Source organism: Ranitomeya imitator, chromosome 1 (assembly GCF_032444005.1).
Source record: "Ranitomeya imitator isolate aRanImi1 chromosome 1, aRanImi1.pri, whole genome shotgun sequence".
Lineage (NCBI taxonomy): Eukaryota > Metazoa > Chordata > Amphibia > Anura > Dendrobatidae > Ranitomeya > Ranitomeya imitator.
Window position 1 is genome coordinate 278,885,531 of NC_091282.1, and position 288,358 is coordinate 279,173,888.

General features: G+C 44.9%; 1 protein-coding gene across 5 annotated transcripts; it reads left to right on the plus strand.

The window, feature by feature from the left end:
• Positions 1 to 28,690: 28,690 nt before the first annotated feature.
• Positions 28,691 to 221,350, plus strand: SFSWAP (splicing factor SWAP). Of its 5 annotated transcripts, XM_069756061.1 has the most exons (19): positions 28,720 to 28,966; positions 34,817 to 34,954; positions 35,371 to 35,540; positions 36,042 to 36,182; positions 44,077 to 44,153; positions 47,657 to 47,882; positions 48,891 to 49,021; positions 49,273 to 49,405; positions 78,788 to 79,001; positions 101,541 to 101,672; positions 101,815 to 101,908; positions 115,494 to 115,653; positions 117,269 to 117,511; positions 127,284 to 127,471; positions 152,856 to 153,106; positions 156,581 to 156,715; positions 205,594 to 205,755; positions 213,885 to 213,957; positions 220,518 to 221,349. In XM_069756061.1, the coding sequence occupies exons 4-19, from the start codon at positions 36,086 to 36,088 to the stop codon at positions 220,581 to 220,583; spliced, it is 2,382 nt and encodes a 793-aa protein (XP_069612162.1). In that variant the 5' UTR covers positions 28,720 to 28,966; positions 34,817 to 34,954; positions 35,371 to 35,540; positions 36,042 to 36,085; the 3' UTR covers positions 220,584 to 221,349. The 5 variants fall into 5 exon arrangements, with proteins under 5 accessions (XP_069612159.1, XP_069612162.1, XP_069612160.1 ...); XM_069756058.1 differs by lacking the exon at positions 34,817 to 34,954 and having other exon boundaries at positions 28,691 to 28,966; positions 220,518 to 221,350; XM_069756057.1 differs by lacking the exon at positions 34,817 to 34,954 and having other exon boundaries at positions 28,726 to 28,966; positions 115,491 to 115,653; positions 220,518 to 220,724.
• The last annotated feature ends 67,008 nt before the right edge of the window (positions 221,351 to 288,358 follow it).

The following is a 288,358-nucleotide window of genomic DNA, read 5'->3' on the forward strand; positions in this document are numbered from 1 at the left end:
AAGAGACCTTATAGCTGGCTTTTATGTTCGGCGCTGTAACACACTAAAAATGCTTTTTACTGCAAGAAATAGTTTTTGCATCACCATATTTCGAGAGCATATTTTGCATATTTTGGCCCACAGAGTCATTTTAGGTCTTCTTTCTATTCCGATTTTTGGGAGGCGAAAACTAGCAATTCAAGAATTTCTTTTTTTTTTTTTTTTGGGGGGGGGTTTATGCTGTTTCATGTGTGGTAAAATTGATAAGGCAGTTTTATTTTTTGGGTCAGTCTGATTACAGCGATACCTCATTTATATCTTTTTTTATGCATTGGTACTTTTATACACTAAAAAGTTTTTATAGAAAAAATAATTATTTTTGCATCACTTTATTCTGAGAGCTATAATTTTTTTATTTTTCCGCTGATGGAGCTGTATGGCAGCTTATTTTTTTGTGGGATAATATGATGTTCTACGTGGTACCATGTTTATTTATATCCGCCTTTTTTATCGTGTGTTATTCCACTTTTTGTTCGGCAGTATGAAGATAAAGCATTGTTTTTTGCTTGGTTTTATTTTTTTTTATAGTGTTCACTAAAGGGGTTAACTAGTGGGACAGTCTTATAGGTGTACTTTTATTGTTTATATTTTTTTTCATTCAAATATTTATTTAGAGATAGAATATACTGTATATTGATTTTTTTAGTATTTTTTTTTTATATTTTTACGATTATTTACATTTTTTTTTTACTTTGTTCCACTATGGGGCAATCATTTTTTTGCAGGCTGTTTGCTTCTATAGCATGGAGATGAAGCAGCATCTGCATGATATAGAAACTGTCAGTTCTGTACTGACAGAGAGACTTGCTGATTATGCACTGCGCATGATCAGCAAGTTTCCTAGCTCTGGTGACCTGGATGTCGTCATAACGACATCGGGTCACCATGGCAACGATCGGAAACCCGCGTCACGCCGCGGGGTCTCTGATCCAAAGCCAGAGGGGCTGTCAGCCCTCTGTCTGCTTCAGGAATGCTGTGATCGTGTTTGATAGCAGTACTTCAGGGGTTAAATTGCCTGGAGCTGTCAGTGACCGCTCCTGGCACCTAGTGCAGGATGTCAGCTGTCAGAATCAGCTGACACCCGGCGACGATCTCCCGCGCCCACCCCGTAATCGCGGGCGATTGTAATGACGTAATATTCCGTCCATGGTCAAATAGGCCCAGGTGACATGGACGGAATATTATGTCCTATGTCAGAAAGGGGTTAAACAATTATGGACTGCCCATATGATGATGTAATGTGTTTGGAAGCTTCTTTTTGGCAACATTTGAGTTAATTAGAGACACACCTGTTAATGCATTTTAATGCACACCTGAAACATACCGATTCTTTGTGTAGCATCATGGGAAAGTCTAAAGAAATCAGCCAAGAGATCAGGAAGAGAATTGTGGACTAGCACAAATCTGGCTCATCCTTGGGTACAATTTCAAGGTACCTGAACATGCCTTGTTCATCTGTACAAACCATAATACGAAAGTACAAAACAAGATGTTCAGCCATCATACCACTCAGGAAGGAGACAGGTTCTGTGTCCCAGAGATGAACGTGCTTTGGTCTGACGTGCATATCAACCCAAGGACAAAAGCTACAGACTTTGAGAAGTTGATGGCAGAAGCTGGTAAGATTGTGTCAATATCCACAGTGAAACAAGTACTGTATCAACATGGGCTGAAGGACCAATCTGCCAGGAAATAGGCATTACTCCAAAAGAAACATTAAAAGGGTAGAATAATGTTTACAAATGCACACAGGAACAAAAACCTTAATTTTTGGAGACATGTCCTGTGGTCTGATGAAACTAAAATTTTACTTTTTGGCATAATGACCATCATTACGGAGGAAAAAGGGAGAAGCTCGGAAGACTAAGAACATGATCCCATCTATGATACACGGGGGTGGCAGCATCATGTTGTGGGGTTGTTTTGCTGCAGGAAGGACTGGTGCACTTCACAAAATAGATGACATCATGAGCAAAGGAGATTATGTGGCAATACTGAAGCAACATCTCAAGACATCAGCCAGGAAGTTAAAGCTTGGGCGGAAATGGGTCTTCCAAATGGACAATGACCTGAAGCATACTGCCAATATGGTAACAAAGTGGCTTAAGGATAGCAAAGTCAATGTTTTGGAGTGGCAATCACAAAGCCCTGATCTCAATCCTATTTCAAATTTATGGGCAAAGCTGAAAAGGCAGGTGCGAGCAAGGCGACCAACAACCCTGGATCAGTTACACCAGTTTTGTCAGGAGTGGGCCCAAAATCAGGCCAACTATTGTGAGAAGCTTGTGCAAGGCTATCCAAAACGTTTGACTCAAGTCCTTCAGTTTAAGGGCAGGGGTACCAAACACTAATGAAATGAAATGTATGTAAACTTTTGACTTTGCAGTAAGTGATAAAAATGTCTTAAAACATTCTCTCATTATTCTGGCATTTGGTAAATAATAATTATGGTAATCCTAATTGATCTCAAACAGGAAAGGTTTATTTTTATTTCATGTCAGATATTGAGGAAAACATGCATATGTGTCTTTTTATATAGTGTACGTAAACTTATGGTTTCAACTGTGGCTGAGTCAATACTCAGACACACCTGTCATTGAAGTTTGCCAGGTAACTTGTGAACCCAACGTGGACCATAGCAAAGGGCAGCATCCATAGTGAAAGGGAACAAAGTACGGAATAGTATTTGAGACAGGTAAGGTGCTGGGGTCAGCTGAGACAAAAATTGAGCTCTTTGGCATTAACTCAACTTGCTGTGTTCGGAGGAAGAGAAATACTTTATATGACCTAAAATGCAAATAAATGTATATAATTTATACAATGTGATTTTCTGGATTTTATTTTTGATATTCTATCTCAATGTTAACATTAACCTTCCCTTAAAATTATAGACTGTTCATGTCTTTGTCAGTGGGCAAACTTACAAAATCAGCAAGGGATCAAATACTTTTTTCCCCACTGTATATATTGTGCACTGTTATCGCACAGAGCACCAAAAGTCATACAGTAAACACAAATCCACCCCAATGGTGGATCAGAAATGTTTAAATATGGAGTGTTCTCGACAACCTCCCCAATGGTGGATCAGATATATACAAATGAAGAAAAGAAGTGGAATGTCCTCACTGGTTGATGAATAACTGATGGTCTAGCATCGGGGATATCTTAGGTAGATTTGTGTTGCTGTCTAGGGAATGACATCTGATTAGGTCCCTGTACTCTATGGTGACTGCACTGACCTGATTCCCCTTTGCTCCCACCCTAACAAGTGCAGTCCGTAGCTAGATACTACAACAATTGGCCCTGCACGCTCCCTCTATGCCTCTCACATGTCCCCATAGGAGTCATTAGGAGTTCTGTATACATGGTGCAATGGAAATTTAAGCTAGTGTGCTGAACATAAGAGCCACTATTGTCTCCACTATCCCTCAGCAGAGCTGCGGAGCGATAGGGGGCAGAGGCCATCAGCAACTTATCAATGGGTGAGGACGTTCCTTATTGCTGTCATCAGGATTGAAACCTACAGACAGTGTCAGGTTGGTGCTGTTATACTGATTAGAATGATACCTGGGGTGATGACATCTGTCTTGTGGTTGTTGTTTAATTTTTATTTGTAGTTTTCAGTTAAAGGGAACCTATCACCAGGAATAATGCTGTTAACTTGCAGATATGGGGTTAATCTGCAATGATAATCCAATCAATGAAGAGAAAAAAAAAAAAAAAGTATTGCTGCACAGCCTGAATGTAACGTACTGGTAAGAACACAGTCACTTGTGGGTGTAGGGCTTCAGTAACTGGAGGTGCTCGCATACGAAAAAACAAACAATCCAGTATAAATATGAAAAAAGAAGAACTGCGGCAGCACTCACCAGATTGCGTAGATCAAACCTTTATTTTGAAGCGCTGGTAGAGCGCGAAACAGCTGTTGTCTTCCCCTGCTCACTTCCACTATGTCCGCACTCCCCCGAGCCGTGAACACGTCATGATGGATTTTTTACCTTCAATAAAGGTTTGATCTACGCAATCTGGTGAGTGCTGCCGCAGTTCTTCTTTTTTCATATTTAATCTGCAATGATGCTGTCACACTCTCAGGATAGAGAGCGGTGCTGTAACCGTACCCCCGGCCCTGACTCTACATGATGACTGTATACTCAGAGCAGTGACTGAACCCGCGGTGCCCTGCCCCCTATGACTGAATACTGAGCGCTGTCAGGAGGGAATAAAGATCATTTTCTCCCCGCTGCATTCGGCTATGTGTTTGTCACAATCCTGCTGACAGGTTCCCTTTAACAGTTTGATGAGAATGCAGCGTTTTGGACACACCGAACATACAGTATGCTGCATCCAAAACGCTGCTATTTCCTGACCGTGGGCACATAATGAGGCCGGGTGCTCACGATCTAGAACTAGCAGTGCTTTGGATGCCATGAATGTCCGCTGTGTCCAAAGCGCTGCGTCTATTGAATGCAGGTCAAACGGCATGTGTACACTGAACTGTGCGGATTCACCGCGTCCAATACATTCTGTTAACCCCTTTCTGCCAATGGACGTACTATTCCGTCCATGTGGGGTGGGCCCTACTTCCCTAGGACGGAATAGTACGTCCAGCACGATCGGCCGCGCTCACGGGGGGAGCACGGCCGATCGCAGCCGGGTGTCAGCTGCCTATCGCAGCTGACATCCGGCACTATGTGCCAGGAGCGGTCACGGACCGCCCCCGGCATATTAACCCCCGGCACACCGCGATCAAACATGATCGCGGTATGCCGGCGGTACAGGGAAGCATCGCGCAGGGAGGGGGCTCCCTGAGACCCCCGCAGCAACGCGCTGAGATCGCGTTGCTGCGAGGGTCTCCTTACCTCCCTCCCTGCTCCAGGAACGGATCCAAGATGGCCGCGGCATTCGGGTCCTGCAAGGAGGGAGGTGGCTTCACAGAGCCTGCACAGAGCAGGCACTGTGAAGCCTGCAGTGCTCTCAGACAGATCAGTGATCTGACAGAGTGCTGTGCAAACTATCTGATCACTGATCTGTGATGTCCCCCCCTGGGACAAAGTAAAAAAAGTTAAAAAAAAATTTCCACACGTGTAAAAAAAAAAAAAAAAAAAATTCCTAAATAATGAAAAAAAAATATTCCCATAAATTCATTTCTTTATCTAAATAAAAAAAACAAACAATAAAAGAACACATATTTAGTATTGCCGCGTCCGTAACGGCCCAACCTATAAAACTGTCCCACTAGTTAACCCCTTCAGTAAACACCGTAAGAAAAAAAAAAACGAGACAAAAAACAACGCTTTATTATCATACCGCCAAACAAAAAGTGGAATAACACGCGATCAAAAAGACAGATATAAACAACCATGGTACCGCTGAAAGCGTCATCTTGTCCCGCATAAAACGAGCTGCCATACAGCATCATCAGCAAAAAATAAAAAAGTTATAGTCCTCAGAATAAAGTGATGCAAAAATAATTATTTTTTCTATAAAATAGTTTTTGTCGTATAAAAGCGCCAAAACATAAAAAAATGATATAAATGAGGTATTGCTGTAATCGTACTGACCCGAAGAATAAAACTGCTTTATCAATTTTACGGTATAAACGCCTCCCCCAAAAGAAATTCATGAATAGCTGGATTTTGGTCATTCTGCCTCACAAAAATCGGAATAAAAAGCAATCAAAAAACGTCACGTCCCGAAAATGTTACCAATAAAAATGTCAACTCGTCCTGCAAAAAACAAGACCTCACATGACTCTGTGGACCAAAATATGGAAAAATTATAGCTCTCAAAATGTGGTAACGCAAAAAATATTTTTTGCAATAAAAAGCGTCTTTTAGTGTGTGACGGCTGCCAATCATAAAAATCCGCTAAAAAACCCGCTATAAAAGTAAATCAAACCCTCCTTCATCACCCCCTTAGTTAGGGAAAAATTAAAAAATTTAAAAAATGTATTTATTTCCATTTTCCCATTAGGGTTAGGGCTAGGGTTGGGGGTAGGGTTAGGGCTAGGGTTGGGGCTAGGGTTAAGGCTACAGTTAGGGTTGGGGCTAAAGTTAGGGTTAGGGTTGGGGCTAAAGTTAGGGTTTGGATTACATTTACGGTTGGGAATAGGGTTGGGATTAGGGTTAGGGGTGTGTCTGGGTTAGAGGTGTGGTTAGCGTTACCGTTGGGATTAGGGTTAGGGGTGTGTTTGGATTAGGGTTTCAGTTATAATTGGGGGGTTTCCACTGTTTAGGCACATCAGGGGCTCTCCAAACGCGACATGGCGTCCGATCTCAATTCCAGCCAATTCTGCGTTGAAAAAGTAAAACAGTGCTCCTTCCCTTCCGAGCTCTCCCGAGTGCCCAAACGGGTTTACCCCAACATATGGGGGATCAGCGTACTCAGGACAAATAGGACAACAACTTTTGGGGTCCAATTTCTCCTGTTACCCTTGGGAAAATACAAAACTAGGGGCTAAAAAATAATTTTTGTGGGAAAAAAAGGATTTTTTATTTTCACGGCTCTGCGTTATAAACTGTAGTGAAACACTTGGGGTTCAAAGTTCTCACAACATATCTAGATAAGTTCCTTGTGGGGTCTAGTTTCCAATATGGGGTCACTTGTGGGGGGTTTCTATTGTTTAGGTACATTAGGGGCTCTGCAAACGCAATGTGACGCCTGCAGACCATTCCATCTAAGTCTACATTCCAAATGGCGCTCCTTCCCTTCCGAGCCCTCCCATGCGCCCAAACGGTGGTTCCCCCCACATGTGTGGTATCAGCGTACTCAGGACAAATTGGACAACAACGTTCGCGGTCCAATTTCTCCTGATACCCTCGGGAAAATACAAAACTAGGGGCTTAAAAATAATTTTTGAGGGAATTTTTTTTTTCATGGCTCTGCGTTGTAAACTGTAGTGAAACACTTGGGGGTTCAAAGTTCTCACAACATATCTAGATAAGTTCCTTGGGGGGGTCTAGTTTCCAATATGGGGTCACTTGTGGGGGTTTTCTACTGTTTAGGTACATATGGGGCTCTGCAAACGCAATGTAACGCCTGCAGACCACTCCATCTAAGTCTGCATTCCAAATGTCTCTCCTTCCCTTCCGAGCCCTCCCATGTGCCCAAACGGTGGTTCCCCCCCACATATGGGGTATCAGCGCACTCAGGACAAATTGGACAACAACTTTTGGGGTCCAATTTCTCCTGTTACCCTCGGGAAAATAGAAAACTGGGGGCTAAAAAATAATTTTTGTGGGAAAAAAATTTTGTTTTAGTTTTACGGCTCTGCATTATAAACTTCTGTGAAGCCCTTGGTGGGTCAAAGTGCTCACCACACATATAGATAAGTTCCTTAGTGGGTCTACTTTCCAAAATGGTGTCACTTGTGTGGGGTTTCAATGTTTAGGCACATCAGTGGCTCTCCAAACGCAACATGGTGTCCCATCTGTTGTGAATTCTGTTATCGAACTCCCTCCTGTGGTCATGAATGGTACTTCGGCGAGTTCTGTCCATGGACTCCCTCTGGTGGCTGTGAGTGGAGCTGCTGGTTCTGAGGTTCCTTCCACAGGTGACGTAGTTTATTCTTTGGCTGGCTGCTCTATTTAACTCCACTCAGATCGTTACTCCATGCCAGCTGTCAATGTTCTTGTACTGGTTCAGTTCGCTCTTGGATCTTTCTGGTGACCTGTCTACTCCAGCAGAAGCTAAGTCCCTGCTAGTTAATTATTTGTTCTTTGTTTTCTTGTCCAGCTTGCTATCATGATTTTGCCTTGCTAGCTGGAAGCTCTGGGATGCAGAGTGGCACCTCCGCACCGTGAGTCGGTGCGGGGGTCTTTTTGCACATTCTGCGTGGTCTTTTTGTAGTTTTTGTGCTGACCGCAAAGATACCTTTCCTATCCTCAGTCTGTTTAGTAAGTCTGGCCTCCTTTGCTGAAACCTGTTTCATTTCTGTGTTTGTGACTTTCATCTTAACTCACAGTCAATATATGTGGGGGGCTGCCTTTTCCTTTGGGGAATTTCTCTGAGGCAAGGTAGGCTTTATTTTCTATCTCTAGGGCTAGTTAGCTCTTAGGCTGTGAAGAGGCGTCTAGGCAGAGTTAGGTACGCTCCACGGCTATTTCTAGTGTGTGTGATAGGATTAGGGGTTGCGGTCAGCAGAGCTCCCACTTCCCAGAGCTTGTCCTGTGTTAGTTTAACCATCAGGTAGTTCCGGGTGCTCCTAACCACCAGGTCCATAACAGTACAGCTGGCCAAAAGTGTTAATGCATCTCAATAGAGGGATAAGAGAAGTTCTGAGACCATTTTATTTTCTCTGCAGTGTGTTTTGTTTTTCTTTTCCCCTTAACCTCTGGGTGGTTCAGGACACAGGTGTAGATATGTGTTGTGAATTCTGTGGCTGAATTCACTCCTGTGGTCACAAGTGGTACTGCAGCTTCTGAGCTTCCTCCCTCAGGTGTTCTGGTGAGCTCGTTAACTGCTTCATTACTTTTTTTTTTTTAATTTAAATAGATTTTTATTAACAATATAAAAAAAAGAGAACAACAGAATGCCATTTACATTGCATTATATCAGATACACATTTTCTTACTTTAATAAACCCCAACATTACCCCAACTACCCCCCTCCCCCATAAGACAGCTCAGTCTCAATCTCCACCCCACCGAGGCATTATCTGCCTCTTGTAATTTATCCTCTTCCAGGTCTTAGGAAACACGACGCCTATACTCCTCAATCCAAATCAAGCCAAGGAGACCATATTTTATTAAAGAGTTCTATTTTCCCCCTTTTACTGTACACCCCCTTTTCCAATTTTAGACCATGTTGAACATATTGGAGAAATTCCCTTCTCACAGGTGGTTCCGCGTTTATCCAGTTTCGTGCTATTACTTTCCTGGCCATGTAGAGTAGCCTAGCGATTGCAATCTTCCAAGTATTGTCAACTCCAATTTCTTCCACATATCCCAGCACACATACTATCGGGTCTCTAACAACTCTGCACTTATATGCTGCTTCAACCCGGCTCAAAACCACCACCCAAAAGGCAGCCAGTCTCGGACACGTCCACATCATGTGATATATTCCTGCCTTCTCACTCGCACACCTCGGACACCCAGAATTGGCACGCAATCCCGCTTTGTATAACACTTCCGGAGATTTATATACCCTATGCAAAATGTATAGCTGCGAGAGCCTATATGGTTCACTCAAGGATAGTCGCGGAACCCACTCCATCACCGATTCCCAGGTTTCATTTTCCATCGGCCCCACTTCTCTCTCCCACTTAGCTCTCGCCTTTATAGGGAAATCTAGCAGAAATGTGTGCATAAGGTCCTTATACAGAGTGGAAATAACTCCCCTTGTAGTACCCTCACCACACACATACTCCAACACTATATCATCTTGAACCCTGATATCAGCCTTCTTATTCTGAGCTCTAAAGGCATGTCTCATCTGCGCATACTGATATTCCCCTGTGGATCGCAAACCAAATTCTTCCTGCAATTGGGAAAAGGACTTCAGCTCCTGCTGCTGGATTATCTGGTGAACAAAGCAAATTCCCTTATTCTGCCATTCCATCAATCCTCCCAGGGCCTCAAAATCCTTTAAGTTGTGGTTAGACCATATCGGTGTGAATTTAGTCAACCCTGTAACCCCACGAATCTGCCTTAGTCTATTCCATAATTTACGAATCAGGAACAGGGTTGGGTATATTTTCCCCAGCGCGCCCAATGAGCCATCCTCCAAACACCTGGCCATCGGTCGTCGGTCCGTCACCTCTTCCAATAGCTGTTGTACTGCACTGGATGACGCCCCTCGCGCCCAGCCCTTCAAATGCTGGCTCTGGGCCGCAAGGAAGTATATTTCCGGGTTGGGCAAAGCCAAACCACCATCTTCCTTGGGTCGTTGAAGCGTCTCCAAGCTAATACGTGGATATTGTCTACCCCATATCAAACTTCTAAAGAGGGCATTAATCTGCCTGAACTTCCCCCGAGGGATCCAAATTGGTGCGTTATGCAGAACATAAAGAATTTTGGGCATAAGGACCATTTTAATAAGGTTTACCCTACCGACGACCGATAGATGTAGCTTATTCCAGGCGTCTACCTTTGCCTTGAGTACCCCCATAACAGGAGTCAAATTTCTTTGCAGAAACTCCGCCACCGGCACCGAAATCCATATTCCAAGATATTTAAATTGGGAAACCACCTTCAGCCTCTCATCCCCAACATCCTCACTCACATTCTCTCCTACGTCATCCACTCTAAAAAGAACCGTCTTATCCCAATTAATTGTTAGTCCCGACACAGTACCAAATCTCTCAACAATTTCAACGGCCCCTCTTAGTGAATTGTCTGGATCCTCCAGGAACAGCAAAACATCATCCGCATATAACGCTATTTTTTCCTCTACTTTGCCATACCTAAACCCAGGGACCCCATCCGACTGCCGAATCTTAGCAGCAAGAGGTTCTACAGCCAACGCGAACAGGAGGGGTGACAGCGGGCATCCCTGCCTAGTACCCCTAGCCAGCCCTATAGGACGAGATAGCTCCCCATTTACTCTAATTCTGGCGGATGGTAATGAGTACAACAGCTGTATCCAGGCCACAAACTGCGGGCCAAACCCCATACATTCCAGCACCTGCCAGAGGTACCCCCATTCGACGCTGTCAAACGCCTTGTGTGCATCTAGCGATACAATCACTCTTCGACCACAGTTATCAGACTCTACCTGCAAATTTACATATAACCTCCGCAAATTGATCGCCGTTGATCTATCCGGCATAAAGCCAGATTGGTCCGAATGCACCAGACTCGCAATAACACTAGAGAGGCGGAGAGCCAACACCTTGGCCAGAAACTTGACATCAATTGTTAGTAAAGAAATTGGGCGGTACGACTCCGGTTTCGCCAAGTCCTTATCCTCCTTTGGAATGACCACTATTATGGCCTCTCTCATAGAGGCTGGCAAGCGCCCACCAGACCTAGCTTCCTCCAATACCATTTTTAATCTAGGAATCAACACTTCTGCCAACCCTTTATAGATCTCAGCGGGTAACCCATCGACCCCAGGCGCCTTCCCATTGGCCATAGACATCAATGCCCGACTCAATTCCTCCTCAGTGATAGGGGCCTCAAGGCTCTCCCTATCTGCCTCACTCAGTCTCGGCAAATCCAGACCTTCCAAGAAAGTCAGTGCATCCTCGACCGATTCACCAACCCGAGAGGAATACAAATCTGCATAGAAGTCCGCAAAGGCTCTCAAAATTTCAGGTGTTTCCGTTATTTTACCTCCACTAGCAGAATCCAAAGAGTGTATATATGAAGAACCTCTCTGAGCAGCAGCCACTACCGACAGCATATGTCCCACTGTTTCTCCCTCCTGATAGAACAATACCCTTTGGAAATCTCGTTTCCTCTCAGCTTTGCCTAGCAGAATTTTTTCCAAATGATTTTGTGCGTTTTTCATTCTTCTCTCTGCCTCAGGGGTTCCCAGTGTGGCCATCCCATCCTCTGCTTCCTTCAACTCCTCAACTGCCGCTTTTTCTACCTCTCTCGTCCTCCGCTTACACCTACTAATGTCCCTAAACAGTAGTCCCCTCAGGTACGCCTTCATTGCATCCCAAATTGTAAGAGCGTCGGCGCTTCCATCATTTAAGAGAAAGAATTCAGCCACCTCCCGTCCTATACTTTCCAACTCAATACTCTGTAACCAATTAGGATGAATCTTCCATTCTCTCCCACTTAGCGAGCAAGCCCCCTCCAATCTAACCTCTACTTCAATTGGACTATGGTCCGACAAGGCCCTTGGCAGATATCTCACCTCCCCAACCAGTGTGTCCAAGATCCTGTTACCCAGAGCCATATCGATTCTAGAGAGTGTGGCATGTGCCGGTGAATAACATGAGTACCCTCTCTCCCCCACATGTCTAACCCTCCACAGATCAATCAAACCTATCTCCTGTATATAGGTGCCAAATGTTGTTAACTGCTTCATTACTTAACTCCGCCTGATGCTGCTATCCTTGCTCCTTGTCAATGTTTCAGTGTTGGATCTGAGCTTCTCCTGATTGTTCCTGTGACCTGCTGCTCTGTATAGCTAAGTGCTTTTTGCTTTTTTGTTGCTTTTTTTCTGTCCAGCTTGTCTTTTGTTTTGCTGGAAGCTCTGAGACGCAAAGGGTGTACCGCCGTGCCGTTAGTTCGGCACGGTGGGTTTTTTTTGCCCCCTTTGCGTGGTTTTGCTTTAGGGTTTTTTGTAGACTGCAAAGTTCGCTTTACTGTCCTCGCTCTGTCCTAGAATATCGGGCCCCACTTTGCTGAATCTATTTCATCCCTACGTTTTGTCTTTTCATCTTACTCACAGTCATTATATGTGGGGGGCTGCCTTTTCCTTTGGGGAATTTCTCTGGGGCAAGTCAGGCCTTTTTTTCTATCTTCAGGCTAGCTAGTTTCTTAGGCTGTGCCGAGTTGCCTAGGTAGTTGTTAGGCGCAATCCACAGCCGCTTTTAGTTGTGTTTAGGATAGGATCAGGTGTGCAGTCTACAGAGTTTCCACGTCTCAGAGCTCGTTCTTGTATTTTTGGGTATTTGTCAGATCACTGTGTGCGCTCTGATCGCTAAGCACACTGTGTTTCTGGATTGCCTTCATAACACCTGTCATTAGCAAACATAACAGTACAAGGAGCCAACTAATGATTCTCAATAGAGGGAAAGAAAAAGTTCTGACATCATTTTTTTTTTTTTTCTGCTCTGTGTTCACTTTTTTTTTTTCCCCTAGACATTTGGGTGATTCTGGACACAGGTGTGGACATGGATATTCAGGGTCTGTGCTCTTCAATGGATAATCTCGTTATAAATGTACAAAAAATTCAAGATACTATTGATCAGAAATCTATGTTAGAACCAAGAATTCCTATTCCTGATTTGTTTTTTGGAGATAGAACTAAGTTTCTAAGTTTCAAAAATAATTGTAAGCTATTTCTGGCCTTGAAACCTCATTCTTCTGGTAATCCTATTCAACAGGTTTTGATTATTATTTCTTTTTTGCGCGGCGACCCTCAAGACTGGGCATTTTCTCTTGCGCCAGGAGACCCTGCATTGAGTAGTGTCGATGCGTTTTTCCTGGCGCTCGGATTGCTGTACGATGAGCCTAATTCAGTGGATCAGGCTGAGAAAAATTTGCTGGCTTTGTGCCAGGGTCAGGATGATATAGAAGTATATTGTCAGAAATTTAGGAAATGGTCAGTACTCACTCAGTGGAATGAATCTGCGCTGGCAGCTTTGTTCAGAAAGGGTCTCTCTGAGGCTCTTAAGGATGTCATGGTGGGATTTCCTATGCCTGCTGGTTTGAATGAGTCTTTGTCTTTGGCCATTCAGATCGGTCGACGCTTGCGCGAGCGTAAATCTGTGCACCATTTGGCGGTACTGCCTGAGGTTAAACCTGAGCCTATGCAGTGCGATAGGACTATGACCAGAGTGGAACGGCTGGTATACAGACGTCTGAATGGTCTGTGTTTCTACTGTGGTGATTCCACTCATGCTATTTCTGATTGTCCTAAGCGCACTAGGCGGTCCGCTAGGTCTGCCGTCATTGGTACTGTACAGTCCAAATTCCTTCTGTCCATTACCTTGATATGCTCTTTGTCGTCGTTTTCTGTCATGGCGTTTGTGGATTCGGGCGCTGCCCTGAATCTGATGGATTTGGATTATGCTAAACGTTGTGGGTTTTTCTTGGAGCCTTTGCGGTGTCCTATTCCATTGAGAGGAATTGATGCTACACCTTTGGCCAAGAATAAACCTCAGTACTGGACCCAGCTGACCATGTGCATGGCTCCTGCACATCAGGAAGTTATTCGCTTTCTGGTGTTGCATAATCTGCATGATGTGGTCGTGTTGGGGTTGCCATGGCTACAAACCCATAATCCAGTATTGGATTGGAATTCCATGTCGGTATCCAGCTGGGGTTGTCAGGGGGTACATGGTGATGTTCCATTTTTGTCGATTTCGTCATCCACCCCTTCTGAGGTCCCAGAGTTCTTGTCTGATTATCAGGATGTATTTGAAGAGCCCAAGTCCGATGCTCTACCTCCGCATAGGGATTGTGATTGTGCTATCAATTTGATTCCTGGTAGTAAATTCCCTAAAGGTCGATTATTTAATTTATCCGTGCCCGAACACGCCGCTATGCGCAGTTATGTGAAGGAATCCCTGGAGAAGGGACATATTCGCCCATCGTCATCACCACTGGGAGCAGGGTTCTTCTTTGTAGCCAAGAAGGATGGTTCGCTGAGACCGTGTATTGATTACCGCCTTCTTAATAAGATCACTGTTAAATTTCAGTATCCCTTGCCATTGTTATCTGACTTGTTTGCTCGGATTAAGGGGGCTAGTTGGTTCACTAAGATAGATCTTCGTGGTGCGTATAATCTGGTGAGAATCAGGCAAGGAGATGAATGGAAAACTGCATTCAATACGCCCGAGGGTCATTTTGAGTATCTAGTGATGCCGTTCGGACTTGCCAATGCTCCATCTGTGTTTCAGTCTTTTATGCATGACATCTTCCGTGAGTATCTGGATAAATTCCTGATTGTTTACTTGGATGACATTTTGATCTTCTCAGATGATTGGGAGTCTCATGTGAAGCAGGTCAGAATGGTTTTTCAGGTCCTGCGTGCTAACTCTTTGTTTGTGAAGGGATCAAAGTGTCTCTTCAGTGTGCAGAAAGTTTCATTTTTGGGGTTCATCTTTACCCCTTCTACTATCGAGATGGATCCAGTTAAGGTCCAAGCCATCCAGGATTAGATTCAGCCGACATCTCTGAAAAGTCTGCAAAAGTTCCTGGGCTTTGCTAATTTTTATCGTCGCTTCATCTGTAATTTTTCTAGCATTGCCAAACCATTGACCGATTTGACCAAGAAGGGTGCTGATTTGGTTAATTGGTCTTCTGCTGCTGTGGAAGCTTTTCAGGAGTTGAAGCGTCGTTTTTGTTCTGCCCCTGTGTTGTGTCAGCCAGATGTTTCTCTTCCGTTCCAGGTCGAGGTTGATGCTTCTGAGATTGGAGCAGGGGCGGTTTTGTCACAGAGAGGTTCTGATTGCTCAGTGATGAAACCATGTGCTTTCTTTTCCAGGAAGTTTTCGCCCGCTGAGCGTAATTATGATGTGGGCAATCGAGAGTTGCTGGCCATGAAGTGGGCATTCGAGGAGTGGCGTCATTGGCTTGAAGGAGCTAAGCATCGCGTGGTGGTATTGACTGATCATAAGAACTTGACTTATCTCGAGTCTGCCAAGCGCTTGAATCCTAGACAGGCCCGTTGGTCGTTATTTTTTGCCCGCTTCGACTTTGTGATTTCGTACCTTCCGGGCTCTAAAAATGTGAAGGCGGATGCTCTGTCTAGGAGTTTTGTGCCCGACTCTCCGGGTTTATCTGAGCCAGCGGGTATCCTCAAGGAAGGAGTCATTGTGTCTGCCATCTCCCCTGATTTGCGGCGGGTGCTGCAAAAATTTCAGGCGAATAAACCTGATCGTTGTCCAGCAGAGAAACTGTTCGTCCCTGATAGGTGGACTAATAAACTTATCTCTGAACTTCATTGTTCGGTGTTGGCTGGTCATCCTGGAATCTTTGGTACCAGAGAGTTAGTGGCTAGATCCTTCTGGTGGCCATCTCTGTCACGGGATGTACGTACTTTTGTGCAGTCCTGTGGGATTTGTGCTAGGGCTAAGCCCTGCTGTTCTCGTGCCAGTGGGTTGCTTTTGCCCTTGCCGGTCCCAAAAAGGCCTTGGACACATATTTCGATGGATTTCATTTCTGACCTTCCCGTTTCTCAAAAGATGTCAGTCATTTGGGTGGTCTGTGATCGCTTTTCTAAAATGGTCCATCTGGTGCCCTTGGCTAAATTGCCTTCCTCCTCTGATTTGGTACCTTTGTTCTTTCAGCATGTGGTTCGGTTGCATGGCATTCCTGAGAATATTGTTTCTGACAGAGGTTCCCAGTTTGTTTCAAGGTTTTGGCGAGCCTTTTGTGGTAGGATGGGCATTGACCTATCTTTTTCCTCGGCTTTCCATCCTCAGACTAATGGCCAGACCGAACGAACCAATCAGACCTTGGAAACATATCTGAGATGTTTTGTTTCTGCAGACCAGGATGATTGGGTTTCCTTTTTGCCGTTGGCTGAGTTCGCCCTTAATAATCGGGCCAGCTCGGCTACCTTGGTTTCTCCATTTTTTTGCAATTCTGGGTTCCATCCTCGTTTCTCTTCAGGACAGGTTGAGTCTTCGGACTGTCCTGGTGTGGATTCTGTGGTGGATAGGTTGCAGCAGAACTGGACTCAGGTAGTGGACAATTTGATCTTGTCCCAGGAGAAAGCTCAACTTTTCGCTAATCGCAGACGCCGTGTGGGTCCCCGACTTCGTGTTGGGGATCTGGTTTGGTTATCTTCTCGTCATATTCCTATGAAGGTTTCCTCTCCTAAATTTAAACCTCGTTTTATTGGTCCGTATAGGATTTCTGAGGTTCTCAATCCTGTGTCTTTTCGTTTGACCCTCCCAGACTCCTTTTCCATACATAATGTATTCCATAGGTCGTTGTTGCGGAGATACGTGCCACCTATGGTTCCATCTGTTGAGCCTCCTGCCCCGGTTTTGGTGGAGGGGGAATTGGAGTATATTGTGGAGAAGATTTTGGATTCTCGTGTTTCTAGACGGAAACTCCAGTATCTGGTTAAATGGAAGGGTTATGCTCAGGAAGATAATTCCTGGGTTTTTGCCTCTGATGTTCATGCTTCCGATCTTGTTCGTGCCTTTCATGCGGCTCATCCTGGTCGGCCTGGGGGCTCTGGTGAGGGTTCGGTGACCCCTCCTCAAGGGGGGGGTACTGTTGTGAATTCTGTGGCTGAATTCACTCCTGTGGTCACAAGTGGTACTGCAGCTTCTGAGCTTCCTCCCTCAGGTGTTCTGGTGAGCTCGTTAACTGCTTCATTACTTAACTCCGCCTGATGCTGCTATCCTTGCTCCTTGTCAATGTTTCAGTGTTGGATCTGAGCTTCTCCTGATTGTTCCTGTGACCTGCTGCTCTGTATAGCTAAGTGCTTTTTGCTTTTTTGTTGCTTTTTTTCTGTCCAGCTTGTCTTTTGTTTTGCTGGAAGCTCTGAGACGCAAAGGGTGTACCGCCGTGCCGTTAGTTCGGCACGGTGGTTTTTTTTTGCCCCCTTTGCGTGGTTTTGCTTTAGGGTTTTTTGTAGACTGCAAAGTTCGCTTTACTGTCCTCGCTCTGTCCTAGAATATCGGGCCCCACTTTGCTGAATCTATTTCATCCCTACGTTTTGTCTTTTCATCTTACTCACAGTCATTATATGTGGGGGGCTGCCTTTTCCTTTGGGGAATTTCTCTGGGGCAAGTCAGGCCTTTTTTTCTATCTTCAGGCTAGCTAGTTTCTTAGGCTGTGCCGAGTTGCCTAGGTAGTTGTTAGGCGCAATCCACAGCCGCTTTTAGTTGTGTTTAGGATAGGATCAGGTGTGCAGTCTACAGAGTTTCCACGTCTCAGAGCTCGTTCTTGTATTTTTGGGTATTTGTCAGATCACTGTGTGCGCTCTGATCGCTAAGCACACTGTGTTTCTGGATTGCCTTCATAACACCTGTCATTAGCAAACATAACAGATATGGACATTCAAGGTCTGTCCTCTTGTGTGGATCATCTCACTGCAAGGGTACAAAACATTCAAGATTTTGAGGTTCAGAATCCGATGTTAGAGCCTAGAATTCCAATTCCTGATTTGTTTTCTGGGGATAGATCTAAGTTCCTGAATTTCAAAAATAATTGTAAACTGTTTCTTGCTTTGAAACCCCGCTCCTCTGGTGACCCCGTTCAACAAGTAAAAATCATTATTTCTTTGTTGTGTGGCGACCCTCAAAACTGGGCATTTTCCCTTGCGCCAGGAGATCCTGCATTGCGTGATGTAGATGCGTTTTTTCTGGCGCTTGGATTGCTTTATGATGAACCAAATTCAGTGGATCAGGCAGAGAAAATCTTGCTGGCTTTGTGTCAGGGTCAGGATGAAGCGGAGGTATATTGTCAGAAGTTTAGAAAGTGGTCTGTGCTTACTCAGTGGAATGAGTGTGCCCTGGCGGCAATTTTCAGAAAGGGTCTTTCTGAAGCCCTTAAGGATGTCATGGTGGGATTTCCCATGCCTGCTGGTCTGAATGAGTCTATGTCCTTGGCCATTCAGATCGATCGGCGCTTGCGTGAGCGCAAAGCTGTGCACCATTTGGCGGTATTCTCTGAGCATAGGCCTGAGCCTATGCAATGTGATAGGACTTTGACCAGAGCTGAACGGCAAGAACACAGACGTCGGAATGGGCTGTGTTTTTACTGTGGTGATTCCACTCATGCTATCTCCGATTGTCCTAAGCGCCCTAAGCGGTTCGCTAGGTCTGCCACCATTGGTACGGTACAGTCTAAATTTCTTTTGTCCATTACTCTGATTTGCTCTTTGTCGTCCTATTCTGTTATGGCATTTGTGGATTCAGGCGCTGCCCTAAATTTGATGGACTTGGAGTTTGCCAGGCGCTGTGGTTTTTTCTTGGAGCCCTTGCAGTATCCTATTCCATTGAGAGGAATTGATGCTACGCCTTTGGCCAAGAATAAGCCTCAGTAGTAGACTCAATTGACCATGTGCATGGCTCCTGCACATCAGGAGGATATTCGCTTTTTGGTGTTGCATAATCTGCATGATGTGGTCGTTTTGGGGTTGCCATGGCTACAGGTCCATAATCCAGTATTGGATTGGAAATCTATGTCTGTGTCCAGCTGGGGTTGTCAAGGGGTACATGGTGATGTTCCATTGCTGTCAATTTCGTCTTCCACTCCTTCTGAAGTCCCTGAGTTTTTGTCGGATTACCGGGATGTATTTGATGAGCCCAAATCCAGTGCCCTACCTCCTCATAGGGATTGCGATTGTGCTATTAATTTGATTCCTGGTAGTAAGTTTCCTAAGGGCAGACTGTTCAATTTATCTGTGCCAGAGCACGCCGCTATGCGGAGTTATATAAAGGCATCCTTGGAGAAAGGTCATATTAGCCCGTCGTCATCACCGTTGGGAGCAGGGTTCTTTTTTGTGGCCAAGAAGGATGGTTCTTTGAGACCTTGTATTGATTACCGCCTTCTTAATAAGATTACGGTCAAATTTCAGTACCCTTTGCCGCTGCTGTCTGATTTGTTTGCTCGGATTAAGGGGGCTAGTTGGTTCACCAAGATAGATCTTCGAGGGGCGTATAATCTTGTGCGGATTAAACAGGGCGATGAATGGAAAACAGCATTTAATACACCCGAGGGCCATTTTGAGTACCTGGTGATGCCATTCGAGCTTTCTAATGCTCCATCTGTGTTTCAGTCCTTTATGCATGACATCTTCCGAAAGTACCTGGATAGATTCATGATTGTATATTTGGATGATATTTTGGTCTTTTCGGATGATTGGGAGTCTCATGTGAAGCAGGTCAGAATGGTGTTCCAGGTCCTTCGTGCGAATTCCTTGTTTGTGAAGGGGTCTAAATGTCTCTTTGGAGTTCAGAAGGTTTCATTTTTGGGTTTCATTTTTTCCCCTTCTACTATCGAGATGGACCCTGTTAAAGTTCAGGCCATTTATGATTGGACTCAGCCGACATCTGTGAAGAGCCTGCAGAAGTTCCTGGGATTTGCTAATTTTTACCATCGCTTCATCGCTAATTTTTCTAGTGTTGCTAAACCGTTGACTGATTTGACCAAGAAAGGTGCTGATGTGGTCAATTGGTCCTCTGCGGCCGTAGAGGCTTTTCAGGAGTTGAAGCGTCGTTTTTCTTCTGCCCTTGTGTTGTGCCAGCCAGATGTTTCGCTCCTGTTTCAGGTCGAGGTTGATGCTTCTGAGATTGGAGCAGGGGCTGTTTTGTCTCAAAGAAGTTCTGATGGCTCGGTGATGAAACCATGTGCCTTCTTTTCTAGAAAGTTCTCGCCTGCTGAGCGCAATTATGATGTTGGCAATCGAGAGTTGTTGGCCATGAAGTGGGCATTCGAGGAGTGGCGACATTGGCTTGAAGGAGCCAAGCATCGCGTGGTGGTCTTGACGGATCACAAGAATTTGACTTATCTCGAGTCTGCCAAACGATTTAATCCTAGACAGGCTCGATGGTCGCTGTTTTTCTCCCGTTTCGATTTTGTGGTTTCGTACCTTCCGGGCTCTAAGAATGTGAAGGCTGATGCCCTGTCAAGGAGTTTTGTGCCTGACTCTCCGGGTGTTCCTGGGCCGGCGGGTATTCTCAAGGAGGGGGTAATTTTGTCTGCCATCTCCCCTGATTTGCGGCGGGTGCTGCAGAAGTTTCAGGCCGATAGACCTGACCGTTGTCCAGCGGAGAAACTGTTTGTCCCTGATAGATGGACTAGTAGAGTTATCTCTGAGGTTCATTGTTCGGTGTTGGCTGGTCATCCTGGAATCTTTGGTACCAGAGATTTGGTGGCTAGATCCTTTTGGTGGCCTTCTTTGTCACGGGATGTGCGTTCTTTTGTGCAGTCCTATGGGACTTGTGCTCGGGCTAAGCCCTGCTGTTCTCGTGCCAGTGGGTTGCTTTTGCCCTTGCCGGTCCCGAAGAGGCCCTGGACGCATATTTCCATGGATTTTATTTCAGATCTCCCTGTCTCTCAAAGGATGTCGGTCATTTGGGTGGTTTGTGATTGCTTCTCTAAGATGGTCCATTTGGTACCCTTGTCTAAATTGCCTTCCTCCTCTGATTTGGTGCCATTGTTTTTCCAGCATGTGGTTCGTTTGCATGGCATTCCGGAGAACATCGTCTCGGACAGAGGTTCCCAGTTTGTTTCGAGGTTTTGGCGGTCCTTTTGTGCTAAGATGGGCATTGATTTGTCTTTTTCTTCGGCTTTCCATCCTCAGACAAATGGCCAAACCGAACGAACTAATCAGACTTTGGAAACATATCTGAGATGCTTTGTTTCTGCTGATCAGGATGATTGGGTGTCCTTCTTGCCTTTGGCTGAGTTCGCCCTTAATAATCGGGCCAGCTCGGCTACTTTGGTTTCGCCTTTTTTCTGTAATTCTGGTTTCCATCCTCGTTTCTCTTCAGGGCAGGTTGAGCCTTCGGACTGTCCTGGTGTGGATTCTGTGGTGGACAGGTTGCAGCAGATTTGGACTCATGTGGTGGACAATTTGACATTGTCCCAGGAGAAGGCTCAACGTTTCGCTAACCGCCGGCGCTGTGTTGGTCCCCGACTTCGTGTTGGGGATTTGGTTTGGTTGTCGTCTCGTTATGTTCCTATGAAGGTTTCCTCTCCTAAGTTTAAGCCTCGTTTCATTGGTCCGTATAAGATTTCTGAAGTTCTCAATCCTGTGTCATTTCGTTTGGCCCTTTCAGCTTCTTTTGCCATCCATAATGTGTTCCATAGGACGTTATTGCGGAGATACGTGGCGCCTATGGTTCCCTCCGTTGATCCTCCTGCCCCGGAGTTGGTCGAGGGGGAGTTGGAGTATGTGGTGGAGAAGATTTTGGATTCTCGTATTTCGAGACGGAAACTCCAGTACCTGGTCAAGTGGAAGGGTTATGGTCAGGAAGATAATTCCTGGGTTTTTGCCTCTGATGTTCATGCTGCCGATCTAGTTCGTGCCTTTCATTTGGCTCGTCCTGATCGGCCTGGGGGCTCTGGTGAGGGTTCGGTGACCCCTCCTCAAGGGGGGGGTACTGTTGTGAATTCTGTTATCGAACTCCCTCCTGTGGTCATGAATGGTACTTCGGCGAGTTCTGTCCATGGACTCCCTCTGGTGGCTGTGAGTGGAGCTGCTGGTTCTGAGGTTCCTTCCACAGGTGACGTAGTTTATTCTTTGGCTGGCTGCTCTATTTAACTCCACTCAGATCGTTACTCCATGCCAGCTGTCAATGTTCTTGTACTGGTTCAGTTCGCTCTTGGATCTTTCTGGTGACCTGTCTACTCCAGCAGAAGCTAAGTCCCTGCTAGTTAATTATTTGTTCTTTGTTTTCTTGTCCAGCTTGCTATCATGATTTTGCCTTGCTAGCTGGAAGCTCTGGGATGCAGAGTGGCACCTCCGCACCGTGAGTCGGTGCGGGGGTCTTTTTGCACATTCTGCGTGGTCTTTTTGTAGTTTTTGTGCTGACCGCAAAGATACCTTTCCTATCCTCAGTCTGTTTAGTAAGTCTGGCCTCCTTTGCTGAAACCTGTTTCATTTCTGTGTTTGTGACTTTCATCTTAACTCACAGTCAATATATGTGGGGGGCTGCCTTTTCCTTTGGGGAATATCTCTGAGGCAAGGTAGGCTTTATTTTCTGTCTCTAGGGCTATTTAGCTCTTAGGCTGTGAAGAGGCATCTAGGCAGAGTTAGGTACGCTCCACGGCTATTTGTAGTGTGTGTGATAGGATTAGGGGTTGCGGTCAGCACAGCTCCCACTTCCCAGAGCTTGTCCTGTGTTAGTTTAACCATCAGGTCATTCCAGGTGCTCCTAACCACCAGGTCCATAACACCCATCTCAATTCCTGTCAATTTTGCATTGAAAAGTCAAACGGCGCTCCTTCCCTTCCGAGCTCTCCCATGCGCCCAAACAGTGGTTTACTCACACATATGGGGTATCAGCGTACTCAGGACAAATTGTATAACAACTTTTGAGGTCCAATTTCTTCTCTTACCCTTGAGAAAATAATAAATTGGGGGCGAAAAGATAATTTTTGTGAAAAAAGATTTTTTATTTTTACGGTTCTGCATTATAAACTTCTGTGAAGCACTTGGTGGGTCAAAGTGCTCATCACACCTCTAGATAAGTTCCTTAGGGGGTCTACTTTCCAAAATGGTGTCACTTGTGGGGAGTTTCAATGTTTAGGCACATCAGTGGCTCTCCAAACGCAACATGGTGTCCCATCTCAATTCCTGTCAATTTTGCATTGAAAAGTCAAACGGTGCTCCTTCCCTTTCGAGCTCTCCCATGCACCCAAATAGTGGTTTACCCCCACATGTGGGGTATCGGCGTACTCAGGACAAATTGTACAACAACTTTTGGTGTCCATTTTCTCCTGTTACCCTTGGTAAAATAAAACAAATTGGAATTGAAGTAAATTTTTGGTGAAAAAGTTAAATGTTCATTTTTATTTAAACATTCCAAAAATTCCTGTGAAACACCTGAAGGGTTAATAAATTTCTTGAATGTGGTTTTGAGCACCTTGAGGGGTGCAGTTTTTAGAATGGTGTCACACTTGGGTATTTTCTATTATATAGACCCCTCAAAATGACTTCAAATGAGATGTGGTCCCTAAAAAAAAATGGTGTTGTAAAAATGAGAAATTGCTGGTCAACTTTTAACCCTTATAACTCCCTAACACAAAAAAAATTTGGTTCCAAAATTGTGCTGATGTAAACTAGACATGTGGGAAATGTTACTTATTAAGTATTTTGTGTGACATATCTCTGTGATTTAATAGCATAAAAATTCAAAGTTGGAAAATTACAAAATTTTCTAAATTTTACCACTATCGTGAAGTACAATATGTCACGAGAAAACAGTGTCAGAATCACCGGGATCCGTTGAAGCGTTCCAGAGTTATAACCTCATAAAGGGACAGTGGTCAGAATTGTAAAAATTGGCCCGGTCCATAGCATGAAACCACCCTTGGGGGTAAAGGGGTTAATGTAATAGTTTCTCCGCAAGAGAAATAGACACGCTGCGGTCTGGAGAGATGCGCCTCATGTCTTTCTCCGCAAATGATCCCCAGGTACACAGAGTTGCATAGTAAACATGGGATTTCTAGAAATCCCAACCACTATGCTGTAACATCTGGACGCTGCAGGTTTGACGATTCATAAATATGCAGCATCCAACCCGCAGCAGTTCCTGATCGTGGGCACATACCCTAAGGGTAAGTTCAAACTAGTCGTTTTTTTTTTTTCTGCTACAAAACCTGATCTCTTGTCAGGAAAGAAGCTCCAGAAAAAAAGGTTTTCCATGTTTTTGTGCATTTTTGCTGCGGTTTTGGCATGCTAAATGTGTCTCTTCTGCATGCTGATAAAGTTTAGCGGTAGAACAAAAAAGTCCTGTTCTATAGAATCAGGTTTTGGCCCCAAAAAAACACATCAAAACATGATACCTGCATTTTTGGTGCATTTTTTCATCACCTATTCATTTTAATGGATGAAAAACGCTGAAAAAACACTGAAAGAAGTGGCATGCTCCATTGTGCTATATAACATGCAAATAACAATAACATTTCTGAAATCTCATAGACTTTGCTGGAACTGTAACGATATGTGGGCACTTTGAGTATTTGCTTACAGAAATTTCTGCATCTTTTGGCAGCAAAAATGCTGCAGCAAAATTGCGCATTTTGACCCGTTTTTTGGTGCGTTTTAGATGTGTTTTTTGTACAGCAATTAAGGCTTTTTTGAGCTAAAGATATTTAAAAAAGTTTTGTGATGTAATTTCTTGGTACACCACCTTTTTCATTCTGATGCAGTAGCATCAGAGTAATGGAATTAGGGCTTGGTGTCAGCAGCTGTCATTGACACCTAGCCCTAGGCTTAGTAGTTCATTACTAAGGTGGTAAGTAAACACACGTTAACAGAATGACCACCTCACCACCACCAGAGCTGCCACCTCACCAACCACCAGAGCTGCCGCCTCACCACCGCCAGAGTTGCCGCACCCCCGACCTTTTGTTTCTTCCCCAGTATCCCGTAGAATGTAAGTCCGCAAGGACAGGGTCCTCGCCCCTCTGTACCAGTCTGTCATCGTAAATTTGTGTACTGTAAACGATATCTATAACCCTGTATGTAACCCTCTTTCTCATGTACAGCACCATGGAATTAATGGTGCTATATAAATAAATAATAATAACCAAACAGTAACTGATAAATTTAAGAAAAAAAATTGTGTGGGTTCCCACGTAATTTAATAACTAGCAGAGGGAAAGTCGACGGCTGATGTTAATATTCTGGGACGGAGCCAATAGCCATAAAGGTTCCCATGCTATTAATATCAGCTCACAGCTGAGGCTTAGCCTTTACTCGCTAGTTTACAGGGGGACCCCAGAAAAAAAATGACATAAGGTCTCACTATAAAATCTAACCAGCAAAGGCTAGGCAGACAGCTGCAGGCTATTAATAGCCTAGGACGGGTCCATGGATATTGACCCCCTCCCAGATTGAAAACATCAGCTCTCAGCCACCCCAGAAAAGGTGCACCTATAAATAGACTTGTTCTTCCCACTTGCCCTGTAGCAGTGGCAAGTAGGGTAATGTTTGGGGGGAGGGGGGATTGTCACTTTTGTATTGTCAGGAAACATCAAGCCCACAGGTTGGTAATGGAGAGGCATCCCATTACTAACCCCATACTGATATTATAAAAACGTAGACACTCAGAATAAAGTCCTTTATTTGAAATAATGACACAGACTCCTTTAAAGAATCTTAATTAAACCATACTCACAGAGCAACTAATCCACTGAAGTCAATGTCTCCTACAACAAAAATAAAATAAACCACAATACTCCTCACCTGTCCGCAGAGAAGATAATCCATGTCTCACGACGATCTTGATGACTTTGAGAGGAGTCACTGATGTGACTGTTCTCAAAGACAGCCGGCGATACACTGACAGGAGGTAATTGCTCCCGCAGTGTAGCACTGAGCTGCCGTGAGAGAGTTCACCAGAGTTCATCAGCTGATCAGCTCCGGTGCAGCACGGTGGCGCAGTGGTTAGCACAGCAGCCTTGCAGCGCTGGGGTCCTGGGTTCCTATCCCACCCAGGACAACATCTGCAAAGAGTTTGTATGTTCTCTCCGTGTTTGCGTGGGTTTCCTCCGGGCACTCCGGTTTCCTCCCACATTCCAAAGACATACTGTTAGGAATTCTAGATTGTGAGCCCAAACGGGGACAGTGATGATAATGTGTGCAAACTGTAAAGCGCTGCGGAATATGTTAGCGCTATATAAAAATAAAGATTATTATTATTATTATCTCCCTTACGGCACCAGTGCTGCATGAGATAGTTCTCCTGCAGTGGTAGTGCCATGAGATCACCGGAGCTAATCAGCTGATGAACTCTCTCACGGCAGCTCAGTGCTACACTGCGGGAGCAATTACCTCCTGTCAGTGTATCACCGGCGGCCGGGGTAGAGCGGTCACATCACCCGATGTAACTGTTCTACACATGAGATCACTGTGGAACACTCGGATTACCTGGACTACGGCGGACAGGTGAGTATATGTTGACTTATTTTTTTGTAGGAGACTAGGGCGTGGGGGATTTATTGTTAGGTGAGTATAATTTGTTTCTAATATGTATTTATTATTTTACATGTTTTTTTTAATATATAAGTTTGAGCACAGGCGCCGGCTGACAAGAGACCACATCCCATCAGCGGCTCCTGCTATCACTGTTATCAGCGGCTGTCACTGACACGTCTGCTGTAGACGTGGGCTGACGAGAGGAGTAGTTTCTCATCAGCCCACGCCTGCTGACCTGCGGTAAGCGTTTTACCGCAGGTCACAGTACCTCTGAGGGATCACACTGACAGCTCTGACCGACGGTCTCACTGATGGGAACACTACCGCTGATGAGTACCGACGTGCTGGTGTTTCCAACGCTGTCACACAGATAACAGCATAGAAAACACCATAAGAAGCCAGTAAGAATGCAAAAACTCCGTAAATCCGCAAACATTTTTATACCGCCGTTTGTGCTGCGGATTTGACTGATTCAATTGAAGTCAATGTATTGAAAACACTAAAAATCCGCACAAAGAATTGACACACTGCAGAAAAAAACGCACTGCAAATACTGCAAGGAAATTTACTGATCATGTGCACCGCACATTTCAGGATTGTGATTGAATTAGGCTGGTTTCACACTTGCGTTTTAAAAAAAAAAACGCATGGTGAAAAACGCATGTAAACGCGTGCAAACGCTGCATTTTTTTGACGCATGCGTTTTTGCATGTGGTGAAAAAAACGCGGCGTTTTGACGCGTTTACATGCGTTTTTTCATGCGTTTGCATTTTTTAAACGCATGCTGAGAAATGTGTGACAGCTGCCAATCATCAAAATGAAGTAAAAAACCCACTATAAACAGAAATAGTTAGGGTTAGGGATCATAACCCTAAAGGGATCCTAACCCTAACCCTAAAGGGATCCTAACCCTAATTAGGGTTAGGGGTAGGGTTAGGATCCCTTTAGGGTTAGGGGTAGGGTTAGGGATAGGGTTAGGGTATGTGCACACGATGCAGATTTAGTGCAGAACTGCAGCAGATTTTTCTGCAGCAGAAACGCTGCAGAACTGCACTGTGATCACAGTACAATGTAAATCAATGTGAAAAAAAAAAGCTCTGCACATGGTGCAGAAAAATCTGCGCAGAAACGCTGCAGATTTCAAAGAAGTGCCTGTCACTTCTTTTGTGCAGTTCTGCAGCGTTTCTGCACCCCTCCATAATAGAAATCTGCAGGTGCGTTTTTTGTGCAGATTTGTGCACAAAAAACGCATCAAAAACGCACCTGCAGATTCTGCCAGGAGATGCAGATAGTGCAGAACTGCAGCAGATTTTTCTGCACCAAATCTGCATCGTGTGCACACAGCCTTAGGGTTAGGATCCCTTTAGGGTTAGGATCCCTTTATCACCTTTATGGTGGGGGGTGGCATATCAGTGTGTATTGTTTTTTTTTAATAAAAACGCATGCGTTTTTAACACAAACGCATGTGCTTAAAAACGCCGCAAAAATTACGTGTTGCATTTCTGCAACACAACGCATGCAGAGAAAAAACGCATGCGTTGCAAAAACGCGTCAAACGCATGCAAAAAAAGCATGCGTTTTTAATGTTAAATATAGGGGAAAAACGCATGCGTTTTTTACCGCAAACAAAAAAACGCAAATGTGAAACCAGCCTAAGGCTACTTTCACACTAGCGTCGGAATCTCCCCGTCGCAATGCGTCGGGCCAAGATTCCGACGCTAGCGTTTGACGCACTGCACAACGGGTGCAGCGGATGCATTTCTCCGGCGCATCCGCTGCCCCACTGTGAGGTGGAAGCGGAGTTCCGGCCGCGAATGCGCGGTCGGAAAAAGCGGTCCGTCAGGAGCAAAAAACGTTACATTTAACGTTTTTTGCTCCCGGCGGTCCGCCACAACACGGCGCCGTGTGGCAAAGCGTCGCCAATGTTAATCTATGGGGCAAAAACAACTTTGCAGGATGCGTTTTTTGCCATAAACGTCGTCTGGCAAAACACGCCAGTGTGAAAGTAGCCCTGGCATAAAGGATGCCATCGCATTTTTTGGCCCATTTCTGGGCATAGCCTAAAAGACAGCTGAAAATTTGCATAAAAACGCCTAGTGTGAACTTAGCCTAATACATCAAAGAACCGCAGCACCAGACATGGGCGACTCACAACTTGAGCCTCAAGGACAAGGGGGACTGACGGTGAGTCCCAATACCGCGGACTGCCCCGCCCCCAGACACCGCTGACGGCAGCGGAGATTACCTTTATGTCCTGGATAGCACTTTCGTATTAAATTAAAAAAAAATTAAAGCAAAATGCGCTGAATAGGGCGCTTTATTTTACAACGAGCTAAGGCTAAACCTAATGCACCTACATTAGATATTTATATATATATTTTTTTTATCACAGGGTCCTGCTGTGAAGACTGTCGAATCTGCCGCGAGGTAGAACCGGAAGTGCGCGTCTCTCCATTTTGAGCAGCGCACTGCGGTGACGGAGGCCTGGTGTCTGTAGGCCGTGGCCGCTTGTCATGTTCTCCGGTAAAGCACGGAAGAAGAGCAGCGGGAAGACCGGCCCGGCGGCGGAGCTCCTGGTGTTCGGCTATGCCTGCAAGCTGTTCCGGGACGATGAGAAGGCCTTGTACCACGAGCACGGGCGGCACCTCATCCCGTGGATGGGAGACTCGCACATTCAGATCGATAGGTCGGTTGGTCTCTTATGACGATTGTTTACCGTTCACTAATTAATGGGAGTCATGTCTTCAGTGGCTGCTGTGGCTCCTCCGCTGTGGACAGGCCTGGAGTGTGTGTGTGTGTATATATATATATGTACACAGTAATGTGCCTGGACACAGGCAGGCCCCATGGGGGCCAGATCAGTGGGGTCTCTTGTGTCTGAGCCTCCATGGCAGGAGAGGAGACCCCATAATTTACAGATGTGCCGCTGTCCTCCATGGTGGTGCACGGCAGCTTTGTACAGTGTGTGGCCTGTATGGCAAGCCATTGTCTAACGCCAGATCAGTGTGACTAGTCCGTGGCCCCACCAGTCATCGTGGCCCCACCAGTCATCATGACCCCACCAGTCATCATGACCCCACCAGTCATCATGACCCCACCAGTCATCGTGGCCCCACCAGTCATCGTGGCCCCACCAGTCATCGTGGCCCCACCAGTCATCCTGACCCCACCAGTCATCGTGGCCCCACCAGTCATCATGACCCCACCAGTCATCATGACCCCACCAGTCATCATGACCCCACCAGTCATCGTGGCCCCACCAGTCATCGTGGCCCCACCAGTCATCGTGGCCCCACCAGTCATCCTGACCCCACCAGTCATCGTGGCCCCACCAGTCATCGTGGCCCCACCAGTCATCGTGACCCCACCAGTCATCGTGGCCCCACCAGTCATCGTGGCCCCACCAGTCATCGTGGCCCCACCAGTCATCGTGGCCCCACCAGTCATCGTGGCCCCACCAGTCATCGTGGCCCCACCAGTCATCGTGACCCCACCAGTCATCGTGGCCCCACCAGTCATCGTGGCCCCACCAGTCATCGTGGCCCCACCAGTCATCGTGGCCCCACCAGTCATCGTGGCCCCACCAGTCATCGTGGCCCCACCAGTCATCGTGGCCCCACCAGTCATCGTGGCCCCACCAGTCATCGTGGCCCCACCAGTCATCGTGGCCCCACCAGTCATCGTGGCCCCACCAGTCATCGTGGCCTTGCTGTGGGTCTGAGAACTTGCCTTATAGGGCCGGACTGCGTGTAAAACGGTTTCCATAAACTGCTGCTGCCGTGACACAAGCGTGGTATAGAGGGTTAAACAGACACCTACACGTATTGCCATCCATTCCCCAGTACTGGGGTATCGTGTTGCCCATCCCTTCTCTTCATACAGATTTATTTATACCCACCCCCCATGGAAGCTGCTGGGGTACGTCTGTGTGTGTGCCTGGGGTGGCTGCAGGCCTGTCTACTAGTGGATTGGGTGAGCAGCAGAGTTTGGTATAGCAGGAGTCTTGCTATGAAACGGTTAACTGACTTGTACGGGATGTTGGTTCTTTCGAGTAGTCGCACGTCTGTTTACAAGCCACGCGGAGGAGCGCCTGCAGCTTTCCACAGATAGACCTGAAGAGTGTAGCTCTTCTACATGACGTCAGCTCTGAGCGACTCGGGGGGCGTCCTATAAGAACAGTCCAGGGGTCTGACATGATAATAGAGAATACAAAGATATCTTATTAACCTTTTTGCTGCCATACTTTGGAAAAGCAACATAAAAGCTTAGATCTAAAATCTACCTACATATTGTCTGGAAGTAGACACCTAGCACACAGGGAAAATGCCATACAGCAATTAATACTTGTGCATCAGAATGTAATGGCTCTGAGGGGTTAAGTGAGAAGTTGTCATAAGGAGCCTTCTAGGCCATGCAATGCTCCAGTGGGAACTTAAATATGCAAATAATCTCATAGAGGAAGAAGGCAGGAACTCTAGAGCTAACTATTGGATGTAGCAGTCCTAAAAGTCAATATCGACCCTATCCAGGGAACCTGTCCCCAGGTTTCCCCCCATGAAACTAAATTACTATGGCTCTAAAGACTAAGGGTATGTGTCCACGTTCAGGATTGCATCAGGATTTGGTCAGGATTTTATGTCAGTATTTGTAAGCCAAAACCAGGAGTGGAACAATTAGAGGAAAAGTATAATAGAAACATATGCACCACTTCTGCATTTATCACCCACTCCTGGTTTTGGCTTACAAATACTGATGTAAAATACTGACCAAATACTGATGCAATCCTGAACGTGGACACATACCCTAAGGCAGGTTCGGTTCTATCAGCCGCTGGATCCGAGTTGTCACCAACTGCTCCTGCATTTACTGTAAACCCCAGTTTCTTGGCCTGCCTGTGGCATCTAGATGTCAGACTGTACTGATGCTTGCAGTGTAGGGGTCAGCACCCATATACCTGCAGACAAGCTGCTGCTGGAGATTGTTCTGATAAACCCATTATTCCCTTGCTGACCCTCACACAGTCACACTGCCAGCATTTGTATATTCCCCGTGAGTTCATGCCGCTAAAGGCAGGCGGATAACCTGCTGAAAAACACTGGTTTGGAAGCCACTTGAATGTGCTTTTTTATTTTATTCTTTATATACCGTATTTTTCGGACTAAAAGACGCACTTTTTCCCCCCCAAAAAAGGGGGGGAAATGGGGGGTGCGTCTAATAGTCGCAATGCAGGCTTACCTAGGTGGCAGAGGTGCGGTGGCAGAGGTGCGGTTGCGGGGGTGTGGCGGCAGAGGAGGCGCAGTAAGCGGGGTCCCTTTCCCCGGTATGGTGATGCAGCAGGCCCGGTATGCAGCAGAGCCGGGTGAATCCTCTTGTTATCGGTGGTGGCGGCCATTTTCCGGAGGCCGCGCGTGCGCAGATGGAGCGCTCTGCTTCCTGGGGCTTCAGGAAAATGGCCGCCGCGATCTCCATCTGCGCACGCGCGGCCTCCCGCGGCCATTTTCCTGAAGCCCCGGGAGCAGAGCGCTTCATCTGCACACGCGCGGCCTCAGGAAGATGGCCGCGCCCACCGATAACAAGAGGATTCACCCGGCTCTGCTGCATACCGGGCCTGCTGCATCACCATACCGGGGAAAGGGACCCCGCTTCCTGCGCCTCCTCTGCTGCCACACCCCCGCCACCGCACCTCTGCCACCGCACCTCTGCCACCTAGGTAAGCCTGCATGGTACGCCAGGGACCCCTCTCACGCCATACCTCTCACTGCACCTCCTGATCCCTGCACCTCCTGATCCCAGCACCTCCTGATCCCAGCACCTCCTGATCCCAGCACCTCCTGATCCCAGCACCTCCTGATCCCAGCACCTCCTGATCCCAGCACCTCCTGATCCCAGCACCTCCTGATCCCAGCACCTCCTGATCCCAGCACCTCCTGATCCCAGCACCTCCTGATCCCAGCACCTTCTCATCCCAGCACCTCCTGATCCCAGCACCTCCTGATCCCAGCACCTCCTGATCCCAGCACCTCCTGATCCCAGCACCTCCTGATCCCAGCACCTTCTCATCCCAGCACCTTCTCATCCCAGCACCTTCTCATCCCAGCACCTCCTCATCCCAGCATCACCCCACCTTGCCTCCTGTGACCCTGCTCTGCCACCGCCATAAGATACTGTAAATTCGGACAATAAGACGGACCCCCATGTTATAAAAAATCTTTTTTTCTGCAATTTTCACCCCAAATTTGGGGTGCGTCTTATGGTCCGGTGCGTCTTATAGTCCGAAAAATACGGTACAGGAATGAAGATACATTCCCTATTACTATGATTTGCAAAGTTTTATAACTTTCCATGATGGACAACATTACAAAACTCTTAATAATCATAACTTTTATTACTTTTATGGTATAACATATATATTCTTAGCCGTGAAGGGTTAGACAATGATTCAGGTGTATATAAATGACCTTTAACTTGAAAGTCCCAATTACTGCATTGCTAATAGTTTGTTGGTGAATGTTGTAAAGGTCCTATGGAGGCAGTAGATGTGCCCAGCACCGCGCTCCTGCTGATGGTCTAGTGGTGGAGCTCGGACTTTGTACGCTGCGACACACAGAGGAGCCGCACTGCGTCTTGTGCTAGAAGCTCCAGCCGTGTATTTATCAAGCCTCCATATGTGCTCCTTCTCCTTCTCACGCTGTAAATGACACGAGCAATTTTCCAAAATTGGGGCGTAACTTTAAAGCCCCTCCTTTTCTATGTATTTTCTTATTATTATTTTATTAACTGATGCAATGCAATTTCCTGGTGATTAGAAATATAGGGGAAATATATTGGGGCAAGATACGTTTGTTCATTGCTGGTTCAGCAGGAACATATGAGAAAGCCCCACAATCATGGCAGGGCAGTCTTCCTTGAGTGGGCTTCCTCAATGGATTAAACTTCCTGAATTTTACTTTTCGGACTGGTCTCGTTTTAACCTTTTCAGTGCAGGACTCCTGCCTATATTGAGCTCAGTTTCACACTTACTCACCGCTTTTATTTTCAGTACTGTGTAGGAGAGAGTTCTTCATCGATGGACTATCAGATTGTGTCCTGGGGCGACACTTGTTTTTTTCCTTAATGGGTCGGAGGGGGTAAAGCGATGGAATCTTTTTCTTATGAAGATCTCCTGACACTTGGTTTTAACAATGGGATTCTTAAGTTTATTGTTGTGCCCATATTAAAGTTAAGTTTCCAACTCGATTTTTATGTGAAAAAGATTCCAGATGCTTTGTTAAAGGTTACCTCCGTTATACCTATGTTCTTAAAGTGTGCCTCCTACATTGTTCGTGTCAAATTCAAGCCGATATTTAGTTATCTGTCAAGTCTGTTGTATAATTCATTAGTAACTGTACGTGCCTCTTTGTAATAGAGACTCGAGGGAACCCTGAAGGGCGACTTTACTTCTGAAAATGCTAGCATGTCTGGATGGGCCCTGATGCAACAAGCAAAATGATACCTGTAGAACTCTAATGTGCCGATGCTGAGAAATCGAGCTTTGATGCCTGATTCAGATTAGCCAGTAAATGCAGTGGGGGTGTCAATGTATTTGTACAGACACCCCCAGTGCACTTCCTGTCTACATTCTTTTTTTTTTGCTTATATAGCGCCATCATATTCTGTAGAGTTTTACAGACATCATCGCTGTCCCGACTGGGGGTCACAATCTAGGTTCCCTATCAGTATGTCTCTGGAGTGTGGGAGGAACCTGGGGAGAACATACCAACTCCTTATACATGTTGTCCTTGGTGGGATTTGAAGCCAGGACTCCAGCGCTGCAAAGTGCTAACCACTGAGCCACCATGCTGCCCATTTGCTTGATTTCTCAGTGCAGGTAGCTGGCATTACTACACAACGGATACCATTTTTGTTATTGTATTAGAGTCTGTACAGTCATTATCATCCCGAGATATTGTTTGACCTGTGTCATAATCTGTTTGATGGCGCCCCTTCAGGGTAACAGGTCTGCCGCTGGCACTGCACCCGGTGACATACTGGATATGGAGACTGAGAAGAAGCGCCCAGGATTTTCTGCTCTTTTCATGCATCTTTGCAGTGGCTGTACAGATTGTAATGGAGGATATGGCAGGCTTGCCGAGTTAGGTCCCATCTACTTAAGTGTAAAGCGTAAATGATATGGGGCGTACACTTTAAGTGCCTGATTTACATGGTATAAACACTATTAGGTGGCAGTGCCGGCTTAATAGGTTTATGGCATTATTCGGTGAAAACACTACAGCGATCCTTCAATTAAGTTAATCACGTTGTATATTAAGGAGGCTTTTTGTGCATTATTTTCTACCTTCATCTCCATATAGAGATCACCGCCATGTACCCCAGTTAGTTGTGATTTATGATCAGCCTTCTGCCGGTAGCGCTGCCAGAACTCGCTTTCTGCTGTGCAGTCGGTATCCTTCTGTAAAGCCTCCTTAAAGTACATATGTATGTTTTTGCCATGTATGTGTGTGTCTCTCTACTACATAACCAGAACTTATTTCCTCAGCCATTTGGCTAAGGGCCGAGCCTAGCCATGCTTATACCACCAAGGGATCCACGTTTCTGCGGCGAAGATTTCTGCTGAGAGATGCGGGCTAGCAGAAAAGAAGCGAGAAAATTTCCAGCCTTTGGTTCTTACGGATAGGTATTTATGTGTTCGGGTTCGTGTGAATGTAAATTAGAAGTTTCCAGATTCCCCTCAGAAACCAAAAAACAAATAAGTACAAAGTTTACATTTGATTACATAATTGGTTAAAAAAAGCCATCATAAGGTAAGAGTTTCTAATAGATTGCCAGCTGACATTTTGGGAATCTGATCTATTCTTAAAGGAGCCAGACAAGATAGACATGTTAAGTTTTACATTGATAGAGCAATCTACACAATGTACAGCTGAATGTCCAGACTCTGAAGGGTTAAGTGAGAGGGACTCAGTTTCCAGAGTGCTTGTAAGACCCCTTTAGCGGGTCTGTTTTGTGACAGGGCAGAGTAGACAGGTAAGTTCTCATATGGAGAATTGGCGTTTGAGGCACATCGTACTCACCATTTGTTTCGTGTTGCAGGTATGATGGACGGGGTCACCTGCATGACCTTTCTGAATATGACGCAGAGCACAACTCGTGGAACAGAAATTATAATTTATCCGAGGAGGAGGCTCGAATCGAGGCCTTATGTGATGAAGAGAGGTATTTAGCGTTGCATACGGACTTGCTGGAAGAGGAAGCAAGACAAGGTATATCGCTATCTACACACCCGTCCCTTACTACAACTCCAACCCATCCTTTAGAGTAAAACTGTACAGTCTGTAAATTGGTCTATAATCTCTGATTATTTTACACTCACTCTTTCTGATGTTATCTATTTGACAGTTCCAATGGAATGGAAAGCAGCTCTCTGAATGTGGACCGCAGGATAGTTTTTTTTTTTTTGTAGACTGCTTTTTCCCAGCTTATCTGTGCACTGGAATATATTCACTTTACTTAATTATTGTAGAGAGGAAAAGCCACAAGTCGCAGACAAATCTTCAGAATCCTGAACTTTGTCCTGCATGTATGCTACCAGTTTCACTTGTTAGGGAAAGTAGTTTGCCTTTTCTCCTGTTCATTAATGTGAATCTATTAATACATGACCATTGGCAATATCTGAAGGATAATGGCCTTTCACGCAGCTGAAGCATCACTTTGTTGTGGTTTTTAGGTTTTGTATTTTTAATATGTTTGTATTTTCCTTCAAGAGGAAGAATATAAGCGGCTAAGTGAAGCCCTGGCGGAGGATGGGATGTATAACACTGTCGGCTTCCAATACAAAAGTGACTATTATGATCCTTCACAACCCACTGAGGAAGAAGATCAACAAAAAGGCAAAGACGACAAAGGTATTTGATGTGTTTATTAGCTTAAACTGTGTTTCTTCCCAGCAATCCCTTAACCATAGGATAAGAAATAACCTACTGATTGCTGGGATTCCCCACCTACGTATCCGCATTCCTGATAATGTGCTCTGGGACCTGGCTCTGCAGCCCCATCTTCAATGAAGTGGAGATACTCTTAGGCTAGGTTCACATTGTGTTAGTGCAGTCCGCTCAACGCATACGTTAAACGGACTGCGTTAACGCAAGTGCCGAAAAAGATCGCGTTTATGCGATCATCGTGCTAGCGCAGATGCTCTATCTCTGCTAGCGGTGATGGACCCAAAAACGCTGCAGACTGCGTCCGAGGTCCGTCACAGAATAACGGCACATCACTAACTCATGCCGATTATGGCATGCGTTAGCGATGCGCTACATAATGGCCGTCAATGGGTGCGCTAACGGATCCGTTACATAGCGTTAGTGCCGCTTTGTAACGAATCCCGCTAGCGGACTGCCATTAATGCAAAGTGAACCTAGCCTTATTCAACATCAGCTCCATTCATTGTGTTTGTGCCTGCCGGAGACAAACGCCGCTCGGCTGTTTCCAGCATAGACAGTGAATGGAGCATAGGTCAGGCAAACGCACCTCCATTTCATTCAAGATGGGGCTGCAGAACGGTTTTCTAAATTAGGAGTCATTGTGGTTGGATGCACGGTTATCAGTTAGTTATTCCAGACACATACGCTATCGTTCAAAAGTTTAGGATCGCCCAGACAATTTTGTGTTTTCCATGAAAACTCATACTTTTATTAATTAAATGAGTTGCCAAATGAATTGAAAATCTAGTCCCGACATTGACAAGGTTCGAAAACAAGATTTTTATTTGAAATAACAATTTTCTCCTTCAAACTTTGGAATGCTCCCATTGCAGCAATTAAAGCATTGCAGAACTTTGGCATTCTAGCAGTTAATTTGCTGAGGTAATCTGGAGAAATGTCACCCCATGCATCCAGAAGCCCCTTCCACAAGTTGGTTTGGCTTGATGGGCACTTTGTGCGTACCATACGGTCATGCTGCTCCCACAACAATAAATGGGGTTGAGATCTGGAGACTGCACTGGCCACTCCATTACAGATAGAATACCAGCTGCCTGCTTCTTCCCTAAATAGTTCTTGCATAATTTGGAGGTGTGCTCTGGGTCATTGTCCTGTTGTAGGATTAAATTGGCTACAATCAAGGGCTGTTCACAGGGTATGACATGGCTTTGCAAAATGGAGTGATAGCCTTCCTTATTCAAAATCCCTTTTACCTTGTACAAATCTCCCACTTTACCAGCACAAAAGCAACCTTAGACAATCACATTACCTCCACCATGCTTGACAGATGGCGTCAGGCACTCTTCCAGCATCTTTTCAGTTGTTCTGCATCTCACAAATGTTCTTCTGTGTGATCCAAACACCTCAAACTTGTTGCTCAGTTGTGCAGCGGGGCCTCCCACTTCTCTTTCTACTCCTTGTTAGAGCCTGTTTGTGCTCTCTGAAGGAAGTAGTACACACCATTGTAGGAAATCTTCAGTTTCTTGGCAATTTCTCGTATGGAATAACTTTCATTTCTAAGAATAAGAAATAGCATGTCGAGTTTCACATGAAAGTTTTTTTTTTTTTTTTTTGTCCATTTTGAGAGTTTAATGGAACCAACAAATGTAATGCTCCAGATTCTCAACTAGCTCAAAGGAAGGTCAGGTTTCTAGGTTCTCTAATCAGCCAAACTGTTTTCAGCTGTGCTAACATACTTGCACAAGGGTTTTCAAGGGTATTCTAACCATCCATTAGCCTTCTTACACAGTTAGCAAACACAAAGTACCATAAGAACACTGGAGCAATGGTTGTTGGAAATGGGCCTCTACACCTATGAAGATATTGCATTACAAACCAGACTTTTGCAGCTAGAATAGTCATTTACCACATTAACAATGTATAGAGTGTATTTCTGAATCATTTAATGTTAGCTTCATTGGAAAAAACTGTTTTTCTTTCAAAAAAAGGAAATTTCTAAGTGACCCTAAACTTTTGAACGGTAGTGTTCATATACACAACGGAGGGAAATCCACAGAGCAGTGGTTTAGTATGTGGGCTGCTACTCCTTAAAGTCTATAGAAGTTGGGGAAATAGATGAGCACTCTTCTAAGTGTCCAAACACTAGTGTGCTTGTACTAAATTATCTTGACAGGAGAGATGATAAAACATTGTTTATACTGACTTGTGAAAGTAAAATATTATTTGTATATGCAAATATATTTCCCTTTATGATTGATCTGCCTGAAAGTAGAATATTTTCACGTATCAGACATACCGGAAGGATGCATGTCTAGGTATAATATAGTGTTGAGCTACAAAATGAAAATTTGTCAGGTGGGAAAACTTAAAAGGGAGTCTGTCACCCACAAAATATTATTTTTTTTTCTCTTTATAACCCCTACGAGACTTTGGGATTTTGATTTTTTTTTTTTTCGTTTTTTCCTCCCATTCTTCACAAAGCCATAACTTTTTTTTTTTTTTTATTGTTCCGTTAATATGGCCATGTGAGAGCTTGATATTTTTTTTTTTTTTTATTTTTTTGCTGGATGAGTTGTACTTTTGACTGTCACTATTTGTTTTACCATATAGTGTACCGGAAAATGAAGGAAGAAAAATCCAAGTGCGGTGAAAGTGTAAAAAAAAAAAAAAAAATGCAATTCCACAATTGTTTCTTGTGGTTTTTGTCTACCATGTTCACTATATGGTCAAACTGAGCTGCCATTATGATTTTCCAGGTCATTATCAGTTCATAGATCCCAAATATGTATACCGTATATACTCGAGTATAAGCCTAGATTTTCAGCCCATTTTTGGGGGCTGAAAGTCCCCCTCTCAGCTTATACTCAAGTCATACCTTGGGGTCGGCATTGGAAGGGGAGCGGGGGCTGTCTAATTATATTCACCTGCTCCTGGCGCAGTCCCTGCACGTCTTTTGCCCGGAGCCGGCAGCTTCTTCCTGTACTGAGCGGTCACATGGTACCGCTCATTACAGTAATGAATATGCGGCTCCACCTCCCATTAGGGTGGTGCCGCATATTCATTACTGTAATGAGCAGTAATGGTGACCGCTCAGTAGAGGAAGAAGCAGCAGCGCCGGGGAAGCAGGGACTGCATAGCGCCAGGAACAGGTGAATATAACGGGGAGGAGCGCTGCGCTGCGCGATATTCACCTGCTCCTCGTTCCAGCCGCCGCTCTGTCTCTTCAGCGTCTTCTGCAGTGACGCTCAGGTCAGAGGGCACGGTGACGTGGTTAGTGCGCACCCTCTGCCTCAACGTCAGTGCTGAAGATGGAGCGGCGCCAGAAAGAAGTCAGGTGAATAGTGAAAGTGCCGGGGGGGCTGAGCGACGGAGAGGGGAGTATGTGTTTTTTTTTTTTTTTTTTTTTTTTTTATGCTTCAACGGCAAATGGGGCAAGTGTCTTTATGGAGCATCTTATGGGGCCATAACGTTTGTACAGCACTATATGGGGAAAGTGTCTGTATGGAGCATCTTATGGGGCCATAACGTTTGTGCAGCACTATAATGGGGCAAGTATCTGTATAGAGACTCCTATGGGGCCATAACGTCAGTCACCTTTTACTCAGGTTGCAAATTGAGCATGAATCGCAAACTATCAGTCCACAACCCCAGATACATCACTTGTGGTCACAGTCTTCGGAGTTCTGGGCTGATGAACACCAAAAAACACTCCTCCTCTCTTGTAGTTAAACACTCAGAAAGGAAATCTGTCTAAAATGTTCTATTAGCCTCATATTTTTATTTTCACAAGGATAACCAGAAACATGGACCCAATAATTTGTTCTGCAATTTCTCCTAATTACACAGATACCCCATATGGGGTCGAAAACTACTTTTGAGGCACAGTTCAAAGCTCACAAGGGAGGAATTGCCATATTGGAGTTCAGATTTTGCTGGACTGGTTTGAGGGTGCCATGTCAAATTGGGAAAGCCCCCGAGGTGCCTGAACAGCAGAACCCCACCCATAAGTGACCCCATTGTACAAACTACACCTCTCAATAAATTCATCTAGGGGTGCAGTGATCATATTGACATCATGTTGTGTTACAGGCTTTTATACCTTTAGGCAGTGAAGAAAAAATATTTTGTCCACCAAAATTTTGTTTTGGGGGCGAGTAACTAGCACTTTATTTCCTTTAACAGATGACACACCTGAGTGGGGACTTGAGTTTTTGTGGATTGAGTTGAGGCTTTTGTTGGGAACAATTTTATATAACATTTGGGATCACTTCCGGCGCTGTTGGCTCAGCACTTAAATTGCGGTTTCCATTTAAATTTCCGACTGACGTGGTTCAGATGAAACTCCCGAGGGAGCCACTCACAATAATGAGGCAGCAGCGTTACTTTGGACTCTATTACCGGAAAACACGGACTCAAAAAAATCCATAAAAATATCATTTTATTCAAAAAAATGTACAAGACAGGTATTCAAAAAAATAAATAAATATAAGTAGGTAAAGTGGATAGAAAACCTCAGGTGATACAGGATTAGCTGATCCACTTTTTTCTGATTTTTGGGAGGCAGAATGAACAAAGCCAGCAATTTAGGAATGTTTTTTTTTCTTCTTATGCTTTTCTGTGTATGGTAAAAGTGATAAGGCAGCTTTATTCATGTGGTCAGTATGATTACAGCGATACCACATTTATATTGTTTTCTCCTACGCCTCATTGGAGGACACAGGACCATGGGTGTTGCGCTGCTTGCCACTAGGAGGACACTAAGTAAACACAAAGAGTTAACTCCTCCTCTGCAGTATACACCCCTTGACTGCACCCCTTGATCATAGTCTTGCACACAGGGAGGAGCTTACAGGCCATCGTACTTGGGTGACCCCGCTGCCATCCTTCGGACCTGGGTCACCATGGAATTCATCGGCACAAAGCGATTTGTAATCGCTCCCTCCCTCTGCCATGCCCTTTGTTGTCACTGTCACTATTGAGAGTGGCATCAGAGGGGTAAACGCCCACAATTGGTGCCAACGTGGGCCTTGCTGCAGCGTATCAGCCTTTGTTTAGAGCTGTGACTGACAGAACTTGTTCAGTAAACGTGACTGAACTACGTGGCACTGTGACTGACAGAACTTGTTCAGTAAACGGGACTGAACTACGGCCGGACTGCGCCTGTCGCTGATTGGTCGGGGGCGGCTGACGCAACCAATCAGCGACGCGGGATTTCCATTACAAACAGACAGAATTAGACGATTATATAGTAGACTAGATGGTGGCCCGATTCTAACGCATTGGGTATTCTAGAATGCACAGCCACGCAGTATATTGCCCAGCCCACGCAGTATATTGCCCAGCCCACGCAGTATATTGCCCAGCCCACGCAGTATATTGCCCAGCCCACGCAGTATATTGCCCAGCCCACGCAGTATATTGCCCAGCCCACGCAGTATATTGCCCAGCCCACGCATTATATTGCCCAGCCCACGAAGTATATTGCCCAGCCCACGAAGTATATTGCCCAGCCCACGCAGTATATTGCCCAGCCCACGCAGTATATTGCCCAGCCCACGCAGTATATTGCCCAGCCCACGCAGTATATTGCCCAGCCCACGCAGTATATTGCCCAGCCCACGCAGTATATTGCCCAGCCCACGCAGTATATTGCCCAGCCCACGCAGTATATTGCCCAGCCCACGCAGTATATTGCCCAGCCCACGCAGTATATTGCCCAGCCCACGCATTATATTGCCCAGCCCACGCAGTATATTGCCCAGCCCACGCAGTATATTGCCCAGCCCACGCAGTATATTGCCCAGCCCACGCAGTATATTGCCCAGCCCACGCAGTATGTAGGCAGCATCAATAGTAAAAAATGAAGCGGTGTTCAAATCCCGCCCCAATCTCGCTGATTGGTCGCAGCCGGCAGCGACCAGTCAGCAACGCGAGATTTCCATTACGGAAGTTAGTTACAGACAGACAAACAGACGGAAGTACCCCATAGACAATTATAGATAGATATGTAAAGTGTAAAATGCCTTCTGAAGGCGGACATTTACACTAAGCCATTAGGCTGTCTTTAAGAAACTGAGCATTTTCTATCTTGCCATGGATATAATTGATGTCCTCTTGCTGTGTAAAGCCTTAATAAATGGGCAGAGCGATTCTTTTCATTTTGCCTGATTAGTATTCATTGAGAACCATTGTTATATTGACCCTGGGTAAATACATTTTCCTCGAAACGCGTGCTAATATTTTTTTGTAGAGAGTTGATTTTACAAATTGGCCAAACGTAAGCATTTTTGATGAACAGAGTCGGCGTAATAAAGCAGAGAGGGGAAAATAAATGAAGTGATGGCCAATTTCTCATTTGGTTGAATCTTTAGCCATTCATTGTGACTCAGAATTAGACTATTCGTATCAATAATAGTTTTCCAATTTGGTTTTGACGTTTTACACAGACGTGTAAATGGTGTGGATTTAAAAAAAAAAAACAAACTGCTGCATTTCTTAACACCGGTTTTAACCCCTGCAATCTAACTACTGCAAAGGAATACGCTTATTATCACGTGTAAATGTCATGTTTTTCTACTGCCGTCACTTTCACCGTCCAATTAGGCATTGTTTAGAAGAAAACAAATGTTTCCTCGTGAAATACAGAGCGATGTGCTCTGCAGTACATGCTAATGTGGTACCTTTGGGAGATGCTATTTGTCCCTTTTATGATAGCCGGCAGAGAGGACCAAGAAACAGCATAAGTATATCTGCATTATCATTAGGTTAAATTATTACCCATTATAATATTTTTGTTTCTGTATGTCACATAATCCTCCTCTTCGCTATGTAACTTTATCAGGATGGCAGGTTTTTCTATTAATCTTTATTTTTTTTAGAGGACCAGTCACATGCCCAAATAAAATTGAATTAAATACCATACCTTGTAAAACTCCCTGCGCTTTCACCTCTTTCCCTCTTCCCCCAGACATTGCTACATCATATGCTGAGCTGTGATTGGCAATCTATCAGTGTTGGCTGCATTTTGGTAGCATTTGATAGTGCTGGGTGAAAGCATACACCTCCAGAGAAGAATCAAGAAAGTTGGATCGCAAAGCAGAGATTTCACATATTGCGCTGTAGAAGAAATGAATGTGAACATCTCTGCAAACGGAGTGATGCAGCGTAAAACAGAAAAGAACAGTAGGCAAAGGGAATTTTTCTTGTTTTTATTGGGTATTTTAACTTTTTTTTTTTTTTGAGCATGTGACAGGTCATCTTTACTAGTCATTAATATTTAAATAGTGTTTTTTGCTGAGTCTTTTTGGTTTTAGTGAAAGTTCTCCAAAGTTCACTTCTTTGAGAAGACTGCCCAGTTATCAAGGCCAGATAACCTGTTGCAGATTTTCAGTCCCATCATATTATGTGTACAGGACTTATTCTGTGACAGAACCATTCGTCAATACAGCGGACTGTTTAAAAGTGCAAACATGGGTATTTTCCTGGACATGTATGTATTTTTCCTCTGTTCACACAATAAATATTGGATTAGGGTGTTATACTGGACTGTGATGGCATTGGAGTCTTGCAGAGAGCACAGAGACAATGCTAAGGTGGAAGGGGACACTGCGTCTCCTCTGGGAATCCGCAGACTATTCATGTTGCTCAGTTTAAATTGTAATGAGACAAAGTTGGAACTAAGTAGTAATGGAGGAATTGCTGGGACGCTTGATCATTACACAGCACTCCATAACTGAAGCGGAGTTAATTTTATTATATAATTTTTGTCATTTTCTTGTTTTATAGTCTCGACCAGTGATATGTCTGTATTGCAAATATCTGTGCATTTGTTATTTAGCTGTTTCTTTTTTTTCCCCTCAAGACTCAAGTGATGTTGAAGATGGTGAAGAGCCTTTTATTGCACCAGAAGGATTAAATGTTCCCCCTGATGTTGAACTGGTAAGCATAAATTCAAAGCATAGTTTTGGCTTTTTTTAAAGCTGTCCTAACCAACTGTTACAGCAAATAGTGTGTGTGTGTGTGTGTGTGTACCACTGTGGCTGTGTTCACATTAGCATTTCCATATATTCTGATTCATTGTTGCAAAAACATTTTTTTTAATTTGAAGGGTTATTCTGATATGAAACTTTATATTGTTAAACAGAAAGAAAATAAGCAAGCTTGCAGTTGATGTACTTTATGAGCTACCATTCTCCTAGTATGAGAGTTTTTTTCCTTACAGCACTAATGTACAGCTTGTTGCCAAGGAGACCGACCACCAGAGCCTGGCCCATTATGTGCAGTGGTTAAATACTAAGTTGGGGAGTTAACTTGTGAGATACTGGTCACCTATCAAGTCCATTAACCCCTCTCTGACTTCAGATGTACTATCCCGTCGAGGTGACCTGGGCCTATCTGACTCTCGACGGTATAGTACGTCATATGCGACGTTGGGGTTAGGGTTGGGGTCTAAAGTTAGGGTTTTGGTTTGGATTACATTTACGGTTGGGGTTAGGGGTTTGGTTAGGGTTATCGTTGGGATTAGGGTTAGGGGTGTGTTGGAGTTAGGGATGTGGTTGAGATTAGGGTTAGGGGCATGTTCGGGGTGTGGTTAGGGTTAAGGTTGGGATTAGGATTAGGGGTGTGTTTGGGATAGGGTTTCAGTTAGAATTGGGGGGTTTCCACTGTTTAGGCACATCAGAGGCTCTCAAAACGCGACATGGCATCCGATCTCAATTCCAGCCAATTCTGCGTTGAAAAAGTAAAACAGTGCTCCTTCCCTTCCGAGCTCTCCCGTGCGCCAAAACAGGGGTGTACTCCAACATATGGGGTATCAGCGTACTCAGGACAAATTGGACAACAACCTTTGGGGTCCAATTTCTCTGGTTACCCTTGGGGAAAAAAAAATTGGGGGTGGCTAAAACATTTTTGTGGGAAAAAAATTATTTTTTATGTTCACGTCCCTGCGTTATAAACTGTAGTGAAACACTTGGGGGTTTAAAGTTCTCACAACACATCTAGATAAGTTCCTTGGGGGGGGGGGTCTAGTTTCTATTATGGGGTCACTTGTGGGGGGTTTATACTGTTTAGGTGCATTAGGGGCTCTGCAAACATAATGTGACGCCTGCAGACCAATCCATCTAAGTCTGCATTCCAAACAGCGCTCCTTCCCTTCCGAGGTCTGCCATGTGCCCAAACTGTGGTTCCCCCCACATATGGGGTATCGGCGTACTCAGGACAAATTGAACAACTTTTGGGGTCCAGTTTCTCCTGTTACCCTTGGGAAAATACAAAACTGGGGGCTAAAAAATAATTTTTGTGGGAAAAAAAATATTTTTTATTTTCATGGCTCTGCGTTATAAACTGTAGTGAAACACTTGGGGGTTCAAAGTGCTCACCACACATCTAGATGAGTTCCCTGGGGGGTCTAGTTTCGAAAATGGTTTCAATTGTGGGGGGTTTCAATGTTTAGGCACATCAGGGGCTCTCCAAACGCAACATGGTGTCCCATCTCAATTCCAGTCAATTTTGCATTGAAAAGTCAAACGGCGCTCCTTCTCTTCTGAGCTCTGCCATGCGCCCAAACAGTGGTTTACCCCCACATATGGGGTATCGGCGTACTCAGGACAAATTGCACAACAACTTTTGGGGTCCAAATAAAACAAATTGGAGCTAAAGTAAAAATTTTTTGTGAAAAAAAAAAAAAAAAAAAAGTTAGATGTTCATTTTTTTTAAACATTCCAAAAATTCCTGTGAAACACCTGAAGGGTTAATAAACTTTTTGAATGTGGTTTTGAGCACATTGAGAGGTGTAGTTTTTAGAATGGTGTCACACTTGGGTATTTTCTATCATATAGACCCCTCAAAATGACTTCAAATGTGATGTAGTCCCTAAAAAAAAAAATGGTGCTGTAAAAATGAGAAATTGCTGATCAACTTTTAACCCTTATAACTCCGTAACAAACAAAAAAATTTGGTTCCAAAATTGTGCTGCTGTAAAGTAGACATGTGGGAAATGTTTCTTAAGTATTTTGTGTGACATAACTCTGTGATTTAAGGGCATATAATTTCAAAGATGGAAAATTGCGAAATTCTCAAAATTTTCGCCAGGTTTCCGTTTTTTTCACAAATAAACGCAGGTAATATCAAAGAAATTTTACCACTAACCTGAAGTACAATATGTCACGAGAAAACAATGTCAAAATCACTGGGATCCTTTGAAGCGTTCCAGACAGTGGTCAGGAGGAGTGCAGAGCACAGCGCTGGAGGACAGACGGCTGTAGATAAGTATGTAGTGGTTGTTTTTTTTTACTTTTAGGATGGTAACCAGGGTAAACATCGGGTTACTAAGCGCGGCCCTGCGCTTAGTTACCCGATGTTTACCCTGGTTACCAGTGAAGACATCGCTGAATCAGTGTCACACACGCCGATTCAGCGATGTCAGCAGGAAGTCCAGCGACCAAATAAAGTTCTGGACTTTCTTCCCCGACCAGCGACAGCACAGCAGGGGCCTGATCGCTGCTGCCTGTCACACTGGACGATATCGCTAGCGAGGACGCTGCAACGTCACGGATCGCTAGCGATATCGTCTAGTGTGACGGTACCTTAAAGGTACCGTCACACTAAACGATATCGCTAGCGATCCGTGACGTTGCAGCGTCCTGGCTAGCGATATCGTTCAGTTTGACACACAGCAGCGATCAGGCCCCTGCTGGGAGATCGTTGGTCGCTGCAGAAAGTCCAGAACTTTATTTCGTCGCTGGACTTCCTGCTGACATCGCTGAATCGGCGTGATTCACAGAGAAGCACAGCGCCGAGGACAGACAGCGGAAGGTAAGTATGAAGCGTTTGGTTTTTTTACTTTTAGGATGGTAACCATGGTAAACATCAGGTTACTAAGCGCAGCCCTGCGCTTAGTAACCCGATGTTTACCCTGGTTAACGGCATCGTTGGTCGCTGGAGAGCTGTCTGTGTGACAGCTCTCCAGCGACCAAACAGCGACGCTGCAGAGATCCGGATCGTTGTCAGTATTGCTGCAGCGTCGCTTAGTGTGACGGTACCTTTACCCTTTAACGTCTTCTTAAACTTCTTTGGGGTTTTTGCCACTTTTTGGCTGCATTTAGCCTCCGTTCCATCTAGTTTTCATGTTGTCAATGTCTGTTACACTGTTCTATGAAGCTGAGGAATAATATGGCCAAGTCTGTTCCGATCCATTGGAAACTGAAACCGTGACACTGATGTAAATGATTTCTCAGCATTAAGTCTGGGGGCCAGATACTTCAGACTTGCTAGGTGCTGCCTTCCGTTCTGCACAGCAGCTTGGACATGGCAATGCATTTATAAATATTTCACCTGAACTTTAAGTTAGTTACAATAATTTTGTAAAAAAAATTTCTTGAATGTGCCATAAGAAATAATGTTGTTGTTTTTTTTTTTTTTTTTTTTCCTTTTTTTTTTGCCAGCCACCCACTGCAAAAATGCATGCCATTATAGAACGTACAGCAAATTTTGTCTGCAAGCAGGGTGCTCAGTTTGAGATCATGCTAAAAGCCAAGCAAGCTCGAAACTCACAGTTTGACTTTTTACGTTTTGATCACTACCTCAACCCTTATTACAAGCACATCCAGAAGGCCATGAAAGAAGGTCGCTATTCCTCACACACAGAAAAACAGAAGGAAGAGCAAAAAAGTAGGCACGATTTTTATTTTGGTTCCAATTGCTGACTCCTTACTATTAAGTTTGTGTTTTGATCCTGGACTTTATAGAAACCTTTATTGACATAGATTAAAACCATGGTTGTTTAGCTCTTCCGTTTACTTAGATGGTATTATTATGGGTGGGGAGGATAAGACATCTGCTACTTCAATGATTTACATTTTTTTTAAAGAGGACCTTTCGGCAAAGTTTTCATGTTGAACTAGACTCAAAATGTTACTGAGAGGAATAATTTTTTTATTTTTTTTATTTTGCATCTCCATTGCAGAGATATTAGTAATTCATGTATTGGCACATAATGAGGCGATTATTATTTTTTGATGCTTGCCCGTACTTTGATTATGAATATTTCTGCAATGGAGATGCAAAAAAAAAAAAAAAAAGTGATTCCTCTCTGCAGCCACTATTGCGTTGTGTGCCCAGTTAAACATGACTAATTTGCTAGAAGGTCCTCTTTAAAGGGAACCTGTCCAAACCCCTCCCCCCCCCCCCCCCCCCGGGTCTATTGAAGTAAAATAGCCACCTTCAGCAGCACTAAGGCTGCATTCTGTGTAGGTGGCTCTTATGTTAATTATCCCTAGGAAAACTGAAATAGTGAGTTTTAGAAATTTACCTCTATTGAGTCAGGGAGGTATGTTTTCTCCCCCATCTCAACCGCCTCGCAGCCGTCCATCATCCCCCTCTGTTCGCCGCCTCTTCTCTTTCTCATGACGTCACCGGCGCCTGCGCTCTGCAATCAGTTCTCGAGTATGCGCCGTGCCGTTCAAAGCTCTTGTGCCTTTCTGGCAATGAAGGAGTAAATAAAATTAAATCCCTTGTGTCATTACATTCTTTTCCATGGATACAACAATAGCAATGTAGGACAACCTATGGCAGAACTTCAGCTGGAGATTGAATTTCCCTAGAAGTCTTTAACTTGTGTATGTAGGAATGTGTTACAGGTTTTGTGTGTTTAACAACAATCTTGTTCCATTTTTCTAGAATCTGTAGCCAATATGGCCAATCACAGTGACAATGAGGACGACGACGATGATGATGATGAAGACGGTGATTACCTGCATCCCAGTCTATTTGCTTCAAAGCGTTGTAGTAGACTGGAAGAGATTACGAAGGTACTAAAATATTAGCGACTTCAAATTGCCGTCAATTCTGGAGCTGTATTTTCTGTAAATGCTCATGATTTCAGTGCATTCTTTTTCTTTTTTGTTCCATTTTTAGTCATCGGCCATCTACTTGTGCAATGAATGACTCGAAGACTCAGATTTTATTATTTGTTTCCATTTTCTTCTGCTTTGTTCCTGTATGTGTTAGAAGTTGTTCTTTTGTGCATTGTACATTTCTGAACACTTCTTATATTTTGTAGCCTTTAAAGGTGATCGATCCTGACCACCCACTTGCCGCTCTTGTCAGAAAGGCACAGAATGAGAAGATGGCCTCCCAGCTGGCTGCTAATGTTGCACCTGCTCCCACCGCAGAGACCGGAAGCACAGCAGACAGTAAGTGAGATGTTTAGTCTATATCCAGTCCTTGGAGACAGTTTCTTGAAAGCTGCTCTTTGGGTGCAGAAGTCTCTTTTGTCTTATTTATTTCTTTTGTACCAGAGTTATTTTTAATTTGTGTGCAACCTTACTGAAGCTAAGGATTTATGGTTCTGTTAGGGTAGTAAGGTAAATTCTAGCAATTTATAGAAGTTAACTAACTCGTGAACGTCTCGTAATTGTAATCCACAAGGGAAGCAGCAGAATCCTTCAAATCAAATGTTGGTTGGGGCTGCACTGGGCAAGCAGAATGATTGCCTGGCGTATTTAGAGTAAAAACAAGCATGTGTCCATAAATTTTAAGCGATCTTCACCACTATTGGTTTCATTGTGCTTTATTTATTTATTTATTTGTTTAATAACGTTGTTATCGTCACCAGATGCCTTGTGCCTTTCCACCAACTGCAACCTTTTAGCTCAAAATTACACGCATGTACATCATCTCAGGACACTGTGTGGAGGGGTTTACAAGAGTTGTGCCCCCTCCATACGCAGGAGACGCCAGCTTTATACATAACCAACACCTGTCTCTATAAGTAGGAAGTGGAGCTGAACTGATTGCTTTTGTCAACCGTTTAGATGCCGCTGTGAATCTTACAGCAATATTTAAATGTTTGCCTTGCACTGGCCTCCATAAACTTTTCCTAACCACAGAGATGTGAACAATGGACCACCAATATATTACCATGGTAGTCATAACCTACCTGATATCTTGGTACTCTAGTGAAGCTCATCCGCATGCAACATTAAGTTAGTATATGTAATCGGAAGGGACAGTATATGCACTAAAAAGACAAAAAATAAAGTAAAGCTTAAGCTAAGGTTTTTAATAGGAAAAAGAAAACCTTCAAACATGAAAATTCAAAGCACCACCACTTTTTCCATGTTAACAGGAACCTGTCACCAGGTTTGGCCGATATGAGTTACAGCCACCGCCTTTCAGGGCTTATATACAGCATTCTATATTACTGTGTACAAGCCCCCAACCAGACTTGGAAGAGAAGAAAAATAACTTTTATTATACTCGCCTGCAGGGCGGTCCGGTCAGGGGGGTGTTGCCCTTCTTGGTCCAGCCCTTCCCAACTTCTTGCGATGCCACCGTCTTTTTGGTTTGTGTGAATTATGTGTCAACCACACAGTGTGCTCGGCATTGCAGAGCAAAGTACTGCAGTGCACAGGCAATGGGAAAGGTCAGAGAGGCTCATTGCAGGGCTAAGGCAGATAAGTACACATGCGCAGGAGCGCGATGCTGAGCAGACTGTGTAGATGATGCAGGGACGCGTCATCCACAGGAACCAAGGAAGAGGACGGCATCGCAAGAAAATGGGAGGCACCAAACCAAAAAGAGCGACACCCCTCTGACCGCCCGCAGGTGAGTAAAAGTTCATTTTGTTCTCTTCCAGACTTAGGGACAGATATACAGCATTATAGAATGCTGTATATCCGCCCTGAAAGATGCTGGCCATAACTCATATCAGCCAAACCTGGCGACAGGTTTCTTTTAAACATAAAAATATATATTAATAGAAAAAAACACACAAAACATATTTGGTTTTGCCACGTTTGTGAAAATTTCTTCAAAATCTAAAATTCATAAGACAAACTCTGTAAAAAAACAAAAACAAAAAAAAAAACGCAGAGATTGTTTTTAGGTCTCCATACCTTCCTAAAATGATAGAAGATGTTTTGATGAATCGTAATTGTATGTACCGTATATACTCGAGTATAAGCCGAGATTTTCAGCCCAAATTTTTATAGATGCTTTATATGGAGCATCTATGTGGCCATAATGAACAGTGCAGAGCATTCTATATGGCACAGCTTTATATGGAGCATCTATGGGGCCATAATGAACGGTGCAGAGCATTCTATATGGCACAGTTTTATATGGAGCATCTATGGGGCCATAATGAACGGTGCAGAGCATTCCATATGGCACAGCTTTATATGGAGCATCTTATGGGGCAATAATGAAATGTATGGAGCATTATATGTGGCACAGTTTTATATGGCGCATCTATGGGGCCATAATGAACGGTGCAGAGCATTCTATATGGCACAGTTTTATATGGAGCATCTATGGGGCCATAATGAATGGTGCAGAGCATTCTATATGGGGCACAGCTTTATATGGAGCATCTATGGGGCCATAATGAACGGTGCAGAGCATTCTATATGGCACAGCTTTATATGCAGCATCTATGGGGCCATAATCAACGGTGCAGAGCATTCTATATGGCACAGCTTTATATGGAGCATCTTATGGGGCAATAATGAACAGTATGGAGCATTATATGTGGCACAGTTTTATATGGAGCATCTATGGGGCAATAATGAAATGTATGGAGCATTATATGTGGCACAGTTTTATATGGAGCATCTATGGGGCCATAATCAACAGTGCAGAGCATTCTATATGGCTCAGCTTTATATGGAGCATCTTATGGGGCAATAATGAACGGTATGGGGCATCTATTTTTATTTTTTAAATTCACCGGTAGCTGCTGCATTTCCTACCCTAGGCTTATACTCGAGTCAATAAGTTTTCCCAGTTTTTTGTGGCAAAATTAGGGGGGTCGGCTTATGCTCGAGTATATACGGTAACCCAAATTTGTATGAAAACCATCAGCTCGTCACTCAAAAAAAGACTTCATACTTCTGTATTGGGTGAGAAATAAAAATGCTATGGGTCTCAGAAAAGGGCTACACAAACCAAATGTATTTTTGCAAATTTCCGACTTTTTTTTTTTTTTTGGACCACGTAAACATATATGCGAGTTTGTTTCATAAAATGAATACCATGAAAACAAAAACCAGTGGCCGAATTCTAGTTTTTCTCTGCCCGTATTTTAAGTCCCCTGCAATACTGTACATAGCCCATTTAAAATGCATTTTGGGGGGGTGGACTCTTTTAAGTACAGTGTATAATATGGGGTCTTTCAAAACTACAACAACTTGTCTGTAAAAAAATATACCCTCATATGTTTTTATCGACTGAAAAATTGAAGTTATTTGGTGCAAGTTATCTTTATCAGTAGTAGGTTGCACAAACTAGGTTAAAGTGGTTATGCTACAGCTTCCCTGTATTATACATAATACTCTGATATGGCTTCCCCTGAAATACTACAAGTTCAGGGAATTGATTTTGCAAAAAAAATGTTGCTTGAATTAAATATGACACACTACCAAGGAGATAAGGAGGAAGGGGGTCTGGCTACCTAAAATCCATGGCTATATTTCCTGGTCTCGCAGCTGCAACAACTCATCATGTTGCGGGGCCCTATGGTTGCTATACTTCACGAACATATGGAGGGCTTTCCAATTATTTCCTTCTTGGATGTGGGATATCAAGGGAGGAGCAAAACTAAACTTCCAGCAGTGACCCTAATGATCAAAACATGGGTGTTGGTGAAACAGTTACTGGAAATTGAGGGCTACACCCCAGTTACTCCTATATTGCAGAACCCAAAAACTCCCAGAAATGTTTAGGTTGGAGGGATTCAGTCCATGGAGGAAAGCTGGAGTCCTCTTTATTACTGAACCTCAGATAGATGATGTGTTTGAAAGCTTTCATCAATTTTGAGATTATTTTTTTTTACTCCCACATAAGTGCTTGTTCAGTATTTCCAACTGCGCCACGCGTGGTCCAAACAAAACACGATAACACCGATTACATAATCTCTCACTTTCTCCTTCGCCTCATTGGGGGACACAGACCGTGACCGTGGGTGTATGCTGCTGCCACTAGGAGGCTGACACTAAAGATACCTTCACACTAAACGACGCTGCAGCGATCCAGACAACGATACGGATCGCTGCAGCGTCGCTGTTTGGTCGCTGGAGAGCTGTCACACAGACAGCTCTCCAGCGACCAACGATGCCGGTAACCAGGGTAAACATCGGGTTGCTAAGCGCAGGGCCGCGCTTAGTAACCCGATGTTTACCCTGGTTACCATCCTAAAAGTAAAAAAAACAAACGCTTCATACTTACCTTCCGCTGTCTGTCCTCGGCGCTGTGCTTCTCTGTACTGGCTGTGAGCACAGCGGCCGGAAAGCAGAGCGGTGACGTCACCGCTCTGCTTTCCAGCCGCTGTGCTCACAGTGAGTGCAGGAAAGCACAGCGCCGGAGGACAGACAGCGGAAGGTAAGTATGAAGTGTTTGTTTTTTTTACTTTTAGGATGGTAACCAGGGTAAACATCGGGTTACTAAGCGCGGCCCTTCGCTTAGTAACCCGATGTTTACCCTGGTTACCAGCGAAGACATCGCTGAATCGGTGTCACACACGCCGATTCAGCGATGTCAGCGGGAGAGCCAGCGACCAAATAAAGTGCTGGCCTTCTAGCCCCGACCAACGACATCACAGCAGGATTCTGATCGCTGCTGCGTGTCAAACTGAACGATACCGCTAGCCAGGACGCTGCAACGTCACGGATCGCTAGCGATATCGTTTAGTGTGAAGGTACCTTAAGTGATACAAAGAAAGTGATCTTCTCCCCTGCAGTATACACCCTCCTGCTGGCTCTCAGCTAACCAGTTCTTGCTTAGTGTCTGTAGGAGGCACACGGGTCTGTTTTAAACCCCAACGTTTTTATTTTTTACTTTTCTGTAAATTTTTATTTTTTAATTAATGGAATGAAGGGGGCGACGGATTCCGTTCTAGGGTCCGCTCTCCCCCGAACCATCAACAGGCAAGCACGTCAAATATACCTCCCCGTACCTTTCCTGCGACGACAGGGGCACGCCTAATCTACGCTAGGGCGATGGCTCCTATACGGTCCCGATCTCTTCCCCCCCGTAAGATGGCGAGCACATAGAGTATACCTCTTATGTGCATCTCCCGGGCTCCTCCGCAACTAAGCCCTCACCTGTTGGCGTCATGTAGTCACCACAGTAGCCGTAAGTCCCCTGCGGCAGGCATAGTTGTAAGTCCCCTGCGGCAGACACATATGAAGCTGGACGGAGGCTCTCCATCCCCCGGCAAAGGGAGGATCGATTGAGCTTATTCCCTCGCAATGGAGGATGCATCTCTGCTCGGTGGCGGTGAGTAGTTTCCTTCCTCACGTGGCCTGCGTGGGAAGGTGTGGTACTGGTCCCTGGAAGAGGAGCCCGCCGACACGCCTCCACCGGCAGGCTCCATAAATTTAGTCCCCGGCTTTTTCAGCCGGACTAGGCCGCAGTTGAAATCCCCGCCAACCGCCGGAGCCCTGCCCAGCTCACTTCAGGGGCGACTGTTTCTTCACGGTCCCGATCTCCCCACACCTACAGCAGGCGACCACATGGAGTGTCACCTCCATGTATCCTCCCCTGGAGCCAGGCCTAAGGCCAGACAACTGGCCTTGTCCACCTGGGGACTGAACTCCGTGGATGTACAGAGGCCCTTCTCTATGGCGTCCCGAGCAGCCCCCACTGTCCCACCACTGTGAAAGCGGATGTCACAAGGAGGCGGACGGTTCCTCTCCACCTCCCGAACAAAGGGATGATGGATTGAGGTTTAGCCCTCTATCCCTGCACCATCCACGCTGCAATATCCGACATCCGCAGCAGCTCCATGCTGGGACGCGCACCGATGGTGAGTGGATCCTGCCAGCGATGGGCCCCTGCAGCGGGATATTCACAGGCAGTCTCAGGCTTCCCTGTGGTCCACCTCCCTGAGGTAACGTTCTGGCCGGCTGCAAAAATTTAGCCCCCGACTCCGGCCGATGTGTAGGCCGCACCCTGGAAGCGCACTATGGCGCCCTAAGGCAACTCTGCCCGTTTTTCTGGCGCTTTTTGCCTGGCACGGAAGCGCTCAATTTTCTCGGCCACTGCAACGCCCCCCCACTTCTACGCTGGCGTCTGCTGCAGAAATTTAGGCCCCGGCTTGGGCCTAGTCATGGAAGTCTCGAGGCTCCGCCCATGTCGTGCCTGTGGTCCCCTATATGGCGCTTCTCGCTCTCTGTGAGATTTTATCTAAAGGCACACGACCATTATTCTCTGGTCTTAAAGGCACACGACCAATCTGAAGCCAGTCATAAATGAGGAGCCCTCCGCCGCTGATCCCAGTTTATCCCAGTGTAACTAGTTCCCTCAGTGAACTTCATCACTGCTGCAACACATGGTTTTTCTGACCAAGAGATTGAATCCCTCCGTGGCTCGGAGTGCTCGCAGGACCGATATACATGGTCCCTCTCCTACATGGGAACCGTCGGCTAGCAGGGGCCGCAAGTATTCTAGAAACGTACAGGCATCTAGAAACGGACGTTTTCATTTCATGATCTCTCCAAGGATTTGCTGAGAACAAGACTCTGAATACGGATCGGATATTGACTTGGACCTGGACTTGCCAGAGCTTCAGTAAAGGATGAACTTGCCTATTTATATCATCATCCAATCTCTGTACATTGACGAGGACTCCGGTCCGGCTCTAGACTACGCAGTGTCCCTCATAAGGAGACTAAACTCCCTCGTAGAGCATTTGCCATCTAGTCCGGATATGCGATTCACTGGACAGAAGCCTCTACGTGGGATGCCATGCCTAGTCTGATTTTTTTTTAAGGGCGATGGGCCCTTTAAAGGGCACCGATCTCCCCACACCATCAACAGACCTTAACTACTTTGATTCACACCAGTAACCATTTCCTGAAGATAGTACGACTGGTCAATCAAATCTTTTGAGCGGGAGACTAACAAAGGATCGTACGTTCCTACAGCCCCGACCAGCAGTGGAAGAGTTATCCAGGACAGTCTAGATCTAAGGGCTCTTGGTTCCAAAAAGGGGAACGAGAAGTAGGACCGATCCTGGACCTCAAACTTCTAACAACCTTTCACAAGGTTCTCCTACTTCGAATGGAGTTCCTCCACTCAGCCATTACTTCAACAGAAAAAGGTGGAGTTTCTGGCATCCATCAACATTCGGGATGTTTACCTTCTTCAAAAATTTCTTCGCTTTTCCATTGGTGAGCAGCATTTTCAAGTCACAACCTTGTCTTCGGCCTTGCTACCGCACCCAGAGTGTTCGCAAAGCTCATGGTGGCTGTCATGTTCCTCTTGCACCCTAGAGGCGTGGTCGTCCTGCCCTGTTTGGCCGACTGTCTAGCCGCCCTCCCAGGACTATGCTAAGTAGTCTATATCACTTGTGATACCCTCTCACCTGGGCTGGCGGCTAGACTTAGACAAGTTCTCATTTCCAGCCCAGCAGATATCCTTTTTGAGGATGATCCGGTACTCTTCCAGAAGGATGGTTATTCTCCCTCCAGACAAAGTCATGGACCTTGAACAGGGAGTTCGCGCACTTGATTACTCATCCCCTCATTTCATTTGATTTGCTGGGAGGGTTCTGAGGAAAAATGGTGACGACAATGGAAGCGGTTTCCTTCGATCCGCTCGTTTTCAGCAAGTCAAACAGACTTTCAGACGATAGTCTCTGAGCTCCTTCTTCATCCAGGGCCTTTCTCCCGGTTCAAAGGTTACTAGTAACTACCAATGCCAGTCCTCTTCTCCCGATCATTGCTCTGGAGATCTGAACGGTAGTCCTACAGTAGGTCCACTGCCTTCAGGCGGGTCAACCCATCTGTATTCAATTGGACAATGCCACGGCTGTGCCATACGTCAATCATCTAGCAGTCTCTGATGGTCCGAGATCTATCACTCGGTGAACTCGGCAGTAGATATCCCAGGAGTATAACTCTGGACGGCGAACATATGCAGCCATCAGGGATTCGCCTCAAGTGAGTGGGAACTTCACCCGGAAGTCTTCCATCAGACCTGCCTTCACTGGAGCTCTCCAGTTGTAGTTCGGATGGCGTCCAGACTGATCGCCTGTGTACTCGAGTTCGTGGTTCGGCCTCGAGATCCAAGAGCCATCGCACTGCATGCTCTGGTTCTTCCGTTGTACCAGTTTCCCTAACTCCCCTTCCACTACTTCCGAAAGCTTTTCAGAAGCAGAAAGGGCACCAGTGATCCTCGGAAATCCGCACTGACCACGTCACGTTTTTTTGCTTGCGGAGCTGGTAGCTTTCCGCCTTTCTGCAACAAAACTGCAAGTAAGGACTTTCTTGCAGGAAGTTTTCACACGTAGTTCTTCCCTATCTTTCCTATTGCATACCGTTAGATCATTGGGACCTCAATGGTGCTAGGAGTCTTACAGTAGACTCCTTTTTTTGATCCGGACAGACCTTACTATTAGGGAAGGCCGCCCCTTTTTTTCTCTGCGATATCCTCATCCTGATGAGTCTTTGGTGCTAACTGGTCCTTTCAGACTTTTTTCCCTTATTTCCTTCAAGGCAAGGTTGTCCTCAGGCCATCCCCGTCCCTTGTTACCAAGGTGATATTCTATTACCACTGTTATGAGGGTATAGTTCTTCCCTCATCTCTTTCGGCACCAGTCCACAAAATTGAATGAGTTCCCCATATTAGGAACGAAGTGAGTGCTCTGAGTAGGTACGTCTCGAGGACAGCGTCCTTCCGAAGGTTGGACACTATCTTGGGCTTCCTGACGGTAAGAGGAAGGCTTCCTGACGTTTACAGGAAGGGTTTAGCCATTTTCATCGGCCATTTAGCCTGGTGGATTCCTTTCACCACCCAAGAGTCCTTCCGTGTTAGGCTGAAATCTATCTCCCTGTCTATCGTGGGTTCTAGGCACCAGGCGTCGCAAGACACGCCTGCAAGCTTGCGGATTCATCCAGTCCGCATGCATTCTTGAAGCACTATAATTCCCGCAGTTCCACAGATGGGAATCTGGGCAGGCGGACTCTGCAGGCCGCGGTGGCACACTTGTAAGTAGCGGTTACACAGGGCCTGATCTGATGTTGTCCCCACCCTGCTTTTGGACAATAGGGATTTTTGTGTACTCACCGTAAAATCCTTTTCTCCGAGCTAACTTTCTTTGTATCACTTAGTGTCAGCCTCCTAGTGGCAGCAGCATACACCCATGGTCACGGTCTGTGTCCCCCAATGAATGGCTCGGTGAAAAGGATTTTACAGTGAGTACACAAAAATCTCTCTATTTCACATGGATTTTTAAAATCGGGTAGCAGGAGTTATCTCTAGGTTATAAACTTACCGTATACAGTTAGTCCTCGGGTTACAACGGTCTCGAGTTACATCGTTTCGTGGTTACGAGGCTTTATACGACGGCTCATTCCGACTTACGCGGTTTTGCGTTGGAAGTTGAACTACGTGCAGCGGCGGAAGATAAGAGTCCAGTACTGTTCACTGTACCCGGTTACACAAGGAAAACGAGTCTCCTACACGCCATAACACCCTTCATTAATGCTCCCAAACGTAAGCTAGACTCATCTGATACCAGTGCATCAAAGAAAAGGAAGGCCATCACCATGGAGGTGAAAGTTAATATCATAAGGCGATCTGATAAAGGGGAAACACCAACAGAAATTGGCAGGTCATTAGGACTTAGCCCCTCTTGACTCACCTGCCCCAGTATCTCCAGCACCTTCTGCAGCTTCCTCCCAATAAGCCTGTTCTCTCTCTGGAATTGTTATGTTTGTTTATTACAGTACACTGTTTATTACTGTTACAGCACTTACAGTACAGTATTTCATTATTAAACGTACTGCACAATATTTTACTGTACCTATGTTTTTTGATTATGTAGGGTACTGTTAGGATAGGTGTTTGGATAGGCTAAGGGTTTGCAGTACTGTACTGTTATGGTACAGTACTGTATGAATGTATGGTCCGACTTACGTCGAAATTCGGTTTACGACGCCGCGTAAGAATTGATCAACGTCGTAAGTCGAGGACTACCTGTATACTCGAGTATAAGCCGAAACCCCTAATTTTGCCACAAAAAACAAGGAAAACTTAATGACTCGAGTATAAGCCTATGGTGGAAAATGCAGCAGCTACTGGTAAATGTCAAAAATAAAAATAGATACCAATAAAAGTAAAATTAATTGAGATATCAGTAGGTTAAGTGTTTTTGAATATCCATATTGAATCAGGAGCCCCATATAATGCTCCATACAGTTTATGATGGGCCCCATAAGATGCCCCATATAATGCTGCACAAATGTTGATTGACCCCATAAGATGCCTCATAGGGACATTTGCCCCATACAATGCTGCACAAATGCTGATTATGGCCCCATAAGATGCTCCATACAGACATTTGCCCCATACAGTGCTGCACAAATGCTGATTATGGCCCCATAAAATGCTCCATAGACACATTTGCCCCGTATAATGCTGCACAAATGCTGATTATGGCCCCATAAGATGCTCCATAGAGATATTTGCCCTCATATAACGCTGCACATGGCCCCAGAGTGTAGCATTGAAGTCTACTGGTATCTTAAAGTCATAGTAACAGATGATACAAGGTCAGAATCTCATAGAAAGTGTAATACCTGGTACGTCAATTAGACTATAGAGTATTTGCATGCCACCAGGAGTATATAGCATAAGTGCAAGTGCATATCTGCAAGGGGTATCGCTAATAAAATATTAGTACCTGAGGACAAATAAGAGACCGAGATCCGCTGTTATGAAATCAGAAGGTTCCAGTAATGTCGATAAATGCTGGGCTCTGGCCGCTGCTGTCAGATGTCCCTTTACCCCAACATGCGTTTCAATTATCCTTCTTCAGGGATAATCTCTGTGTTCCATCATCTCATTAAATACATTTACATTTGACCAGCTTAATTTTCCTGAAATTGCCTTCGCCCCCGACAACCAATGTGCGAAAATTTTGCACAGGCCAACTAGTATCTTCCATATTTATAAACACTGCCTAGTATGTACTTACTACAGGGGCACATACTTTCTTTTTCTGTTCTGCTATAAACATTCAGTATCCGCTTTCAATTGGCACAAGGCTTCGTTATTCTAAGCTCATTTTCTCCGATTTTCTTTCTCTTGAATGATTTTACTAAATGTGAACGGTTCTGAGAACTCTAATATCCCATACTGTTAAGGCTTTCTAATAGTAGACTTCTCTGGGCAGAAAAATACTTTCTTTTTTTTTTTTTACCTCCTACAGACTCATTTTATTCCACCGTTAAAAGAACAAAAAAAAAAAAGCTTTTGCTTTTGTTTGCGCCAGGCATGAAGCGAAAACGAGAGGTGTACAGATTGGGACATAATTGTGCATTGGAATGGATTTTGTACCTTTTAAGGTACCGTCACACTAAGCGACGCTGCAGCGATACCGACAACGATCCGGATCGTTGCAGCGTCGCTGTTTGGTCGCTGGAGAGCTGTCACACAGACAGCTCTCCAGCGACCAACGATGCCGGTAACCAGGGTAAACATCGGGTTACTAAGCGCAGGGCCGCGCTTAGTAACCCGATGTTTACTCTGGTTACCATCGTTAAAGTAAAAAAAACAACCACTACATACTTACCTACCGCTGTCTGTCCTCGGCGTTCTGCTTCTCTGGTCTGGCTATGAGCACAGCGGCCGGAAAGCAAAGCGGTGACGTCACCGCTCTGCTTTCCGGCTGCCCGGCGCTCACAGCCAGAGCAGAGAAGCAGAGCGCCGGGGACAGACAGCGGAAGGTAAATATGTAGTGTTTGTTTTTTTACTTTAACGATGGTAACCAGGGTAAACATCGGGTTACTAAGCGCGGCCCTGCGCTTAGTAACCCGATGTTTACCCTGGTTACCAGCGAAGACATCGCTGAATCGGTGTCACACACACCGATTCAGCGATGTTAGCGGGAGAGCCAGCGACGAAATAAAGTTCTGGCCTTTCTTCCCCGACCAGCGACATCACAGCAGGGGCCTGATCGCTGCTGCCTGTCACACTGGACGATATCGCTAGCGAGGACGCTGCAACGTCACGGATCGCTAGCGATATCGTCTAGTGTGACGGTACCTTTAGAGGTGGCCAAGGACAGGAGATTTATCTGCAGATCAGCTTGTTTTTATTTTGTTTGCGGTTAATGTTAAGTGCAGAACCCTGCCATCAGAAAATGACCTATTTAAGTGGGACATTTGTGTTTTACATGTATTAGTTAAAACTTTGTTTTCATATGACAATTTTTATTAACCCTTTCACCACCTCGGAATTTAAAATTTTTGCATTTTCCTTTTTGCTCCCATTCATTCCAGAGCCATAACTTTTTTATTTTCTCCTTCGCCACATTGGGGGACACAGAACCATGGGTGTTATGCTGCTGCCTCTAGGAGGCTGACACTAAGTTGAGACAAAAAAGTTAGCTCCTCTCCTGCAGTATACACCCTCGTGCTGGCTTCCAGAGACCCAGTTCAAGCTTAGTGTCTGTAGGAGGCACACAGGGTCTGCTATTCAGACCAGAATTCCTTTTATTTATTTTTGATTTTTTACTTTAAAATTTTTACCCGGATGAAGGGGCGAAGGAACCTTTCAAAGCTCCGATCTCCCCGAACCAACAACAGGCGAGCACGGAGAGTGTCACCTCTCCTGCGACGTGGGATGCCATTGCCTGGGCTGTTTTTTAAGGGCGACGGGCCCCTTCAAGGGCACCGATATCCCCACTTCTCTTAACAGACGAGCACATGCAGTGTCACCTCCATGTATCCTCCTCTGCAGCTAGGCCTATTCCCGGACATTTTGCCCTGCCCACCAGGTCATACCCTTGGATGTTCAGAGGCACCCTCCATCGTGGCGTCCGTGCAGCCCCCACTGCATCACAACTGAAAAAAGCGGATGATGGAAGGAGGCGAACGGTTCCTCTCCACCCCCCTTTTAAGGGGATGGTGGATGGAGACTCCCCCAACCCTGCCCTGTCCTAACTACCCCGGGCACAGCTCTAACCTGCTGCACAGCTGCTCTGCAAACCCCTTCCATATGGGGTAAGTGCCACCCGGGAGGGGTCGTTTTTCAGCGGTTATAGGAGGGCTCCTTAGCGGCAGGGACATCACAGGGCTCCGCGTCGTCTTTCCCGGCGGTCCGCGGGTGCGCGCTGGCCAAAGCCATATATTTAGTTCCCGGCTTTGGCCTACTGCGGGCAGCATCTCGATAGGCCCCGCCCACCGCTCGCATCACTCTTGCGGCTCCGCCCCCATCACTCTTGCGGCTCCGCCCCCAGACCTGGCGCTTCTCGCTCCCAGCTCTCCCAGCAAAGCACCGCTTTGCTCCTGCCGCCTTCTGCACGTGTCAGCAGCTCTGGATGTCGGTCTTCCCCCTATTCAGCGCCACCTCTTCAGCTACAGGAGGAAAACATTGCGGGACACAGGACATGGGTAAGGAGACTGCACTAGGTACTTCCCTGCAACCTTTCTCCCCATCGCTTCCATAGCAATTTTTTAACTTATATTGGGGTACATCATGTCGCAGTCAAAAGCTAAAAAGATTGCAAAAGTACATACCACCTTTTTCACTGCGTGTACCACCTGCCAGGCTCCTCTCCCTCGGCCTCAAAGCTCCCCTCTCTGCCCAGCTTGTGATACCCAATGTGTTCAGGAGCCCTCCGCCGCTACCGACCCCAGTGTACCTAGCCCCCCCGGAGTGGGCCGCATCACTGTCACAATCCATGGCTTTGTTGGCCAAAGCGATTGAATCCCTTCAAGACCCCTCTGGGGAGCGGGGCAGTCGTCTACCAGTGTTAAGAGACCCCTTCCTTACAGGGGAATCATCGGCCAGCAGGGGCTGTTCTCAACTGAAGGAGGTACGGACATCCAAAAAACGGATCCGCACTACCTCTCCTGAGCATTCACGCCATTCAGCCTCTGGTAGCTCCACTTCTCGCTCACTCTCTCCAGGGGTTCGCAGCGATCATGACTCAGTATGAGTCTGAGCCATCCTTGGACCCGGATTCTCCGAAGTTTCAATTAACTGTGGATTCCCTCATTGAAGCTGTCAATCACGCGCTAAAGGTTGACGACGACCCTAGTTCGGCTCTGGATCATGCGGTGTCTTTTAAAAGAACCAAGCGATCCCATAGGGTGTTCGCCTCTCATCCTGACTTTATAGACACAGTCCAGCGACACAGGGAGCGACCGGATAAGCGCTTTACGGGAAAAAAAGTCCCTGGAAACATAGTATCCCTTTTCTGCAGATATTGTCAAAGATTGGAAGGAACCTCCATTAGTGGATCCTTCGGTGTCGCGTTTAGCTACCAAAACGCTTTTATCCTTACCTGATGGGGCTTCGATTAAAAATCCCACAGACCGTCAAATAGACTCCCTTGCTCGCTCGTTTTACGAAGCTTCAGGTTCCTCTCTCTCCCCCTCTTTCGCTGCAGCATGGGTCACAAAAGCAATGGTTTTCTGGGCAGATGCCTTTGCAAAATCCATTCAGGACCAGGCTCTTCCGTCTGAGGCTGCGGACCTCTCCAAACAAATTGCCATGGCTGGGGACTATGTGATGTATGCGTCTTTAGATGCAGCGAACCGCCTTGCACTTGCAGCTTCAAACGCCGTCACCATTTGGAGAGCACTGTGGCTTAGGGAGTGGCGTGCGGATTCCTCTTCTAAAAAGTCCTTAATTTCTCTGTTTTTTCAGAGCGGACGTCTGTTTGGAGAAAAGTTAGACAAGCTTATTTCTGATGCTACAGGAGGAAAAAGCAAATTCCTCCCGCAGCAAAGGCCCAAGATTACTTTTCAGCGTCAGCAACGCTTTCGCTTTCGGCCCTTTCGCAGTAGCACATTCTGGTCTACCCCCACAACTTCATCCAGAATGGGACCATCACTACGTGCAGAGAGAGCGAGCTCCGGGACTCATACAGGCCGAACCAGTCCTGGCGAGGTAAACCTAGGCAACCCAGAACCAGGGGAACCAGGTTCTCCTCACAATGACTCGGGGAGTCTTCCATTCGACACCACCAAAGTAGGCTTTCGCCTGCTTCTTTTTCAGCATGTCTGGCTTTCCGTCATCCCCGCCGAATGGGTCAGAGACCTGGTGTCTTCTGGTCACAAAATAGAATTCTCCGCCTCCCCTCCGGCACGGCTCTTCCCTTCTCGCCTCCCAAATTTTGAGGCTCAGGCTCACGCACTTCACTGTGCCATCGAAACTCCGGCGAAACGGGGTCATTGTTCCGGTTCCAGAACACAAGAGATTCAGAGGTTTTTACTTGAACCTCTTCGTCGTTCCAAAAACGGACCGGACGGTGCACCTCATTTTGGATCTAAAGCTGCTAAACAAATTTGTCAAGGTCCGGCACTTCAGGATGGAATCCCTCCGGTCGGTCATTCTTCAATGGAAATAGGAGAGTTTCTGGCATCAATCGACATCAGGGATGCTTATCTCCATATCCCAATCTTCCCGCCGCACCAAAGGTTCCTGCGTTTTGCCATCCAAGAGAGGACCATTTCCAATTCACGGCCTTACTCTTCAGCCTCGCCACCGCGCCCAAGGTATTCACAAAGGTCATGGCCATTCTTCACTCCCGAGGAGTGGTCGTGTTGCCATACTTGGACGACCTCCTGATCAAGGGACCGTCCTATCATGCTTGTGACTCTTGCGTCCGCATTACCTTAGATACTCTTTCACGCCTGGGCTGGCTGATAAACTTGGACAAGTACTCCCCCGTACCAGCCCAACGGATCTCCTTCCTAGGCATGATCCTGGACATGGCCCAGGGGCTGGTCCTGCTCCCTCGGTCCAAGGCCCAAGCTCTCCAGCAGGGAACCTGGACATTTTGTCGTCCCGCCCCTCATTCCATCTGGTTTGCCATGAGGATCCTGGGGAAAATGGTTGTAGCAATGGAAGCGGTCCCTTTTCGCCCAACTTCATCTCCTCCCTTAGCAACAGGCGCTGCTGGACATTTGGGACAGGAGTCCCTTATCCCTCGATCGGCCATGTCCTTTGTCCCCGCGGATCAGGCAAGCGCTCAAATGGTGGACTTTGGATTCGTCACTCAGCCAGGGAAGGTCTTTTCTCCCAATACACTGGCTGGTGGTGATTACCGACGCCAGTCTTCTCACACACTACCCAAGGGCACTGGAAGATTCGGGAGTCGAGAATTCCGATTAAACATCTTAGAGATTCGAGCGATCAGATTTGCCCTGAAACGTTTCCACTTCCTCCTCGCTGGTCACCCAATTCGAATTCAATCAGACAACGTCACAGCAGTAGCGTACATAAACCATCAGGGGGGTACCTGCAGCAGGGCGGCAACGCGGGAGGTGTCCCACATTCTCCATTGGTCCGAGAAGAACCGCTCGATAATTTCTGCAGTGCACATCCAAGGCGTCGAGTACTGGGGGCGGATTTTCTCAGCCGTCAGGGTCTCTCCTCGGGAGAGTGTGAACTCCATCCGGAGGTCTTCCAGCAGATTTGTCTCCGCTGGGGGATTCTGGACGTTGATCTTATGGCATCCAGACTGAACGCAAAGGTTCCCAATTTCATAGCGCGATCTCGTGATCCTCAGGCCATCGGGATAGATGCACTCGTATCCCCATGGCATCTTTCCATCTCCCGTACGTGTTTCCTCCGCTTCCCTTAATACCGAAGGTTATCCGCAAGGTAAAGATGGAGGGGGTTCCTCTGATCCTAGTCGTCCCAGATTGGCCACGTCGCGTGTGGTACAACTCGTCTCCGACGTTCCCTGGCAGCTACCAGATCGCCCAGATCTGCTTTGCCAAGGGCCGATCTACCACCAGAGCTCAGGGGCCCTACATTTAACGGCTTGGCTGTTGAAACCTGGATCCTAACTCAAGCTGGTTTCTCCCAGGAAGTTGTTTCTACCATGGGTAGCGCTCTCAATACGTCATCCGCTCGCATCTATCACCGCACTTGGAAAGCCGCCTTCTCATGGTGCAGGCACAGTGGACGTTCTCCTCTCGTCTTTTCAGTTCCCTCCATTCTGGACTTTCCCCAGTCCGGCTTGGATTCCAGTCTGCCGCTCAGCTCCCTCAAGGGTCAGATTTCGGCGTTATCCGTGTTGTTCCAACGTAAGATTGCTTGTAACTTGCAAGTCAGAACTTTCATTCAGGGGGTCTCCCACATATTACCCCCCTATAGGATGCCGTTAGAGACCTGGGATCTCAATTTGGTCCTGCGTGTTCTTCAGGAGTCCCCTTTTGAACCTTTGCAAGATGTTTCGCTGATCTCTCCTGGAAAGTTGCCTTCCTTGTGGCAGTAACCTCTATCAGACGAGTCTGAGTTGGCTGCCCTGTCCTGCCGAGCGCCCTTCCTTACCTTCCACCAGGACAAAGTGGTCCTTCGCCCATCTACGTCCTTTCTACCCAAGGTGGTTTCATCCTTCCACCTTTAATGAAGATATCGTTCTTCCCTCTTTCTGTCCACACCCAAGACATCGGGTTGAAAAGGCCCTTCACGCCTTGGACGTAGTAAGGGGTCTCAGGAGGTACATTTCTACAACCGCTCCCTTCCGTAAGTCGGACTCCTTCTTTGTGCTCACTGAGGGTCACAGAAAGGGTTTAGCTGCTTCAAAAGCCACGATAGCCAGATGGATCTGGTCCGCTATTCAAGAATCTTATCGGGTCAGGGGCAGACCTATCCCGGTGGGGATTAGGGCATCAGGCGTTGGCAGAACATGTTTGCAGGGCCTCAACGTGGTCCAGCCTGCATCCTTTCTTGAAGCACTACAATGTCCATACTCAATCATCTGCTGATGCGGCCCTTGGCAGGCGTATTCTGCAAGCAGCTGTAGCCCATTTATAGTCAGTTGGTACACCGTTATTCAGTTATGTTGTTTCCCACCGAGGGACTGCTTGGGACTTCCACAAATTTAAATTTTTGTTTTTTCATGTTTATTAGACGCTAAAAATTAGCTGCTGTTATGATTCTACAGGTCACTACAAGTTCGCTGATAACACACCTTTTTAGGTTCTTTATTATTTAAGTAATGAAAATAATATAAAAAATTTAAAAAAAAAACGCCATTTCTCTGGAGCTGGGTGTAAGATTATTTTTTGCGTGCTGAGCTGACTTTATTATCATTTTGAGGTGCATGCAATGTTTTGATCCCGTGTTATTGCATTTTATTGCATTGTGGAGGCGATCAAAAAAGCGTAATTTTTTTTTGTTTCTTGTTTACGCTGTTTACTAATTGTATTAATTTTTATATATTTTATGATATATTTTTATATATTGATGTTGGTGTTCCTGAATGCAGCAATACCAAATGTGTGTATATGTATATGTATGTGTATATATATATATATATATATATATATATATATATATATATATATATATATATATATATATATATATATATATATATATGTATATATATATGTATATATATATGTATATATATATGTATATATATATGTATATATATATGTATATATATATGTATATATATATGTATATATATATGTATATATATATATATATATATATATATATATATATATATATTGTAATTTTTATTCTGAATGAGGCAGTGATTTGAGCTTTTATATTTTTAAAAAAATATTTAACTTTTTTTTTTTTACCTTAATATTCTCCTTAGGATCACTTATGCTACATATGGCAAAGCTTCAGCCATGCTATGTGTAGCAGAAATGATTATTTGCTATTAGCGCCGGTCACAGGGCAGCATTTATAGCAGATCTGCAATGACAAGCATGGGGAGCTTCTGACAACCCCGTGATCATGTGACAGGAGCGCGAATGTTAAATACCGCTGTCATTTAACAGCCATGGGTGGATTGCAATTCCACCTGCGTCTTAGGGGCACATGACAGCTGATCAAATGAGCTGTCATGTGCCTGAAAAGATGCTGTCTTGGCGCCGGAGTCTGCATCAAATGACGTGTATATATACATTAGAGGTCTTGAAGGGGTCTTAACTTAATCTTGCCACTTTCACAGTGGAGTTTTTTTTTTTTTTCTAGAATGTAACTTCCATGTGTTAAAGTAAATCCACATATATGTAAGCGGCAATGACTAAAATCAAATTGTATTGAAGCATCTAATGAGCGTGCGTAAGTTATTGTTTAGAGAGGGGGAAGCAGGGTCAGTTGTAACATCTATTTTTGAATGCTGGATCCTTAATCTGCTATGTCTACATGCCTCGCTGTTACTCCTGAAAGAACAGGAAGTGAGAATCTGAAATAAATGATCCTCCCCTCCTATATTCTCCTAAATGAGCAAATCGATAAGTTAATTCAGTTTACAGTGAGGAGGCTGATCCTGGTGTTCGCTTTTGTCCCCTTCAGTGGTGAAAGTGTGTGGTACAATCCGTGCACTTTCATCCTTCTGGTAAGTCTACTACGCGTTGTTGGGCGCAGCGTCGTCGACGCAACACACAACGCAGCATTTTTTGATGCATGCGTTGTCGTAAAGTACAGGAATTTTGGCGTAGGGAAAATGCTACAAGTAGCGTCGTCCGCGCCCTGTCTGGTGCGTCAAATTGACGCATGCGTCGTAAAACGCATTACAACGCATACCTGCGCATGTCCATGCGCACCCCCCCATGTTGAAGATAGGGGCGCATGACGCATGTGTCGGTTTCAGTCGACGACGCTGCGCCCAACAACGCAAATGTGAACATAGCGTAAGACTGGCTGCAGACTTATTTTTTAGTGAGGGAATTGCATCACAATTAGGCCATGTTCACACAGTGCGTTTTTTACTGCGGAACCGCAGCGGTATTGCCGCTGCGGTTCCGCAGCTGTTTTCCATGCAGGGTACATAACAATGTAACCCTATGGAAAACAGTCACTGCTGTGCACATGATCCGGAATTTCGTGTAAAAAGCCGCGCAGAATAGCTGCGGGAAAAAAGAAGGAGCATGTCAATTCTTTTTCCTGAACCGCAGCGGTTCTGCACCCATAGACCTCCATTGTGAGGTCAAAATCGCAGTAAAACCCGCAGATCAAAAATATATCTGCGGGTTTTACTGCGATTTGATGTGCAGAACCGCTGCAGCAGGAAGTGCGGGGGAGCGGGCGGAAGTGCGTGGGCAGAGTGTGGCTGCCCCCCCGTGCTCCGATCCCGCCCCCCCCCCCCGTGCTCCGATGCCCCCCCCAGTGCTCCGATGCCCCCCCCCCGTGCCCTAATCTCCCCCCCTTATACTTACCCGGCGTCCCGGTGTCCGTCCGGCCGTCTTCTCCCTGGGCGCCGCCATCTTGCAAAATGGCGGGCGCATGCGCAGTGCGCCCGCCGAATCTGCCGGCCGGCAGATTCGCTCCAAAGTGCATTTTGATCACTGAGATAGGTTATATCTCAGTGATCAAAATAAAAAAAATAGTAAATGACACCCCCCCCCCACTTTGTCACCCCCATTGGTAGGGACAATAAAAAAATTAAGAATTTTTTTTTTTTTTTTTTTCACTAAGGTTAGGGGTAGGGTTAGGGGTAGGGGTAGGGGTAGGGTTAGGGTATTTTCAGCCATTTTAGCCCTAAAAAGCTTCCCAGGAAACACACAGTCTCTGCATAGAAAACAGGATCAAAAAACGCCTCAAAAAACGCCTCAAAAAACGCCTCAAAAACCGCATCAAAAACGGACCAAAAAAAGGACCTGCGTTTTCTGCCAAGAGCTGCAGTTTTTAAAAAAACTGTCCTGAAAAAAAAAGGATGGAAATCCTGAACGTGTGAACATACCCTTAATCCGATTTGTCTTTTTATTTGTGAATGATGATTTTTAGCATCCTTTATCCGCTGCAGATCTCTTTTGCTTTACCTTGCACTAGCTAGGTGTTAGTGATGTACTCTTTCAGGTGTGCGTGGAAGAATCCCTCATTATGACAGAAAGTGACGCCTAATGCTCATAGACCTAATGATGCAGTCGCCTTTTTTAATCTCCCTCTGCTTGCTGTGATGGCTTTTAGTCACTCAAATCCCTTTTATTTGGCCGGTAATGTCGCACTTGCAGTCTTCTGCTTCCTCCTAATAGTTTTTCACCAGGCGAACAAATAAATGCCCATTTCCCAGACATCTTATTTGTGTTTCTGTCCCATGCAGGCTGCTTTTACTTTGATTTTTATTATGCCACGGCACTGGAAGGAGTCGTACAGATGTCTGTCTGTAATGAATAGTACAGATTTACTGGATTTTTACACAGCTACACGCTTAAAGTGTACATCTGCATCAATGCTAATAGCTTTCTGTGTTCGACAATACCCTTTATCCAAATGAATAGCTTGTAAATAGTCAGCGGCATTAACAGCTGTACCGAGATTGTGCTGAACAAATGGAAAGCACTGACACGTTCAGAGACCGAAAGATAAAAGGAGTTGTTTCGTGAGTAATAAGAATAATTATTCTAGTGGGCCGTGGCTTGTACATTCTCACATACTAGTCATAGTTTGACCGATTTGTGAGCCACATTTATGAGTGTGCATCATTTGTCACTGCTGTAAAACTGGCCCCAGTCTGGATCCACATGCTACTAGTGATGTGACACCTAAAACCTGCAGGTGAAAGACTGTAATGAGAATTTAGCATACAAGGAGCTATCGTATAAATTAGGCAGGCTTGTATTGTACATTTTTAAAGTGAGGTGTTTTAAATAAATAATAAATACATAGCAGACCCTAGTGGACAAAGCAGCCTTTTCCCCCCTCTTTTGTACTATAGATCAGTGAGATGAAATATTACAACCTATGTTTACCGTACATATTTTTGTAATCCATTTTGTGTGATGCATCACCACTAAATAGTCTGATATTGAAGTGAGAAAAATATAGGCATAAACTGTTTACGACATCAAATAACTAAAAAATTGCATGTATATTCACCCCTTTTGCAACAAAACCCCTAAAAATTCCTGATGCAAACAATTACAAAGGCTCTTCTCCCATGATTGCTCAGTTTGGCTGGACGGCTAGGTCTAGGAAGACTTCTGGTGGTCGCAAACTTCTTCCAATTAAGGATTATGGAGGCCACTGTGCTCTTAGGAATCTTGAGTACTGCAGAAATTCTTTTGCAACCTTGGCCAGATCTGTGCCTTGCCACAATTCTGTCTCTGAGCTCCTTGGCCAGTTCCTTTGACCTCTTGATTCTCATTTGGGTTGACATGCACTGTGAGCTGTGAGGTCTTATATAGACAGGTGTGCGCCTTTCCAAATCAAGTCCTATCAGTTAAATTAAACACAGCTGGACTCCAATGAAGGAGTAGAACTATTTCAAGGAGGATCACAAGGAAACGGACAGCATGTGACTTAAATATGAGTGTCTGAGCAAAGGGTCTGAACACTTATGACCATGTGAAATTTCAGTTTTTCTTTTTTATTAAATTTGCAAAAATTTCTACATTTGTTTTACATTACATTAATGAGAAAAAATGATCTATTTTGAATTTACCAAATGGCTGCAATGAAACAGTGAAAAAAATAAAGGGATCTGAACACTTTCCATACCCACTGTATGTACCCCAATGAATCAAAATGATACGGTATTAGGCTACTTTCACACTAGCGTCGTGCGACGTCCGTCACAATGCGTCGTTTTGGAGAAAAAACGCATCCTGCAAATTTGCCCGCAGGATGCGTTTTTTTCTCCATAGACTAGCATTACCGACATATGGCCACACATCGCATCCGTTGTGCAACGGATGCGTCGTGTTTTGGCAGACCGTCGGCACAAAAAATGTTCCATGTAACTTTTTTTTTGTGCGTCACGTCCGCCATTTTCGACCGCACATGCGCAGCCGAAACTCCGCCCCCTTTTCCCCCGGACACTACAATGGGGCAGCGGATGCGTTGAAAAACTGCATCCGCTGCCCCCGTTGTTCATTTATTTCACAACGTCGGTACGTCGGGCCGACACATGGCGGCAGCCCCGTACCGATGGAAGTGTGAAAGCCTTATATGAACAATCTTAGCGTCCTAGCGACTTGCAGCTGTAATTGCTGCAAAAGGAGGCTTACATCTGTGTGACTTGTAACATGTCAAGGATTATTTAGTCTAGAAAAAAGACGACTGAGGGGCGATCTAATAACCATGTATAAGTATATAAGGGGACAATACAAATATCTCGCTGAGGATCTGTTTATACCAAGGAAGGTGACGGGCACAAGGGGGCATTCTTTGCGTCTGGAGGAGAGAAGGTTTTTCCACCAACATAGAAGAGGATTCTTTACTGTTAGGGCAGTGAGAATCTGGAATTGCTTGCCTGAGGAGGTGGTGATGGCGAACTCAGTCGAGGGGTTCAAGAGAGGCCTGGATGTCTTCCTGGAGCAGAGCAATATTGTATCATACAATTAGGTTCTGTAGAAGGACGTAGATCTGGGGATTTATTATGATGGAATATAGGCTGAACTGGATGGACAAATGTCTTTTTTCGGCCTTACTAACTATGTTACTATGTTACTATGTGAGTGTTGGATTGTAGTTGAAATGAAAAAAAAAGGGATTTGGTTTTTCATGCTGGATTTTACACACAGCCACACAGCGAGAGCCGTAGAGGAAATCCAGGTGACAACCCAGCGAGACAGAGATTTGGTCGAGACACAGCATGACTAGTTGTGGTTATGGTCACCTGGTGGGATTGTAACTGAACAGGGTCAATCTGTTTATGTTTTTTCCTCCTGTATGTTATTAGATAGAACAGCTGATTGAGGTAGGGGAGTATTGTGTGAATTACAGATTAAAACTAGTTGACAGCTGCATGGAGAAATTAAAGCGGACATGTTACCAGATCAAAAGGGGGCAGTTTCTTTACCTCTTTTTTTTCCTGATGCTCCAGGAGTATTCTTGTTTTTTTTAATTTTTTTTATTTTAATTTGCCGCACAGTTCCTGAGATATGCAAATACAAGGTTAATCCGCCGGTTAATAGCGTTAAAAAGGTGCCCTTACTGAAATCACGGCTCCTGGGAGAAAATTAGGCTTATTCCTCCTGGAAGTAGCCGGCTTTGAGTCATACTGGCGTGGCTAGTCTTCTCACAGCACTCTGGTAACGTTACCTGACATTTAAGATTGTTTTTGGAGGAGTTAAAGGGCCACTGTCACCCCCTCCAGCCGTTATAAACTAAAAGATCCACCTTGTGCAGCAGTAATGCTGTATTCTAACAAGGTGGCTCTTTTAGTTTTGTGTTCATGTATTACTAAAATAAAGCGCTTTAAAACTTTTCAAAAATACCTGTCTTTGTCCATGGAGGCGGGTCCTCAATCCCCAGCTTGAACGGTACTCTGCCGTCACTCACATCTTCAGGGTCTTTCGGAGCCGCCCCCTCCGCGCTGTTTTCTCTTCAAAACCGGCGCCTGCGCTGTGTACAACTGTGTGCGGCAGGTGCAGTAAGCTCTGGCGGTCTGACGTCCCAGCCAGGCTTGCAGACTGCGCCTGTGCTGGCAGTGCGGCCACCCATCTCGAGAATCCCTGCTCCGCACTGTTATGCATTATGCACAGTGCGGGGCTAGGATTCCTGGGCATTCGCACTGTGTGTGTCAGACTGTCACCCAGGTCCCCCGCCTTCCAGCCTCTGTCTATTCTCAGGGACCCTGCTAATAGCAGTCCTCTATTCAGACGGACTGTGTGTTTTAAAAGCCAAATAGCTCTTCTTCCCATCCGGTCCCTACTATGTGCTCAAACAGTAGTGTACAACTACATATGGGGTACTGCCACATTCAGTAAAATTTGCATAACAAATTATGGGGTCCATTTTCTCCCAATCCCTCTCGTGGAAATTATACATTTGGTGTTAAAACAGTATTTTCATGGGAAAAATGTAATTTTTTTTTTGTTTTCACATTTAAATGTTATAATGTTTTGTCAATCACCCGTAGGTAAAAAAAAATGTTCAATACACCCTTAGATAAATTCCTTGAGGGGTCTACTTTCCAAAGTGATGTCACGTGTGGGGGTGTTGACATATCAAGTGCTCTGAAAATGCGATATGGCATTCACAATCTATTCCAGACAAATTTGTGTTCCAAAAATTAAATGGCACTCTTTCCTTTCCGAGCCCTGCCATGTACTCAAACAGACGTTTTTGACCACTTATGGGATATGTTGTGTGACAAATTATGGTGTTCAGTTTTTCCAATTATCCATTGTGAAAATTAGAAATGTTGGGCTAAAACAACAATTTAGTAGAAAAAAAAGATAATTTTCACATCCAGGTTTTAAAAAGTAATGTGAAGCACCTATATGTTCAACAAGCTCATCACTCCCCTAGATGAATTCCTGGATGGGTCTAGTTTCCGAAATGGGGTCACGTGTGGGGGTTTCTGCTGTTCAGGGGGGTTCTGCAAATCTACAATCTATTCCAGTCAAATTTACATTCCATATTGCTTATTCCCTTCCGAGCCCTGCCGTGTGTCCAAACAAAATTTGGGGCTAAAGCAACATTTTGTGAAAAAAATAAATAAAAAAAATTGAAAGCTTTCAGATGATGACCTAATGTTATTAAATTCTGTGTAGTACATATGAGTGAGTGCAAAATGCTTACTATACTATATCTGGAATAAAATCTTGGAGGGGGGTGTAGTTTCCAAAATAGTGTCACTTGTGGGAGTGGGAGTTTCTGCTATTTGGGCACCTTAAGGACCCTACAAATGCGACATGGGACCCACGATCTTTCAGCAAAACTTGTGTTCCAAAATCCAAATGGTACTCCTTCCCTTCTGACCAAAGGTTGGGTATCTGCGCTCTCAGAAGATAAGAATTCCTTTATCTGTGAAATTCTAAGGGAATCCTGAAAACATGATTTGTTGGGAAACCCTGGTTTAAAAAGTCTAGACCATGGGGTTTTAACCCCTTCACCCCCGGAGCTTTTCTGTTTTCGTTTTTCGCTCCCCTGCTTCCCAGAGCCATAACTTTTTTTTATTTTTCCGTCATGTGAGGGCTTATTTTTTGTGGGACGAGATGTACTTTTGAACGACATAATTGGTTTTACCATGCCGTGTAACAGAAAACGGGAAAAAAATTCCAAGTGTGATGAAATTGCAAAAAAAGTGCAATATCACACTTGTTTTTTGTTTGGCTTTTTTTGCTAAGTTCACCAAATGCTAAAACTGACCTGCCATTATGATTCCCCAGGTCATTACGAGTTCATAGACACCTAACATGTCTAGGTTATTTTTTATCTAAGTGGTGAAAAAAAATTCCAAAGTTTGCCAAAAGAAAACAAAAATTTCTGATACCTGTAGCGTCTCCAATTTTCGTGATCTGGGGTCAGGTGAGGGCTTATTTTTTGCGTGCCGAGATGACGTTTTTAATGATACTATTTTGGTGCAGATACGTTCTTTAGTTCGCCCATTATTGCATTTTAATGCAATGTTGCAGCGACCAAAAAAACGTAATTTTGGTGTTTTGATTTTTTTTTTCGCTACGCCATTAAGCGATCAGGTTAATCCTTTGTTTTTATCGATAGATCGGGCAATTCTGAACGCAGCGATTCCAAATATGTGTATATTTGATTTTTTTTTATTGTTTTATTTTGATTTGGGCGAAAGGTGGGGTAATTTGAACTTTTATATATATTTTTTTTATTTTTTTTATATTTTTAAACACTTTTTTTTTTAATTTTGGCATGCTTCAATAGCCTCCATAGGAGGCTAGAAGCATGCACTACTCGATCGGCTCTGCTACATAGAGGTGAAGTACAGATCACCTCTATGTAGCAGAAAGGCAGGTGTACTTTGAACGCCGACCACAGGGAGACCTCTGGTTGTTATGGCAATGCACCGCTGACCCCCGATCATGTGACGGGGGTCAGCGGTGCGAGCACTTCCGGCCGCGCTGCCCCGGAGTGCTAGTTAAATGCCGCTGTCAGCGCTTGACGGCGGCATTTAGCTAGTTAATGGGCGCAGGCGGATCATGATTCCGCTCGCGCTCATTGCGCGCACATGTCAGCTGTACAAAACAGCTGACATGTCGCGGCTTTGAGGTGGGCTCACCGCCGGAGCCCACCTCAAAGCGGGGGATCTGCCAGCTGACGTACTATTGTCAGCTGGCAGAAAGGGGTTAATATCTATATTCTGTAAACTTTCTGCTACAGAGTCAGTGATCTTTTCAAGTCTTACATGCTCTCAGATTTTTTTCTTACTTTAATCCATTGTCGTATTTTTGTTCAGTGAGGCCAGTACTTGACCTTAAATAAACCGGTGGTAAAAGATAAATTGCAGAATTCTCTATTCTTATTAAATCAAGGAAAATGTAAAATTCAGCCTAGAATGTACAGGTAGAGTTGGATTGGGATGCTGTGATTAGAGGCGCTCATTACCGGGAATTGCGTGTAATATGATCATCGGTCCCCTCGTCTAATCTTTGTCAGAATTACTTCAGTGATTGTACAATCTTTGATCATCAGTGGGTACATTAAATAATTTGTGCATGGGTTCTGTCCAACTTTTGTAGAATACTGAATAGAGCTGCTGAAGCCATGTGCATTTATTTTGATTCCATTCTGTTAGAATGCATGAGCCAATGAAAATCTTGTAAGATTTAGAGAATTTTCCAGCATCCTGTAAGGCAGGGGTGGGGAATCTTTTTTTCTGCCAAGGGCCATTTGGATATTTATACCATCCTTCGGGGGCCGTACAAACTCCGCCCACAAAGTACATCCTGACTCTAGCAGTGGTTTCAGGACGTAATCTTTCATTGCATGCCCTTCAGTGTTCAGTAGTGTACACTGTGTGTGTGCTAACAGAGCAAGAAGAAATCAATGAGCTGGTTTTAATCAAACTACACCAAGAATGCAGTCTCTGAGAATCTGCCCGGGGGCCTGATAAAAGGTCATCGAGGGCCATAAAATGGCCCTGGGGCCTGAGGTTCCCCACCCCTGCTGTAAGGTATTTGCACATAATGAACCCAATTTATCAAGACCGGCGTTGACTACCAGTCCTTGCTGGTGTAAGAATTGTGGCGTGGCGTAGCGTACACCGCCGCCTGTTGACACACCCCTTCCTGTCTTAGCTCCGCGCACTTTGTCACTTTGTTATGAAAATGGCACCAGAACACCAAAACGTCAAAAAATTTTAGCGCAGCCTTGAGTTGCAACAAAATTGTACGACTTTTCAAGACCGTTAACACGTAGAAGCTTTGAATCGGGCCCAGTGTCTTTTAGACATGATTATTCATGTGTTTTTTTTTTTTTTTTTCCTAGTTTTGTTTTTTGCAGCTGGTATATATATCAAAGAGATGGAACATAAGCACAGCATGTCTTTTTACGTTGCTTTCCATATGGTCATTTGTTTTAATGCTTGTTGAGATTGAGCCCCTCTGATAGACGACATTGAACATATCCTTCCAGGGTTGTCATTTTCATATTTGCTCAGTTTGATTCATTAGCACTGCTTTCAAAATCTAATTGTGCAAGATTCATATACTGATCTGAGAGATTTCTTCATAAAATCACTAACTGAAAAGATAAGAAAATCCTTGTGATTTGCATGTACATTTATGGATAAATGCCCTGAAAAGATGTAAGGGGAGAACACCCTTCCTGTCTGATCTGTATGGAGGGGTGAGATGATGAAGAGTTCAGGCACCTGGGCTCAGGGGAAAAGGATGCCATAACAGGCGTTCTTCTCTCTACCTGTTATCGCTGTGTAAAATCAGACTAGTGCTGTGCTTCTGTGCTCTTGGCTTTTAGATAAATTAAGGACTCTAATAAGAAGAAACAAGAGATGGTGTTGTGTGTTAGCAGTGGTCTATATGTATAGTGAAGTATGGAGGCATGTACGGAAATACTGGTGTGTCTTTCATATTAAAGATCTACTTTTCCGTCAACTTAGGCTACTTTCACATTACAGTTTTCTGCAATCCGTCACAATGCGTCGTTTTGCAGAAAAAACGCATCCTGCAAAAGTGCTTGCAGGATGCGTTTTTTCCCCATAGACTTGCATTGACGACGCATTTGCGACGGATTGCCACACGTCGCATCCGTCGAGCGACGGATGCGTCGTGCTTTTGCGGACCGTCGGGAGAAAAAAACGCTACATGTAACGTTTCTTTCTCCTGACGAACCGCTTTTTCCGACCGCGCATGCGCGGCCGGAACTCCGCCCTCACCTCCCCGCACCTTACAATGGGGCAGCGGATGCGCCAGAAAAATGCATCCGCTGCACCTATTGTGCAATGCGCTAAACGCTAGCGTCGGAACCTCTCCCTGACGCATTGCGACGGGGAGATTCCGACGCTAGTGTGAAAGAAGCCTTATTAGAAAATGTTTTGAATAATTTTAGGCACATATGTAATCTGGGTGGAAACCAGGGCCTGAGTGAGGGGGCAAGTATTAGGCTTGTATATGGTATACAAACACTTAACCTATAGTGAAGACTTATTCCTTAATGAAGGTGCTAGAGAGTTTAACACTAACGGGAAATTGCAGGATAAGATAATTTATTGGTCATTGGGCGGTCCAAGCGCCAGAGCGTCCTCCTGGGAACTGTAGCCGCTCTTTTTGCCATTGTACAATCGGAATAGTTTGTTGATTTTTTTTTTTTTTTTCCCCCCTATGGACTTTGCTCAATGACTTGGATTACAGTAATTTATTTACCAAGTATTTTTAAACTCCAGTTTCAAATATCATTATTTCTTGTCTTTTTTTTTTTTGCAGCGTCTGTGACATCTACATATTACAATTATTACATGTTGCCCGATGGGACATATTGTCTTGCACCGCCACCTCCAGGAATGGATTCTAATGCTTGCTACAACTCCTTGCCAGCAGAGGACAGTACAGACATTGCTCCTGCTTCACAAACCAACATCTCCCCCTCTCTAAACAATGGTGACCCCAACAGAGTATCCCATGAGATGTCTGCACCAAGGTAATGAAACTTCGGTTACTTGTGTATCTGATTAGCTTCTACGCTTTTCTCTGCGTATCTGTTAGCGCACTTACTAGTAACTTGAGCGTCTTGAGAGTTGTCATTATAGTTGTTTAAATATCGAATTGTGTATGTGTTCTCTAAAGAAGAACTGCTCCGTCACTTGTATAAAAGCCCTTAAAGGGAACTTATCAGGTCCCCAGAACCACCAGCAGTTGTCTACATATATAAATTCCCGGCCTAACAGTCCCTTTATTACATTACACATATACATGTCTAAAGTCTGTTTATGATGTGTGTATGGAGCCTTTGACTTGTCAACGGGGTGTTAGTTTCCCCAGACTAGTCGGCCCACATAGCATGTTACAACGCCCCTGAGGGTATGATAACATAGCATCATTGCCCGAGGATTACAAATCTCATGCGTGCAATTTCTTTCCCTCACTACATGGAGCCTCTGAAGCCTGGTGTACACATGCTAACATCTGAGGTGCACTGCGAATGATTGCAAGTACAGATGTCCGATCATGCGCAGTGCGCCTTTGTGAAGCCAGCACGCGTACACCCGGCTTCAGGGGGAAAGAAATAACGCTATGAGGTTTGTATTGCTCTGGCGATGACGCCGGCGCTTGTAAGCTATTTTATCACACCCATAAGGATGTGGTAACATGCTGTGTGGGCCGACTAGTCTGGGGAAGCTAACGCCCCATCAACTAGGCAAAGGCTTCATATTCATATCATAAATGGGCTTTAGAAGTACCATTTCTAAAGATCTGTTTGTGTTTAGTTATCAACCAATGTGCTCAAAGAGTAAGAGGGGCACTTCTACACACAATATCACAGAATTCCCACCTTGCATAATACTCATGGAAATATGAAGTAATCCCAAATGCAATAAGGATAAAAAATAACTTCTAATACATAAAACCAACTAAAAAGCAAAATTACTGTCAAGGGACACCGAACAGATGAAAACACCTAATAGTAAACTGAAGTTGATATAAGGGATATGCTACATTAACCCCTTCACGACCTTGCCCTTTTCCGTTTTTGCGTTCTCGTTTTTCGCTCCCCTCCTTCCCAGAGCCATAACTTTTTTTTTTATTTTTCCATCAATATGGCCATGTGAGGGCTTGTGTTTTGCGGGACGAGTTGCACTTTTCAATGACATCATTGGTTTTAGCATGTCGTGTACTAGAAAACGGGAAAAAAATTCCAAGTGCGATGAAATTGCAAAAAAAAGTGCAATCCCACACTGGTTTTTTGTTTGTCTTTTTTGCTAGGTTCACTAAATGCTAAAACTGACCTGCCATTTTGATTCTCCAGGTCATTACGAGTTCATAGACACCAAACATGTCTAGGTTAGGTTTTATCTAAGTGGTAAAAAAAAAATTCCAAACTTTGCTAAAAAAATAATAATTGAAAAAAAAAAAAAATTGCGCAATTTTCCCAATACCCGTAGGCGCCTCCATTTTTCATAATCTGGGGTCAGTTGAGGGCTTATTTTTTTTGCGTCCCGAACTGGCATTTTTAATGATACCATTTTGGTGCAGATATTTTGATTGCCCGTTATTACATTTTAATGCAATGTCGCAGCGACCAAAAACTATAATTCTGGTGTTTCAAATTTTTTTTTTTCGCTATGCCGTTTAGCGATCAGGTTAATCCTTTTTTTTTTTTAATTGATCGGGCGATTCTGAACGCGGCGATACCAAATATGTGTAGGTTTGATTTTTTATTTTTTATTTTATTGTTTTATTTTGAATGGGGTGAAAGGGGGGTGATTTAAATATATATATATCTCTATGTGTATGTCCGGGATTGGCATCTGCACCGTCGCAGCTACAGCCACAAAATTTTGCACAGTCACACGTCTGGACCCCGAGAGCGTCATAGGCTATGTTGTGAGGCGAAATTTTAACCCCGCGCTTTCCAATTCACCAAACAATTTTGCCCCTATCTACATAATGGGAAAAAAAGTGAAAGGAAAAGTGTTGGAGGCGTCGCAGGTACAGAAACAAAATTTTGCACAGTCACACGTCTGGACCCTGAGAGCGTCATAGGCTACATTGTGAGGTGAAATTTTAACTCCGCGCTTTCCAATTCACCAAACCATTTTTCCCCTATCTACATAATGGGGAAAAGTGAAAGGAAAAGTGTAGGAGGCAAATTGACAGCTGCCAGATGTGAACAAGGGAGACTTAAAAAATGAGAGCGATGGCGCCAAAGAGTATATACCGTACAGTTGCTAAGGTGGGGCCCCGACATGAGATGCTCACCACACATGGGGATATGAACACACACACAAAATGCGCCACACACTACCACGTGCTTGAACACATATACCACCCTCAGCACACATTTCACCACATACACCAACCTCGCCACATAAAAGTCGAAACACAAAAGTCGCCGCTCAAAACTCACCACGCGTAAAACTCGCCACATGCAAACACTAGGCTCACGCAAAACTCGCCACAAGTGCAAAACTCACCTCATGGAAAACTCACCTCATGGAAAACTCACCACACGCAAAACTTGCACACGCGGAAAAATTGCCACATGCACAAAATTTGCAACACATGCAAAAGTTGCCTCACACACAAAACTTGCACATACTCAAAAGGCACCAGACATAAAACTCACCACGCGCAAAACTCGCCATGCGCAAAACTTGCTGCACACAACTTGCTACACTAACCTGTCACATGCAACTCGACACACAAAAAGTTGCTACACGCATGTTGCCACACAAAACTCATCTCACAAAAGTCGCTACATGCATGTCGCCACACACAACTCAACACACACAACTTGACAAACGAAACGCGCCCTAAAACACACACAAGTCTGGTCTTATCCTTCAAAAATAAAAATCTGATTAATTAGCAGACAAACTACAAGAGCAACAAATGTACCATATAGGAAATACGGCAGCTGTCAGTCACATGGCCTGTCTATTATGTCTATGTGTGAGCTAATATATACTGCCAGGGGGGAGGGCTTCCTGTTGGCTGGGGATCAGGCTGCCAATTTATCTTACAAATACTGAGGTAAAAATACTGAGCAAATAACGTGTGAACGAGGTCTAATACAGGAGATCACACAGGTATATACTATATACAGGAGAGATGACACACAGGTATATACTATATAGAGGAGATGACATATAGGTACATACTATATACAGGAGGAGATGACATACAGGTATATACTATATACAGGAGGAGATGACACACAGGTATATACTATATACAGGAGCAGATTACCTACAGGTATATACTATATACAGGAGGAGATGACACACAGCAGGTATATACTATATACAGGGGAGATGACATACAGGTATATACTATATACAGGAGATGACATACAGGTATATACTATATACAGGAGGAGATGACACACAGACATATACTATATACAGGGGAGATGACACACAGGTATATACTATATACAGGAGGAGATGACATACAGGTATATACTATATATAGAAGGAGATGACATACAGGTATATACTATATATAGGAGGAGATGACATACAGGTATATACTATATATAGGAGGAGATGATATACAGGTATATACTATATATAGGAGGAGATGACATACAGGCGTTAGGCGGGAATGAGAGGAGTGAGGGAGAAAATGAGAGGTGTGAGGGAGAAATTAGAGGCGTAATGGGAAAATTAGAGAAGTGACGTGCTATAACTAACCACAGATATTTACTATGCCCAGGCAACGCCGGGCTCTTCAGCTAGTCTACTATATAAAGCTGAATGTGTGTGTGTGTGTGTGTGTGTGTGTGTGTGTGTGTGTGTGTGTGTGTGTGTGTATGTGTGTATGTCCGGGATTGGCATCTGCACCGTCGCAGCTACAGCCAAAAAATTTTGCACAGTCACACATCTGGACCCCGAGAGCGTCATAGGCTATATTGTGAGGCGAAATTTTAACCCCGCGCGTTCCAATTCACCAAACAATTTTGCCCCTCTCTACATAATGGGGAAAAAGTGAAAGGAAAAGTGTTGGAGGCGTAGCAGCTACAGAAACAAAATTTTGCACAGTCACACGTTGGGACCCTGAGAGCGTCATAGGCTTCGTTGTGAGGTGAAATTTTAACCCCGCGCTTTCCAATTCACCAAACAATTTTGCCCCTATCTACATAAAGGGAAAAAATGAAAGGAAAAGTGTTGGAGGCAAATTGACAGCTGCCAGATGTGAACAAGGGGGACTTAAAGAATGAGTGATGGCGCCAAAGAGTATATACCATACAGTTGCTAAGGTGGGGCCTCGACATGGGATACTCACCACACACGGGGATATGAACACACACAAAATGCGCCACACACTACCACGTGCTTGAACACATATTACCCTCAGCACACATTTCACCACAAATACACCAACCTCGCCACATAAAAATCAAAACACAAAAGTTGCCACTCAAAACTCGCCACATGCAAAAACTAGGTTCTTGCAAAACTCGCCACAAGTGCAAAATTCTCCTCATGAAAAACTCGCCACACGCAAAACTTGCACACGCGGAAAAATTGCCACATGCACAAAAGTTGCAACACATGCAAAAGTTGCCTCACACAAAACTTGCACATACTCAAAAGGCACCACACATAATACTCGCAACGCGCAAAACTCGCCATGCGCAAAACTTGCTGCAAACAACTTACTACACTAACCTGTCACATGTAACTCGACACACAAAAAGTTGCTACACGCATGTTGCTACACAAAACTCATCTCACAAAAGTCGCTACATGCATGTCGCCACACGCAACTCAACACACACAACTTGACAAACGAAACTCGCCCTAAAACACACACAAGTCTGGTATTATCCTTCAAAAATAAAAATCTGATTAATAAGCAGACAAACTACAACAATTGCACCATATAGGAAATACGGCAGCTGTCAGTCACATGACCTGTCTATTATGTGTATGTGTGAGCTAATATATACTGCCAGGGGGAGGGCTTCCTGTTGGCTGGGGATTTATCAGGCTGCCAATTTAGCTTACAAATACTGAGGTAAAAATACTGAGCAAATAACGTGTGAACGAGGTCTAATACAGGAGGAGATGACACACAGGTTGTGATGAGGGAACAGCCGCCATCTTTGAACAGGCATGCTATCAGATTGGCGTGACTCCATTTTGTCTCCTGGTCACAGGAGTGCTCCTGGCCCCCACCTTTGCTAATGAATAGAGTTCCTATTAGTATGCTAACGGGCTGAGCTCAGTGTAAACTGTAGATGGTATTTCAAAGATGTGAGGAAACCACGCCAGCAGGGGGCTTGGAAATGCTTGGGGACTTAATTAAAACACGCATGCCAAGTGGCCACTGGATACACATCTGTTATGGCAGCCCAGCCAAACCGTCTCCATCATGGAATTGTGAATTATGGACGCATCGTCCGAGGTACAGGCTCATAAAAAATATTCTCCTTACCCTAAAGAAATTGTGCATCCAACAGTGTGACTCCCGTGACGGTGGAAGGTCTGAAACCCAAGATATAGGGATCAGCCTCCCACAGGGACCGAATGGGTCCAGGTTTGATCCCAGTACGACCGGCAGAACAAACCACAGGCGCTGGTACTGCCCGTTTGCTGATCCGATCATCCTGGGAGAAGTTATCCCATTTATTAGATATTGGAATAAATCTTGCAGGGAGACAGAGGGGGTGGAGATTGCTAAGCCCACCCAGCTGCAGGCAGGGGGGCTCAGCCAGGTATAAGAAGAAGCTGAGGTCACTGGGAGGCTCTCACTCCACAGAAGAAGACTATGATGATTTCTTAAGGAACAGGGTATGCCAGCCAGAGGGGGGAGCAAGCACAGGCTTTCTGGGGGCTGCCCGGCAACTAAGTTTTTGGACCTGCGGAATGCTATGCCCCCCCGGCTTCCACAAGCGACCTTCAACCTGGTAAATTGACCTCCAGTTTTATACCTTTAAGCCTTGTATTATTGTTGTTATATTGTACTCTGACTGTAACTCTTGATATTTTGTGATTGTATATTTCTTGTAATTATCTATATACTATATACTATATGCAGGAGGAGATGACACTCAGATATATACTATATACAGGGGAGATGACACACAGGTATATACTATATACAGGAGGAGATGACATACAGGTATATACTATATATAGAAGGAGATGACACAGGTATATACTATATACAGGAGGAGATGACATACAGGTATATGCTATTATTATTATTATATGCTATATATAGAAGATGACATGCAGGTATATACTATATGCAGGAGGAGATGACACTCAGATATATACTATATACAGGGGAGATGACACACAGGTATATACTATATACAGGAGGAGATGACATACAGGTATATACTATATATAGAAGGAGATGACATTCAGGTATATACTATATATAGGGGAGATGACACACAGCAGGTATATACTATATACAGGGGAGATGACATATAGGTATATACTATATACAGGAGATGACATACAGATGTATACTATATATAAAGGAGATGACAAACATGTATATACGGAGGTGATGAGGTGAAAATGAGAGGTGTGAGGTGAAAATGAAAAGGTGTGAGTGCAAAATGAGAGAAGTGAGGAAAAATAGTGGAGTGATCAGAAAATGACAGATGTGAGGTTGAAATGAGAAGTGTTAAAGGGGAATGAGAGGAGTGAGGGAGAAAATGAGAGGTGTGAGGGAGAAAATGAGAGATGTGAGGGGGAAAATGAGGCGTGATGGGAAAATAAGAGAAGTGAGGTGCTATAACTAACCACAGATATTTATTATGCCTAGGCAACGCCGGGCTCTTCAGCTAGTCTAATATATAAAGCTGAATGTGTGTGTGTGTGTGTGTATGTATGTCCGGGATTGGCATCTGCACCGTCGCAGCTACAGCCACAAAATTTTGCACAGTCACACGTCTGGACCCCGAGAGCGTCATAGGCTATGTTGTGAGGTGAAATTTTAACCCCGCGCTTTCCAATTCACCAAACAATTTTGCCCCTATCTACATAATGGGGAAAAAGTGAAAGGAAAAGTGTTGGAGGCGTCGCAGCTACAGCCACAAAATTTTGCACAGTCACACGTTTGGACCCCAAGAGCGTCATAGGCTATGTTGTGAGGTGAAATTTTAACCCCGCGCTTTCCAATTCACCAAACAATTTTGCCCCTATCTACATAATGGGGAAAAGTGAAAGGAAAAGTGTTGGAGGCAAATTGACAGCTGCCAGATGTGAACAAGGGGGACTTAAAGAATGAGAGCGATGGCGCCAAAGAGTATATACCGTACAGTTGCTAAGGTGGGGCCCCGACATGGGATACTCACCACACACGGGGATATGAACACACACACAAAATGTGCTTGAACACATATCACCCTCAGCACACATTTCACCACACATACACCAACCTCGCCACATAAAAGTCGAAACACAAAAGTCGCCGCTCAAAACTCGCCACGTGCAAAACTCGCCACATGCAAAAACTAGGCTCACGCAAAACTCGCCACAAGTGCAAAACTCACCTCACGAAAAACTCGCCACATGCAAAACTTTCACACGCGGAAAAATTGCCACATGCACAAAAGTTGCAACACATGCAAAAGTTGCCTCACACAAAACTTGCACATACTCAAAAGGTACTACACATAAAACTCACCACGTGCAAAACTCGCCATGCGCAAAACTTGCTACACTAACCTGTCACATGCAACTCGACACACAAAAAGTTGCTACACGCATGTTGCCACACAAAACTCATCTCACAAAAGTCGCTACATGCATGTCACCACACGCAACTCAACACACACAACTTGACACATGAAACTCGCCCTAAAACACACACAAGTCTGGTATTATCCTTCAAAAATAAAAATCTGATTAATAAGCAGACAAACTACAAGAGCAACAAATGAACCATATAGGAAATACGGCAGCTGTCAGTCACATGACCTGTCTATTATGTGTATGTGTGAGCTAATATATACTGCCAGGGGGAGGGCTTCCTGTTGGCTGGGGATTTATCAGGCTGCCAATTTAGCTTACAAATACTGAGGTAAAAATACTGACCAAATAACGTGTGAATGCGGCAAATAACGTGTGAATGCGGTCTAGTACAGGAGGAGATGACACACAGGTATATACTATATACAGGAGAGATGGCACACAGGTATATACTATATACAGGAGGAGATGACACACAGATATATACTATATACAGGAGGAGATGACACAGATATATACTATATACAGGAGGAGATGACATACAGGTATATACTATATACAGGGGAGATGACATACAGGTATATACTATACACAGGAGCAGATGACCTACAGGTATATACTATATACAGGAGGAGATGACACACAGGTATTTTCTATATACAGGAGCAGATGACCTACAGGTATATACTATATACAGGAGGAGATGACACACAGGTATACACTATATACATGAGGAGATGACACACAGGTATATACTATATACAGGAGCAGATGACCTACAGGTATATACTATATACAGGAGGAGATGACATACAGGTATATACTATATATAGAAGGAGAAGACATACAGGTATATACTATATATAGGAGGAGATGACATACAGGTATATACTATATACAGGAGATGACATACAGGTGTATACTATATATAAGGGAGATGACAAACATGTATATACTGAGGTGAAAATGAGAGGTGTGAGGTGAAAATGAAAAGGTGTGATTGCAAAATGACAGGAGTGAGGGAAAATAGTGGAGTGATCGGAAAATGACAGATGTGAGGTCGAAATGACAAGTGTTAGGGGGGAATGAGAGGAGTGAGGGGGAAAATGAAAGATGTGATTGGGAAAATAAGAGGCGTGATGGGAAAATAAGAGAAGTGAGGTGCTACAACTAATCACAGATATTTACTATGCCCAGGCAACGCCGGGCTCCTCAGCTAGTGTATGTATGTATGTATGTGTATATATGTATATGTGTATATATATATATATATATATATATATATATATATATATATATATATATATATATATATATATATATATATATATATATATATATATATATATATATATACACATACACAGTGGGGCAAAAAAGTATTTAGTCAGTCAGCAATAGTGCAAGTTCCACCACTTAAAAAGATGAGAGGCGTCTGTAATTTACATCATAGGTAGACCTCAACTATGGGAGACAAACTGAGAAAAAAAAATCCAGAAAATCACATTGTCTGTTTTTTTAACATTTTATTTGCATATTATGGTGGAAAATAAGTATTTGGTCAGAAACAAACAATCAAGATTTCTGGCTCTCACAGACCTGTAACTTCTTCTTTAAGAGTCTCCTCTTTCCTCCACTCATTACCTGTAGTAATGGCACCTGTTTAAACTTGTTATCAGTATAAAAAAACACCTGTGCACACCCTCAAACAGTCTGACTCCAAACTCCACTATGGTGAAGACCAAAGAGCTGTCAAAGGACACCAGAAACAAAATTGTAGCCCTGCACCAGGCTGGGAAGACTGAATCTGCAATAGCCAACCAGCTTGGAGTGAAGAAATCAACAGTGGGAGCAATAATTAGAAAATGGAAGACATACAAGACCACTGATAATCTCCCTCGATCTGGGGCTCCACGCAAAATCCCACCCCGTGGGGTCAGAATGATCACAAGAATGGTGAGCAAAAATCCCAGAACCACGCGGGGGGACCTAGTGAATGAACTGCAGAGAGCTGGGACCAATGTAACAAGGCCTACCATAAGTAACACACTACGCCACCATGGACTCAGATCCTGCAGTGCCAGACGTGTCCCACTGCTTAAGCCAGTACATGTCCGGGCCTGTCTGAAGTTTGCTAGAGAGCATTTGGATGATCCAGAGGAGTTTTGGGAGAATGTCCTATGGTCTGATGAAACCAAACTGGAACTGTTTGGTAGAAACACAACTTGTCGTGTTTGGAGGAAAAAGAATACTGAGTTGCATCCATCAAACACCATACCTACTGTAAAGCATGGTGGTGGAAACATCATGCTTTGGGGCTGTTTCTCTGCAAAGGGTCCAGGACGACTGATCCGGGTACATGAAAGAATGAATGGGGCCATGTATCGTGAGATTTTGAGTGCAAACCTCCTTCCATCAGCAAAGGCATTGAAGATGAAACGTGGCTGGGTCTTTCAACATGACAATGATCCAAAGCACACCGCCAGGGCAACGAAGGAGTGGCTTCGTAAGAAGCATTTCAAGGTCCTGGAGTGGCCTAGCCAGTCTCCAGATCTCAACCCTATAGAAAACCTTTGGAGGGAGTTGAAAGTCCGTGTTGCCAAGCGAAAAGCCAAAAACATCACTGCTTTAGAGGAGATCTGCATGGAGGAATGGGCCAACATACCAACAACAGTGTGTGGCAACCTTGTGAAGACTTACAGAAAACGTTTGACCTCTGTCATTGCCAACAAAGGATATATTACAAAGTATTGAGATGAAATTTTGTTTCTGACCAAATACTTATTTTCCACCATAATATGCAAATAAAATGTTAAAAAAACAGACAATGTGATTTTCTGGATTTTTTTTTCTCAGTTTGTCTCCCATAGTTGAGGTCTACCTATGATGTAAATTACAGACGCCTCTCATCTTTTTAAGTGGTGGAACTTGCACTATTGCTGACTGACTAAATACTTTTTTGCCCCACTGTATATATATATATATATATACAGTGGGGCAAAAAAGTATTTAGTCAGTCAGCAATAGTGCAAGTTCCACCACTTAAAAAGATGAGAGGCGTCTGTAGTTTACATCATAGGTAGACCTCAACTATGGCAGACAAACTGAGAAAAAAAAATCCAGAAAATCACATTGTCTGTTTTTTTAACATTTAATTTGCATATTATGGTGGAAAATAAGTATTTGGTCAGAAACAAAATTTCATCACAATACTTTGTAATATATCCTTTGTTGGCAATGACAGAGGTCAAACGTTTTCTGTAAGTCTTCACAAGGTTGCCACACACTGTTGTTGGTATGTTGGCCCATTCCTCCATGCAGATCTCCTCTAGAGCAGTGATGTTTTTGGCTTTTCGCTTGGCAAAACGGACTTTCAACTCCCTCCAAAGGTTTTCTATAGGGTTGAGATCTGGAGACTGGCTAGGCCACTCCAGGACCTTGAAATGCTTCTTACGAAGCCACTCCTTCGTTGCCCTGGCGGTGTGCTTTGGATCATTGTCATGTTGAAAGACCCAGCCACGTTTCATCTTCAATGCCCTTGCTGATGGAAGGAGGTTTGCACTCAAAATCTCACGATACATGGCCCCATTCATTCTTTCATGTACCCGGATCAGTCGTCCTGGCCCCTTTGCAGAGAAACAGCCCCAAAGCATGATGTTTCCACCACCATGCTTTAAAGTAGGTATGGTGTTTGATGGATGCAACTCAGTATTCTTTTTCCTCCAAACACGACAAGTTGTGTTTCTACCAAACAGTTCCAGTTTGGTTTCATCAGACCATAGGACATTCTCCCAAAACTCCTCTGGATCATCCATATGCTCTCTAGCAAACTTCAGACGGGCCCGGACATGTATTGGCTTAAGCAGTGGGACACGTCTGGCACTGCAGGATCTGAGTCCATGGTGGCGTAGTGTGTTACTTATGGTAGGCCTTGTTACATTGGTCCCAGCTCTCTGCATTTCATTCACTAGGTCCCCCCGCATGGTTCTGGGATTTTTGCTCACCGTTCTTGTGATCATTCTGACCCCACGGGGTGGGATTTTGCGTGGAGCCCCAGATCGAGGGAGATTATCAGTGGTCTTGTATTTCTTCCATTTTCTAATTATTGCTCCCACTGTTGATTTCTTCACTCCAAGCTGGTTGGCTATTGCAGATTCAGTCTTCCCAGCCTGGTGCAGGGCTACAATTTTGTTTCTGGTGTCCTTTGACAGCTCTTTGGTCTTCACCATAGTGGAGTTTGGAGTCAGACTGTTTGAGGGTGTGCACAGGTGTCTTTTTATACTGATAACAAGTTTAAACAGGTGCCATTACTACAGGTAATGAGTGGAGGAAAGAGGAGACTCTTAAAGAAGAAGTTACAGGTCTGTGAGAGCCAGAAATCGTGATTGTTTGTTTCTGACCAAATACTTATTTTCCACCATAATATGCAAATAAAATGTTAAAAAAACAGACAATGTGATTTTCTGGATTTTTTTTTCTCAGTTTGTCTCCCGTAGTTGAGGTCTACCTATGATGTAAATTACAGACGCCTCTCATCTTTTTAAGTGGTGGAACTTGCACTATTGCTGACTGACTAAATACTTTTTTGCCCCACTGTATATATAGATAGATAGAAGCTGGCACAACTCGATCGGCTCTGCTACATAAGAACATATGCACAAGAAGACGTATATAGAACAAAATAGAAAGTTTATTCTACATAAAAAAGACAATACACAGAAAGATAAAAATATCCACTAGTGTCCGGAAAAAGTCAGACTAGATCTAAGTGGCACCACCTTGAGTAGGGAGCAAAAATACGAGAACAAGTAACTGGCATATAGTAACAGTGTTATATTGGGTAAAAAAAACCCATATATCAGAAACAACAGTCTGAAATAGTACATAGTCCTTAACAAAAATCCACCATAACTGCATCCATATATCAGAAAAGGGTCACAATATGAAGAGACAAGTGATAACAAGACCGCCAAGTACTGCCAATAAAAGTAGAAAGATACTACATAATAACAACAGAGATGCCTTACCAATACCCAGATAGTGGTGCCTCTTCCCTTATATGCGTTTCGGCGGCGTGCCTTCGTCAGGGGGAGTGGCATCACATCAATAGTATGTCCCTTTTTAAACCCCAATCGACCAATGATACTGAAAACAAAACATCATGTGACCGAAAACAAGAAAGAAGGAAGTGCATGCAAAGGATGCCGGTCATTGTAGTTCTAGCATAAAAGCCATCCCATCGTTGGATCAAAAACAGTATTACTAAGAACCCTGTGTTATTTAGATGCACTTTTGCTTTTTACGTATTTAGTTACAGCAGGGTTTACGCTTATTTTGCTTCCTGTAGGTTTGTAATGATTGCACTAGTTAATAGAGTTCAACAAAGACTTTTCTTTATCGCCTCTCATTGGGGGACACAGGAACCATGGTGTATGCTGCTGCCACTAGGAGGCTGACACTATGCAAATAAAAAAGTTAGCTCCTCCTCTGCAGTGTACACCCCACCGACTGGCATTATACTCTTCAGTTTAGCTTAGTGTCAGTAGGAGGTGGACACGGGTCTTTCAATAGACCCTTATCTACCTCAATGTGCGTCGTTTTCTTTCAGGTTTTTCCGGAGGGATGCAGGGTGAACAGTCACACCTGTAGTCCCACAAGCGGACTATGAGTACGGTGTGTACTGCCACCCCGTATCCTCATAGATCCCTCTCCAGGACCAAGATCCTGGCACACAAGCGTGCTCAGAAGTCCGGTCCTGGCTCCGTCCCCCACCCACTCGCCCACCAGAGCCTGTCGGTTGGAGGAGACGAGGACGTCCATCAGCTCCCTGGACGTCTCACCCCCTTTTAAGGTTAGTACCGGCGTGGGACGTTTAGGTGAGTATTTTCCCTATCCCGTCCCAGATCCTTATTGGGGGGGGGGGGGGTTCTTGTTAAGGGCTCCCAGACGGTGACCCTCTCTTACCCGGTCATCGCCCGTATCCTTTGCGGCGCGGCCGATATTTTATCGGTGATCCTGGAGTTCCAGCATTTTTCCCTATAATACAAGGGCCTTTCTGCTCCAGCGCGGGGCCCCTTCTGGCCGCAGCGCTCTTTTCCCGTGTCCAGCACCTTCCTTCTAGACAGCCCTTGGCTGCTGTACGCTCCATTCCGCGGCGCACTACCAGCGCTGCGGTTTTTCACTGGGCACTGTCCTCAGCGCGGCAGCCCTGCAGTCTATCGCGCCGCTTATCGCTGCGGTGCATCGCTCCGGCGCATCGCTCCGGCGCCGTAGGAGGTGCTTATCTGCGGCGCCCTTCAGCGACGCAGCCTGACAGGCTGCGGCGCCTGTGCCGCCAGCCTCCCGGCGCGGCGCATTGCTCCGGCACTCTGTACCGGCGCCGCGACTCGTTTTCCCGGCCGCCGGTCCCTAATTTAGACCCCGGCTTCGGCCGGGGCCTACTTCCGGTCGTCGGATCCCTCACTTCCGCTTCTGCGGGCGGGCTTTTTTCCCGCCCGACATACTGTGTCCTGCCCACCGGCTCCTCTGCGTCTGGCTCCGCCCCCTTCCTCGTGGGACACTTGTCTGGTGTGAGCATCGCTTCACACCACAGCAGCAGCAGCCCTTGCAGTGCCTCACCCAGCGCGCCATGCTCCTTCGCCCGCATCCTCTGTGGGCTCAGCATTGCAGTATACAGCACCTCAGGGGATTTCTCCACCGAGGACAAGTGGGACATCTTCCAGGACCGGGTCCGTGAGTAGCTGCACTGCAGACTGACACCCTTCTCTGCCCCACTGTCCCCTAACCCACTGGCATCTTCAGGGATCTCTCAAAATGTCTTCTAAAGGGGGCCGCTCTCGCCCCCCTACTTCTTCATCTTCTGCCTTAGTCATGTACTTTGCATGTTCGTCCTGTAACAGCAAACTTCCCTCAGGTCAGTCCTCCCCGCTGTGTCAGTCCTGCAGCAACCCGATTGTTCCCACTGCCCAGGATCCCCCGGCCGTTCCGCCCGAGAGTGATCCACCCCATCCCAGGCTGGGCCGCCTCTCTGTCCCAATCGGTGGCTGATTTAACACGGGTATCTCAAACCTTGGTGTCCGCGCTGGATCGGTTACCCCTGCAGACCCCTGGCGTGGCCACCCGAGACCTCCTTGCCAAGCTACTAAAGGTCCAGACAGGAACGTCGGTCTGAGACCTCTTTGCGTTCCATCTCGCCGCCCGGCCCCCCCCCCCCCCCCCCGCGGTTGGTGTCGCACCGATCCTCCTCCCCTGAGTCAGGCGAGGCTTTATCTGATGCGCCCTCAGAGGAGATTTCGGAGCTGGATCCTAGCCAGATCGCCACCATGAGTGAGTCGGTCCAAAACCTCATTCGGGCTATAAACCAAACCTGTGGCATTAAGGATCCCTCTACGGAACCCGCAGATCAGGCGGTTTCGTTTAGACGGGCCAAACCACCTTCAAAATTTTTCGCTCCTCATCCTGAGTTCGAGGAAATTCTGACCAGAGAGAGAGAGAATCCGACCAGACGTTTTCAGAGGGGAAAACGCCTGGGGGTGTTATATCCTTTTTCACCAGAACTTACCGCCAATTGGACGGTCTCTCCCTCGGTGGATCCCCCTGTCTCCAGGCTGTCCACCAACACGGTGCTTCCACTGTCCGGCGGAGCGTCTCTGAAGGATTCTAACAACAGAGTTATAGAATCCTTCGCGAAATCTGCCTTTGAAGCGGTCTCAGCAGCGCTATGCCCAGCCTTTGCTTCCACTTGGGCTTCAAAATCCATCTCAAAATGGGCCAAGGATCTACGGCGAGGTATCCTGGACGGGGCTCCTCCCGCGCAATTAGCGGAACTTGCCAACCAGATTTCCCACGCTGGCGAATACCTGGTTTCCGCCTCCCTGGATGTCGCGTCCTGTGCGGCTCTGGCTTCCAGCAATGCCGTTGCCATCCGCCGGACCGTTTGGCTCAAGGCCTGGCAGGCGGACTTGTCCTCCAAAAAGTCCCTCACTAGTCTGCCCTTCCAGGGCTCTCGTCTCTTTGGTTCCCAGCTGGACCAGATCATTAAGGACGCCACTGGGGGCACAAGTTCCCTTCTCCCCCAGGCTAAGCCTCGTCGCCCTCCTCCTAGACGGCAGTTTCGCTCGTTTCGGCCTTTTCGTCGCTTCGCTGCATCAAACTCTTTTTCCCAGCAGCAACAGAGGCCACAGGCACGTCAAGAGAAGAAGGCGGTGTCCTTCAGGCCCACTCCGTCCTGGCGTCCTCGCTATTCCCAGGGTAGATCGTCCAGGCCCAGGACTGGAAGATCCACTTCCGCATGACTCTCGGCAAGACTCCAGCCCAACGCCCATGTTGGGGGGCCGTCTTCTCCGTTTCAGGGACGTCTGGATTTCCGCAGTAGAGGATGCATGGGTCAGGGAAGTTGTATCCTCGGGATACAAAATAGAGTTCGCCTCCCGACCCAGAGTTCGTTTTTTCCAATCTCGTCCTCCAAAAGATCCCGCTCTGGTTCCGGGCTTCTTCGCAGCCATCGCTTCTCTGCTCAAATCCGGGGTAATTGTTCCCGTCCCAGAAAAGGAACGGTACACGGGTTTCTACTCGAACCTCTTTGTGGTACCGGAAAAAGACGGCAAGGTTCGTCCCATTCTGGACCTCAAATTGCTGAACAGGAGGGTTCGCCTGAGACACTTCAGGATGGAATCCCTTCGTTCAGTAATTGCTTCCATGGAGGCTCAGGAATTTCTATGCTCTATAGATATCCAGGACGCCTACCTACATGGTCCAATATTTCCCGGACATCACCGTTTCCTGCGCTTTGCAGTGCAACAAGATCATTTTCAGTTCGTCGCCCTGCCGTTCGGTCTCGCAACCGCGCCAAGGGTGTTCACGAAAATCATGGCGGCGCTGATGGACATTTTGAGAGTCAGAGGCTTGGTCCTGTTTCCATACCTCGACGACATCCTCATCAAGGCTCCGTCCTTCGCTCAGGCCCGCGAAAGCTTGTCCATTGTCCTCGACACCTTATCCCGTTTCGGATGGCTGGTCAACCGGAAGAAGTCCTGCCTTATTCCTTCTCAGCGCATCATCTTTCTGGGCATGCTCTTCGACACTCGTCAGTCCAGAGTCTTCCTTCCCAAGGACAAGAGATCCACCCTTTGTCGGGACATACTCTTGCTCCAGGGTCCTCGGCCTCCCTCCCTCCGATCGGCCATGAAGGTTCTGGGGAGGATGGTAGCTACCTTGGAAGCGATTCCCTTCGCCCAATTCCATTCTCGACCCCTTCAGCAAGCCATTCTGTCTCAGTGGGACAGGTCGGTCTTCTCCCTGGATCGGCCGATCAGACTCTCCTTTCGGGTCAAGCGGTCTCTCAACTGGTGGCTGACGTCTCCTCTCATCTCCCAGGGCAGGTCCTTCCTTCCGGTTCACTGGCAGGTGGTGACAACGGATGCCAGCTTGATCGGCTGGGGTGCGGTTTTTCGCCACCTGACGGTTCAGGGCCGTTGGTCGCCGCAGGAGTCTGCTCTGCCGATCAACGTCCTCGAAATTCGGGCCATCTTTCTGTCCCTCCGTCATTGGGAAAGGATCCTCAGGGGCCTTCCAGTCCGGATCCAGACGGACAACGCCACGGCTGTGCCATATGTCAACCATCAGGGGGGGGACTCTGAGCTCCCTGGCCCTTGCCGAGGTATCCAAGATCCTCCTTTGGGCAGAGGCAACGGTTCCGGTGATATCCGCGGTGCATATCCCTGGCGTGGAAAACTGGGCCGCCGACTTCCTCAGCCGCGAGGGTCTCGCGGCAGGGGAATGGTCCCTGCATCCGGAGGTCTTTCATCAGATTTGTCTTCGATGGGGAACTCTGGATGTGGATCTCACGGCGTCTCGAATCAACAGGAAGGTTCCGCAATTCGTCTCCAGGTCACGCGATCCTCTCGCAGTGGGCGTCGATGCTCTGGCCATTCCTTGGTCACAGTTCGAGCTGCCCTACCTGTTCCCACCCCTTCCATTACTGCCCAAACTGTTGAAGAAGATCAAAGCGGAAGGGGTGCCGGTCATCCTGATCGCCCGGATTGGCCCAGGAGAGCTTGGTTCGCGGAGCTCGTCAACCTTCTCGCGGACGCTCCCTGGCGCCTTCCAGACAGGCCCGATCTGCTGTCCCAGGGTCCGATCTGCCACCCGAATTCTCGGTCGCTCAGTTTAACGGCGTGGCTGTTGAGACCGCGGTTCTAAGAGCGTCCGGCCTTTCGGACCGGGTGATTCACACCATGATTCAGGCTCGGAAGCCTTCGTCTTCCAGGATCTACTACCGCACCTGGAAGGCCTACTTCCGTTGGTGCGAGTCCAACCGCGTTCCGCCTATGGTTTTTTACCTGCCTTCTCTTTTGGCCTTCCTTCAGGCAGGGCTGGATTCGGGCCTGGCTCTTAGTTCCCTGAAGGGCCAGGTCTCTGCGCTTTCCATCCTCTTTCAGAAGTCCTTGGCCTCTCGGCCACAGGTTAAGACCTTCTTTCAGGGGGTAGCCCACGCCGTCCCGCCGTACAGGGCCCCTGTGGAGGCATGGGACCTAAACCTAGTACTGGACGTTTTGAAGGTTTCTCCCTTTGAGCCTCGAAGGGAGATTCCTCTATCAGTGTTATCTTGGAAGGTGGCCTTTCTGGTGGCCATCACTTCCATTCGCCGCGTTTCCGAGCTGGCGGCACTGTCTTGCCGCCCTCCGTTTTTGGTCATTCACCAGGACAAGGTGGTTTTCCGACCCCCACCTTCTTTTCTTCCTAAGGTGGTTTCCACCTTCCACCTCAACGAGGACATCGTTCTACCTTCCTTTTGTCCAGCTCCGACTCATCCTCTGGAGCGATCATTGAACAAGCTAGACCTCGTCAGGGCAGTGAGGATTTATCTGGATAGAACATCCTCTTTTCGGAAGACGGATTCGTTTTTCGTCATTCCTGATGGCACGCGCAGAGGCCAGCCGGCTTCTAAAGCGACTATAGCTCGATGGATCAGAATGGCAATTTTGGAGGCTTACCGGGTCAAGAACAGAGTGCCCCCTCCTGGGATTAAGGCTCACTCTACCCGGGCAGTCGGCGCCTCCTGGGCGGTGCACCACAGGGCTTCCGCCCTACAGCTGTGCAAAGCGGCAACTTGGTCTTCCATCCACACGTTCGCCAAATTTTACAAGGTCCATACCTATGCATCGGCGGACGCCAGCCTAGGCAGAAGGATCCTGTAGGCGGCAGTGGTGAGTCCTCTGACCTGATGGAAGTCTGTTTTTTCCGCCCTTGGGACTGCTTTGGGACGTCCCATGGTTCCTGTGTCCCCCAATGAGAGGCGATAAAGAAAACAGGATTTTTGGTTGCTTACCGTAAAATCTGTTTCTTGAAGCCTCCATTGGGGGACACAGCTCCCTCCCAATGTTTTCTGTTGTTATCTGTTCTATGACTGTTCTCACGTTACAGTTCTCAAGTTTGTGGTTATGGTTTTCCAACCTTGTTTCATTATCTCCTACTGCTTTCTCACTAACTGAAGAGTATAATGCCAGTCGGTGGGGTGTACACTGCAGAGGAGGAGCTAACTTTTTTATTTGCATAGTGTCAGCCTCCTAGTGGCAGCAGCATACACCATGGTTCCTGTGTCCCCCAATGGAGGCTTCAAGAAACAGATTTTACGGTAAGCAACCAAAAATCCTGTTTTTTCAAGACCCTGATCCAGTACGTCTGTGTCTACTGGTCAAAACAGAGTCCTGTGAACCTCCTCCTTGCTGAAATCCCCAGCTCCTTAGTAGGTGCAAATCTGAGGGGGTTTTTTTGTTTTGTTTTTTTGCTGCTTGATATTTTCTGCTGCTGCGGATACAGGCCGGTAAGAGGTTGGTAGGACTATGGTCCAGCGGCCATGGACTACTGATGTTGACTTCTGAACCAGTGTCCTGCAAGTCTTTTTGCTTAGCTCCACTAAAAGGCCTCCAAGTCTATGGCAGCTGCGTGTGAAGTGTTAATCATAGGGCCTATAGTTTCTAGCTGCTTCATATTCGTAATAGGTTTCCTGCTAGTTTTTCAGCTCCCTAAGGGTGCGTGTCCACGGTCCACGATGACGGCACTTTGGATGGAGCGGAGAACTCGCTTCGCCCCCAAAGCGCCGCCCCCTTCTGTACGCGCGGTGATTCCGGATATGTTCATTGCACATATCCGGAATCTCCACACCCCATACATAGGGACCTGTGATTTACCTTGCGGCGACGGAGCTTCGCTGCAAGGTAAACAGACATGCTGCAGTCTAAAAAGACGCGCCACATGTCCGGATACGCAGGGCCTCCGGATGCATGTTCGCACGGATAGTGGAGACGGGATTTCATAAAATCTCCTCCTCTATGCTGTAATATCTGGACACTGCGGGGTGAGCGCTGCGGCTGTACACAGCGTTCAGTCCGCAGCTTTTCCGGAAGTAATCCTGAACGTGGTCACATACCGTTAGAAAAGAATGGAGAGATGAGCGTGCACAACAGTCTCTCATATGATGGATAAGAGAAACTGGAAAGGCAATAAGTGCAATAGGTCTTAGCTGAGAAACAGCTGATGGGCAGTCGTGCTCACCTGATAGTTGTGAAGTCACAACCTCTGTGGAGGCTTAAAAAAGGCTTCTGCCGGTTCATGGTATGAAGAACATGCGAGGCTGGAGAAAAGTGGGTTAAAAACTGTGCTGCGTTGGACCAATGATGAGTAGGAAACAGGTGTGTAGAAATGGGGTCATTTGTCAACGTGTTTCAAAATGACACACTTTATCAGAACAACATTGGGGTTTGTGGTCTAACCCAACTCCTCTCATTCACACCTCTCCTATGATAGCGAGCGTCAGGCCCCCTTTTCCCGAGAGGTACCATAACATTTGAATATGCCAAAAAAAGTAGCTTGGAAATAATCCTTCAAAAAAGTTTTCAGAGTTCCTCATACACATTTAAAGTCAGCCAAATGCACTGTAATCAGCCGATACCCTAAAGTGTGAGACATCCAGTCAACAAATGGTGGACAAAGACCCCCCTGAGTAGTCCAAATAACTGCATAAAAAGAAACATGAAAACTCGCTCTGGCACCCACCTGGATGCAGCGCAGGTTGTACAGTGTTTTCGTGGACACAAGTGAAAATGTCACCATTGCCCCAGTAGCGGTACTAAGGTGACCAGTAGTTGTGTTCTGATGACACATTGCTCACGTCACTTGACACTGCAGCAAATCACAGGCGATAAGTTTCTGCAGAGGTTGAGCAGAGCCTGTATGGGAAGAGTTAGGCGAGTAGGATATATGGGCAAATTTTTTTTTCCTCATTATTCCTCTGTTACCACCTGTATAACTCTGTATTTCTGTGTCTGATACATGTATTAAGACTCGATGGACGTAATATACCTTTAATACTCTCCTATATGCCCACCTCTACAGGGCAAAAGGCAGTTAAAAGGAAAACAATAGATGACTTGCCTTTAAGCCAAGCAATGAGAAACACATAATTTTTTTTCTCCCCATTGATTTTTGTATTTTTTTTTTTTTTTGAAAGTCGTAACTAATTTGGATTTTCAGTATTTTGCCATCTTTCTTGTAGCTTTTTGAAGCTGTCTATACAACGTCTTTAAATTTCATTTAGCTCTTTTTTTTTTTTTTTTTTTACCCCTAAATAAGAATTTCTGTCTCCATAGCACATCAATTAAGTTCTTTCATTCTCTCTTTTTGCCTGCTGACCCGCCTGGTGCAGATAGTGTGCGGACACTGAGAACCTTCATTCAGTATCATGTACTCTGTACTGTTCCTGCCATTGTGCTCGCCACATAATAGGCTAACATTTGTATTAGTTTTCGGCCTTGATTTAAGGTACAGCTTGTCTTATTCGCTCACTCTCATTCAGCGGGGATATATTCGATTTCTATTTAAGCAAATTGAGTAGGTAAAACATGCTGAATGCTCGATGTAATAGAAATGTGATCAAACGCTGTAGCTTCTTGTCATAATATTTTACCATTTGTAAAGGTCTGCTCCAATATCACAATATTCTACAGACAGCACAGTGTCTGTCGGGTTAAGATACTGGCCATTATAAGGGCATACTCTTAGCGGCCAAAATTCACAGGAAACGGTCTACTGTTTGGCTACTGCGAGTGCCGAAACAATGACTGGACACACTGGAGAAAACCTCCCCAGTGACTGATGTAAATTACTGGCTTGGAGCGTTCATAAACTGTCTGATCTATCTGTTTCAAGAGCAAAAACATTTTTTTCCAGGCGCTTGCATATGTAAAATGAATTGATCCACCTACCAGCACCCACCTGGATCCAGCACAGGCCTGCTCTGCACTTACTGTACACAAGAACAGAGCACATCACCATTCCACCAGCAGTCAGGAACGCTGCAGTCTGTGATTGGCTGCAGCGATCAAGTAACTTAAGCAACGCATCTGTAAAAGGTTTTCTAATGATGCATGGCTCTAGTCACCTAGCTGCTGCAGCCAATCACAGGCCAGGGCAGTCTTGTTGCTGTTGGGACGGTGATCTATTCTTCTCCTGCGTCAGCACAGACCAGGCTTGCACTGGAACCAGGTGGGTTGGCGGATTATCAATTATTTTTTTTTTTTTTTATAAATCCGAACCACTATAAACCTTTTTTTTTTCATCTGGACAACCCCTTTGAGGTAGCATACGTAGTGTGATTGCTGTTATCTCCGGTTTGCCTCGGCTAGTCTTTAGAAGTGCACCCATCTGGAAATGACGACATTGGAAATCTGCGATGATGGCTCTTATGCTGCTGCATCCATAATTATTCTAATGGCCCATTTGAATTGATTGTTTTGTTTCAGCACTTTGGCACCAGTGGTCGCCATTATTCCCCCACCTCCTGATATTCAGCCTGTCATCGATAAACTAGCGCAGTACGTGGCTCGGAATGGACTGAAATTTGAAACCAGCGTACGGGCGAAGAATGATGCAAGGTTAGTACTGTTTCTGGCGGAGATTGACATTGAGCACTACGTACTGTGCTTTCCATGCCTAGTGTGGAGCTTTGCTAAAGCTTTTCTGTACTCACAGAATATTGAATCCTTCTGTAAAACCCAGTCTTTGCCTTTTTGTTAGGTTTGAATTTCTCCAGCCATGGCATCAGTATAATCCTTACTATGAATTTAAGAAGCACTTTTTCATGCAAAGAGAAGGCACTCTCAATCCTCAGGTATGGACAGCAACATATGGAATGCATCTGATACCACTGACTAATATGTCTGTTTTTTAAGAGCAATAAGTAGGCAAATGCCGATGAAATGCATGTAGAATATTCAATAACTCCAGCACAATTTAGAAGGTGGCAGCCTCCATTTCATTTCTCAGTTTTGGAATTAACAATCATTTTACAATGCAATTTGATAAATGAAAATTGTTCTCATTGAGGTTTTGTGAAATCCTTATCTGTCACATTGGCTGTGCTTGAAGTAATTTTGAGCTGTAGACCATTTTTGTAGATCATATTTGGTTTAATTTGCACAATTGAACCTTAATGAAAAGGCTTCATTAAGAAAAGATCTTCCCAGCCCATTCACTCTTTCAACTGGTACTGGTACATTGTGCCACACCATGTAGTGCCAGTGGAGGGGAGTTTACACCATACAGGTTCCAAAGACACATTAGCTCATCTATATTGTAGCTTACCATCTTACTGTGCTGATTGGTGGGAGGAAGGCAGATGAAACAAGATCCCCTTTAAAAGGAATCTGTCAACAGGTTTTTGCTAATTCATCTGAGAGCAGCGCAATGTAGATAAAGAGAAGCTGAATCTAAAGGTACCTTCACACATAACGATATCGTTAACTATATCGTTGCTTTTTGTGACGTAGCAACGATATCGTTAACGAAATCGTTATGCGTGACCGCGACCAACGATCAGGCCCCTGCTGGGAGATCGTTGGTCGCTGGGGAAAGTCCAGAACTTTATTTCGTCGCTGGATCTCCCGCAGACATCGCTGAATCGGCGTGTGTGACGCCGATTCAGCGATGTCTTCACTGGTAACCAGGGTAAACATCGGGTTACTAAGCGCAGGGCCGCGCTAAGTAACCCGATGTTTACCCTGGTTACCAATGTAAAAGTAAAAAAAAACACTGCATACTTACATTCCTGTCACGTTCCTCAGCGTCAGCTTCCCTGCGTCCCCCAGTGTCAGCGCCGGCCGTAAAGCAGACGTCACCGCTCTGCTTTCCGGCAAGCGCGCTTACACAGAGCAGGGAAGCTGAGGCCGGGGACGCGACAGGAATGTAAGTATGTACTGTTTTTTTTTTTTTGTTTGTTTTTTTTTTACTTTTACAATGGTAACCAGGGTAAACATCGGGTTACTAAGCGCGGCCCTGCGCTTAGTAACCTGATGTTTACCCTGGTTACCCGGGGACTTCATTATCGTTGGTCGCTGGAGAGCTGTCTGAGTGACAGCTCACCAGCGACCAAACAGCGAAGCTGCAGCGATTGGCATGTTGTCTAGATCGCTGCAGCGTCGCTTAATGTGACGGTACCTTTACGATGTATCACTTAGATTACTGGGTGCAGAAGTTCTGACACAATCAGAGCTTTTAGATTTAGCATGAAGTTGAGCTGAGAAAGCTAATTCCGCCCACACCAAGCTCTGTGTATACAATGTCCTTAGACAGTGAGCTGCTTATCACAGAAGGGGACATTGCAAGACTAATGTAGTCCTGCAGTGTTAATCTCTTAGTGATAAATCCTTCACAGTTAGTGAACAGTAGCACACAGTTTGACAAGTGACACATCCCTGAATTCTGTGTCTCAGCTTCTACCTCCTCCTGTCTTCAGATTAATAGCAAAACTCTGCTGATGGAGTCCCTTTAATATAATTTCCTGTTTTGGGTGCTTAGACTTATACTATTAAGGAATTTGGCTAGAAGGATTTAATTTTCAATTTATACATGTGTGTTTTGGATAAATGTTAGTCAGTTTCGCATATTTTGAATGCTATCCCCCCTATTTAATCAGTTTGTGGATACATACAGAACACTGGCATACAATGATTTTAGTGCCGACGATGTCTTGTTTTATATTAAAGCAAACCTGTCATCAGGATTTTGCTAAGTAAAGTACAGACATTGTCAGGTTGGCATTGTTACACTGATTAAAATGATATCTGGGTTGAAGAAATCAGTCTTGTGGTTCTTGTGTAATGTGTGTTAGCAGTTTTGAGTTGAGATGTTCGTTATTCATGGTGGGCCTGTGGGGGGTCTTTTTTTTTTTTTTTTTTGTGTGTGTGTGCCTGCCTCATAATTATCATTTTGGCTTTAAATGACAGGTCACTGAGCCTCCTATTTTAAATACTGAGCCTGCACAATTAATATTCTAGTCTTGGAAAAAAAAGTTTGTTCAACAAAATGTCAGCGGCACACTGCTTTCCAAGGACCAGTGCAAGAACGCGCACAAGAAGAAGAAATAGTCGCTGCTGGACATGGCAACACTCCTGCACTGGTCCCTGGAGCACAATACGAGGTATACGGATCGTAGGTATCAGGGTTCCCGCTGCTGCTATTCGGTAAGCTCTATTAGTGAGCTCAACAAGGAGGGATCGATGATATTCGCTCATGTCTAGTGCTGAGTAAGAAGATGACTTTGGTTTTGCCAGATTGGCTCTAGTTTCTGAGCTATTCAGTGGTTAAAGTAGAATTCTGGCTTCAAAAATCACTTTTGTAGCATTGTAAGCCTACAAATTGGAATAAAAAATTATTATAGGGGATATTTCGTTACCGAACACACTGTTTAAGAATGACAAGAAAGAGTAGAAGCTATTGACTTGTTATCACATACAACTTGCATGGGGGAAAGCTTCATTTTCATGGATGAATTATCTCAAAAACTAGAACAATGAATTGGTACTCTTAACATACCCTAAATCCATTCAAACAACCTTGGCACCTGGAAAACACTTTTTATTTTTTTTGTGTAGACCTGTGTAATTGATGGGTTTTTGGGAAACTCTTAACAATCACTGAGATTGAGGCCTGGATCTCTAGCTGTCGGTCTCTTTAGATTTACAGGTCACATTATTCCCAGGAAAGCAAAGTCCAATGGATATATTAGCGTACTGTATAGAGTAAAAATTACTGCCAGTTCTTTCTCCATTATTAATGTTCTGGGAGCATTTTTGTCCGTTCCAAATTTGGCTAGGTTAGCAAAGCTTTCTGGTGTTGTCCTCTGACAATGGGTCGTCTGCTGAAATTCGAACTGCCAAAACCTACTGTACGCCCCAACAGATTGGGGAAGCTGGTTGGTCAAAATCTACAGATTCTGACAACTTTTATCTAGTATGTATGTGTGTGTGTTTTGTGTTTTTTTTTGTTTGTTTGTTTGTTTTTTTTTAAAGCGCTGCAAAAATTTTTCCTTTTGTAATGGGAGATTTGGATTTCCGATGATGCTTTTCTGCAAGATAATGCCTTGTTGTAGGCTTGGATTTATCCGTCTAGCTCATGTTGGCTCAATCCAAAAAAAAAGTCATAAATAGCGAAGTGAAAACTTCATAATATTTCTAACCCTCGCTACTTTTTGATTGGTTTGTTAGGTTTACAAGCACAGCTTTGCTTCCTTATCATGCCTCTGCGAACATGAAACCTTTCTGGCCCTAGTTTATAAAGTCTGTCAGAAAATTTATGCAATCCCTTAAAAATGTCAGATGTACTTTGTTTGCACTCTTAATCTTCTAGTGAACTGTCTTGTAAACTTTATTGTGTTGCTGTCTTGGCATGATTGGTTGTACACAAATCCTAATAATGAGAAGAGGATAATTGGATGTGGAGACAACTAGTTAATCTGTCCTGGACCTTATCTTGTGATGAATATTTTATTTCTGTGATATTCGTCCAATCAGCTTGTCTAGTCAGCAATCTGATTTCCTCATCCAGTTGTAAGAAAACATTGAAATATATTGCCTAGGAATTGGACTGCATTGCTCTTGTAAAACTTGTGTGGATCATTAAATTACCTTTTACTACCACCACTTAATTAAAGTGGATCTGTAACCAGATTTCCTAGTAGAAACTACAAACATTAAATAGACTTTGCAGACCTGATGTGGCTCGTGTATTTACTGTGAATATCCACATCAGAAAGGCTATGAAATCCTTTTTGAAAGTAACTCCGTCGCCCCACACATAGACTAACTCTAGTGTCCCTCCAGCTGCTGGGATATCCAAAAAGGTATCGGTAGTATACAGCCATTCTGACATGGGTTTTCAATGTATGTAGTTTGTATTGTGAAATTTGTTGACAGATATTTGCTTCAACCCCTTAACGACCACCGATACACCTTTTAACGGCGGTCATTAAGGGCACTTATTCCTCAACGCTGCTTTTTAATGGCCCTGAGGAATTGTGCCTCTCCACAGTGGGGATTCCCGCTGGTGACAGCTAATGCCTTGCGATATTGGCCCTGGCTGGTTTTGCGACCAATCGGGGCCAATTAACCCCTTAAACACTGCTGTCAGTCGTGACAGCGGTATTTAACTTGTTACAAGGGGGTCACAAGACCACCTTAATAACCAGTGGACCCCTGCAATTAGTATTGTGGCTACCGATGGTTACCGAGGTACCCTGAGGTCATGTGATGAACCCAGGGTACGGTTGCTTGAGAGATCCAGCTCTAAGCTGGCTCTCTGAGGCACAGTCAGTGAGACGCTAACTGATCTCATGCATGAATGAGTGTCTAAGGCCAGTGATCACAATTCCCATGGGTGTGGAATGCAGTGAATATTCATTTTTCTTTCACAGTGGGGACACGTGACCGCCGGGAGCTGCAGTAACGCTCCAGGTGACACTGTGCTCGCTACTAAATAGCAATGAATACTTACTGCCCTCTACACACATAGTACTGGCATACAGAGCAGTGAGTATTCCGGCAGCTGCCCTTCGGCTTGCAAGGCAGCACATGATGTGCCTGACATGCGTTGCTTACAAGCATAAAGCCGCTGCTTGCATCAGAACAATGCGCTGCAAGTGAGCGCCGGGAAAGTAAGTGTAATGGGTTGTTTTGTTTTTTTAATGTTTTCTGATGGGGTCATGCATACCAGTATCGATTGTGGGGTCCATGCATGCCAGGACGGGGATGGGGGCTAATCGTACCAGGATCCTATTAAAGAGAAATGAATATTCATTGCCCTCCATACCCATGGGCGTGGAATGCAGTGAATATTCATTTCTCTTTAGCAGCAGGCACAGGAGTTAGCCACAGCAATTGGCTCCTGCCTCTGTGACCCGCTGTTCCGCCGCTGCCGCTCCCCCCCTCCCCACCACAGCCAGAGCCGATACATTCGGACTATAAGACACACTCCCCATTTTTCCTCCACATTTTTGGAGGTAAAAAGAGCGTCTTATAGTCCCAAAAATACGGTACATTAATTTAGGGAAGAAAAAAATTGCAGCCTAATTTTGTGAACCCCATGAGCATAGTAAACAAGGTAAAGTTTTTCTTGTCACGTGAGACCCATGTCAGCCGGTGCACGTTGCAGTAAAACACTGCTGTCTGAGACTTGACAGCCATTTTTAGTAACTGCCTTTGCAGCTCATTTCTGGCTGCTGCTGTTAAGACACAAAGACACAAATACAGACCACATAACCCAGCCAACATAAAGCTCCTGAGCCCTCTCCACACACAAGAAGCCCCGCAATCATATGTATGTACGTAGGACTGTGAAGTCAGAGCCGTTGCAGTCAGTCTGTGTCCATTTTGATGGAGTCTGAGTTGGAGTGAGTATAAAATGGACCGACTCCTAAAACATATAATAAATTGGGTACAGTAGTACAGTGCAGGATGTGCTGTAAATGTTTTCATAAGAAATTGGGAAAGTTATGAAATGTCCTATAAATATCTATTCCTGATCTAAGGATCTCGGCTTTTAGCTGAGATGAATCTGTGCTGCACTTTATGTACAGGCTCAGTAGGGAGGGCTGTGGGGGTCAGGGAAATTGAGGAGTCGGAGATATGGCTTGGCGACTCCACAGCCTTCCATGTACGTGATTTTGCTTTGAGTTGCTAAGATTTCATGGCGCAGCTGAGCGAGTCCCTGTTATGTACGGATTCTAGCTGGAATAGTTGAGGTTGCAGATCTTATACAGAGCGATGGCGCACCTGACCTTCCCTTTGTATGGCTGGTGCAGAGTATCAGACATTTTCACAAGGTAGGCTCCTTTTTTCCAGTACAGTAGCTTCTGAACATATGCATTTGTTCTGTTCTCAGAAGTTGGGTTATACTGCTGAGTCCTTTGTCTGAAACTGGTCAAAAGGAAGCCTATTTTACGCTATAGCTAGTCTGAAGTTATTAAGGCTGCGCAATAAAGGGTTTTGAAAAGCATTTAAAGTTCTATTTTTTCCTTTGTTCTTTTCCTTTCTGGTAAAATGGTTTAAAACTTCAATTAGAATGTAATTGTTCATCTTGCTTTCATTACTCTTACGGCCCAATCACTGACATCAGGTTCTTAGCTTTTTTGGAAAATATTTTTAAGTTCTTAAAATGGCCATCCGTGCCGTGTCCTACACTGTCTGTCAAGGAACGTTCCCAGAAAGAGTGCTCATGCTTCACCCAGTATCGTTGATCATGTATGGCCAGATGAAGGACTGCAAAGGTCAATATGGCTGAGACGTCATAACGAGCCTTTTTCTTTATCGCCTCTCATTGGGGGACACAGGAACCATGGGGTGTATGCTGCTGCCACTAGGAGGCTGACCCTATGCAAATAACAAAATTAGCTCCTCCTCTGCAGTGTACACTAGTTTAGAAAAAAGACGACTGAGGGGCGATCTAATAACCATGTATAAATATATAAGGGGACAATACAAATATCTCGCTGAGGATCTGTTTATACCAAGGAAGGTGACGGGCACAAGGGGGCATTCTTTGCGTCTGGAGGAGAGAAGGTTTTTCCACCAACATAGAAGAGGATTCTTTACTGTTAGGGCAGTGAGAATCTGGAATTGCTTGCCTGAGGAGGTGGTGATGGCGAACTCAGTCGAGGGGTTCAAGAGAGGCCTGGATGTCTTCCTGGAGCAGAACAATATTGTATCATACAATTATTAGGTTCTGTAGAAGGACGTAGATCTGGGTATTTATTATGATGGAATATAGGCTGAACTGGATGGACAAATGTCTTTTTTCGGCCTTACTAACTATGTTACACCCCACCGACTGGCATTAAACTCTTCAGTTTAGCTTAGTGTCAGTAGGAGGTGGACACGGGTCTTTCATTAGACCCTTATCTACCTCAATGTGCGTCGTTTTTTTTCAGGTTTTTTCCGGAGGGATACAGGGTGAGCAGTCACACCTGTATTCCCACAATGCGGACTATGAGTACGGCGTGTACTGCCACCCCGTATCCTCATAGATCCCTCTCCAGGACCAAGATCCTAGCACAGAAGCGTGCTCAGAAGTCCGGTCCTGGCTCCGTCCCCCACCCACTCGCCTACCAGAGCCTGTCGGTTGGAGGAGACGAGGACGTCCATTACAGCTCCGTGGACGTCTCATTCCCCCTCAGGTTAGTAACGGCGTGGGATGTTTAGGTGAGTATTTCCCCTCCATTCCCCCGGGATCTTTTCTCCAGATGTCCCCCTGTCCTCCCTCATGGCGTTTATTTTAGAGGGATCCCAGGGACAGCCATAAGCTCTTCTTCCTTAGTGGCCGCAGTTCTCTCCCTGCAGCCGCACAGCCCCTTACAGTGTCACAGCCTAGCAGGCTGCCGCGCCGCTTCCCCCTGCGGTCTCACTGCTCGGGGGCCACAATGCGTCCTGTGTCTGCACGGCGTCCTTGGCAGGATGCCGTGCCACTTACTTTCTGCGGCGCTCCGACGCCGCGATTCTCCGGCGCCGCGATTTTCCGGCGGCGCTCCAGCGCCGCGATTCTCCGGCGCCGTGAATTTCCGGCGGCGCCAGCCTCTAATTTAGGTCCCGGCTTCTGCCGGGGCCTACTTCTGGCGCCGCGACCCCGCCAGTTCCGCTTTCCCGGACAGCCTTGGCAGGCTGCCGCTCTTCTCAGTCCCTGCGGCGCATTGCTCCGGCGCCGCGGTTCCCTTCTCCGGCGGCGCCGGCCTCTAATTTAGGTCCCGGCTTAGGCCGGGGCCTACTTCCGGTTTCTCGGCTCCTCACTTCCGGTTCTGCGGGCGGGCTTTTTCCCGCCCGACTTACTGTGCCCTGCCTACCGGCGCCCCTGCGTCTGGCTCCGCCCCCTTCTTCCTGGGACACTCGTCTGGTGTGAGCACCGCTTTGTACCGGCAGCAGCACCAGCTCTCGCAAGCGCACCCGCATCTTCTGTGGGCACAGCTCTATCTGCGCTGAATACAGCTCCTCAGGGCACTCCATCGACAAGTGGGACATCTTCCAGGACCGGGTCCGTGAGTAGCTGCACTGCAGACTGACACCCCCCTCTGCCACTGTCCCCTAACCCACTGGCATCTTCAGGGTCCCTAAAAATGTCTACCTCTAAAGGGGGCCGCTCTCGTCCCCCTACTTCTTCATCTTCTGCCTTAGTCACGTACTTTGCATGTTCGTCCTGTAACAGCAAACTTCCCTCAGGTCAGTCCTCCCCGCTGTGTCAGTCCTGCAGCAACCAGATTGTTCCCACCGCCCAGGATCCCCCGGCTGTTCCGCCCGAGAGTGATCCCCCCCCATCCCAGGCTGGGCCGCCTCTCTGTCACAATCGGTGGCCGATTTAACACTGGTATCTCAAACCCTAGTGTTCGCGCTGGATCGGTTACCCCTGCAGACCCCTGCAGTGGCCAGCGGGTCGCAGGAACCGCCGCCTGAGCCCTCCTTGATAAGCCACAAAAGGTCCAGACAGGAACGTCGGTCTGAGTCCTCTTCGCGCTCCATCTCGCCGCTCGGCCCTCCCCCGCGGTTGGTGTCCCACCGATCCTCCTCCCCTGAGTCAGGCGAGGCATTATCTGATGCGCCTTCGGAGGATACTTCGGAGCTGGATCCTAACCAAATCGCCACCATGAGTGAAGACAGTCCAGAACCTCATTGGGGCAATAAACCAAACATGTGGCATCAAGGATCCCTCTACGGAACCCGCAGATCAGGCGGTTTCGTTTAGACGGGCCAAACCACCTTCAAAATTTTTCGCTCCTCATCCTGAATTCGAGGAAATCGTGTCCAGAGAGAGAGAGAACCCCACTAGGCGTTTTCAGAGGGGAAAACGCCTGGGTGTGTTATATCCTTTTCCTCCAGAACTTACCGCCAATTGGACGGCCTCTCCCTCGGTGGACCCCCCTGTTTCCAGGCTGTCCACCAACACGGTGCTTCCTCTGTCCGGCGGAGCATCTCTGAAGGATTCTAACGATAGTTATAGAATCCTTTGCGAAATCTGCTTTTGAAGCGGCTTCAGCGGCTCTATGTCCAGCTTTTACGTCCACTTGGGCTTCAAAATCCATCTCAAAATGGGCCAAGGATCTTCGGCGAGGTATCCTGGATGGGGCGCCTCCCGCGCAATTAGCGGAACTTGCCAACCAGATTTCCCACGCTGGTGAATACCTGGTTTCCGCCTCCCTGGATGCCGCGTCTTGTGCGGCTCAAGCTTCCAGCAATGCCGTTGCCATCCGCCGGACCGTTTGGCTCAAGGCCTGGCAGGCGGACTTGTCCTCCAAAAAGTCCCTCACTAGTCTGCCCTTCCAGGGCTCTCGCCTCTTTGGTTCCCAGCTGGACCAAATAATTAAGTACGCCACCGGGGGTACAAGTTCTCCTCCCCCAGGCTAAGCCTCGTCACCCTCCTCCTAGACGACAGTTTCGTTCTTTTCGGCCTTTTCGTCGCTTCGCTGCGTCAAACTCCTTTTCCCAGCAGCAACAGAGGCCACAGGCACGTCAAGAGAAGAAGGCGGTGTCCTTTAGGCCCACTCCGTCCTGGCGTCCTCGTTTCTCCCAGGGTAGATCCTCCAGGCCCAGGACTGGAAGATCCACCTCGGCATGACTCTCGGCAAGACTCCAGCCCAACTCCCAGATTGGGCGGCCGTCTTCTCCTTTTCAGGGACGTCTGGATTTCCGCAGTAGAGGATGCATGGGTCAGGGAAGTTGTATCCTCGGGATACAAAATAGAGTTCGCTTCCCGACCTCGGGATCGTTTCTTCCAATCCCGTCCTCCAAGAGACCCCGCTCTAGTTCCGGGCTTCTTCTCAGCCATCGCTTCTCTGCTCAAATCCGGGGTAATCGTTCCCGTCCCAGAAAAAGAACGCTTCACGGGTTTCTACTCGAATCTTTTTGTGGTACCGAAAAAAGACGGCAAAGTTCGCCCCATTCTGGACCTCAAATTGCTGAACAGGAGAGTTCGCCTGAGACACTTCAGGATGGAATCCCTTCGTTCAGTAATTGCTTCCATGGAGGCTCAGGAGTTTCTATGCTCAATAGATATCCAGGACGCCTACCTCCATGTCCCGATATTTCCCGGACATCACCGTTTCCTGCGCTTTGCAGTGCAACGAGATCATTTTCAGTTCGTCGCCCTGCCGTTCGGTCTCGCAACCGCGCCAAGAGTGTTCACGAAGATCATGGCGGCGCTGATGGCCTTCTTGAGAGTCAGAGGCCTGGTCCTATTTCCATATCTCGACGACATCCTCATCAAGGCTCCGTCCTTCGCTCAGGCCCACGAAAGCCTGTCCATTGTTCTCGACACCTTAGCCCGTTTCGGGTGGCTGGTAAACCGGAAGAAGTCCTGCCTTATTCCTTCTCAGCGCATCATCTTTCTGGGCATGCTTTTCGATACTCGTCAGAGCAGAGTCTTCCTTCCCACAGACAAGAGATCCACTCTTTGTCGGGACATACGCTTGCTCCAGGGTCCTCGACCTCCCTCCCTCCGTTCGGCCATGAAGATTCTGGGGAGGATGGTAGCTACATTGGAAGCGATTCCCTTCGCCCAATTCCATTTGCGACCCCTTCAGCAAGCCATTCTGTCTCAGTGGGACAGGTCGGTCTTCTCCCTGGATCGACCGATCAAACTCTCCTTTCGGGTCAGGCGGTCTCAACTGGTGGCTGACGTCACCTCTCATCTCCCAGGGCAGGTCCTTCCTTCCAGTTCACTGGCAGGTGGTGACAACGGACGCCAGCCTGCTCGGCTGGGGTGCGGTTTTTCGCCACCTGACGGTCCAGGGCCACTGGTCGCTGCAGGAGTCATCTCTGCCGATCAACGTCCTCGAAATTCGGGCCATCTTCCTGTCCCTCCGCCACTGGGAAAGGATCCTCAGGGGCCTTCCAGTCCGGATCCAGACGGACAACGCCACGGCTGTGGCATATGTCAACCATCGGGGGGGACTCGGAGCTCCTTGGCCCTTGCCGAGGTATCCAAGATCCTCCTTTGGGCAGAGGCAACGGTTCCGGTGATATCCGCGGTGCATATCCCCGGCGTGGAAAACTGGGCCGCCGACTTCCTCAGCCGCGAGGGTCTCGCGGCAGGGGAATGGTCCTTGCATCCGGAGGTCTTCCATCAGATTTGTCTTCGATGGGGAACTCCGGATGTGGATCTCACGGCGTCCCGAGTCAACAGGAAGGTTCCGCAGTTCGTCTCCAGGTCCCGCGATCCTCTCGCAGTGGGCGTCGATGCTCTGGCCATTCCTTGGTCACAGTTCGAGCTGCCCTACCTGTTCCCACCGCTTCCATTACTTCCCAAACTGTTGAAGAAGATCAAAGCGGAAGGGGTGCCGGTCATCCTGATCGCCCCGGATTGGCCCAGGAGAGCTTGGTTCGCGGAGCTCGTCAACCTTCTCGCGGACGCTCCCTGGCGCCTTCCAGACAGGCCCGAACTGCTGTCCCAGGGTCCGATCTGCCACCCAAATTCTCGGTCGCTCAGTTTAACGGCGTGGCTGTTGAGACCGCGGTTCTGAGAGCGTCTGGCCTTTCGGACCAGTTGATTCACACCATGATTCAGGCTCGGAAGCCTTCGTCTTCCAGGAGCTACTACCGCACCTGGAAGGCCTACTTCCGGTGGTGCGAGTCCAACCGCGTTCCGCCTATGGTTTTTTCCCTGCCTTCTCTTTTGGCCTTCCTTCAGGCAGGACTGGATTCGGGCCTGGCTCTTAGTTCCCTGAAGGGTCAGGTCTCTGCGCTTTCCATCTTCTTTCAGAAGACCTTGGCCTCTCGGCCACAGGTTAAGACCTTCTTTCAGGGGGTAGCCCACGCCGTCCCGCCGTACAGGGCCCCTGTGGAGGCATGGGACCTAAACCTGGTACTGGACGTTCTGAAGGTTTCTCCCTTTGAACCTCTTAGGGAGATTCCTCTATCAGTTTTATCATCGAAGGTAGCCTTTCTTGTGGCCATCACGTCCATTCGCCGCGTTTCCAAGCTGGCGGCCCTGTCTTGCCGTCCTCCGTTTTTGGTCATTCACCAGGACAAGGTGGTCTTCCGGCCCCCACCTTCTTTTCTTCCTAAGGTGGTTTCCACCTTCCACCTCAACGAGGACATCGTTCTACCTTCCTTTTGTCCAGCTCCGACTCATCCTCTGGAGCGATCATTGAACAAGCTGGACCTTGTCAGGGCTGTGAGGATCTATCTGGACAGAACGTCCACTTTCCGGAAGACGGATTCCTTTTTCGTCATTCCTGATGGCACGCGCAGAGGCCAGCCGGCTTCTAAAGCGACTATTGCTCGATGGGTCAGAATGGCAATCTTGGAGGCTTACCGGGTCAAGAACAGAGAGCCCCCTCCTGGCATTAAGGCTCACTCTACCCGGGAAGTCGGCGCCTCCTGGGCGGTGCACCACAGGGCTTCCGCCCTACAGCTGTGCAAAGCGGCAACTTGGTCTTCCATCCACACGTTCGCCAAATTTTACAAGGTCCATACCTACGCATCGGCGGACGCCAGCCTAGGCAGAAGGATCCTGCAGGCGGCAGTGGTGAGTCCTCTGACCTGATGGAAGTCTGTTTTTCCCGGTCTTGGGACTGCTTTGGGACGTCCCATGGTTCCTGTGTCTCCCAATGAGAGGCGATAAAGAAAACAGGATTTTTGGTTGCTTACCGTAAAATCTGTTTCTTGAAGCCTCCATTGGGGGACACAGCACCCTCCCAATGTTTTTGTTATATGTTCTCTGACTGTTCTCACGTTTACAGTTCTCAAGTTTGTGGTTATGGTTTTTCAACCTTGTTCTTTCTCCTACTGCTTTCTCACTAACTGAAGAGTTTAATGCCAGTCGGTGGGGTGTACACTGCAGAGGAGGAGCTAATTTTGTTATTTGCATAGTGTCAGCCTCCTAGTGGCAGCAGCATACACCCCATGGTTCCTGTGTCCCCCAATGGAGGCTTCAAGAAACAGATTTTACGGTAAGCAACCAAAAATCCTGTTGTTCTACTTGTAGGGCAGTATTATGTGGACTTCTTGATGTTTTCTGGTAAGATAGCAATTTTACCACTTATATTAAAATTTTTAACCACAGAAAAGATGAACATTTCTTTGCCATCATATCTTAAACTCCACACATGATGTATCATTCTCTGTACCCAATGGGGTTCACAGCCTAATTTCTCTACTTCAGTTAAGATAGATACACATATATATTTTACAATCGGACTAACCCACCCTCTGATGTGTCTGCGGCGGTCTCTTGACAAATAATGACTTTGAGAGATGGATGATCAACCCTTTATGTTCTTCACCTAAATGACCTGCTACCAGAGGAGCGTGGCAGCAGATTCCTCCCTACTCCCCATCTCTTACCTCCCATTAAAAACACACAAATGCTTGGCTGAGTGTATAGGCAGGAACAGATGGTCAGCTTTTTTTGCTTAGTTTAACTTTGTTTTATTTCCTAAGCAGCCTTCTACAACTTCAGAAGTTAGTTGTCCATCGGTACAATCCGCAAATGACAACTTGATATTAAGTAATCCAGCTGTAGATGGAAGTGATGTTGGTGCCAGTGATGTCACGGCTGACGGAGCGGAAAATAAGCCTGCCAATGATGGAAAGCTCATGAAAGGTAATGTCACAAGTTGGTTCATGTGTACAGTAGCCTCATGTTTTCTCCTTTTTTTTTTTTTTTTTTTTTTCCCCCTACATGAAACAGACTTGCATCTCTTTGTATAACTACATGTTTCTCTTAAGAAGCATAAGGATATTCTTTCTGTAACCAAATAGAAAATCTACATTAGTAAAATAACAAAATAGAGCTATAATGAAGATGGGCCAACAAAAACCTATACACTAGCCATCGGACTGGCTGCACTTTGTGACTACCTGTGGCTGTCATTAGGAGCCCGGCGGCTTACTGCATATTTTTTTATGTTTTTATTGTATATGGGGGGCTTCAGCAGTCAAGAAGGGTTGTCTATTACTGTACACATAAGATTAAAGGGAATCTGTCACCCCATTTTAGGCCTATAAGCTAAGGCCACCGCCATCAGGGGCTTATCTACAGCATTCTATAATGCTGTAGATAAGCCCCCGATGTATCCTGAAAGATGAGAAAAGCAAGTTAGATTATACTCACCCAGGGGCGGTCCCGGTGCGGTGCGGTCCGATGGGCATCGCGGTCCAGGTCCGGCGCCTCCCATGTTCATACGATGAAGTCCTCTTCTTTGCTTCCTGTCGCGGCTCCGGGGCAGGTGTACTTTGCCTTGTTGAGGGCAGAGTAAAGTACTGCAGTGCGCAGGCCCCGGGAAAGGTCAGAGAGGCCCGGCGCCTGCGCTCTGCAGTACTTTGCTCTGCCCTCAATAAGGCAAAGTACGCCTGCACCAGAGCTGCGACAGGAAGCAAAGAAGAGGAAGACATCGTATGAAGATGGGAGGCGTCGGACCTGGACCTGCAACGCCCATCGGACCGGACCACCCCCGGGTGAGTATAATCTAACTTGTTTTTCTTATCTTTCAGGTTACATCGGGGGCTTATCTACAGCATTACAGAATGCTATAGATAAGCCCCTAATGGTGGTGGCCTTACTTAAAATGGGGTGACAGATTTCCTTTAAAGCCACATGAAATTAAAAAAAAAATCATACTCTACTCCCAGATTGACGCTGCTTCTTCAATGTCGACGTTGTCTAGACATTGTCACGTGACTTCTGCTGCAAATCGAAGTCTGCTCTGTCTGAATTTTGAAAGATTGCAGCCAATCACTGGCTGATGACTGCAACAGTCATGATGCATAACGGACATGATGATATTGCAGAAGTATGTTTTGTTTTTGTTTTTTTTTTTTGCTGGAGCACTTTAGCAGTTAAGGGGTGGCCCAGTAGTGGATAAACCCTTTAAACCCAGTAACACTAGATGCAGTCTAGAGGTGGCTGCATGCAGTCAGAATGTTAAGTTTTAAAGCTACACCTATGCTGCATGACCCCTAAGCTAAAGAAAGAAAAAAAAATCAGCTGCAAGGCGTAAAAATGTTAGAACTTAAAGATACTCGCTAGTCATGTTTGTGATGGACTTCTGGTTGCCATGTGACGCATGATCGGCAGCAACCATGCTTCTACTATTAGAGTGTTCAGATTTACCTCCTAGTCCTTTTGGATTACTTTGTGGATTATTTTGTTTTGCTTCTTTCTCTCTCCTATTTTAGTTATATCGCACCTTAATGACTTGTTTTCATTTTATTTCCAGTTTCCTTTGCTCCAATAAGCTTTGCAATAAAGGTGAAAGAAACAGACCTTTTGCCCCTTGAGAAAAACAGAGTAAGATTAGATGATGACAGTGAGGAGGAGGGAGAGGATGGAGAAAGCAAAGATGGCCAGCAAAGCAAGAGCAGTAGCACTTCTAATAGTAGCCAGGTGGTGAGTGCTGGGATTGCTGCAGTGGAGGAGAAGAGGCCCCAGCTGACTCCAGAAGAACTTGAAGCTAAGCAAGGTATATGTATATATTTCTCACACTATGTCTCAACTGAAGCTCTATAGACTTCACTTATTTCCAGCATAGGTAACTGCCACGTGGTTTCTTTTTAGCCACTCCCGTTTTAATTCTTCCTTAAAGGAGTTCTCGGTCATAATTAGGGCATATAAACATCATAAAGGGATCCTTTTCTTGGACTCTTATGTGCTTTTAATGAATCTGTGTGGCCTCACAATGTGTTTATTGGATGCACATGTTTACAGGTGAAACATGTTAAAAATGATGTTGCAGCTATGACATGTTCTCGTTAACGGCATCACCATAACATGTGGTTTTGCCACGCGATAAGTGGCCTCATGATGCACCACTGCACTTACAGAGGTGAACACCAATGAGAATGGCGCCTAGGCTGGAATAGCACATGCAGTTGTGCAAAAGCCAAGTGGTTCCAAAAGAAAGATTACAAAAGTGAGAAAGGCCCTCCTCTGCTTGGCTTAGAGAACTGCCACAAAATCTGCATGTGGGACTCCAACCCCAATGAGGAGTGCAGCTTTTTCGGCAGAACATGGCCTCACTTGCTGGAGGATCGTGAGGACTAGGAACACAACGTATGATAAAACGTTGCATGGCTTTATTAACACGAATCTGGGAAACGCCTTAAAGAAGTTTCAGGAAAACCCATTTCCTCTGGCTGCAGTTTATTTTACCTAACAAACTGTGCTTTAGTCACCCTAGCATGGTCCAGCACAAAGTCGCTGTCTGTCATTGCCTGCAGCGTTGGAGCCAATAAATGAGCTTGACATCTCAAGTTGACTGCAAGAGCTTCTGAGCTCACTGATTAACTGCAGACAATGACAGACCCCAGGAGCAGTGGCTGAGTAGTAAAAGCATTTTTTTTTATTTAAAACAAGCTGAAATTAGGGACAAGGATTTTTTTTAGACTAGAAATTTTTTTTTAAATAACCTCCAGATCGTTGAGTTTCCAGATCCTGGGACCTATGTGATTGCTCAAAAAACTTCTGCTGAAGTTTGCTGCCCAGCACAGAGTGGTGTGTAGTCTCATAACTTTATTATTCTGAGAGGCTCTTGGGACTGGGACCCCACTGATCCGCAGAACACGTACGGAAAATTAAAATAAAATCTGGAATGAAATCATTTATTGCTTTTTGTCTGGAAGTTGAAGGTCCTGACCGGGGTTGATCTTTGCTCTGTAATGGAATCTGAAGTTCTTCTGGAAATGGAACCTTTTCGTATCCAGTATTGTGCATAAATCATACATTTTATTGTAAACGTCTATTGTAGTTATTTCTGGAGGCGTAAAACCTGCTGATATTTACAAATCATTTATTCGATCTCTTTCACTTCTGAATGGGAAAAAAAGCTCAATTTGTGCAGAGCTTAAATAGCAGTGTAACCTTTTATTCCCTAAATATCATCTTTTTCATCAAGAAAATATGTGGAGTTTGCACTTTTTTTTTTTTTTTTTAAGATTTACATGACAGATCTGTCATAAGAAAAAACTGTTTTTAATACATGGCAGGTCCGCTGTGTCTTTGTGCTCCATGGTGCAATAAATATGCCTCTGGTAAATAGAAAATGCGCAGTAGAGAGCTCATGCTAATAACTCGCTGCACTCAGGAGGAGAACACTGCCCTTAAAGAGGTTGTCTAATCTTAAATGGTTAAAATTACAAAGTGCTTGTAAAAGCAACCAACTTTGCAATTAAAAATTGCTCTGTTTTTAAGCATTTTATAGTTTACTCCATGTTGTCTAGGTTACCAGCCACCACTTGTGTCTTAGTGCGGATGGTTTCCTAGGCAAGGAGTGCGTGCTGCTTGCAGTTTTATGCTTTAGAAGAGCCTGCAACCACCGCTCTGAAACTAGACAGATTTTTGTACCTGACGAGCTTCAGTGAGTGAGGGGAACCGTGTACTCTTGAAGAAAAACTGAGGATTCCTAAAGATATTGCTGTTGTGAACGGTAAAGCAAGTTGAAGATGAAATGATCTCTGAAAGGCCTAAAGTTAAAGATGACACATTTCCTTTGTACTTTAGGAGAAATGTTTTTTTTTACAATTTTTACATTTTGCAAAAAGGAAAATGGGCCGATGCAAAGGTTTAAGCACCATTGGAGATTTGTGTGCTCAGATAACTTTGATCAAGGTTTCAGACCTGCATGTTAGGGTTATGGCTTGTTCACTATCATCACTAGGAAAGGCCGGGGGATGCAGACCCCAGGTTTATAGAAACCAACCTGCTGTAACCTTGTGCCAAAAAACAGCAGCCAAGGAAAATGGTGAAGGCCCACAAAGCAGGAGAAAGCTATAAAAAGATAGTAAAGCATTTTCAAGTTGCCTTTTCCTCAGTTTGAAATGTTATTAAGAAAGGTCAGTTAACAGGAACAGTGGAAGTCAAGATAAGGTCTGGAAGACCAAGCAAAATTTCAGGGAGAGCTGCTAGTACGATTGCTAGAGAGTAAAATCTGAACCCACTCTTGACTGCAAAAGACCTTCCGAAAGATTTGGCAAACTCTGGTGTTGTAGCACATTGTTTTAATGTTTAGACACCTGTACAAATATGGCCTTCATGGAAGAGTCATGAGAAGAAAACCTTTCCTGCGTCTTCACCATAAAATTCAGATTCAAAAGAACTGATGAATTTTAATTATGACTTTGGCCACAATGATGAAAGGTATGTGTGGAGTAAAAAGGGCACAGAATTTTAGGAAAAGAACATCTCGCCAACCTTTAATTAATGGGGTTGTCCGGTCCAAATCAATAAGTCTGCAGTCACTCTATGTGACTTCATACTCGTGAATCTCCCCAGTGCACGCAGTGTGCACTGCTGGGATTTACCAGTTTCTGACCTGGGATTGGAGGGTATGCATGCATTATACATATTCCCGGCCAGTAGGCGGGTATTTGCTTCCATACACTTATCTGGAGTGGTGCCGCACCCTCTAGATTGTCACACCTACTAGATGGCTGCATCACTAGATGGGGCACAGCCTCGTTCCATAGAAATGTATGGAGCGAAGCCATGCCCACTGGATGGGCACTGACAAGGGAGTATGTATTACGCACACATATCCTCCAGTCCTGGGTCAGAAACCAGCAAATCACCGCAGTGCACAGTGCGTGCCCTAGGGGATTCATAAGTGACTGCAGACTTATCAATTTGGACCGGATAACCCCTTTAAGCATAGGGATGGATCAATCATGCTTTGGGGGTTGTGTTGCAACCAATGCCACGGGGAACATTTCACGGGTAGAAGGAAGAATGGATTAAATGACATTTCAACAAATTCTTGATGCAAACATAACAAAATCTGTAAAAAAAACACAGCAAAGAGGATGGCTTATACAAATGGATAATGATCCTAAACACAAGGCAAAATCCATAGTAAAATACCTCAAAAGGTGCAAGCTGAAGGTTTACAATGGCCCTCACAGTCCCCTGATATGAACATCATTGAAAGTCTGTGACAATACCTCGAAATAGGAAGAATGGATGAAAATCCTTCAAACAAGAATTGAGACTCTTGTCTTGCTGCAAAAAGCGTTTACAAGCTGTGATACTTTCAAAAGGGGGTGCTACTAGGTTCTAAGCATTCAGAGTATCCAAACTTTTACATCGCCCTATTTTCCTATTTGAACATCAGAGTGCCTTGGCTTCGACAATATTAATAAGCCTGTGACTGAAATAAAATGAAGCCCACCCCTATGACTGAATGAGCAGGTACTATATAACTATACAAAGTGATTTTTTTAAATTGATTTTGCCGCCGTTTGGATTGGTAACAACAACTAACAACCCACTGGGGACAAGATAGTTGCTAAAAATGGCATGACAGGTTCCCATTAACATCTCGATGAGTTGTAGTATTGGATAACACCATTACATTTAACATGTTTTATACAGAAAAAATGGGGGAAAAAATTATTGCGTGGGGGGGAGGAAGCAATCTCACCATTGTGTTTTCAGGTTTTAAGGTGAGTTGCGGCTTTATTTTTATTTATTTATTTTTTTTAAAGTGTTTAAGAGAATTCCAAGCATGGTTGTTGGGGGGGCTGGGGAGGGGCATTTTTGTTATATCCTGTATCTTTTGTATTGTGTTTGATTGCTCTGCACTGTGTATTCCCATTGTAGACATCTATTGTATATGAAGTGCATGCTGTAAATGTCTTAGCTGCAGGCTCCACTTCAAAGCCTCCGCTCTATTTTGATGTGCCTGTGCGGTGCTCCATTACTTCTTGCCCGTGGTCACTCTTGAGCTGTGACATGCGAAGTACACATGGAGTCATACAAAAACCCGCATGTTTGTGACCAGAGTGTCCATTTGTGCACCACTGATTTAGGTGGTGATCTTTTGCAGTGCGTGAATGTATTGTACACTATTACACGTTTTATTCCTTGTCTTTACAAGTCCAATCAGATCATGCATCCTGATTGGAGACGCGGCGAGACTGGAATCTGAAATCTGAATTAACGTGTCAGGACTTATCCCAGATGTTTAGGAAGGTTGATTTGTATGCAGATGTGGTATTCTCTCAAGTACGCAGCCAAATATTTGTATTGTTACATTTCCCTCATATAGCGCAGATGAAAATTGTCTGTTCGATTAGTTGAATAATCAGATTTACCAGTGTCCAGTGTAATTTACTACAAGTATCGTCCTGCCATATCGTACACTGTAATCTGGCACCTGGTTCCAAATGCATTCTGTACTCCATTAACTGTATTATGTGTTTATCATTTTAGTAATCTCTCCCCTGTGTACATGCTGGATACTGGGCATTTATTAGGGTAGATGCAGATGGTCAGTAAACACTGCACTACCGCATACATCCGCAGCATCCACCCCGCAGCATCCAGATGTTACAGCATAGTGGATGGGATTTCAAGAAATCCCACACCCGCTATGCGTGCACCGACGCCTGCGGCTTCCATGCGGAGACGGACATGCAGCACGTCTTTCCAGACCGCAGCATGTTTATTTATCTTGCGGAGATGCAAGTCTTTGCAAGATAAATCTCACCCATACAATCTATTAGACGTGGTGATTCCGCACAGGTCAATGATCACATGCTGAATCAACGGTGTTCAAAAGCCGGCAGCGCTTTGGACGCAGCGGACATGTGTTGTGTCCAAAGCGCTGCCAATTACTGACCGTGGGCACATACCCTTAAACAATTATAATAAACAATTATAAACTTGGCCAGAAGTTTGATACTTCGTAAAAAGTTAATTAGCCCCTTTCTACTATGTGAATTACTTGTACATACATCTGATGCGAGTGTCTGGAGCAGGCTCAGGAGCTGTGCTGGCTTTCATATACTGCCAGCATCTGTGTCTACCAGCTGTGATCAGAGCAAGCCCCACTCACTACTGATTAACCACTAATGGGTCATGGAGACATTGATGCAAATTGGTCAGAGCACGGACACGGCGCTAATGCTCAGACTGACCGCCTCATAGAAATATATGAAGCTGTGACTCTCTGGTCAGGAGAGCGCACCTAGCCAGTGCACTACCACTCTATGGTCGAAGTGATTTGCACGGATGTCTACAGGAGTCCTTAGATGCTGCTCTGTTTTTTTTTTTTGTATAGTTTGCATTGCAAACAGTAGTTGCTGGTTGGCAGCTGGTGGTCTTCTGAAGACCAGTGTCGCTGGCTTTGTACACCGTATTCTAGGAGATTGATGTACGAATGCTCTACCTCACTTTCAACTCCTGATCCACAGCTGCTAACTGCTGTATAGATATCAATGAAATGGGGAGAGCTGAGTGGTTCAGTATCTCATGAGTAAACTTGTCAGCCTAGAATGTAGACAGGAACACATGGGCTACTTGCACAGTGAACAAGTCTGTATGATCATGTTCACACACCACCAAGAAACCTGAAGACACAAAAGAGAATAGTAAAACCAAAAACACTCAGTTTGAAAAAATGTTGCAGTAATCCGCAAGTGCTAGTAAAAGATGTAAAAAACAGGGTATTTGGTTGATACGTTTTTTGCAAAAAATGTATACTAAGCTGCTCTACCAATCTTCACGGTATACCCTTATCAGAGCAGTCCTAACTAATGTATGCAATCCCTATCTGATGTATTTAAAAACCTGATCATCTGTATATAACCTGTGTGAACAGGGTTCAGAGAGGAAAAATCCATGTGTGCATACAGGGTAGAACAGCTTTTGTGCAGATAGCCCAAGAGGAGTGGTGGAACTCCCCAGTCTTGTAGACACAAGAGAACAATTATGGAAACAGGAACACATGGGCTACTTGCACAGTGAACAAGTCTGTATGATCATGTTCACACACCACCAAGAAACCTGAAGACACAAAAGAGAATAGTAAAACCAAAAACACTCAGTTTGAAAAAATGTTGCAGTAATCCGCAAGTGCTAGTAAAAGATGTAAAAAACAGGGTATTTGGTTGATACGTTTTTTGCAAAAAATGTATACTAAGCTGCTCTACCAATCTTCACGGTATACCCTTATCAGAGCAGTCCTAACTAATGTATGCAATCCCTATCTGATGTATTTAAAAACCTGATCATCTGTATATAACCTGTGTGAACAGGGTTCAGAGAGGAAAAATCCATGTGTGCATACAGGGTAGAACAGCTTTTGTGCAGATAGCCCAAGAGGAGTGGTGGAACTCCCCAGTCTTGTAGACACAAGAGAACAATTATGGAAACAGGAACACATGGGCTACTTGCACAGTGAACAAGTCTGTATGATCATGTTCACACACCACCAAGAAACCTGAAGACACAAAAGAGAATAGTAAAACCAAAAACACTCAGTTTGAAAAAATGTTGCAGTAATCCGCAAGTGCTAGTAAAAGATGTAAAAAACAGGGTATTTGGTTGATACGTTTTTTGCAAAAAATGTATACTAAGCTGCTCTACCAATCTTCACGGTATACCCTTATCAGAGCAGTCCTAACTAATGTATGCAATCCCTATCTGATGTATTCAGTGGTTCAGTATCTCATGAGTAAACTTGTCAGCCTAGAATGTAGCTATTTTGCATCTTGACAGGCTCTGGTGATCGGTCTCCTTGTCAACAAGCTCTAAACTATGTAAGACAAAGTTTATGGTTACATATGGAGACAGCAATTGTCTGAAAAGTCCTACAAGAACATTTGGGCAACGTCTTATGTCAGGAATGGGTTAAAAGTGTGATCAAGATATAAAACCGTTTAACTTGTACCATAAATACCATTAGAGGAAAAGAAACACCATAATTTTGATTAAATAGTTGTATGTAACCCATAATGGTACCAATAAGAAAGTAAACTCTCCCAGCATATAATGTGCCATCTGTACATTCGTTTTGTTGACTTGTCTAGATTGTTTGCACATGTTAAGATCTAGAAATTAGAAAAAGCTTCATTCCAATTATCTACTGGGATAGTTAAATCAAAATCCGTTTCCTACTTTTGCAGAGAGGAAAGAGGAGTTGATTTTATCCAGAATAATTTAGTAGTTTGGTCAGTTGGAGGATGGCGAAACGTAGATTGGTCTCTGTTACAGTACGTCCAATTTAAAAATATTGATGTAATCAAATTGCTCTGATGTACAAAGAGTACGGTAGTAATTTTTAAAGAAAGATTACGAACATGTGGAATGCCATTTTATGGTCTATACTAGATGGTGGCCCGATTCTAACGCATCGGGTATTCTAGAACTTGCATGTCCACGTAGTATATTGCCCAGCCACGTAGTATATTGCCCAGCCACATAGTATATTGCACAGCCCACATAGAATATTGCACAGGCCACATAGTATATTGCCCAGTCACGTAGTATATTGCCCAGCTACATAGTATATTACCCAGCCAGGTTTGTCACAGGTTAAAAAATAAACATATACTCACCTTTCCGTGGGCCCCTTGTAGTCCACGGCAGCTTCCGGTCCTAGGGTTGGTATGAGCGCAGGACCTGTGATGACGTCGCGGTCACATGACCGTGACGTCATGGCAGCTCTTTCTAGCGCAGGCGTACAGGGCCTGTGATGATGTCGCGGTCACATACCATCTTTGCCACCGGAACCTGCAACGGAAGATGGCGGCTGGCACAAGCGACTACGGAGGGCGAGTATAGCAGGTTTTTTTTTTTTATTATTTTTTTTTAATTATTTTTAACATTACATTTTTTACTATTCATGCCGCATAGGCAGCGTCAATAGTAAAAAGTTGGGGACACACAGGGTTAATAGCGGCGGTAACGGAGTGTGTTACCCGTGGCATAACGCGGTCCGTTACCGTCGGCATTAACCCTGTGTTAGCGGTGACCGGAGGGGAGTATGTGGGCGACAGGCACTGACAGCGGGGAGTAAGGAGCGACCATTTTCTTCCGGACTGTGCCCGTCGCTGATTGGTCGCGGCAGCCATGACAGGCAGCTGGCGAGACCAATCAGCGAATGAATAACCGTGACAGAAGGATAGACAGACAGAAGTGACCCTTAGACAATTATATAGTAGATTATTATTATTATTTTTTTTTTTCTAACTAAAACATATTGATTTTTCTAGATCCCAGAATACATAGTCAGAAGTGAACGTGCTCATTACTCAAGTTTGCCTAGGGCGCTCAAGTATGCATCGAATAGTCGCGGGTGTTAGGGACATGTTCAAGTCCCCGCTCCAATTAGATAGCCACGAAACATGCGGCCGCGTAGACTCGAACGTGTCACTTGAGCACCCGCAATACTCTTGCATGCCCGAGCATCCTAGGCAAGCTTGAGGTACCGAGCACTCGCGCTCATCACTTGTGAGATCTTCCATAAGGACCAGTTACAAATGGTCTTCATTTTTTTTTTTTTTTTTTCACATAGGAAAAGTAAATGTGGTTGCAGTCATATGTATGGCCATTAAATGGGTTGTATCAACAGCTGCCTTTCCTCTGCTGCATTGTCGGAGTGCAGGTACACTGATGCTGGCGGGAGCAGAGAGAATGCCCTAGTGAACCTGGCAAGTTTTAGAGCAGTGGTTACAAGCTCAGTAGAACAAGCTTGTAAGCACTGTATGTCCAGCCATCCGTGCTAGACTGACAAAGTGGTCTGTAACCTTGTCAACGAGCAGTAAAGAAACACAAAATCTGTTTTATAGTGTGTAGGATTTTTAATACATTGCAGTGTTGCTTGTTTTTACCAATTAATTACAATGAGTAACCCTTTAATGTTTCTTCTTTCATTACCTACAACTCACATTGAGGGCCCGATACATCGCCATATTTTTTTACTTTATTTTTTGTCTAGTTCCATTTGTTTTGCCCCTGTTTTTGTTTCCGCCATATTCATCTTTTCGCTTGGTTTTTCTGGCCATAACTTAGGTTTTCCAAACATTTTCGCTTTATTCATAAATTGTGACTTTTCAAAAAGTCGCAGTACAGTTTACAGTTTAACAATAAAAACTATTTTTGGCTTTGCGCAAAATTCCTGAGTCGTCAGAATCATTTTGAAGTAAAAATGTCAACAAATACTATAAGACAAAAAAGAGAAGTGACTTAAAAAATGTATATGAGGAATTGGGTTTTCCATCAGGTTTTTTTTTGTATTAATTTTTAGTACAATGATTCATATCAATTTGGCGGAGCGAGGTGCACTGGTGTAGTACTGAAGGGACGCAGCCATGTTTCCTAATCATAGACTGCTCCTTTAACACCTTTTTTTTTTATTTTCAAGACAGACTTTTGCAGATGTGAAGTAATAGAATTGTTTAGACACCCGACGTATAGTTGAAAAAATATTGCAACTAAAATTGTGTTTCTGCTTTCAGCAAAGCAAAAGCTGGAGGATAGACTGGCAGCAGCTGCCAGGGAAAAACTGGCACAGGCGGCCAAGGAATCAAAGGAGAAACAACTCCAAGCCGAACGCAAAAGGAAAGCTGCTCTCTTCCTGCAGACGCTAAAGAATCCACTGGAGCTGGAGATGGGAAGGATGGAGGAGAGTTCCTTTAATTCCGAGGTTGGTTCATTTCATTACTTTTCATACTATGTGTGAAATGTGGAGAATTAAACTAGGATTAGATTCCTGGCATTGTACAGGAACCTCCATAATGTGGGAAGCTATAAATAGCTGTAAATTGGCTATACTTCTGCCTCTCCTCGTTTCATTAACTAGATTAAAGTAATGTGGAAGTGAAAAAAATCTGTTAATTACTTTCAGAAATGGTGTAACTATATATTTTTTTTCCACTTTCTAATATAAATTATCTGCATAGACAGCGCATCCGAGTGCGTGAATTATGGTGGCTGCAAAAAAATGGAAGTTGCATGCCTGAAAAATGTGTGTGTGTGTATAGAATATGTTGAACATTTTGCTATTTTTAAACTTTTTTGATTTTTATTACCTAAAACCAGAGTTGCATTTATCACACAACATAGTTAATAAATAACATTTCCCACATGTCTACTTTACGTCAGCCTCATTTATGAAACCACCTTTTGACCCTTATGACTTCCTAACAGAAAAAAATGATCAGCAATTTCTCAATTTTCCAATTTTTTACAATACCAATTTTAGGGACCACATCACATTTGAAATGACTTGAGGGGGCTTGTGTCGCGAAAAATACTGAAAGATGACAGTTTTAAAAACTCCTCCCAAGTGCTAAAAACCACATTCAAGAAGTTTAGTAAGCCTTCATGTGCTTCACAGGAATTAAAGCAAGGTGGAAAATAATACTTTTTCCCATAAAAATGCTGATTTAGCCCCAAATTTTGCAAATTCACAAGGGTAACAGGAGAAAGTGGACCATACAATTTGTTGTACAATTTCTCATGAGCATGCCGGTACCCCATATTGTTTGGGCACACGGCAGGGCTCAGAAGGGAAGCGGCCCCAACTGAATTCTAGAGCTCAGTTTTGATCGGAATAGATTGCGGATGCAATGTCCGCCTTTGACATGCCAGAACAGCAGAAACCTCCACAAGTGACCCCATTTTGGAAACTACACCTCTTGAGGAAATCATCACTACAATGTTGCTTTGGCCACAAGTTTTTAATTTCAAAAGGGGTGATAAAAGAAAACGAACAGTACGATTTGTTACACAATTTCTCCTGAGTACACCAATAACCATGTGAGGTCAAAAACTACTTTTGAGGCACAGTGCAAAGCTCAGAAGGGAAGGAGAGCCGTATCATAGTGCATATTTTACTGTTATGGTTTTAAGGTGCCATGACCCACTGTGAGAGCCCCTGAGATGCCAGCGCTGCAGCAGAACCCCCCATAAGTGACCTCATTTTACAAAGTATACCTCTGAACAAATTCATCTAAGGGTGCAGTGATCATAATGACACGAGTGTGATAAGAATTTTATACCATTGGGCAGTGAAGAAAAAATATTACTATATTTTTCGGATTATAAGACTCAATTTGTTCTCCAAAATTTGGGAGGAAAATGGGGGTGCATCTTATAATCCGATCCCCTTTCCTATTGATTAACCCTTTCTTGGGCTTGGGAAAATGGCTCCAGAGGTGGCGCATGCTCAGATTGAGAACACCATGGCCCAAGGCAAGCAGCCTTGCCTTGCCTAGACCCCCCCCCCTTTTCCTTCAGTCCCAAGGCCTGCAGCATCACCCCTCTCTTGAAGTAACGACCCCGTTTACTGTTTCCTGTTTAGAATATTTTATAGCTGAGCTCCGACTTGATAGATTGTTAAACATTGTGTAGGAAGAGCTAGACTCATACTTGAGAGCGTTATATTGTGGTGCTGATGACAACATGTGCAGTATGTTTTTTTTGCCCAATACTCTGCTGTTTTTTTCCTTTACTTTGAGTCCTAGAACTGTCACTACTGTTGCTAGTAAACCCTTTGTACTGCGTTTCTGTTTAATATGGCTGTTACGGTTATTACAAAAATGTCAAGCATATGCAGTAAATAGATTAAAGGCATGCACATTTATGGAAATCCGAGTGCATGCTCATTCCATTTAATTAGTCTCTGCTAATAGTGTTCATGATTTCATTAGCACCAATCAAAGCCGAAGCCGACACCTCTACACCCAGCAGTCTGAGGGGGATAATGATGTATTCTAATTGCAAAATGAAATTGTCTTATCCTTCCTGGCTGAACATATGATGGCAACAACCTGATTTCTGAGTATTACAGGATGTAATTGTCATAATGCCTTGCACAATCTTCTTGTAAAAGAAAAAAAGGAAATTTTTTTTTGCAATGTGATGCTTCAAGCATTACATGCACATTTTAAAAGAAAGAAAATCAGGTCTCCATATTAAAATATTGGTGAACACTGGGGATGGGGTGGTGCTTGTTGATATTGGTGGTAAAATAAGCCACGGCACTCCCGGACGTCTGGAAGTTGCAAGTATTTTCTTATGAAATGGGCATACAGTGGGGGAAATAAGTATTTGATCCCTTGCTGATTTTGTAAGTTAGCCCACTGACAGACATGAACAGTCTATAGTTTTAAGGTTAGGTTAAATTTAACATTGAGAGAGAGAGAATATCAAAACTAAAATCCTGAAAATCACATTGTATAAATTATGCAAATTAATTTGCATTTTGCAGTGAGAAATAAGTGTTTGATCCCTCTGGTAAACAAGACTAAATACTTGGTGGCAAAACTCTTGTTGGCAAGCACAGCAGTCAGACTTGGAGTGGCCTAGCCAGTCTCCAGACCTTAATCCCATAGAAAACTTATGGAAGGAGTTGATGCTCTGAGTTGCCAAGCGACAGCCTCAAAATCGTAATGATTTAGAGATGATCTGCAAAGAGGAGTGGACCAAAATTCCTCCTGACATGTGTGCAAACCTCATCGTCAATTACAAAAAAAGTGAGACTGCTGTGCTTGCCAACAAGGGTTTTGCCACTAAGTATTAAGTCTAGTTTTGCCAGAGGGATCAAATACTTATTTTTAACTGCAACATGCAAATAAATTTAAATAATTTATACAATGTGATTTTCTGGGTTTTTGATATTCTATCTCTCAATGTTAAAATTAACCTACCCTTAAAATTATAGATGTTCATGTCTTTGTCAGTGGGAAAACTTACAAAATCCGCAAGGAATCAAATACTTATTTCCCCCACTGTAAATGCAGTAGTGTGGGATTAAAGGAGGGATAATGTGTGGCATACTGCACCTCCTTCACATTGCGCTCACTGTTTGCTTGCTCTCTTCACTAGGGTTGAGCAAAACGGGTCGTTCATTTTCAAAAGTCGCCGACTTTTGGCAAAGTCGGGTTTCATGAAACCCGATCCGACCCCTGTGCGGGGTCGGCCATGCGGTACGCGACTTTCGCGCCAAAGTCGCGTTTCAATGATGCGAAAAGCGCCATTTCTCAGCCAATGAAGGTAAACGCAGAGTGTGGGCAGCGTGATGACATAGGTCCTGGTCCCCACCATCTTAGAGAAGGGCATTGCAGTGATTGGCTTGCTGTCTGCGACGTCACAGGGGCTATAAAGGGGAGTTCTCGCCGACCGCCATGTTACTGCTGCTGATCTGAGCTTAGGGAGAGGTTGCTGCCGCTTCGTCAGAAGCAGGGATAGCGTTAGGCAGGGTCCATTAACCACCAAACCGCTTGTGCTGTAGCGATTTGCACTGCCCAACACCACCTTCGGTGTGCAGGGACAGTGGAAGCTACATTTTTTTTTTTTTTTTTTCCCCTCAGCGCTGTAGCTCATTGGGCTGCCCTAGAAGGCTCCCTGATAGCTGCATTGCTGTGTGTACGCCGCTGTGCAAACCAACTGCTTTTTTCAAAGCACAAATCCTCTTGTTCCTTCCTTTCTGCACAGCTATCTTTTTGGTTTGTACACACTTTTTATTTAATTTGTGCATCAGTCCACTCCTTATTGCTGCCTGCCATACCTGGCTGAGATTACTGCAGGGAGATAGTAATTGAAGGACAGTCCCTGTTTTTTTTTTTTTTTTGTGGGAGATTAAGATTGACATTTCTGCTAGAGTGCCATCCCTGTCTGTGTCATCTCTCACTCAGTGGGCCATAGAAAGCCTATTTATTTTTTTGCTTGATTTGGGTTATAAAATCTACCTGAAAAAATCACTACATCAATCAGTGGGAGAAAAATATTGGCCTCAGGGCTTGTGTGCCACTCTTGACTCCTGTGTGCATCATCACTCACTCAGTGGGCCATAGAAAGCCTATTTATTTTTTTTCTTGATTTTGGTTCTAAAATCTACCTGAAAAAATCACTACATCAATCAGTGGGAGAAAAATATTGGCCTCTGGGCTTGTGTGCCACTCCTGACTCCTGTGTGCGTCATCTCTCACTCAGTGGGCCATAGAAAGCCTTTTTTTGTTTTATTTGTTTTCTAAATTATCCCTGAAAAAATCATTTTATTTTCTTTGGTTTCTAAATTCTTCCTGAAAAAATCATTTTATTCTATTTTTTTTTTTCCTAAAGTCTCCCTGAATAACAAAAAAACAAATCAGTGGGAGATTAATATTGCCCTTTCTGCTTGTGTGCCAGTCTTGACTCCTGGGTGTGCCATCTCTCTCTCTCTCTCCAATTGTGGGCCATAGAAAGCCTATTATTTTTTTAGCTTGATTTGGGTTCCAAAATCTACCTGAAAAAATCACTACATCAATCAGTGGGAGATAAATATTGGCCTCTGGGCTTGTGTGCCACTCCTGACTCCTGTGTGCGTCATCTCTCACTCAGTGGGCCATAGAAAGCCTTTTTTTGTTTTATTTGTTTTCTAAATTCTCCCTGAAAAAATCATTTTATTTTCTTTGGTTTCTAAATTCTTCCTGAAAAAATCATTTTATTCTATTATTTTTTTTTTCCTAAAGTCTCCCTTAAAAAAAAAAAAAAAAAATCAAATCAGTGGGAGATTAATATTTACATTTGTGCTTCAGTGACAGTCCTGCGTGTGTGGCATCTCTCTCATTTGTTGCCACCAACAACAGAGTGTGTAACATTGTGCCTGATTTTCGTTGTGGTCTCACTCACCTGTAAAGGGGTAGCTAAATCATACTGAAGTTATAGCTCACCGTGTAATTTGTGTGACAGCAACAAATACCGTTAGTTTGTTTACGTTTTTAAAACAATGAGGAAGTATGGTGGAAGAGGTCGTGGCCGGGGGCGTTCATTGTCAGCTGGTAATGAGGGTAGTGGTAGTTGTGGAGCATGAGCTGGTCGTGGGAAAAAAAATATTGCACCTAAGTCTGGAGCTGTGGAGCCAGGTTCGTCGTCTGGCTACACAAGGCCTCGAACGCTCCCTTTTCTGGGAGTAGGAAAACCGCTTTTAAAGCCGGAGCAGCAAGAGCAAGTTTTGGCTTATCTTGCTGACTCAGCCTCTAGCTCTTTTGCCTCCTCTCGTGAAACTGGTAAATGTCAAAGCAGCGCGTCGTTAGTGGATGTTCACGGTCAGGGACAAGTCGCTTCCTTGTCCTCTTCAGCAAAAACAACAACAGAGAAGAATGCAGCAGGCGACACAACGGGTTACTCCATGGAGCTCTTTACACATACCGTCCCTGGCTTAGAAAGTGAAGCAGTTAACAGTCCATGCCCATTACAAGTTGAATCTGACATGGAGTGCACTGATGCACAGCCACAGCCAGACTACTATGCTGGTCCTTTGACTCAGACCACAACATTGCCCTCGCAGGGTGCTGATCAAGAATCAGACCCTGATGAGACTATGTTGCCCCATCACGAACGCTATACCACCGACCGACACGGTGACACAGACGAAGTTGCACACGAGCTACAAGAAGAGGTAATAGATGACCCAGTTCTTGACCCCGATTGGCAGCCATTGGGGGAACAGGGTGCAGGCGGCAGCAGTTCTGAAGCGGAGGAGGAGGGGCCGCAGCAGGCATCAACATCGCAACAGGTTCCATCTGCCGGGCCCGTATCTTGCCCAAAACGCGTGGCAAAGCCAAAACCTGTTGGAGGACAGCGTGGCCATCCGGTTAAAGCTCAGTCTGCAATGCCTGAAAAGGTATCCGATGCTAGAAAGAGTGCAGTCTGGCATTTTTTTAAACAACATCCAATTGATCAGCGCAAAGTCATCTGTCAAAAATGTTCAACTACCTTAAGCAGAGGACAGAATCTGAAAAGTCTCAATACAAGTTGCATGCATAGACATTTAACCACCATGCATTTGCAAGCCTGGACTAACTACCAAACGTCCCTTAAGGTTGTAGCACCCTCGGCCAATGAAGCTAGTCAGCAACGCAACATCCCTTCCGGCAGTGTAGGGCCACCATTTTCCGCACCACCTGCAGTATCTGTGCAGGTTTCTTTGCCAGGCCAAAGCAGTCAGGGTCAGGGAATCACCAGTTTCGTAGTAGGAAACACTGCATCTAGGGCACCGGTGGCAACAATACCATCTCCCACCGTCTCTCAGTCTGCCATGTCTACCGGCACCCCCGCTAGTTCCACGATCTCCAGCTCTCCAGTCCAGCTCACCCTACATGAGACTATGGTTAGAAAAAGGAAGTACTTAGCCTCGCATCCGCGTACACAGGGTTTGAACGCACACATAGCTAGACTAATCTCGTTAGAGATGATGCCCTACCGGTTAGTTGAAAGCGAAGCTTTCAAAGCCCTGATGGACTACGCTGTACCACGCTACGAGCTACCCAGTCGACACTTTTTTTTTCCAGAAAAGCCATCCCAGCCCTCCACCAGCATGTTAAAGAGCGCATCGTCCATGCACTCAGGCAATCTGTGAGCACAAAGGTGCACCTGACAACAGATGCATGGACCAGTAGGCATGGCCAGGGACGTTACGTGTCCATCACGGCACACTGGGTAAATGTGGTGGATGCAGGGTCCACAGGGGACAGCAAGTTTGGGACAGTTCTGCCTAGCCCACGGTCTAGGAAACAATTGGCTGTAGCCGTTCGCACCCCCTCCTCCTCCTCTTCGTCCTCCTGCAGAAGCGAGAGCTCGTCCACAGACCGCAGTCGCACAACCTCTCCATCCGCAGCTGCCACTGTTGCACACCAGGTCTCCCATTATAGGGCAGCTACTGGCAAACGTCAGCAGGCTGTATTGGCTATGAAGTGTTTGGGCGACAACAGACACACCGCGGAAGTTCTGTCCGAGTTCTTGCAGAAAGAAACGCAGTCGTGGCTGGGCACTGTAGATCTTGAGGCAGGCAAGGTAGTGAGTGATAACGGAAGGAATTTCATGGCTGCCATCTCCCTTTCCCAACTGAAACACATTCCTTGCCTGGCTCACACCTTAAACCTGGTGGTGCAGTGCTTCCTGAAAAGTTATCCGGGGTTATCCGACCTGCTCCTCAAAGTGCGTGGACTTTGCTCACATATCCGCCGTTTGCCCGTACACTCCAGCCGTATGCAGACCTATCAGCGTTCTTTGAACCTTCCCCAGCATCGCCTAATCATAGACGTTGCAACAAGGTGGAACTCAACACTGCACATGCTTCAGAGACTGTGTGAACAGAGGCGGGCTGTTATGTTTTTGTGGGAGGATACACATACACGGGCAGGCAGTAGGATGGCAGACATGGAGTTGTCAGGTGTGCAGTGGTCGAAGATTCAAGACATGTGTCAAGTCCTTCAGTGTTTTGAGGAATGCACACGGCTGGTTAGTGCAGACAACGCCATAATAAGCATGAGCATCCCCCTAATGCGTCTGCTGATGCAAAGTTTGACGCACATAAAGGATCAGGCGTCTGCAGCTGAGGAAGAGGAAAGCCTTGATGACAGTCAGCCATTGTCTGGCCAGGGCAGTGTACAGGACGAGGTAACGGGCAAAGAGGAGGAGGAGGACGAGGAGGATGATGGGGATGATTATATTTTTAATGAGGAAGCTTTTCCGGGGCCACTGGAAATTGGTGGCGCGGCAAGGCCGGGTTCTGGTTTTTTGAGGGACACAAGTGACGTGGATTTGCCTGAAACTGCCCCTCAACCAAGCACAACCGCAGATTTGAGAACTGGAACTTTGGCCCACATGGCGGATTATGCCTTACGTATCCTCAAAAGGGACACACGCATAACTAAAATGATGAACGATGACGATTACTGGTTGGCCTGCCTCCTTGATCCTCGCTATAAAGGCAAATTGCAAAATATAATGCCACATGAGAACTTGGAACTAATATTAGCAACCAAACAATCAACTCTTGTTGACCGTTTGCTTCTGGCATTCCCTGCACACAGCGCCCGTGATCGTTCTCACACGAGCTGCAGGGGCCAGCAGACCAGAGGAGTTAGAGGGGCAGAAATCAGAAGTGGCGTTGGCCAGAGGGGTTTTCTGACCAGGTTGTGGAGTGATTTTGCTATGACCGCAGACAGGACAGGTACTGCAGCATCAATTCAAAGTGACAGGAGACAACATTTGTCCAGTATGGTTACAAACTATTTTTCATCCCTTATCGATGTTCTCCCTCAACCGTCATTCCCATTTGATTACTGGGCATCAAAATTAGACACCTGGCCAGAATTGGCAGAATATGCATTGCAGGAGCTTGCTTGCCCGGCAGCTAGTGTCCTATCAGAAAGAGTATTCAGTGCTGCAGGTTCAATACTAACAGAAAAAAGGACTCGTCTGGCTACCCAAAATGTAGATGATCTAACCTTCATTAAAATGAACCACAACTGGATTTCGAAATCTTTTGCCCCACCTTGCCCGGCTGACACCTAGCTTTCCTATGAAAAGGTCTTGCCTGTGGACTATTCTGAATGCCTTTTCCAATCTCGTAATTTTCTGCACCTGATTGTCCAGCATACGACATGTTTACACCTCACTAAATGGCCAAACTCCCCACACGGGGCCGTGGTATCGACACTTGGCGACAGCACCCGTGAGAGTGCAGTTTGTCTGAAGAGGTGGGTGAGCCCGCTTTTGGTCGACGGCACTGCCACTGGGTCCCTCCTAGTACAATAAAGTGTCTCTGGCGGTGGTGGTGCGCACCCAACGTCAGACACACCGTTGTAATATGAGGGGCCCTGGGCCTGTACCGCCGGCCACAAGACAGTTTCCCCCCACCCCAGCTCAAACAGTGCTCTACCACTTGCAAAATTATCTCACAGCTCCACCAATGTTTAGTCTATGCGCTGACATCCTTCAATGCCTGCCACTGACAATACCATTGTATTGACATTTTTGTTATGTTAGGCCTTCGATGCCTGTCTGTGGTCACTCCTTCCACTAGGCCTCCACTGACCACACCACTGCTGCCCGTGTACCCCTGTAACCAATTTAAAATTGCCTACAGCCATGTGTTATTATTTTAGGCCTTCGATGCCTGTCTGCGGTGACTCCTTCCACTAGGCCTCCACTGACCACACCACTGCTGCCCGTGTACCCCTGGAACCAATTTAAAATTGCCTACAGCCATGTGTTATTATTTTAGGCCTTCGATGCCTGTCTGCAGTCACTCCTTCCACTAGGCCTCCACTGACCACACCACTGCTGCCCGTGTACCTCTGGAACCAATTTAAAATTGCCTACAGCCATGTGTTATTATTTTAGGCCTTCGATGCCTGTCTGCGGTGACTCCTTCCACTAGGCCTCCACTGACCACACCACAGCTGCCCGTGTACCCCTGGAACCAATTTAAAATTGCCTACAGCCATGTGTTATTATTTTAGGCCTTCGATGCCTGTCTGCGGTGACTCCTTCCACTAGGCCTCCACTGACCACACCACTGCTGCCCGTGTACCCCTGGAACCAATTTAAAATTGCCTACAGCCATGTGTTATTATTTTAGGCCTTCGATGCCTGTCTGCGGTCACTCCTTCCACTAGGCCTCCACTGACCACACCACTGCTGCCCGTGTACCCCTGTAACCAATTTAAAATTGCCTACAGCCATGTGTTATTATTTTAGGCCTTCGATGCCTGTCTGCGGTCACTCCTTCCACTAGGCCTCCACTGACCACACCACTGCTGCCTGTGTACCCCTGTAACCAATTTAAAATTGCCTACAGCCATGTGTTATTATTTTAGGCCTTCGATGCCTGTCTGCGGTCACTCCTTCCATTAGGCCTCCACTGACCACACCACTGCTGCCCGTGTACCCCTGGAACCAATTTAAAATTGCCTACAGCCATGTGTTATTATTTTAGGCCTTCGATGCCTGTCTGCGGTCACTCCTTCCACTAGGCCTCCACTGACCACACCACTGCTGCCCGTGTACCCCTGGAACCAACATCAGAAAATATAAAAATAAGTATTTTGCTTATAAAAAAGAAAATACTGGAGAGATATCAAATGCAGACATTTTAACATTAAAAACAAACACATACAACAAAAATCTGGTACAGTACTAAAAATGGCCACCAGCTACAATAACTTTCTCCTGCAAGTAGTTAACTGAAAGGTTTTTTCAATTTTAAACACAGATATGGCATCCACCGAGTGTTGTCCTGTCGCGTCTTCTTTATATTATTGCCAAGAAGATGAAAAACAATGAAAATAATAAAATCATTATTTACCAAAAAAATAGAGTAAGTCAAAACCACATTGCAAATAAACATTCATTACAAATAAAGAAGCAGGGCGCGTCCGAGGGTGAGTATATACCTAATAAGAATATAATCACCCTCGGACGCGCCCTGCTTCTTTCCGACAGCCTTCCTTCCTAAGAATCAGCCCTTCCGTGGTGTAGAGAGAGGGTTTGTTACACTCCAAGGTGTTCCCCAGGTTTCCTCTCCATTGCTTCGATCTTCCGGCTCTCGTTTAGTAGTTGTTGGAAACTACGCTGCATTAGGCCTACAAATTGGGTATGGGGTGTAGAGAGATGGTGTGTTACACTCCAAGGTGTTCCCCAGGTTTCCTCTCCATTGCTTCGATCTTCCGGCTCTCGTTTAGTAGTTGTTGGAAACTACGCTGCATTGGGCCTACAAATTGGGTATGGGGTGTAGAGAGATGGTGTGTTCCACTCCAAGGTGTTCTCCAGGTTGCCTTTCCTGAGCTTCGATCTTCCGGCTCTCGTTTAGTAGTTGTTGGAAACTACGCTGCATTAGGCCTACAAATTGGGTATGGGGTGTAGAGAGATGGTGTGTTACACTCCAAGGTGTTCCCCAGGTTTCCTCTCCATTGCTTCGATCTTCCGGCTCTCGTTTAGTAGTTGTTGGAAACTACGCTGCATTAGGCCTACAAATTGGGTATGGGGTGTAGAGAGATGGTGTTTCCACTGTAGAGAGATGGTGTGTTCCACTCCAAGGTGTTCCCCAGGTTTCCTCGCCAATGCTTCGATCATCATGCTCTCGTTTAGTAGTTGTTGGAAACTACGCTGCATTAGGCCTACAAATTGGGTATGGGGTGTAGAGAGATGGTGTGTTCCACTCCAAGGTGTTCTCCAGGTTGCCTTTCCTGAACTTCTATCTTCAGGCTCTCATTAAATTGTGGTTAAACGGAACAACTGCATTTGGCGTACTAGTTGGTTTGGGGCCTACTATCGGTGTCTGCCGCTCCTTGCTGTTCTCCTGGTTTCCTGTCCTGAAATTCCGTTTTCAGGCGCTCGTTAAGTAGTTGTTAATGTTAGACTGCATTTGGCCTACTAGTTGGGTTGGGGCCTACTATCGGTGTCTGCCACTCCTTGCTGTTCTCCTCCACTGAACAAAGCTGTGCCGCCTGTTTACTACTGTTGCCAATTTTGAACTGCATTTCGACTACTTACTGATTTGGGCCTACTCTCTGTGTCAGCCTCTCATTCCAGTTGTCCTCCACTGCAATGCCCCCTGATTAGTCCTGTGTTACCAATTTTGAACTGCATTTAGCCCACTTTATTCTTTGGGCCTATATCTGTGTTTCCTCCTCATCCTGCCCATTGCCCAGCCAGTGATAGATGAGTCTGCTGGTACATTGACCCATAACGCAACATTTCCCGTGCACGCTACACTGCAAGATTGTGACCCTGCTGAAAGTCAGGTCCCCCTTCCCGCATACCATACCACCTTACACGGGGACAAACAGGAAGGTGCAGATGAAAGTGCAGGTTCCTTCATCAGGTGGGGGGAGGAATACTAGTTGGCGACGTCACTGGCACAGGGCTTCTCATGGTACGCAAAAGTGTTGCTGCCGGTGGGAGGCGCCCCCGCCGTGCAAACACACCGCTGTACTTTGAGGGGCCCTGTGCCAATGCCAACGAGTGGGCCCCCCCTGCTTGCTCAGGTTCACAGCACTTGCAAAGTTGAAATACTTGCCTCTCCCTGCTCCACTGCCGTGACGTGGTCCAGATTTCCTGGGCCCACTAATTACTTGAATCAGCCCTACCCACCACAACTTTAGCCAAATGACCCCCAATTTCAAATGCCTTCCAATTATTATAAGGTAAATTACGCTTGACAAGCTTCATTAAGAAGAATGGATGGTTTTGACATTAAAATGGGCACTCTAGGTGTTTTCCTGGCCCCCACTCACTGCCGACTATGCTGCCCCATTGACTTGCATTGGGTTTCGTGTTTCGGTCGATCCCGACTTTACGTCATAATCGGCCGATTTCACTCGACCCGACTTTTGAGATAGTCGGGTTTCGCGAAACCCAGCTCGACTCTAAAAAGGTCAAGGTCGCTCAACTCTACTCTTCACCATTGCATGCTTGACACAGTGACTGCATGATAAAGACCCAGAAGGGATTGAAACGTCCTTTATTTCATCGCTCATGTACCTTTATCCCACATTACTTCCTTTGTGCTTATTTCACAATAAATGACTTGCCTCCATGGTAAGACTACAGTCCCTCTGTAGGCAGACCCTGCAACTATGCCAGATTCGACATTACGGTTCGAATATAAGCCACAATGCACAGACTGTCCACATGTTAACTGACGCAGAATTGACATCCCCATAGGCGTATATGAGACTGTCAGGTTTGGATCAGGAGCCCCTGAACAGTCTGTGCATCACTGTCTGTTCCCTTAAGGCCTTTTTCACACTTCCAGTCTTTTAGCTCCCGTCGAAATCCGTAGATTTTTGAAAAAACAGGATTCAGCAAATTTCTCTGCTCGATCCTGATTTTTCCCATAGACTTGTATTAGCGACGGATTGTGACGGATGGCCTTCCATTTCATCCGTCGTGCACTGGATCCGTCGGAAAATTGCTGTCCGTCGGGCGGAGAAAACGTTCAGAGGAACATTTTTTTCTGCACGTCAGATAATCGCTCAGCGACGGATCCTGCACCGTCTGTCATTGGCTATAATGGAAGCCTATGGACGCAGGAACCGTCGATGACTGTCAAAAGCAGGAATCCAGCGACTGGTTCCGTCTTTTGAAACTGAGCATGCACGGAAGAATTTCCAGTCAGGGAAATTCTCTCTCTCTCTCTCTCTCTCTCTCGCTCTCTCTTTTTACTATTGATGCTGCCTATCCAGCATCAATAGTAACAAGATATAATGTTAAAAATAAAAAAAATTAAAAAAAATCGCAATATTCTTACCTTCCGGCGTCCCGTGCAGCGTTAATGCTAGAGATGCTCCCGGCAGCTAGCATTCCCAGTAATGCATTGTGAAATGACCTGATGACGTCGTGGTCTCGTGAGACCGCTACGTCATCAGACGTCATTGCACGCAAGGCATTACTGGGAACGCTAGCTGCCGGGAGCACCGTGAGCGTCGGTAATGCTGCGCGGGACGCCGGAAGGTAAGAATGTTTTTTTTTCACCTGTGTTGTGTATACGTTTTTGCAGCGGAAAACTGCTGCGAAGACGCATACGCAACTGGTGCACATAGACTCGACGGGTCCGTCAGAAAAACGGGCCCAGTGCACCCGTATTTTACAATCTGCACAAGATCCGTCATTTCAACCTTTGGACGGATCCTGTGCAGATTGTAAAAACGGAAGTGTGAAATAAGCCTAACACACAGATGTGCCAGTGCTTCATTGCTGTGCTTGCATTTAAAGGGGTGTTCCCATCTCCAAAATCCTATCCCAATATGTAGCAGGTGTAATAATAATAATGTTAGTAAAGGCCTTCAATTAGAAATGTAATATCGTTTTTTGATTCACTGTCTTTCCTCATGTGCAAGAATTGCAGGACCTTAGGTATTCATGGCTATGTCCATTGATAAAGTGACAGCTGAAAAAATTGCTCGGAAGGCATTCAGATCCTTTATCTGGTGCCTTTTCCAGACTTTCTGCACCATTACAACTTAATGGAGTCTATGCACCAGATCTGATGGAGGACATAGCTTCTATGAAACCCATACCTATTAGGATTTTTTAATTTTTTTGCTTCCTGTGTTATGAAAAAACAAAATCAGCGTAATTCCGTATTCTAATTGGGGTGCTTGCCATGGATCACATGGCCCAGTAGTTAGTAGTTCATCTTTGGTGATTGACGGCGCTGCTTGCAGTCTATGCTCCAGCAAGTGTGTGCAATCCAGCTGGTGTCCTGTGCCGATTCGCCGCGTGCAGTATTCCACTATACATCGGCACAAGGGTTCCCTGCAGCTCAGCAGTGCAGACCCGAGGAACACTGCGTGGCCTTTTCTAGTCTTTATATAATGGTTCCTGCTGACTCATTCTTGGTTTCCTATCCCTTCTTCTCCTGCCGTCTTCCAGAACATCATCTCGGCGTCAATGATCTTTTCTTCTTCCTAATTACTTTAGTTTACTTGAATACCAGAACTGCTGAATACTTTGTGCCTAGTCTGTTGTTCAGCGGAGAGGAAGCACCGTGCTGTTTGCGTTGTGCAATTTGCTCATCAATTAGCTCCTGGAAGAAAGAACTCTGTACAATCGTAGCATTTTATTTCTCAATTTGTGAACTTGGAAGAGGATCTAATTTTAGTTTTTTCTAACAAGGCTGTTGTAGGGGCCACTGCTGGTGAAAGATTTATGGGGTACTTCCATTATACTTGAATAGTCAGTAATCCTGTGCAACTTTCTTGGAATTAAAGGGATATTTCATCCTATTTGTTTCATTATTCTGTAGGCTTGCTTCACTTTTCCACTGCTTCTCTGCTACCCCACAAAATTCTCTTTATTTCTTCAGTGTTGATGTCACAAATACAGCACTTATCCACTGCAGCCAATCACTGGGCTCAGCAGTTTTATGTTCTGCATCTAAATCACATACTGCACCGTTCATGATGTGACCGCCGCTGCCGCCATGTGATCAACCCTCCTGTACAGCAGAGGAGAGGTGGCGTTAAAGGGAATTAAAACTATGACCTTAATCAGCGCTGCAGTCCATCAGTGGTTGTATAACCCCCTGACTCCCCCTGTTTACACCCAAAAACCTTTTGACGTTCTCCCGCACTGTATGTTAATCCTGTCTGTCCAGTCTGATGGGCGTGGTTTCTATAGTCGCCGTTGTCCTGCTGTACGTGACGTGGCCAACGCCTCTTGCGTCATCCACACAGCCCGGTGAAAGCCTGCGCAGAAAAATCGCCGGCTCACCTGGCGCACTATGCTCTGCCCTATTGCGGGCGTAGCCTGAATCATAACAGCACATGCGCATTGATGTTTTAAGCTCTGCCCGCAATAGGTCAGAGCACAGAGAACTTCAAGAGGTTTTTTGGGTTATACAGGTTGGAGTCAAGGGGTTATTTAACCATTGCTGGACTGCAGCACAGGTGCTGATTAAGGTCATAGTTTTAGTTGACAGAGGACAAAACTGGTGACAAGTTCCCTTTAAGCCCATTTTGTAAACCCATATAATGAAAAATGCAGGTAGAAACCCTTTCAAAATGAAAAGCATATTGTGATATTTTCCAGACAGAAGTTTTGCCCGCATAGCAATTTCCTCAACGCCGAGTTCCCTTTTCAGGGATCTCAATATGCAGATTCTTTCACGTTGTTCCCTTCCCCCATTTTTGCATAGATCATCATAATACACTTTTAAGGGTTTGCGGCTATTTTATGAATCCTGTGAAGGAATTAACTTTACCGAACAAGTCCCTAATGAGTAACATTTCCAAAAGTTTTGTAACGCATAATAAAATATTTAGATTTTTATATTACTACCACAATAAAAGAAGACCTAAATCTTGATTGCACTCCGCCAGAACAAAAGCCTGTTCACGTTGGCTTTAAGTGTAGCCTAGAACAGGTTTACAATAACTAGCTTGGGGTTTGGCAAGTGTGTAAGTTCATAGAGTTTTCGTGTCCTCGGCCGCCTCATCACAATCATTGATACAAAAGCAATTAGAAACGCCTGCGACAGCCCTCTAAAACATACTCTGCCTACTATTGATTTTGTGTATGCAGCTTGAACTAGAACTGATGGATGAGGAGGAAAGCCGGCCAATTCTTACGGGAAAAGCAACTTAAAACTCCGTTTTAACTGTATTGACTTTGAGGCCACAGTGTTTATGCAGGCAGATGTATTCACAAACTGTAGATTGTTTTTAAATTGCTGTCATGGTTTTATAGATCGGCGTTCCTGCTGGGCATATGGTGTTAAATTGTTTCGAAAAGTGACCTAAAGATATTTTAACTTAGTTTCTGCAATTTGTCTTACTCTACCTTTTTCAGGAGTAGATGAATTGTTTCTATTTTTTTTTACAAAACATTTCTAGAACTACAAAACCTTATTTTATAAAGGTGATTTCACTTTGCGTCTTGGTCCCGTTTATTGGTCCTGTCGGGGCTTATGTCTGATCCCTCTGCAAAACTGGATTTTTGCGTATGCGCAGATGTGGCCATAGGCTGTAATAGTGCCGACATGGCGAGTGTACGCCTACTGGAGACGAACACCCTTACACCCAAGGAAGCCACATCACATTTTCATCTTATTCATTATTTTTCCTTTCTTCAGCTTAGGTTGGATAATTTTCCAGACCTAACGCAGTTTTCCCTACTTTTTGGGGGTTCACCATTTTGGTTAGGTTTGTCTGACTTTTGTTTCTATGATGGTGATCCTATATAGCTCAATATTGGACATTTCGCTCTTGTATATTGTTTTTTCTGCATTGTTATACTTCTACATTCTGTGGCATGAGTGTTTTCTTTAGTACTAGGTTTGTCTGGCTTTGATATTTATTATATTATTGATCCTGTACAGCTCAATATTGGACTTTCCTTCCATTCATATGATGTTTTATGTATTGATGTATTTATACTTTCCTCATCATGATGGTTGTTTGAATCTAATTCGTTATTATTCTGTTTTGTACTTATCATCCGTTTTTTGTTGGTTTTTTTTTTTTTTGGGATACCTGGGTTGTTGCTATTATTTGGCCTTATTACAATACCTCACCTTCAGCCATTGGCCTTTTAAATGTTTTTAACTTTTTGTGTCTCCTCACTTGTCTCATGTTATTTGTAAAATAATAGAAATTCTGTTTATATGGTAATTTCGTAGCATTTGCATGCTTATATTCTTTTTTTATTATTATTCCCTTCAAGTATTTGCTAGGCAACTGGTTCCCTCAAAATTCCTCCTTTTTTCAAGCTTTTCTTTGCATGGTTGCAACCTCTTCAGTATGATCATTAATAGTATAGTTTAACGATCTAATTACATTAATTTTGTTGTAATGTTATTCTCGGACGTCTGGTATATTGGCAAAATGTTGCCCGTTTTCTTCCTGGAATGACATGTTTTCTTAAAGCCAAAATCTTTTTTCCAAAACACCCGTGGAAAAGAGACTATAAAATACTTAAGCAAAAATAAAAATCTAGAGAATAAAGATGAAATGAAGTGGCACTCACCCGATCTTGCTGAATGAAAAGTGTCCTTTATTCAGAGTGCATACTCACAGACATCTACAGGAGAGGCGGCTTGGTAGAAGGAAAGGTGCGAGGGGAGGCAAGAGGACGACGGCCGTTTCGCGCCTGCGCGCTTCAACGGGTCCAGGTGCGTGAATTAAGAACGTCACGTCCTATATAGAGGACTAAACATCTTAGTGTGAACAGGTGATACCATTAAAAACATCTTTAGATACAAACACCAAATTATGCTATTAAGCACAGACATAGACGCTTATTATATATATCATACATAGTGATAATACAAAGAATATAATTCTTACAGAAAAATGGACATGTCCAATTTGTCATTCAGTCCTATTGCGCCCTGCGCATTCGTTTCAATAATCCACCTTGCTTCACGCTGTAGCAGTGCAATCCCACGATCTCCTCCATTCTGGGGATTTTTTACAATTTCTAAGCCTGCAAACCGCAAGACGTTCGGGTCTGCATTATGCATATCGCGCATATGCTTAATAAAACGAGGACAGCCCTTCCCAGAGGAAACCGAACTGTAATGTTCCCTAAACCTGTGGTAAAGTGGGCGGATAGTTTTACCAATATAAAAAGAATGGCATGGACACATAATTAAGTAAACCACGTACTGTGATTTACAAGTTATTAATTGACGGACTGTGTGATAAATGGGGCCGATATGAATAGGGTTATCAAGTAATCTAAATCGACAGTAGCTACAGTTTCCACATTTGTGATTGCCTGTAGGTTGTAATTCCCTCAACCAATTTGGATTTTCACTGATTGACAGGCGATTTTTCACAATAAGATCTCCCAAATTTTTTGTTCGTCTATAAGCGAAGATTGGATGATTTTTTGTCAAGGAGGAAAGTTCCCGATCAGACTGCAAAATGTGCCAATTTTTTTATATAGCCGCATAAATTACTTTATTCATCGGGCTATGCATAAATGTAAATACAAATTTATTATCATCTCTAGGAGAACTTTTTATTTTTTTATTTTTACGACATTTAAGCAAATCTTCTTGTGCTAATTTTCTGACCCTATTTTCTGCTGAAGACAGAATCTTAAGGGGATAATTTCTTTCCAAAAAATTAGTTTTAAGTTCAGCTATTTGTTTATCGAAAACTTCCTCATTATTAATAATTTTCCTATATCTAACCATCTGGCTATAGGGTATGCTGTTTTTTGTGTGGAAAGGATGAGCACTATTAAAATGCAATAAACTATTTGTCGCTGTCGATTTTTTATGTACCGATGTATTAATTTTACCCTCGGCTACCCTGAGCACCCTACCATTCCTAATTGGTACAGTTTGCCAAAAATTCACAAACACGCCACTAAACCGCCTGGAAGACCCATAATATCGGGCATTGGCTCATTAACGGAGCCCCTGTCTAAATTCCTGGATTGGTTGCTCAAACCTCTGCTGCATAAAGTTCCCTCTTTCGTTAAGGATTCTGGGGATTTTTTACTAGCTTTACGTGCTCTGGATTGGCAGCCCACTTTTTCATTAGTCTCAATCGATATCGTGAATTTATATACACGGATCCCCCACAATAAAGGCATCGAGGCAATACGACTGATATTACAGAATTGCAATAAAGACCAGGACTTCATTGATTTTATCACTGAAAGCCTGGACTTTGTATTATCACACAATGCATTTAGGTTTATTAATAAATGGTTCCTACAACGAACCGGAACCGCAATGGGTACACCGGTCGCATGTGTTTTTGCGAATCTTTTTTTAGCAGTATTTGAGGAGCGGTATATAACCTCTATTGGTAACCCATTTTTACGGTTTATACGTGCCTATTATAGGTTTGCAGACGATGTCTTTATTGTGTGGGATAGTTCAAAACAGGATTTCGAAAATTTCGTTTCATATCTTAATAACAATAATGATGATAATATGCAATTTACTTCTGTATTTGGGGGCGTGTCTCTTGAATTTTTAGATGTCAAGATTGAGGTAGCCGAGGGTAAAATTAATACATCGGTACATAAAAAATCGACAGCGACAAATAGTTTATTGCATTTTAATAGTGCTCATCCTTTCCACACAAAAAACAGCATACCCTATAGCCAGATGGTTAGATATAGGAAAATTATTAATAATGAGGAAGTTTTCGATAAACAAATAGCTGAACTTAAAACTAATTTTTTGGAAAGAAATTATCCCCTTAAGATTCTGTCTTCAGCAGAAAATAGGGTCAGAAAATTAGCACAAGAAGATTTGCTTAAATGTCGTAAAAATAAAAAAATAAAAAGTTCTCCTAGAGATGATAATAAATTTGTATTTACATTTATGCATAGCCCGATGAATAAAGTAATTTATGCGGCTATATAAAAAAATTGGCACATTTTGCAGTCTGATCGGGAACTTTCCTCCTTGACAAAAAATCATCCAATCTTCGCTTATAGACGAACAAAAAATTTGGGAGATCTTATTGTGAAAAATCGCCTGTCAATCAGTGAAAATCCAAATTGGTTGAGGGAATTACAACCTACAGGCAATCACAAATGTGGAAACTGTAGCTACTGTTGATTTAGATTACTTGATAACCCTATTCATATCGGCCCCATTTATCACACAGTCCGTCAATTAATAACTTGTAAATCACAGTACGTGGTTTACTTAATTATGTGTCCATGCCATTCTTTTTATATTGGTAAAACTATCCGCCCACTTTACCACAGGTTTAGGGAACATTACAGTTCGGTTTCCTCTGGGAAGGGCTGTCCTCGTTTTATTAAGCATATGCGCGATATGCATAATGCAGACCCGAACGTCTTGCGGTTTGCAGGCTTAGAAATTGTAAAAAATCCCCAGAATGGAGGAGATCGTGGGATTGCACTGCTACAGCGTGAAGCAAGGTGGATTATTGAAACGAATGCGCAGGGCGCAATAGGACTGAATGACAAATTGGACATGTCCATTTTTCTGTAAGAATTATATTCTTTGTATTATCACTATGTATGATATATATAATAAGCGTCTATGTCTGTGCTTAATAGCATAATTTGGTGTTTGTATCTAAAGATGTTTTTAATGGTATCACCTGTTCACACTAAGATGTTTAGTCCTCTATATAGGACGTGACGTTCTTAATTCACGCACCTGGACCCGTTGAAGCGCGCAGGCGCGAAACGGCCGTCGTCCTCTTGCCTCCCCTCGCACCTTTCCTTCTACCAAGCCGCCTCTCCTTTAGATGTCTGTGAGTATGCACTCTGAATAAAGGACACTTTTCATTCAGCAAGATCGGGTGAGTGCCACTTCATTTCATCTTTATTCTCTGGATCTTCATTGCTTTTTTGTTGAGCACCACCCGCCTGCTATTGACTACTGCGCGCCGCAGTGGTTCTGAATTGAGTCTCTATTTTTCCAGCGCTGTTTAAAGTTCATTTAGGCGAACTCCACGTTACATCATAGTTGTGGAGGAAAACACTTGGTGCCATTCTATCTTCATTTTTACAAAAATAAAAATCTATTTTAGTAATTTAAATTAACAATGAAAGGCTGGTTTCACAGGTCTCCTAACCTAAACTCAAGAGCCTCGTTTATGCCCATGAGGCTGTCAAGTTGTGGTCAGGAGAACCGCTGCCAGTCAGTACATAGCAATACGTACGCGGACCGTGAAACCGGACTAGGGATGTACTTCTTAATGAGACACATCTTCAGTTCTTCAGGTTTGAGCTTTGGGAATTGCCTGCTGTCCTGCTCGGCTTTTAAAAATAACCATAACTTGTAATTCTGAACATTTTTGTTAGACGATAAAAGATCGGTTTGAGTAACACACTATATAGTTCTGGTCTCCGTTTACACTTTTTTTTTTTTTCTTCTAGAAATTAGGTAGCTGTTGCTCCCAGAAGGATAAGGGCACACTTCACATGTGCAGCATCTTGCCTACAGTATACATCGGGAGCTTTTCCTGACAATCACTGTAATGTCACCATAAGCGACTTTTCACTATCTAGTCAAGTGTGTTCTTTGTGCCTCGGTTTGGCTGGTGTGTGTGTGTGTGTGTGTGTGTGTGTGTGTGTGTGTGTGTGTGTGTGTACGGATACCTTGGCATCCGTACTGACTGTGTACACAGCCAGGACCATATACCCCCTGTGTGTTTGCACTGCCAGGACTGAGCCTTAAGCCTCATTCATAAGTCTGTGTTGGATGTATGGTTTTTTTTTTTTTATTTGCTTGTTTTTTCTTAAATAGAACCACATACCCATTATCTACAGTGGGGCAAAAAAGTATTTAGTCAGTCAGCAATAGTGCAAGTTCCACCACTTAAATAGATGAGAGGCGTCTGTAATTTACATCATAGGTAGACCTCAACTATGGGAGACAAACTGAGAAAAAAAATCCAGAAAATCACATTGTCTGTTTTTTTTATCATTTTTTTTGCATATTATGGTGGAAAATAAGTATTTGGTCAGAAACAAACAATCAAGATTTCTGGCTTTCACAGACCTGTAACTTCTTCTTTAAGAGTCTCCTCTTTCCTCCACTCATTACCTGTAGTAATGGCACCTGTTTAAACTTGTTATCAGTATAAAAAGACACCTGTGCACACCCTCAAACAGTCTGACTCCAAACTCCACTATGGTGAAGACCAAAGAGCTGTCAAAGGACACCAGAAACAAAATTGTAGCCCTGCACCAGGCTGGGAAGACTGAATCTGCAATAGCCAACCAGCTTGGAGTGAAGAAATCAACAGTGGGAGCAATAATTAGAAAATGGAAGACATACAAGACCACTGATAATCTCCCTCGATCTGGGGCTCCACGCAAAATCCCACCCCGTGGCGTCAGAATGATCACAAGAACGGTGAGCCAAAATCCCAGAACCACGCGGGGGGACCTAGTGAATGAACTGCAGAGAGCTGGGACCAATGTAACAAGGCCTACCATAAGTAACACACTACGCCACCATGGACTCAGATCCTGCAGTGCCAGACGTGTCCCACTGCTTAAGCCAGTACATGTCCGGGCCCGTCTGAAGTTTGCTAGAGAGCATTTGGATGATCCAGAGGAGTTTTGGGAGAATGTCCTATGGTCTGATGAAACCAAACTGGAACTGTTTGGTAGAAACACAATTTGTCGTGTTTGGAGGAAAAAGAATACTGAGTTGCATCCATCAAACACCATACCTACTGTAAAGCATGGTGGTGGAAACATCATGCTTTGGGGCTGTTTCTCTGCAAAGGGGCCAGGACGACTGATCCGGGTACATGAAAGAATGAATGGGGCCATGTATCGTGAGATTTTGAGTGCAAACCTCCTCCCATCAGCAAGGGCATTGAAGATGAAACGTGGCTGGGTCTTTCAACATGACAATGATCCCAAGCACACCGCCAGGGCAACGAAGGAGTGGCTTCGTAAGAAGCATTTCAAGGTCCTGGAGTGGCCTAGCCAGTCTCCAGATCTCAACCCTATAGAAAACCTTTGGAGGGAGTTGAAAGTCCGTGTTGCCAAGCGAAAAGCCAAAAACATCACTGCTCTAGAGGAGATCTGCATGGAGGAATGGGCCAACATACCAACAACAGTGTGTGGCAACCTTGTGAAGACTTACAGAAAACGTTTGACCTCTGTCATTGCCAACAAAGGATATATTACAAAGTATTGAGATGAAATTTTTTTTCTGACCAAATACTTATTTTCCACCATAATATGCAAATAAAATGTTAAAAAAACAGACAATGTGATTTTCTGGATTTTTTTTTCTCAGTTTGTCTCCCATAGTTGAGGTCTACCTATGATGTAAATTACAGACGCCTCTCATCTTTTTAAGTGGTGGAACTTGCACTATTGCTGACTGACTAAATACTTTTTTGCCCCACTGTATGTCTTTCAATGGGCAGCATGTCCGTGCAAATCTCACATTGACTTGTGGGTTTTTGCCGGCTGCATGGATAACAAGGGTCTAAACATGTCTCGGTCTGTGAAAAACACGTACAGCACACGGATGGCTTCCATGTGCTATCCGTATTTAACATTGCAAGAGATAGAATCAATGAAAAACACTGATGACACAATGATGATGCAAACAGACACATGGACTATACACTGATGTACAAACACACAGACTGGTACAAACTGGTACAAATGGACCGTATATTGATGGTACAAGCAGACACGCTGACTGTATACTGATGGTACCAACGGACTGTATACTGATGGTACCAACGGACTGTATACTGATGGTACCAACGGACTGTATACTGATGGTACCAGCGGACTGTATACTGATGGGAACAGCGGACTGTATACTGATGGGACCAGCGGACTGTATACTGGTGGTACAAGCGGACGGCGTACTGGTGATGGTACAAGCGGACAGTATACTGATGGTATAAGCGAATGGCGTACTGGTGGTGGTACAAGCAGACGGTATACTGATAGTATAAGCAGACGGTGTACTGGTGGTGGTACAAGCAGACGGTATACTGACGGTACAAGCGGACGGTATACTGATGGTACAAGCGGACACGCTGACTGTACCCTGGTGGTAAAAACCAATAAAATGATCTCTTTAAAGCAACCTGTCGGCATTGTTTTGCATATGGAAGTAGTTGTATGACTGTGTAGGTTCTTGTTCCATTCAGGAAAAAGTTCAATTTTTTTGTAGAGAGATCTGATGTGCCAGTCATGGGAAATCCAGTGTAGAAGCCATATACAAATCGGGTGGAGAGTCATACGCCCCCAGTGCACTCCCAGCCTGATTTGCATATGACTTTTATGCTATATTTCACATGGCCACCACATTGGATTTCTACAAAGTTATTTTTTTTTTTATTGGGGGACAAGCACATATACAGCTGTACCACTACTTCCATATGTAATGTGCTGACTGGTTCCCTTTTAATTCTGAATTCCAGTAAATAGCAATTTATTAATTGTTACTTTTAGTCAGTAATGTTAAAGACTAATTTGCAATTTTAAGGCCTAAAACTAAAACGTTTTGACAGCAAAGCTTCAATTTAAGCAATGTTGTAGTATGGAAATGAGACTGTAGAGAAAATGAAGGGTAATTATGGAAGCATGTTAATAAACACATCCTTTCATGAGGGTGGAAAGACTCCACTTTGTGCGGTTATGATTTTCACTGCAAGCTCGGAGTATCATTTGTACATTTAATTTTTTTGCCTTCATCTCTATTTTCCTTTCCATCAGACAGGAATAAGATGAAAAAGAATAGTGTTAGTAATCTCTTAAATGGATTACTTTGCTAAACTTGCGTCTGAAATAGGATGAAATGTTAACGTTTCCCCTTAATCCATTGATAGTACTGCTGTGATATACTCTTACTAGAATATGTAATCCCGACCTGCTGAGTGGTGTTACATAAGTAGATGATGTTTTATGCCCACTATGGTTTTCTTGTGTAGTTCCTTACATGCTTGTTTGCAAGCACAGAAGAGAGAAGGAGAGGTGAAGCGAGTCTGCAGAGATTTATAGGACTGCTGTGCAGCCTCCAGGGAGAGCGAGACTGGTCCAAAAAAAATGTGCCCAGCAATGAAATGCAGCCCAAATGCTGGCTTCAGTATCCACAGACCTGTTAGACCATCCTGGACTTTCACATTGTCCTATAGTTTGGATGTTTCAGCATTAACAGCCCATCATCCTAAAGCCCCAAAGGACACATTAGCATTTAACAATGTTAGTACTGACTGAAGAGATTTAGCAAATATATGAATCTCCCGTTTTCTTTTAATGTCCCTATATTTTTCTACATTATCACTTGGTCTAACAGATTCTCTTGTTTGTTTTAGGATATGGATGACATGAGTTGTGATTTCCTCCCAGAGGACGTCATTGTGCCTACAACAGAGTACCCTGTGACATCAAGGTCTCCAATTCGTGAATATCCACGTGACGAAAAGGAGAAAAAGAAGAAAAAGAGGAAGAAACGATCCAGATCAAGATCTCGATCACCAAAGATGTATTACGAGTCCAAATCCCGGTCTCATTCAAAAGTGAAGCATTCTCTTCCCACAGCGTACCGAACAGTGAGGCGTTCCAGGTACATCCGTCATGTCCTCTGCCTTTCTCATTCGCTCCACTGTTAGTCCGGTTTGTCAGATGTGCGGTGCTATGTGAAAATTTGCTTTTGTTGTACAGTTAGCTGCAGAAGTATATCGTCCGTGACCAAATCTTTTTAATTTGGACTCTGCATGCCATTATTTTTTATTTCGACTTTCCACTTTAGTTAAAGAGGTTGAACAAAAATATCATGTGAAACGTTTAGGAATTGCAACCATTTTTCTACAAAGCCTCCTCACTTCAGTGCTCAAAAGTAAAAGTACAAATTAACATTACTATAAATAAAATGTTCAGTTTTAATACTTTTCTAGACAGTGCTTTACAGACAGTGACTGCCTGAAGTCATGGACACTACCAGACACTGGGTTTCCTCATTTGTGATGCTTTATCAGGTCTTTACTGCAGCTGGCATCAGTTGTTCCTTGTTTGTGGGTCTTTCTGCCTTGAGTTTTGTCTTAAGCATGTGAAATGCATGCTCGATGAGGTTGAGATCTGGTGATTGACTCGGCCATTGCAGAATATTCCACTCCTTAGCCTTAAACTCCTGGGTTGCTTTTGCAGTGCTTTGTGTCGTTGTCCATCTGTACTGTGACAATTTGTCCAATCAACCACGCTGCATTTGGTTGAATCTAAGCAGAGTATAGCCCTATACACTTCAGAATTGATCCAGATGCTTCTGTCTTCAGTCGCATCATCAATAAATACTAGTACATTAGTGCCATTAGAAGCCATGCATGCCCATGACATCACACTGCTTCCACCATGTTGTACAGAGGATGTGGTCAGCTTGGGATCATGAGCCGTTCCAAGGCTTCTCTATACTTTCTTCTTCCCATCATTCTGGTACAGGTTGATCTTGTTGCTTTTATAGAACTGGGCTGGCTTAATTTCTAATTTTAAGGCTAATTACCGTATTTTTCGGACTATAAGACGCACTGGACCATAAGACGCACCCCAAATTTGGGGTGAAAATTGCAGAAAAAAAGATTTTTTATAAGATGGGGGTCCGTCTTATTGTCCGAATTTACAGTATCTTACCTGAGGGCTGGCGGTGGCAGAGCAGGGTCACAGGAGGCATGGTGTCAGCAGAGGTGGGGTGATGCGGTACGGCATGCACCTGAGCAGGGTCCCTTCCTGCTTAGGTGGGCGACGCCACGGCCTGGTGTCCATGGGGGGGGGTTGCAGCAGTGCTGTGGCGACGGCAGAGGTGCGGGGATAATGAGCGGTATGGCGTGAGCAGGCTCCCTTCCACAGGTGAGGTGATGCAGCAGCCCCGGGTTAATTACCGGTGGCGGCGGCCATCTTCCTGAGGCCGCACGTGCGCAGATGGAGTGCTCTGCTTCCCGGGGCTTCAGGAAAATGGCCGCGGGAGGCTGCGCGTGTGCAGATGGAGATCGCGGCGGCCATTTTCCTGAAGCCGAGATCTAAATCTGCAAACTTGGCTTCAGGTAAATGGCCGCCGCGATCTCCATCTGTGCACGCGCGGCCTCCCACGGCCATTTTCCTGAAGCCCCGGCAGCAGAGCACTCCATCTGCGCACGCGTGGCCTCAGGAAGATGGCCGCCGCCACTTATAAACCGGTAATTAACCCGGCTCTGCTGCTTACCGGGCTGCTGCATCACCTCACCTGTGGAAGGGACCCCGCTCACGCCATACCTCCTCCTCATCCCCGCACCTCTGCCGCCGCCACACCACTGACGGTAAGCCTGCATTATGACTATAAGACGCACCCCCCATTTCCCCCCCTTTTTTGGGGGGGGGGGGAAAGTGCGCCTTATAGTCGGGAAAATACGGTAATTGTTTGCACCTTGTGATGAAACCGCTGTATTTTCTCTCATGACGTCTTCTCGTTATGACCAATTTGTGTACTGAAACACCTACTTCTTGGAGAGTGTTCTTCACTTGGGCGGATGCTGTGAAGAGGTTTTTCTTCACTATAGAAAGGATTCTGTGATCATCCACCACTGTTGTCTTTCATTGATGTCTAGTCCTTTTTAAGCTCCCAAAGGCAACACTGTGCTCTTTTTTTTTTTTTTTTTTTTTTTTTGCAGTTAAGTACGGTATGTACCAAACTGTGGATTTGGCCACTCCTTATGTTTTTTTTTTTTTTTTCAGCCTGCTGATGGTCTGTTTCTCCTCTATTGATCTATTGAGAACTTCTTTGACCATATGTTGTGGGTTCACAGCAACAGCTTCCAAATGCAAATGCCACACCTGGAATCAGCTGTAGACATTTTACCTGCTTAACTGATGATGGATACACGAGGGAATAGCCCATTAAAGAGATTTTGAGATAATTGTCCCAATTACTTTTTGATCCCTTTTAAAAAGCCGCAGCTACATATTAAATAACTGTAAGTCATAAACCCTTACACTAGTTAGGATGTGAATACTATCAAATTAAAGGGGAGTGTCTGTACTTTAAGCCCGTATTGGTTATATAACTGTATCTTGATTGTTTTGGTAAACCGCTAAGATGCCAAAACTCGTCACTGTCCAAATGTTTTTGGACCTAAATGTATGTGCGCATGATATTTCAGTGCCAAGGATGCATTATGGTGATCTGTGCACTGGCAGTCTTACTTGGGCACAGTTTGGCGACTAGGGACCCGGTGCCACCCTGGCATTGGATTGCTCTTGACATGCTCTGTTTAATTTAAAAATAAAAATATTTGTCCCTTGAAGTTCCAGTTTTGCCTCCCCGCATTGTAACCTTGTAAGGCAGCTGTGATAAATATTGCAAGCTGCCCTAATGTACCGTATTTTCCAATGCCAATTAGTAATTGATAGTTATCTTTTTGGTCATAATCTTCATATTTGTATGTCCTTTATCTATTTTATAAATTGACACAAGTTTAGAGAAGCAGCTCTTCTCTTGGTTCTCAGGTTTCCCAAGGAAGCACCGATGTCCCCTAGTCCATATCTTTAGATATCCTGTTTTTTCCTTTTTTTTGTCTTTAGTGTTATTGACTGCTACTTAAATGCTTTTAATCCAAGCAAGGTTAGTCAGTACTATTACTTATACACCCACACAGCCTTTATGGTGTGATAAGTGAATGAACCTTGCCTTATACAAAACACTCGCAGAATGTACAGAATTAGCTCTTGGCTTTTTAGCAGAATATCTACGATGTTCTGACAGCCTTTTCTAATGGTTGGGCACCCTACCATCATTGTGGACATTAGACTGAAAGCAGCTTGTCTAGTACCGTTTATATGAACCTGCATTGATGATCTTTGCTTAGGTTCCATATTTTGGAAGACTTATTTAATGAACACGTACAAGCAATCCGACTTCAGACCGAGGCCACACTGAATTATCGGAATCTAAATCCATGTATGAGGAAAAGCCACGACTGTGTTCCCACCCAGCACTATAGTAGTTTTCCGCTATACATACAAGTACACATTTATATTTGCCCGTACTTTCATAATACTAATTATTTTTGTTTAGATCACGTTCAAGATCACCCAGAAAACCACCTCAGACTACAGAAAGAAGAAGGGAGGAAGACCGAGGTAGAGACTTCCCATGTTCTTATCGTGTTGGACACAACCCTGGAAACAGCAGGAAGCGCTCTCGATCACGGTACGAAAGCTCTAGCGAAAGCTACCCAGAAAACATATTTACGGTAATGGCTTGCATCCAAACAGATTGGCTATGCCACATGTTACATTCTAATGTTCAATAATGTTTAGGAGAGAAGAAATGGTAAAAAATTGGAATAGTAAATAGCCTTAAAGTGCTGTCGAAGTAAGAAGCCAAAAAATTGCACCCATTAAAGTGTATCTGTCATTGTGAAAGATGCTAATGCCTCTCGGTACACAGACCGCACCGCTGCAGACTGACTTCTTAGTTCTCGGGGTGCAGTCGCACAGTTGGCATATGTACAAGGAAAGCTATTGGCGTAAGTCCCATTTATCTGTGATGGCCAAATAGGGTTCTGGCGATCTCCATTGAGCCTGTCCATCAGCCTCCTCATAACATGGGAAAGTGTTTTTTTGTTTTGTTTGTTTGTTTATATATATTTTAGCGGAGGCTGATGTTCTGGTCACATGCGCCTCCACAAGCGGCCATTTTGTGGACAAGAGCGCTCTGCAGTCTGAGAGAGGTTGTACTAACAAGTACAGAAAGAGAACCTGTAGTACTGGTATACTAGCAATTGCCTCAAAACTATTACCGTATATACTCGAGTATAAGCCGAGATTTTCAGCCCAAATTTTTGGGCTGAAAGTGCCCCCCTCGGCTTATACTCGAGTCACGGTAGTGGCAGGGTCGGCGGGTGAGGGGCTGAGGGCGCTGGGGTATACTTACCTAGTCCCAGCGATCCTCGCGCTGTCCCTGCCGTCCCACGGGCTTCCGCGCTGCAGCTTCTTCCTCTCTTCAGCGGTCACGTGGGACCGCTCATTAGAGATATGAATAAGCGGCTCCACCTCCCATAGGGGCGGAGCCGCGTATTCATTTCTCTGTCAGCGGTGCCGGTGACCGCTGACAGAGAAAGAAGCTGCAGCGCGGAAGACAGGAGGGGACAGCGCGAGGATCGCCAGGACTAGGTGAGTATGTTATATTCACCTGTCCTCGTTCCAGCCGCCGATCCATCTTCCCGGCGTCTATCTGCGCTCTGACTGTTCAGGTCAGAGGGCGCGATGACGCACTAGTGTGCGCGGCGCCCTCTGCCTGATCAGTCAGTGCAGACAGACGCCGGGACCAGACGCTGGGAGCTGCAAGTAGCGAGGTGAGTATGGCTTTTTTTTTTTTTTATTGCAGCAGCAGCGGCCATCGCACAGATTAATGTGGGGCATCTATGGGCCACTATGAACACTGCAGAGCACTGTATTGGGGCATCTATGGGGCCACTATGAACACTGCAGAGCACTGTATTGGGGCATCTATGGGGCCAATATAAACACTGCAGAGCACTGTATTGGGGCATCTATGGGGCCAGTATAAACACTGCAGAGCACTGTATTGGGGCATCTATGGGGCCAGTATAAACACTGCAGAGCACTGTATTGGGGCATCTATGGGGCCAATATAAACAGTGCAGAGCACTGTATTGGGGCATCTATGGGCCACTATGAACACTGCAGAGCACTGTATTGGGGCATCTATGGGGCCACTATGAACACTGCAGAGCACTGTATTGGGGCATCTATGGGGTCACTATGAACACTGCAGAGCACTGTATTGGGGCATCTATGGGGCCAATATAAACACTGCAGAGCACTGTATTGGGGCATCTATGGGGCCAGTATAAACACTGCAGAGCACTGTATTGGGGCATCTATGGGGCCAGTATAAACACTGCAGAGCACTGTATTGGGGCATCTATGGGGCCAATATAAACAGTGCAGAGCACTGTATTGGGGCATCTATGGGGCCAATATAAACAGTGCAGAGCACTGTATTGGGGCATCTATGGGGCCACTATAAACACTGCAGAGCACTGTATTGGGGCATCTATGGGGCCAGTATAAACACTGCAGAGCACTGTATTGGGGCATCTATGGGGCCAGTATAAACACTGCAGAGCACTGTATTGGGGCATCTATGGGGCCAGTATAAACACTGCATTTCCACCCTAGGCTTATACTCGAGTCAATAAGTTTTCCCAGTTTTTTGTGGCAAAATTAGGGGGGTCGGCTTATACTCGGGTCGGCTTATACTCGAGTATATACGGTACATTTGATAAAGAATTACGTTTTCAATGTGCTGTGCATGAGGCTGAAATTCTTATTTTGTATAAATTGCCATGTTTGCTTTGCCATGTGAAATCCTCTTTACAGAAGAAAATGGTAAAAAATATTTGGTTACTGTTAGTAATTGATGACAGATCATCTTTAAAGTGATTGCTCGTGTGTTAATTTCACATACACAAAGCCAAAAAAAAATTAATAAAAAAATAAAAAGTCAGATCTACTGCCCCCTTCCCATTCCATCACCCATTAGTCTCAAGTGTTTGTGGACGTGGCTGCGGCGGTGACATCACACTGACATCACGTGGCTGCTGTGTACGCACACCGGGTTCTGCTTTCTGTTGTTGTCTATGTTGTCATCACTGTCAAGCTCACTGATTGGCTTCATCAACCACATGATGTCATTCCTGCATCTACAATTGAAACCAGAAGTTAACATACACTATACAGTTGTGGCCAAAAGTATTGACACCCCTGCAATTCTGTCCGATAATACTCAGTTTCTTCCTGAAAATGATTGCTTCTGATCGGTCGCGCCCAGGCGGCGCGACAAATCAGATCCCGCTTCGCTAATTGCTCGCGCCCAGCCGACGCGACCAATCAGCGACATTGGCGCGGGATTTAAATCCCGCTTCGCTGATTAATCGCGCCCAGCCGGTGCAACAAATCAAATCCCGCTTCGCTGATTGGTTGCGCCCAGCCGGCGCAACAAATCAAATCCCGCTTTGCTGATTGCTTGCCCCCAGCCAGCACGACTAATCAGCACATTGGCGCCAGATTTAAATCCCGCTTCGCTGATTGCTCGCGCCCAGGCGGCGCGGCCAATCAGCGACATTGCCACGGGATTTAAATCCTGCTTCGGTGATGGGGCGACATTGGCGCGGGATTTAAATCCCGCTTCGCTGATTGATCGCGCCCAGCCGGCGCGACCAATCAGCGACATTGGCGCGGGATCTAATGTTAAAAATAATAATAAAAAAAAAAAAATCATTATATACTCGCCTTCCAGATCCAGCCCAGGCCTTTCCCGCTCCTCGTGACGCTCCGGTGACCGGTCCATGCATTGCGGTCTCGCGAGATGACGTCGTAACTGGGCAATATACTACATGGGCTATGCTATATACTACGTGGGCTGTGCTATATACTACGTGGGCTGTGCTATATACTACGTGGGCTGTGCTATATACTACGTGGGCTGTGCTATATACTACGTGGGCTGTGCTATATACTACGTGGGCTGTGCTATATACTACGTGGGCTGTGCTATATACTACGTGGGCTGTGCTATATACTACGTGGGCTGTGCTATATACTACGTGGGCTGTGCTATATACTACGTGGGCTGTGCTATATACTACGTGGGCTGTGCTATATACTACGTGGGCTGTGCTATATACTACGTGGGCTGTGCTATATACTACGTGGGCTGTGCTATATACTACGTGGGCTGTGCTATATACTACGTGGGCTGTGCTATATTTCTCTGCTGTATCTGTGCATCATGAATCGTGGTATGTGTTAAAGAGGGGGGCCCACTGAGACTCTTTCGCCCGGGGCCCTCAAAAGCCTGGAGCCGGCCCTGGTTTCACTGATTGTTTGCGACCGGGCGTGACCAATCAGCGATAGTCGCTGTCTGCCCGCAAATTAGCGCGGACTTTGAACCACGCTTCGCTAATTGGTCGCGGCCGGCCGATTCCTGTGTATAAGTTGCATTATTCTGAAAACTTCATAAATAAACTACATACATACTCTAGAATACCCGATGCGTTAGAATCGGGCCACCATCTAGTCTATTTATATAATTGCCTTAAATTGTCTGTCATCCACTTCCGTCTGGACGTCCTCGAATCTCACAATCCACCGCGCCGCACTAGAAGTACGTCGACCGCCATATTGGAATACTCAAGTGATGGGTATTCCAATATTGCACCCACTGGTGGTACCAGGCCCTTGCGCAGTACCACCAGCAGGTCATCGCCGGACCTTCCGGGTCGGCGAGGGAGGGAGAGCGGCAGCAGTCCATCATACTCACCTGCTCCCAGCATGTCCCTGCTTCTTCCTGTGTTCAGCGGTATGTTGTGACCGCTGGACAGAGGAAGAAACTGCGGGCTCCCGGAGACCATCTGTCAGTGAGAAGCTGCCAGGGACCGCGCCGGGAGAAGGTGAGTATAATGGGGGAGGGTGAGCATTCTGATATTCACCTGTCCCCGTTCCACCGCAGCGTGCTGCTCCGTCTTCTGCGTCCTTTGGCTGTGATGTTCAGGTCACGATGACGTGTTTAGTGTGCGCGCCGCCCTCTGCCTGAACAGTCACTGCAGAGGACGTGGAAGACGGAACGGTGCTCAGGACAAGTATGTCACTTTTTTTTTTATCCCAGAATATGGGGCAAATGTTTCTATGGAGCATCTTATGGGGCCATAATCAGCCATTATGCAGCACTATATGGGGCACATTTTCTATACAGCATCTTATGGGGCCATAATCAACCTATTATGCAGCATTATATGGGGCTTGGGGACGAGAGAATATATGCCGCAAAGCCTGCCCGCATCGGGACGTCACCACCCTCCCGATGCAATAGCATCGGGCCTCCATCTAACATAGTAACATAGTTAGTAAGGCCGAAAAAAGACATTTGTCCATCCAGTTCAGCCTATATTCCATCATAATAAATACCCAGATCTACGTCCTTCTACAGAACCTAATAATTGTATGATATAATATTGTTCTGCTCCAGGAAGACATCCAGGCCTCTCTTGAACCCCTCGACTGAGTTCGCCATCACCACCTCCTCAGGCAAGCAATTCCAGATTCTCACTGCCCTAACAGTAAAGAATCCTCTTCTATGTTGGTGGAAAAACCTTCTCTCCTCCAGACGCAAAGAATGCCCCCTTGTGCCCGTCACCTTCCTTGGTATAAACAGATCCTCAGCGAGATATTTGTATTGTCCCCTTATATACTTATACATGGTTATTAGATCGCCCCTCAGTCGTCTTTTTTCTAGACTAAAAGATCTAGTTAATTAATCTAGTTAATAATCTAGTTATTAATATTTGTCAAATGCCTGAAAGAGAGAGAATGTTGTAAGGCTAGGTTCATATTGCGTTAGGGCAGTCCGTTAAGCGCCTAGAGCTAGCGGATTGCACTAACGCAATGTTTATTTTGGGGCCGCGTTCGCCCTCCTCGCTTGCGCAGATCCCCTAAAGGCATAGTAATCTTAAGGTACCGTCACACTGAACGATATCGCTAGCGATCCGTGACGTTGCAGCGTCCTGGCTAGCGATATCGTTCAGTTTGACAGGCAGCAGCGATCAGGATCCTGCTGTGCCATCGTTGGTCGGTGCAGAAAGTCCAGAACTTTATTTCGGCGCTGGACTCCCTGCAGACATCGCTGAATCAGCGTGTGTGACGCCGATTCAGCTATGTCTTCACTGGTAACCATGGTAAACATCGGGTTACTAAGCGCAGGGCCGCGCTTAGTAACCCGATGTTTACCCTGGTTACCAGTGTAAACGTAAAAAAAAAACAAAGACTACATACTTACCTTCCGCTGTCTGTCCCCCGGCGCTGTGCTTCTCTGCACTGTGAGCGCCAGCCAGCCGGAAAGCAGAGCGGTGACGTCACCGCTGTGCTTTCCGGCTGGCGCTCAGTCAGTGCAGAGAAGCAGAGCGCCGGAGGACAGCCAGCGGAAGGTAAGTATGTAGTGTTTGTTTGTTTTTATGTTTACGCTGGTAACCAGGGTAAACATCAGGTTACTAAGCGTGGCCCTGCGCTTAGTAACCCGATGTTTACCCTGGTTACCAGGGGACCGGCATCGTTGGTCGCTGGAGAGCTGTCTGTGTGACAGCTCTCCAGCGACCAAACAGCGACGCTGCAGCGATCGGGATCGTTGTCTGGATATCTGCAGCGTCGCTTAATGTGATGGTACCTTTAGTGTATGTGCACACATTGCAGATTTCGTGCAGATCTGGAGCTTTTTTTTCCATGCAGAAACACTGCAGATCCGCAAGTGATTTACAGTACAATGTAAATCAATAGCAAAAAAAAAATGCTGTGCTAATCGTGCGGAAAAAATCTGCACAGAAATCACAGCAGATTCAAAAAAGGACCATGTCAATTATCTTTGCAGATCTGCTGCGTTTCTGCACCCATTCCATAATAGAAATCTGCAGGAGTAAAAAAAGGAAGAAATCCGCACAAAAATCTGCAACGTGTGCACATACCAAAAAAAGGTGCAGATTCTGAACTGCATTTTCTGCCAAGAAGGGCAGAATCTGCACAGAAAATTCCACAGTCAAATCTGCAACGTGTGCACATAGCCTTAAACAATTCTGGACTGCCCATATGATGTCATGTGTTTGGAAGCTTCTAACAGTTTTTTCTTTTTTTTGTGTGCAAAATCTGAGTTAGATATACACCTGTAGATGTATTCTAATGCACACCTGAAGCACACTGGTTCTTTGTGTAGCATCATGGGAAAGTCTCAAGAAATCAGCCAAGATACAACGAACAGCTTTGTGGATTTGCACAAGTCTGGCTCATCCTTGGGTACAATTTCAAGATACCTGAAGATGCCTCATTCATCTGTACAAGAAAGTATATCCAAGTACAAACAAGATGTGAATGTCCAGCCATGATAACGCTCAGGAAGGAGACTGGTTCTGTGTCCCAGAGATGAACGTGCTTTGGTCCGACGTGCATATCAACCCAATGACAAAAGCAAAAGACTTTGTAAAGATGATGGCGGAAGCTGGTAAGATTGTGTCAATATCCACAGTGAAACGAGTATTGTATCAACATGAGCTGAAAGGCCACTCTGCCAGGAAGAAGCCATTACTCCAAAACAAACATAATAAAGCCATATTAATGTTTGCAATTGCACACAGGAACGACAACCTTAATTTTTGGAGATATGTCCTGTGGCCTGATGAAACTAAAATTGTACTTTTTGGGCATAACGACCATCGTTACCTTTGGAGGAAAAAGGGAGAAACTCAGAAGCCTAAGAACACCATCCCAACTGTCAAACACGGGGGTGGCAGCATCATGTTGTGGGGTTGTTTTGCTGCAGGAGGGGCTGGCGCACTTCACAAAATAGATGGCATCATGAGAAAAGATTATGTGGCAATACGAAAGCAACTTCTTAAGACATCAACCAAGAAGTTAAAGCTTGGTTGGAAAGACCCAAAGCATACTGCCAAAATGGTAACAAAGTGGCTTAGGGATAACAAAGTCAATGTTTTAGAGTGGCTATCACAAAGCCCTGATCTCAATCCTATTGAAAATGTGTGGGCAAAGCTGAAAAGGCAGGTGCGAGCAAGGCGACTAACAACCCTGGTTCAGTTTTGTCAGGAGGAATGGGCCCAATTCTGACCAACTATTGTGAGAAGCTTGTGGAGGGAGATCCCAAACGTTTGACCCAAGACATTCAGTTTAAGGGCAATGATACCAAACACTAATGAAATGTATGTAAACTTCTGACTTTGCAGTAAGTAAAGTAATAATGTTCCAAGGCATTTCTCTCTCATTATTCTGGCATTTGGCAAATGTTAATTATGGTAATCCTAATTGACCTCAAACGGGAAAGGTTTATTCTGAAGTCATGAGAAGAACATGCATATGTGTCTTTTTCTGTAGGGCATGTAAACTTCTGGTTTCAACTGTACATCAGCCCAGCCCAGGTGCCGCAGTGGAGAGTTGGCACTGGGACGGCGGGGGCGGCTACTCCTGACTCTACATTCACAGGATGCGCTTTGCTCAAAAACTTTGTGCAGACCATCCCTTTAAGTAGTTATCTTTGTTTTGGTGATACAATAGAATAACCACTCCGTGAGAATTTACCCCTTTAATTTTTTCATCTTGTTGAAGAGATCCATTTTCTCAGACTATGGGATGCCCTCCCGGCTGTGACTGTAGTGCCTTTGTCATTGCTTGGTCTTCTCCAGGATGAGATGTTATGATATTTAGGCTCACTGTTATTTCTATGGTGCACTATTGGGTGGACGACAATAAGTGTTTTGTTTGGGTTTTTTTTATACATTTTATTTTCCATTAATATGGCAGTCGGGGAAGAGACAAGTCGTCGTTGTGCAGTTTTATATAGTTATGTTTTTGTCATTATCTGAGAGCATCAGCCACAGATGTGATAATGAATATTGTCTCCAGACCTGGCGATCTTGCTGTGCTTTGTAGTACTTTTCCACAGCTTCGGAGCTGGTAATGTTCTTGCAGACACAGCGCGAGACTGAAGGAGCTTTGTGTCTTTTTACAATGCACGTTCCTTTTTCCTTCGGCACTTGAGTGTTGTCCAGACTCCTGGCGCTTCTGTGTACTCTAACTCTGCGCTGCTGAAGGCGATACATCTGAGCATGCGAGTTATGTAAATGCACAGGTAGGCATCGCCCGCTGAGTGCTTTCATGGAATTAGGCATCCTCGGGCTTCTCAGGCGCAGATCTCCATCCATTACAGAGTGATGAGAATTAGCAGATACATGCAGGGTATTGTGACATGGAATAATGATGTAGGAAGGCTCTAGCATTACTAAGCCATGAAATACTCTGGATTAATGGAAGGCTATACACTATATAATGCTCGAGGCTTACTAAGCCGGTAGAAACAAGTGCTGGACAATCAGAAGATGGATTAAATAAATTTTGCTGTCATTTTCTATGGTATTTTAAGTATTGCTGGTTACAAACAGACTGCAGATGTACATGTAGAGCTTTGATGTCACTTCGCCCCTTGTTATCTTGACTCCTGCGGCTTCCGGGCACCACTAACACTAAAGAAAACTGTTATTGTAATTTTTATTTTATAAATTAATACACATCAAAATAAGCAACTGTATCAATGTAGATTGGCTGATGAAGAGTACGGGGAAATGCGTGCTTTTGAGGAGATTCGGACAGCCTCGGTCATGTCACGCAGCATGGATGCCTTTTAGATTATGACGATAAATGCAGTGGTTGGGGAAGCTAGGTTTGATGAAGAAGCACTCTCATCAAAGTGTTTATCTTAAAGGGAACCATGTTTTTCCCCATATGAGGTAAGACCAGAACCTGTAAGCTCTGATATACAGCATTCTAATATGCTCTATACATGCTACCTGAATCCTGCAAGACAAGAAAAAGACCTTTTATTATACTCGCCTACTGGGTAGTCTGGTCCGATGGGTGTCCTCCTCTCTTCTTGTATTCGCCATCCTCCTTCCCTTTTTTGTGTGGATAACGCATCCTATGTCATTCACAGTGTCCAGCATAGAGCTCCTGCGCAGGCGTACTGCTCTCTGCACTGTTCAGGGCAGAACAAAGTACTGCAGTGAGCGTGCGCCGGGGCTCTTTGGCCTTTTCCTGTGTATGTGCACTGCAGTACTTTGCTCAGCCCTCAACAGGGCAGAGAAGTGCGCCTGCACAGGAGCGCGATGCCGGGCACAGGTTCCTTTTTCTATATTGCTATCCTCATATAGCATATGTATTTACAGTTGCTCATTTTGCCTTTCTACCCAGCTAATCCTTCTCTTTTCCCTGCTCTATATGGAAACAGGAACACTTTATTCTGCAGAAATTATTCCCCTCTTCAACTCCTGACCCAGCTTCTCTGCTCCTTGTCATTGACTTTTGCAGTGACCCATGACTCATATAGGGTAAATTGACCTCCTGTTTCTACATAGTTTAGGATTCAGCTAGTCAGTTTTGTGCTGTCATAGACCTAATGAAAAATAGAAGAATTAACTGGGTAGAAGGGCAAAATGAGCAATTGAAAGTACACAGTGCTGTATAATGATTGCTATATATTAAGGGGCTAACCATTTTGATTGGAGTGTTTGTCACATAATAGTGTATGGCATCAGATTATTGAAATCACCAGGAACCATTTTTTGTATGGCGTGCTGATCAAAGTGAAAGTCCTATACTACAGACTGTTCTAGGATTAGCACACTGCGTTGTTGGGCCACTGTCTGCATTTGCTGTGGTCATGTTGGCTATTGTGTTTGTAACCCATCTGATTGCTTTTTCTTACATTAAATTTGGACACCTGCAGCATGTTGTGCATACTGCTAGCCATGGTGCCACACAGTGCTCCTTCATGCATTGGCTCATTGGTACATGTCTTATCATTCACTTATTTTACTTATTTGGGTATTACACATCTTGCCAGCCTGGTAACAAACTGGTTATCCTACGGATAAAGGTTACATAGTGCGGGTGATAAAATACCTGTCTAATCACATTATACAAGGGGAAAGGGTATAGGTACTTCTATAATGCATGAGCCTCTCTGCCGTAAAAGAGATCAGCCCCCGACCCCAGGTGTTGTTTGATTGATTCGGTAATCAGAACCAGAATCTTACTCGTATACTGGCTTGTCATCTTCGAACATGGGCTGACGGTGGCCGAGGTCCTGCCCCACATGCAGCTGGCCAGTGGCTACAGGTTAAACCTTTTAACCCCTTTCTGACATCAGATGTAATAATCCGTCCATGTGACCTGGGCCTAATTGACCAGGGATGGATTATTACGTCTGCCCAATCACCCGCACACACGTGTGGCGTGCGGATGATCGCTGCCACTAAGTGCCAGGCTCGGTTACGCTCCACTTCCGACACTTTAACCTCCGAAATGCTGCGATCGAACAAGATCACAGCATTCCATGAGTGGGCTGATAGTCCCTCTGGATCGGAGACCCCGCGGTGTGACGCAGGGTCTTGATTGTTGCCATGGTGACTCGATGTGTTCATGACGACATCTGGGTCACCAGAGCTAGGAAACTTGCTGATTTTGTACATGTAAATCATGCCCAGTAAAAAAAAAAGTTTTAAAAATTAAATAATTGTAAATTTTAAAAAAAATCAAAAATCAAGATAATGTATCTATGAATAAATATTTGAATGAAAAAATATAAACCATAAAAGTAAACATATTTGGTATTGCCACGTCCGCAACGACCTAGCCTATAAAACTGTCCCACTAGTTAACTCCTTTAGTAAACACGATAAAAAACGGAATAAAAACAAAGCAATACGCCATGCTTTATCATACCACCGAACAAAAAGGGGCATAAAACGCAATTGGAAAGACAGATATAAATAAACATGGTACTGCTGAAAACGTCATCTTCTCCCACAAAAAACAAGCTCCTATACAGCTCCGTCACCAAAAAAATAGGTATAGCTCTCAGATTAAAGCGATGCAAAAATAATTTTGTCTGCAAGTTTGTGTAAAAGCGCCAAAACATAAAAAAAACGATATAAATGGGGTATCTTTATAATTGTACTGACCCGAAGAATATAGCTGCCTTATCAAGTTTACCACATCATAAGCCCAAAAATGATAACAAAACAGTCAACTCGTCTGGGCAATAAAAAGTGTCTTTTAATGTGTGACAGCAGCCAAACATAAAAACCCGATGTAAATCTGGTATCGCTGTCATCACACCGACCCGAAGAATAAAGTCGCCTTATACTGCACGAGGAACAGCGTAAAAAATAACACCAATTCTTAATCTGCTGTCGATTTTTTTTCTTTCTGCCTCCCAAAGATCGCAGTAAGGCTCAGCGCACATTTATCCTGCACTCTGTGCTGAGCGCTTGCATCGGGGTTTCCGTGTAAATCTCTGAAATACGTGATTCAGACGGAACCTCTGGCCAAAGTTTCCCTATAATGAGGCAGATGGAGGCACTGTGGACGCCGTCTGAGCTGTGATCCAGCGGTGTCCGTCTTTTTACGCGAGCATAAAAGTGTCTTCGGCCACAGTTTTATGCACTTATGGAAAAAAAAGGACACCGCTGAACCGAGGCCAGACGAAGTAACTCTGCTGCCTCATTACAGTGAATGGATACCTCGGGGGTTTCTTCTGAATCACGTCACTCAGATTTAGATGGAAACCCCAAAGTAAGTGCTCAGCGTAGAGCGCTGGATAACTGTGATCCAAAGCATTATATAAAATCTTCCCAATAAAAGCTTCAAATCAATCCACAAAAAAGGCAAGCCCCACTCAGGTTTGTCATCTGTTAATGGAAATATAGGTGGCTTCCACATTACTGATGGTACAAAGGCTGTGGAAAAGCTAAATGGCTGCTTACCCGCCAAAACACATTCTGCGCTCTCAAATCCAAATGCCCCCTCCCTTCTGAGTCCCACAGCAATGAGAGCCCTCCTAACTTACGGGTGCTTACCTTCAGAAGCACGGACTGGGTATAATGTACTGGTGACTGCAATGTACTGGTCACTACTGCATACTGGTTACTACATCGGCAGTTTGCAATTTTCACTGTGCAACATTCATTGCTGCTTGTTTCTGGAAAATACCCATGGAGTCAAGAGTCACCTGTAGATAAATTCCCCAAGGGGAATAGTTTTCAAAATGGAGTCACTTGAGGGGGGATTCTGCTCTTCTAGCAATTAGGGGCTCTATATATGGAGGCCGCAAACTGTTTAGGAAAATCTTCGAGTCTCTCCGTATTGCCACATTCAGTAGAAATTGTGGGACAAATTTTGGTGCCATTATTACCCACTTCTTTTGTGAAAATGTAAAATCTGAGGATAAAATGGTAAAAATGTAGTTATTTTCTCTCCACTGCTCAATGGTCAATATGATCACTGCACCCCTAGATGAATTCATTCAGAGGTGTAGTTCATAAAATGGGGTCACTTATGGGGGTTCTGCTGTTCTGGCTCCTCATGTGCTCTCCCAGTGGGTCACGGTTCCTACAAACCATAATAGTAAAATCTGGCGTCCTTGCCTTCTGAGCGCTTCACTGTGCCTGAAAAATATTTCACGATTACATGTAGGTTATTAGTGCACTCAGGAAAAAATGGACTTCACTTTGTTGTAAAAAAAGAAAAAAAAAATCCTATTAATCCTATTAAAAACTTGTGGCTAAAACATTTTAGTGGTAAAAAATTAATTTATTCTTTTCGGTGTACTCAGGAGAAGTTATACTACAAGTTGTATTGTGCAATTTCTGTATTTCTAATTTTTCCGTATGAAAATTCAATATTTTGTGCTAAAAACATTTGTGGGGAAAATGTGTTTTTTTTTTTTTTTTTTTTTTTAATTTTTTTTATTTTTATGGCTCAACATTATAAACTTCTTTGATGCACGTGAGGGTTCAATGTGCTCACCACACTTCTAGATCAGTTCCCTGAGGGGTCTAGTTTCCAAAATGGTGTCACTTGTGGGAGATTTTCATTGTTAGGGTACATCAGGGGCTCTCCAAACACAACATAACATCTGCCAATTGTTCCAGCAAATTTTGCATTCAAAAAGTTAAATGGCGCTCTTTCCATGGGGGTATCTGTATGGGTAGTAGTTTTGTACTGGATTCTTGAGTGGATGGGTAGCCAGTGTAATGACTGGCACAAGGTAGAGGCATCGGTGTAACGTTTGGTGAGGAATATGATCCTGGCAGCAGCATTCAGGACAGATTGGAGCGGGAGAGTTTGGTAAGAGGGAGGTCAATTAGTAGAGAGTTACAATAGTCCAGACGAGAATGAATAAGTGAAACAGGAGTTTTTGCAGAGTCGATTGTGGTTTTGAGCACCTTTAGGGGGTGCAGTTTTTAGAATGGTGTCACTTTTGGGTATTTTCTATTATATAGACCCCTCAAAATGACTTCAAATGTGATGTAGTCTTTTTTTTTATTTTTTAAAATGGTTTTGTAAATTTTGCTGGAAAATTTCCAGCAAAAATTTCCGTCTTTTCACAAATAAGCGCAGGTCATATCAAAGAAATCTTATAAATAAATATGTCACAAAAAACAGTCTCCAAATCACCGGGATCCGTTGAAGTGTTCCAGAGTTCCTACCTCCTAAAGTGACTGGTCAGAATTGTAGACCACCCTCGGGAGTCAAGGGGTTAAAAAGAGTGCAGCCATTGGCCAACCACAGGTAGCTGAAGTTTCAACCACAGTGACTGCCACATTGTGGTTTTTGTTACCTTATTTGCCTGCCTGTGCTGGGCCAAAGGCTGCTGATCTGTGCCAGACAAACATAACACCAATGTCTGCTTTCTCTATAGGCCGTGCATCCACCACAAGCGGTCTTATAAGCCTTCTATACATTGCCGTACAGTATCATTTCCGTTTGCTGCCCTTAATTTCAGCAGCCCTGCAGATATCATAAGAAAGATTGTTTCTGCTGGAGTGCGCTTGTGAGTTTAGCGAACAATTAAGATACATTGTGAGAAGCTCTTATTTGCGCCCTTCTTGCTCCTGCAATGATTCACCATTACACTGTGTAATAAGTGTGACAAATTAGAGCAATTTAGCTCACAGATATTCTTATGTTCTCGGAGGGTCATTTGTGAAGTCGGCTCTTAACATTTGTCCATTTGAATGATGGTGCCGTTCACATTATTGGAATATGTGGCTTCTGTACATTTAGCTATTAGTGCCCAATCTCTAATTTGTAGTTTTCCACATTCCAGACTGTACATAGAGTTTTGCTGTTAATATTTGGTTTTTGATGGGTTTAGGATTGCATAACTCTCCTCAGGTACAGTTAAAACTAGTAGTTTGCATACACTATAATAAGACACATATGCATGTTTTTCTCAATATCTGAAATCAGATACTGCCTATGAATCCCAGCCCCGCACTGTGCGTAATGCATAACACACTGCGGGGCTGGGATTCCCAAGGTGAGTAGCCGCGCAGTCTGCAAGACTGCATGTGAGGTCAGATGGCCAGAGCTCACTGCGCCTGCACCAGCCAGTACTAAACAGTGCAGGCGCCGGATTTTATGGGAAAACAGCGCCGAGGGGGCGGCGCCCCTGAAGATTTGAGTGACGGCAGTGTGGCATTTCCAGCAGGGGGGTTAAGACCTGCCTCCCTGTCTAAAGACAGGTATTTTGGCGAAGTTATAAAACGCTTTATTTTGGGAATAAATGCACCAAAAACTAGAAAAAGAGCCACCTTGTTAGAATGCAGCATTACTGCTGCACAAGGTGGCTCTTTTATTTTATAACGGCTGGAGTGGGTGACAGTGGCCCTTTAAACAATTCTGGACTGTCCATATGATGTCATGTGTTTGGAAGCTTCTGAGATTTTTTGGCAACATCTGAGTTAATTGGAGATACACCTGTGGAGGTATTTTAATGCACACCTGAAACACACTGTTTCTTTGTGTAGCATAATGGGAAAGTCTAAAGAAATCAGCCAAGAGATGAGGAAGAGTATTGTGGACTTGCACAAGTATGGCTCATCCTTGACTACAATTTCAAGATACCTGAAAATGTCTTATTAATTGTTTGTACAGATGAACACACAAGTAAAAACAAGATGGGAACTTCCAGCCATCATACCGCTCAGGACAGAGACTGGTTCTGTGTCCCAGAGTTGAACTTGCTTTGGTCTGATATGTGCAAATCAACCCAAGGACAAAAGCAAAAGACCTTGTGAAGATGATGGCGTAAGCTGGTAAGATTGTGTCAGTATCCACCGAAGTTGGATCAGCCTGTAACTTCATTTTCCACTTTGATTTTGAGAATCATTACAACTCCAGACCTCAGTGGGATATCAGTTGTGATTTACGTCACAACCCTGCTGCTGGGTTGTTGCCCTCCTACGGCCCCCTCCATGTCTCCTGGTGTACTGGCCTGTCTCCTTGTAGCGCCTCCGCACACTACGCTGACAGACACAGCAAACCTTTTTGCCACAGCTCGCATTGATGTGCCATCCTGGATGAGCTGCACTACCTGAGCCACTTGTGTGGGTTGTAGAGTCCGTCTCATGCTACCACGAAAGTGAAAGCACAACCAACATTCAAAAGTGACCAAAACATCAGCCAGAAAGCATTGGTACTGAGATGTGGTCTGTGGTCCCCACCTGCAGAGCCACTCCTTTATTGTGTACTAGATGATAGCCCGATTCTAGTGCATCGGGTATTCTAGAATATGTAACTTATTTATGATTTTAGAATGATACATTGAATACACAGGATTCGGCCGGCCGCGACCAATTAGCGAAACGTGGTTCAAATCCTGCGCCAGTTCGCGGCCGGACTGCGCCTGTCGCTGATTGTTCGCGGCAGGCCACGTAGTATATAGCACAGCCACATAGTATATAGCACAGCCCGCGCAGTATATAGCACAGCCCGCGCAGTATATAGCACAGCCCGCGCAGTATATAGCACAGCCCGCGCAGTATATAGCACAGCCCGCGCAGTATATAGCACAGCCCGCGCAGTACCACGCACGCAGTATATAACACAGGCCACATAGCGTATATTGCACAGCCCACGCAGTATATTGCACAGCCCACGCAGTATATAGCAATGTGCGCATCATATCCCTGTAAAAAAAAAAAGAATTAAAATAAAAAAGTTACATTCTCACCCTCCGTTGGCCCCCGGATCGAAGCGGTTACCGACGCTCCTCGCGCGCTCCGGTCTGAAGAGTTGTGGTCTTGCAAGATGATGATGTAGCGGTCTCGCAAGACCGCTACGTCATCATCTCGCGAGACCGCAATGCATGGAGCGGTCACCGAGGCGTCGCGAGGAGCGGGAAAGGCCTGTTCCTGATCCGGGGGGCCGACGGACCGTGAGTATATAACTATTTTTTTTTTTTTTATTATTATTTTTAACATTAGATCTTTTTATTATTGATGCTGCATAGGCAGCATGAATAGTAAAAAAGTTGGTCACACAGGGTTAATAGCAGCGTTAACCGAGTGTTACACTGCTGTCAACGCTGCCATTTACCCTGTGTGAGCGCTGACTGCGGGGAGGAAGGAGCGGCTATTTTGCCGCCGGACTGTGCCCGCCGCTGATTGGTCATGGCAAATCAGCGACTTGGATTTCCATGACAGACAGGCTGCGACCAATGAATATCCGTGACAGACAGACACAGAGAGAAAGACAGACAGACGGAAGTGACCCTTAGACAATTATATAGTAGATTGATAATTGCCAATAATTTCCATCTGTTATCTATTCCATTTGCACAACAGCATGTGAAATTGATTATCAAACAGTGTTGCTTCCTAAGTGGACAGTTTGATTTCACAGAAGTTTGATTTACTTGGAGTTATTTTCTGTTTGTGTTCCCTTTATTTTTTTGAGCAGTGTATAATTGAAATTTTTGGGCATAATGACCATTGTTGTGTTTGGAGGAAAAGGGGTGACGCTTGGAAGCCCAAGAGCACCATCCCAACTATGATACACGGGGGTGGCAGCATCATGTTGTGGGGTTGCTTTGCTGCAGGGGTGGACTGGTGCACTTAAAATAGATGGCATCGTGAGAAAAGATGATTATGTGGCAATACTGCACCAGCATCGCAATACATCAGCCAGGAAGTTAAAGCTTGGGCGGAAATGGGTCTTCCAAATGGACAATGACCTATGCCCGGGCATAGTAACTGTGGTTAGTTATAACAAATTATAATGATTATATTGCACATAAAAACATTTCACATCAATTGGAAACACTTGATCCCGAGAGAAATTGCACTAATTGCAATAAAGCGTATCGTATACACAGCCTACGTCTTCTGCAGCACCACACTTTTCTCCTTTAGACCTTGTTCACACGTTATTTGGACAGTATTTTTACCTCAATATTTGTAAGCTGAAACTTGGAGTAAAACAATCAAAGGAAAAGTATATTAGAAAAAACGTCACCACTTCTGTATTTTTCTCCCACTTGTGGTTTTGGCTTATAAATACTCAGGTAAAATACTGACCAAATACTGAACATGTGAATGTGGCCTTACACACAGCCTCCACCTGCAGCACCTCACTCTTCTCTGTGCACAGCCTCATACTGCAGCAGGACCTCACTTCTCTCATTTTCCCCCTCCTCTCATTTTCCCCCTCACTCCTCTCATTTTCCCCCTCACTCCTCTCATTTTCCCCCTCACTCCTCTCATTTTCCCCTCACTCCTCTCATTTTCCCCCTCACTCCTCTCATTTTCCCCCTCACTCCCCTCATTTTCCCCCTCACTCCTCTCATTTTCCCCCTCACTCCTCTCATTTTCCCCCTCACTCCTCTCATTTTCCCCCTCACTCCTCTCATTTTCCCCCTCACTCCTCTCATTTTCCCCCTCACTCCTCTCATTTTCCCCCTCACTCCTCTCATTTTCCCCCTCACTCCTCTCATTTTCCCCCTCACTCCACTCATTTTCCCCCTCACTCCACTCATTTTCCCCCTCACTCCTCTCATTTTCCCCCTCACTCCTCTCATTTTCCCCCTCACTTCTCTCATTTTCCCCCTCACTCCTCTCATTTTCCCCCTCACTCCTCTCATTTTCCCCCTCACTCCTCTCATTTTCCCCTCACTCCTCTCATTTTCCCCCTCACTCCTCTCATTTTCCCCCTCACTCCTCTCATTTTCCCCCTCACTCCTCTCATTTTCCCCTCACACGTGCACAGCAACTTCCTGTTATGAGCACAACGGTGTAATCTGGCTGTGGAGTGGGCATGGCTTGATACATACACATAGATTATGGTAATCCTAATTGACCTTAAACGGGAAAGGTTTACTCTGATTTCATGTCAGATATTGAGAAAAACATGCATATGTGTCTCTTTATATAGTGTATGTAAACTTCTAGTTTCAACTGTGGGTAAAATGAACAGAAGCATTTCTGTGTAAATGTTTAATGAGAAGTGTCCAATTGTTGTAACGCTGGAATAACTTTGCAGACAGATAAAGATGAATGTGCCCCTTATACAAAATGTGTTTTGTAGCAAATTATGATATCTATTCATTATTTTTCTGACTTGTGCGGGAACTTTGCTTACAAGAGGCAGCCTACTTCTGTTATAATTATCTGTTGAATTCTACAGGACATGTTAAAAAGATAAACAGGACAAACTTTTCCTTCCACCTGTCCATACTGTGATATGCGTTCTCATCCAGTCTGTGTGTCTGGCCTCCTGGTGGGATAAGTAGATGCAGTGCATACAGACCTAACTTGTATATTGCACCACGCCACTGTCAAAATAACAAGTAATGCTCACACTGTAGAATATAACCGTATGTGGAAGGCAAAGTGAGGCACATGTTAGGTCAGGAATATATGCAGTCAGGCAAAAAGCCAGCTTACCCATGTGATGTGATGTCCAGTGCAGCCTCGGAGCATTTTGCGTGGTCTTCCTCAGGGGGATGTAACTTTGTGTGTTACTCAGATGTTTATAGCCAGACCAGGTGCTCTCAGTAATCAGCGCCATAGACAGCGCATGCGTGCTAACTTCAGCCCCCAGAAATAGCGACACACTGGGCATCAACTACGACGAGGCGGGTCAGGAGGTAATCCTCTCTGACGTCCGAGACCGCGCCTCGTCACATCTGTATGCTGAGAGCAACACCCTGTAGACACTGCCATAGCTGGCATACACGCATGTTGAAAGTGGGTGAATGGAAGGACAACTCATACAGGATTCTAGTGTAAGTATATGGTTAATATCTTTAATATTATGTATCTACCCCATATTTTTCTTTATTCTTTATTTTTTTTTTCTTTATTTTTTTTATATAGCACTAACATATTCCGCAGCACTTTACATTTTGCACACATTATCGTCACTGTCCCCGATGGGGCTCACAATCTAAATTCCCTATCAGTATGTCTTTGGAATGTGGGAGGAAACCCACGCAAACACGGAGAGAACATACAAACTCTTTGCAGATGTTGTCCTTGGTGGGGTTTGAACCCAGGACTCCAGCGCTGCAAGGCTGAAGTGCTATCCACTGCGCCACCATGCTGCCCATATATAATTTTAGGTGTCAACGTGTTAGTTGTAAATCTATAGACTTAAAAATGTCATTATGTAGTGAAATGTTGGCTACAGCCTGGTGCATCTGGTTACAACAGATAATAATTTAGTGTCAGCTGGGCCATCAGAGGTTGTGCTACATAATTTTATCACGGTTAGACACTCTGTAACCCCAACTATACCAGCAGTTACAAGCTGTTGGCACAGCTGGTAGTAATCCTATTGGAACAGCATTGCAATGCACAGCTCCAATGTGATGTGGCTTCTGCCGGGTCCCTGAGCATCATACAGCGATACAGATATTTATGCTCACAAGACACACTCATACAAGCACTCACCAGCTATATGGGCGCACATGAACATGGTCGCACTCCTCATTTACATGGTCGCATTCATACAAGCGCTCACCAGCTACATGGACGCACTCCTTAAATGGATACACATGTACATGGTTGCACGCATACAATTGCTCACCACCTATATGGACACATTTGTACATGGATGCACTCATACAAGCACTCACGACTTACATGGACACACTCATACAATCATTCTACACCTACATGAACACACTTGTACATTAATGCACTCGTATAAGCTCTCCCCACCTACATGGACACATTTGTACATGGATGTACTCATACAAGCACTCACCACCTACATGGACGCACTTGTACATTAATGCACTCATACAAGCACCTACACGGATGCACTCATACAAGCACTTATCACCTATATGGACACATTTGTACATTAATGTACTCGTATAAGCTCTCACCACGTACATGGACGCCCTTGTACATGGATGCACTCACCTCCTACATGGACGCACTCATACAAGCACTCACCACCTACATGGACTGACTTGTACATTAATGCACTCGTATAAGCTCTCACCACCTACACGGACGCACTTGTACTGTACATTAATGCACTCATATAAGTTTTGACAACCTACATGGACACACTTGTACATTAATGCACTCGTATAAGCTCTCACCACATGGATGCACTCATAAAAGCACTCACCTCCTACATAAACATACTTGTACATGGTTGCACTCATACAAGCATTCACCATTTACATGGACACGCTTATACATGGTCGCTCTCATACAAGCACATACCACCTACGTGGACACTTGTACATGGACGTACTCATACAAGCGCTCACTACCTACATGGACACACTTGTACATACTCGGTCTATATCCATGGACATGCTTATACACACATTTTTTACATAATATAAACAAATACATACAAAGACCCACTCATGCATTCACCGAATTAAGACACACCATACAGATATATATGCTCATTTCCATAGCAACAGTAGTGGGTTTTGCTTCATTAGTGGCTGTTGTGGATAGCGAACTGTAGTTCCCATCATTTAATCGCAGACATCGAATCCAGGTGGTTTTCTTCCCTCTTCTTCATATTAAATTGTGTCCTCTCCCATTAGTCCCAGGTATTCCTTCCTGTACCTCCTAGTGCTGGAACGGAGCATGCCCCAGCAGCAATATGAGCATTACTTATCATAACGCTTGTCAGCTGGCTATGAGTTACGTCTTGGGCCAGTAAGTGGTCAGTGATTGCTTTGTAAACTATTTAAAAGATCTAATGAATATATATTGAAGGTTTCTGTTTTGAGCAAGTTTTACATAGCAGAATACCCCTTTAGTTAGACATATAGCACTGCCTCTTATGGAAATTGTCATCTCATTCATCTCTCGTGAGCAGTTGCAGTAATGGTGGCTGTGGATTTCCTGAAGAGCGTGCAGGCCTGGTCTCTGTTCATGGTGTGACCCCGAGGGCCTCCTCCAGACCCAGACCTTTGTCATGCAGCTGCTATACTTTGACTGTTTTTCCAGAATTTGTTTTAGAAATATATCGAAGCTCAAGTTGCAAACCTCTACATCTGTCAGGTTGCCCCTAAATCAGTAGTTAGATTTACCCAATTTCTTTATCGCCTCTCATTGGGGGACACAGGAACCATGGGTGTATGCTGCTGCCACTAGGAGGCTGACACTATGCAAATAAAAAAGTTAGCTCCTCCTCTGCAGTGTACACCCCACCGACTGGCATTATACTCTTCAGTTTAGCTTAGTGTCAGTAGGAGGTGGACACGGGTCTTTCATTAGACCCTTATGTACCTCAATGTGCGTCGTTTTTCTTTCAGGTTTCCGGATGGGATACAGGGTGAGCAGTCACACCTGTAGTCCCACATTATGGACTATGAGTACGGCGTGTACTGCCACCCCGTATCCTCATAGATCCCTATCCAGGACCAAGATCCTAGCACACAAGCGTGCTTAGAAGTCCGGTCCTGGCTCCGTCCCCCACCCACTCGCCCACCAGAGCCTGTCGGTTGTGGAGACGAGGACGTCCATCAGCTCCCTGGACGTCTCATCCCCCTTTCAAGGTTAGTACCGGCGTGGGATTTTTGAGGTAAGTATCCGGCGCCGCGGTTTCCCCCCATCCCTTCCTAGAGTTTCCTGGGGGTCTTACTAGGGGCTCCCATATCCCGGGTCGCTGCTTGCATGGATTCCCGCAGCACGACCTGGGCTTGCAGTTTCTCTGCAGACCCTCTCTTATGGACGCGGGGCCGTTATAGGCTGCCGCGCCGTTTGCCTACCAGTGTGGGCTCCGCATTCTCCTCCTGGCGTCCTCGCTATTCCCAGGGTAGATCGTCCAGGCCCAGGACTGGAAGATCCACCTCTGCATGACTCTCGGCAAGACTCCAGCCCAACTCCCAGGTTGGGGGGCCGTCTTCTCCGTTTCAGGGACGTCTGGATTTCCGCAGTAGAGGATGCATGGGTCAGGGAAGTTGTATCCTCGGGATACAAAATAGAGTTCGCCTCCCGACCCAGGGATCGTTTCTTCCAATCCCGTCCTCCAAGAGATCCCGCTCTAGTTCCGGGCTTCTTTGCAGCCATCGCTTCTCTGCTCAAATCCGGGGTAATCGTTCCCGTCCGAGAAAAGGAACGGTACACGGGTTTCCACTCGAACCTCTTTGTGGTACCGAAAAAAGACGGCAAGGTTCGTCCCATTCTGGACCTCAAATTGCTGAACAGGAGGGTTCGCCTGAGACACTTCAGGATGGAATCTCTTCGTTCAGTAATTGCTTCCATGGAGTCTCAGGAATTTCTATGCTCTATAGATATCCAGGACGCCTACCTACATGTTCCGATATTTCCCGGACATCACCGTTTTCTGCGCTTCGCAGTGCAACAAGATCATTTTCAGTTCGTCGCCCTGCCGTTCGGTCTCGCAACCGCGCCAAGGGTGTTCACGAAAATCATAGCGGAGCTGATGGCCATCTTGAGAGTCAGAGGCTTGGTCCTGTTTCCATACCTCGACGACATCCTCATCAAGGCTCCGTCCTTTGCTCAGGCCCACGAAAGCCTGTCCATTGTTCTCGACACCTTATCCCGTTTCAGGTGGCTGGTCAACCGGAAGAAGTCCTGCCTTATTCCTTCTCAGCGCATCATCTTTCTGGGCATGCTTTTCGACACTCGTCAGTCCAGAGTCTTCCTTCCCAAGGACAAGAGATCCACCCTTTGTCGGGACATACGCTTGCTCCAGGGTCCTCTGCCTCCCTCCCTCCGATCGGCCATGAAGGTTCTGGGGAGGATGGTAGCTACCTTGGAAGCGATCCCCTTCGCCCAATTCCATTCTCGACCCCTTCAGCAAGCCATTCTGTCTCAGTGGGACAGGTCGGTCTTCTCCCTGGTTCGGCCGATCAGACTCTCCTTTCGGGTCAAACGGTCTCTCAACTGGTGGCTGACGTCACCTCTCATCTCCCAGGGCAGGTCCTTCCTTCCGGTTCACTGGCAGGTGGTGACAACGGACGCCAGCCTGATCGGCTGGGGTGCGGTTTTTCACCACCTGACGGTTCAGGGCCGTTGGTCGCCGCAGGAGTCTTCTCTGCCGATCAACGTCCTCGAAATTCGGGCCATCTTTCTGTCCCTCCGCCATTGGGAAAGGATCCTCAGGGGCCTTCCAGTCCGGATCCAGACGGACAACGCCACGGCTGTGGCATATGTCAACCATCAGGGGGGGACTCGGAGCTCCTTGGCTCTTGCCGAGGTATCCAAGATCCTCCTTTGGGCAGAGGCAACGGTTGCGGTGATATCCGCGGTGCATATCCCCGGCGTGGAAAACTGGGCCGCCGACTTCCTCAGCCGCGAGGGTCTCGCGGCAGGGGAATGGTCCTTGCATCCGGAGGTCTTCCATCAGATTTGTCTTCGATGGGGAACTCCGGATGTGGATCTCACGGCGTCTCGAATCAACAGGAAGGTTCCGCAGTTCGTCTCCAGGTCCCGCGATCCTCTCGCAGTGGGCGTCGATGCTCTGGCCATTCCTTGGTCACAGTTCGAACTGCCCTACCTGTTCCCACCCCTTCCATTACTTCCCAAACTGCTGAAGAAGATCAAAGCGGAAGGGGTGCCGCTCATCCTGATCGCCCCGGATTGGCCCAGGAGAGCTTGGTTCGCGGAACTCGTCAACCTTCTCGCGGACGCTCCCTGGCGCCTTCCAGACAGGCCCGATCTGCTGTCCCAGGGTCCGATCTGCCACCCGAATTCTCGGTCGCTCAGTTTAACGGCGTGGCTGTTGAGACCGCGGTTCTAAGAGCGTCCGGCCTTTTGGACCGGGTGATTCACACCATGATTCAGGCTCGGAAGCCTTCGTCTTCCAGGATCTACTACCACACCTGGAAGGCCTACTTCCGTTGGTGCGAGTCCAACCGCGTTCCGCCTATGGTTTTTTCCCTGCCTTCTCTTTTGGCCTTCCTTCTGGCAGGACTGGATTCGGGCCTGGCTCTTAATTCCCTGAAGGGTCAGGTCTCTGCGCTTTCCATCCTCTTTCAGAAGACCTTGGCCTCTCGGCCACAGGTTAAGACCTTTCAGGGGGTAGCCCACGCCGTCCCGCCGTACAGGGCCCCTGTGGAGGCATGGGACCTAAACCTGGTACTGGACGTTTTGAAGGTTTCTCCCTTTGAACCCCTTAGGGAGATTCCTCTATCAGTTTTATCTTGGAAGGTGGCCTTTCTTGTGGCCATCACGTCCATTCGCCGCGTTTCCGAGCTGGCGGCACTGTCTTGCCGCCCTCCGTTTTTGGTCATTCACCAGGACAAGGTGGTCTTCCGACCCCCACCTTCTTTTCTTCCTAAGGTGGTTTCCACCCTCCACCTCAACGAGGACATCGTTCTACCTTCCTTTTGTCCAGCTCCGACTCATCCTCTGGAGCGATCGTTGCACAAGCTAGACCTCGTCAGGGCAGTGAGGATTTATCTGGATAGAACATCCTCTTTCCGGAAGACGGATTCCTTTTTCGTCATTCCTGATGGCACGCGCAGAGGCCAGCCGGCTTCTAAAGCGACTATTGCTCGATGGATCAGAATGGCAATTTTGGAGGCTTACCGGGTCAAGAACAGAGAGCCCCCTCCTGGGATTAAGGCTCACTCTACCCGGGCAGTCGGCGCCTCCTGGGCGGTGCACCACAGGGCTTCCGCCCTACAGCTTTGCAAAGCGGCAACTTGGTCTTCCATCCACACGTTCGCCAAATTTTACAAGGTCCATACCTACGCATCGGCGGACGCCAGCATAGGCAGAAGGATCCTGCAGGCGGCAGTGGTGAGTCCTCTGACCTGATGGAAGTCTGTTTTTCCAGGACGTCCCCCTGACAGCACATTGGAGGACGTCCTCCTCCTCCTTGCAGGGACAGGAAACACAACACGAGAGGTTAAAAGGTCCCACTCCACCCCCTTTTCCCCAGTGTTTTTCCTGTCCCTGCATGGAGGGACACACGAGAGAAGGAGCGCTATACTAGCGTGAAGACTCACCAGTCCGGAGGCTCGGGGGATCGTGCGGCTAACGCCAATATCCTTTCCCCGCTCCACTAAGCCCCAGGCAGAAACTTCCCGGTGGGGAGTCCCTCTGCCATAAAGACCAGTAGAGCGGATGAGCTCCTGGGTCGAACCGCTTCCTCCCGGTGGGGGGCTCTCGGTTTGGGCGCCAGGAGAAGAGGCGCCGCTAGAGGATCCAGCAGCAGCGTGCGTTCCACTGTGTGGAACGCGGAAGTAGGACTAATAAGACAGGCGCGATACTTCCGGTGTCAGGCGCAGGTAAGGTGACGTCACATCCGGGGTCGGGGCCATCTCGGCGTGCGTTCCACCTGGTGGAACGCGGAAATGAGCAGGCTTAAGAGCGCAAAGAGGGGCTCTCGCAGATGTTATCCAGTGCTTCCTCTGGTGGTAAGAAGCGCTAGAGGGCATCCCTGGAGAAATTGGCTACAGGACACAGTAAGGTCCGTACGACCAGATTGCTGCAGACATGCCGGAGTCTAAGGGTGAGTGCAGCAGTCGCTGCTATATCCCTTTTTTACATCTGTTACCATAAGGATCACTTACTTATAGTGGCATTTCTCCACAGAAGATATGGAGAACAGGAATGAGGAAATGGGGGTAAGTGCGCAATGCGCAGAGTACTCAAATATACGCCTGCACACACTGAGCCATTCTTGTCCTTATTATTACATTTAGGATAAAGAGGCCAGTCAAGCTCCCCTCCCTCAGTCTAAAAAGTCTGGCAAGGTATTGACTAAATCTAAGAGGTGCTCTCTTTGTAACACAAAACTGTCAGAAACATACAAGAAGGATCTGTGCAGCTCTTGTATTAAGAAAATTGTCAGAGAAGAACAACCATCAATGTTGTCCGAAATGAGGAATATAATCCGGGAGGAGGTCCAGAATTCCTTAGCTTCAATGTCACAACGGGAAGTGTACAGTCCGGGCCCGGCTCGTAAAAGACCAAGGAAAGATCCAGAACAGGAGGTTCAGGATGGTTCGTCGGAGGCGGAATCAGAATATAGAGGTTCTGATCAAGAAGAAGGAGAACTGCCAGTAGAAGAACAAGAAGGGAAAAGGTACTACTTTCCAGTCGAAGAAACAGAAGAACTGGTCCAGGCGGTCAGACGTACTATGCAGGTGAAAGAAGATCCACAGCCGAGTTCTAGACCTACAAAAACTGTTCGTCTCCGGGGTTATAGTTCGGGTTCCTACTCCAGAAATAGGTTCAGGTCACTATTCCTCTCTTTTTTCTATTCCAAAACCGTCAGGGGAATCCCGTAAAATAATAAATTTAAAACCTCTGAACGTTTTCGTCAAATACAAACGGTTCAGAATGGAGTCGATTAGGTCCATCATTCATCTTATAAACAAAGATTCGGTAATGTGCACTCTCGATCTGAAGAGTGCGTATTATCAGGTCCCGATACATCTCTCTTCTCAGGAGCTTCTGAGATTCTCGGTAAGTCTCCCGGACATGACCTGCCACTTCCAATTTCAATGCCTCCCTTTCGGTCTAGCATCCGCCCCAAGAATTTTCACCAAATTGGTAGCAGAGGTGGTGGCTTTCTTAAGAAACCAAGGAATAACAATAATTCCATACTTGGACGATTTTCTGGTTGTGGCACGATCAAGGGCCATTCTGCTACAACACAGAGATCGGGTCATAGCAGTATTAGAGGAAATAGGATGGGTGGTCAACAGGAAATAGTCACATTTAAAGCCAGAATCCCAGAAGATATTTCTAGGAGTACTCTTGGATTCTACAACCAGGCAGTCCTTCTTACCAAGGGACAAACGAACCTCATTAAAAAAGATGATCTTAGAATTCCAAAGAAGTCCAGTGACGATAAGAGCAGCTATGAAAGTCTTGGGGAAGATGACAGCATGCATTCCGTGTGTCAGATGGGCTCAGGCTCACTCAAGGCCTTTACAAGAACAGATACTCATGGTATGGGATCGACGTCGTTCCACATTAGACAAGAGGCTAGAGCTTTCAATGAAGACAAGAAGATCACTACGATGGTGGATCCAGGACTATAATCTAAAAAAGGGCATCCCTTGGATATCAACCCCTTGTGTGATAATCACCACAGATGCAAGTCAGTGGGGATGGGGAGCGCACCTGGAAGGAAAATTCTTTCAGGACAAGTGGCCCGAGGAGATCAGTCAGATGTCGTCAAATTACAGAGAATTATACGCAGTCTGGGAAGCTCTCAGAAGAAACCGTTCACGCCTAAAGGACAAACATGTAAAAATCCTATCCGACAATGTAACAGCGGTATCCTTTTTGAGGCATCAGGGAGGTTCCAAACACAAAGCGCTTCAAGGTCTAGCGCAGAGAATATTTGCCTGGGCAGAAGACGTTGTCTTATCTATAACAGCAGTGCATCTAGAAGGGTCACAGAACATACTAGCCGACTATCTAAGCAGAAAGAAAGTTTCTCCACCGAATGGGAACTAAGTCAAGAAATGTTCCAAATTCTTTGCCACCGTTGGGGAACGCCCAGGATAGATTTATTCGCCACAAGGAAAAATTCAAAGGTTCCCAGATTTTATTCCCTCAACCCTCTAGACATGCCGGAAGCAGTCGACGCCTTAAGTCAAGCATGGAGCGAACCTCTGCCTTACGCATTTCCACCAATAGCACTTATTCCAGTAGTGCTCAGGAAGATTCAGGAAGACCAGGCAACAGTGCTGACGATTGTACCATTCTGGCCAAAGAGAAGTTGGTTCCCATTGTTGGGGGCCATGGCAACGGAAGACCCTATCATACTCCCGTTATGGAAGGATATAATTCATCAAGGGCCTGTTTTACACCAAAACCCGGAGAGACTGCATCTATCAGCATGGATCCTGAGAGGGACATCTTGAAATCCAGAGGTCTTTCAGATGAAGTAATTACAACCATCCAGGCTAGTAGGAAGCCTGTCACCTCAGCCATCTACCACAAAATCTGGAAAAAATTTTGTATGGGAAGTGGCGGGTCAGCTGTGATTCCGGGGGTCTTAGATGTTCCTAGAGTCTTAAAATTCTTACAGGCAGGCTTTGACTTGGGGCTCAGGCCAGGTACAATTAAAGTCCAGATCTCGGCCCTTAGTACTTTTCTGGATTATCCATTAGCTTCCCACCCCTGGATAATCAGATTTGTGAGGGCTATCCAAAGATTACGGCCTACCTTGAGACAGATTCTAAAAATTTATCCTTTATTGATATATATTAAAATCATAAATGTGCACTTGACAACACCAACACCAAGTAGATGCAAGCGTACTATAGGAAAGGCCGGGTGGTGCCAAGCCCTACGCTTTCTCAATACTCCCTACCTGTCAGCGGAGGTTGGCACCCTATTATCCTGCGCCGTGGCGCCCCCGCTCCTCGTCGACTAGCCCTGCTATCCCTTTTATGCCCTAAGTAGGGTCAGGAGAGAAAATCTCACTCAAACAATAATTAAATATGGATAGCTTGGAAGGACATGAAAATGTCAGTAAAATATCTAACTAGATCTAAGGGTCTCACCTGACTTGGTAGTCTGTGTCCCTTACTTAATATATATATACATCAAAATTATTATTTAGGCAAGACGATATAGACAACAGGTAGGGATGTCACAAAGAGACTAAACAAATACACATGTGATCCTGGTCTAGCTATATATGTATTACGGTCACCAGATGTTATGATGACAATAGGGAAGATGTATTTGCTGTAATGTCAAGCATATCCCATACAGTCATAATAGCGATCAAGCTGCAGCTCTCAATAGATACTCAGTGCAGAGTAGCCACACATCGTCCCCCCATACACTTGTTTGTTGTGACACACGTGCTGACCAGATCCATAAATCACCTTCTATTTCACACAGAAGTTAATATGCATATCCCTTTTCTACTCAACGCGTTTCTCCCCTTCTAATGAAAAGGGGTTCATCAGGAGTACATCCAGATAACAAAGGGTTATCTCAGTGGGCGCTACTGAGATAAGGGGATCGGCCCAGTGGTGCAGCTATCTACCATGCCAATATGCTGATATCTTATGCAAGCTAAGTAACCCTTTGTTATCTGGATGTACTCCTGATGAACCCCTTTTCATTAGAAGGGGAGAAACGCGTTGAGTAGAAAAGGGATATGCATATTAACTTCTGTGTGAAATAGAAGGTGATTTATGGATCTGGTCAGCACGTGTGTCACAACAAACAAGTGTATGGGGGGACGATGTGTGGCTACTCTGCACTGAGTATCTATTGAGAGCTGCAGCTTGATCGCTATTATGACTGTATGGGATATGCTTGACATTACAGCAAATACATCTTCCCTATTGTCATCATAACATCTGGTGACCGTAATACATATATAGCTAGACCAGGATCACATGTGTATTTGTTTAGTCTCTTTGTGACATCCCTACCTGTTGTCTATATCGTCTTGCCTAAATAATAATTTTGATGTATATATATATTAAGTAAGGGACACAGACTACCAAGTCAGGTGAGACCCTTAGATCTAGTTAGATATTTTACTGACATTTTCATGTCCTTCCAAGCTATCCATATTTAATTATTGTTTGAGTGAGATTTTCTCTCCTGACCCTACTTAGGGCATAAAAGGGATAGCAGGGCTAGTCGACGAGGAGCGGGGGCGCCACGGCGCAGGATAATAGGGTGCCAAACTCCGCTGACAGGTAGGGAGTATTGAGAAAGCGTAGGGCTTGGCACCACCCGGCCTTTCCTATAGTACGCTTGCATCTACTTGGTGTTGGTGTTGTCAAGTGCACATTTATGATTTTAATATATATCAATAAAGGATAAATTTTTAGAATATTTTTCTTTTCTTTGGGGATTTTTTTCTGTGAGTCTAGTTTGATTTACCCCAAGTGTATACTTTTTGACTGTGAGAGACTACCTTGAGACAGCTAGCTCCCACATGGGACTTAAATTTAGTCCTTAGGGCTCTATGTAAAGATCCCTATTCTCTAGAGGAGGACATGCCTATTTCAGTTCGTACCTGGAAGACGGCCTTCCTAGTAGCGATTACAACAGCTAAACGCGTAGGGGAAATTCAGGCTCTATCAATTAAGGATCCATATCTTCAAGTCAGAGAGGATCATATAATCCTAAAATTAGACCCAGCTTTTATCCCAAAAATAGCTTCAGCAAAAAATCGAGATCAGGAAATAATTTTACCTTCCTTTTGTGAGAACCCTTCTAATGAAAAAGAACAGGCTTTACACTCCCTGGATGTTAGGCAGGCAGTATTAAACTATCTAGAGGCCACTAGCTCCTGGAGGAAGGATTCTAATCTTTTTATCCTATTTGGAGGTAAGAATAAAGGTAAAAAAGCTTCCAAGGCGTCTATAGCTAGATGGATTACTACTATAATTTCAAAAGCCTACGCATCAGAAGGGATAGGGTGCCCAACAGGGATTAAAGCTCACTCTACTAGGGCTGTTTCAGCATCATGGGCTGAGCGAGCAGGAGCGTCACTAGATCAGATTTGCAAGGCAGCAACTTGGGCCAGAGTAAACACGTTCTGTAAGCACTATAAGCTAGACGTAGTAGCAGCTCAGCAGACGTCTTATGGGAGGAAAGTTCTCCAAGCAGTTGTCCCACCCTAAACGTAGTTTTCTTTGGTATTCTCCAATGTGCTGTCAGGGGGACGTCCTGGAAAATGGGTATTATTACCTACCGATAATTCTCATCCTGACAGCACCGTTATTTCCCCCCCTATGCATGCCAGTTCATATGCTGTAATATGTTTGGTCAAATAAAGTTTTCAAAAGTATATCTATCCATGGTGTGGTACTTGTCAAAACACTGAGGAAAAGGGGGTGGAGTGGGACCTTTTAACCTCTCGTGTTGTGTTTCCTGTCCCTGCAAGGAGGAGGAGGACGTCCTCCAATGTGCTGTCAGGATGGACTCCTGGAAACCGAATTATCGGTAGGTAATAATACCCATTTTCCCGCCCTTGGGACAGCTTTGGGACGTCCCATGGTTCCTGTGTCCCCCAATGAGAGGCGATAAAGAAAACAGGATTTTTGGTTGCTTACCGTAAAATCTGTTTCTTGAAGCCTCCATTGGGGGACACAGCACCCTCCCAATGTTTTTCTGTTGTTATCTGTTCTATGACTGTTCTCACGTTACAGTTCTCAAGTTTGTGTTTATGGTTTTCAACCTTGTTTCATTATCTCCTACTGCTTTCTCACTAACTGAAGAGTATAATGCCAGTCGGTGGGGTGTACACTGCAGAGGAGGAGCTAACTTTTTTATTTGCATAGTGTCAGCCTCCTAGTGGCAGCAGCATACACCCATGGTTCCTGTGTCCCGCAATGGAGGCTTCAAGAAACAGATTTTACGGTAAGCAACCAAAAATCCTGTTTTTTCCAGTTCGGAGAGCAGCAGAGAGTCTAATGCAGAAGAAATGGGTTTAGTATTGGCTGCCACATCTGAACAGTATATGACAAACCTGTCTCCTCTAGGACTCCGGAGAAAGTGTTTTTATAACACGACGTGTCCAATCCACAAGATGGAGTTGCATTCTGCATGATCATCTGTACACACAAATCATAGTAGATCAATATCTGGGGTCACATAATCAACTTTGAGGGTCTCCATTCTGCTGCCTCCTCAGCAAGTGTTATTCAGACCTTCGTGAAATGCAGAGAAGTGTCCTCACTGCTCTCCATTCTCCAGTTTCCTTTCTTAGCTTTATCCCCACTGAGTTTGTGGTTGCGGCTCCCCAGATAAACAGGATTTGTCGTCTTTGTCATTGTGCATCTTGCTGTTTGAGATATATTAGTTGCTGTATGCACTGGGACATAAATGAGGGAGCCGGTTCGCACCTTTGCTCTTTCTCTTTAGGAAAACTGTAGCGATGGTATTCACATATGCATTAGGTCAGTAAAATAATGCAGCTGCCTCCTATGTAACACACCATTGTGTATATGGTCTAGAAAGCTGTAATTTACCATTGACCAGAAATAACGGGCATCCTCCATGATGTGCCTGTACAATGCCCTTATCTACAGAGAAGAAGCCGTTCAGAGTTGCCTCCGACTCCTTTTTATTTCATTTAGCCAGGCAGTTACTGTATTAAATTAAGAATATTTGTCATTGCACATGGAACACAATATGCACAATGTTTTGGCTGTTTAGCCATGTTCATATAAAACGGAAGCCATTAAAGTAATGCAGCGGTACTGTGCTAGCTTAATAGAAGCCCGCCATAGGGGAGTCCACGGGGCTGAAGACACCTATCAGATTACGTCTTGGTATGACAGGCTGGAAAATGAGTGCCAACAATGCTTTGGGCAGTGCCTCTCTGTTCTTTGACGAAAGACGTTTATGAACGTCCCTTTGGTGTTGGTTAGCGCAAGAAACTCTTAAGGTATGAGTTGGCCGGTTGATAGGACAGTCCTGTTCTGCTGCTGTTCTTCTGTTCCACTGGACATGACGGTGAAAGTCGGGCTGGTCTTTTCTCTAAGTACCATATTTTTCAGACAAAAAGCCACACTTTTTCCCAAAAAAATTTGGGAGAAAAATGGGGAACACAGGCTTATGGGGAAGGGGGGGGGGGGGATTGCGGCAGTAGTGGAGCAGCAGAATCGGTGGCAGCAGAGGAGTGGCGATGCTGCGGTGGTGCGGAGTGCATTTGAGCAGGGTCCCTTCCTCAGGATGCTGGCGGCAGAAATGTGGCGACGCTGCGGTCCTGTGTCCACGGCGAGCAGAGCCGAGTGCATCACCGGTTTCCCTGCGGCCATCTTCCTGAAAATCTTTTTTTCTGCTATTTTCCACACCAAAATTTGGGGTGCGTCTTATAGTCCGGTGCGTCTTATAGTCTGAAAAATATGGTGCATAACCACGACCATGTTTCAAGGGATTTCTGGCAAAATTTAAAGCGTTGTTTGACCAAGAGAATTAATTTTTATGTAATGGTTTAATTTTATAAATGGATTATTTTAAAATTTATAAAAGGCAAACTTGCATACCAGCTGCCCAATAGGTATAACATTGTTCACTGCAGAAGTAGTGATGCCTACCACATCCAGAAATCACGTGACCACTGAAGTCTGTGATTGTTTATTTGTAGCTGTCAGGTGACTAGTAGCAGCATCTGCCTGCTGCAGACAAACACATCAGTCAGGTGACTTCCAAATCCTGCGCAAACCTGTGCAGGGCTGCTGGTAAGTGACTGAGCCTTTTTTTAAAAATACCTTTAAAGAAAAAAATATTTTCAGACAACTCTTTAAATAAAATCTGTTAGTAGGCCTTTGCTATGAAATCTGACAGCAGCATAATGTAGACAGAGACCCTGATTCCAGCAGAAATGTATCACTTGGGTTACTGGGTGCAGCAGTTCTGATAAAAATCACAGTTTTCTCTGCTGCAGTTTCAGATGAGCTCAGATGTTGAGCTGTGAATAATTCCACCCACACTACATTTGTGTACATTCCATAGTGACAGAGCTGCTAATCAGTGCTTGGACTAGGAGGCATGAGGCCAGTTGTCTTGTAGAGATAATCTCCTGCTGACAAAACACTATTTGTATTGAAACCGCAAAAGACAGCCTAGTCACTGACACATCACTGTAATCAGGGTCTCTACTTCTATATAATGGTGTTCTTGGATTACATGGCAAAAACCTGCTGACAGATTCCCTTTCAGTGAGATTATACTTCAGATTTCAAAGGAATGTGTCAGTGCAAATTATGTTATAAAGTAAGCACAGCAGTTTGCCTGCTCAAGTCTTCACCCCGCTTCATTTGTCCAAAGCTCTGGCTTCACTTGGCCCACTTTTGTTAATCAATGAAGCTGGGAGAGGAGCTGGGCATCCAGATTGACATTGCATTGTAATTAAAAGATCGTTTTTGTGAATTTTGGATCTTTAGATTTTCTGCTTCTCAGGACAGGAAGCTGATGTTTAGAGGATGTCTTTATTTCACAATGGAATTTTGTTCGAGCGGACTCCCTTCAACCCTTTCCCGACACTTTCAGTATTATATATACGTCATGGTTGGAAGTACTTCCTGACCAATGCAGTATATATACGTCGTGGCGATCTCGCGCGCACAAGAGGCTGTGCACGAGCAATCACTGCCCGGTGTCAGCAGACTCCGACAGCTGATACCCGGCACTGAGTGCCAAGAACGGTGCCTGCACCACTCCCAGCACTTTAACCCGCTAAATGCTGTGATCGACATCAATCACAGCATCTAGCAGGCATGCAGAGGGAGTCAGCTCGAGCAAAATTCCACTGTGAAATAAACACATCCTCTAAACATCAGCTTCCTGTCCTGAGAAGCAGAAAATCTAAAGATCCAAAATTCACAAAAACGATCTTTTAATTACAACGTGGTGCTCACCACACATCTAGATACGTTCCCTGATTGGTCTAGTTTCCAAAATGGTGTCGCTTGTGGGGTTTCCACTGTTTAGGCACATCAGGGGCTCTCCAAATGCTTCATGGCGTCCGCTAATTATTCAAACAAATTTTGCATTTAAAAAGTTAAATGGCGCTCTTTCCCTTCCCAGCCCTTCCGTGCGCCAAAACAGTGGATTTCCTCCACACTGGTTAGCGGCGGACCCAGGAGAAATTGCACAACAAATTGTGGAGGGTTTCCACTGTTACAGCACATCAGGGGTTCTCCAAACGCAATATAGCGTTCGCTAATTATTCCAACAAATTTTTAATCCAACCAGTGAAAAGAATATTGCACAGCAAATTTTGTGGTCCATTTTTTCCTGTTACCCTTGTGGGGGAAAAAAAAGTCAAATGTTCATTTTTTTCATTCCACATTCTAAAAATTTACACCCCTCAAAGTGACTTCAAATGTGATGTGGTCCCTTAAAAAAATGGTTTTGTAAATTTTGTTGAAAAAATTAGAAATCGCTGGTCAACGTTTAACCCTTATAACTACTTAGCAATAATAAATTGTTTAAAAAATTGTGCTGCTATAAAGTAGACATGTGGGAAATGTTATTTATTAACTATTTTGTGTGTTATACCGTATATACTCGAGTATAAGCCGAGATTTTCAGCCCACATTTTTGGGCTGAAAGTCCCCCTCTCGGCTTATACTCGAGTCATACCCAGGGGTCGGCAGGGGAGGGAGAGCGGGGGCTGTCTAATTATACTCACCTACTCCTGGCGCGGTCCCTGCAGATCCCTGGCTTCCCCAGCATCGGCAGCTGCTTCCTGTACTGAGCGGTCACATGGTACCGCTCATTACAGTAATGAATATGTGGCTCCACCTCCCATAGAGGTGGAGCCGCATATTCATTACTGTAATGAGCGGTAACGTGACCGCTCAGTACAGGATGAAGCTGCGGCGTCGGGGAAGCAGGGACTGCACAGCGCCAGGAGCAGGTGAGTATAACGGGGAGGGGAGCGCTGCGCGATATTCACCTGCTCCCCGTTCCGGGCGCCGCTCCGTCTTCAGCAGTGACGCTCAGGTCAGAGGGCACGGTGACGTGGTTAGTGCGCGCCCTCTGCCTGAACGTCAGTGCTGAAGATGGAGCGGCGCCGGAACAAGGAGCAGGTGACTATTGAAAGTGCCGGGGGCCTGAGCGACGGAGAGGTGAGTGTGATTTTTTTTTTTTTTTTTTTTTATCGCAGCAACAGCAAATGGGGCAAGTGTCTGTATGGAGCATCTATGGGGCCATAAAGTTTGTGCAGCACTATGTGGGGCAAGTGTCTGTATGGGGCCATAATCAAGGTTTGTGCAGCACTATATGGAGCAAATATCTTTATGGAGCATCTTATGGGGCCATAATCGGCATTTGTGCAGCATTATATGGGGCAAATGTGTCTATGGAGCATCTTATAGGGCCATAATCAACATTTGTGCAGGATTATATGGGGCATATTTTAATATGGAGCATCTTATGGGGCCCATCATGAACTGTATGGAGCATTATATGGGGCTCCTGATTCAATATGGATATTCAAAAACACTTAACCTACTGATGTCTCAATTAATTTTACTTTTATTGGTATCTATTTTTATTTTTGACATTTACCGGTAGCTGCTGCATTTCCCACCCTAGGCTTATACTCGAGTCATTAAGTTTTCCCAGTTTTTTGTGGCAAAATTATGGGTGTCGGCTTATACTCGGGTCAGCTTATACTCAAGTATATATGGTAATTTTTGTGCCTTTTTTAAATCAGAGTTCAGTTTGAAAACTGTAAAAATGTTATCCAAATTTCCGTTTTTATTTTTCACAAATAAGCGAAAGCATATCGAAGAAATTGTACCACTATCATGAAGTACAACAAACAATCTTATCCAGTCTGTTAAGCGGATCCAGCCTGAAATAAATCCCTTCCTCATCCGAAGCCACAGAGAGAATTGTATGCTCGTCTGCCATTCTGCACATTTAGGATACAGCTGGCTTCCTTTTTATGCCCGCTTCTAGGCACAGGCCCATCTAAAATGTTTACATTTAATTATTGATGGGCAGATGTGACCAGAAGACGCTCCATTTCTCCCCCTTTTTACTGCTTGAAATCTGCCGTTAATATGATCCAACAAAGTAGAGGTTGTTTGTTTTTGGCGCATAAAACCTCCAACAAATAATGTCCTCATAGCGCAGCATAAAATCCTGGGTGGAAAATGACTTAATTTATTTCTCTTGAAAACCCGATAAATGAGATCTCCCTTGTGAGCCACATCTCCTCGTGTTAAACGGCTACTGCCGAGACCATCGGGCACTCCACGATTAAACACCGTGCGCCGCTTCTGTATCAATAGTTTTATGTTGTTGGCGGGCAGAAGATGGAACACGGATACATTCACGTATTGTGTTCTGGGGGTGTGATTAGCCATATTGGTCTGGTGGGAAAATCTGCAGGATTATCATATTTCTACATAGAAAAGTGTCTTGACTTGTGGATGAGTTGTAAAACCAGGTCTGACACTTTTTTTTTTTTTTTTTTTTTAAACCTGTGCAGAAATGTCTGTAAAACTGCTGCGTCTGTCCCATTGACAGATTTATGGGCAGAAAACTGCCGTTTTAATGCACGATAAGGGCATCATGGATTACTTACCTGGAGCTGGGTGCCAGACGCTAGTGGTTGTTTATTATTGTTCTTATTATTATTATAGCGCCATTTATTTCACGGCGCTTTACATGTGTACAAGTATACTTAATAAAAACAAGTACAATAATCATGAACAATACAAGGCACTAACAGTAGGAGAGAGGACCCTGCCCGCGAGGGCTCACAATCTACAAGGGATGGGTGAGGATACAGTAGGTGAGGGTAGAGCTGGTCGTGCAGCGGTGTAGTCGATCGGTGGTTACTGCAGGTTGCAGGCTTGTTGGAAGAGGTGGGTCTTCAGGTTCTTTTTGAAGGTTTATCCCTTTATCCTCGATATCCGGACATTAGTTAGTATTGCTTAGTATTAGTATTGCTTTTTATGGTAACTTCACCCCTGGCTGATCCACTTAATCCACATCCTGTCTGACTTTTGACTCCTTCCAATTAGTCATGTGCCCAATAGACTGTGCCCATTTTGTTTACATCTTTGGCAGTCCATTATTCTGTAGTGTTAACTATTGATATTTTTGACTATGTATTTTGATGCTGTGAGCAATGCTGGAGTCTGTATGTGTTATTACTATTATTATTTTTATTATTCATTTTTATAGCGCCAGTTATTCCATGGCACTTTACATGTGAAAAGAGGGGGCATATATAGACAAGTACCATAAACAGCAATACAAGGCACACACAGGTACAGAATGAGAGAGGACCCTGCCCGCGAGGGCTCACAGCCTACAGGGGATATGAGCAGTTGCTTAACCCTTAAGTGACCGGGCCAAATTTTTGAAATCTGACCAGTGTCTCTTTATGTGGTAATAACTCTGGAAGGCTTCAACAGATCCCAATGATTTTGAGGTTTTTTTTGTGTGACATGTTGTACTTCATGTTAATGGTAAATTTATGTCTATATATTTAGCGCTTCTAAAAATATCAGAAGTTTGACAAATGTAAAAAAAGCAATTTTCAAACTTTAACCCCTTTCTGCCATTAGACGTACTATTCCGTCCATGTGGGGTGGGCTTTACTTCCCAAGGACGGAATAGTACGTCATAGGCGATCGGCCGCGCTCACGGGGGGAGCGCGGCCGATCGCGGCCTGGGTGTCAGCTGCTTATCGCAGCTGACATCCGGTACTATGTGCCAGGAGCGGTCACGGACCGCCCCCGGCACATTAACCCCCGGCACACCGCGATCAAACATGATCGCGATGTGCCGGCGGTGCAGGGAAGCATCGCGCAGGGAGGGGGCTCCCTGCGGGCTTCCCTGAGACCCCCGCAGCAACGCGATGTGATCGCGTTGCTCCGGGGGTCTCCCACCTCCTTCCTGCAGCAAGTCCCGGATCCAAAATGGCCGCGGATCCGGGTCCTGCAGGGAGGGAGGTGGCTTACCAAGTGCCTGCTCAGAGCAGGCACTTGGTAACGCTGCACTGCTCTCAGACAGATCGGTGATCTGCCAGAGTACTGTGCAAACTGGCAGATCCCCGATCTGTATTGTCCCCCCCTGGGACAAAGTAAAAAAGTTTAAAAAAATTTTTACAAATGTGTAAAAAAAAAAAAAAAAAAAATCCTAAATAATGAAAAAAAAAAAATATTCCCATAAATACATTTCTTTATCTAAATAAAAAAAAATAAAAGTACACATATTTAGTATCGCCGCGTCCGTAACGACCCGACCTATAAAACTGTCCCACTAGTTAATCCCTTCAGTAAACACCGTAAGAAAAAAAAAAAACGAGACAAAAAACAACGCTTTATTATCATACCGCCTAACAAAAAGTAGAATAACACGCGATCAAAAAGACGGATATAAATATCCATGGTACCGCTGAAAGCGTCATCTTGTCCCGCAAAAAACGAGCCGCCATACAGCATCATCAGCGAAAAAATAAAAAAGTTATAGTCCTGAGAATAAAGCGATGCAAAAATAATTATTTTTTCTGTAAAATAGTTTTTATCGTATAAAAGCGCCAAAACATAAAAAAAAATGATATAAATGAGGTATCGCTGTAATCGTACTGACCCGAAGAATAAAACTGCTTTATCAATTTTACCAAACGCGGAACGGTATAAACGCCTTCCCCAAAAGAAATTCATGAATACCTGGTTTTTGGTAATTCTGCCTCACAAAAATCGGAATAAAAAGCGATCAAAAAATATCACGTGCCCGAAAATGTTACCAATAAAAACGTCAACTCGTCCCGCAAAAAACAAGACCTCAGATGACTCTGTGGACCAAAATATGGAAAAATTATAGCTCTCAAAATGTGGTAACGCAAAAAATATTTTTTTCAATAAAAAGCGTCTTTCAGTGTGTGACGGCTGCCAATCATAAAAATCCGCTAAAAAACCCGCTATAAAAGTAAATCAAACCCCCCTTCATCACCCCCTTAGTTAGAGAAAAATAAAAAAATTAAAAAAATGTATTTATTTCCATTTTCCCATTAGGGCTAGGGTTAGGGCTAGGGTTAGGGCTAGGGTTATGGTTAGGGTTAAGGCTACAGTTAGGGTTGGGGCTAAAGTTAGGGGTAGGGTTTGGATTACATTTGCGGTTGGGATTAGGGTTAGGGGTGTGTCTGGGTTAGGGTTTTAGTTATAATTGGGAGGTTTCCACTGTTTAGACACATCAGGGGCTCTCCAAACGCAACATGGCGTCCGATCTCAATTCCAGCCAATTCTGCGTTGAAAAAGTAAAACGGTGCTCCTTCCCTCCCGAGCTCTCCCGTGTGTCCAAACAGGAGTTTACCCCAACATATGGGGTATCAGCGTACTCAGGACAAATTGGACAACAAATTTTGGGGTCCAATTTCTCCTGTTACCCTTGGGAAAATACAAAACTGGGGGCTAAAAAATAATTTTGGGGGGAATTTTTTATTTTTATTTTCATGGCTCTGCGTTAGAAACTGTAGTGAAACACTTGGGGGCTCAAAGTTCTCACAACACATCTAGATAAGTTCCTTGGGGGGTCTAGTTTCCAATATGGGGTCACTTGTGGGGGGTTTCTACTGTTTAGGTACATTAGGGGCTCTGCAAACGAAATGTGACGCCTTTAGACCATTCCATCTAAGTCTGTATTCCAAATGGCGCTCCTTCCCTTCCGAGCCCTCCCATGTGCCCAAACGGTGGTTCCCCCCCACATATGGGGTATCAGCGCACTCAGGACAAATTGGACAACAACTTTTGGGGTCCAATTTCTCCTGTTACCCTCGGGAAAATACAAAACTGGGGACTAAAAAATAATTTTTGTGGGAAAAAATTTTTGTTTTATTTTTACGGCTCTGCATTATAAACTTCTGTGAAGCTCTTGGTGGGTCAAAGTGCTCACCACACATCTAGATAAGTTCCTTAGGGGGTCTACTTTCCAAAATGGTGTCACTTGTGGGGGGTTTCAATGTTTAGGCACATCAGTGGCTCTTCAAACGCAACATGGCGTCCCATCTCAATTCCTGTCAATTTTGCATTGAGAAGTCAAATGGCGCTCCTTCGCTTCCAAGCTCTGCCATGTGCCCAAACAGTGGTTTACCTCCACTTATGGGGTATCGGCGTACTCAGGACAAATTGTACAACAAGGTTTGGGGTCCATTTTCTCCTGTAACCCTTGGTAAAATAAAACAAATTGGAGCTGAAGTAAATTTTTTGTGAAAAAAAGTTAAATGTTAATTTTTATTTAAACATTCCAAAAATTCCTGTGAAACACCTGAAGGGTTAATAAACTTCTTGAATGTGGTTTTGAGAACCTTGAGGGGTGCAGTTTTTAGAATGGTGTCACACTTGGGTATTTTCTATCATATAGACCCCTCAAAATGACTTCAAATGAGATGTGGTCCCTAAAATAAAATGGTGTTGTAAAAACGAGAAATTGCTGGTCAACTTTTAACCCTTATAACTCCCTAACAAATAAAAATTTTGGTTCCAAAATTGTGCTGATGTAAAGTAGACATGTGGGAAATGTTACTTATTAAGTATTTTGTGTGACATATCTCTGTGATTTAATTGCATAAAAATTCAAAGTTGGAAAATTGCAAAATTTTCAAAATTTTCGCCATATTTCCGTTTTTTTCACAAATAAACGCAGGTAATATCAAAGAAATTTTACCACTATTATGAAGTACAATATGTCACGAGAAAACAATGTCAGAATCACCGGGATCCGTTGAAGCGTTCCAGAGTTATAATCTCATAAAGGGACAGTGGTCAGAATTGTAAAAATTGGCCCGGTCATTAACGTGCAAACCACCCTTGGGGGTAAAGGGGTTAAACGATATATGGTATAAAAATGTAGCAGTAGGTTTTTTTTATTTTTTCAAAGAAATTTACAAAACTTATTTTTTTGAAGGACGTATTCAGATTTGAAGTGACTTTGGGGTCCTAGATATTGGAAAACCTCCAAAATTGATATCATTTTAATAACTCCACCCCCCGACATATTGAAAACTGCTGTCAGGTAGTTTAACCCTTCAAGTGAAGTTAAGGAATGAATGCAAAGTGGCATGATAGAAATGGAAAAAAATATTTTCTCTAGTAACCTTCCACGACGGCATACGGAGGTTGCCTCTTTGCCCTAATGGGGAACAGGAAATGGAGAGGTTAAAAGGCCCTCCCACCTCCCTCTCACCAGTGTCTTTCCTGTTCCCCATGGGACAGGAGAGGTTTACTTCGTATGCAGTGGTGGCCGGTAACTACTGCTATGCAGGCTCTGCCTAAAAATTATAACCGGGCAGCATGGGGTCGTTTCTTACCTCCCCTTCCCGCTTATGCTCTTCCCGTCGCGCCGCGCTGCGGTGTCCTCGGGACCTGGTCCTAGCCTTCCCGCGCCCCCGTGAGGGCAAAGCAGGCTAGCGTTCCTATCCGGAGTCCTCCTGGAGCTCTCCGGTGTCCTCTCCTCCACATGCCGCTGGCAACCCGGAAGTGATCGCGCGCGTCACTTCCGGTCTTCTCTGGGCGCCTAGAGGCACTTCCGCCGGCGGCATCTCATGCAGCACGGCGTCCTCCACCCTGGGCCATGGAGGGGAGGAGGAATTCCAATCGCTGGGGGCTGGGACATGCCTTAGAGCATAAAACCTGCCAGAAGACGTCGCAGGTTAGACTATCCTATCATGGAGAGCAGTACCTGCCCTGCACTTGCAGAGCCCAGCGCTGCCCCTGCCACAGTAAGTGTTGCAGGGACAAGGGGTCCTTAGATGGTATTTTTGGGATATTACTATTAGCATGACTCTCTCTCCCCTCTCATTGCAGGGAGAAAAGTCTACCCCCAAAACTACTACAAAAAAGAAGTGTGCCATCTGTAACGTTAAGCTGCCACCAACTTGGGAGAAAAAACTCTGCAAGACCTGTACTGACAAGATTGTCAGGGCAGAGCAACCTTCTTTATTAGAAGAAATACGCTCCTTGGTCAAACAAGAGGTGCAATCCTCCCTAGCGGCCTTTACCCCCCCACCCCCACAGCCACCCTCCCCAGCTAAAAAAAGGAAAATCCAGGAGGAGGATTCTGAATCCGAATCAGACCTCTCCTATGCCTCATCCTCGGGTAGACGGGAGGAACCTACGTCCCCTATAACCTCTGAAGTTCGGAAATACCTTTTCTCTTCAGAATGGGTTGAGGATTTAGTAGCTGCTGTACGCAGTACTATGGGGCTGGAGGAAGAGCCAGAACCACAGTCCATACAGGACCAGATGTTTGGCGGTATATCCAAGGGTAAACGGGTGGGGTTCCCGATCCACTCAAATATATCTGATATGATCGATCAGGAGTGGGAACTTCCTGAAAAACGTCTCAGTACTCCATCTGAGATGAAGCATAGATTCCCCTTAGAAGGAGATCTGACTAAATGGGATGTTCCGAAAGTTGATTCACAGGTGGCAAGAGTGGCTAAAAGAACGGCTCTTCCATTCGAAGACTCGTCTCAATTGAAAGACCCGATGGACAGAAAAATTGAAAGTCTGTTAAAAAAATCGTGGGAAACCTCCTCGGTAGCCCTCAAAGCCAAGATTGCTTCAACCTGCGTGGCTAGAGCACTTTTTCGTTGGTTAGGTGAACTAGAATCTCATATATCCCAAGGTACATCTAGGGCTGAATTATTGGAATCACTACCCAGTCTCCTTAGAGCCACGGGTTTCCTAGCAGACTCTTCTATGGAAACCATCAGAATTGCTGCCAGGTCATTAGTACAGACCAATTCGGCTAGAAGGGCGCTTTGGTTAAAAATGTGGTCTGGTGACATCACCTCCAAGGCCAAATTATGCGCCATACCATTTAAAGGTAATTATGTCTTCGGACCTTCCCTGGATGACATCTTGGAGAAGGCAACCGATAAAAAGAAAGCCCTCCCAGAGCAAAAAACTCCCAAAAAGAAGTTTTTTCGTCCCTTTCAGGGCCAAACCTCTCAGAGAGGGAAAGGCAAGTCTGGGAGATGGAGTTACCCGAAGGGAGGCGGGAGAAACATCCTTATCCCTCAGCAACAGCAGCAGCAGTCTCAACAAGAGAAGCGGTGACTTCGACCCGGTGGGGGGGAGACTCTCAGATTTTATTCCCCAGTGGCAAAAAATTACCAATTGCTCCTGGGTCCTCAAGGTCATCGAAGAGGGTCTTCTAATAGAACTCATCTCCTCTCCCCCACGGGGTCTAAAAATCACCTCCCTTCCCTCCATGAAAGACCAGTCCACTCTAGAGTCGGGTCTCAGGACCCTGAAGATGTCAAATGTGATATCACAGGTTCCGGAATCAGAGAAGGATCGGGGACACTACTCTCGTCTATTTCTGGTTCCCAAACCATCGGGCGAGTCCCGTATTATTATAAATCTGAAGGGCCTCAACCGGCATGTCAAATACCGGAAATTCAAGATGGAATCAGTGAAAAATGCGATTCCCTTGATAAGCCCGCACTCCTACATGGCCACTATCGATTTGAAAGATGCTTACTTTCACATCCCCATTCATCAGAGGCATCGCCAATATCTCAAGTTTGCAGTGCAGAAGGGACATATGATAGAACACTATCAGTTCAACGTCCTTCCATTTGGGATCTCCTCTGCTCCAAGAGTTTTTTCCAAAGTAATGGGGGAAGTAGTCTCCTTCATCCGGAGGCAAGGCGTCTGTATAGTGCCATACCTAGACGACCTTTTATTAGTGGCTCCCACCAAACAATCTCTGGAGTCTCATGTATCAAAGACCCTCGATATTCTGACATCTCAGGGATGGGTGCCGAATGTAGAGAAATCTCACCTACGACCCTCCAAATGCAGAAAATTCCTGGGAGTTCTTCTGGACTCTGCAAGACAAATGTCCTTCCTCCCTTTGGAACATCGTCTAACTCTACTATCAAAAGTCAAGATGTTCAGAGACACCAGAACTCCTACAATCAGAGAAGGCATGTCTCTACTAGGATCGATGACAGCTTGCATCCAATCGGTACCCTGGGCCCAAGCCCATTCCAGGATTCTTCAGGCACATATCCTACAGAATTGGAATGGTCAGCCCAGTTCTTTGAACAGGAGACTATACACACCGGGCTGTGTCAAGGCCTCTCTGGCATGGTGGATGACTCCGAAAAATTTACAAAAAGGAGTCAGTTGGTCTCAGATTCCTCTGACTACGGTAACAACAGATGCCAGCAAAAGAGGCTGGGGGGCCATGATAAATCACACACCTCTCCAAGGGCTCTGGGATCAATCGACGAGCAGAAAATCATCCAACTACAGAGAGCTAAAAGCTGTAGAGGAAGCCCTCCTGATGGGGGGTCATCTTATCAAGGGACATCATGTCCGAATATATTCAGACAATGTGACCACGGTGGCTCACATCAGACATCAGGGCAGTTCAAAAAACAACAACCTGAAGAAACTATCTGCCAGAATATGTTCCTGGGCAGAAAGACATCTGTTATCCCTGACAGCAGTTCACCTGAAAGGCTCATCCAACACTCAGGCGGATTATCTAAGCCGTCAGGACATTCACCCTGGGGAATGGGGTTTGAGCAACCAAAGTTTCGAAATGCTGGTGGACAAATGGGGTCTTCCAGAAATCGACCTTTTTGCATCTCGGCAAAATGCGAAAGTCGAAGCATTCTTCTCCCTAAACCCCAGAGACGGCTCCAGAGGAGTGGAAGCATTGGCCCAGGAATGGAATTTTCGACTGGCATATGCGTTTCCACCAATTCCGTTATTGGCAAAGGTCTTGCAGAAGATTCGGGAAGAACGTACACCAACTATATTGGTAGCTCCTTTGTGGCCAAAGAGGAGTTGGTACAACCTGATTGTGGAATTACAAGTGGATGGGCCATTCCAGTTTCCGATGGAAGAAAATCTTCTCTCTCAAGGACCAATACATCTCCTAGACGTCCACAAATGGAATCTGGCGGCATGGCTACTGAAGCCCAGGTGTTGAGAGCCAAAGGACTATCAGAAGCAGTGGTTTCCACACTTCAAAAATCAAGGAAACCGGTGACCATTGCTATATATAATAAAATCTGGAAGAAATTCTCATCCTTTTGTCTTCCCGAAGTACCAGATCCTCTTAATCCAAATCTGTCGCAAATTCTAGATTTTTTACAAAAAGGCCTAGAAATAGGCCTCAGGCCGAGTACCCTAAAAGTACAAGTTTCCGCACTCAGTTCAATATTTGACCAGGATCTGGCAAATCATCGCTGGATTAAGAGGTTCATGACATCAGCCTCTAGGATGAATCCTAAAAAACAAATAACAGTACCTTTATGGGACCTGAACCTGGTATTACAAGGACTTACAGGTGCACCCTTTGAACCATTATCCTCCTGCTCGCAGAAAAATCTGATTTATAAAACAATTTTTCTAGTGGCCATTACCTCAGCAAGGAGGGTAGGAGAATTACAGGCTCTCTCAATGAGAGAACCATACTTGTCTATCCGTGATGACTCTATAATACTGCGCCTTGACCCCTCCTTTCTTCCAAAGGTCGTATCAGATTTCCACCGCTCTCAGGAAATCATTTTACCTTCTTTTTGCCAGAATCCAACAAATCCAAAAGAAGAGAAATTTCATACTCTGGATGTCAGACGCATTGTATTATTTTACCTAGAGCAGACCAGCTCGTACAGAATTGATCAGAATCTGTTTGTCCATCCATCAGGACAAAATAAAGGAAAGAAAGTAGCAAAAAGCACTATTGCCAACTGGATAAAGAAAGCAATAGCAGAAGCATATCTCGCTCAAGATAAAACTCCTCCAGTAGGAATCAAGGCTCATTCGACTAGATCAACCTCAGTCTCTTGGGCAGAAAGAGCAGGTGCATCAACAGAGCAAATCTGCAGGGCAGCCACGTGGTCTTCGTTGCATACTTTCGCCAGACATTACAGACTAGACGTAATGTCCAACAAGGATTTAGTCTTCGGCCGGAAAGTTCTCCAGGCTGTTGTCCCTCCCTAGCGCCAATATTAGTTGGTATTCCTCCGTATGCCGTCGTGGAAGGTTACTAGAGAAAATAGAATTATTCTTACCGTTAATTCGGTTTCTAGGAACCTTCCACGACGGCGCTAGTTCCCTCCCTATATACTCCTGGATTAAAATCTGGGATTTAAGGTAAACCGGTGCTATGGTTTTCAGTTATAAGTCACTGGTGAGAGGGAGGTGGGAGGGCCTTTTAACCTCTCCATTTCCTGTTCCCCATTAGGGCAAAGAGGCAACCTCCGTATGCCGTCGTGGAAGGTTCCTAGAAACCGAATTAACGGTAAGAATAATTCTATTTTTACCACTTAAATGGCGCAATCTTCTGAACAGGCCGCTATAGCCGGCAAACACTAAGGCCGCTATTTGGCTGTGAATTCCCATGGCAAACATCAGGACCACACAATCATAAGCTTTAGAGTGCCGATGGGGATAAATAGGAAGCCCCCACACACTGTTAACCATTTATATGATGAAGTCGCTATTGACAGCAGCATCTAAGAGGATAAACAGTTATGGACGGTGCCGACACTGATTGTGGCTGACGCAGCAAGCTGTCAGCTATAGGATTGTCACCTGTATGGGGAGGCTATTCTCTTATATCTCAGGTCAGCAAAAAGACGTATTGGTGGTCATTAAGGGGTTAATGAGTAGAAGATGATGATAATAATAATAAAGTTCAGCACTAAAGGTCAACACCATTTTATTTTCTCTAAAAAGTAGGCAGGAATTTAAGTGAATCTGTCATCTGTTTATGCCGCCTAATCTAAGAACAGCATAATCTAGAGACAGAGGTTAGAGTGATTCCAGCGATTTGTCACTTACTAAGCTGTTTGTGTCATTTTGATAATATTGGCTAATCAGCAGAACATTATCATTAGAGGACTAGTAAAGCTGCTGCCAGGTAGTCAGTGCATATTCATGAGCTCTGTATGACCACGCCCCCTCCACGGATTGGCAGCTTTCTCCTTGTGTACACAGCTGCCAATCAGGATTGTGGGCGGGGTTATAGAGCTCCACATTTAGAGAACTACTAGATCTGCAGCAGAGAAAACGGTGATCTTACCAAAATGACAGCAGACCTGACAGTGACACATCAGTGGTATCAGGGTCTCTGTCTCCATTATGCTGCACTCAGATGGAGTAGCAAAAACCTGGTGACCGATTCCCTTTAGGATATAATAGAAAACATTGATGACAGACATGTATGCTTATCTGGAAATTACATTTTACCTTAAGCACCACTCCAGTGTTTTTTTTTTTTACTTCACTGCTGAAGTGATGCTTAAAATCCAAGTTCTCTGCTCCTCGCCTGTTACTCGCCTTCCGGCGTTTTCATCTGTTTTTGCCGCCGCTCTGGTTTGTGTCCTGCAGTTAGTGACCTGCCGGCAGCTCCAGTGTTTTCATGGAGCGAGCCGAAGGTCCCTAATCAATGTAAGTCGATGAGAGCCTCGTTCCAGCCTCTTTCTAGCTCTCAAACTTGCATTGAGAGCCTGTGAAGTAGCTTCTGACTTGCGGCCAGTCAGAAGCTGTGCTCACAAGATGGCATCCCGGGACCAGAGTGGCTCCCAAAAATGTTGACGATGCCGGAGGACGAGTATATGACAGAGGGCAGGGACTTGCTTTTAAAGTAACATTCCAGTGGTGAAGAAACCCTGTAGTGGTGCTTTAATGTCCTGTTTGTAATCTTCCTTTTAACTGCTAGATTCTATGTGCATTGTGTTTCTAATCCACATTTGTTTCCTTTTCAGGAGCCCACATGGAAATGGGAAGAAAAGACATTTTAGATCAGAATCAAAGTCCAAACCAAGATCTCGCTCCCGCTCACCCAGCAGACATCGGGCACAGAGTTCACTACACTCAACTGGTATCTCTCCCATGGAGAGCAGGGGATCGAGTCTACAACAGTACAGGTAACTCAATTCATGCACTTGTTTTCTGAAGACCCAAGCCTGTTTTCCTCTCTATGACCAGGCCAAATTTTACAATTCTGACCACTGATTCTGAGATTGTTTGTTTTTTTTTCATGACACGTACTTCATATTAGTGCTACATTAAGGTAAATGATTTGCGTTTATTTATGAAATTATTGAACATTTGACAAAAAATGTGGAAATTTCACAATTTTCAAGCTTTGAATTTTTATGCCCTTAAACCAAATAGTAATACCACATAAAATAGATAAGTAACATTTACCACATGTCTACTTTACATCCGCATCATTTTGGAACATAATTTTTTGGTTAAGTTAGAATGATTAAAAGTTACTGTATATACTCGAGTACAAGCCGACCCGAGTATAAGCCGAGGCACCTACTTTTGCCACGGAGAACTGGGTAAGCTTATTGACTCTAGTATAAGCCGGGTATGCATTGTCCGCTCATCCCTGACCTGCTATGTTTGGCTCCCCCTGTCCTGTCCTGGTATGTGGCTCCCCCTGTCCTGTTCTGGTATGTGGCTCGTCCTGTTCTGGTATGTGGCTCCCCCGATCCTGTGTTGCTCGGCTCCCCCCCCTTCCCCTGGTTTTATACATGGCTCACATTGCCCCCCCTACCCGACATACTCGCCCTCCTCGCTCCTGCAGCTCCCCTCTTCTCTGCTCAGTGGTTATGTAGTACCGCTTATTAAGGTAATGAATATGCGCCCAACGCCTAAGGGAGCGAAGACGTGTCCATATTCATTAGCTTAATGAGCGGTACTATGTGACCGCTCGGCACAGGAGAGGAGAACCGCAGCGTCGGAGGGCGAATATGATGTCTTGTTAGCCGGCGACTGCAGCGGTCTCTGTGCTGCAGCCGCCTACTCCTGCCACTGCTCCGCCACTCCCCCGCCAGCGTTCTGCACAATTGACTAGTGTATAAGCCAAGGGGGGGGGATGTTTTCAGCATAAAAAATTACGGTAATCGGCTATTTTTCATTTTTCCAAGAAAATTTACAAAATACATTTTCTAGGGACCTCATTACATTTGAAGTGACTTTGAGAAGCCTGTACGACAGAAAATGCTCAAAAGTGACACCATTCTAAAAACTGCACCCCTCAAAGTGCGCAAAACCACATTCAAGGAGTTTATTAACGCTTTAGGTGTGTCACAGGAAATTAAGCAATATGGAAGGAAAAAAAAAGATACTTTTTTCCCCACAAATGATTTTCTTCCTTAAAGTTTTCATTAGGGTAACTGGAGAAAATGTACTGTACAAGTTGTTGTGCAGTTCTCCTGAGCACACCGATACCTCATATGTGGGGGAAAACTACTATTTGAGTGCACAGCAGGGCTCGGGAAGGGGCACCATTTGACTTTTGGAGCACAAAAATCGTGGCGGATGCCATGTCGCATATGTAGAGTTAATGATGTGCCTAAACGGTGGGAACCCACCCCAAGTGACCCCATTTTGGAAACTACACCCCTCAAGCAACTTATCTAGGTGTATTGAGCACGTTGAACACACAGATGCTTCATGTATGTTATAACGTTGACCGATGAAAATTAAAAATAAATAAATAAATAAACTATTTCTGCAAAAATATTGCTTTGGCTTGGAGTAGATTATGGAAGCCATGTCGCGTTTAAAGAGCTCCTGACATGCCAAAACAGCAGAAACCCCCGCAATTGACCCCTATTTTGGGAACCACACTTCTCAAGGAATTCATCTTGGGGTATAGTGAGCATTTTTAACCATTAGGTGATTCACAGAATTGTATAACATTGTAACATTGGCTGTCTAAATAGAAAATTACCTTTTTTACCACTAAAATGTCTCTTTGACCCCAAGTTTTTAATTTTCAGAAGGGATAATAAGTAAAAATGAACTGTACAATTTGTTACTCAATTTCTCCTGTGTGTGCCAATGACCCCATATGTGGCCTAAAACGACTTTTGAGGCAAATTGCACAGCTCAGAAGGGAGAACCATATTGGAGTGTAGATTTTGTTGTTATGGTTTGGGGTGCCATGACCCAGTGGAAGAGCCCATGAGATGCCAGAACAGCAGAATCCCTCCATAAGTGACCCCATTTTACAAACTACACCTCTTAATGAATTCATCGAAGGATACAGTGATCATACTGACAGCACGGGTATGTCACAGAATTTTATACCATTGGGCAGTAAAGAAAAAATTGCATTTTTACCATACACACAAAATTTCCGCCACAAATTTTACATTTTTGTTCTGGGAAATATGTAAAAATGGCATCAAAATTTCACATTATGTCTCCTTAACATGGCAATACTGTGTCTGCACAGTATTGCTTAGTAGAGTTGAGCGATAGTTGAGCGAATTTGTTCGGGTTCCCTCTTATTCGGCAAGCTATAGTGCTTCTCAAATAAGCTGCAGAGGGAATCAGGCTTTCTGGATCGTGCTGGCTGATCAACCCATGGGCGCCACAGCTACATGTGTCGTGGCTGTGTCACAGCACATGCATGGAGAACCCAACAAACAGGCTCTCCATGCATGTGCTGTGACACAGCCGCGACACATGCAGCTGTGGCGCTAATCAGCCGGCGTGATCCAGGAAGCCGGGTTCCCTCTGCAGCTTATTCGGTAAACGCTTGCCGAATAAGAGGGTACCTGAACAAATTCTCTCAACTCTACTGCTAAGTCACATGGCTAGACTCTGGTTGCAAGGAGCACTGTTTGATTCTTGGAGAACAAATTATCATAAAATAATTGGCTGACTCCATAGACAGAGCCCCTAAGTGCCAGACAAGCAGTATCCCCCCTCAAGAGACCCCATTTTGGAAATTACACCATTCTGGGAATCTATCTACAAGTGTAGTGTCGATTTTGACTTAACGGGTGTTTTCCAGAAACAAGCAGCAGTAGATGTTGCTGAGTGAAAATGCAAATCTGCCAGTGTAATTCCCAGCACAGTGTAGCACCCGTACGTTGTGCCCAACTTGAGCTTCTGTAGACATGGACCCTGTAAGTAAGCTGGCTCTCGTCGCTACAGAAATGCCACATTTGTGGAAGTTAGATGTGGTTTAGGCACACTATGGGGCTCAGAAGGGAGAGGGACATTTGGATTTTGGAGTGCAGAATTCACTGGAATTTGTGTTGGAACAAGCCATAGCGTTTTTCCAGAGCCTTTTGTACTACCAATAAAGTGTAAGCCCCCTTGCCGTTTACAGATGACAGACCTGAGCAGGAACTTAATTTTTTGTGGACTGATTTGAAGCTTTTGTTGGGAACATTTTGCAAAACGTTTGGGATCACATTTATCTGGCGCTCTACGCTGAGCACTTAAATCAGGGTTTCCATCTAAATTTCCGAATGACATGCTTAGATGAAACCCTTGAGGAATACTCTTCTGGCCTCTGTTAAGCAGTGTTTTTATTTTCATAAGTGCCCAAAACTGTGATTGACCTAACTTTCATGCATACCTAACAAGACTGACACGGCTGAATCATAGGCCAGACGGCGTCCACAGTGCCTTCATCTGCCTCACTATAGGAAATTTCCATCTGGAGTTCGTCTGAATCCTGTATTTCAGAGATTTTCGTGGAAGCCCCGATGTATGCACTCAGCGTACAGCGCAGGATAAATGTGAGCCGAGCCTTACTTTAATCTTTGGGAGGCCGATTGAACAAATCAACAACAGTATAAGTGATTAGATGACTTTTTGCTTCTGGTTGGTGCGATTACAGCGATACCAGATTTATATTGTACATGTTTAGCTGATGTCACACCCTTAAAACAATGTTTTGTAAAAGGAAAATAAAAATTTTTTGCATTGCCATATATATTTTTTTTTTTTTTTAAAGCTATCATTTTTATGTGAGGATGTGTTTTTGGGGGGACAAGTTTATATTTTTATTGGTACCACTTTCAGGCACACATTTTTTGATTGCTATTATGATTTTTGGGAGTCAGAATGGGGTATTTAGGAATTGTGCGGTTTGGTTTTGTTTTTTTGTCGTTCACCGTATGGTAAAAGTTATAAAAAAATTTTTTTTAAAAAAACAGCTTTATTCTTCGTGTCAGTACGATTATACGGCGATACTACATGTACATTGTTTTTGCAGGACAAGATGATGTTCTCAGCTATACCAATTTTATTTACATTTCTCTTTTTGACTGCATTTTATTCCACTTTCAATTCGAATGAATGATGAAAGGATAGATTTTTGCCACCTTTTTATTTATTATTTTTACGGTGTTCACTGAAAGGGTTAAATAGTGACAGTTTTATAGGTAGGGTTGTTCCAGATGCGGCAATACTAAATGTGTACCATTTTTGGTTATTGTTTTATTTTACATAAATATACGTTTTTGGTTTTTTTTTGTTTGTTTTTCTATTTTAAGGCCATGTTCACACAGTGCGTTTTTTTTCTGCGGAACCGCAGCGTTTTTGCCGCTGCGGTTCCGCAGCTGTTTTCCATGCAGGGTACAGTACAATGTACCCTATGGAAAACAGGAACTACTGTGCACGTGATGCGGGAATCGGGAAAAAAAGCCGCGCTGAATAGCCGCGGTAAAAAAGAAGTACCATGTCACTTCTTTTTTCGGAGCCGCAGCGGTTCTGCACCCATAGACCTCCATTGTGAGTTCAAACCCGCAGTAAAACCCGCAGATCAAAAATATATCTGCGGGTTTTATTTTGGATTGTGGTGCCGAACCGCTGCAGCAGGAAGTGCGGGGAAGCGGGCAGAAGTGCGTGGGCGGAGTGTGGCTGCCCCGATCCCACCCCCCCATGCTCCGATGCCCCACTCCCCGTGCTCCGATGCCCCCCCCCCCCCCCGTGCTCCGATGCCCCCCCCCCCCCGTGCTCCGATGCCCCCCCCCCCCCCGTGCTCCGATGCCCCCTCCCCCGTGCTCCGATGCCCCCCCCCCCCCCCCCGTGCCCTAATCTCCCCCCCTTATACTTACCCGGCCTCCCGGTGTCCGTCCGGCCGTCTTCTCCCTGGGCGCCGCCATCTTGCAAAATGGCGGGCGCATGCGCAGTGCGCCCGCCGAATCTGCCGGCCGGCAGATTCGTTCCAAAGTGCATTTTGATCACTGAGATAGGTTATATCTCAGTGATCAAAATAAAAAAAATAGTAAATGACACCCCCCCCCCCCCCCCCCTTTGTCACCCCCATAGGTAGGGACAATAAAAAAATTAAGAATTTTTTTTTTTTTTCCCACTAAGGTTAGGTTAGGGTTAGGGGTAGGGGTAGTGTTAGGGTATTTTCAGCCATTTTAACCCTAAAAAACTTCCTAGAAAACACACAGACTCTGCATAGAAAACTGCATAAAAAAACGCATCAAAAAACGCACCAAAAAAGCACCAAAAAAAGGACCTGCGTTTTCTGCAAAGAGCTGCGGTTTCAGTCCTGAAAAAAAAAAGGAGGGAAATCAGGAACGTGTGAACATACCCTTATTATTATTACTCTGTTCACTGATATAATGCATTGCATTGCACCAGCATTGCAATACATTATACCTGTCAGTTTTGAACTGACAGAAGCCTCTTAGACCATGCTTCTGGCATGGTATAAGCAGGCCTTCATAGCTGACAGATTAGGAGGTCGGTATGTGACTTCCTGCTGTCATGGCAACCATTGGGCCCCCACGATGATGTCTTGGGGGCACCGATTGGACGGGAGAGGGAGGCCTGATAGCTATTGATCGCAGCATTTAGTGGGTTAAAATGCCGTGCTGGCATCGCTCCTGGCAGTGAGAGCCGGGTCTCGTCTATCACTTAAGCAGAGCTCCTGGCGATCGTGCCTGCTCAATTGCCAGGATATGCCAGTATGTTCATTTGCGGCAACGCACTGCAAAATAGGATGTACTGCTACCCAGGGCTGTGGAGTCAGTCAGTATAGAATGGACAGACTGACTCCTAAAATATATAATTAATTGTGTTCAGTAGTTCACTGCAGGATGTGCTGTAAATGTTTTCATAAGAATTTGGGAAAGTATAAAATGTCCAATAAACGTCTGTTCTGTTCCTGATCTAAGGATCTCGGATTTTAGGTGAGATGAATCTGTGCTGCTCTTTATGTACCATATTTTCCGGCGTATAAGACGACTTTTTAACCCCTGAAAATCATCTCAAAAGTTGGGGTCGTCTTATACGCCGGGTATGGTGTGTGCAGGGAGCGGTCCTGTATGGTTCCCAGGATCTGGAGGAGAGGAGACTCTCCTTCAGGCCCTGCGATCCATATTCATGTAAAAAAAGAATAAAATAAAAAAAATATGGGATATACTTACCCTCCGAATATGGATATGGATCCCAGGGCCTGAAGGAGAGTCTTCTCTCCTCCAGACCCTGGGAACCATCCGCACCGCACACGCCGTATAAGATGACCCCCATCTTATACGGCGAGTATATCCCAAACTCCATATTTTATATGGAGAAGTTGGGGGTCGTCTTACACGCCCAGTCGTCTTATACACCAGAAAATACGTTACATGCTCAGTAGTGAGGCAGGGCTGTGGGGTTGGAGTCGGAAATCAGAGAAATTGAGGAGTCTGAGTCAGCTGGAGTTGGTGATTTGGCTTACCAACTCCACAGCTCAGCTTGTGCGTCTAATGTCGGGATGGGGTTAAATCCGTTTTTGCTACGTGTTCTAAAGGAAAAAAAAACAATATTTTGTTTCTACAGCATGATCTTTGTTAAAAAAAAAAAAAAAAGTGTTGATAAATTAGTAATCTTGCATTTTTTTTTAGATTCACACCATATATTTTCCAAACAATTTCAGCAATTCTCCTTCTCATCAAAGGCAGGGGGTTACAATGAGAGGTAACACCTATATAAACAGCTAATAAGGAATCCACCAATCACAATAGGTGATGCCACAGCTGACCCTGCTCCTCCCTTCAGAATGGCATTTGCACACGATCATTAGATGCTTCAATACAATAAAAAGTCAGGACCTGACCTTTGTTTATAATGTACATGTGGATTTCCTAAAATACCAAGTTAGTATAAAAAGGCCCCAGTGGGAAGGGTGAAAATCACAACTTTTTATTTTTTATAGTGTGATGAAAAAAAAATGTAAAGCAAGGCGAAAGATCCAGCTCCTTAGACATAAAACAAACTTCTTTGTCACATGTTAAAAATTCCAAGTAGCATTACCAATAAACACCGACATGTTTCTGGTCATTCAAGCACCCTTAGTTATCTTACCTTGACTAAGGATGCTTGATGCATCGGAAACATGTCTGTTTTTTTATTGTTCTAAGCTGATAAGAATTTTTTATTTACTATCCATAAAGATTTTTGTGTCCGTGGAGCTAGAACTTTTCTCTTTGCTTTCAGTTGTGAGTGTTTTAGCAGAAACACTATCTGTGCTCCAGACCGGAATGGAATCTGACATTACTGGTGAGCTGGACGTTTTGTCCATAAAAAAAACTCTGACTCCTCAAATTTACTGACTTCCGACTCCGACCCCACAGCCCTGGCTCACTACTGAGCATGTGCATAAAGTGCAGCACAGATTCATCTCACCTAAAAGCCCAGATCCTTAGATCAGGAACAGAACAGACGTTTATAGGACATTTTAGAACTTTCCCAAATTATTAAAACTTCTACAGCACATCCTGCACTGTACTACCGTACGCAATTTATTATATGTTTTAGAAGTCGGAGTCGGTCCATTTTATACCGACATGGACTCAGCCTCCACAGCCCTGTCTTAAACAGGAGATTATTTTCTGATAATAGTGATTTCAGAGAGGTTATGACTAGAGTTGAGCGAATATGTTTGGAATCGGTCGCCGAATCTGAATTTGCCATATTGGTGCCATATTGGTAACCTGTTCATTCTGAATTTTTCATCATCCGTTCTGAACAAATTGGTTCATTTCTACTCCCATTGACTCCAGCGGCGTTCAGCTGTGTTCGGCAAATATTGCTAAAACAATATTCACTGCCAATCATAATCTGAACCGAATTTTGAAAAATTTGCTCAACTCTAGTTATGACCTGTTAATGCCATGTCAGTGTGTGATCTGCCTTTCAGAAACCTATGTCCTAAATGTTTCCTTAGTTTTTGTATTCTTGATATATACACCTGAAGTGTAATAATGTAATGTAATAATGCCTTTTTTGCTTACAGGGAAAGATCCAAGGACAAAGATGGCCACATTGCCTCAGAAATTGTCTCTTCTGTACAGACCAAAATAACTCAGGTAAATTTATCATAAATGCATGTTTATTAACCATTTTATTATACCATAAAATTTCATCAGCATCAGTGGATTTTATTTTCAAGCTCCTGAAAGAAAAAAGTAAATTTCCATGAAAAAAGTTTGCCAATATGAGAGCTCTGTATTAAATCTTAAAACTAGAGCTGCACTCGTAGGACATAGTGCGCATGTAGTTAGCGAAGCTGTTGGCTTGGATAATCTGCTCTTTAGCAGGGTGCACATCGAGCTATAGGAACAGGATTCTGTAAGCGTTTTAGAAAATGTTAACAATTCTCGACTCATCCATGCATGCCATCGTAGAACTTCAGCAAATTAAGGGTTAATCCCTCAGGTTCACATTTCACTTGTTGGTAATGAGTGGTAATTGCAGTGTGAAATATCTTTAATTATCTGGGTCTACTAAGCTGCCTTCACATTGTTGGGTTGCTAGAACAGATTAGACCCTAATTGATAATGTCAGAACAGGTTATAGGTTAAATGAAAGAAGTAATTAAACACCAGCAAGGCGTGTAGAGATCTACAGTGCACTGAGAAAACGGCTGGGGGGAATCCTAGTTTTACCAGTCTACAGCGATCATATGCTAAATGTAGATGCTCCCAGATTGTAATCCTGTAGAGCAGGGGTCCCCAACTTGTAGCTCGGGAGCCACATGTGGCTCGCGAGCCCGTGATGTGTAGCTCGCGGCTGCCTGCCAGCTTGGTGTATTAGCACCAGGTGTAAATCACTATTAACAGCATATCTTTAAATGGTGACTTTTGTGTGTAGCCCTGTACAGAAGAGCAGATCTGAATGGGGGTGAGATAGGAAACCGTGGAGCTTGGCATACTGCCTTGGTGTGATTTCAGTGGAAAAGCTTTGGTTGTCATTACTAGTGATGAGCGAGTGTACTCGTTGCTTGGGTTTTCCCGAGCACGCTCCGGTGACCTCCGAGTATTTGTTAGTGTTCGGAGATTAAGTTTTCATCACTGCAGATGAATGATTTACAGCTATTAGCCAGCTTGATTACATGTGGGGATTCCCTAGCAACCAGGCAACCCCCACATGTACTAAGCCTTGCTAATAGCTGTAAATCATTCAGCTGAGGTGATGAAAACTTAATCTCCGAACACTAACAAATACTCGGAGGTCACCCGAGCGTGCTCTGGAAAACCCGAGCAACGTGTATATTTGCTCATCACTAGTCATTATACCAGTAATGGAGGCTCTCAGTGTCACTACTGTGGGTGGGGGAAGGAGCTGGTTGTGGCTGAATGTGGCTCACAACCCTCTTTCATAGCTGGATGTGGCTCTCAAGCTTAGAAAGGTTGGGAACCTCTGCTGTAGAGGAAATCCTTTACACAGTTTTATTCTTTATCTAGGTCTACAAAGGCAAATCCTTGGTAACATCATTTGACTGATTCCCTTAAGTGTACTAAGCAAGCACATATCTGTATAGGTCAGCTTACCCCTAAGGAAACTTCCCTTTTGTTTCAAAATTCATTGCCTACATTTCATGAAAATGCATTTTTAAAGTATTCTGCAGTGTAAGATGGCGCTTACTGAATGTATTGGGGGACACTCACTTGGCCGTGATATTCAGGCACACAGGAACACTTTCTACTTAAACAGTCTATGTAGTTTATTATGGCATCATAAACCGTACCACGAACAGTCCATAACACTTCATGGAACACAATAGGCACCAACCGTCGGCATTAAGTTGCAGTCTCTAAACATGCTGGACCTTACTCCGTCCAGTTACCATGGGTGACCACATTCCGCACAGTTCATCAATGTCCATGGAACACAGCAAGCACCAACCGACGGCATTAAGTTGCAGTCTCTAAACATGCTGGACCTTACTCCACGGAACATGTTAATCAGCGACAGTCTGTTCCACTGGCAGATACTTCTCTGCCGTCATTATAACCCCATTTATCTGGAGTTACCTTTCTGGAGCTCCTGCTCCAGACGCTGACTCGTTGTCAGTCCACACTCCTAGGAAGCAGCCTAACGGGGATCCATGCAACCAGGCCACTCTCGACAGTCCAGACTCTGCGAAGGTCGGTAGCTCCCAATGCAGTGCCACGCTGACCCTGCACATTCAGCCTTTCCGTACGCTCTTCAGGACGTCCGTCCCCACCTGGGACCGACCAACACACAGGCCACTGCGTGTGCTGTTCAGGACATCCGTCCCCATTTGGGACCGTCCAACACACAGACCACCAGGTCCCAAAGCCTCACCACGTGCTCTTCGAGGAGATAGCAGAGATAGCACTCCCAATACATAGGCTCTTCCAGGACCTTGCACCCGGACCATACAGATCCAAACACTCTCCACTACAGAGACCATGTGACCAAAGCCTGGTCACATTATGTAGTTGTAACCACTCCCATAGATGGGTGGTGTGTGTAGTTAGCCAGACCCGCCCAGCTCTCCAGCTAACCCTGCAAGCCTCCCTTTAAAAACTATAGAAACACTTGTGGGACTACAGGTCCCAGAACAACATTACTGGCTTACAGCGCAGAGTCCCTCTGCGACACATATCGGCCATTTACAATCCTGCCGGTCACTGTTTCGCCCTCATAATCACATATGCCTTCATGCGCATCCCGAGGAGCACCTACAGCGCCCCCTAGCTGCAACAGGGATCACAGCAGATTACATGCTTTGTGTTCCATGAGTTGGCCTGTATAGACAAAAGCCGTTTTTGTTGGACACACTGACCAGTTCTGCCACCTGTTTTCCCTTTGGACTTGACAACAGTAGGTTTATTTTGGCCAAAATTGTCCCTACTGGACTCAAGCGAATATCGCCATTGTGTATGCACATGCACAGAGCAGGGGGTTGGCCAACTTAGAGACAAAGACGATTTGGCACACATGCAGGTTTTAACTTGAGATACTACTGACAAATTTAACCAGTGCTGTAAAGTTCGTGCCGGTGGGGGTAGAGTTGGCCGGCCTGACTGACTGTGGGATGGTGATCTGGACCGTACAGCCCTGTCTAAGATGCACCGAGCTGATATTTTGCCTAAAACTTTAGTGAATGGTTTCCTGTGATGTTTACCACAGATTTTGGCGCATAAAGTGGTATTCCTCTTAGGCAATCTGCCTCCTGTGTGTTAACTTCATAACTCCATTTAACAGTCTGGGATGTTTTGGGCTAAAATCCGGCCTGGTGCAGTTTTTAGGTTTGTATGTTTGATTTTCACTAAATGATTCCATATACAAGTAATGGTACATTTTATACAGTCCAGGTCACCCCCCTGGTCCAGGGCCACTTCAGTAGTCCATAACCACGAGAGGGGTGGTTGCATAGTATTGCAATAGGCCTACATATTAGAAGAGGTTCCTGTGATCCCAGCAGTTAGGAGGTGGTTTGCAGGGCGCCTGACTGGTGATGACAGACTAAGTATGTGGTCACTGGGCCAGGGTCGTGTGCATCAATTTGTTCCGCTCTAGAGCATTTTCTTTTTCTTGATGGAAAATATTCTTTAGGTTTCTACACTAGTTATGTCATCACTGATATTTCATGCTTTATGTACACTGTGTGCAGAATTATTAGTCAAGTTGTATTTTGAATACTTTTTATACATTTTGTCCTACTCCAAGCTGTTCAGGCTTGAGAGCCAACTACCAATTAAGTAAATCAGGTGATGTGCATCTCTGTAATGAGGAGGGGTGTTGTGTAATGACATCAAAACCCTAAATAAGGTGTGCTTAATTATTAGGCAACTTCCTTTCCTTTGGCAAAATGGGTCAGAAGAGAGATTTGAGGGGCTCTGAAAAGTCCAAAATTGTGAGATGTCTTGCAGAAGGATGCAGCAGTCTTGAAATTGCCAAACTTTTGAAGCGTGATCACCGAACAATCAAGCGTTTCATGGCAAATAGCCAACAGGGTCGCAAGAAGCGTGTTGGGCAAAAAAGGCGCAAGATAACTGCCCATGAATTGAGGAAAATCAAGCGTGAAGATGCCATTTGCCACCAGGTTTGACATATTTCAGCACTGCAATGTTACTGGAGTAACAAAAAGCACAAGGTGTGCGATACTCAGGGACATGACCAAGGTAGGGAAGGCTCAAAAATGACCACCTTTGAACAAGAAACATAAGATAAAACATCAAGACTAGGCCAAGAAATATCTTAAGACTGACTTTTCAAAGGTTTTATGGACTGATGAAATGAAAGTGAATCTTGATGGGCCAGATGGATGGCCAGAGGCTGGATCTGTAAAGGGCAGAGAGCTCCATTCCGACTCAGATGCCTGCAAGGTGGAGGTGGGGTACTGGTATGGGCTGGTATAATCAAAGATGAACTTGTGGGACCTTTTCGGGTTGAGGATGGAGTGAAGCGTAACTCCTAGACTTACTGCCAGTTTCTGGAAGACGACAACTTCAAGCAGTGTTACAGGAAGAAGTCGATATCGTTCAAGAAAAACATGATTTTCATGCAGGACAATGCTCCATCACATGCCTCCAACTACTCCACAGCGTGGCTGGCCAGTAAAGGTCTCAAAGAAGAAAAAATAAAGACATGGCCCCCTTGTTCACCTTATCTGAACCCCATAGAGAACCTCATAAGGTCCCTCATAAAATGTGAGATCTACAGGGAGGGAAAACCATACACCTCTCGGAACAGTGTCTGGGAGGCTGTGGTGGCTGCTGCACGCAATGTTGATCGTAAACAGATCAAGCAACTGATAGAACCTATGGATGGAAGTCTGCTGAGTGTCATCATAAATAAAAGGTGGCTATATTGGTCACTAATTTTGGGGGGTTTTGTTTTTGCCTGTCAGAAAAGTTTTTTTCTAAATTTTGTGCAGTCACTGTATTTTTCGGACTATAAGACGCACCGGACTATAAGACGCACCCAGGTTTTACAGGTGGAAAATAGGGGAAAAAAAATTTTAAGCAAAAAAAGTGGTAAAATATTTAAAAACATAAATAACATACTATAACATAAATAACATACTATTATATGTGGTGTTATTATATATAATAGTATGTTATTATGTTGGAAGCTACGGATGTGAAGACGCTGGAGGGTGAGTATAAGAATGGGGGCATAGGACTTATATTTAAAGCACCACTCCAACATTGAAAAATAACACTAGAGTGCTGCTTTATGATCTCATGGGAGAACTATAACTCCCTGCATGTCCTGCAGATCCTATAGCATGCTGGGAGTTATAGTTCACCACAGGAGTGGCAGAGTGCTTTGTGTGTTGTAAAGACTAACCTTTTAATTGTGGCAGCCAGCCAGCCACGCTGTGGTGAGGTAAAGAGCTGGAACATCCCATAACTGCACATAGCCCTCCCTCTTGTTGCCTCTCCACAGCACAGGTTAGAAGAGGAAGCCTGCAGATTCTAATGCAGTGTCTGAAGGACCTGTGATGACATCAGACGAGGGAGGGCTCTGTGCTGCCATGTGATGCTCCAGCCCGCCCACTTCATGACATCACACAGGTCCTTATGCCTCAGCACCCAGCACAGCCCAGGCAGGTATGCGGCAATCTTGTCTCCCCTGGCCCCTGCTGCTGCCCCCTCCTCCACCAGCTACACAGATCTCCCCAGCTGCTGCAGGAATCCGGCGCTGGGGAGACTGTGTCCCTGTGTAAGTGAAGGACTATTCAATGGCTGCTCCCCGCTCACTGCTCAGCAGACAGGTGTGCGGCGAAGCGGCTAATTAATATTCACTGCACTTTAATCATCGGGACCACGTGGTTTCACTGCAGCCAGGCAGTGGGGACTTTTTCTGCCTCCTGTGAGTGGGATCACAGTGGATCCCACTCGCTGCTGCCACCCCCTCCCCACATGTTACATCTGGACTATAAGACCCACCCACACTTTCCTCCCAAATTTGGAGGAAAAAAAGTGCGTCTTATTGTCTGAAAAATACGGTATATTGGTTTACCTGGTGAAAATAAACAAGTAAGATGGGAATATATTTGGTTTTTATTAAGTTGCCTAATAATTCTGCACAGTAATAGTTACCTGCACAAACCGATATCCTCCTAAGATAGCCAAATCTAAAAAAAAAAACACTCCAACTTCCAAGTATATTAAGCTTTGATATTTGAGTCGTTTGGGTTGATTGAGAACATAGTTGTTGATCAATAATAAAAATAATCCTCTAAAATACAGCTTGCCTAATAATTCTGCACACCGTGTATATTACACTCATCATTATGCGCTAATGTCAGATACTCCGGTAACTAAAGGTTCCTGGGCTTATGGCGCCTAAGCCGCCTCTGTCTCACTGATTTTTCTTGGCATTTATTCAGAAACATAACGAACATGCTGGCAGACACAATATAGCAAATGTAATAACCCAAAATAGAACACAGTGTAGAGTATCTGCCTGGGTCATTTGACACCTGATTATGCTGTTAAATTATATTAGCAGTTTAAGTGGAAGTGTAAAATATTGTCATTTGCATGGAGATTTCTTCAGAATCGGGGTGTTTCATGTAAAAGTACGTCTGTATAGAAAAGTCCTGTCTGTAGTTCAGTGATGCATCTCCAGTAAAATGTAATATTCTTTGTATTTTCTTCCCCAGGATTTAATGGCTAAAGTAAGAGCAATGCTGGCAGCATCAAAAAACATGCGCACCGGTGCCTCCTGATACACTCAATTATAGAGGGAAGAAGAAGCCACGTCACAGGCGGAGATCCTAGATGATCAGTTTTCCACTTTTATGCTGTAATTCTACATGATTTCCACGTGAAATCAAATTACAAATGGTCAATTTTTTATTGACCTTTTCCTTTCAAATGTTACAGAGATACATTTCCCATGATGCCTATCAACCCATATGTTCCAGGATATAAAATTAGCTTCGTCTGTTTAAAGGGGTTGTCCAGCCTTAGGGTACAAGTCTGCAGTTGCCCTATGTGACTGTACACGCCTAGTTGGATTGTGGCTGGAAGTATGCAGATCACATACTAGCAGTCACACAACCTCCTGCTTCTTGCACCAGAGAATCCTCATAATGCGCAGTATGAGCTGTGAGGATTCACAAATCTGCATCCACATGGTGACTGCAGACTTGTACCCTACGGCCGGTCAACCACTTTAAGGTCCATCTCACACATTCATGAAACATTCTGTGTTTGGATTGGCCTGGTCTCTTGGTCTCCTGATCTGAGCTAGTTGCCTCATAAGCCTTCTATGAGGATGTTAGCTCAGGTCAGGAAATCCAGCAGTGGTGCCAGATATTCCTATCCAAGCATAGGTCTTGTGAAACTGTTCTGACTTACTGGGCATCTGGTGGTGCTTCCTGGGACATGTAGACCAGCAACATTTGTGATTTTGCAGGATACTTTATAAATTGACCAGCATAAGACCCTGTGTATATTTGTATATATTTTGTTTGTGTAATAAAGTGCTATAAAAAAAAATCTTTGGTTTTTTGTGTTTTTTTTAAAGGGGAAATGTTTTAATGATTGCACGATTCATAAACCTATGCATATTAAAACAGAGGTCTACTTTCCTTAAGAAAAACCTGTCACTGTGTCAAACTTGGCCAGTTTTCGTTCTTATTTCCATTGCTCACCCGAGTATTGAGTTTGGATTTTTTTTTCTTCAATCCAACATGTATTCAAGCAAATGGGCACTTTCTATTTAGTGCTAATTGTTATAGTCTTTACTAAGGGGGTGCAGCTCACAGGAATTTCTGAAGGATTGGCTTTCTGTAGCTCTCTCTCTCTCTACTTGGTAAAGACCATAAAAATTAGCACTAGATAAAAACGTCCCTATCTATATACCCTGTAGGAGACTTAAGAATTAAAATACTACGGGAAGCTGTGGGAATTATAGTCCACCGTTCATAGTCCAAGTCTGGCCACTTTTAATTTGATGACCGGTCCTGTTTTAAATTGGTAAAATGACAACGACAACGTACTTGTAAAAGAAAAGAACTTTGCAATTTACTTATTAAAAATCTTTTCTATTCTCAAGAAAAAAAAAAGTAGTTTTTAACTTTGTGGTCTGCTGCTCAATTCCTGTGTCACCGGTCACTTCTGCTGTCTTATCGACAGTGGACAGTCTAAAATGCAAAGTGTGCAGCACTCTGGTTTTTTACTATAAAGCTTGTAAGCGCTGCTCTGAAGCTAGCCTGATGGTTGAATCCTGCCAGCTTTAGGGCTACTGCCCTCGTCCAGGCCTGCCTCTATGTGCAGCAATAAAGAGCTCAGTTTACAAGAGCATGGCTCAGCCATGTTGCTAGTGCAAAACTGTCAATCCTCCATAGCACAGTGCCCCCCTGCAGCAGGAAACCAGGAGGAGAGGGAGCGGTGCATTCCTAAAGATAGGATATGCGACAGACCTTTTAAGGGTGCTCATATCTGAAAATTCCTTCATCACTTCTCCAAGTTATATGGTTGCAGACATCAATGGAAAGTTTGAACATGTCGGAATTCAACATTCTCCACTGAAACATGAATGTCCACCTGAAATGCATGTCGAGAACAATTATATGTGGCCTCGAGCTAATTTCAGGTTTGATTGCAATTGAAAAAAAACACATACCATAAGAATACAGCCTTCCCAAAACCTGTCTGCTGACAAATGCACTTCTTGCAGGATGCAGCAGGCCCCCACTAATAAAGGCAGGGTCAGCACAGGTGCAATCTACTGATAAAAACAGACACCCCCCACATCTACCAGATTATGTAGGGGTTGGCTGTTTAGTAGAAAAAATTACACACAAATAGGGTTTGCGTAGAACGCCAGTCACACAGTAATGTGCGATGCAAAGTGTCCTTGCCCATAATATCAGGCGGGCTGCCCAGCACTATACATGCACCCCACAGGAACAGACGCCCTAATACGCCAAGCCAACAAAATGGGGCCTAGCTGCATCCTGCAAAAAATAAGTGGGGAAAGATTAATGCATATGATAAATACATTAAATGAGGTATTTATTGCAACAGGGCTCTGAGAAATTAAGACCCTGCTATAATCTTAAAAACGTTTAAATAGTAGTGCCTGTTTGAAGTTGTTTAATATTGTGGTTACACAGTCCGCTCTTTTTCCCCATAAAACGATAAAAAAGGATTTGGCTGTTCGTACAACATATCATGCCATATCAGACCCTCAGGGCATCATTTGTAACATAGCCATCTTAGGTGGCCAGTGTAGCACATACAGAAGTATTCTTTGGAACACATGTAAATTATGATGAAAGAATCACTTACCAGTAACAAATTTTATTTAACGCTGCAGCTTTTCTCCTAAGGGAAGTCTTCAGAAATAATGTCCAGTGTGCACTTACCCCTAAAATAGAAGGATCACCAGACATTAGATACATGATATACTGAATTTGGAAGTAAACCACACAATTAAATGACAAAACTTACGCAGTCATGGCTAAAAGTGTTGGCATCCTTGAAATTGTTCCTGAAAATGAAGTATTTCTCCCAGAAAATTATTGCAATTACTATTGTTTTTTATATCCATGTTTATTTCCTTTGAGTATTTACAACAACACAAAACATCTTTCAAGTATATTTGGGGTTGGAAGACTCATGACCTAGAATGCAAACCCAGTTTTCTGACAGTGGGCACTACATTGCGACACAAAATCCTTTTGGTAATCTTCAGATTCCGTGATGCCTTGCAGACACAGTCAACACACACCCAGTACCAGAGCAGCAAACCATCTTTTGAACCACCACCTTAGTTTACTATAAGTACTGTGTTCTTTTCTTTCTTCGCCTCATTCAATTTTCAGTAAACAGTAAAATGATGTGCTTTACCAAAAAGCTCCATCTTGGTCTCATCTGTCCACAAGATGCTTTCCCAAAAGGTTTTTGCTTACTGACGTAGGTTTTGGCAAACTGAAGTCTAACTTTATTTCCTCGGATGGGTCCTCCTGGGTCCCTGTCAGTGTTTTATTTAATTCAAATGTCAACAGAGTTTGCGCTGACAGTGATGCATCCTGAACCCTGCAGGGCAACTTGAAATTATTTGGAACTTAATTGGGGCTGCTTATCTACCATCAAGACTATCCTGTGTTGCAACATTTCATAATTTTTTCTCTGCCGTCCATGTCCAGGGAGATTAGCTACAGTGCCATAGGTTGTAAACTTCTTGATTTATGCTGCTCACCGTGGACAAAGGAATATCAAGATCTTTGGAGATTGATTTTTAACTTTGAGATTGTTGATATGTTTCAACAATTTTGATTCTAAAGTCCTCAAAAGTTCTCTTCTCTTTCTAATCTTCATGCTTAGTGTGGTACACACAATGCAAAGATTGAGTCATCTTCTCTTCTTTTTAACCCCTTAGTGACAGAGCCAATTTGGTACTTAATGACCAGGCCAATTTTTGCAATTGGAAATCCTGAAAACATGACCTGTTGGTGGCTCTTGAGGACCGGAGTTGGGGAACACTGCCCTAACCTAACCCTACCCCTAACCCTAACCTAACCCTACCCCTAACCCTAATTTTAGCCCCAACTGCTGTTCTCCTGCCGGCCGGCAGATGGAGACAGATGGCGGGCGCACTGCGCATGCGTCCGCCATGTTCTTCTGCCGGCGGCCAGGAGGAGCAGCAAGAGGATCCAGGGACACAGGTGAGTATTGTAGGGTCCCCAAATCCCCCTATTTCTCTAGTCACCTTCCACGACGGCATATGGAGGTTGTCTCTTTGCCCTAATGGGGAACAGGAAACACAAGAGAGGTTAAAAGCACCTCCCACCTCCCATTCACCAGTGTCTTTCCTGTTCCCCATGGGACAGGGAGAGGTTCCATATGCTGTAGTGGCCGGTGGCTACAGTCATTCTTCAGGTCCTACCTGTGTTTCAGCCAGGCAGCTGGGGTCGCCTTGTGCCTCTCCGTGGGCTGCTCCCGTCGTCCTGCTTGGCAGGTACCTCGGGACCCTTACCGGCCTTCCTGCGCCCCCGCGAGGGTAAAGCAGGCCGGGATCCCCAGCCGGGATCCTCTCTGAGCTTCCCGGCTTCCTCCCTCCATGCTGCTCGGTTCGGCGTTCCGGAAGTGACGTCAGCGGTCGCGCGCGCGTCACTTCCGGTTTTCGTATCTCCCTGAAGCCGGCTCTTCCGGGTTTCGCCGGCGTCGGTGCCAATGGCGTCCCACACGTGGATCCTGGAGGAGGAGGAGGGGAAAATCCTATCGCTGGAGGCAGGTGCTAGGAGACCTACTCCATATAAGCCTGCTGAACCACCACTGAAGGTAAGACTATAATCTCTTCAGTATGGATGGTTCTTTGTGCCCTGCGTCTGCAGAGCCCAGCGCTACCCCTGCTACTGTGAGTTTGCAGGGTCTGGATCCGGGAGGTAGTTTTATTAGGGGTTAGCTCCTCATTCTTCTCTCCCTCTCTGTTTCAGGGAGAAAAGTCTGCCCCTAGAGCTGCTATTAGGAAGAAGTGTCCGGTCTGTTCTGCAAAGCTCCCTCCTACTTGGGATAAAAAACTATGTCAGCATGCACTGACAAGATAGTAAATGCCGAGCAACCATCCCTTCTAGATGAGATACGCTCTCGTTAAACAGGAGGTACAATCTTCCTTGGCAGCCTTCACACCTCCACCCCCGCCTCCGCCACCACATTCCCCAGCTAAGAAGAGGAAGATTCAGGTCGTTGAATTGGATTCGGATTCAGACCACTCTCTTTCTTCATCTGCTGGCTGGGAAGATCCAGCATCCCCTAAGGCTGAGGTCAGGAAATACCTCTTCTCCTCGGATTATATTGAGGACCTGGTGTCTGCTGTTCGTAACACCATGGGGCTTGAAGAGGAAACTGTACCACAGTCCATACAGGATCATATGTTTGGTGGGCTCAGATCGGAGAAAAAGGCAGGATTCCCCGTTCATGCAAATGTTATTAATATGATTGAGCAAGAGTGGGAACTCCCAGAGAAGCGCCTTAGTATGCCTTCTGAGATGAAACATAGATTTCCTCTAGAAGGTGACCTTGTCAAACTTGACATTCCCAAGGTGGATGTGCAGGTGGCCAGAGTCGCCAAAAGAACTGCTCTCCCCTTTGAGGATGCGTCGCAGTTGAAAGACCCTATGGATAGGAAGATTGAGTCTCCTGAAGAAATCATGGGAGTCTTCTTCTGTCCTCAAGGCTAATATTGCCTCCACCTGTGTAGCGAGGACCCTTTCCTGTTGGCTGGAGAAATTAGAATCGCACATTTCTCAGGGTACCTCCAGAAGTGAGATGTTGGATTCTCTCCCTATCTTACATAAGGCTACTGGGTTTCTGGCGGATGCTTCTCTGGAATCCGTTAGAATTGCCGCCAGATCTTTAGTGCTCTCTAACTCTGCCAGAAGAGCCCTCTGGCTTAAATTATGGAGTGGTGACATCACGTCTAAGGCCAAGTTATGTGCCATCCCCTTTAAGGGAGACTATGTGTTTGGTCCAGCTTTAGACGACATTTTGGATAAAGCGACCGACAAGAAAAAGGCGCTCCCGGAGCAAAAACAACCAAGAAAACGTTTTTTTCGTGCCCCACTGTCTCAGCCCTCTCAGCCGAGGGGTAAAGGCAAGACCGGCAGGTGGAGCTATGCTAAAGGCAGAGGGAAAAATATCTTCGTCCCTCAACAACAGCAGTAGCAGCAACAGACCCGGTGGGGGGAAGACTCTCAAAATATGTGGGAAAACATCACCAGCTCCCACTGGGTCCTCAATGTTATCAAGGAGGGCCTATTGATCGAGTTAACTTCTCCCCCCCCTCAGGGTCTAAAGATTACCACCCTCTCAATGAGGGATCACAAACTGCTAACTCTGGGTCTCAGAGACCTTTTAAGATCAAATGTGATCTCCCCAGTTCCACAGTCAGAATGGGGTCAGGGACATTATTCCCGTTTATTTCTGGTACCAAAACCATCAGGGGAAGTACGTATCATCATAAATCTAAAGGGTCTGAATCAACATGTAAAATATCGAAGATTCAAGATGGAGTCTGTAAAATCAGCCATTCCTTTAATACATCAGCACGCCTTTATGGCGACAATCGACCTGAAAGATGCGTATTTTCATATCCCTATTCACCCGAGACACAAAAAATATCTCAGGTTTGCGATTCAGGGGAATCATCAGGTGGAGCACTATCAGTTTGGAGTCCTTCCCTTCGGCATCTCATCAGCTCCGAGAGTGTTCTCCAAAGTAATGGCGGAAGCCGTGTCGTTCATTCGGAGACAAGGGGTTTGTATAGTGCCTTATCTGGACGATCTGCTGATAGTGGCTCCCACCAAAATGACCCTGGTATCTCATGTATCAACCACATTAGAGATATTGAAGTCTCTGGGTTGGATACCGAACATAAAGAAATCCCTGCTTCAACCCTCAAAAACCAGAAAGTTTTTGGGAGTAATACTGGACTCGGAAAAACAGATGTCCTTCCTTCCAGAAGATCACAGACTACCATTAGTAGTAAAGGTCAAAAAATACAAGGAGATGAGATCTCCCACACTCCGGGAAGGAATGTCACTATTAGGCTCCATGACAGCCTGCATTCAGTCGGTGGCTTGGGCTCAAGCCCACTCAAGAATTCTCCAGACCCATGTGCTAGACAATTGGGATGGTCGTCCTGGCTCTTTAAACAAGAGGATTCACACTCCAGGTCGAGTGAAAGCATCCTTAACATGGTGGATGAAGTCCGAAAACCTTTGCAGGGGTGTGAGTTGGATTCAATTCCCGTTAACCACAATCAAATCAGATGCCAGCAAGAGAGGCTGGGGAGCCATGATAAATCATGTTCCTTATCAGGGTCTTTGGGACCCGTCAATCAGAGAGAGATCATCAAACTTCCGAGAACTCAAAGCTGTGGAAGAAGCTCTCCTTGCAGCAAATCATCAACTCTCTGGACAACATGTCCAGATATACTCGGACAATATGACCACGGTGGCTCACATCAGGCATCAGGGCAGTACAAGATTTACCAGCCTAAAAAATATCTCTGCCCGAATCTTTGCCTGGGCCGAGAAACATTTACTGTCCCTGACGGCAACTCATCTAAAAGGTACTGCCAATTTTCAGGCAGATTATTTGAGCCGACAGGATATTCACCCAGGCGAATGGAGTCTGGATCGGCAAACTTTCAACTTTTTGGTAAACAGATGGGGTCTCCCGGAGGTCGACCTCTTGGTTCTCACCAGAATGCGAAAGTAGGAATATTTTTCTCCCTGGATCCAAGAGGAAATCCCAGAGCAGTAGATGCCTTAGTTCAAGATTGGCATTTTCATCTGGCGTACGCATTTCCGCCCATTCCGATTCTTGCAAAGGTGCTACGGAAAATTCGGATAGAAAAGACTCCAACTATTTTGGTTGCTCCATTTTGGCCCAAGAGAAGTTGGTTCAACCTGATTGTTCAACTTCAGGTGGACGGACCGATAATGTTACCGATAAAGGCCAATCTCCTTTCCCAGGGCCCAGTTCTTCACTCGGATCCTCAGAGATGGAATTTAGCGGCTTGGTTTCTGAAGCCAACGTGCTGAGAGCGAAAGGGTTATCAAACCCTGTTATAGCTACTCTTCAAAAATCCAGAAAACCGGTAACAAATGCTATTTATAACAAAATCTGAAAAAAAAAAAAATTTCATCTTTTTGTCTGCCTAACCCTCCAGACCCTCTCAGGCCAGACATATCTAAGATATTAGACTTTTTACAAAGAGGCCTAGAAATTGGTCCAAAACCCAGTACTCTGAAAGTCCAGGTCTCTGCGCTCAGTTCCATCTTTGATCAAGATCTAGCAGGACATCGCTGGATTAAAAGGTTCATGACCTCTGCAAACAGAATGAACCCTAGGAAGCAAATTATAGTTCCTCCATGGGATCTCAATGTTGTGCTTCAAGGCCTTACAGGTCCACCGTTTGAACCTTTGTCTACCTGTTCCCCACAAAATCTCGCCTACAAGACTGTTTTCTTGGTAGCTATAACTTCAGCTAGAAGAGTGGGTGAATTACAGGCCTTATCAATAAGAGAACCTTATCTACTGGTTAGAGAGACTCAATAATACTCCGTCTTGATCCCTCTTTCCTCCCAAAAGTGGTCTCTGAATTCCATCGTTCTCAAGAAATAGTGTTACCAACCTTTTGCAATAATCCTGCAAACTCTGAGGAAAGAAGATTTAATACTCTCGATGTTAGGCGTATCCTGCTACATTACTTGGATCAAACCAGTGCTCTTAGAGTTGATCACAACCTTTTTGTCCACTCCTCAGGTCAAAATAAAGGGAAGAAGGTAGCCAAGAGTACCATTGCTACATGGATTAAAAAAGCCATTACAGAAGCTTACCTTGCTCAAAATAAACTACCTCCGGTAGGAATCAAGGCCCATTCAACTAGATCTACGTCGGTCTCCTGGGCAGAAAGAGCAGGCGCATCTCCAGAGCAGATCTGCAGGGCAGCTACGTGGTCGTCACTCCATACCTTCTCCAAACATTATAGGTTGGATGTATTATCCAATAGAGATTTAGTCTTCGGCCGCAAGGTTCTTCAGGCCGTTGTCCCTCCCTAGTGCCAATTAGTTGGTATTCCTCCATATGCCGTCGTGGAAGGTGACTAGAGAAAATAGAATTATTCTTACCGTTAATTCGGTTTCTAGGAACCTTCCACGACGGCGCTAATTTCCCACCCTCTATATTTCCTGGACTAATTCTGGGACTCAGAAGGTAAACCGGTGCTATGGTTTCAGTTATAAGTCACTGGTGAATGGGAGGTGGGAGGTGCTTTTAACCTCTCTTGTGTTTCCTGTTCCCCATTAGGGCAAAGAGACAACCTCCATATGCCGTCGTGGAAGGTTCCTAGAAACAGAATTCACGGTAAGAATAATTCTATTTTCTCTGTCCTCTGATGTGCGATCACATCAGAGGACAGAGAATTACACTTTACTTTTTTTTTTTTTTTTTTTTTTTTGCGGTCGCCGGTAAACAGTTAATTACCGGCGATCGCAAAATAGGGGTCGGTAAAACCGACCCCGATCATGCTCTTTGGGGTCTCGGCTACCCCCGGCAGCCGAGACCCCAAAGATTCTCCCGGTCCCGGACGTCGGGCGCACTGCGCATGCGCCCGCCATTTTGAAGATGGCGGCGCCCACCGGGAGACACGAGGAGCATCGGGGAAGCTAAGTGAGTATTGGGGGGCCACCTGGGACCCCTTTTCTCTGTCCTCCGATGTGCGATCACATCGGAGGACAGAGAAATTAAAAAGGGATCGCTTTTTTGGGGGTTTTTTTTTGCGATCGCCGGTAAACGGTTAATTACCAGTGATCGCAAATGCGGGGTGGGTTAAAAACCCCCCGAATCATGTTCTCTGGGGTCTCGGCTACCCCCGGCAGCCAAGACCCCGGAGAAAATCGGCCTCTGGGGGGCGCTATTGACTTTTTCCACAGTGCCGTTAATTAACGGCGCTGTGGTTTAAGTACCCTTAGCGGCCGCCGTTAAAAGGCGTATCGGCGGTCGCTAAGGGGTTAATCATATTGTCCACACTTCTTACTTGCCACACCTATTACTTGAGTTTCAACTAGCATCATATGCTTGAAACAAAGTTGTTTACTCACAATTTTGGAAAGGGTCATTTTTGTGGTTTTGTGTGAAATGATGTCCAATTTGCCTTTCTTTCCTCAGTTTTTTTTGTATTGTTCCAGTACACACACATGAAATACACTTGTGTAATTGCATTAATTTTCTAAGCAAAATACCTCATTTTCTGGAACATTTTCAGTCATGACTGTAGGTAGAAGTCTGAAATCAAGTTGTAAGTTATGTTCAAGAACTGAATCTAGATACTGATTTTTTATATATTAGTGTATGGCCTTCTCAATTGCTTTATAAAGTCACTCTGTATATAGGAACATTGAAGTTAGGTAAATCCCTTTTAAAATCCATATCTTTAAAAAGAAAAAACTCCATTAAAAGTTCACATGTAGCCTGATATCCATTGTGTTAAGATAATCAATTTGCAAGTCTGTATAAACGGCGTTCGAAATTATTATGCAGATTGGATTTAAGTGGCATAAAGATGTAAATTTTTGATTTTCAAATAAACTGGTTGATGGTATTATGTCTCGGGGCTCTTTGGATCACTGAAATCAATCTCAAACACCTTTGGAAATTAGTTTGCTGGGTGAGCCCAATTAAAGGAAAACTATTTAAAAGGACGTTCCATATTAAGCAGGCCATAGGTTTTAAGCAATGCAACAAATTGAACAAGTTGTGAAAAAATTAGATATTTTATGAAAACTTAAGTGTGATCATCGTACTGTGAAGAAGTTTGTGGCTAATGCAGAGTACAAACAGGTTTGTGCAGATACAGGAATAATGAGGAAGGTTTCTGCCAGACAAATTGATCGGATTAAGAGAGCAGCTGCTAAAATACCTTTTCCAACCAGCAAATAGGCATTTGAAGCTGCTGATACTTGTGGAATCCCATAAACCTCATGTAGGATCTTACAGAGGCTTACAGTTGTGCATAAACCTACTATTCAACCACTTCTAAACAGTGCTCAAAAACCGTAGCAGTATATATGAAGACTAATTTTAAAACAGTCTTGTTTACTGATGAGTGCTGTGAAACCCTGGATGATCCAGTTGGATGGTTGGTGGATGGCCACCATGTCCCAAACACCAGGCTTTGACGTCATCAAGTAGGTGGCAGAGTCATGTTTTAGGCTGCTGTCAAGGGGGGGAAAGCTGGTAGGCCTCTTTATTATCCCTGAAGGTGTGGATATTACCAAGGCAAAGCACACAGTGTTTCTGACTAATCACTTTCATCCATGGTACAAAAAGAACCGTGCCATTCGTAGCAAAATCATTTCCCTTCTTGACAATGCACCATCTCATGATGCAAAGAATAACTCCGTCATTAGCTGCTATTGGCATAAAAGGAGATAAACTCATAGCATTGCCACCAGTATACCTTGATCTCAAGCCTATTGAGAACATTTGGAGTATCCTTGAACAAAAGATCTATGAGGTTGGGAAGCAGTTCACGTCAAAATAGCAGCTCTGGAAGACAATTCTGACACCCTGCAAAGAAATTCAAGCAGAAACTTTAAAGAAAAAGTTATAAGTTCAATGGATGCAAGAATTGCGAAAGTGATATCAGAGAAAGGATCCGAAGTTGACATGTAACTTGGCTTAAGATCTTCTTGATTGAATTAGCTTTTACATTGAGTAAATGTGACCTCTTAATGCTGCAAATTCAACAAATAATCATTTTTCAGTTCTTTATAACCTATAAACTGTTGTGCATAAAAATTTGGAACACTGCATTTTTAGCGGTGAAAAAAATCCTGCTAGCACTGGGAGGTTTGCCAATACAATTTCATTTATCTAACAGCTGATGATTTGACCATTATACTGACTCATTCACATCGACCATTTAGGAAAATCAGAGAAAAATGGCATGTCCATAATAATTTCAAACACGGTGCGTATCTACTTTTTCACCCAGACATCTACTGTTAAACATATGTAATATTGTGAATTAGCCATACTGCATATGGTAGGTGCATTGTGACCTCTCTATTCACATTGCCCAGCTGCTTACCTTGTACTTCCAGTGAACTTCTGCCTCTCAGGCCTGAACCTTCCAGACTATTGTACAGCTCTGGAATAAAATCGTATGTGACATTTTGGGTGGATGCTGGTTGCAGGTCTTAACGTTATACCGCAATTTCAGACACTTCTAGTTTTAAAATTCAATCTCTGTGCAGGGTAGAAATGCATATTCCAAAAAATAAAAAGCTTCTTACTATTCTGTTGTGAATATATACAAGTGATTGTTATGCATCAACTTGAAACTGCTTCACAGGTGCATGAGAAATGTGTGCAAAATCCTCTAATTTTATAGCATTAAATTCCTTAGGGCACACATATAAAATATATTGTGCCAGTAATCTATCTGCAAAAATAGATTTAAAATGAAACTATATTTTAGCGGGTAATGTCATTCACCGAAACCGTGTAATCTGCAACATGCTGCATTGGGATACACTCATTGATTTCAAGCTTCTTCCATTTATACCAGACCCTCCAGTGTAGTCCACAGTAATGGCTAATGGTGTACATAGAATTTATATAAAATATAGGAGTGCTTGAAAGTTTGTGAACCCTTTAGAATTTTCCATATTTCGCCATAAACTCAAAGGGCTCAAGTCCATTATTCATTTGCCAGGAGTGGTAGACCAACATAGAGCACTCCAGGAGCAAGGCCTATAATAGTTTTCATTGGATTTACAAGGTTACTAAGCATATTGGAGCATTGAAGTTCGACACATCCTGGAAATTATTATTATTCCAAGATCTATTGATTAAAATTAACTTTGTTCATGGGACAATCCCTTTAAGCAGCTAGCTGCCGTAATCTTAAGTCATGAAAATAATCAATGTGGTTGCACAGAAATCCAGCAGGGTTAGATTTTTGTCTTGACAAAGTAACATCTAGTTGCAGATCACATCATCATTACTTGCAATGTGGCCATTATATATTGTGGTCTTATGTCATATAGCCACAAGTTGCTTTGTAGCTCTAGCTTTAAAGAGAACCTGCCATCAGAATTGTATACCCTTAGTCATTGACATGTATATAAAAGTTCTTTAAAGCTGATTTAAATCCTGACGATGCAGAAATTTGTTTTGCTGTTTAGATGTGTGAAGATCTTAGGTCATGGGTTGTAATAATCACCTAGGCAGGTTAACATAGTAACATAGTAACATAGTTAGTAAGGCCGAAAAAAGACATTTGTCCATCCAGTTCAGCCTATATTCCATCATAATAAATAAATACCCAGATCTACGTCCTTCTACAGAACCTAATAATTGTATGATACAATATTGTTCTGCTCCAGGAAGACTAATTTTTTTTATTCCTTACGTCCATGGTTTACAACAAATACAGGTAGATGGCTAAAATACATTGCCCCCACTCCACAAGATCACTTCCTGGGGCCGGTAGTCCCACTGCCACCGTACAGGCGATACTCATTGTCTCCCAACTTTTGGTTGGCTCACAGATTTCGTATCTCCTGCCAGTATAGTCTGTAGTCACAGTCCAGGCTCCTCCAGGTGACAAACACAACCAACATCCATGTATCCAGGACCAACAATACTTAGCAAATCGTGAAATCCAGATGTCAAATCCCTCAACCATAGCGGGGGATCCAGCCCAGCTGGAAACCGATCCCCAGAACTCCATAGGCCCATCTATCCATGGCTCAAGGACGTCAGCCTTGATCCACTCCCTTTGAAGTCACTCTCCCAACTGACTGACTATGTAGCTACTTTTTCTCCTTCCCCCTTAAACAGTTGCTTTTAGGTCAATGAGTGAAGCATATTCCATAAGCATTTGCATACAATTTGCAATTTTGCTTTTATTTTATTACGGCCGTATGCATTTGTAACTCATTTGCATACAATTGCAACCATGGATTTCTCTAAAACGGCAAAATGGATTTCTACAAAAAGGGTAAGTATTTACTTAGCATAAAAGCACCTTTATGTACAGTAACTTGTGATAGTGTTCACCCCCTTGGCATTTTTTGTGTTTTGCTACCGCACAACTTGGAATTTCACTGTTTGTTTTTCTTAGGGTTTGCATCATTTCATGTAAAGAGCATGCCTACAACTGTGAACATTTAGTCAGTACTTTGTAGAGCATCCTTTTTCGTCAATTACAGCTGTAAGTCGCTTTGGATAAAGCCATATCTTGCCACTGAGATTTTTGCTCATTCCGCAAGGCAAAACTGCACCAGCTCCTTCAAGTTAGGTGGTTTCCTGTGATGAACAAGTCTGACAACAGATTCACAATTGGATTAAGTTCTGGGCTTTGACTAGGCCACGCTAAAACATCTACACGTTTCCCCTTTAACCACTTGAGTGTTGCTTTAGCAGTATGCTTTGGGTCATTGTCTTGTTGAAAGGTGAACCTCCATCCCAGTCTCAAATCGCTAACAGACATAAACAGGTCCATCTTCCCCTTAACTCTGCATTTTCCCTTATGCCGAAAAACATCCCCACTGCATGATGCTGCTCCATCATGTTTCCCTGTAGGGATGTTGATTTTTGGGTGATGAGCTGTGTTGGTCTGGCGCCAGACTTAGCGCTTACTTTGGTGGCCAAAAAGTTTAATTTTGGTCTCATCTGACCATAGCACCTTGCTCCATGCATATGATGAGTCACCCACATGTGTTTTGGCAAACTCAAAACGAGCCTTACGATTTTTGTGTGTAAGTAAGGGCTTTATTTCGGCCCACTCTTCCATGGACAGATGTTCCCATCTCTGCTTGGGAACTCTGCAGCCTCTGTGGCCTTTCAGAAAAGGTATATAAAAGTGTATATACTGACAGACATGTGACACTTAGATCGCACCCAGGTGGACTTCCTTTCACTAAGCGTGTGACTAAAGGTTATTGCTTGCACCAGAAATTTTTAGGGGCATCATGTCCAAAGGGGTGAATACAAATACACTTGCCAATTTTTAGTTATTTGATCCCATAAATTTGAATGTTTTCGGAAGCCATTGCACATTCTATTAGTTTGAGCTCTAAATTCTGATTATAGGTTATCTTTACAATCCATAATATTAACTTTTTTTTGACAACCGATGACCTATAGGTACGTCGTTGGTCGTGTCCCTGTCTTTTATGCGGGCTCAGGCGCTGAGCCTACATCTTTCCCTGCACATGACAGCTGATCTGATCAGCTGCCATGTGACAATTTAAATACCACTGTCAATCTCTGACCGCGACATTTAACACGCGCTGTCTGGAAGCGTGTCACAAGGCCACCCATCTGCACCCCGTCACGTGATCACGGGGGGTAGATGGGTTGTCATGGCAGGCGTTCATAGGAGATCATGATTTATGGTACACATAGCAGGATGAAGCAGTTTCAAGTCTCCTAAGGGGACTATTAGAGCCAGTAAAAAAAAAAAGTTTTAAAATATTTAAAAATTACAGAAGTTAAAATCACCTCACTTTTGCTCTATTCATAATTTAAAAACAAAATTGGTAACACTGTATTAAAAAATGACCAATCTATCACAATATAAAGAAAATTAATCTGATCAGTAAATGGTGTAACGAGCAAAAAAAAAAACTTCAGAATTATGTTTTTTGGAGTGGCTGCAACGTTGCAATAACACGCTATCAAAACATAGTATCTATCCCAACATGGTATCAATAACAAAAAATCAGCGCAAAAAAATAAACTATCGCTGAGCCCCAGATCCTTAAAAATGGAGACGCTACTGGTCTCGGAAAACGGTGATATAAGCACTTTTTTTCTTACAAATGTCGGATTTTTTTTTCACCACTTGAATAAAAAAAAAAAAAAAACCCTATGCATGTTTGGTATCTGCGTACTTGTAATGACCTGGAGAATCATAATGGCAACTCAGTTTTAGCACTTGGTGAACATGGTAAATAAAAAAAAAACACAATTATGGAATTGTATTTTTTCCCCATTTTCCAGTACAATGTGTGGTAAAATGAATGGTGTCATTCAGAAGTACAACTCGTTCAAAAACAAGGCCTCATACGGCCGTATTAATGTAAAAGCAAAAAAGTTATGACTTTTGGAAGAGGGGTGGAATGTAAAATGCTCAGAGGTGAAGGAGTTAACATGCAGCGGTGTAAGCCTAGAATCATCTATACAGTTTTGTTGGTCAAACAAGTCTCTTCGATTTACTTTTTCCATCTACTAGCTGTGGCTCAAAAATATTGTTTCACAAATTGCATATGTGATTCCAGCCTCGTATTGATTTCCTTTTCAGTAATTCTCGGGATATATCCTAGAGCTGATTCTTTAAGATCGAACAGACTGCTAATCATTGTAAGTCTCATGTATTAATATGTGGTGTTAGGCCGGAATCACACATGCAGTTTTTAAGCCAGTTAGATGAGACAAAAACAGGAGTGAATAAAAGTCAGTCTTATCTTTACTTCTCTTCACATAAGGATCTGAAGCCGCACGTGTGATTCCGGCCTTGGATTTCCTTCTCGTCTACTTTTGTGGGGTTTTCAATACATGAATACAAGCATAATGGCACTCATAGTGGAGTTGTATATTTGGTCGATTTTTTTTTGTCCATATGGTTTTCCTACCTTTTTTTTTCCAAGTGCTATAAACACACCGAGGCTATGTGCACATGGTCAGTAATGGCTGCGGGTTGGAAGCTGCGTACTTGTGCAACGGCCAGATATTGCAGTATAGTGGATGAGATTTTAAGAAATCCCACATCCACTATGTGTCCAGAGACACCCGTGGCTTCCCTCCGGAGACGGCCATGTGGCGTGTCTTTCCAGACCGAGTCTCCGCAAGATAAATGTCACCTGTACAATGTATTGGACGCGGTGAATCCACACGGTTCAATGATCACATGCTGATTTACCTGCGTTCAATAGCTGGCAGCGGACTTGTGCTGCGTCCAAAGCGCTGCCAATTACTGACAGTCTGCACATGTCCTCAGGAAGATTAAAATATATCATCAGCATTTTGGCTAATTGTGCCCCAAAATAAGTGGCTTGCATGCCGTGTACCTGGAGATGGAAGAATTTATTCAAGGAAAATTCTCTAATTTTCCAAAAACTTCGGATTCTACTAAATTAGACGTTATTGCAATTCGCTTCATGCTTATTCAACAAAAAGATAGCTAGCTGGGCGCCATTATGCTAAATTGTAGAGGACTGGGAAAAGTTTTTAAAAAAAAATTAATGCCTACATCGCTGCTCATCTGTCCTGTTTGCCATCCAATCATCTGCACAGGCCAGCCTCTTTCTGATCTCCCCCAGTGAACATGTTCCTCCTCAGCCAGGCTTCTTCACTTGACCCTGCGACTTCCAACACCAACAAGTCCTTAGCTATTGCTAGGCCTATTTTGACTGGAGGCCAAAGTACTCAGAGCAGGACCGGGCTGGCCATCGGGCATGCCAGAGGGGCCAGTGGCAGTCGTGGGCCGCTCGCCGGCACCGACTCACCCCCCCCCCCCAAACCCCCCCCGCCGCCGAGTCACCCACGCCGCCGACTCGCCCCCCCGCCAGCGCCACCGCGTTCAACTATATCGGCACCTTTGACGCCAGTACTATTGAATGCAATGATGGAGGAGAGAGCGTCTGCTGTCTCCCTCTCCCATCATTCCCCGCTCTGCCTCTGACACTGTGGGTTCGCGATGCCATCATATCATCGCACCTGCTGTGTGTCGGGCGGGCAGACTGCAGCTGCTGAGACCGGAGCTGGGAGCAGCGCGGGCACGAGAAGAGGTGAGGAGAGTGTTTTGGTTTTTTTTTAATATATCAATGAGTGATAACTGGATTGTGGGGCTATTGAGGGGGCTGTATTACATTCTATGGGGGCTGTGCTGTATTACATTCTATGGGGGATGGCTGTATTACATTCTATGAGGGCTGTGCTGCATTACATTCTATGGGGGCTGTGCTGTATTACATTCTATGGGGGCTATCTGCATTACATTCTATGGGGTCTGGCTGCATTACATTCTATGGGGGGCTATATTACATAATTATATTCTATGGGGCTATATTATATTCTGTGGGGAGGTGGGCTGTATTACATTCTATGGGGTGTTGTATTATATTCTATGGAGGGGCTACATTATATTCTATAGGTGGCTGCATTATGCTCTAAGAGGGGGCTACCATATATTATATGCAGGGGCTGTATTATACTACATGAGGGGGTTGCATTATATTCTCTGGGGGTTTACATTATACTCAGGGGGCTACAATATATTCTGTGTGGTGGCTGCATTATACTATATGTGGGCTGCATTATACTGTATCGAGGACTATGGGGAATACATTATACTATGTGAAGAACTATGGGGTGCATTATACTATGGGAAGTGAATTGTACTACATGGATAACAATGGCGGGGCATTATACTATAAGGAGCACTATGAGGAATGTATTATACTATATGGAGGACTGAGGAGTGACTTATACTATATGGAGGACTGTGGCAGTACATTATACTATATGGAGGACTGAGGAGTGTATTTTAATATATGGGGGACTATGAGGAGTGTATTATACTATATGGAGGACTATGGGGGGTGTATTATACTATATGGAGGACTGAGGAGTGTATTATACTATATGGAGGACTGAGGAGTGTTATGCTATATGGAGGACTGAGGAGTGTATTATACTATATGGAGGACTGAGGAGTGTATTATACTATATGGAGAACTGAGGTGCACATTATAATATATGGAGGACTATGGGGTGTATTATACTAAACAAGCAAAATGCTGCCTATTCATCGAGTGATTGGATTGTTTATGTGGGAACAGAAATCCTTGTTCTCAGCAGAACATCGCCGGTGTAAACTGTAGATGTGCTGCTGATAACATGATACTGTATGGGGACAGATTGATCTAATTGTGATTGTTCTGTTCCCTTCATTCTTTCTCAGTTGGTGTAAAGAGGCAGGGAAACAAGCGAACGACTTCAGTATTGTCGATCACACTCATTTAGTGGCCTGAGATCAGTGCATGTATATACAATGGAAATGCATCGCAGGGAGACCAGGCAAGGATGATGACAGTTGTAGTTAGCACCTGGCGCCTGGGAATAGCGCTAACTCTACTGCTTTTCCCAGCCGCCAGAGCATTTAATTCTGGTATGCGTAATGATTTTTAGGGTTGATGTCAGCTGCGTAATGTCATCTGCTGTAAGTGATGGAGAGGTGTCTATCAGACACCCCTCACTACTAGCCCAGACCTTGTGATGTACAGCGACTCTGAAGAGCAGTGGCGGTAGCAACAATACCGCTCTTCACAGTCGCCGAGCTCAGCGCAAGACCCAGAATATCTGAAGAGTGGTGACGTCACTGAGTTACTGATGTCACTGCTCTTCAGAGTCACCGGGTCTCGTGCTGCGCAGCAGAAACAAAAGTGGCTGTAGGCAACGTTTGTGGCATCAGAATGAGGTTCCATAGCCTTTGGTCGTCTCAATCCCTTCATTATCTATGAGATCCAGTTGTGTAGGTAAAATAGCGGCTTTTCTTGGTACTGCAACTAAAAGCATTAAATAGGACTGAGCTGTAATGCTGGATACAGCTGTAATTATATGTTATATAGTCGTGTTACACTCCCTCACTTCTTGTAACCTACAAGTGTACAAAGATATTATACAGTCACCATGCGACAAGTGGGCCTGTGTTACTTCAAATGCCAGGGCTGAGTTTTACTCCCAGTCCGGCCCTGACTCAGAGGACTGGGCGGCTACAAGACAATTGAGCAGCAACATGAGCATTAAAAGGAATCGGTCACCAGATTTTTGCCATCTAACCTCCAGAGTAACGTAGGGGCAGAAAGCCTGATTCCAAAGATATTTCACTTAATGGGCTGCTTATTGCCATTGTAATAAAATCACTGTTTTATCAGCAGGAGGATATCACTAATAAACCTGCTGCCATATAGTCCTCCATATTCATGAGCTCTATATTACCCTGCCTTCACCACTAATTAGCAGCTTTCTGCCAATGCACAGTGTACACAGAAAGCTGGCAATAGGGTGCGGGCGGGATTATACAGAGCTCCGCATTAGAAAACTGCTAGATCTGCAGGAGATAAAACAGTGATTTTATCTGAAAGGATGAAAACCGCCCATTAAGTAATATATTGATGAAATCAGGGCCTTTGCCCCCTCATCATGCTGATTTTAGATGGGGTAGAAAAAAACCTGGTGACATATTCTCTTTATTTATTTTAAATGTTTGATGCGGTTATTTTTCTTTGGGCCTAGAGAGACCACAGAGCATAATAAGGAACATTTTATTTGCATTGTATAACAATTTTTTTTTTGCCAAATTCCAATGTCGGCAGATTCGCTCATCTCTACTTGCACCACATTAATTACACACATGGATAAAATTATTGGTATCTTTTTAGGAAAGTAAGATAAACCTACAATGATTATCGAAATACTGAATTAACATGAAAACAATAAAAGTAATTTTCACTTTAAATTTACTGAATATCAACTAATGAATATGTAATGACCAGAGGTCCGAATAAGATCCAGTGAGTCACAAACCAAGACCAAGGCAGAAATCTCCAATGGTATTTACTCAAAAGCAAAACAATAAAGGTAATATGGAGAATATTAAGGCAGATGCACCCCAAAGATACACTAGCTCAGCAGCAGCTGAAATCACTGTGCCACTCCAAGGTCTCCTGAGAACTGTTTCTATAACAGACTAGTAAGAAATTTACCTAACAGAGTAACTAAAAAAACAGGAAACAAGTGTAAATTGAATGTAGTGTTATCAAGGGAGCCCCTGGAATGGCACACTGAGTATAACTTACACAACTCTAATATAAGATACACCTCTAAAGTAACCATTAAACACTCAGAGCAGAGATACCCGGGTATCTATAACTATGGTACCGTATCCTGAGACAGATTTCCTCTCAGGCAGGAATCCGCACAGGCTGCAGCCAGTCCATATCTTCAGCGCCAATAAGTTACAGCAAGCTCCTCTTGTCTTGTCGGCCGATGCCGAGCCCAAACGCCGGGGACTTAGTTAGTGGTCTCACGATGTTGTCTCTGCTTCTGTAGCTCCTAGGAATGCTTCCACGACAACCCGTCCGTCTCTGTATCAGCAGTCTGCCCAGACTTGTTTCTCCACTCAATGCACAGGGAATCCACAGCCTTCCAAATATGTACTGGGTTTTAGTAAAGTCTCAGTCTTTTCTTAGATCAAGGGTTAGCTCTTCTCCAGGAAACGTTAGCAGCAAAAGTCTCTCAAAAGCTTCTTTTCCTCCAAACACACTCGCAGTAAATCCACACACAGTCTCTTTTTAAGATATCACAGCAGCTTCTGCCTTTTCTTCCCGCCTTTTTCTCTCAGCTCTCACTTCCTTGTTTCACTTTACACACAAGACACCAGACCCCACCCCCCAGCACACATTGTCTCTGGGAGTTTTGCAGGGTCTGTCCTCTGCTGCAGCAGGCAAAAACCACAGGGTCCTAGTGCCCTCTCAGTGGGACTACAGTTCACTCTCTTACATGCCACCCCACTAGAGGTTGGCGTCCTCGACATACCTTCCCACTCAAATTCATCTTGAGCATATCGCTGAGGCGGTATTCCTGCCGTAGATCGTGTAGTTCTCCTGAGTCCTACATCAACAGGTGCAACCTTAGAGGGAGCTAAAGTCTCTTCCGTGGTCGTGTTAGTGGGCGCAAGTGGAGTTGTCTCCTCCTGTGGCTCGATGTCCTGTGATACAGCGTCAGGACCAAACAGTTGACCTGATGTACTCTCCTCAACAACATCCTCCATATCCCCAATATTCTCATCACCCGAGGCCAGATCGGTCACAGGGGGCAAATAAGCAGGCGCAGGAGTAAGCACACCATCAAACTCAAGATCATTCAGAGTTCCCGCCCCTTGGAACATGGCCTCTGGCTCTAGGGGGGTAGGCGCCGAATCTTCAAACCAGCACCGTTGTAACATGTTACGATGCAAATTACGGGTTGGCCCCCCTGTCCCCACCGGTTCGACCTCGTACACTGGAATCTCAGGGTTCACCTGTTTTTTTATCAGATACGGTATCGCCTCCCATCGGTCACTCAGCTTTCCTGACCGTCGTTTTGTCCTCACCAACACTCTGTCTCCCGGAGAGAACAGCTCTGTTTGTACAGGTCGCGTGTCCTTATGGACCACCTGGCGAAGGCGGTCGCCCACCACCTGATGCACCACCCTCAACCGCCGCCGATGCTCTCGTACCCACTCAGATGCAGTCCGAAGGGGGGCGGAGGAGGGATCTGGCATGTTCAAATCCTCAATGTCTCAGCCAGGTCAACCAAACATCAACATGTGTGGTGAGTAACCAATAGTACTGTGCACCCTGTTATTGTAAGCCCACATCAATTCGGGGAGATACTCAGGCCAGCATGTCTGTTGCTGACTCTCTAAGGACCTCAACATTTGCAACAAGGTCCGATTAAAACGCTCACATGCCCCGTTACCCTGAGGGTGGTAAGGCGTTGTTCTCGACTGCTCGATACCATAAAGCTGGTGCAACTCTTTCATCAGCGTCCCCTGAAAGCAGGCCCCTTGATCTGAATGTATTCTCTGCGGACACCCGAACACTTGGAAGAAATGTCGGCACACTGCCTAAGCCACCGACTTGGCCGTCTGATCTCTTGTCGGCACCGCTACAGCATACTTGGTAAAGTGATCTGTCATCACCAGGCAATAGGAGTACCCTGACGTAGAGTACCCTATCAACACGTAGTCAATAATGAGTAGCTCCAGTGGAGCTGAAGTCTTAATAGACTGTGTGGGAGCCCGCTGCTCAGGGCTTTTGTTGAGCCCACAAATTCGGCACTGCCGACACGCGTCGGCCACCATCCCTCCCAACTCAGGGCAGTAAGTAGAGGACTCGCTGCAACCACTGAAGTGTCTTTTCACTTCCAAAATGGGCCCCCTTCTCATGCGCCTCACGAGCAACCACTGGACCCATCCCCACAGGAATTATCAGTTGGTACCGATGCTGCAGCTCCGAAGGCAGGTACACCTTACGATACAACAGACCTTGTTCCACACACAATTTATCCCATTGTCGAAGGAGTTTCATTCCTTCCATAGACAACTGAGCCTTGTCCTCTGCACTGGGCCAGGCCTTGTTTTGTACCCAACGGCGCACAAGTGCAACGTCCGGACACTCATCCTGGACTCTTGTCCAATCTGAGGGTGTTTTAAGGTACCTTCACACTAAACGACGCTGCAGCGATCCAGACAACGATCCGGATCGCTGCAGCGTCGCTGTTTGGTCGCTGGAGAGCTGTCACACAGACCGCTCTCCAGCGACCAACGATGCCGGTAACCAGGGTAAACATCGGGTTACTAAGCGCAGGGCCGCGCTTAGTAACCCGATGTTTACCCTGGTTACCATCCTAACAGTAAAAAAAACAAACGCTACATACTTACCTACCGCTGTCTGTCCCCGGCGCTTTGCTTCTCTGCTCTGGCTGTGAGCACAGCGGCCGGAAAGCACAGCGGTGACATCACCGCTCTGCTTTCCGGCCGCTGTGCTCACAGCCAGAGCAGGAGGAGTGCAGAGAAGCAGAGCGCCGGGGACAGACAGCGGTAGGTAAATATGTAGCGTTTGTTTTTTTTACTGTTAGGATGGTAACCAGGGTAAACATCGGGTTACTAAGCGCGGCCCTGCGCTTAGTAACCCGATGTTTACCCTGGTTACCAGCTAAGACATCGCTGAATCGGTGTCACACACGCCGATTCAGCGATGTCAGCGGGAGAGCCAGCGACCAAAGAAAGGTCTGGCCCTCTAGCCCCGACCAACGACATCACAGCAGGATTCTGATCGCTGCTGCGTGTCAAACTAAACGATATCGCTAGCGAGGACGCTGCAACGTCACAGATTGCTAGCGATATCGTTTAGTGTGAAGGTACCTTTACCCAGGACACAGGGCATCCCGGTGGCCACCCCACTTGAGTGTACCACACTTTGGAAGATAGGTATCTGCCCCAAAGCTGGAGTTTCAGTATCCTCAAGTTGTTCATCAACATCTTCCCCTGATGACCCAAGGGGCACTCTTGACAATGCATCTGCATTGCCGTTCTCTCGACCAGAGCGAAATTTAATGCGGTAATTGAACTTGGCCAGTCTGGCGACCCACCGCTGCTCCAACGCCCCCAGCTTTGCATTCTCTAAGTGAGCTAGCGGGTTGTTATCTGTCATGACTAGCACCTCAGCTCCTGTTAGATACTCGGCGAAGCGTTCTGTCATTGCCCACACCAGGGCCAGCAATTCCAGCCGGAATGAGCTGTAGTTAGCCGGATTTCGCTCGGAGTCTCTTAAAGATCTGCTGCCATAAGAAATCACTCGCTCTCGGCCGTCCTGCACCTGTGCTAGTACTGGCCCCAACCCATGAAGACTACCATCGCTATACAACAAAAAAGGGGTGTCAAACCGGGCGTAGGCCAGCAATGGGGCACTCGTTAGGGCGGTTTTCACTTCATCAAATGCCTTTTTCTGTAGGGGCCCCCATGGAATGGGGCGATTTCGAGGACCCAGCGCTGTCCCTCTCAAAAGTTCATTCAAGGGACTCACCACTTGTGAGAATTTAGGCACAAACCGCTGATATTATCCTGCTAGGCCCAGGAAGGCCCGCACTTCTCACAGGTCACAAGGAGGTGGCCACTCTTGTACCGCCTTAATCTTACTGGCTAACGGTAGTACCCCGTCTGGGGTCACCAGATGCCCCAAGTATTCAATCTGGTTTCGTAACAGTTGACATTTTTTTGGCTTTATTTTCAGGCCGTAGCTCTTGAGCCACCGGAGAACTTGACGCAGCTTCTCCAGATGATCTTCAAATGAGGTTCCGAACACCACAATGTCGTCTAGATATATCAGGACTGATTCAAAATTTAGATCGCCCAAGCAATGTTCCATCAGGCGTTGGAAGGTTCTCGGGGCGGTAGCGAGGCCAAAGGGCATCCGGTTGAACTCAAAGAGCCCCATTGGCAAGACAAACGCCGTCTTGGCCCGATCTTTTTCAGCTATTGGGACCTGCCAGTACCCGCTTGCCAAATCCAATGTTGAGAAATACTTGGCCCGACCCAGGGCCGACAGGGATTCTTCAATACGGGGTAAAGGATATGCGTCCCGTACGGTGTGGGCATTCAATTTCCGATAGTCCACACAAAATCAGAGTGTCCCATCCTTCTTGCGGACCAAGACTACAGGGGCCGCCCAGGGACTCCGGCTCTCTCGGATCACTTGGTTGTCCAGCATACTGGCCACCATGCTCTTCACCTCTTGATAGAGCGCCGGAGGAATTTGACGATATCTTTCTCTAATGGGTGGAGTATCCCCCGTTGGAATCTCATGCTCAATCGTCTGGGTACACCCGAAGTCCTCTCCATGTCGGGAAAAGGTCTCTTGATGTTCCCACAAAACTCTCTCCAACTGCTCCAACTGCACGGGGGTCAGCTTCTCCCGATCCACTCCCATCTGCTCCATGATCACATGACCATTCCATTCCTCCGTAGGAGGCTCAGTCCGGCCTCCCTCGACCGCGAATGTCCAGGATGACTGTTGGTCTGGTCGCAATTCGAACCCTGCATTTTCTGGCACCTTCTCTGCCGGCACGAACAGTTCAGCCAGTATGGTCCCAGCGGGAATTGCAACAGCTTCATCTAAAACATTGATGCATCGGACCGGCACTCGTCCATTCTTCACAATCGCCAAAGACCGGGCCACATGTACCTTGGCAAATGAGGACTCCTCTCGGGCGGGCTCAAGTAGCACTTCAAGCCCATTCAATCTCTGTGCAGCTCCCACAGGCAGCATTAAGAGTTCCTCTTGTCTGGGTCCCAGCAGGATCGGGGCCCTCGAAGTCACTCGGACCCGGCCACCTGGGACCGCACTTTTCAGCAAGTCGCAACTCAGCACTAGACGGTGTAGAATTCTCTGTGTGGGTCGGTGTCTTGTCGCACGGGCCCAGTATCGGGGTCCTTCACTGGCATACATCTGGTGATTCAAGTCTCGCAGCACGTTCATTCCGAGTGTCACTTCCATCCCTCTTCTAGGGGGGTGATCCACCAGTACTACCCCTTTCTGCCCCAGCTCTTGACCAAACATTTTCAGTTGCATCCACACGATTCCCTTGACTGACAATTGACCATTATTTGCGGCAGTCAGTCGTATCACTCGGCCATCCTCTGGAATCACTAGTCGACTGAAGTATCTCTCATATACTTCTAGAGGCATTATAGTACATTCGGATCCCGTGTCAACCAAGCACCTCATCTTCCGCCCTTCAAACTCTGCTTCTATCACTGGACTACATGCAAACAAATCTTGTTCATTCCGTCGAGGGCTTTGTGTGTGTGGGGCCGCTGCTGCTTGCCCTCTCATGGCAGTGGCCGTAAGTTTAAAGCCGGCGACGGGGTTTCTGGGGCTATACGCGTCCGGCAGTAACGCGAGATGTGTCCCTGGTGACCACACTTCCAGCAGATGATTGTTCCTTGTGGACGAGGGCTTGACTCATTCTGATAGGACGACCTGGCCATTTGCGGGGTCACCGTTCCAGGGGGTGGGGCAGGAGGTCCCCGTGAGGGGGTAGAGGCGGGACCAACTGTCAGTTGAGACAATGTCTGCTTCAACTCCTTCACCTCAGTACGCAAAGCTTGTACCACGCTTACCAGCCCCTCTTCCCCCGACCCTGATGACCCACCTTCCTCCAGCTGGGCACTGTTCACTGACCCCTCGGGAACATAGGCTGATTTCTCTTCCCTTTCCACTGCAGCTCGGTAAATCTGCCAGAAAGATAACTCTGGTGCAACCTGGGCCATTTCCAACAGTTTGTCCCGGAGAAGTCTATTGGCTAAACCGGTGATGAATTGGTCTCGGAGCAAGCGGTCTACCTCCCGGAACGCCCCCATGGCCCCCGGGTCTAGTCGCTGCATCTCATTCAACGTCTCTTGCAAGATATTAGAGTACTGCATCAGGGACTCACACTCCCTCTGGGGACGATTAAAGAATAGGGACCGAAGCTGAGCCACACGCGCTCGGCCCCCCAAACTCCCCTCTAACAGTTCCAAAATCTTTTCTAACGTATCCCTCTCTGATTCTGGGCGCACCATCACCATACGCCTAATATCACCCTCCAGTGCATTTAATGCCAGCTCAGCGCGTAATGCGGGGGTCAAATTACACATGCGCAGAATACTCCGGATTCTCTCAGCCCAATCTTGCAACGCCATATTGCACCCATCGTATTTCAGCATGTGCTGAAGTAAAGCTCCTACAGGCACATACCCTCCCGGAGTCGCCGCGGCTGCCAGGGGAATCCCAACCCCCGAGGAGGATGCGGATACAGCGGGGTCATTTCCACCCTCGCCTCCGTCCATGACAAACACTGGATCCTGCCGACTACGCCAAAAATGTAATGACCAGAGGTCCGAATAAGATCCAGTGAGTCACAAACCAAGACCAAGGCAGAAATCTCCAACGGTATTTACTCAAAAGCAAAACAATAAAGGTAATATGGAGAATATTAAGGCAGATGCACCCCAAAGATACACTAGCTCAGCAGCAGCTGAAATCACTGTGCCACTCCAAGGTCTCCTGAGAACTGTTTCTATAACAGACTAGTAAGAAATTTACCTAACAGAGTAACTAAAAAAACAGGAAACAAGTGTAAATTGAATGTAGTGTTATCAAGGGAGCCCCTGGAATGGCACACTGAGTATAACTTACACAACTCTAATATAAGATACACCTCTAAAGTAACCATTAAACACTCAGAGCAGAGATACCCGGGTATCTATAACTATGGTACCGTATCCTGAGACAGATTTCCTCTCAGGCAGGAATCCGCACAGGCTGCAGCCAGTCCATATCTTCAGCGCCAATAAGTTACAGCAAGCTCCTCTTGTCTTGTCGGCCGATGCCGAGCCCAAACGCCGGGGACTTAGTGGTCTCACGATGTTGTCTCTGCTTCTGTAGCTCCTAGGAATGCTTCCACGACAACCCGTCCGTCTCTGTATCAGCAGTCTGCCCAGACTTGTTTCTCCACTCAATGCACAGGGAATCCACAGCCTTCCAAATACGTACTGGGTTTTAGTAAAGTCTCAGTCTTTTCTTAGCTCAAGGGTTAGCTCTTCTCCAGGAAACGTTAGCAGCAAAAGTCTCTCAAAAGCTTCTTTTCCTCCAAACACACTCGCAGTAAATCCACACACAGTCTCTTTTTAAGATATCACAGCAGCTTCCCCTTTTCTTCCCGCCTTTTTCTCTCAGCTCTCACTTCCTTGTTTCACTTTACACACAAGACACCAGACCCCACCCCCCAGCACACATTGTCTCTGGGAGTTTTGCAGGGTCTGTCCTCTGCTGCAGCAGGCAAAAACCACAGGGTCCTAGTGCCCTCTCAGTGGGACTACAGTTCACTCTCTTACAAATACAAGACATTGCTTTTGAATTAGGCCGGGATCACACATGCGAGAAATACGTCCAAGACTCGCATGGTAATACCCAGCATTGCCACCGTCACTCAGGAGCGGAGCGTCATCTGCATGTATTGCTATGCGGGCGACGCTCCGCTCCTGAGTGACGGCGGGAATGCCGGGTATTACCATGCGAATCTCCGACGTATTTCTCGCATGTGTGATCCCGGCCTTATGGTTTACCAGAAAAATTAAAAAAAATTTAAAAAAAACAATTGAAAATGGCCTGGACAAAAATGATGGTACCCCTGACTTAATTCAGGCAATCACTGCAAAGAAACTATTTATGTAACTCCTAATGAGACTTCTACAAATGTCCACAGGTATTTTGACCAACCCCTCATAGGCAAACTGTGCCGGCTGTCTCAGGTATGAAGGCGCCTTCTCCAGACTTATTATGATCAGTGCTAACAGAATAGTCCAATGCTCTGCTCTGCTCTGTGTGGTATGCTTCAGGTCTTTATCCTGTTGGGGGCCCATGATCTGGGCCAATCTTTTTGACACTGGGTGGCACATTTGGCTTTAGAATGCCTTGTAGCTATCCTACACAGACAAGATGTCCTGTGCCAGATGCAGCAAAGCAGTCCCATAACAAAGACTCCTCCTTAATAGGTGCAATGTTTTTTTTCTTTGTATGTTTTAGGGCCTAAAGTTTAGGCTTGCGTTTGTGAACATAGAGCTGAAAGGACTTCCCAAAAAACTCCAGTTTTATCTCATGTATCCAAAGGACATTCCCAGCATCTTTGGGGTTGAGCAATAGCCATTTTGACAAATTCCAATCTCACTTGTTTATAATTTACTTTCAGTATTGATTTCCTCCTCAGCTGTTCTCCATGAAGTCCACTTTGGCCAACTGGTGAGATCTGACACTGATGTACCATGACCTTGGAGTTCACCTTATCTGTTTGGAACGTGTTCTTGGCTCTTTGGTTATCATTTGTATTAACCGTCTCTTCAATTTATCAATTTTCATCCTGTAGTCATGTCCAGTTAGGTTGTCTATAGTCCCATAGACCTTAAACTTCTGAATAATAAGTGCAACTGTAGTAACAGGAACATCAACTGTCTGGAGATGGTCTTATAGCCTTTACCTATGCTTGTCTATATTTTCTTTCAAATCTCCTGAGATCTCTCTCCTTAGATTTCTTTGATCCATGTCCAGTGTGGTACACACAATGATACCATTGAGCACAGTTACTAGTTTTCACATTATTTCAGTGACCATTGTGGGTTTTTCAGATTTTAACAAAAAGGTACCAATAATTTTGTCCATTTGTGTATGTATTTTACACACTTGAAGTGTCTCACACGACAGGCTCTAACTCATTGACTTTTATCAAAGGATGGAAGGAGAGCTTATGGATGGTTTCCGCGCTTGCTGACCGTTAATGAGACATATATCCCAGGATATAAAAGAAAATAGTGGTTTATTTCAAAGTACAAATGACTTCTTCATGAAGAAAGAACAAAAGCTTGTGGTCTTTCTTGATGAAGTCATTTGCATCCTGGGATATACAGCTCTGGCAAAAATTATGAGACCACTGCAAAATGTTCAGTTTGTCTGATTTTTCTCTTTACAGGTATAAACATATCTCCGAAATTTCCAAGCAATAAATTTTGTATATTTTTCTGACAAAGAAAAATGATCAAAATTAAAAAGAAAACCGTGCTTTCAGACCTCAAATTTTTATTATTATTTATTTATATAGCACCATTAATTCCATGGTGCTGTACATGAGAAAGGGGTTATATACAGAGTTATAAATATCCTTTACAGTAAACAAATTTACAATGACAGACTGGTACAGAGGGGAGAGGAACCTGTCCTTGCGGACTTACATTCTACTCAAATAATGCAAAGAAAACAAGTTTATAATCATTTAGAAACAACAATACTAATGTTTTAACTCAGGGAGAGTTCAGAAATCAATATTTTGTGGAACAACCATGATTTTTTTCTGGCGCAAAAATTTAAGCAGTTCTTCTTTGATTGATGGCTTGTGAATAACCATCATCCTCTTGATTACATTCCAGAGGTTTTCAATGGGGTTCAGGTCTGGAGATTGGGCTGGTAGGTCGCCCGCCTGGACAGTGGGGTACTCTGAATCGGGTCCAGTACTTAAAGGGGATGTGCTGCGACCCGGTCTGTGGTCGCTCAATTAAAGGAAAAGTCTTTTAGGGGTTTTATGATTAAAGTTCGTGACGCCACCTGTGGTATTCGGTCAGTAGGGACCGACGCTGCTTAATGGGGTCCTCTGGGGTGATGGTATGGCAGCTAGATGATATAACTTCCCACAGGTGAAGTAGGTCCCCAAGGCTCCCAGTGTATGGTGATGGTGGTGGGTGTTGCGATGAAGAAAGAGGACACAGGTTTCCAATGTCTTTACCTGGTTTACTGTAGGCTTCAGGCATCCGCAGTCCAGGGCACCAGACAACAGGTACAGGCAGGGTCCAGCTGGCTTGGAAGCGAATCCAGAGTCTCCCTTACCAGGTGGAGATCAAAGCCTTCCTCCAAGCGCAGTGGTGTTGTAGTCTCTTACTGCCTAAGGCTTCCAATAAGGTCCTCACAGTTACGCTCTGTCCCCCCATAAAGGTTAGGACACAACCTGTATGACAGGTGAACTGGGCCTTTTTACAGGATCTCTATCATGACCCGGGCCCTATAGATATCACTGTGTCTCCTGGGTATCAATGCGGACAGGTGATGTACAATCCAGCTGTCCTGCCGGTTTCAGCTATGCCACTATAGACTTCAGCACAGCCACGGTCTTCCATCTACTGGAATCTGCACTAGCCAGGGAGGTAGCCACTTCTCTGCTCTGTTCCACTGGTGTTGTTCTCCTGCGCTTTCTCCCTCCTGCACTCTTTCTACAAGTTGTTCTTTCTGTTTCCTTCTTCCTCCAGGAGCTGTAGTACCTTGGACAACACGGCCCCTTCAGACTTTCTGGCACTCACTGCCCATCTGCTCTCTTCAGGTCCCCTGACAGCCTGCACTGCTGTCTGAGACAACCTGTCTGCTTTCCCGCCAAAACCAGAATATATTAATTGGGGGAATACGGGTTCAGAGCTCCCCCTTCTGGCCTGGAGTGTGAACGTGTTGTATATAGTGATTACCTGGTGAAAGATATCCTTCATCGCTTCCAAGCGTGACATCACTCTCCCCGTGGGGAAAGCAATGCCACTGTGATGGCCAGGACCCTGGGTCGTCATACTGGCAATGACAGGGTTTTGATGTGGTGGTCTTTTAATTTTTGCCAGAGCTGTATGTCTCATTAACTGTCAGCAAGCACAGAAACCATCCGCAAACCTCTCCTTCCATCCTTTGATGCCTTATGGTCAATTACAGACCGGTTGATCTGCTGCAGCTGATTTCCCATTTGACATGCTTTCAAATTATTTCAAATATTTTGTGCTGATCTCTCCTACAGGTCTGTGATCATTGACTTTTACAGAAAAAGTCATGGTCTATGACCTGTTTAAAGTTTATTATGCATAGAGGGGAAGAGCTATTGTGATTGGTGTGATCATATGTTACCAACTATATTTAGAAAGTTTGTCTGGTAGCAAACAGCCCATTTAATAACACAGCACATTGCTAGACTTGTCATGGTTTTTAATGCTAAGTTCACATTATGCGTTCTTGCAGCATTTTTTTTCTGCAGCAAAACCTGCAATCTTGACAGAAAAGAAGCAGCATAAAAACTGCATGTTTTGGTGCTAATTTTGCTACATTTTTTCCTGCGTTTAGCAGGATCGCAAAAATCAGCTTCCATCACTGAAGCATGAACACAAGTCACAATACAAGACATATGTTTGTGAAAAATACACATGCAAATCTCAGGCTATGTGCACACATTGAGGATTTTGATGTGGATCCGCAGCGTTTTTCTATGTGCGGAATTGCATCAAATCCACAGTGTAGTGCACAACCAAAATTAGTCAATGGGAAATCCAGAATTGGTGTGCACATGCTGTGGAAAAATCTGCACGGATTCACAGAGTTTTATTTTCTGAAGCATATCAATTCTTTTTGCGGAGTTGCATTGTTTCTGCACCCATTAACTTCTATTGAGTCAGTCAAATCCGCAGCAAAACCGCAGGTATAAAAAGATTTGCGGTTTTGCTGTGGAGTTGCATGCGAGAAACGCTGAAGAAAGGCAGGAGGAAGAGTGAGTAGGCGGAGACTCTGTGTGTCTGTCTGTGTCTGTGAGGGTCTGTGGGTGTGTGCGTGGCTGTTTTGTGTATGTGGGTTTGTGTGTAGGCAGGCATCGTTCGATGGGACTACTAGTCCCCTCCGGCTATGTCTGCTGTCACATAGAACAGTGACAGCATTAGCCGATGATGGGAGAGTAGTCCCATCATCCGGCTACTGTGTTCAAGTGTTAAAAAAACAGATATACACATACAGTACATACTTACCAAACAGCTAATCCCCGACGCCTTCGATAGCCTGCAAAAAAAATAAAATAATAAACCAACAGTATACTCCCTATTCTGATGTAATCCATTTAATAACGAGTGTCCCACGTTGATCTCCTGTGTAGAGCTGTCACATCGGGAGACGGGCGGTCAGAGCTTCAATTATAGACGTAAGTACAATTGATCACTGGGAGCCGGCAGACTGAATCTTCTCTAAGCTGGCCGTCAGCTTGACTGACAGTTCAACAAACAGCCGACTCCCAGTCAGGGAGGTGTCAAAATGCAGCCAAAGGGGAGACATCTCGGACAGCCGCGTCAAGCGGCCCAACGATGCCCCGTCCGACTGCACTCGGGACAGGTGCACAGCCTGCCCCCCCTTACATAGTTATTAAGGTTGAAGGAAGACTTTAAGTCCATCTAGTTCAACCCATAGCCTAACCTAACATGCCCTAACATGTTGATCCAGAGGAAGGCAAAAAAACCCATGTGGCAAAGCGTAAGCTCCACATTGGGGAAAAAAAATCCTTCCCAACTCCACATATGGCAATCAGACTAGTTCCCTGGATCAACGCCCTATCAAGGAATCTAGTATATATACCCTGTAACATTATACTTCTCAAGAAAGGCATCCAGTCCCCTCTTAAATTTAAGTAATGAATCACTCATTACAACATCATACGGCAGAGAGTTCCATAGTCTCACTGCTCTTACAGTAAAGAATCCGCGTCTGTGATTATGCTTAAACCTTCTTTCCTCCAGACGTAGAGGATGCCCCCTTGTCCCTGTCTCACGTCTATGATTAAAAAGATCATCAGAAAGATCTTTGTACTGTCTCCTCATATATTTATACATTAAAATAAGATCACCCCTTAGCCTTTGTTTTTCCAAACTAAATAGCCCCAAGTGTAATAACCTATCTTGGTATTGCAGACCCCCCAGTCCTCTAATAACCTTGGTCACTCTTCTCTGCACCCGCTCTAGTTCAGCTATGTCTTTCTTATACACCAGAGACCAGAACTGTGCACAGTATTCTAGTGTGGTCGAACTAATGACTTGTATAGAGGTAAAATGATGTTCTCCTCATGTGCATCTATGCCTCTTTTAATGCATCCCATTATTTTATTTGCCTTTGTAGCAGCTGCCGGACACTGGCCACTAAATGTGAGTTTGTCGTCCACCCATACTCCCAGGTCTTTTTCATTGACGGTTTTGCCCAGAGTTTTAGAATTAAGCGCATAGTTATACATCTTATTTCTTCTGCTCAAGTGCATGACCTTACATTTATCCCCATTAAAGCTCATTTGCCATTTACCAGTTTAAGCTTCTAGTTTACATAAATCATCCTGTAATATAAAATTGTTCTCCTCTGTATTGATTACCCTGCAGAGTTTATTGTCATCTGCAAATAATGAAATTCTACTCTGTATGCCCCCTACAAAATCATTAATAAATATGTTAAAAAGAAGAGGGCCCAATACTGACCCCTGTGGTACCCTGTTGTGAGTTCCGTTCTGGAGCTCCCTCCTGTGGTTGCTAATGGTATTTTTGCGAGTTCTGCCCTTGGGCTCCCTCTGGTGGTTTCAAGTGGAACTGCTGCTCCGTTAGGTAGCTGTGGCAGCTGCCTTCACTAATCGCCTTGCCTGGGTTTGTTATTTAAACCTGCTCTGGGCTTTAGTCCATGTCTGCTGTCAATGTTCTTGGTTGGATTTGATTCTTCCCTTGGATTTCTCATATGGCCAGTCCTTGTCTGCAAAAGATAAGTTTTGCTAGTTTTGTTTGTCCATTTGCTTGGACTCTATTGCTTTGCATTTTGTGTCTTTTGTCCAGCTTGTCACTATGTCTTAATCAGGCTAGCTGGAAGCTCTGGGAAAGCAGATTTGCCCCTCCACACCGTGAGTCGGTGTGGAGTTCATTTTTGTAAAACTCTGCGTGGATTTTGTAGTTTTTAATACTGACCGCACAGTATCCTTTGCTCTCTGTCTATCTAGTTTAGTTTTGGCCTCCCTTTGCTGAAATCTTATTTCATTTCTGTGTTCGTCATTTCCCTCTCCTTTCACAGTCAATATTTGTGGGGGGCTGTCTTTCCTTTTGGGGGTTTCTCTGAGGCAAGATAGCTTTCTATTTCCTTCTTTAGAGGTAGTTATATCTGAGGCTGTGACGAGGTGTCTAGGGAGTGTCAGGAACATCCCACGGCTATTTCTAGTTGTGTTGTTAGGATTAGGGACTGCGGTCAGTAGAGATACCACCTTCTCAGAGCTCGTTCCATGTTGCGTTTTAGCCACCAGGTCATTTCAGTGTGGCCTCTTAACCACCAGGTCATAACAGTACAGCAGGCCAAGAATGAATTGAATGCATCTCAAAAGAAGGAAAAAAGAAGAGTTCTGAACCATTTTTTTTCTGTGCTCTGTTCTGTCTTCTTTTTCCTCTTGATATCTGGGTGGTGCTGGATATATGCTCTGGTATGGAGGTTCAGGGTTTGTTTTCTCGTGTGGATCAACTTGCTGCAAGAGTCCAGAGTATCCAAGATTATATTGTTCAGACTCCGGCTCTAGAGCCAAGAATTCTTACTCCTGATTTGTTTTTTGGGGACAGATCCAAGTTTTTGAACTTTAAAAATAGCCGCAAATTGTTTTTTGCTTTGAAACCCCGTTCTTCTGGTGATCCCATTCAGCAAGTGAAAATCATCATATCCTTACTGCGTGGTGATCCTCAAGACTGGGCATTTGCTCTTGAAACAGGGAATCCAGCATTATTGAATGTAGATGCATTCTTTCAGGCGCTCGGATTGTTGTATGACGAACCTAACTCTGTAGAGCATGCTGAGAAAACACTGTTGGCCCTGTGTCAGGGTCAGGAAGCGGCAGAGTTATATTGTCAGAAATTTAGAAAATGGTCTGTGCTCACTAAATGGAATGAAGAGGCGCTGGCTGCTATTTTCAGAAAAGGTCTTTCTGAAACCCTTAAAGATGTTATGGTGGGCTTTCCTACGCCTACCGGTTTGAGCGAATCTATGTCTCTAGCTATTCAGATTGATCGGCGCTTGCGTGAGCGCAAGGCGGTGCACCATATGGCAGTGTCCTCTGAGCAAAGTCCTGAGCCTATGCAATGTGATAGGATTTTGACTAGAGCAGAAAGGCAGAAATTCAGAATGGCCTGTGTTTTTACTGTGGTGATTCAACTCATGCTATTTCTGACTGCCCTAAGCGTACTAGGAGGGTCCCTAGGTCTGTTACCATTAGTACTATGCAGCCTAAATTTCTCTTGTCTGTTACCCTGATTTGCTCATTGTCGTCCTTTTCTGTTATGGCATTTGTGGATTCTGGCGCTGCCCTGAACTTAATGGACTTAGAATTTGCCAAGCGCTGTGGTTTTTCCTTGGAACCTTTGCAGAGTCCTATTCCCTTAAGGGGGATTGATGCTACGCCATTGGCCAAGAATAAACCTCAGTACTGGACACAGTTAACCATGTGCATGGCTCCAGCACATCAGGAAAATATTTGTTTTTTGGTGTTGCATAATATGCATGATGTTGTTGTGCTGGGTTTTCCATGGTTACAGGTACATAATCCAGTGCTGCATTGGAGATCTATGTCTGTGACTGGTTGGGGTTGTCAGGGGATACATAGTGATATTCCTTTGATGTCCATTTCCTCGTCCCCTTCTTCTGAAGTTCCTGAGTTTTTGTCGGATTTCCAGGATGTATTTGATGAGCCCAAGTCCAGTTCCCTGCCTCCTCATAGGGACTGCAATTGTGCCATTAATTTGATTCCTGGCTGTAAGTTCCCTAAGGGCCGACTTTTCAATCTGTCTGTGCCAGAGCATTCCGCTATGCGGAGTTATGTAAAGGAGTCCTTGGAGAAAGGGCATATTAGCCCGTCTTCGTCACTGTTGGGAACGGGATTTTTTTTTTTGCCAAGAAGGATGGCTCCTTGAGACCCTGTATAGATTATCGCCTTCTCAATAAGATCACTGTCAAATTCCAGTATCCGTTACCTTTGCTTTCTGATTTGTTTGCTCTCGGATTAAGGGTGCTAGTTGGTTTACTATAATCGACCTCCGAGGGGCGTATAATTTTGTGCGTATTAAACAAGATGATGAATGGAAAACAGCATTTAATACGCCTGAAGGCCATTTTAAATATCTTGTAATGCCATTCGGGCTCTCTAATGCTCCATCGGTATTTCAGTCCTTTATGCATGATATCTTCCGGAATTATCTGGATAAATTTATGATTGTGCATTTAGATGATATTTTGGTTTTCTCCGATGATTGGGAGTCTCATGTGAAGCAGGTTAGGATGGTGTTTCAGGTCCTTCGTACTAATGCGTTGTTTGTGAAGGGGTCTAAGTGCCTCTTTGGAGTTCAGAGGGTTTCTTTTTTGGGTTTCATTTTTTCTCCCTCGGCTATTGAAATGGACCCTGTTAAAGTCCAGGCCATTCATGATTGGACTCAACCTACATCTGTAAAGAGCCTTCAGAAATTTTTGGGCTTTGCCAATTTTTATCGTCGCTTTATTGCTAATTTTTCTAGTGTGGTGAAACCTCTGACCGATTTGACGAGGAAGGGCGCTGATGTGGTGAATTGGTCCTCTGCGGCTGTTGAGGCCTTTCAGGAGCTTAAACGTCGTTTTACTTCTGCCCCTGTGTTGCGTCAGCCAGATGTTTCTCTCCCTTTTCAGGTTGAGGTTGATGCTTCTGAGATGGGGGCAGGGGCCGTTTTGTCTCAGAGAAATTCTGATGGCTCTTTCATGAAACCTTGTGCCTTCTTCTCCAGAAAATTTTCGTCTTCTGAGCGTAATTATGATGTCGGCAATCGGGAGTTGTTGGCTATGAAGTGGGCATTTGAGGAGTGGCGACATTGGCTTGAGGGTGCCAAGCATTGCGTGGTGGTCTTGACTGATCACAAGAATCTGATTTACCTCGAGTCTGCTAAGCGGTTGAATCCTAGACAGCCTCGGTGGTCTTTGTTTTTCTCACGTTTTGATTTTGTGGTCTCGTATATTCCTGGATCTAAGAATGTGAAGACTGATGCCCTTTCTAGGAGTTTTTTGCCTGATTCTCCGGGAGTTCTTGAGCCGGCTGGGATCCTCAAGGAGGGGGTGATTCTTTCTGCCATCTCCCCTGATTTACGGCGGGTACTTCAGGAGTTTCAGGCTGATAAACCTGACCGCTGTCCTGTGGGGAAATTGTTTGTTCCTGATAGATGGACTAGTAGGGTAATTTCTGAGGTTCATTGTTCGGTGTTGGCTGGTCACCCTGGGATTTTCGGTACCAGAGATTTGGTGGCTAGGTTCTTTTGGTGGCCTTCCTTGTCGCGGGATGTGCGCTCGTTTGTGCAGTCCTGTGGGACCTGTGCTCGGGCTAAGCCTTGCTGTTCCCGTGCCAGCGGGTTGCTTTTGCCTTTGCCTATTCCTGAGAGGCCCTGGACGCATATTTCCATGGATTTTATTTCTGATCTTCCTGTTTCTCAGAAGATGTCTGTCATCTGGGTGGTTTGTGACGGGTTTTCTAAGATGGTCCATTTGGTGCCGTTGCCTAAGTTGCCTTCCTCTTCTGGGTTGGTTCCATTATTTTTTCAGCATGTGGTTCGTTTGCATGGTATTCCGGAGAATATTGTGTCTGACAGAGGTTCCCAGTTCGTTTCTAGGTTTTGGCGGTCCTTTTGTGCTAGAATGGGCATTGATTTGTCTTTTTCTTCTGCATTCCATCCTCAGACAAATGGCCAAACGGAGCGAACCAATCAGCCCTTGGAAACCTATTTGAGATGCTTTGTGTCTGCTGATCAGGATGATTGGGTGACCTTTTTGCCGTTGGCCGAGTTTGCCCTTAATAATCGGGCTAGTTCGGCTACCTTGGTTTCGCCTTTTTTTTGTAACTTTGGTATTCATCCTCGTTTTTCTTCAGGGCAGCTTGAGCCTTCTGACTGTCCTGGTGTGGATTCCGTGGTGGACAGGTTGCAGCAAATTTGGACTCATGTGGTGGACAATTTGACGTTGTCTCAGGAGAAGGCTCAGCGTTTTGCTAACCGTCGTCGGTGTGTTGGTCCCCGGCTTCGTGTTGGGGATTTGGTCTGGTTGTCTTCTCGTCATGTTCCTATGAAGGTTTCTTCCCCTAAGTTCAAGCCTCGCTTTATTGGGCCTTATAAGATTTCTGAAATTATCAATCCGGTGTCTTTTCGTTTGGCCCTTCCAGCTTCCTTTTCCATTCATAATGTGTTCCATAGATCCTTGTTGCGGAGATATGTGGTACCTATGGTTCCCTCCGTTGATCCTCCTGCTCCGGTGTTGGTTGAGGGGGAGTTGGAAAATGTGGTGAAGATTTTGGATTCTCGTTTTTCGAGGCGGAGGCTTCAGTATCTGGTCAAGTGGAAGGGTTATGGCCAGGAGGATAATTCTTGGGTTGTTGCCTCCGATGTTCATGCTCCCGATTTGGTTCATGCTTTCCATTTGGCTCGTCCTGATCGGCCTGGGAGCTCTGGTGAGGGTTCGGTTACCCCTCCTCAAGGGGGGGTACTGTTGTGAGTTCCGTTCTGGAGCTCCCTCCTGTGGTTGCTAATGGTATTTTTGCGAGTTCTGCCCTTGGGCTCCCTCTGGTGGTTTCAAGTGGAACTGCTGCTCCGTTAGGTAGCTGTGGCAGCTGCCTTCACTAATCGCCTTGCCTGGGTTTGTTATTTAAACCTGCTCTGGGCTTTAGTCCATGTCTGCTGTCAATGTTCTTGGTTGGATTTGATTCTTCCCTTGGATTTCTCATATGGCCAGTCCTTGTCTGCAAAAGATAAGTTTTGCTAGTTTTGTTTGTCCATTTGCTTGGACTCTATTGCTTTGCATTTTGTCTCTTTTGTCCAGCTTGTCACTATGTCTTATTCAGGCTAGCTGGAAGCTCTGGGAAAGCAGATTTGCCCCTCCACACCGTGAGTCGGTGTGGAGTTCATTTTTGTAAAACTCTGCGTGGATTTTGTAGTTTTTAATACTGGCCGCACAGTATCCTTTGCTCTCTGTCTATCTAGTTTAGTTTTGGCCTCCCTTTGCTGAAATCTTATTTCATTTCTGTGTTCGTCATTTCCCTCTCCTTTCACAGTCAATATTTGTGGGGGGGCTGTCTTTCCTTTTGGGGGTTTCTCTGAGGCAAGATAGCTTTCTATTTCCTTCTTTAGGGGTAGTTATATCTGAGGCTGTGACGAGGTGTCTAGGGAGTGTCAGGAACATCCCACGGCTATTTCTAGTTGTGTTGTTAGGATTAGGGACTGCGGTCAGTAGAGATACCACCTTCTCAGAGCTCGTTCCATGTTGCGTTTTAGCCACCAGGTCATTTCAGTGTGGCCTCTTAACCACCAGGTCATAACAGTACCCCACTGCTAACCGCAACCCAGTCCTAGTGTGCCACCCTTTGTTTCCTATCCCTAAGCCAGCTCTTAACCCACTTACACATATTTTTCCCTATCCTCATTATTCTCATTTTATGTATCAACCTTTTGTGTGGCACCGTATCAAAAGCTTTTGAAAAGTTCATATACACTATGTCCACTGGGTTCCCTTGGTCCAGTCCGAAACTTAATTCTTCATAGAAATTGATCAAATTAGTCTGACAGTAACGGTCCCTAGTAAACCCATGTTGGTATTGGGTCATGAGGTTATTCCTCTTCAGATACTCCAGTATAGCATCCCTTAGAATGCCCTCCAGGATTTTACCCACAGTAAAGGTTAAGCTTACTGGCCTATAGTTTCCGAGTTCAGTTTTTGTCCCCTTTTTGAATATTGGCACCACATTTGCTATACGCCGGTCCTGTGGTGCAGACCCTGTTATTATGGAGTCTTTGAAGATTAAAAATAATGGTCTATCAATGCCTGTACTTAATTCCTGCAGTACTTGGGGGTGTATCCCATCCGGGCCCGGAGATTTGTCAATTTTAGTGATTTTTAGATGCTGTCGTACTTCCTGCTGGGTTAAGCAGGTGACACTTAATGGAGAATTTTTGTTATCACTGATCATATTGTCTGCCATGGAATTTTCTTGTGTAAATACTGATGAAAAAAAGTCATTTAGCATATTGGCTTTTTCCTCATCCTCACCCACCATTTCACCCAGACTATTTTTAAGGGGGCCAACACTATCATTTTTTAGTTTCTTACTATTTACGTAGTTAAAGAATATTTTGGGATTATTTTTACTTAGAAAGAAGGAATATAAGCCAGCTCACCTGTGATGCATAAACCAATCTTCGGGAGCACGGACCCGCTGTGTCCAAACGTATAAACTCCAAAAAAGAAGAAAATGTCCAGCTTCACCGAATCCGTAAAAAAGAGTTTTCTTTATTCACAAACTTTAAACATAGAGGATACAGACTTCAGCACAAACATATGGGTAAGAATCTCAACGCGTTTATGTCATGATTAATGGAGCTTAGTCTCCAGAAACGGACTAGCTTCCCTGGCACTCTACCCTCTACCCGGCCTTCTAACTGTCACCCAGCTTGCTGCTTCACTGTCCTGCAGCCCCATCCTACCATCCCCCGCCTCATCTATCCCATTGAGCATCTGCTCAGTGAGCAGAAGACTCCTTTCCATATTGTCAATGGATCTCAGTGTTGCCAGCTGCACATTTTAGATTCAGAATCTGGGTTTCCAAATGCTCAACGTGCTCATATCTCGCACAGCAGTATGCACCCTCGACCGGCTGCTCAAGGATTGCATACATGTGGCAAGATGTGCACTGGATGACATTAACAATAGTGGAGCACATTTCCTAATGGGGATTGCACCAGACAGAAAAGTTAAATAAAAAATAAATGCAAAGTATCAATAAAACACAGACAGCAATTCAGTAATTCCTCCCTTGGAAACTCCCTGAATCCAAAGTCACTGAATCTCAAGTCACTCTTACCGGCGTTCGCACTTACGCTCAGGTCACACTCAGCTCGTTCACACTCGCTAAGCTGAAGATTTAAAGAGATTTTTTATTTCTCTTTCCCCTCAGCAGCAATCCACCTTGCTGTTTAATGCACTTCCAAAAAAAAACACTTCTGGTCATTAGAGTAAGGTACCATCCAAAATTAAGCTACAGCTTGTCATGGTAGGATGGCTTTTTCATTTTTTGATCAAAAAATGTTAACTATGGTAAGTAACGAGGTTTTTTTATCTGTATAAAATATTAATTGCAGTGCGCTAATATGTATACAACTAACAATTACTGACATCTTGGAAACACATTGAAGAATGTGGTCCCAAGGCCAGGACCTGACTGAAAGTGCCGAAGCAACTCCACAATAATACTAGAATCCTACAGATAACAAGGAGTTAATCCTCTCAGAAATACATATATTGATATAATGGGAAGTGAGACTCTCCAAAGAGACTTAAATAGAGTACAAAACATGTCTTTATTGTATAAACTCACTCAGAAAAACACATACGGGCGTTAGCCCAGATACAAAATACAAGACAAGATAAAATGAGGGGGGACAGACCAATAAGCGTCACAACCTGCCGCTGGACCTCTACTTTAATATTTAACATCAAAAGAGCACAGAAATAATAATGACCCAGTCTTTCCAGCAAGTGCTAGGTAAGGCCACGGAAAAGAGAGAACAAACTGCTCATCTGGTCTATACAGAAATGATCTAAGGCTACTTTCACACTAGCGTCGGAATCTCCCCGTCGCAGAGATTCCGATGCTAGCATTTGATGCACTGCACAACAAGTGCAGCGGATGCATTTCTCCGGCGCATCCGCTGCCCCATTGTGAGGTGCGGGGAGGTGGGGGCGGAGTTCCGGCCACGCATGCGCGGCCGGAAAAAGCGGTCCGTCAGGAGCAAAAAACGTTACATTTAACGTTTTTTGCTCACGGCGGTCCGCCACAACACGGCGCAACCGTCGTACGACGGTTGCAACTTGCGGCAAAGCGTCGCAGTGCGTCGCTAATGTTAATCTATGGGGCAAAAACGCATCTTGCAAACAACTTTGCAGGATGCGTTTTTTGCCATAAACGACGCATTGCGATGTCTGGCAAAAAATGCCAGTGTGAAAGTAGCCTAATGCTTACTAGTGAATATACTCGTTCCCTAGCAACCAGGCAACCCTCACATGTACTTATGCTAGCTAATAGATGTAAATCATTCAGCTGCGGCAAGAAAAACAAAATCTCCGAGCACTAAAAAATACTCGGCGGACCCCTGAGCATGCTCGAGAAATCTCGAGTAACGAGTTTATTCGCTCATCACTAATGCTTACCCATGTGGGAAGGAGGAGACCCGGCAGGGAGTGAACACGCAAGCCCGATGCACGTTTTACGTAAGTGGCTTCCTCGGGGGGCTGTGTGTACCACCCAGGCTGGATATATATATAGTACTAGATGGTTGCCCGATTCTAACGCATCGGGTATTCTAGAATATGTATGTCCACGTAGTATATTGCCCAGCCACGTAGTATATTGCCCAGTCACGTAGTATATTGCCCAGTGACATAGTATACAGCAGAGCCACATAGTATATTGCCCAGTTACGTAGTATATTGCCCAGTGACGTAGTATACAGCACAGAGCCACATAGTATATTGCACAGTGACGTAGTATATTGCCCAGTGAAGTAGTATATTGCCCAGTCACGTAGTATATTGCCCAGTGACGTAGTATACAGCACAGAGTCACATAGTATATTGCACAGTGACGTAGTATATTGCCCAGTGACGTAGTATACAGCACAGAGCCACGTAGCATATTGCACAGCCCATGTAGTATATTGCCCAGCTATGTAGTATATTGCCCAACCACATATGACACCGGTTAAAAAAATAAAAAATAAACATATACTCACCTTCCGCAGGCGCGTTGTAGCACTATCGCCTGTGTGGGGTGCAGGCGGCATCTTCCGGTCCCAGGGTGTACTGACGTTGCAGTCACATGACCGTGACGTCACGGCAGGTCCTTGACGTGCAGGACCTGTCATTACGTCGCGGTCACATGACCGTGACGTCACAGCAGGTCCTTTCCACGCAGGCGCGCAGGACTTGTGATGATGTCGCAGTCACATGACCATGACATCATGGCAGGTCCTTCTGCCAGACAATCCTTGCGACCGGAACGTGCCGGTTGCATCGCGAGGAGCGGCGTAGGTGAGTAAATAATCATTTTTTATTTTTTTTATTATTTTTAACATTCGATGTTTTTACTATTGGCGCTGCATAGGCTGCATCAATAGTAAAAAACTTGGTCACACAGGGTTAATAGCAGCGGTAACGGACTGCATTACACCGCGGCATAACGCGGTCCGTTACCGCTGCCATTAACCCTGTGTGAGGGCAGACTGGAGGGGTGTATGCGGGCGCCGGGCAGTGAGTGCAGGGAGTAAGGAGCGGCCATTTTCTTCCGGACTGTGCGCGTCGCTGATTGGTCACGGCAGCCATGACAGGCAGCTGCCGAGACCAATCAGCGAACGAATAACCGTTACAGACAGACAGAAGGACAGACGGAGGTACCCCTTAGACAATTATATAGTAGATGTGAGGGCTATCGGGTGCATGCGATAAGCATCATGGCTGATCAGTGCACCCAGATGCGGCGCATGCGCAGTGCGACCGCGGCCCAAGAGAACACGCTGCCACTGGCAATCCAGGCTACGGCACAGGTTAAGAAAAACACTTCCTGTGACGGCAAATACCCATGCCGAGCCCATAGGATGCCTTCAACAACGCGCACCGGCCGGGGACCCACCGCGCATGCGCACAGTGCAGAGGCCATTTTGGAAGCTGGATGAAGTGTGGGCAACCGAATAAAAGCATGCCAGGTATGTAGAATTAGTGCGATATGCGATAAATACTATATAACAGACAGAATCCACCATTTGATATACTTCCGGTCATTAGAGTAAGGTACCATCCAAAATTAAGCTACACCTTGTCATAATAGGATGGCTTTTTGCTTTTTTGATCAAAAATGTTAACTATGGTAAGTAACTTGAGGTTTTTTTATCTGTATAAAAATAGTGCAGTTCATATATTAATTGCAGTGTGCTAATATGTATATAACATATATATGTTTGCATCTTGGCCACATCGTGTATCATTGCACCTGTACATTAATTTTATACTAAAAGTGTGCGGGCCCCTTTTTATTTTATTTTTATTTGTAGTATGCACAGTGAAATGTCTACATTTTTTTATTTATTTTTTTTTTAAACAAAATTCAACCTCAAAACAAAAGTCGGCTGCCATTTTTTTGGATGATTTGCACAAATCAATTTACAGAATTTTCCGGGACCTTTGAATTTCATGAAATAAAACTCTTTCGATTTCTATCGAGTCAATTTGATCATCTCTATTGTTTACCTTTAGTTAACAAAATTAAACTAAGTTTCTCAGTCTGCAATCTTCATTTCTTAAATAATTTTAAGACCCTATATATGCAGTTTACTGCTTGATCCAACTTTTTCTTATGTGGGACTGTCCCTCTGTGTAATATAGGCTGGATGTGTGGTCAGTGTTTATCAAGGGTGCAGCTGTCCTACACTTGCTTTAATATATCAGTACAGCTGATACTGTACTTTCCTCTTCATGTGCTTTCCCTGTATCTACAGACTGTTTTCTTTACCTTCTGAGATCCAGCCTCCCCTCACTTCTGCAGATCTGAGTTCAACCCCTTACTTGCTAGATCGTAAATACATTTATTAGACATGCGTATTTAATGGTCTACAGACCACAATTCCATGACTGACTGTGGGCCTCCTGACCCGAACGGATAGACACCTATAAGGCCGGGGTCACACTCACCGTAGGGAAATACGGTCCATTTTTTACGGCCGTAATACGCAGAAAAGCTCCTGAACATTGATCTGTATTCAATGCGGGGATTCGATTTTTTCTCCAAAAATTATCTGTGTGTCATCTGTATGGCATCCGTACAGCGAGATTTTCTCGCCGGCTTGCAAAATGGACATAGAATGGATCCATGGGCTCAAATATTCGTGAAAACATATATGCAGTCTATATATATATATATATATATATATATATATATATATATATATATGTCAATGAGACACATATATATTTATATTTAATACTAGATAGCAGAAAAGCCGGTAATTTAATTGCCGGCTTTTGCTATCTCCTTCCCAAACCAAACAAGATATCAGACATGGTTTACATACAGTAAACCATTTCATATCCTTTTTTTTACATATTCCGCATTACTAATGTTAGAAGTGTATGTGTGCAAATATTTGTGGCTCTAACTGTTAAAATAAAGGGTTTAATCATGGAAAAAATTGGCTCCTGCACAATTTTCTCCGCCAGAGTGGGAAAGCCAGTGACTGAGGGCAGATATTAATAGCCTGGAGAGGGTCCATGATTATTGGCCCCCCTGGCTAAAAACATCTGCCCCCAGCCACCCCAGAAAAGGCACATCTGTAAGATACGCCTATTCTAGCACTTGGCCTCTCTCTTCCCACTCCCCTGTAGTGATGAGATATGGGGTAATAAGGGATTAATGTCACCTTGCTATTGTAAGGTGACATTAAGCCTGGTTAATAATGGAGAGGTGTCAATAAGACACCTATCCATTATTAATCCAATATTAATAAAGGGTTAAAAGAACATACATTTGGAAAAAGTATTTTAATGAAATAAATACACATGGTGTAATATTTTTATTATACGCTCAATCCAATTGAAGACCCTTGTCACCTGAAACAAAGTTAAAATAAAAAAACAACAACATCCCATACCTCTCCGGTGTAACAGTCAAGTCCCACAATGTAAATCCATCTGAAGGCGTTAAATAATTTTACAAGCAGGAGCCTGTTAATGCAGCTGTTGCCCATGCCTGTAAAAATTGGTGAATCAATGGAATGCAGGGGAACGTAGCTACCTAGATTTGCGGTGCTGTGCCCCCTGGTGGAATAGCCTCATATGAACTCTAGCATGAGAAAATATTCTGAAAAATTCCCACGCTAGAGTTCATATGAGGTTATACCAGCAGGGGGCACAACACCGCAAGTCTATGATGCTACGTTCCCCTGCATTCCATTCAGATGTTCAGAAGTTTTTAGCCGGGGGGACCAATATCCGTGGTCCCTCTCTAGGCTATTATCTGCCACTGCCTTTCCCACTCTGGCGGAGAAAATTGCGTGGGAGCCCACGCCAATTTTTTCCGTGATTTAAGCCTTTATTCTAACAGAGCCACAAAATTGTACACACAGACACTTCTTACATTAGTAGTGAGAATATGTAAAAAATGAAGGGATATGAAATGGCTTACTGTATGTAAACCATGTCTCATATCCTGTCGGGTTTGGGAAGGAGATAGCAAAAGCCGGCAGTTGAATTGCCAGCTTTTCTGCTATCTAGCGCTGTATTAAATATAAATATATATATATATATATATATATACACATAATGTGTGTCTCACTATATATATATATATATATATATATATATATATATATACATATACAGTGCCGGCAAAAAAAATCTTTACAAGTTCAATGAAACCACAAAATCTCAATATTCAAGTGGATTCAAGTGTTTTATTGTGAATATTTTATTATAATTAGTATTTTGTCATGTCACCCTTATATTTTATCACCATCTGCAGTCGATTAGGCATGGATTCAGCAAGGCTGGCTAAGTATGTGGAGTCCATGTTTACCCACAGTGTCTTCAGCACCTGTATATTTTGGGTCATACCGTGACACGGTACTCGGACGATGCACAACTTTTGAGCCTCCCCTGACCAGCCTGAAAGTGCTCTCATCACTAAACATCAACAACAACTTTCTTCCACTCTTCAGATGTCCAATCTTGATATTTCTTACAAAAGGCAAGCCTTTTCTTCTTCATTGTTGCTATGAGCAGGGGCTTCTTTGCGGCACGGCAACTTGGTAGACCCAGGTCCTTCTGCAGGCGGTGACGAATTGTCCTAGTTGCGATGTTCTGGAGGAGCATAGGGTACTTGTTTTTTAGTTCAACAGCAGTTATAGAAGGATGTGACATCACTTCACTCTTTAGAAGCTTATCAGTCCTTGGTGAAGTCTTCTTAGGTGCGCCAGAGCCTGACTTCCTCTGCGGTACAATCCCAGGAGGCAATGATGCCGCTGACCGTTTCAGTTGATAAATTGCTTCTCTTGACACTCCCAGATCTCTAGCTACAGCAATCACCGAATCCCCCTTCTTGAGCAAAGTTAAGGCACGGGATTTCTCTTCCATTTTAAGCTTCTTTCGACCCATTGTGGGAGATAATAAAAAACTGAGGGAGATAATAAAAGACTGCCTAATAGCAAAACTGGCTGGGCTGCACATAACAACCAATCAGAGTGCAGCTGAGAAAGTGAAAACTGAGCGTTGATTGGTTGATATTTGCAACAAAGCCAGCTTTAATATTAGACAGTTTTTTATTATCTCCCCCATTGTGTACACTTTTAAAAAGTGAAATTATGATGTGGATTTTATATGTAAAGTTTTTTTTTGCTGCGCAAGTGTAAAGATTTTTTTTGCCGGCACTGTACCTATACTATGTGTAGACATTTGTTCTATCTATTCTATTCTAACCTGTCAGTGTGATTTTACTGTACACCGCGCTGAATTGCCGGCTTTTCTATAGAACACCGCTGCGTATTTCTCGCAAGTCACACTGCTGGTCCGTGTGAAATCCGTATTTTTCTCGCCCCCATTGACTTTCATTGGCGGACTTTTTGCTCAATATGCTGACAAACGCAGCATGCTACGATTTTCTACACCCGTAAGATACAGCTGAGAAATATACGGCAGATAGGAGCTGCCCCATAGAGAAACATTGGTCCGTGTGTAATGCGTAGTTTTTGCGCCTCTCATACGTCCGTAAAACTCTCTAGTGTGACGCCGGCCTAGGACTGTAAGTTCGGATCGGGAGACGATTGGTCAGCCTTAGCATTGCGATTTGTATCTGGACCATAAAATGCGCCTGTGTTAACCTGAACCAAGGGCTTATTCAGACATCAGTGAGTCAGAGAAAAATGACTGACGTCTGAATGACGCCCTACAATGAGAGAAGGGAGGGGAAAGCAGTGAACCATCAGAAGTAAAAAAGAAAATCTGTGTAAAGGTATACATAGCCTTTAAATTAACTTTAAAACTGGGTCGGCACAAGCTTTTAGCTTTTCCTTTCTATTTTCCCCCAGTGTGGTCCATACTAATGTTATCCTGAGGTCTTTGAGGACAGCTACACTCTAAACTTTTTAATTTGCCTTAAAAATATACAAATAGATAAAGTGCTGATTTTCTCCAGGAAGCCACGTGCACATAATTCACATCATGATACAAAGTGCTTGGTTGTGGGCCAGGCTCAAGCAGCTTCTGATAAATTAGCCTCTGCAGTATGTCTGTTTTTTTTTTTTGTTTTTCTACTTTCAACTGCAGGATTTATGTGGAGATGAAAAGGGAAAAGTCTTATTCCACCTGGTCTCTGAGAACAAATAAGATACCTAAGTGAACTTGGCTTTCGAGTTTTGGCAGTAGAAGAAGCCTTGTGCACTCTAATTTGATTAAAAATCTCTAATTTAGTCCTGATGTGTTGGATTCTCTCTCCTTACACTCATGTGTCTGCTAATAGAGATCTTTATGGGTATCCGATGACCAGCTCATCACCAGGGTTCAGTCCGTCGGTGTGAAGTGTCCTCGTCTGTGTGCTGCAGGATTTCTGATTCAGGAGTTGGTGCCTTCTGCGTCAATCACTTTTCCATTCTTTACATGCCAGCCATATCACTAATTGCATTGATGCAGATGTTCAGCTGCAGGGGCAGCTATTTATTGCAGAACAAATGTACTCAATTATGTGACTTACTTAGACTGCAATGTCTTTCTATAGCGTAGCTGCTAAAAAAAAAATTGCATTTATAAAAATAAAAAAAAAATCTTCAACCAGATAAGAATTGGCAAAATATCATGCTTACAGTAATGTGTGTATTGGCAGGATAAAGGTTTACTGAATAACCCTGTTCATGTATATACTGTAGATAGTGTAGGACATGTGCCGAGATAAAACACATTGCAGTAATTTACGCCCACTGAAGAATCCGTGCCCTCACATTGCATCTTTATGTCAAGAAGCCAATCAAGCCGCTTACATGAGAGCAAGTATATGAAATGCGTCTGCGCTGTCTCTGCTACTCATTACTCCTGCTTTGCACCAGGGAAAGTGTATGTGTGACTGATTAAATGCAACCTGGGTCTGTGTGCATTTTGTAGGTCTGTGCACCAAGAATATTCCTTGGTTGTCATCAACACTGCTTATCATTGTAAAAAAATCATGATAAAAAAGCAATGACATCACTTTCATGTATCATTCATATAATTGAGGGGAATCTTTCACCAGGTTTTTGCTACCCCATCTGCAAGCATCATGATAGGGGCATATTGTAGAGACCATGACTCCAGCAATGTGTAGCGCCTCTGTCCCGCTCTGCTCCCTGGTCCTTACCTGTGGTCTTGGGGTCGCCACTTCTGTGTGGTACCCTGGGGAACGCTGGTCTCCAGGGGCGTTCATCCCAGCTCCCGCATTGTCTGCCTCTGCTGCTTCCTGGACTCTGTGTGCGCCCAGCAGGTCTCCGGGCTCGTCTCGAGGGGTGTGAGCGTGCACACTCCCAGTCTCTTAAAGAGACAGTGCGCCATTTTCTAAATAGCTTTCAGCCAATGGCTGAGTGTCTCGTACTATTTCAGGCACCTCTGCCCTTAGGGAGGTGCTTGAGCAACAAGTGTTCCCTGTTCCTCAGGTTCCTGTGCCTGTGTGTTATGCTCTGCTAGAACCTTGCTAATACTGGTTTGTTTCCTCAGAGCTTCCACCATGCTTTCCCACATCTTTCAGGACTACACCAGCACCACCTGCTGTTCTCCGTACCTGCTGTCTCCTGTTACCGACCAGTGCCGCATATGTTCTGCCTGGTTCTCCACTACTTGCAGTACCTGCCTGCCCGCCAGTCCGGCTGAGTCAGCTTCCACGTACCCCGGGTCTAACTGGAGGTAGAACCTTGCGTCTCCCAAATTTTCCATTCTGACCCTGTTCGAGGGGTCTTACTACGGGTGTCCAGGGTTTATCTTAGTCATGCCCCCTTCGGAGCCCCCTGGGTAGTGGTCTCGTGGTTTCACAATAATTTCAATAAACGAATGTGCACTTCACCATCTGTGCATCTGTTTCCATTCATTACAGATTGCTCAGTCAGGCCATGGAACCCGCTGGCTCCCAATCACCTCCAGCCGCAGAGCTATTTCAGGAAGTCACCCGCCTGAGAGACCAGCAGAAGATTACGATGTATCTGTGGAACTTGTCTGGCTGCGCAGACTCTGCAACATCTACGATCTCGTCCGCCTCTGCTCAGGTTGAGACCATCTCAGCTGCTGGCCTCCAGACACCCAGCTTTGTCTCTGGCAAAGGACCTCGCATGGCGGCTCCCACCCGGTTCGATGGTGATCCCGTGCAGTGTCGCGGGTACATTAATCAGTGCACGCTGCACTTTAAACAGTTGGGCCATCTGTTTGCTTCTGATCGGGCTAAGGTAGCCTTCATGATGTCCCACCTTGCAGGAGAGGCTCTCGCCTGGCTGAACCCATTGTGGGAGAGATTGTATCCGCTGGTTAATGATCTCCAGGCCTTCCTCGGGATCTTCCGCAGGACCTTCAACGAACCAGGTCGTACTACTTCTACAGCTTCTTCTCTTCTCTGTCTCCTTCAGGAGGGTCTCACAGTGGCTCAGTACGCTGTCCGGTTCTGCACTCTTTCCTCCGACCTGTCCTGGAATGACGAGGCGTTGGTGGCTGCCTTCTGGAAGGGTCTGTCTGGTAGAGTCAAGGATGAACTGGTGGGTCGGGACGTTCCTACCTCCTTGGATGACCTAATATCCCTGGTGACTCTGAGTGATCTCTGGTTTCAAGACTAAGCGGAAGGAGAGACAGTTTCACCTGGCTCCTAGTTCCCAGAGGTCGGTTGTTCCTCAGTACTCTGCTTCTTTCCCTGAGCCTATGCAGGTAGAGAAAGTGAACTTGGCCAAGCAGCATCAGGAGGAGCGCTGCTCGGAGTTAGGATGTTTCTACTGCGGCAGTCCTAGGTACTTGATCCGCTCTTGTCTGGAGAATTCAGGAAACTCCAGAGCCTGGGGTCTGTAAGAAAGGCTTCCCTAGGTGAGGATCATTCCTCTCCATCTTTGCTGATGACTGTGTCGTCTTTTGGCACTGTAAAGTTTTCCGTGTCAGGTTACCTGGATTCCGAGTCCGCCGGAAATTTCATTCAACATGCCATGGTGGATTGTTACCGGATTCCTGTCTGATGCCTCCAGAACCCTGTACAGGTCACGTCCGTGAATGGCAAAGCCCTGACAGAGCCCATTCATTTTCAGACTGTACTAGTGAAACTTCGGGTAGGTTTGACACACTCTGAGAGGATCAGTTTTATGTTATGCCTGGCTTGTCTAACCCCTTGCTCCAAGATTTACCCTGGCTTCAAGCACATGAGCCTGTGTTGAATTGGAGGACTGAAGAAATTTTGCGTTGGGGAAATTCCTCTTTCAACAGATGTCTCGCTTCCGTCCAGTCCACCCTTCTGTGGCACCATCAGCCCTTCGGGATTTACCATCTTCCTACTGGTCCTTTTTCGATGTTTTCAATAAGAAAGAAGCGGAGATGTTGCCACCCCACAGGCCGTATGACTGCCCATTGATCTGCTCCCTTGGACGTCTCCTGTTATGGACCTGGTGGTTAGGAGCACCCGGCATGACCTGATAGTTAAACTCATGCAGGACAAGCTCTGGGATGTGGGAGCTCTGCTGACCGCAGGACCTAATCCTATCACAACAACTAGAAATAGCCGTGGAGCGTTCCTGACTCTCCCTAGACGCCTCTTCACAGCCTAAGAGCTAGATAGCCCTAGAGACAGAAAATAAAGCCTACCTTGCCTCAGAGAAATTCCCCAAAGGAAAAGGCAGCCCCCCACATATATTGACTGTGAGTAAAGATGAAAGTCACAAACGCAGAAATGAAACAGGTTTCAGCAAATGGAGGCCAGACTTACTAAACAGACAGAGGATAGGAAAGGTATCTTTGTGGTCAGCACAAAAAACTACAAAAGACCACGCAGAGTGTGCAAAAAGACCTCCGCACCGACTCACGGTGTGGAGGTGCCACTCTGCATCCCAGAGCTTCCAGCTAGCAAGACAAAATCATGATAACCAGCTGGACAAGGAAACAATGAACAAATAATAACTATCAGGAACTTAGCTTCTGCTGGAGAAGACAGGTCAACAGAAAGATCCAAGAGCGAACTGAACCAATGCAGGAACATTGGCAGCTGGCATGGAGTAACGATCTGAGTGGAGTTAAATAGAGCAGCCAACCAAAGGATAAACCACGTCACCTGTGTAAGGAACCTCAGAAGCAGCAGCTTCACTCACAGCCACCAGAGGGAGTCCATGGACAGAACTCGCCGAAGTACCATTCACGACCACAGGAGGGAGTTCGACAACAGAATTCACAACAGTCTCCTCCTCAGGGTCGAATCTATCCTTTATCCCAGGCAGAGACCCAAGCCATGTCGAAGTACATCAAGGAAAACCTGGATAGAGGATTCATCCAGAAGTCCTCTTCTTTCACAGGCACAGGTTTATTTTCGTGAAGAAGAAGGACAGATCTTTATGGCCCTATATTGACTATAGGAGTTTAAACCAGATCACGGTAAAGAACCGATATTCATGGCCACTTATTTTGGGGTTATTTGACCATCTCAGAGGGGCCAAGATCTTTACCAAATTGGATCTTAGAGGGGTCTACAACCTGATTCGCATATGTCAAGGAGATGAGTGGAACACGGCCTTCAACACCTGAGATGGGCTCTATGAGTACCGGGTTATGCCGTTTGGGCTCAGCAACGCTCCTGCTGTGTTTCAGGCGTTTGTGAATTACATTTTTAGGGATCTTCTGTATTCTTGTGGTGTAATCTACCTGGATGACATCTTGATCTATTCTTCAGACCTGGCCACACATCGGAGAGATGTCAGTCTGGTCCTGCAGAGACTCTGGGAGAACAAGTTCTATGCTAAGTTTGAGAAGTGTGTCCTCGAGCAATCCTCTCTGCCATTTCTTGGTAACAGAGGATGGATCTGGAGAAGTTAGCCTGTATCATCAAATGGCCTCGCCCTACCGGGCTTAAAGCGATACAACACTTCTCGGGGTTCGCTAACTGCTATCATTAATTTATTCCACATTTCTCATCTCGAGTGGCCCTCATCTCTGCTCTGACAAGAAAAGGCTCCAACTCTAAGGATTGGTCTTCCGAAGCAGAGGAGGCGTTTACTTCTCTAAAAGAAGCCTTCTCTTCCGCGCCCATGCTCCATCGGCCAATTGCAGATGAACAGTTCTTCCTCGAGGTGGATGCCTCCTCCATAGGCGCAAGAGCGGTTCATACCCAGAAGTCTTCCTACTGGCGAATGGTCACTTGTGACTTCTTCTCAAAGGTCTTTTCCGCTTCTGAAAGAAATTATTCCATCGGTGATCGGGAGTTGCTGGCCATCAAGCTGGCTCTGCAAGAGTGGCATCATCTTCTCGAGGGAGCAGTTCACCAAGTCATTATTTTCACCGAACATAATAATCTTGCCTAACTTCAGTCTAAAAAAATCAACCACAACTAGAACATGAACAGCCGAAAAAGTGTACCCACGTAGAAAATATTACTCAAATATACTTTATTTACGGTGACAAATGGTACAATAAATAATCATAAAACAGTACGCGAGCTAGGACAGGATAATAAAAAAATATATAAATATTTATATAAAAACCACTAGGGTAGAAGATAGGTAACCACACAGGGAAATCTCATATATATTTTGCCAAATTCATGGTCGATATAAATAATAAAAAAATTGATAAAATTTAAAAACAGCCAAAAAGTAAAAAGTGTAAAGCCAAAGTGCACAAGCCAACAAAACATGTAGATACAAATATATAAATAATTAATAATGTTGAACCTAGTGCAAAAAAAGAATCAAATATGTGTGTACCAACACAGGGCACAGAAACACAAGGGGGGGCTAGTAATGTTCACAAATTATAATAATGTTCACAAATAAAGTGCAATAAATGACAAGAACTATATAAAAAACGCCCGCAGGGCACACTGCATGCCACAGACAGGTCAGTGTGCAAACACCCATAAAGTGCAATGTGCAGTGATTACGACCAAAAATGAGGCAATATTATCCAAAGAAAGTATAATACCTTAGGAAGGGGTCACCTAGTCCTACGATCGCGCACCCCGACGTGCGTTTCGGAATCTCTTCCTTCGTCAGGGGGTCTGACTAGGGGGTCACCATCTGTGCCTTCGTTTCCATTCGTTACACAATGTATCACTTACTTTACTGAGTGCTGCATTTTTTTATTAACCCCTTTCTGACCTTGGACAGGATAGTACGTCTGAGGTCAGAACCCCCGCTTTGACGCGGGCTCCGGCGGTGAGTCCGCATCAAAGCCAGGACATGTCAGCTGTTTTGTACGGCTGACATGTGCCCACAATAGCGGCGGGTGAAATCGTGATCCACCCACCGCTATTAACTAGTTAAATGCCGCTTTCAAACGCTGACAGCGGCATTTAACTAGCGCTTTCCGCCATAGGGCCGGAAATGCGCACATCACTGACCCTAGCCGTATCATTGGACACTTGAAAAATTACTGTACCACTCGTTTCGGGACCAATGTATTAGTGGACTTGCAATTAAGACTTAAGGGGTCCGGCTAGTGGCTACTGCATGCTATGACACCTCAGCGCATAATCCCAAGAGTTTGACCACTGTTACATTCCCTTGTGAAGGCCTCTTCATAGTCTTGCCCACACGGTCTCCAGACTAATCTTCGCCTATCATTGCATCCAAGAAAAAAAAGCAAAAATCATTGCTAAAAAGGATAAACCTCCATTACAGCCTCTATTGAAGTATTGCTCTGCACCATGTTAGCTTTTGATAGCAGTGGTGTGAGGTCAATGGAACATCTGAAGTTGGATATCTGGTTCATAGCCAAAATTCGTACAAACGCCTTCTGCTGGTTTGTGTAGATACCGTATGATGCATTAGGCAAGGTATGTGATGTCCAATTTCACCTGCAATACAGAATGGATCAATCATGGAACCAGTGATACTGCCACTTTTTCAGATGGACAGAGTATTTCTGTTTTGATTTCTGGAGTCATAAGCTACACAAGGACATTGGACTGGAGACACTGTGAGTCAATATTGATAATTTTTAAGTATTTTGGGAGATTTGAGTGAGGTAGTGAAAGTGTAATAAATTCAGTTTTCTGATGAATTTGACAATATAGGAATAAAAGAAGGGGGATATTGCTGACAGACATAATCCCATTTTCTGCCCACATTGCCGAGACCAATGTTGAGGTGGCATTTTAAAGCAAAAAGCTGTTTGTCCTAATTTAATCTAATATGATACAGTCCAGTTATTGGTAGAAATTAAGATAAGTGATGCACTTAATGTACTTGCATTATGAGTGCTCCTGAATTGCAGATCCGGGCATGATAATATTGCTCTGTATTAACAAAACTTTTTTTTTCTCTTTTTTATTTTGATGACTTAAGTTCTAAGGGTTTAATGGCCAGAAAGTAATATTAATACTTTCCATATAGAAGGATTTAGCTGTGTAGATTGGGCCATATCTCTTATGAATGTGTAGTAGCCTAGTGTTCATGTCAGTGCTTTTTTGCTAGTATGAAAAATGACTTCATCTAAGAAATGACACAGATAGCACTTGATAGGGCAACAAATCTCGCTAGAAAGAAAATGTACCTCTCCTTTTATTGTGCGCAGAAAAATGCATTGAATTTAAAGGTCTCAATCTTTCACGTACATTCTATTCATTCTGTCTTAGGCCTGACCAATAGCATATGCTTGTCAATGCAATACCACTCAGCCCTGCAGCACCGTCCACCCTCATTCTCTCTAATAGGTCTATTACCTTGAAGGCAAAGCCACGCTAACATTTTATTTTTTTGTGAAGTAGTCTGAAAATGAAAAATGCATGGCATTCCTCTGTTTCTCTTACTAACCACATACATAGTTTTGTTCACTGCTATTTTTCTTGCAGGATGATAAAAAATGTCAAAGTGAAACATTAGTCATGGAATTGTTTTGATTATAATGTAGTAAGGCTCAGTCATATCTTATATTTAGAGATATAGTGATGCACTCTTTGTCCTGTAATAAAAGTCATCAGCCAGATGTTTTATAAGGATATTTAAAAAGGATCTGTCACCCCTGACAAAGTGCTGCACTTGCCCATGAAATACCAATCCTGTATCTTTTCAGAACTGTGTTGTGCTCTTCATATGTTATTCAAGCTAAAAAAATTATGACTAACTTGGCAATTTTGTGTTACTATCCTCCTTGGTGAGTCGCTACTCTGTCTGGTCAGATTAGAGCTAATTGGAAAGTGTTGGGGAAGAGTTGAGGATCGCAACGCAATACTAGGATTGGTCATCTGCTCTCCCGACCCGAGCGTGACAGCTGTATAACAATAAATGCTGTCATGTTCGGGTCGGGAGAGCCAAAGGCCAGTATGACCACTGAGTTGTGATCCATGTCCTACTTATATGGCAGCCTGATTCTTCTCTTAGAGTGTGTCAGGACACTCCACAGTTGTCAGCCAATTCATAAGTTTGTGGAAGTCGTAACAAATCAGTGGTCGTAAGAGACACTCTAGAATTATTTCATTTTAAAACCATGTCAGAAGACCCAACATCTCACAGTAATGCAAAGGGAACCTGGCAGCTGATGCATGCTGCCCGAACCACAGGCAGCATGAATCAGAGTTTGATTCTTTCATTGAAGCCAAGTAATGTTTCAGGAAAAACAAACATTTAAGGCTGAGGGCCTTGCGGCTCAGGTGACTAGTCCAAAAGGCTAGTCCTCAGATTTGGATTTCTTGCAGTCTAGGTGTCACCAATGTGGCAATTTGCTTCTCACAATCTGACCAAAATGACTTTAAGACTAAGGCCACTCAAACAAGTCTTAAAACATTGTGTAACTTGTCAGCTACATGATTTCGCTAGGCAAACTATTTAAAACAGTGATTCAACTTAAAAAAAAAAAAGAAGCCAAACCACGTTCAGGTCATATGTGAGTCTTTATCACACGTAACCTACATTGAAGTTTTGGTAGGAAAAGTTGCTTCTAGAAATTTGCATTGGATTTTTTGAGACATTTTGGTCACAGTGAATTACTGATTGCAATGCAAACCTACTGAGGATCACTAGATGCAATATGACACTGCAATATTTATGCGGTGCAACACATTCATGATCTTGTCTTGTTATGCTGTGATCTTAAGCCAGGCGACAAGTGTCATGGCTAAAGTTGCCATGCAGCCAAAAGAATCCCATTTTTGAAAAAAGACATTGTGTAGTTTTGAGATCTGGTAGAAGCAAAGTCCTAAAACCTATGTCTGTATTTACCAAGTAGTTATAGAAAAATATCATTAGGGTACGTTCACTTTTTATGACAGAAGGAGCCTAATTGGTAGCTTTCTGCAGTGATCATCAGTGTCACTAGCACTGGGCTCGTATCTGGTCCCACGTCTCAGATCAGATTCCTCTGCCATAAGTGTCTTCAGTACAGGACTGCATAGATGATACAAGAGCATGAAGAGGAGGTGAGCATAGACTGAGCTGTATGTGAGCACTGCGTGGCACCCTCTGTCTATTGTGTTATTGTTTGGCTATTGGTAGGGCACCCTTCCCTTGCCACCCCAGGTGGTACAAAAATTCAAATCAGCCCCAGGAGCTGTTTAGATTCCCAATACATAAGTTTAGTGGCAAACACAGAAAAAAAGTTCATTTCCATTAAAAATTATTTGCAGCACATTTCCAATAAAAACTGAATAAATTACATTTTGATAATTGAGCACTGTCTATAACTAATATAAGTTGCACTGATAAACATAACCTACACGACATTTCACCATAATCTCCTATAGCACATGTATGACTCCATGTATAGTCCACTAATGGAACACTGTCTACTTTGTATCAGTTTATATCATAATAAACATTTATTTCATAGGCATTCAGTTTCATGCACAATAGTGAAATTTAAAACAGGACATTAACACATTTAGATTGAATGCATCGTGTTTGAGCTTTCTTCCTGTTACCTTCCTGAAGACCTCGATTCTAACCAATATATGGAATGAAGAGTAATGTGTGAACAATTATCTGCACAGATAATCAATACGCGAATACAGATTTGTATTCATGGTAATTGTGGACTATTCATAACATAGGTTCTCACATTAAGGCCTAGACTCCATTATATATACAGTAGCCTCATTCAGTGCACATAGTACATCACCCAACTTTCCACACAGACTTTCCTCTGCTCCTAGCATTCACATGGTATGTTCATGCACCCAGCTCTCCTGCCTTGTCTGTCTATGAAGTGCACATATTACATCACCCAACTTTCCACACAGACTTTCCTCTGCACCTAGCATTCACATGGTATGCCTTTCAGCTAACTCCAGCTTACCCCAGTGTTATTTATGACCTTGTTTACTCAATGCTTGATTGTATGCATCTGGTCCACCCTTAATTCTCTGACCAAGATGAGGAGAGACCACTCCCCTCTGCTTCACTCCTGAATGCACTTAGTTGTACATATATTGCATAGCACAAGTCGGCAATGACTTTAGTCTGCTGTGTGATTCCTATAAGTGTGTCCTAGAAGTGTGAAGATTAATTTAGAATTAAAACCAGAATTGAACCAGAAGGGAACTGAAGGTAACTGGACACAGTCACTGTAAACAATGTTTCTGTTTGTTTTCACTTTCCCCCGTATAATTCTTCACTTTCTGCAAACTCCCTTAATCCCTACTCCTAGTAAAGAACTGTTCATCTCCTCTTCAATCATTCCCATCCATCTCACCTCCTCCTCAGAACTGTTCCTTAACATACAATCCTCTGGCTCCAAGCACAGACAACCACCTCATGCCCTCTCCTGCTCCCACCTGCTAACATTTTCTCTGCTCCTTCTCACTGCTGGTGATATCTCTCCAAATCCTGGTCCTCCTCACCACATCCCCACAGTCAGTTCTACCTCCCATACACGCTCCATCACAAATTTCCATAACCTCTCTAACCTTACACCCATTCGCCCAGCCCCCACTTCGCCAGTCCCACTAACAGGAGCTCTGTGGAACGCTCGCTCTGTCTGCAACAAGCTTTCCTACATCCACGATCTTTTTGTTACTACCAAACTTTCCTTCCTCGCCATCACTGAAACCTGGCTCACCGCTTCTGACACAGCCTCTCCTGCTGCACTTTCCTATGGTGGCTTCCACCTTTCTCACACACCACGCCCCAGCAGCAAGCATGGCAGAGGAGTTGGTTTTCTCCTGTCAGGTACCTGCTCCTTCACCCCAGTCCCACTGCCACCCTCTGTTATCCTCCCTTCCTTTGAGGTGCACTCTGTGCGCAGCTATGTCCCCACCAACCTCCAACTGGCTGTCATTTACTGCCCCCCAGGGCCAGCCACCACTTTTGACCACTTCACCACCTGGCTACTTCATTTCCTTTCTGCGGACATCCCCACTATCATCATGGGCGACTTCAACATACCCATTGACACTTCCCTCTTAGCTGCCACTAAACTTCTATCTCTAACTTCCTCCTTCGAGCTCACTCAATGGTCTTCTGCAGCCACTCACAAAGATGGTCACACATTGGACCTCATCTTCACCCGCCTCTGCTCCCTATCTAACCTCTCTAACTCACATCTTCCTCTTTCTGACCACAATCTACTCACATTCTCTTCCCTCTCCACTCCTTGTCTACAATCCCCACCCCACAAACTTGCACACCCTCGCAGAAATCTTAAACACCTTGATCTACATTCACTCTCTGAATCTGAATCCCTCCTCCCTCTCACAGACATAAGTTCCCTACACAGTGCGGATGACGCTGCCACTCTATATAACACCACAATAGCTGCAGCTTTGGAATCTCTTGCCCCTCTCACACATACCAAAGATCGCAAAATCAACAGACAGCCCTGGCACACCAGCCTGACCAAAGAACTGAGGCGAGCTTCCAGGGCTGCAGAGCAGAGATGGAAAAGATCCCACTCCAACGAGTACTTTATCGCATTCAAACAGTCCCTCACTACTTTCAAGACCACACTCTCCACAGCTAAACAAACCTACTTCTCATCTCTCATATCCTCCCTGTCTCACAACCCTAAACAGTTATTCAACACCTTCAACTCTCTCCTCCGTCCCCCAGCATCTCCTCCCTCTCCACTCATCTCAGCTGAAGACTTTACCTCATTTTTCAAGCAGAAGATTGAGAACATCAGAGACAGTTTGTCGACAACCCCCAGAGCCCTTCCTCCCAACTACCCAGCCCTCCACCTCAAAAACCAACTCCTCCACCATTACAGAAGATCAACTCTCCACTCTACTCTCAAGATCGCATCTCACCACCTGTGCACTTGACCCGATCCCTTCCCACTTGATCCCAAACCTCGCCACAGTCTTCATCCCAACTCTAACCCATCTCTTCAACCTACAGTTAAGTCCATATATATTTGGACAGAAACAACATTTTTCTAATTTTGGTTATAGACATTATCACAATTAATTTTAAACAAAACAATTCAGATGCAGTTGAAGTTCAGACTTTCAGCTTTCATTTGAGAGTATCCACATTAAAATTGGATGAAGGGTTTAGGAGTTTCAGCTCCTTAACATGTGCCACCCTGTTTTTAAAGGGACCAAAAGTAATTGGAGAGATTAAATAATTTTAAATAAAATGTTTGTTTCTAGTACTTGGTTGAAAACTCTTTGTTGGCAATGACTGCCCGAAGTCTTGAACTCATGATCATTACCAGACGCTGTGTTTCCTCCTTTTTGATGCTCTGCCAGGCATTCCCTGCAGTGGTTTTCAGTTGCTGTTTGGGTACGTTCAGACTAGCGTTGTGCTAGTGTGCGTCGGCGCCGCGTCGGGCGACGCAGCGGCGACGCACGCGTCATGCGCCCCTATGTTTAACATGGGGGACGCATGCGTTTTTGCTTGTTGCGTTTTGCGACAAATGCGTCTTTTTTGCCGCAAGCGTCGGACCAAGAAAACGCAACAAGTTGCATTTTTCTTGCGTCCGATTTTCGGCAAAAAATGACGCACGCGTCGCAAAACGCAGCATTTTTGTGTGCGTTTTGCCACGTTTTTCGGTGCGTTGTGTGTCGCGTCGCCGACGCAGCGGCACACAACGCTAGTCTGAACGTAGCCTTTGTTTGTGGGCCTTTCTGTCTGAAGTTTAGTCTTTAACAAGTGAAATGCATGCTCAAATGGGTTGAGATCAGGTGACTGACTTGGCCATTCAAGAATATTCCACTTCTTTGCTTTAATAAACTCCTGGGTTGCTTCGGCTTTGTTTTGGGTCATTGTCCATCTGTAGTATGAAATGACGACCAATCCGTTTTGCTGTATTTGGCTGGATCTGAGCACACAGTATGGCTCTGAATACCTCAGAATTCATTCGGCTGCTTCTGTCCTGTATCACATCATCAATAAATACTAGTGACCCAGTGCCACTGGCAGCCATGCATACCCAAGTCATCACACTGCCTCCACCGTGTTTTACAGATGATGTGGTATGCTTTGGATCATGAGCTCTACCACGCCTTTGCCATACTTTTCTCTTTCCATCATTCTGGTAGAGGTTGATCTTGGTTTCATCTGTCCAAAGAATGTTCTTCCAGAACTGTGCTGGCTTTTTTAGATGTTTTGTAGCAAAGTCCAGTCTAGCCTTTTTATTCTTGATGCTTATGAGTGGCTTGCACCGTGCAGTGAACCCTCTGTATTTACTTTCATGCAGTCTTCTCTTTATGGTAGATTTGGATATTGATACGCCTACCTCCTGGAGAGTGTTGTTCACTTGGTTGGCTGTTGTGAAGGGGTTTCTCTTCACCATGGAGATTATTCTGCGATCATCCACCACTGTTGTCTTCCGTGGGCGCCCAGGTCTTTTTGCATTGATGAGTTCACCAGTGCTTTCTTTCTTTCTCAGGATTGACCAAACTGTAGATTTTGCCACTCCTAATATTGTAGCAATTTCTCGGATGGGTTTTTTTCTGTTTTCGCAGCTTAAGGATGGCTTGTTTCACCTGCATGGAGAGCTCCTTTGACCGCATGTTTACTTCACAGCAAAACCTTCCAAATGTAAGCACCACACCTCAAATCAACTCCAGGCCTTTTATCTGCTTAATTGAGAATGACATAACGAAGGGATTGCCCACACCTGTCCATGAAATACCCTTGGAGTCAATTGTCCAATTACTTTTGGACCCTTTAAAAACAGGGTGGCACATGTTAAGGAGCTGAAACTCCTAAACCCTTCATGCAATTTTAATGTGGATACCCTCAAATGAAAGCTGAAAGTCTGAACTTCAACTGCATCTGAATTGTTTTGTTTAAAATTCATTGTGGTAATGTCTATAACCAAAATTAGAAAAATGATGTCTCTGTCCAAATATATATGGACTTAACTGTATCACTAACAACTGGTGTTTTCCCCTCAAGCTTTAAACATGCTTCAATCACACCTATCCTCAAAAAGCCCTCTCTTGACCCATCCTCTGTATCTAGCTATCGCCCTACATCACTTCTCTCCTATGCCTCAAAACTACTGGAACAACACGTCCATCTTGAACTGTCCTCCCATCTATCTTCCTGCTACCTTTTCGACCGCTTACAATCAGGCTTCCGGTCACATCACTCCACTGAAACTGCCCTAACTAAGGTCACCAATGACCTATTAACCGCCAAGAGCAAGCGACACTACTCTATCCTCCTCCTCCTGGACCTGTCCTCTGCCTTTGACACAGTGGACCATTCCCTACCGAAACACAAGAAAAAAGAATATGCACACAGTGGGATCAACCTAGTACAATAAATTTTATTTTATTATAACACCTCACAACACATAGAGGCAAAACAGGGAGAAACAAACATTTAAAAACATTTAAAAACTAGACAGACCTACCCACATCCCCCCGAATACAATAACAAGGGTCCGTATACAAATATACAACAAATGTACAAGTTATGCAGGGAACATAATGAACAAATTGGCAGAAAAATAACAATACATATATATTTAATCCCTAATATTGCCAGCTAAAGAAGTCCCCACACAAACAAATACTTGTTGGAACCCAAAATATAAGCAATGTCTCCCAGTCATATCACAGGCCTGTAGCAAATGCAAAATGCTGTTCCCAAAAACAATCCAGTGCTTAACCAGGTGAATGCCTGGTATAGCTACAGCCTGCCCTAATTCTGACACCCCATATCATACGTTACCAGGCACAATGCAGCGTTCCCTGCCACCGAAGAGATGATACCTCATTGATACCCAATAAATGAAAGGTGCCTTTGGGGCAAATATAAGCGCAGCAAACTTATAGAGGTATATATACCTAAGTAAAGCTGGATTGTTTTTGGGAACAGCATTTTGCATTTGCTAAAGGCCTGTGATATGACTGGGAGACATTGCTTATATTTTGGGTTCCAACAAGTATTTGTTTGTGTGGGAACTTCTTTAGCTGGCAATATTAGGGATTAAATATATGTATTGTTATTTTTCTGCCAATTTGTTCATTATGTTCCCTGCATAACTTGTACATTTGTTGTATATTTGTATACGGACCCTTGTTATTGTATTCGGGGGGATGTGGGTAGGTCTGTCTAGTTTTTAAATGTTTTTAAATGTTTGTTTCTCCCTGTTTTGCCTCTATGTGTGGTGAGGTGTTATAATAAAATAAAATTTATTGTACTAGGTTGATCCCACTGTGTGCATATTCTTTTTTCTTGTGTTTCGTTAGTACATTATATATGCACGTGGTTGATCCCTTTAGCATATACTCTTTGTGCGGTGCCCGCCATTTTGTGCTTTTTCAGTGGACCATTCCCTATTACTACAGACCCTTTCATCCTTTGGCATCACAGACATGGCCCTATCCTGGATCTCGTCATACCTAACTGACCGAACATTCTGCATCTCCCATTCACACACCACCTCCTCACCTCGCCCCTATCTGTCGGAGTCCCGCAAGGTTCAGTTCTATGGCCCCTGCTCTTCTCCATTTATACTTTTGGCCTCGGATAGCTCATAGAATCTCACGGTTTTCAGTATCATCTCTATGCTGATGACACACAGATCTACATCGCTGGACCAGATATCACCACTCTACTAACCAGAATCCCTCAATGTCTATCCGCTATTTCATCTTTCTTCTCTGCTAGATTTCTAAAACTTAACATGGACAAAACAGAATTTATTGTCTTTCCCCCATCTCATGTGACCCCCCCAACGAACCTATCCATTACAGTAAATGGCTGCCCACTCTCCCCAGTCCCACAAGCTCGCTGTCTCGGGGTAATCCTTGATACTGATCTCTCCTTCAAACCGCATATCCAAGCCCTTTCCACTTCCTGCCGCCTTCAACTCAAAAATATTTCATGGATCCGTACATTCCTAAACCAAGAATCTGCAAAAACCCTAGTCCATGCCCTCATCATCTCCCGCCTCGACTACTGTAACCTCCTGCTCTGTGGCCTCCCCTCTAACACTCTTGCACCCCTCCAATCTATTCTAAACTCTGCTCCCCGACTAATCCACCTGTCCCCCTGCTATTCCCTGGCCTCTCCCCTCTGTCAATCCCTTCACTGGCTCCCCATTACCCAGAGACTCCAGTACAAAAGCCTAACCATAACATACAAAGCCATCCACAATCTGTCTTCTCCATACATCTGTGACCTTGAATCCCAGTACTTTCCTGCACGCAACCTCCGATCCTCACAAGATCTCCTTCTCTACTCCCCTCTTATCTCCTCTTCCCACAATCGCATACAAGATTTCTCTTGCGCATCACCCCTACTCTGGAACTCTCTACCACAACATATCAGACTCTCGCCTACCATCGAAACCTTCAAAAAGAACCTGAAGACCTACCCCTTCCGGCAAGCCTACAACCTACAGTAACCACCGATCGACCAAACCACTGCACGACCAGCTCTATCCTCACCTACTGTATCCTCACCCATCCCTTGTAGATTGTGAGCCCTCGCGGGCAGGGTCCTCTCTCCTCCTGTACCAGTTGTGACTCGTATTGTTCAAGATTATTGTACTTGTTTTTATTATACCCCTCCTCACATGTAAAGCGCCATGGAATAAATAGCGCTATAATAATAAATAATAATAATGTGTGTGTTTTATCCGGTTTGTCACGGATACAACATGTGCCCGCTTTTCACCTGTCCATGTTTTTTCACGAACCATGTGTCTGTGCAATGCTAGTCGTGTTATTTTTTTCTGGTATCAAAATGAACATGAGACTATGGGTCCGTGAAAAACACTGAGGCATGTTTCCATGGTCAGTAAACGCTGCAGGTTTGACTCTGCGTTTATTCACAGTGTCAAACCCGCAGCAGCAAAATTTTACAGCATAGTGGTTGGGATTTGAAGAAATCCCATCTCCACTATGCGTTCAGGGACGTCTCTGGCTTCCCTGCAGAGATGGACATGCGGCACGTCTTTCGAGACCGCAGCATGTCAATTTATCTTGGGGAGATGCTCTGTCTCCGCAAGATAAATTTCCCATCCAATGTATAGGGCGCAGTGATTCCGCACGGTTCAGTGAATACATGCGGAATCACCTGTGTTCAAATGCCGGCAATGCTTCGGACGCAGTGGACATGTGCTGCGTCCAAAGCGCTGCCGGTTCCTGACCGTGGAAACATACTCTAAGAGGACTCAGATGGTATCAGTCTGCCAGCCATGTGGGGGTCTGTATTTAATATAGCAAACTATATCAAAAACTTTGTAATTTATTTATCTATCCATCTCTGTGAAACACTGATGGTAAAAACGGACACACTGATGGTAGAATCGGACACACTGATGGTAGAAATGGACACACTGATGGTAGAAACGGACACGTGGATGACACTGGTAGAAACGGACACACGAATGACACTGATGGTAGAAATGGACACACTGATGGTAGAAACGGACACACTGATGACACACTGATGGTAGAAACAGACACACTGATAACACACTAATGGCAGAACCGGACACACTGATGGTAGAAACGGATACTGATAACACACTGATGGCAGAAACGGACACACTCACGGTAGAAACAGACACACTGATAACACAATGCCGGTTGAAATGGACACACTAATGGTTGAAACGGACACACTGATGGTAGAAACGGACACACTGATGGTAGAAACGGACACACTGATGGTAGAAATGGACACACTGATGGTAGAAATGGGCACATGGATGACACTGGTAGAAACGGACACACGGATGACACTGGTAGAAACGGACACACTGATGATAGAAACGGACACACTGATAACACACTGATGGTAGAAACAGACATACTGATGGTAGAAAAGGATACACTGATAACACACTGATGGCAGAAACGGACACACTCATGGTAGAAATGGACACACTGATAACATACTGGTAAAAACGGACACACTGATGACACACTGATGGTAGAAATGGACACACTGATAATACACTGCTGGTTGAAACGCACACACTAATGGTTGAAACAGACATACTGATGGTAAAAACGGACACACTGATGGTAGAAACTGACACACTCATTGTAGAAATAGACACACTGGTGGTAGAAACAGACACACTGATGACACACTGATGGTAGAAACGGACACACTGATGGTAGAAATGGACACACTGATGGTAGAAACGGACACACTGATAACACACTGATGGTAGAAGCAGACACACTGATAGTAGAAATGAGCATAATGATAACACAATGATGGTAGAAACGGACACACCCATGGTAGAAAGGAACACACTGATAACACACTGATGGTAAAAACGGACACACTGATAACACACTGCTGGTAGAAACGGACACACGGATGACATATTGATGGTAGAAACAGACATACTGATAACACACAGCT

What these genes read in the sequence shown, in the direction of transcription:
- SFSWAP (XM_069756057.1), top strand. Translation starts at nt 28,794, where the DNA reads ATGTTCTCCGGTAAAGCACGGAAGAAGAGCAGCGGGAAGACCGGCCCG. An exon ending in AAGGCACTCTCAATCCTCAG is followed by an intron (nt 101,909 to 115,490) that starts GTATGGACAGCA and finishes TTATTTCCTAAG; the next exon opens with CAGCCTTCTACAACTTCAGA. An exon ending in AGGAAGCGCTCTCGATCACG is followed by an intron (nt 156,716 to 205,593) that starts GTACGAAAGCTC and finishes TTTCCTTTTCAG; the next exon opens with GAGCCCACATGGAAATGGGA.